The 218,422-nt window shown below is 52.6% G+C and overlaps 4 protein-coding genes across 8 annotated transcripts; 1 reads left to right on the top strand and 3 right to left on the bottom strand.

The window, feature by feature from the left end:
* Positions 1-30,601: 30,601 nt before the first annotated feature.
* IL34 (interleukin 34) lies at positions 30,602-69,445 on the bottom strand. Of its 2 annotated transcripts, none has more exons than XM_084644283.1 (7): positions 69,169-69,445; positions 55,916-56,360; positions 55,101-55,204; positions 54,179-54,256; positions 53,082-53,255; positions 32,691-32,829; positions 30,602-32,032 (listed from the first exon to the last, which is right to left on the bottom strand). In XM_084644283.1, exons 2-7 carry the CDS (start codon positions 55,941-55,943, stop codon positions 32,025-32,027), a joined length of 531 nt encoding a protein of 176 aa, XP_084500409.1. In that variant the 5' UTR covers positions 55,944-56,360; positions 69,169-69,445; the 3' UTR covers positions 30,602-32,024. The 2 variants fall into 2 exon arrangements, with proteins under 2 accessions (XP_084500409.1, XP_084500408.1); XM_084644282.1 differs by having other exon boundaries at positions 30,602-31,867.
* Positions 69,446-86,384: 16,939 nt separating this feature from the next.
* SF3B3 (splicing factor 3b subunit 3) lies at positions 86,385-137,354 on the bottom strand. 2 transcript variants are annotated; one of them, XM_084644217.1, is made up of 26 exons: positions 137,214-137,354; positions 134,181-134,297; positions 133,434-133,760; positions 132,131-132,303; positions 130,758-130,899; positions 127,518-127,630; positions 126,154-126,291; positions 124,751-124,854; positions 121,066-121,231; positions 120,297-120,392; positions 119,061-119,133; positions 112,868-113,019; positions 112,215-112,370; positions 111,585-111,740; positions 107,302-107,445; positions 106,297-106,419; positions 104,501-104,655; positions 99,274-99,448; positions 98,055-98,260; positions 96,989-97,145; positions 94,847-94,972; positions 92,885-93,097; positions 91,205-91,303; positions 90,113-90,256; positions 89,258-89,362; positions 86,385-87,428 (listed from the first exon to the last, which is right to left on the bottom strand). In XM_084644217.1, exons 2-26 carry the CDS (start codon positions 134,248-134,250, stop codon positions 87,288-87,290), a joined length of 3,654 nt encoding a protein of 1,217 aa, XP_084500343.1. In that variant the 5' UTR covers positions 134,251-134,297; positions 137,214-137,354; the 3' UTR covers positions 86,385-87,287. The 2 variants fall into 2 exon arrangements, with proteins under 2 accessions (XP_084500343.1, XP_084500344.1); XM_084644218.1 differs by having other exon boundaries at positions 137,248-137,348.
* Positions 137,355-137,594: 240 nt separating this feature from the next.
* On the top strand, positions 137,595-169,594 carry COG4 (component of oligomeric golgi complex 4). Its single transcript, XM_084644632.1, has 19 exons — positions 137,595-137,761; positions 138,918-139,000; positions 139,894-140,008; positions 143,095-143,269; positions 146,323-146,516; positions 147,822-147,927; positions 149,673-149,830; positions 150,702-150,760; positions 154,244-154,377; positions 155,851-155,969; positions 157,494-157,660; positions 159,238-159,403; positions 160,938-161,000; positions 163,424-163,540; positions 165,090-165,182; positions 167,081-167,164; positions 167,590-167,691; positions 168,204-168,332; positions 168,667-169,594. The coding sequence occupies exons 1-19, from the start codon at positions 137,621-137,623 to the stop codon at positions 168,799-168,801; spliced, it is 2,340 nt and encodes a 779-aa protein (XP_084500758.1). The 5' UTR covers positions 137,595-137,620; the 3' UTR covers positions 168,802-169,594.
* Positions 169,595-171,197: 1,603 nt separating this feature from the next.
* FCSK (fucose kinase) lies at positions 171,198-211,895 on the bottom strand. Of its 3 annotated transcripts, XM_084644611.1 has the most exons (24): positions 211,849-211,895; positions 203,118-203,237; positions 200,735-200,886; positions 199,993-200,043; positions 196,121-196,246; positions 195,574-195,646; positions 193,874-193,971; positions 192,024-192,104; positions 189,400-189,519; positions 188,210-188,381; positions 187,028-187,155; positions 186,403-186,504; positions 185,176-185,346; positions 184,676-184,746; positions 183,028-183,392; positions 181,007-181,217; positions 180,231-180,397; positions 179,296-179,523; positions 177,960-178,103; positions 177,135-177,254; positions 175,202-175,389; positions 173,368-173,467; positions 172,125-172,348; positions 171,198-171,822 (listed from the first exon to the last, which is right to left on the bottom strand). In XM_084644611.1, the coding sequence occupies exons 2-24, from the start codon at positions 203,194-203,196 to the stop codon at positions 171,610-171,612; spliced, it is 3,384 nt and encodes a 1,127-aa protein (XP_084500737.1). In that variant the 5' UTR covers positions 203,197-203,237; positions 211,849-211,895; the 3' UTR covers positions 171,198-171,609. The 3 variants fall into 3 exon arrangements, with proteins under 3 accessions (XP_084500737.1, XP_084500738.1, XP_084500739.1); XM_084644612.1 differs by lacking the exons at positions 203,118-203,237; positions 211,849-211,895 and adding an exon at positions 199,618-199,790 and having other exon boundaries at positions 200,735-200,822; XM_084644613.1 differs by lacking the exons at positions 171,198-171,822; positions 175,202-175,389 and having other exon boundaries at positions 172,208-172,348.
* Between the last annotated feature and the right edge of the window lie 6,527 nt (positions 211,896-218,422).

The raw sequence follows: 218,422 nt of genomic DNA, 5'->3' as shown, positions 1-218,422 counted from the left end.
AAAGTGACCTGGATGCAAGGAGCCCTGACAGCTCCTTGCTCCCCCCTCACAGGCTCAGCCCCCTAGGGCTGTGGGGGGCGGAGGAGCAGCAGTCCGGTGGGGGAGCGAGAGCAGTGCCAGCTGCTTTGTGCATCCAGGTCAGTTTCCCCACGTGGGTGCAGGAGGGAGGTGCAGGGGTTGGGGGCACAGGGCAGGGGTTAGGGGCTCAGGAGGGAGGGACAGGGAGTAGGAGTGAATGGGTGGTGGGACTGGGGCACAGGAGGGGGCAGGTGTTGGGGCTCAAGAGGGAGGGGCAGGGGTTGGGTCAAAGGGGGCACAGTGCAGGGGTTAGGGGCTCAGGAGGGAGGTGCAGGGGGTGAAGGGGTGCAGGGAGCGGGGCACAGGAGAGGAAACCATCAAACACTCCAACCTGTCAGCTTTCTAGGAGCACACCTAGCACCGATGATTTGTAATGAAAGCAAAACACGTTTAACAAAAGAGCTTGGATTCACTGATACCAAATGTAACCTTCTGCCAGCAGCAAGGGCCAGGTTCAAAAGCCAGGGGCTCCCCTTAATACAAAACAGGACTGGCTTGAGCCCCCACCCAGTAATCTGGGAAAAGTAAGCACCCCCCGGGTGACAATAAGAGACAACATGTCCCCACTCGCAAGCCCCGAGTCTGTGTATAGAGCAGAAAACTTGTAATGAAAAGGAACCCGACGCGTCCTTTTCCTCCGTTTCTCACCTTCCGCTGTGAAAACCCAACAAACCAATGTTCCTTTAACCACTCCCTGTCCCTCCACGGCACCCCGCGCACAGGCGCGGTCCTTGCTCAGAAGTGCCTTCATGGGAATTCACCTCCCACCCGAGGGCAGGGCAGGGGGAGGCGTCCAGCAATGCCTCCGCTGCGGCCGTTCACTCTGCGGCCAGGCCTTTGCTCCTCGGCCACTGCTAGTTCTCTCCCAGGGCTGGCTGTACCATGAGCAAAGAAACCCAGGTGCCAGACTGGGGGGGGCACAAGGACCCAGAGCGTAGAAAACGGTGTCTGCAGCTGGTGCATCTGTATCCTCTCCGCTGGAGATGCACAGAGATGGGGGAGTGCTGTGCTGGAGGAAGGGGGGCACAAGAGACAGAACAGGCAGGCAGGAGAAAAGGGGAGCGGGAATAACAGAAAGCAGCAGGAGCTGCAGGGAGAGAGAGGAGGAGGAGCCTCTTATGTCCCTCTCTAGCACCCCAGGAGCCTGGACTGATTAACCCCAGCTTCTCAGGGAGCTTCCTGTGTCCTGCTGCTTCCCTGAACCCACTTGAGGAGAGCAGGCCATCAACTGGAGTAGTAGGAGCCAGTTAGGCCCTAAGACGCTGATGTCTTCCCTCACTCAGGCCCTGCTACCAGCCTGCTTATTTCTCCCCTTCAGCTGAGTGTTGAGAGCCACTCTAGCTGGCACAGAACAGCAGCCATGAGTGAAAGAAGAAAACGCCCCTCTGGGGCAGCATTCAGAAAAAGAAAGCAAGCAAAGGAAGCTTTTCTACCTAAGCAGGAAAGAGCTCTCCTGAGATACATTGACACAAATGTTCACGGTGAGCCTTCCGGCCCCAGGGAGGATGTGAGTGGTGAGGAGATGCCTGATCTTCCAGTCAGTCAGAGTGCAGGTGACCTGGCAGCTGCTGCAGCATCCATATCTCCATCTCAAGTGGATGTAACCATGCACATTCCTGAAGAAAAGTGTAGATCAGAGAAGAGTGTGGTGGAGGCGCAAGAAACAGCTGCTGCTGAGTTTAGTTCCTTAAGTCCAGATGATCCAGGACTGTGGACCCACTTGAGCAGTAGCCTGAGGGACTTCCTTGTACTGCATGGGCCACAGCAAGTGAAAAACTTCATGTTCCCCAAAGACAATGAAAATAGAAGTTTCCATCCAACACATTACTGTCGTGAAATCCCCAATGGTGACAAAGTGGAGAGGCCATGGCTTATGTACTCAAAACCCAGGATGCTACATACTGGTTTTGTTGCAAACTCTGCCAGTCTAATGTTCCAGCCACATTGGGTTCCACAGGAACAAAGGACTGGACAAATCTGGCTAGAAATCTGGCGTGCCATGAGAAGGCAGCAAATCACCAGAGAGCATTCCACAGGTGGAAAGAGCTGGAGATGAGACTAAGGTTAAAGGCCCCCATGGATGATCAGCATCAAGAGAAGATTGCGTCAGTCTCTTTACTGGCAAAATGTTCTGAAAAGGCTCATCGCCATTGTGACAATGCTTGCAACCCAAAACCTAGCACTGCATGGCACTGCAGATCAGCTGTATGTCCATGGAAATGTCCTTAAAATTGTGGAGCTGATGGCGGAGTTTGATGCTGTACTCCAGAAGCATCTAAGAAGAGTCACCACCCAAGAAGATAGATGATGCCATAATTGCCGTTATGGAGGATACTGCTATGACAGGAACTGTTTGTGGGAGAACAGTGGCAGAGGGAAATGGAATCACCAGAAACATACATAACTTCACATTTCTGTGTGGCTTAGTGTTGTGGCATGACATACTGTTTGAAATAAATGTTGTAAGCAAGAGACTCCAAGGTGTTGACCTTGATATATCTGGAGCAATGGAACAACTGGACAAAACAAAGTCATACCTACAGTCTTACCAGTCAGATGGGGGATTTCAAAACCTTCTGAAGAGTGCACAGAAGTTGGCAGAGGAACTTCACACTGAAGCTATTTTCCCCACCCAATTCAAGAATACAATAGTCACCGAAGAAGAAGACTTTTTGATTACGAGGCACGGGATAATCCCATAAGAGACCTCAAACAACAATTCAAAGTTGAATTCTTTAACCAGGTGCTAGATTGTGCAATACAGTCAGCTGAAGAACATTTCATGCAGCTCAAGGAACACAGCAGTATATTTGGGATGTTGTAGGATATTCCAAAACTCCTCACTATACCTGAAGAAGACCTACAGCAGCAATGCAGGGCACTAGAGACAGTGTTGACACATGATGACATGCGTGATATTGATGCGAGTGATTTAGGTGATGAACTGAAAGCCCTTTCAAGATACATTTCAGCAGGATCAACTCCAAAGGCTGTTCTGGAATATATGTGCACAAATAAGATGACCACCCTCTTTCCAAATGCTTTTGTTGCTCTGCGCGTACTTCTAACACTTCCTGTAACAGTTGCCAGTAGAGAACACAGCTTCTCCAAGCTGAAGTTAATAAAAACACATCTACGCACCACAATGACACAAGAGAGGCTGGTTGGCCTTGCAACAATCTCAATAGAGCATGAGCTGGCCCAGACTGTGAACCTTCAGCAGGAAGCAGTTCAAATCTTTGCAACCAAGAAGGCACGGAAAGCACCACTTTGATTATCCAAACAGATACAAATGCCAGTGTTTACTGTGCAGACAAGAAACGTGACATTTGCTGTTTAGGCGTTTGAAAGTGAAGTGTTTTGAACAAGGCATTTTAAGTTGTTAGTTCTGCTTTATTGGGGTAGGTAGCAGAGCCATACCATGAGAGGAGTAGAACGGGAAGAAGGCAGAATGGCGTCTTTTCAAAGTTTTGGCCCAAGCGAGGGGGCATGGGGGGGCGTCATTTGAACTCCCTGCCCCAGGTGCCAAAATGTTGTGGGCCGGCCCAGCTGCTTGCTACTCCCACAACATCATGTTCCGAGGCTCTGCCACTTAACCCAACTCCTAGTGATTTCAGCAGACAGTGGGGAACCTCACAGCCAATGCAGCCTCTGTGTTGTCTTTCACTGTCCCCACACAAGACCTGAGTCTTGGTGCCTAGACCGGCTCAGCAGTGATGCCATCGCTAGGAATCACCAACCAGAAACAAGGACTCTCATAGAATCATAGAATATCAGGGTTGGAAGGGACCTCAGGAGGTCATCTAGTCCCACCCCCTGCTCAAAGCAGGACCGATCCCCGACTAAATCATCCCAGCCAGGGCTTTGTCAAGCCTGACCGTAAAAACTTCTAGGGAAGGAGATTCCACCACCTCCCTAGGTAACGCATTCCAGTGTTTCACCACCCTCCTAGTGAAAAAGTTTTTCCTAATATCCAACCTAAACCTACCCCACTGCAACTTGAGATCATTACTCCTTGTTCTGTCATCAGCTACCACTGAGAACAGTCTAGATCCATCTGCTTTGGAACCCCTTTTCAGGTAGTTGAAAGCAGCTATCAAATCCCCCCTCATTCTTCTCTTCTTCAGACTAAACAATCCCAGTTCCCTCAGCCTCTCCTCATAAGTCATGTGTTCCAGTCCCCTAATCATTTTTGTTGCCCTCCGCTGGACATTTTCCAATTCTTCCACATCCTCTTTGTCATGTGGGGCCCAAAACTGGACACAGTACTCCAGATGAGGCTTCACCAATGTCGAATAGAGGGGAATGATCACGTCCCTGGATCTGCTGGCAATGCCCCTACTTATACATCCCAAAATGCCATTGGCCTTCTTGGCAACAAGGGCACACTGTTGACTCATATCCAGCTTCTCGTCCACTGTCACCCCTAGGTACTTTTCTGAAGAACTGCTGCCTAGCCGTTCAGTCCCTAGTCGGTAGCCGTGCATGGGATTCTTCCATCCTAAGTGCAGGACTCTGCATATGTCCTTGTTGAACCTCATCAGATTTCTTTTGGCCCAATCCTCTAATTTGTCTAGGGCCCTCTGTATCCTATCCCTACCCTCCAATTGAATCTACTCTCAATTGAATCTAATCAACTCTGTGATTAAATGCTAGAGAGGAGACGGTCAAAGGATGTTTAGGACTCTTGGGGAGCAGCCACACCCCCACGTAGGGACACCCATCCCCACGCACTCTCATCTTCCCTGGGGAGCCGGAGGCACCCAGTCCAGAACAAGGCAGAACCCAGTTGTTTGGACAGTTTCCTGGTCCTGCTGATGGCTTAAGGAGGGCCAGCAGGCCAATCAGCTGCTCTTGGACTCTGCCAGTAGGACTCCAGGGTGGAGTCTCAAACTGGGGCTGGGCTTCATGTGTCCCTGGTAAGCAAACATCAGCTGGTTGCCAGAGGAAGGACTGGACCCTAGCTATTTCTATTAACCATACGGATCCAGGTTTGAGACCCATGGGTTATTGTGACATCCCCAGGATACAACCTGGGCTGTGGAATTACTGTGTCCCCTTAACTCTCCAGCCAAGGCTGTCTCCTTCACTGCTATGCTAGTGACAAGTAGCCCCTCCAGGCTTTGCTCTTGCACAGCCATCAGCCTGTAGAGGCATACCCAGCTAAGTTGCATGAACGCTCTCCCAGGCCACTCATGAACTGTATATAGGGAGACACCAGCAATTGCCCCCAACCTTGAACACCAGAATGTGCATCGTACACTGCTCAAGACCCCCTGATCAGAGTAAGCTCATTAATTACTTCATCATACCACCAAAGGGTACAGATATGCAGCAGCCTTTTAAACCTGAGTAAATTCGCCAAACTTCAATCAAAAACACACCGGCTTCGCTGAAACATTAAAATGAGTTTATTACCTATCAAAGCTCGATTTTAAGTGATTTATACATGGTGTTGACACAGGAGTTCAGAATAGGTTACATAAAGAAATAAAAGATAGAATCACAGTCTAATTCCTAAATGTTATCAAGCTAAGTCAAATTGGAAGTAATAAGGTTTTTCTTACCCAGCAACCTACAGCAGTCTGGGCTTACTAGAAAGCTTTTCCAGTTCGGACCACTTCCCCCAGTTCAAAGGTTTCTTTGTCTTTCAAACAACCTTGTTGCCTTCAGCGCAGGTGTAGGAGGAGAGGTGAGGTAGTGATGTCATTGCCCCTTATTTTATCCTCTCCTCCAGGTGCTGGAAGGATCCTTGCTGTGTCATGGGGGCTCGGCAGCCTCACGGTGTACATGCTTGAGCAACTGTCTTTCGTGTGAATTGTAAACCTCTTGTTTACAACTCCCCTGTTTTTGAACGGCTGGTGATGGTGGAGTAACCCCTGGCTGGATGTTGGTCACCCCTTTGTTGTCACTACAGAGCTAGTCTGTGGGCATTTCTCAGACTCACAACATGTTTCAGTAACAAAATAAGAGCAAAACTTCATGTGCAATGATGTTACGAACATTTTAGCAGGACAGTGATGCTCAACAGACTGTCTTTCCCAGCACAAGGCATACTTTTTTACACAATTTCCTTTCACAAGGCATACTTTGTACAGAACAGATCATAATCCTATACCGGTGGTGAATATGGGGCTGCTATGTTGAGATACAGTGGGTCACAGATATGACATCATTCCCTCCCCTACGGGTGCACCCTGGCTGACATAGATCCTGCTTTCTGAGATGCTCCTGTGGAAGCTCTGAATGAGCATGGAAGCATAAACATTTTCCTTTGGCTCCCCAGTGCATTCCTTTGGGCCACAACCTTCCCAATTGATCAGGTACCATAAATTGCCCCCTTTGATCTTAGAGTCGAGGATTTCATGTACAATGTATTCCTCTTGACCCTGTACCAGTGGGGGTGGGACTGGACTCTAAGGGGAAATGCATTGTCAGTAGAGCTGTCGATTAAGCTCAGTTAACTCACAAGATTCACTCAAAAAATTAATTGCGATAAAAAAATTAATTGCGATTAATCACACTGTTAAACAATAGAATACCAATTGAAATTTATTAAATATTTTGGATGTTTTTCTACATTTTCATATATATCTTGTATTCTGTTTTGTAATTGAAATCAAACTGTATATTTTGATTACAAATATTTGCACTGTAAAAATGATAAACAGAACAAATAATATTTTTCAATTCACCTCATACAAGTACTGTAGTGCGATCTTTGCCCTGAAAGTGAAACTTACAAATGTAGATTTTTTTTTTTTGGTTACATAACTACAGTCAGAAACAAAACAATGTAAAACTTCAGAGGCTACATGTCCACTCAGTCCTGCTTCTTGTTCAGCCATTCGCTCAGACAAACAAGTTTGTTTACGTTTACAGGAGATAATGCTGCCCTCTTCTCATTTACAATGTCCCCCAAAAGTGAGAACAGGCATTTGCATGGCATTTTTGTAGCCAGCATTGCCAAGGTATTTACATGCCAGATATGCTAAACATTCGTATGCCCCTTCATGCTTCAGCCACCATTCCAGAGGACATGCTTCCATGCTGATGACGCTCATTAAAAAAATAATGCATTAATTAAATTTGTGACTGAACTCCTTGAGGGAGAATGGTATGTCCCCTGCTCTGTTTTACTCACATTCTGCCATATATTTCGTGTTCTAGCAGTCTCGGATGATGACCCAGCGCATGTTCATTTTAAGAACACTTTCTCTGCAAATTTCACAAAACGCAAAGAAGGTACCAATGTGAGATTTCTCAAGATCGCTACAGCACTCGACCCAAGGTTTAAGAATCTGAAGTGCCTTCCAAAATCTGAGATAGGGACGAGATAGGGAGCATGCTTTCAGAAGTTTTAAAAGAGCAACACTCTGATGCGGAAACTACAGAACCTGAGCCACCAAAAAAGAAAATCAACCTTCTGCTGGTGGCATCTGATTCAGATAATGAAAATAAACATGCGTCAGTCCTCACTGCTTTGGATGGTTTTTGAGCAAAACCTGTCATCAACATTGGATGCGTGTCCCCTGGAATGGTGATTTGAAGCATGCGCATCTGGCACGTAAATATCTTGCGATGCCAGCTACAACAATGCCATGAGAACACCTGTTCTCACTTTCAGGTGACATTGTAAATAAGAAGCGGGCAAGTCCAGGGCTTGTGTGTTCCATCACAGAGTCCAAAGAAATGGCTTCCCATGGCTGATATGAGTGTGACAGGTTGGACCCCCATTCTGGGATGCCACCTGATGTACTGGGGTTTCCCTGAGCCCCCCATGCTCCATCAGCCTGGATTCCCTCTCCCTGATTTGCTGAATTAGGCTCTCCGGCCTCTTGCAGTGCACACACACAGGTAGGGCCACACCCAGCTGCAGACACAGACTGAAGTCAGCTCTGTATGAGAGGATTCACTCAGCACTCACGTGCACACCTCCTTTGGGGAATAAACCCAAAACAATACTGTCTTGTGCAGTATAGAAAGATCTACAAAGCACAAGCTCATAAAAATTTGCCCATTCCCTCAATGTGAAGAGAGATATGCACAACTTCTTGTCCCCACCCCCCAGTTAGAAATTGCACAAACTGGGTTTAGTAATAAACCAAACAAATTTATTAACTATAAAAGGCAGATTTTAAGTGATTATAAGGGATAACAAACAAAATAAAGCAGATTACTGAGCAAATAAAACAAAACACGCGTATTAAGCTTAAGATTTTAAAGAGACTAGTTTCAAGAAGTAATTTCTCCCCCTAAATGTTATTTTAGGCAAGTTGTAGAGTTTCTGTGGCTTAGAGTTCCAGTTATTTCTTCTTACAGAGTGGACCCCTGTCTCAGTCTGGACTCACCCCTGTCTTTCCCCTCAGGTTAGTTCCTTTGTCCCTTCAGGTACTTTCACCAGTCCTTCTTCTTGGGTAGGCAATGGAGGAGAGTCCAGATCAATCCCCTCCCCAGCCTTAAAAAGGATTCACCTAAGGCAGGAAACCTTTGTTTGATCCCCATCCCACTAAAGAGGAAAAGTACCAGTACTGTCCAAGGTGGTATAGTCCATCAGTGACATTATCACCTGACCTTGTAGTGTCACAGCTATGTCCCAGGACACCTTTCAGGAAGGAGAGAGATTAGTATCTTCACAGTCTCGTTGTTTCTTCCTAATGGCCCATCAAGGCTGTGATGGCTGCTTGTCTGGTGGGTGTCTCCCAAATACACACACACTTGTAATTGTTACATAGTCAATATTCCTAATGTTAGATACAGAAATGATACATGCATACAAATTGGATAATCACATTCAGTAAATCATAACCTTTCCAATGATATCTTATATGAGCCAACTTGCATAAAGTATATCTTAGTTATGCCAAATTCATAACATAACCATATTTCTATGAAGAATATGAAGTGTAACGTCACAATAAGGTGTCCAGAGGTTGGAGGAGACAGTAGGGTTTCTGGTGAGGGATCTTGGTGTAGGAACACACCTGGTAGGAAGGTCTTTATCATGGAGCACAGTCAGGGCCACCAAAATAAATGGGATGTTCATTGTTGGGTTTTATATCACTCTAAGTGTCCTGCCAAGGTGGTCTCATGCACAGTCAGAGAACCACCACACTTGCAAGTCCAGAGGGGACCATAGATGTGATCCTTCACAAACGTGATTCTTCCCCCCCCCCCCCCCCCACCCCGGTATCGTGAAGTTCTTGGCTGACAATGGCCAACTTGTCAGATGGAATTCTGGAGACAGAGGCACAGCAGATGAGTTTGAGCAGGCCGTGGCGGTGAGTTGCATTAAGAAAGTTATGTGATTTGAGAATGTCCCTTCAGGTTCCAGACTGGGGCCTCATGGATCAGGGCCATAGCTTTGGGACAAGGCATCAGCCTTGCCAAGGGCACCATTTAGGGAGGGTAGGGGAAGCAGGATCCCCACCCTGCGTTTCATACAGGAAGAATGCAAACTCCTAGCTGGAGCTCTTAACTACAGCACAGCATTAGTGTAAAATGTCAGTTCTGCAGAGGGGAGGTGCCCCAGGGGCAGGGAGTCAGGATTTTGTTTACAAACTGAAGCAGGGTGATTAAAATAAGAAAGGGCTGGTGATTAAATTAAGGATCTGGAAGTCTAGCCTGTAAAACAGGAATTCCCCGGGGAGGGGGTGGGGCAGGAAGGGTTGTTTTAGAGGGAACACAGGGGACTCAAAAAATACAGTCACGCCCTCTGAGTCAAGGACACAAACGAAAAAGGGGGAGAGTTGGAGGCATAAGTAAAAAGAAGGGGCCAAAGCCCAGGGAAGGGCAAGCAGGGGTATGGAGAGTTTCCCACTCTGCCTGTGGCACTTATGTGCCCCATCACCACAGTATCTGAGCACCTCACAGTGTCTAACCAATTTCTCTTCTCAGCCCCTTGCTGGGGTAGAGCAGGGCTGTTATCCCCATTGTACAGGTGGGGCACTGAGGCACAGAGAGACTAAAGGGCCAGATTTTCAAAGGTGTTTAGGCACCTAGTGGGATTTTCAAAAGCACCTAGCAGGTTAGGTGATTTGTAAACCCCACTAGATACCTAGCTGCATCTTTGGGTGCCTGAAAGGCTTTGAAACACTGTCTTTAAGGCACTGGCCTGAAATCATACAGGAAGTCCAGGGGTGGGGTGGGGGTGGGGGTAGAACGCAGGTCCCTCAGGGCCAGCTCCTTATCCAGGGGACCAGCCTCTCTCTCTGCTGCATGCTGGGAAAAAAGATGGTACAGAAGGTGGCCAATTCTCGGAGACTCCAGCAAACGGTCCCAGGAGGCTGGGATGGCTGTCACGATCGACAGCATGCAAAGCAGCACAGAGGTTGGGAAGGCTGGAGAATGAGAGGCAGATTAGAGGACATCACTTAACTCCCCGGGGGGGCGGGTTCTGCCCCAAGCTGGGTCATAGAGCAATGGCTGTTGGGCAATTTTACATTTTAACGGCAAACTATTTTGTTTTGTCATTTTTTGTTCTGTGTTTGAGAAAAGGAAGGAATGAGACAGTGTCATATAAGTATCCGATGTGTTTGTGACTCAAATTGTTAGGGTTTCAGCTGTATCCAGGCCAATTCCAGAACAAAGAACAGACTTTGCATCCAGAGTCCATAAAGCCGATGATTATTGTCATGATTGGTATTGATTTGTATTATGCACTGGGCACCATCTATGTGCGCAGCACTGTTCAGAATATCTCAGAAACTGTAGTCCCTGAGCTAATGTGTATAAAATGCGTAGCCCTGGCTAAGACAGTTCCGATAGTTAAGTGTGAAGTTCAGCACATGCTCATATCTGTGAGCGGAGGTGCTGATGGCCTTAAAAGTTTTACTGAATTCAGGACTAGAAGACCAGCCAACTTTCTTTCAAGAGGAAGAGCTGCCCAGAGCTCCTGGGCCTGGTCGTTTTCCTTTCCTGCCTGCAGTGGCCCTGAGAGACCTCGGATGTCTCAATTTTTAACTCAACTTTCAAATGAGGAAGTTTCTTGGTGTTTGGTTTTAAATAGGCTCCTGTGAGAACTGCAGCTCAATCACTGTCGTGTTGTGTTTTAAGAGCCTTCTGGAAAGTAACTAGCCCTTAAACAGAAGTAAAAGCAGTGTTGCCAACTCTCATGATTTTTTCATGAGTCTCATGATAATTATTGTTTTCCTTAAAGCCCCAGCTCCTGGAGTCAAGTGGAGATGTGACGATTTCAGCCTTCCTTCTTAAAGAAAAATGAAGTTTCTAGCCCTCGTGGCTGTGGAGAAAGCTTCCAAATGTGACCCCAGTGCACCCTAAAGGCCCGAAAAGCAGAAGGCAAATAAAAAGAACCCCCCATCTATTATTTTTACATAACCTCGTGATTTTTGGTGAGCCTGATTCATGATTTTTGAACATTTGCGGTTGGCAACCCTGTGAAAGTGACTTGAAAGTGTCAGTTTCACTCCTGTCTAAGGCCAGTTTCTCCTCTATTATTTGTAGGGAAGAAACACTCCTAGAGTCCCAGGCAGGTGCTGTATAAACTCATGGGGCATTGCCCTAGTAGGATGTTTCCAAAGTTAAATGATCTGTTCCAACCGTGGTGAACTGCAAAAAAGTTATAGAAAGTCATCTAGATTTTTCTACAATTGTTTCAATTGTTGTATTCAAGAGTTAGTAACAAAGTAAAAATATAAATTAAAATTTTAAACCTAACCAGTGTCCCTTAAGTGACTTGACACAAGATGTGAAAACATGTTAGTATTAGAGCTGAGTGGGTCTACTATTTATTTAATTCTCTTTTTTTTTATATAGGAATTAGATACAGTGCTCCTATCTGCTAATTTCTAAGTTATTATCTGCAAAAAAACCCTAGAGTTTTCAGTTGCCTAAGTAGCCCCTGGAATCATGGTTAAAGTTGACCCCTCCTCCCCCCCCCCAAATCTGAAATGGTGCCCCTGGGCCTTGCCTTTCCTGGTTCCAGGGCTGTAGGTCAGGGTAAAGTAGAAGCAAGAGACGAATAGGGCCCATTGGAGCTGTCATTATTTCAGGGCCTTAGCCTCGCCAGGTACTCCACGTTCTTGTGATCTGTAAACACTTGGACCAAATGACAGGCTCTTTCAAGTAGTGTTACTATTCTTCAAAGGCCATCTTAACTGCCAGGTGCTCCTTGTCCAGGATCTCAGAGTTTCACTCAGCAGGTGTGAGCTTCTTTGAGTAGTAGGCAATGGGATGCAGTATTCACTTGGGTCCATGCCTCTGGGAGAGGACTGCACCACTCACTGTACTAGAGGCATCGGCTTCCACAATGAAAACTTGTGCCATGTCAGGGTGGGCCAATACTGGATCAGCGGTGAAGGCAAGTTTCAATTGCTCAAATATGTGCTGGGCCTCGGGCAACCAATGGAACTTGGCATTTTTTCAGAGTAGGGCAGTGAGGGGCTCACAAATTGCAGGGGGCTGCCCAGTCACTGACAGCCTGGACCTTGTGCAGATCCATCTTGATGCCTTCTATGGACAGGATGAAACCCAGGAATTCTGTTAAAGTATAATCAAATGCTCACTTCTCTAGTTTAGTGTACAGACCGTGTTCTCGTAGTCTCTCCAGGACTGTGCGGCCATAAGTGGTGTGTTGGTCCAGGTCATCCAAGAACATCAATATGTCAGCTAAGTACACTACCGCAAAGTGGTCCAGTAGTTCTCATAGCACATCATTAATGAAATGCTGGAATGTTGCTGGAGCATTAGTCAGTCCTAATGGCATAACTAAATATTTGAAGTGTCTGTAGTGGGTCTGCAAGGTGGTCTTCCATTTGTCACCTTCACAGGTACAGATGAGATTGTAAACTCCATGAAAATCTAGTTTTGGGCAAAAGCGCCCATGTGGTCCAACAACTCAAGGATCAGGGGTAGCAGGTAGCGGTTCTGTATTGTGATCTGATTTAGGGTGTTCGATAATTGACACAGAGGTGGAGGCTTCCATCCTTTTTTTTTTTTTTTTTTTTTTATGGAAAGCACCCGGGTGCTGACTGGTGAAGTCAATTTGCGGATGAACCCCCAGACCAGGCTCTCTCGGAGATATTCTCGCAATGCTGCCAATTTGGGCATGACATTTGTATTTGTCCAAATTGTATCTTTACCCCTGGCTGAAGTTCTCTGGGACAGTCATAGTCCCGATGTGGGGGGTGGTTTTCTGCTTCGTTCTTCTCAAAGATGTCAGTGTAGTCAAAGTGCATGGGGGGAAGTTCTGTAATTCCCCCAGTAGGTGTTTGAATGCAGGCAACTACCCCTACTCCAGCCTTTTTGTCTCTGAGTGAAATGTTCATTGGTCCCTGGCCATGCTGTTGGCAGAATTCTGATGGGAAGGTGAATTTCTGTTCTCTCCAGTGAATGAGGGTGTCATGAAGGATCAGCCAGGAGATGCCAAGAATGAGGGGAGCATGCGGGGAATGGATCACACCGAATTGGGTCATTTCTCTGTGTCCCTGAATAACGGCCTTCCGCGGGACAGTCTCCTTCACAACTGGACCTGAGGACAGTGGGGCCCCTCAATAGTTTTGACTGTGTCAGGCATGGCCTTGCGTAGCAGGGCTATCTGTAGGATCTGAGCTGCAGCTGCATCCATGAAATTCTCCACTGCTTCAGAATCAATAAGGGCCTGTTGGAGGGGAATTTGTCAGGGGTCCCCCAGGCTGTACAGCTGGATAGGCACCTGCAAATGAGAAGCCTGTGATGGGGTTCAGATGCAGCTCAATGAGAACTAGGGTACAGCGAAGTTTCCTTCTCTCAAGTTCCAGTCATATTCCCCCACTGGACCTGGGTCATCTTGTTTCCCCATGCTCTTCAGAGTGGGCAGATGAAAGATGACATGGCCAGTTTCATCACCGTAGAAGCACAGATAGTGCTTTTTTTCAGATGTGAGTTGCTGGCGAGCCAGATTGGCCTGCATGGGTTTGGCAGCTGGTACAGAAGCTGTAGTTCTGGTACGTGGCCAGGGAGGCTGCAGGCCATCCCCTTTCTTCTCCCTTCATTCTAGCCTCGTCGAATGCACCTCCTTTCAGCAGGCCGATTACCAGGGCTGCCTTGACCGGGTCAGAGGACACATCAGAACACATAGATTGGAGGACACATCAGAAATAGAAGATGGCATTGGTTCTTGGACCCCCAGAACTGCCGGCATTTCCTATCAAACCACTGGGGCAATGGTATTGCAGGTCCCTGCTTGGGGTAAGGCACTGCATGCTTGGTTCACAGCAGAGGATTCTCAGCGTTAAACCGCCTCACTTGCTCCTGCAGTCATTGGTTGTCTGAGGTCAGCTGCACAACTTGGGCCTGCAGTGCTTAATTAGCCACCTGATAGAGGAGGGCCCATCTGGGTGAGTCTGGTGCTTCTAAGTTACCAAACTGTTAAATATTGACCCTTTATAAGGGCAATGGACCTGTAATATCTGAACTGTCCAGGAGAGGGCTGGACAGTGCAGAACACAAGTTTTGGGGAAAATTTGGGACTGGGAGTGTGTTGAGGTCACCCTGCAATTAGTAACCCAGGCTGGTGGAAACCAGAGAGTGACTGGAGTGTTGCTAGCAGGCTGCAGCTCTACACAGACACTCAGGGTGTTACCTGCATGCTTGTAGGTGGTTTATAAGCAGCTCAGGTTAGAAGCTACAACAGCAAACCATTATGAGGCACTCAAGGTTGCACAGCCCCTCGGTGGTCTGGATTGCACCCCAGAATGTGATAATAATGCAACCACAAGAACCCTGGCATGGCACAAGAAATTGCACTTCCAGGTAATGCAACAGACTGTGCACAATTCTTACGTTATCTTCCACCAGACATTAGGAGACTTTCACTACACCTTTGTAAATGTCCAACTCTCACTTGTATCCAGCCTGCTAGTAGTTCAAGCTGCGGTAGATGGAAGCATGGTTCCCTTTGACTGATTCATCAATTCATCCAAAAATTACTGCAGTCCCAAGGCAAGTGGAGGCCACAGAAGAGATGCAGAACCAGCAGCAGGCAAGGGAAAAGGTGAGATACACATTACCACTGCCCAAATACGCAGGAAAGCCAGGTCTTTGCTTGGGTGCTTGTTTTCAGCGTTACCAAACTTCTACTGGTCATTCTCTGTAAATAAACCCTTCTCGTGTACATCCAGCCTCTGTGATTCTTACAAGGGGACAAAAGTGCGCTGTGGGAATTGATCCACCCCTCTCTGTTTGACCTGGGTGCACCCTGCTTAGCTTGGAGGGGTGCCACAGGTCGGTGGTGGGAAGGATATGAGCCCAAAGACCTAGGTAAGTGCTCCCAAGTGCCAGGGATGCCTCAGGTGGTTTTGGAGGTCGGGGTCTCCTTTGGAGGAAATTGGTGGTGGTGGGGGGTCAACACCTGCTCCCCTGCTCTAATTCCCTCTCAGGCTTGGCTAGGCATGGGTGGCTACTGGTAGCTTTGAAGTGGCCCTCTGTACCTCTGGTGGGGAAGATGGAGTCCCAGGGGTACCAGACCTTTCCCCCCAAGTGCCATGGATACCTCAAGTTGATTCTGTTTCAGGTGATCCAGAGAACAAATGCTACCTTATGCAGGCACTCCCTTCCTCCTTCATTCTGGCCAGTCTGGCTGGGACCTCTGACCTCACCCTGCCTGTGGAGCCAGGGGCTCAGGATGGAAGCTGAGTTATCCAGGGGTCCAGGCCTGCTTCCCCAGGTGGATCCCTGTGCTCCTGGTCATATGGGTGAGACACAGGTGTCAGCTGTGGTGGGCCGAGGGGAGACGGGGGGAAAGAAAAAAGCAGAAAGAACAATTGCAACAGGAAGAAAGAATTATAAAGAAACACTGCCTATACCTCCTGGGATTCCCAGATGTTCTCCCAACCAAGTACTAGCCAGGCCCACAAGAGTACAGCTTCCAACATCAGACAAGACTGGGCGCATTCAGCCTGTAGGAACCTGCTTCCCTGCCTCCTTGCCAGCTTCCTTGTACTGACACACAAGCCTGCAAAAACCAAAACCAAACTAAACCAAACCAAACCCCACACCCCCTGCCAGGCTGGGAGGGGGGGATTGGCGCCCCCTTCAGTTCTTCGAATTGGCTTCTCTCATTCTCCCCAGGAGAGAATATGAAAAAATACCTCCTCCCACCCCACTGTCCAGCTGGTAATAGCTTATCTGGACAGTGGGGTGGGAGGAGGTATTTTTTCATATTCTCTGTGTATATATAAAGTCTGCTACAGTTTCCACGGCATGCATCCGATGAAGTGAGCTGTAGCTCACGAAAGCTCATGCTCAAATAAATTGGTTAGTCTCTAAGGTGCCACAAGTACTCCTTTTCTTTTTGCGAATACAGACTAACACGGCTGTTACTCTGAAACCTTTGAGTTCTGGGGCTCCCTTGGCTGGTTCATCAGTTTGGACTGGAGCCTCCCCACACCGTCAGGCCAAGTCCCGCCAGCCAACAGGTCAACTGCAGAAAAAGTAGAAAACATTTTCTAAGTCTAACTGGCCATCAGGTCGACCCCATTCTAGTCAACTGGTTGCTGTAACGGCTGGTAATATCACAGCTGTCCACAGGAGGCCACTCGAATTCTGTTTGTCACCTGTTCGAACCACACAGGCAGCTTCGTCCCCCTGCACAGCTCCACTGATGGGGCCAGGTGCCTTCCCATTAACTCCTGTGCAAAAAGTCCATGGAGACTTTGTTGACAGGGTTTTCAGCACCTGGTGAGAACAGAGCTGAGCCCAGGGGCTCAATCCCAGTGTTGTTCCTGACCTATATGAGGGCAAGGCAGATATTTAAAGGTGGGAACCAGCCCTCCGGTGCTCCTTCCAGTCGGTGCCGTTTCCCCCGGCTCGTGGTCTCTGGTGACCCTGCAGCCATCCCAGTGGCCCAGACTTGAGATCAGACAGTGGGTGGCCTTGCCTGGGAGGGCCCTCCGTGCGCTGGTGCTGCTCCCAGGGTGCCAGGGCATGGGTGGGATGGGGGTCCTCTTCCTTTTCTCCTGCCAGACCCCAGGACAACTATACTGTCCTCGGGGAATGGGCACGGGTGCCCCTCGGGGAATGGATTTGGGTGCATGCCTTGGCTCCTACCCCTCGCTCTGTCTGCCCATTCCCTGGAGTGACAGGGAGGGCCCTTCATGGGCCAGCATCTCTCCCAGGGTGCCAGTGTTGAAGCAGATCAGGACCTCGAAGGCATGCATGGGCCCCATGCCAGCTAGCCATGTTGTCTCAAAAAGCCCTTGGGAAACAGGGAGAAGGGGGTCTCCATACTCCATCCTATATTCCACTGTCCTTTGCTGGTGTGACCCAGGGAACTGGAGGAAATGGGGAGAAGGGGGTCTTGATGGCTGTCCCTCTCTTCTGTCATCCTACCCTGCTGTGACCCAGACCAATCATGGGGGAAATGCCATCTCTGTCAGTCCACATGTTGCTCTGCAGACCCTTTTCCTTCCTTCTGGGGAAGCCTGGTGGGGCCTGCCAGGGGTGCCCCCTGTTTTTAAGGTGGGGCCTGTACTCTCCTTCCTAAGCATTGCTACCTGGTTGTTCCTGTCAATAGCATATGGTTGGCTCAAAGATTAAGCCAGGTATGTCTAAATACACACAGCCAGTACCCTGAAACTAGGAATGGCTCATTAAATCAGTTACGGTTCCTTTGGTCACTGTACCCATTACCTGGAGAACTGTGGTAATTCCAGACATGCCAATGAGCTCTGACCACAGGTGATGTGTGCATTTATCAGACCAAAACCAACCCACTCATCTGCTTTCGTGATTCTAGATAACCTTGGGCCACACACACGACCCTGTGCTGAGATGGTGCAACAATGTCTGTCCTATCAACTTTTGATGGTATTTCATGTAGCTAAGATGGTGACCACGGGTAACAGGAAATCAGGGTTCAATTCCAGAGACAGAGCCTGGGAAACAGCTACCGCATCTGAGGAAGGCAGCAGGCATCCACATTACCCACTCTCAAGCTGGGGAGGTAGTTATTGAAAAATAGCAGTACGGGACTCTTTTGAGGCCCTGCGATTGGAATGAGTGCACTTTAAATCCTTTAACAAGACTCCACTGGAGCGTAAGTCTGGTGCCAGCAGCTGTGGTAATTCCAGCTCAAACAGGGTACATTGAAATTGCTGCAATTAAAAAGCTTGTCGTTGGATATTGGCATAGGCATCAAGTTCCTCTCTACCCAGGGGTGCTCGACACCCCCCCCCCCGAAGCCTGCCCCCACTTCACTCCTTCTTCCAAGCTCTCACCCCTGCCTGCCTCTTCCTGCCACCCCTGTGCCCCAGATCCCACCCTCACTCCACCTCTACCCCCATGGCCCCATCTCTTCCCAGCCCTGCTCTGCCCCTTCCCTGCCTCTTCCCTCCCCCGAGAGCACCCCATTCCAGCTCCTCCCCCTCCCTCCCAGAGCCTCCTGCATGCCGCTGAACAGCTGTTCCACAGCATGGAGGAGCTGGGAGGGAGGGGGAGGAGTTGATCAGCAGGGCCGCTAGCGGGCGGCACGGGCAGGGGGAAGCTTGGCTGCTCGTGGGTGCTAAGCCCTGGAGCACCCACAGGGTCAGCATGTATGGATCTTGGGCTCAACCTTGCAGTCTGCAGTGAGGCGAGCTTCTGCTTCTGCCAGCCCCTGCCTCTCAGTGCTCCCTCGATACTCTTACCTGAGTGTCCTGGGGGTCTGAGGCATTTACTTTGAAATAATTACAGTGTTCAGAGCAAGCCAGTAGCCAGAATACCCCAGCTAGGGATAACGGAGCAGGACTTCAGTTCTATTGTGCTAGGTTTTGGATTGGGGCCATAATTAAGGGAGATGGCCAGGGGCAATCATCTTGTGTCAATGGAGGTGAAATGCTTGGACCAGCACAACACAAACCAAAGAGAAAACATTTGCCAAGAATATTTTAATTAATCAAGAACAAAAGTCGGAGGACAAAGATGTTAAAATACCACTGTAGTTTCACCTATAAATGATTCTGAATGGCAATCCAGTGGCATTATTCCAATGACCTACCGGGCAGCTTATGGGAAGCCAGAGTCTTTGGGTTCTGGGGAAAGGATGATTGCAAAGCTGAAACTTAAAGTAAATGATCAAAGGGCACCACGAGGAGTGCAGCCTACAGCCTAATTTGATTCATCACAGGAAACCTCCCCGAATCCAGAGCTGGAAAGGATTGTCAGATTAATAGCTCTTTCTTGTTCCCGCAGGTGCTGGTGGATGGTGGTTGTTAGTTGGTGGAGTGACTTGTCTGGTTAATTCGGATAATGAACGAGACTCTGGCATGCTAACCAGTTCTGCAATCTCTGAGCAGCCAGCTTCCAACTTCTGAGTGGGACAAGTGGGGTTCAGCCACCCAAGGCTGAGCAATATCAGGTCTGGGATACCCTTAGCTGTCCCAGGTTGCATGCGCACTACAGAGGCTAGCCGAGGCTGTGTCTACCCTAGGCTGAAAGGTGTAGGTAACTTACTGAACTCCGTTCATGCTGGGGATTGCAATTATTCCCCATGAATGAGGCATTCCTGGTAGGTGCAGATCATAAGCTAGCGTTACGTCCCTGCTCGCTGGACACACCACTCGTCACTGCTACTGACTGAACGGTTTAGTAAGGTCCTTGGATCGGCCCTGCTGGGCTTGGTCAACGGCCCTGGCGGAGCGCTGAGAAGACGGTCGAACTTGACTATCTAGAGGAAGTAAAAGTCATTGAAATGTTTCCACAGGTGAAGCTGCAGCAGGATGATTCATGGGGCTGCATGTGCCAGCTCAGCCCCCGCCCCCGCCAGCCCCACAGCCGTGATGGAGCTACACTGAAAGCCTTGGACGCCTCTCCATGTGCACGGTGGGGTGCCAGGCACGGGGATGTGCGGGCAGCCCCCTCCATGGTTGTCCTGTCCCCTGCCACATGGCTGGGGGGGAAGAGTGAGGCTATTCAAGGGGGTTTCTTCCAAGCAGGCTGGTCCACCATGGGGTCACCTTAATGCCTTCCTCCATGCATGTATCTGAGCTGCCCCCTGAGTGACACTGTGCTTCTGTCTGTTCCTGTCGCCTGGACCATCCTCCCCAACTGCAGGATGCTTCGGCAAGCGTGAGTGCTTGGACCAGGATGAGACGGGGTTGGCAGGCATCTGACCATGGGTCAGGAACACTCAATGCAGGTAGAAGCCATAATGGTGCATAGGAGTTGGTTGTGAGGTGGCCCTGTCCCATGTCTGCCTCCCAGGCAAGCTGGGAAAAAAGGGAAACCCTGGATCCCTTGGAGATGGTGAGGCGATGGCAGTGGTTCATGAGAGCACCTTCTGGGATAATGCCCCCCCCCCCCCCAGGAACACAGCTCACAGGTGCTGTTATCCACTCCATGTTCCATCCATCATACCCACCTCACTGAAGGTGGACCATGATGGATGGTGGTGGGGGACACCCCAGAGGGATGAGAACTGTTTCCCTCACCCAGATCCCTCTTGCTGTCCATGAGCGTGATGGCCCAGTGAGGTGGTGGTTCAAAGACTTGCATTGTCTGAGGCAGCCTGGGGACACCCATGGGGGATGCCAAGCAGGGACTACCAGAGCCTGCCACATTTAAATTTAGAGTCCAGGATCTCATGAACTACCTATTCCTGATGCCCTGTACCTGTACCAGTGAAGGAGGTGGCTGGGTCCTGTGCAGGAAAGGATTTTCTGGGTAGAGTTTAAAAAGTGAGATGCGAAACACTGGCTGAATCTTCAGAGGGCTGAGTAGATGGAATTCTAAAGCAACAGGATTAACCTGTTACAGGATCTTAAAAGGACCAAGGAACCAGAAGTCCAGCTTGTGAGAGGGTCTGTCTGTGTGGAGATGATCCATGGACAACCATACTTTTGCTCCACTGCGTAGGTGGGGTGTTGCTGTTGATGCTGGTCTGCATACTGCTTATAGTCTGCTCTTGCCTTTTCCAGGTGCTCCTTCACTTCTTCTTGAGCCCAATAAATCTACTGTACTAGGTCTGAGGTGGCTGGGTGTCACAGAGTCCCTGGGCGATGCCCTGGAACTGCTCCCCATGAAGCCAGACAGGACTCTGGGGAAGTCTCCTTTCTGTGAGCAGACTGTCTTCAGGACACACAGCTCACACAGCTTCCACCTTCCTGGGTCTGACCTCGGAGCATTCAGCATCCTCTGCCCTTCCGTGCACTTCCCCCCAGCGAGTCCGCTCAGGCGGGGCTCCTGGGGAAGCCAGAGGGTCCTGCACCCCAACTCCGCAGTCAGACGTGACTCTCAGCCAGCCAGTAAAACAGAAGGTTTATTAGACGACAGGAACATGGTCTAAAACAGAGCTTGCAGGTGCAGAGAACAGGACCCTCAGCTGGGTCCATTTTGGGGGGCAGTGAGCCAGATAACCCCCTCTGCACTTCACTCTATGTCCCCAGCCAGCCTCAAACTGAAACTCCCTCCAGCCCCTCCTCCTCTGGGCTTTGTCCCTGTCCGGGGCCAGGAGGTCACCTGATTCCTTTGTTCTCCAACCCTTTAGCTCCCACCTTGCAGGGGGGAAGGGCCCAGGCCATCAGTTGCCAGGAAACAGGGTGTCGGCCATTCTGTGTCCAGACCCCTGCACGCACCTGCCCTCTAGGGCTCTGCAACGATCATACACCCTTACCCCACCACCTAGATACTTAAGAACTGCATAGGAGAAACTGAGGCACCCCCACATTATTCAGAGGAAACATTAAGAACAGTCCCACTTCGTCACATCTCTCCCCCCTTTGAGATCGAACTGAGCGGGATCACTTTAGCCAGTGACCTGGGGAAGTTCGAAGCCACCAACGTTCCCATGGATGCCCCAGCATCTCTCCCATTCCTTGGTAGGAGTTACACCAGGCCTTTCCAGTTTCACGCCCTCTCTTAGGTTGGGGGTGGTCGATAGCACTCGCAGGCCGCATGTGGGAAGGTTTATGCGGCCCATGCCCTTTGGCCACCCCCAAAACCCTAGGGGGTCAAACTGGGATTGGGTCTTCTCCCCAACAAGCTGGCCAAACACAGCCACTTGGTTATAGGACTGTTTAACTTTCTTAACAGCTTTCGCTTCATCTGAGACCTTCTCAAAGCTATCCACACTGGATCTTTCAACAGGAAAGTCAGCGGATCCATTCACAACAGAAAATTTCTGGCTGTTAGGAACTGAAACTTTCTTGATTAAATCACTTTCACACCCTTCAGTTGCAGTAAACTGCTTGCAAAGACTCCATGAGGATTCCTTTCCCGAGGGCTTTTCTATGCAACAATTCACCCCTCACAGAAATTCTGCTCTTACCCTCTTCACCTAGGGCTTGCTCTAGAGAAACACTTTCCTGAGCAACAACAGACTCTTTCTGGGTCTCCCTTACATCCAGAATTACCTCTGGCCCATCCAGCAGATTCCTACACAATCCCCTTTCAGGCAAACTTACAGACTTCCTAGATAAAAGTTTGGAAGCATTCTCCTTCCCTTTGCCACACACAAGTTCAGGAATCTTTTCTTTCTTGCCACAGGTGTCCACACCCTCAGTAGGTAACACAATCACATCACCTTCATGTTCTCCTTGTGCCCTGGCTAGGATCTCACCCTGATTAGACGGAGTTGCTACACCATTTCCCAACAACACACTAGTAACGGGCAAAATACAAGCACCAGAATTGTCTGGTCTCTGGGATTTTACATAGACGCTAACTGGATGCGATCTAGTTACAGGGCCATTCTCCCGAGCAGACACAAACTTAGGACCCTTCCCTTCCTGGGCTTTAGTTGAACCCAGAACCAACTCTGAGACAACTGCACTATTCTCAACCGTCACAGGCTGAAAGGCCCCTTCTGTCTGCTCCACGGACAAAGAAGAGCCGGACACACTTTCTCCTTTACCAGGCACACAGCTTGGGATCTCCTTCCCCTTGTCCCAGCACACAAGGCTGGTCACAGACAACTGCTTGGAGATCAGGGTAGCTCCCTCCATAGGCAAGTCAATACCCCTGACAGACACATTTCCTTCCCTGTCACACTTCTCCACCAGCTAACAGGTAAGGTCCAGGAACACTCTCCTCGCCTTCCCACCCTGCTGACTAGACAAAGCCATCAGCTCACAAGGCTGCCTAGGCTCATCCAAACTTCCCTTACCAAGCACCTTGCCACTCCCAACAGATCCCCTGCCCTGCCTGTGTCTCCCCCCACTCAGCTCCCACTGTGCTCAGCGCTGCCCTTGCTGTCCTAGTGGGGTTAGGCAGCGAGCTCCCTGCTTTCCTCACTGCATCAGAGCCAGTGTGAGCCCCCTCCCCGGTCTGCAAGGGGGGCGGGGAGCCCCAGGGGTCTGGTTACAGGCAGGCAGGTAGCCTGAACCTAGCCGCTCCTCCCCCCTGCCAGCCAGGTCATCTGCATTTTCACTGACCATTTCGCTCTCCACTGATGGGTTCCCTGGATTCAAATTCAAACCCTCGGCAGTTACAGGAGCAGGGCCTGGATCCTGTCCCAAAGAGACACAGTCACCCCACAACGGGGTCTCGCAGCTGGTATCCTGGAGCACCCCAACGGCCAGCCAGCCCGACCCCTCCTGTGTCTGCACAGGGATCTGGGCCATAGGCAGGGCGAGGGGCTTCGTCCCTGGGACCCTCACCCAGCTCACACAGCCCCTCAGCCTCTGAGGCTGCACCACCCAGGGCCTGACAACAGTTCTCTCTGTCCTGAGAACAGTTCTCTCTGTCTCTCTCGCCACCCCAGGAATGTCTCCCCATTGACCATCACCTTCCACTCCCACTGGGGGTCCGAGGGGCCTGGCCCCAGGAAACTCCACACAGACATATAGGTTGGGGTCAGGAGTGGGAGCCTGTCCACCTCCCCACCCATCTGGCTGACGGAGTCTATGGCCTTGGGACTCAGCAAGGGAGCTAGACACCGGGGCTTTTCCGCAGGGTCCCCCTGGTTCAAATCTCCAGCCTGCTCAAAGGCAGTGAGGTGACATCCACACACCCCCCTCCTTAACCTGGGGCAGCAATTTAGTCTCGAGGTTCCCTGTGGAACTGGCACCCCAGGGTCTATCCCCACTCACCCCAGGGAGGTCCCCTAGGCCTCTCCACCCCACCACCGCCAGTTCATGCCGCTTCTGCTTCTGCAGCTCTTTCTCGGGCTCTTGCTGTCTCTCACAGTCCTCTTGCTCTCTCGGACTCAGCTCCAATCCCGTCCATCTCCGATCCCCCGATGGGGAACCCGATCCTGAAAACCCCCGTCTGGTCAGGAGCAGGAGTCTTGGGGATGCCTGGCTACTACTCCAGCTGCTCCCAGATCCTGCTATAGCCCCATTTGGGGTCAGGAATCTGTTCCTTAGAGCGGTCATCCTCCTCCAGCTGCACGATTAACTGTGCTTTGGTGAACTTTCCAATGCTCAACCCTCTCTTTCTGCACAGGGACAGGTTTCAGAGTAACAGCCGTGTTAGTCTGTATTCGCAAAAAGAAAAGGAGGACTTGTGGCACCTTAGAGACTAACCAATTTATTTGAGCATAAGCTTTCGTGAGCTACAGCTCACTTCACTGGATGCATGCCGTGGAAACTGCAGCAGACTTTATATACACACAGAGAATATGAAACAATACCTCCTCCCACCCCACTGTCCTGCTGGTAATAGCTTATCTAAAGTGATCATCAGGTTGGGCCATTTCCAGCACTGGAAATGTGTTGTGTTGTGCTGGAAATGGCCCAACCTGATGATCACTTTAGATAAGCTATTACCAGCAGGACAGTGGGGTGGGAGGAGGTATTGTTTCATATTCTCTGTGTGTATATAAAGTCTGCTGCAGTTTCCACGGTATGCATCCGATGAAGTGAGCTGTAGCTCACGGAAGCTCATGCTCAAATAAATTGGTTAGTCTCTAAGGTGCCACAAGTACTCCTTTTCTTTCTGCACAGGGTTACAGTGTCCTTCTTAAGGAGACGGTGACAGGCCATCACTCCGCTCTTCCCAAGTTGTTGTGGACTTACAGGCCTGTGTGCTCTTAGCTCCCCACGGTTTCCAGGGAGAACCCCTAGTGTACCAGCCCTTCTCGAGGTCACCACCTCTTTGCCAGGGTCGAGCTGCAGACTCCTCCACCCCTGGGACCGCTCGCTGCAATCCCCCGGGGGACCCTGTTACTGCAAAAGTCCTTCTCTTCCCAGGGCCAAGCCAGAGGCTCCTCTGCCCCTGAGACTGCTCACCACAGTCCACAGGGGGACCCCATCCTTCTCACTGGTCACACACTCCCAGGGGTTAACCGCCCCCTGAAACAGTCTCTTTTTGAATCTTCAGCACGCCTGGTCCTCGTCAATCCCCCTTTGTTTTACTGCTCCCCAGACACTTACTGCAGGAAGTGCCATCCACGGGGTGCAGTAGATCCCACCGCTGTCACCAGTTGTCACGGAGTCCCTGGGCGATGCTCTGGAACTGCTCCCCATGAAGCCAGGCAGGACTCTGGGGAAGTCTCCTTTCTGTGAGCAGCCTGTCTCCAGGGCACACAGCTCACACAGCTTCCACCTTCCTGGGTCGGACCTCAGAGCATTCAGCATCCTCTGCCCCTCCGTGCGCTTCCCATAACGAGTCCGCTCAGGTGGGCTCCTGGGGAAGCCAGAGGGTCCTGCACCCCAACTCCGCAGTCAGACGTGACTCTCAGCCAGCCAGTAAAACAGAAGGTTTATTAGACAACAGGAACATGGTCTAAAACAGAGCTTGCAGGTGCAGAGAACAGGACCCTCAGCTGGGTCCATTTTGGGGGGCAGTGAGCCAGGCAACCCCGTCTGCACTTCACTCCATGTCTCCAGCCAGCCTGAAACTGAAACTCTTTCCAGCCCCTTCTCCTCTGGGCTTTCCCCTTTCCCCGGCCAGGAGGTCACCTGATTCCTTTGTTCTCCAACTCTTTAGCTCTCACCTTGCAGGGGGGAAGGGCCAGGCCATCAGTTGCCAGGAAACAGGGTGTCGGCCATTCTCTGTGTCCAGACCCCTGCACGCACCTGCCCTCTAGGGCTCTGCAACAATCATACACCCTTATCTCACCACCTAGATACTTAAGAACTGCATAGGGGAAACTGAGGCACCCCCCCACTATTCAGAGGAAACATTAAGAACAGACCCACTTCGTCACACCGGGTTGGGAGACAATGCAGATAGTTGCAGGTGGAATCTGGGGTGGTCCCCATAATTGGAAAAAAGGGACTTTGACCCATAGATGTATGGTCTGCATTGTTGCAGGCAAATTCTGCATAAAGGAAAAGTGAGGACTCCCAGCAGCACAGGGCCTCCCGCCAACACCAGGCATGAGCTGAGACCCCCAATCAGAGATTATGTGCTCCAGAAGGCCACGGAGGCAGACTACATGGCTGGGACATCTCTTTAGTGGAGCCTTTTACCCAGGGGTGAAAGTAACTTAAAGGACTTACCAGCACACTGGAGTCCTGAGCAGGGGGCGTGGCCTCAACCGGAAGAGGCGGGGCCTTTAAATACTCGGGCCCTTTAAATCAAGATTTAAAGGCCCCAGGGCTCCGGCTGTGGCTGGGAGCCCCAGGGCCTTTAAATCACCCCCGGCGCTACCAGGAGCCCCGGGGTGATTTAAAGGGCCCCAGGCTCCGGCTGCCACTACCGCAGCGGAGCTCCGGGCCCTTTAAATCACCACCGGAGCCCTGCCACCACTACCCCGGGGCTCCAGCAGCAGGGTTCGGGGGGCTGCGGCTGCAGCGGGGAGCCCCGGGGGCTGCGGCCGCTGTGGGGAGCCCCGGGGGCGCTTAAAGCCCCCCCCCGCCCCCAATCCCCACTGCCAGAGCCCCAGGGTAGCGGTGGCAGGGCTCCAGCCAAGCTTTAAAGGGCCCAGGGCTCCCCGCAGTGGTCGGGGAAGCCGGTCCGGTCTGGCACAGCGTACTGGCTCTTGCTGGTATGCTGTACTGGACTGAACCGGCTTACTTTCACCTCTGCTTTTACCTCCAGTTAAATGATTCCCAGTTAACTTGAAGCCAGTTAACTGTCAAGGCCAGTCTGGATGCTGCCCAAACATTTGTTCCAAGCTACAAACATGTAGCTTGCTCATAGGTGCCAACTCCATGGGTGCTCCGGGGCTGGAGCACCCAGGGGAAAAATTGGTGGGTGCTCTGCACCCACCAGCAGCTCCCTTCCCCCCCTGTCACTGCTCACCTCTGCGTCCGCCTCTTCCCCTGAGTGCACCGCGTGCCCGCTTTTTCCCCCTAGCTCCCAGCGCTTGCAGCGCGAAACACCTGTTTTGCGCGGCAAGCGCTGGGAGGGAGGGGAGAGGAGGGGAAATGTGGTGCACTCGGGGAAGAGGTGGGGCTGGGGCGCAGATTTGGGGAAGGGGTCCAATAGGGGCAGGGAGGGGGCAGAGTTGGGGTAGGGACTTTGGGGAAGGGGTTGGAATGGGGGCAGGGCAGGGACGGGGAAAGGGTGGAGTCAGGGCAGGGCCAGGGGGGCGCGAGCTCCCACCAGCGCTGGGGAAAGTTGGCACCTATGCTTGTGCTGGATGGATCCCCACAGTGAACCACAAACGTTCCTTAGTTGGAAGAAATATCTGGGGTGTGCGCACAGACTTGCCTTCACCAATGTGCAAACTGCTTTGAGTTAATTGGGAATCAATTAAATCTGTTAAAATCTCAAGCGTCCATAAGGACATCCCAGCCCTGCCCTGCCCTGCCCTGCTTTCACTTGGGGCATGTCTAGACTACAAACTTATGTCGGTCCACGTGCAGCCACCACAGTAATTACTGGTTTTTCATGTCTACACTACCCTCCTGTCAGTGGTGTGTGCCCTCACCAGGAGCTTCCACTGACTGAAGAGGGGCAGTGGGTGGGGGCTGAGAGTCTGAGCCTCCTGGGAGCCCAGCTACAGCCAGGACTCTCAGCTCCCCAGCTCCCTGCTGGGAGCTCAGCTATCGCCAGGGCTCTCAGCTCCGCACAGAGCTCCCCCTCCAGGAGCTGGGCTGCTGCCCCCCATGGAGCTTGGCTCCCTGCTCCTCACAGGGCTCCCAAATCCATGCTGTGAGTCCGGCTGCTGCCCGCTTGGAGCGTGGAGCCTGGGGGCAGCCAGGCTCCTAGCAGGGAGTGGGGAGCCCGGGTGGCAGCCTAGCTTGGAGCCAGGAGCCTAGGGGCAGCAGGGCTCCCAGCAGAGAGCCTGGGCAACAGCCCAGCTCAGAGCAGGGATCCCTGGCTGGGAGAAGGGAGCCAGAAACCCAAGGGACAGCCGATTTCTGTCTGGAACACCCCACCCCCCCGCCTGCCCCAGGGTGACAGCCTAAGTTGTGAGTGCGGTGCAAGGTTCACAGCAGGGAGCCAACCAGCCTTTCTTGTCAAGTGACAAGAATGACAGCCAACAGCGGATGTAAGTGACGGCAGCGTCTGCTCGGACACTGCGTCACCCTGACTACGCCGACGTAAGTCCACGCCTCTCCTGCAGAAACAGTTATTATGTTGGTGTAGCAGGGAACTTGCATGGGCGGGAGCAAGGCTGGAATGTGGACACAGACATAATTAGGTCGATGTAAGCTGCCTTACGTCGACCGAACTTTGTACCGTAGACCAGACTTTAGCCCTGCTTTGTTCCCTCCTCCCCACCTGCTCTTCCATGTGTAACTTACATCCACTATACACCTGGCTTCTGAACTTGGCCCGGGGCTCTATATAAGAGCGGACTCAGGAATTATTTGCCATGTAACCTATTAGTCCTCTGTTTGTGCGTCTCAACCTCCACCAGCTGGGACCTGCCTCCCCGTTTGCATTACGGAGTAACAGGGAGGTTGTGACCCCATGACGCCTGTGTGAGACTCCGCTGGGGGTCACAACCCAGGGAGAGATCACCGAGGTAATAAACACTGGCCGCCGAATCATGCTAAATGGTCATTCCAGGGTGGCCCAATGGTCTGGGTGGCAGCTTATCATGTAAGAGACATGAGTGGAATTCCCTGCTTTGCCACAGACTCCTGGTGTGACCTTGGGTCAGTGCTTTAGTCTCCCTGTGCTGTAGTTCCCCGTTGCCCTGCCCGGTGAGGGGAGGGGTGGATACTTTACAGATTGACAGGTTTCAGAGTAGCAGCCGTGTTAGTCTGTATTCGCAAAAAGAAAAGGACTTGTGGCACCTTAGAGACTAACATTTATTTGAGCATAAGCTTTTGTGAGCTACAGCTCACTTCCTCGGCTGCATACTGATTGACAGGTGCTCTGATTCTCCAGCCGCGGAGGCTGTCTCGCACTTCAGCTAGATTCAGACAAGGCCATTTCAGCTCCAGCCACGCTCCCGAACCATTTATTGCTATGCAATTCTTTGGCAACGGGCTGCATCTTACTCTTTATGTTCAATAACAACTTGGGAAATTCCCCCGCCCAGCCCCATCCCTTGTTGAATCTGCTTCTCCATGAGCAACGTGAGTGGCAGTGTGGCGCCCTGATGAGCCTGGAGTTGTGGGAAACAAGTCCCTGGATTTGGGAGAGAGACGAGACATCAAGGCGTCAAGTTTCACTCCTGACTAGTGTGGGGTGACCCACCCTTTGGGGGCCCGATGGAGATGCCTTAAAGAGATCAGGGTGTGGTCAGCCCTTTCTGAACATCTGGTCCTTCAAAGGGGCTTCAATTGGGCACCTAAAAGTTGAGGTGTCTTGTTAACATGCAGGCCCTGGACTCTCCACGTGAGCCACAGCACCTGCTACCAGTCTGTACCACGGCTGTCATCTCACTTCCCGGCCACCACACCTGGACAGACGGCCCCTCTACACTAAAGCCAACGACCATATGGAGGGAGGCAGCTGCAACTTCGGTTCAAACCCAATTCCTGTTTGTGCGGGTCAAATGCTCCCTCCAGGTCTGTGAGACATGCTCAGCCCTCGGGCCATCTGAGGAGTCAGCGCTTTCCAGGGAACCAGTTACAGGGCAGCCAACAGCACGGAACGGTAGTCGTGGTTCAGCAGTGGTGATCTGCCATTTGCCACCTTCACGAGCCAGGCTAACCCCGGGGACCAATGTTCCCATCAGACGCAAAGCTTCTATGGCCAACTCCCTGTATGCTGCTCCCTCTTGTCGTGCATCAGTGTTGCAAACCCTCTCTCTTTCCTCTCTGGCTTGACTTAGCAGGCAAACTTTGACATCATTCTCCACCAGCGGTGCCTGCAACGAAAGCCGCAGTATAGGGAGGACTTGGGCATTTCTATGACGGTGTCCTCTAGCCATGCTCAAGGTGGAGTTAGACAGCACAGAGCGCAAAGCGCCCCGTGCCATTTACACGGCAGCTTCCACTGTTGCTCCAGTTGGTGGAGAATTACAGCTACAAAGTTGGCTGGAGCAGACACAGCCCAGTCCTCCCGCATCTACAGATTTCCCTTTGAAAAGCACTTCAGCTTCTGGACGCAAAACAGCTCTGTGTGATGGGGGAGGGTCAGGACAGCCCTTGCTGCTTAGCCTGCCCGGAAACCATTCAGCCCCAGCACATGGCCTGGGCAGCATGAGAGACGTGGCCAACGAGTCTCCCAGCAGGCGGGAGGGAGGACACATGACATCCAAGGAGTTCCCTGATCCCATGAATCATGAGACTTTAAATTCGACACATTTAGAGTTGGGTTCGCTTGCTCTTTATTGCATTTATTGGCATTGGAGCCTGTAGGGGACACATTTACAAGCTCAGCTGTGACCAGGAGAGCTAGAGACCAGCTTTTTTGGTTAATGCAAGCTGACAAGGTGCATTTATATGGTGATTCCAGGGCTTGGGGCTTTAAAGAAAACATGTCGTAAGATATGTGACCAAACCACACGAGTTGGCAGCACTGAAAACAGGAGCAGAGAACGTCTTCTAAAAGGGCAGGGAGACACGGGTCAAAGGGAGATACATGTCTCCGGGTGCCCTAGACCTAGGCTGGAGCCAGCAAAAGAACAGACAAGGCAGCCCAAGGGCCTGGTCATGAGCTCTAAGGTGCTGGGTGACAATGGTGGCAGGCATTTTAGAACTAGGATTAGATCAGTGGGCACGTATTGCAGGTGCACGGCTCCATCATCCATCAGCTCGCTCAGGAGAGGAACCGCAACACAGCAAGCTCTAGGCAGAGTCTGAGGGCAGATTGCTGTTGGCACTCTCAGCTCCTCTGGCTCCGCAGGCCTGGCCCTGCATTCACATGCACCAGCGCTGGGGTGGGATGGAAAGTGTCCCTGTAGGTGGCTCCCTCGTACACGGGGTCCAAAGCCCCTTGTCCCACTCGCTCCGTGGCCCGATGCTCCTTTCCTCTTTGGTCCCCGGGTGAGGCCAGGCCGAGCGGGGATGTTCCAGCTACAGCAGCTTTGTGTTATTCAGGGGTTGGAACGTCCCTGCCGCAAAGCTGCCAACCCAGTCACAGCAGTCTCCAGGGAGCACCCTCCAGCGGCTCTTCTCTGCAGGGGCTGCGGTGTACCAGCTGTGCGTCCTGACTCAGGCATGCGTTGAGGCCAACACGCCCCAGGCCAGGTTACATAGTGAATCACGCGCTCTCTCTCTCTCTCTGACAACCCTTGTGAGAAAATCCCTTGCTGAGGCAGGCGTGAATGAGCCGCAAGTCTCCATTGCTGCTGCAGAGCTGGCCCTCGGGTCTCTATTCTGGTGGGGAGCAACACATAGCCGCACCCTCAGAGCGACACAAATGCAGCCTGTTCATGGCAGGAGAAGCCACCACCTTCCCCGGATTCCCCGTGCCAGAAAGATTTCCTGAGCTTATCCCCCGGCTCTGGTAGAGAAAATCCACTCCTCTGCACTCCCCTTCCTCTGTCTTTGCTCTCATTCTTCCCTGGGAGAGCAAGGCAAAGCTCCCACTGCTGGGCACCTTGGAAGATGCTTCGTAGGGTGCTGGCTTCCGCTGGGCCCTGGGGAGATGGCAGGCACAACGCAACACAGAAGCTGGGATTGTGGGGCACAAGCAGACAGGCAGCGTGACAACAGAGATCACATGCCGAGGCAGCGCAGAGGGCACGGAGAGAGGGAGGAAATGGCCACGGTCCCTTCCTGATCATAGGCAGAATCCTATTTACCTGAGGCAGGAGAGAGCCGAGGCGTCCGTCACTAACGCAGCCAACAGGTCGGCTGAGTGGCCCTCCATCCAGCCACCCAGAATGCCTGAGCTAGTCCCATTTTCCACACGTCTGTGTGCCCAGCTCACGGGACAGGGAACATGCTGGATGGGCAGCTGTCACAGCATGCAAAGGGCCCTCTGTACCCTGCAGATCTGCTCTCCCGGTGCATTCACAGCCTCTCTGCTGATCTGCACTGCCCATGGCCAGGGGTGCCAGAACAGGGGCGCCAGGGGCCATGGCCCCCCGTCTTTTACTGGCCGTAAGGGTGAGCAATGAGGGGAAGGGTGGAGATGAGCGAGAAGGGGGTGTGGATTCCAGGAGAAGGGGTGGTGCAAGGGCGGGGCCTCCGGGAGAAAGGGTGGTGCAGGGCGGAGCTTTAGGGGCAGCATGGCATTGGGGGTGGGGCCACGGTTCAGGCACCTGTGGCCCCCCACTTTTAGGGCGTTTCCACTGACCTTGCCCATCGCCTGGGAGCAACGCCAGAGTGATCCGCAGGCTGGGATTTCCCTACCGGAGCATGGACGGCTCACCTCCCCCAGACAGCCCCCTTCGTGAGCTGGGAGCTGCCTTGGCTCATTCCTCCCTCCATGCTTCCCTGGAAAGGGTCTCTACTCACATGATTCGCTGTACAGCAGCCACATGACCTTGACGCAGTTATCCAGCAGGGCTTTGGGGGGCACGGCCTTCTGGCTGCTCCCTGCGTCGCCAGTGAGAACCTGCTCTACCACGCCCTGAACATTTGCGTCCACATTCCCCTGCAGAAACAACACGCACGCAGGGGAGTGACTGGCTTGCTCCCAAGACCCCTTCCCCCGCCCGCCGCCTGGCGCGCCACACCCCCCCTCCCTTGCGGGCCTGAGCTGCACAGCTCCCAGACCTAGAGCGGGATTTAAAGGTGGGATGTTGGACGGAGTCACCCAGCTCCATCTTGTTAGCACCTCCCCCCGCTCTAGTCAAGGCAGGGCAATGGCACTTTACCATGCGCTAAACCGAGCTGAAGCCTAGACGCGAGTGTACGGTGTTAACCCGAGTCCGCACTGGTGCTAAGTGGGGTTTCCAAACCACTCAGGACGCGGCTACATGTGAAAGTTTTTCCGGAATGAGGCAGGGTGATTGCTCCTGCAGGGCGACTTCATGTGCGGGCAGGCCCGTAGGCTGGCTCGACCGAGCTAACGCCGCTGAGAACAGCGCTGGCGGGCTAGATCCCACCCCCGGGACGACTCCGTCCACTCCCCTCCACACCAGGAAGGCATCAGGCCCCGTGCCGTTCTGCTCTGTCGAATGGCGTCCTCCAAATGGCGTGACCTCACCAGCCCTGTGTGGGCGAGCTCACGCCGTGTGGAGACCCCATTTCGTTTCTGTACGTTGCCTACGGAGGTGCCGCCCAGCTACGCACGTGACTGAAAAGGTCAGACCGTCCGAGCCTAGCAGCCGTCTACACACAAGTTTGGCACAGGCAACAGAGGACAACCCCCAGTGCGGCTGCAGCGGTAGGTTCACCGGTGTCTACACCAGATAGATTATTCCTGTTTGGAGAGGGGGGCCAGACTGGGACAAGGTACCTACCCCATGGCTTACACTGGTATACCGACACCAGTCAAACACTGCCCCCCTGGCCACACACACAGCCGACACACTTATACTGAGACCAACGCTGTGTAGACCAGGCCCTAATCTAGTCCCAGCCTGAAAGAGCAACAGACAGACTTCGGGGTCTTGACTACACAAACCAGCAGCGCTGCTTCAGCTCTCCACCCAGTCTCCTTGTCCTTCCAAAGTCACCTCCCGCTCAGTCGGACGTCCGCAGAGACATTTAGAAACCACCCGAACAACAGGCCTGGAGCTTTCATCACAATCCTCAGCTGCTAAAACAAACACCCACACAGACAGACTGGCCAGAATAGCAGAACTTCAGATCAGGCTGACCAAATTTTTCCACCACATTTGAAGTTGGAGGGAGGGGAAAGTGATTCTTAGCTTGTTTCAACTCCTTGTTTTCAGCTTCTTTTTGTTCACATGTACATGTTTGCTAGCTTTGCGCAGGTGTCGAGCATTTTTCTACCACTTTAGAAGTGACTGGATACATGATTCCTGAATTACAATTCTGAGTGTTCCCTCACTTCCCATCTGCTTCCCACGCACAGATGTAAGGACAATAATACCCCTTCAGTTTAGGGCTAAGAGCTGCCACGCCAGTTCTCATCCAAGGCCTCCTACAGAACCAGAAAACACCAGATATGAGATTGATGATACTAAGACAAGAAAACCCACTCAGGAACCCTAGTACCCTCTTGATCCTTCTCCATAGACACATAATAAAGGGAACATGTCAGCTAATAGGTCTCGCCTTAGAAGTCATCTTGAAAGTGACGCTAAGCTCAGTGATTGTGGAGCCCCTGGGCCTGTCGGAGTTTTCTAGTTTAGGCATTTGGGTAAGCTCACATCCTAGTTTACCCTGGCCTAACTTCGGTCTCTGTTCCTAACCTAGACAATCCTGAAGAGAGGGAACCATGAATCCACCACTGGATGGTAGAGTCTGAAACAGACCAGGACTGTGTAGTAGGAAAACAGCAGCTAAATGGTGCCCAGCAAGAGGGTGCGGGGGAGAATTCTCCCCTGCCACGCAGGAAACGCAAGAGGAAAGCCCAGGGCAGCCGAAGGCACGCACCCACACTGCAATTTAGCCAGGTTCCTTGCTTCTGAAATGGGCTGTGGGATCTTTAATCAGCACCTCCATTTCCCCTCTCCCAATGGCCAGCACCTGGCCCCTGAGCATAGGCTGAGGCACTGGTTCAAGACCGACGTAAAGCGGAGGCTGCCAAAGGGGATCTGACAGGAGGACAGCTCAGGGGCGGTGGCACCAATTACTGGTGCTGCTAGGACTTGTGGGTGAAGCACCGTTTCTCTTTGAAAGTCAGTTATGGCGGAGGGTCAGGCCCCTGAACAACAGGCATTACCCGAATGCAAAGACAATGCTTGTATCTTCGTCAGTCAGGTCCACCAGGGTCCTGCAGCAGGATTGTACAGAGACAGGACACTAAAAAAATGTCATTCTCAGCAGCTGAGAATCAAACTGAGCCTCCGATGTCGCAGGGGACAGTATTGCCACAGAAGAACCAATGCTGCAGCCGTGAAGAGTTTCTTTCACTTGCGGTTTGATGTTTCGCTCACATGAGTCACCGTCATCTAGAAATGTCAAAGATGACCTGCCAAAACCCCCAAACAAGACGGGCTTTCTGCCCTTCTTTGGTTCCGGCTGATGGATAAAGGAGCGCTGGCAATGAACATTTTCCTTTTAAAAAGTGGGTTTTTTCCTTTCTTCTTTACATTAAAAATTCAGTGGCTCTCACTGAAAACCGGAGCACAGTTTGGGCAGAAATTTTCATGACAATTACATGAATTTTTGTTTGTTTTTTAATTGGGTCAAAATTTCAAGGAACATGTGTCAGAATTTTATCATCTTTTTAGCTGGTCAGACAACAGGGCAAAATATTCACTATAACTTTCACCAGGAAGGTCACCCTTTTGTGTCCATGTGTGAAACGTTGATGAAAAATGTCACTGAAATTGCATATTTTAAATGATTTTGACCAGCTGCGTGTGACCCCCAAGGTCATGCCAAGGCCCCCACAACTCACATCAATGCTGACAGATACCTAACTGGGCTCAGTCTGGCTCACCTGCGCATTAGTATTGTTAAAAGAGGTATTAAAATGTGCTTAGTGTTTAGACTTTATTGAATGCTTGTGAATTGATGTCTGCATTAATCTCCCGTATAGCATCTGTAGTCCATATTATAAGGTAATATCTGAGCAGTTGCATTGTGAGCCTCTGTGACAGCGTAAATCACCAGACAGGAGAGAGACATTAACTAGCGTGAAAACATGTCTGTTGGAGACCGCGTATGTCCTGCACCACATGGAAGGTCCATCCCAAACTATAGTGGAACATCAAAGAGGACAAAAAGACTTTGTTGATTGCTCTCCCCTCTCAACACAACGAAGAGGAGACTTGCAAGTGAATTCCTCCTAACCTTTGAGTTTGCAATTTCAGGGGGGTAAAAGAGGGGGAGGTAAACAAGGAGGAACTGGGGACAAGGATTACTAAGCAGAAGCAAAAGATCCCCAGTGCTTGGCTTGGGTTAGCCCTGAAGGACAGATACAGCTTGCTTATCATATAGACCTTTTATTACTTTTTGAAACTTAAGTTTGGAACTCATTTGTGTGCATATAGGTTTACCTGCTTTAACCTGTAAATAATTTATTTCCTTTTTTCCTGTATAATAAATCTCTAGATAGTTTATTATAGGATTGGCTACAAGCATTGTCTTTGGTGTGAGATCTAAAGAGCAACTGACCTGGCAAAGTAACCTGAATATTGCTGTGATCTTTGGTGTAAGGGACCATCTATCACAAAAGATAAGTTTACCTGGGTGGCAAGACAGATCGGTGTACCCAAGGGGACGGTCTGTGACTCTAGGGGTACGGTGTTAGAATGCCTGAGGAGTTTACACTAGCTCACTCAAGCAGTGGAGTGAACAGCCAGCCCCATAAATCATTCAGCGCCCAACCCCTTCAGAGTAGGGCTGGAAGAGCTGCCCGTTCTTATTGGAGGCCTTCACAGGACACCCCAGCTGACATTCCTAGCACTCCTATGGTAAGAACACAAGAAATGAACAAACCATAGTGACCGACCCACTCCTGGCATTCCTGGAGAGAGCGGCGAGGGAGAGCATGAGACACCCTGTCTGCACTTTCAGATCACCTCTAAGGGGATGGCCTGGGCCTGCTTTTCTGGCCATCAATGGCACTGGGCATCAGGCACTAGCTGTAGTGTTTGCAGGTCCCCTCTCCCATCTCGGTGAGGCCCTTCACCCATCACTGGGTGACAGAACCAGGCCAGGCGGGGAAGTCAGCAGAGACATAACCCAGAGGGTGCGTTGGTGGTCCAGTGGCTAAATTTGTAGCTCCCATACCTGAGACACGCGTTTGATTTGCCCTCCATTCGTCCCTGGAGTTGCCCCTCATAGAATCATAGAATATCAGGGTTGGAAGGGACCTCAGGAGGTCATCTAGTCCAACCCCCTGCTCAAAGCAGGACCAATCCCCAACTAAATCATCCCAGCAAGGGCTTTGTCAAGCCTGACCTTAAAAACTTCTAAGGAAGGAGATTCTACCACCTCCCTAGGTAACGCATTCCAGTGTTTCACCATCTTCCTAGTGAAAAAGTTTTTCCTAATATCCAACCTAAACCTCCCCCACTGCAACTTGAGACCATTACTCCTTGTCCTGTCCTCTTCTACCACTGAGAATAGTCTAGAACCATCCTGTCTGGAACTACCTCTTAGGTAGTTGAAAGCAGCTATCAAATCCCCCCTCATTCTTCTCTTCTGCAGACTAAACAATCCCAGTTCCCTCAGCCTCTCCTCATAAGTCATGTGTTCCAGTCCCCTAATCATTTTTGTTGCCCTTCGCTGGACTCTCTCCAATTTATCCACATCCTTCTTGTAGTGTGGGGCCCAAAACTGGACACTCGATCTGCTGGCTATGCCCCTACTTATACATCCCAAAATGCCATTGGCCTTCTTGGCAACAAGGGCACACTGCTGACTCATATCCAGCTTCTCGTCCACTGTCACCCCTAGGTCCTTTTCCGCAGAACTGCTGCCGAGCCATTCGGTCCCTAGTCTGTAGCTGTGCATTGGGTTCTTCCGTCCTAAGTGCAGGACTCTGCACTTATCCTTATTGAACCTCATCAGATTTCTTTTGGCCCAACCCTCCAATTTGTCTAGCCCCTCCGGCCTGGGAACGTCCTCCTGACTGCTCGGTGGGGGCTGATGGCGGGGTGTCCTGCCCCCCCCGGTGTACCGATTCCCCCTAAGCTGGGGTGATGGGACGGGGGAATCTGTGGGCGCTGCTGCCTCTCTGGGGCTGGGGCTGCTGGCGGCTGCTTGTGTCTGAACAAGCCAAGGTCAGGCTCCTGCCCCTGAGTGCTTTCTTAAAGAGACAGCGCACGCACGCACTCACTCGGGCGCCCACACGCTCCCCCCCAACCCACACCCACACCCTTCACACTCCCCCCCAACACACCCACACTCACACCCCCCTTCACACTCCCCCCCAACACACCCACACCCACACCCTTCACACAGTCCCCCCAACACACCCACACCCTTCACACAGTCCCCCCAACACACCCACACCCCCCTTCACACTCCCCTTCACACTCCCCCCCAACACACCCACACACCCCTTCACACAGTCCCCCCAACACACCCACACACCCCTTCACACACTCCCCCCCAACACACCCACACCCCCTTCACACTCCCCCCCAACACACCCACACCCCCCTTCACACAGTCCCCCCAACACACCCACACCCCCCTTCACACTCCCCCCCAACACACCCACACCCCCCTTCACACAGTCCCCCCAACACACACCCACACCCCCTTCACACTCCCCCCCAACACACCCACACCCCCCTTCACACAGTCCCCCCAACACACCCCCACACCCCCCTTCACACCCCCCCAACACCCCCCACACCCCCTTCACACCCCCCCCAACACCCCCACACCCCCTTCACACCCCCCAACACACCCCCAACACACCCACACCCACACCCCCTTCACACTCCCCCCCAACACACCCACACCCCCCTTCACACAGTCCCCCAACACACACCCACACCCCCCTTCACACAGTCCCCCCAACACACACCCACACCCCCCTTCACACTCCCCCAACACACCCACACCCTTCACACTCCCCCCCAACACACCCACACACCCCTTCACACAGTCCCCCCAACACACCCACACCCCCCTTCACACTCCCCCCCCACACACCCACACCCTTCACACTCCCCCCCACACATCCACACCCACACCCTTCACACTCCCCCCCAACACACCCACACCCTTCACACAGTCCCCCCAACACACCCACACCCACACCCCTCACACTCCCCCCCAACACACCCACACCCTTCACACAGTCCCCCCAACACACACCCACACCCTTCACACAGTCCCCCCAACACACACACCAGGGCTCCCTGCATCCAGGTCACTTCCCCACCTGGGCTGGGCCGAGACATCAGGAACTGCTGCTCTCCTGCCCTCCCCTTACGCAGCCGGCAGGGAAAGTGACCTGGATGCAGGGAGCCCTGACAGCTCCTTGCTCCCCCCTCACAGGCTCAGCCCCCTAGGGCTGTGGGGGGCGGAGGAGCAGCAGTCCGGTGGGGGAGCGAGAGCAGTGCCAGCTGCTTTGTGCATCCAGGTCAGTTTCCCCACGTGGGTGCAGGAGGGAGGTGCAGGGGTTGGGGGCACAGGGCAGGGGTTAGGGGCTCAGGCAGGTGCTGGATTTGGGGTGAAGGGGGCACAGTGCAGGGGTTAGGGACACGGGATGGGGCAGGTGTTGGGGTGCAGGAGGGGGGTCCAGGGGTTGGGTATGGGGACATGCACAGGGCAGAGGTTAGGGGCTCAGGACGGAGGTGCAGGGAGTAGGAGTGACGGGGGCACAGTGCAGGGGTTAGGGACACGGGAGGGGGCAGGTGTTGGGGTGCAGGAGGGGGGTGCAGGGGTTGGGTATGGGGACATGCACAGGGCAGAGGTTAGGGGCTCAGGACGGAGGTGCAGGGAGTAGGAGTGACAGGGGCACAGTGCAGGGGTTAGGGACACGGGAGGGGGCAGGTGTTGGGGTGCAGGAGGGGGGCAGAGGTTGAGAGTGAAGGGGGGCATTGGAGCAAAGGGGACACATGGGGGTCAGGGGCATCAAAATGCAAGTTTGCCCAGGGTGCCATTTTCCCTAAGGCCAGCCCCGTTCCTGAACAATGCAGAAATTAGCCCCTGGGTCGCACACAGAGCCCTGCAGGATGGGAATGTCGATTAAAACCTCAGCCTCTCCCATAAAAGCCATTTAAAAAAAAAAAGAAAAAAAGATAAGCTAAGCTGCAAAGTTTGTCTAGGTACTAGGAGAGAATTTTTCTACCACAGTAGAAGTGAATTGGGTACAGCATTCCTGAATGATGATATCCTAATTAGAGAGGCATCCTCCACACTTCTCATCTGTATAGACACACACCCAAAGGAGTTAAGGACAATAACAGACTTGTCTAAATCAGGATGCACAGCTCCCAACAGCTGAGGGTTTCTACGAAAATGATCAGCAGTGAGATTAGCACTGTCTCTTGATTGTCATCACTGGGCTTCAGAGTTAACGCTGCATTGTGATGACCAGGCACAGTTCACACCGCTGAGAAGTGTAGGAGGGCCTGTCACTATGCCACGACTGACGCCCCCAACTGCTTAACTGCCACGCAGGAGGATCTCAAAGTTACAAACCACTTCACCCAGCACTAATACGCAGCCACCTCTGGAGTGGACTGCAGCTGCTAGCTAACAGCAGCTGCAGAAATGCCACAAGGAAAACAGTACCTAAACCCCTGCAATTTGCAGGAGGAATTGCTGGGCTGCAAGAGGCACCCACCCACACTGGAATTTAGCCACGACACGGAGCTCCCCATAGCTATGCTAGGGAAACAGACTGTGGGATCTTCAGTGAGCACAATTGGTCAGCACCCCCATTTCCCCTCTCCCAACACCTGCCCTGAGCATTAGGCTGTGGCCCTGGCTCAAGGCTAACTCAAAGGGAGGCTGCCAGATGTGGTCCTGCCTCGCCCTGGCCGGTCCTCGGTACAGACCAGCTCCAGTCCTCCCCATACTGGAGATCTGAGAGGATCACAGCTCACGGGGCTACAGCTGCCAGGTGGCGACCCCAAGGTGCTAACAGGACAAATGGGTGAGGCACCGTTTCTCTTTGCAAGTCAGCTCTTCTGGACTCCGGTCAGTGACAACCAAGGCGGGTCCCTGAACAAAGGGCGTTTCTCAAATGCAAAGACAATGCTTGAGTCTTTGTCAGTCAGCTCCATTGTGGTCCTGCAGCGGGGTTGTACAGAGAGACAGGACGTTAATAAAAAGCCACTTTTATCAGCTGTGAATTAAACCCAGGCCTGCCAAGTATCAGATCAAGAATTCTACTGCTGAGCCACCATCTTGGACCTCACCTGGCGCTCACTGACATAAGGGAGGAGTATATTCTTCTCTTGCCTGTGGGAGAACCAGCATCTCCCACACTGGAGACAGGGCTCACTCCCCAGCCAACGCAGAGAAATCGGATTTCTGTACAGCTTGGAAGCTCTTTGCGGCAGGGACGGTTTTTTATTTTCAGTTTATCCAGTGCCCAGTCCTGATCTGGGCCACTCTTTCCATATAAAGAATAGCAACAGCACCATGTTTGGATCTAGACCAGGGACAGCAACTGGGGGGCATTTTTGCAAGGGGATTTGGCCAGGAATAATTCCCTGGGATTTTGAATGACAAATGCTCAGGGTTTTCATTTAGCTGAAGGCCACAGAGCCAGAGCAGCATGCTGCCGTATTAATACGACGGGGTACCTACTCAGCCCGCCATGCCAGTGATCACAGAACCTGGGTTCCCTTCGGGGCTAAAATAGCCCAAAGCTCTGAGCAAGCCGAGGCTCACAGCCCATGATGGAACAGATCCGAGTTACAGGATAACCACATGTGAGCCCTTAAAACTCCTGTAAGATTTCTACAAGGGAACAACAGGGGGTGAGAAAGATTGCAGCTCCCTTCCCCTGGCTGCAATTCAACAGGGCTTCGGAAGAGAAAAGAAGAAAGAAAAAGACACAGCTGCATTGGCCGGGAATCGAACCCGGGCCTCCCGCGTGGCAGGCGAGAATTCTACCACTGAACCACCAATGCGCAGGCTGTCAGAAGCCTCTTCACAGCTGGCTGAACCTTCAAGACAGTTGTGCTGGAAACCCCACCAGCAGCCCATCTCTTCCCACAGTTTCCTCTCCCTGTGCAGTCCGTGCATTGCCACATTGGCAAACAGGGGCCAGCTGTGTGGCGAGACAGCACTGAGCCAGAGTGAACCGCCTTCAGGACACCAACAGCCGGTCCAGAGAGAGCCAAAGCAGCTCACGGCCCAGGACAGCACTGGAGAGGCTGCAATCTGCCCCTTGGGCAATGCACTCACCCACCCTCCCCGTTGGGATGACTGCTGGCTTCGCCCCGAGCCACCCCACAAGGAGCCGAGGGGAAGGCACCTGGCTGTACTGGGATCCAGCTCGCTGCTCCCCTGAGCGCCTCTCACTGGCAGGGAACTCGGGGGTGCCTCCTGCAGTGGGGAAATCGCCCTCCACAGGCAGCAACCCCACAATCAGGCCAGGCCCCTGTGGAGGGTGTTGGCCCCTCTCAGCTTCTGCTTGACAAGGCTGCATTGCCACAGCATCTGCCCTGCAGCCCAGGGCCCGGATCGGGCTCCTTCCAGACTGTACGGCCGCGAGAGGGCGCTCCAGGTCACTGCACCCCCGCCCAGGAGCAGGCTGCAGGGCCGGCCCACAACATTTTGGCACCTGAGGCAGGGAGTTCAAATGACGCCCCCCATGCCCCCTCGCTTGGGCCAAAACTTTGAAAAGTCGGCATTCTGCCTTCTTCCCGTTCTACTCCTCTCATGGTACGGCTCTGCCACCTACCCCGATAAAGGAAAACTTAAAATGCCTTGTTCAAAACACTTCACTTTCAAACGCCTAAACAGCAAATGAGCAACAGCAAAAACAGTAAACACTGGCATTTGTATCTGTTTGGATAATCAAAGTGGGGCTTTCCGTGCCTTCCTGGTTGCAAAGATTTGAACGGCTTCCTGCTGAAAGTCCACAGTCTGGGCCAGCTCATGGTCTACTGAGATGGCTGCAAGGCCGACCAGCCTCTCACGGGACCGGCTCTAGGCACCCGCAAAGCAGGCACGTGCTCGGGCCGGCACATTCCCGGGGCGGCGTTCCAGCCATCCTTTTTTTTTTTTTGGGGGGGGGGTAGTTGCGCGCTCGGAGCTGCACCACTTAGACGGGGCAAGGGCGCCGCACCCCCGGCCGCAGCGGGAAGGGGAAGCCCCAGCATGCTGAGCTGCCAGGGCCCAGCCACTACCTGGGGAGGAGAGAGAGAGTCCTGCCGGGGAGCTGGGGCTGCGCCGCCTTGTGCCACCCCTTATCTCGGGGCTTCTCTGAGCGGCCGGGCGGGGTGGTGGGGGGGAGCCCCTGCAGGCGCTGGGAGAAGGTGACGTCACTCCCTCCACTTCCAGCGCCGTCTGCGAGCCCCAGCCCCACCTGAGCTCGGGGCGGCAAAAAACTTACAGCCGGTCCTGGCCTCTCCTGTGCCATCGTGGAGCGTAGATGTGTTTTATTAACTTCAGCTTGGAGAAGCTGCGTTCTCCAGGGGCAACTGTTACAGGAGGGGTTAGAAGTATGCGCAGAGCAACAAAAGCATTTGGAAAGAGGGTGGTCATTTTATTTGTGCACATTGTGACGATGTGACGCAGCAGGGAGGGGGGAGTGTTGACCTGGGAATGTGCCCTGGGGATGGGAGCCTGTCACCTGAGCCAGGAGGGGGTGGGGGGAGGTAACACCTCTGCCCAGGAACTTGAACAGAGGCTGCAGAAGGGAACCTGCTGGGGGGGTTTCGTTTCAGTTTGGGGCTGGGTGGAGGAACACAGGGAACCCCAGGGCTGGGGTCTAAGCTCCCTGCTCTCCCAGAAGGACTTGACTGAGGGGTCCTGGTTGTACCCACAAGCTCTGTTTTGGACTGTGTTCCTGTTGTCCAATAAACCTTCTGTTTTACTGGCTGGCTGAGAGTCTCGGTGAATCCCAGGAAGAGGGGTGCAGGGCCTGGACTCCCCCACACTCTGTGACAACTGGTGGCAGCGGTGGGATGTACTGCACCCCGTGAACGGCGCTTCCTGCAGTAAGTGACTGGGGAACAGTAAAACGAAGGGGGATTGACGGGGACCAGGCGTGCTGAAGTTTCGGAGAGAGACTGTTTCAGGGGGCGGTTAACCCCTGAAAGTGTGTGACCAGAGAGGACTTTTGCAGTAACAGGGTCCCCCGGGGGATTGCAGCGAGCGGTCCCAGGGGCGGAGGAGTCTGCAGCTCGACCCTGGCAAAGAGGTGGTGACCTCAAGAAGGACTGGCACACGAGGGGTTTTTCCTGGAAACCGTGGAAAGCTGCCCGGCCTGCGAGTGGCCAGCAGGGAGATGTACGCTAAACGCCTTAAGAGCGACCTGGTGGAGCTGTGCAGGCAGAGGGGGCTGCGCATCGGGAGGTCCACCAAGGAACAGCTGATTGCCCAGTTGGAGGAGAGGGATCGCTTGGAGGATCCGATCCCTGTCCCTGAGGGAAGCCGCCCGGCGGACACAGTGTGGGCCCTGGGGCCTGACCGGGCTGGGAGGGGTCAGACTGCTGCCGAGGACATCCCGAGACCCTTCCTACCTATGCCTGGGGAAGGGGTTGGGGGAAGCCCAGCGAATATCGAGGGCACCCTGACCCCAGCAGCCAGCAGGGGATCATCCCGGCGGAGCTCCCCATCCCTGGAGCGGAGGCGGCTGGAACGGGAGAGGGAGATGAAATGAGGGAGCTGGAGGATCATGAAAAACAATGCAAGCATGAGCAGGAGGAGGAGGAGGAGGAGAGGGAGCGTCAGAAGAAGGAGAAACAAAGACAGCATGAACTGGAGCTGGCCAGGCTGAGGAGCAGTGGGGTCCCGGCTGCGGTGAGTGCGGGGGGACCCAAGACTGCAAGGAGCTTTGATAAGAGCTTCCTGGCCCAGCGTAAGGAGGGGGAGGACATAGATAGCTTCCTGACGGCCTTTGAGAATGCCTGTGAGCTGCACAGGGTTGACCCTGCGGACAGGCTCCAGTTCCTCACCCCCTTACTGGATCCCAAAGCCGTGGAGGTGTACAGCCGGATGACAGGGGCGGAGGCAGGGGACTATGAACTGTTCAAGCAGGCCCTGCTCCGTGAGTTTGGGCTGACCCCCGAGATGTACCGGAGAAGGTTCCGGAGTCAGCGTAAAACGCCTGAGGTCACCTACCTACAACTGGTCAACCGGATGCAGGGGTATGCCCGCAAGTGGACAGCTGGGGCCCGAGCTAAAGAGGACCTGCTTGACCTAATCGTACTGGAGCAACTGTATGATCAGTGCCCTTCCGACCTGAGGCTGTGGTTGGTGGACAAAAAGCTCGAGAACCCCCAGCACGCAGGGCAGCTGGCCGACGAGTTTGTGAACAGTCGGTCAGGGGGTAGCTGGGAGGAATTCCAAAAGAACAGGCCCCCCCCGATGCAGAGAGAGAGTCACCAGGGGGCCTCCCAGCGGGGAAATAGGGAGAACCCCCTCCCACGGGGAACGCCTGGCGTCGGGCCCCTCCGACCTGCTCGAGGGGACCAACGTGACCTGAGCTGCTATCACTGTGACCAGAGAGGCCAGGTACAGACCCAGTGCCCCAGGTTCAGGGACAGACTGAGCAGACCCAACCTACCCAGGGTTAACTGGGTAGGGACTCAGCTGGTCGAGGGGCAGATGGCCCAGGCAAGGGGGGCTGCCAGCTTACCACCTGCTCAGGAGGGAAGAGTACCCCAGGCCAGCTCTGCCAAAGGGCTGGAGGCTCTGGGCTCAGGGTTCTTGGTTTACAGGGTGGGCGCGGGGCTGTCCCTCCGGAGAGAGTGCCTTGTTCCCCTGGAGGTGGATGGGAGGAAGGTCAATGGATACTGGGATACGGGCACGGAGGTGACGCTGGCCCGGCCCGAGGTGGTGGCCCCAGATTGGGTGGTGCCCAACACCTACCTGACCCTGAGGGGGGTGGGCGGGACCCCATTTAAGGTGTCCGTGGCAAGGGTACACCTGAAATGGGGGGCCAAGGAGGGCCCCAAGGATGTGGGGGTACACCACCATTTGCCCACTGAAGTTTTGATGGGGGGAGACCTAGAGGACTGGCCAAGCAATCCCCAGACCACCCTGGTTGTGACCCATAGCCAGAGCCGGCGAGGGGCACTGCACCCTGACCTTGGGGAGGGTACCACACCGGAGGCGCAGGACCCTACCCTGGTGGGAGGGAGGGCTGAGGGGCACGGCTCAGAGAGGCTGAGGCCTCAGACCTGGCCACTGAGGGGGAACCGGGCCCCATCCCTTCCCCAGCCGCTGAGTTCCAGGCCGAGTTGAGGAAAGATCCCTCCTTGCGGAAGCTCAGGGACCTGGCCGACCTCAGTGTGGGACGGACCATGAGGAGAGGCTGCCAGGAGAGGTTCCTGTGGGAGAAGGGGTTCCTGTACCGAGAATGGGCTCCCCCAGGGGAAGTGGAGTCCTGTGGGATCAGGAGGCAGCTGGTGGTCCCCCAGAAGTATCGCCGCAGGCTCCTGTCCCTGGCCCATGACATCCCCCTCGCAGGGCACCAGGGAATCCGGCGCACCCGGCAGAGGTTGCTACAGAACTTTTACTGGCCCGGGGTCTTTACCACGGTCCGGCAGTATTGCCGATCCTGTGACCCCTGTCAGAGGGTGGGGAAGGCCCAGGACAAGGGGAAAGCGGCTTTGAGACCTTTGCCCATCATAGAGGAGCCTTTCCAGAAGGTGGCCATGGACATCGTGGGGCCTCTCAGCAGGACAACCCGGTCGGGGAAGAAATACATTCTGGGGGTGGTAGATTTTGCCACCCGCTACCCCGAGGCAGTGCCCTTAGCTTCCATTGAAGCAGACACCGTGGCCGATGCGCTCCTGACCATTTTCAGCCGAGTGGGGTTCCCCAAGGAAGTCTTGACAGACCAAGGCTCCAACTTCATGTCGGCCCTGCTCCGGTGCTTGTGGGAGAAATGTGGGGTCCGGCACGACTGGGCCTCAGCTTATCACCCCCAGTCCAATGGGCTGGTGGAGAGGTTCAATGGGATGCTAAAGATGATGCTGAAAACCTTTACGAACCAGCACCCGCAGGATCGGGACAAGTACTTACCTCACCTGCTGTTCGTGTACAGGGAGGTGCCCCAGGCGTCTACTGGATTTTGCCTTTCAAACTGTTATATGGAAGGAGGGTGAGGGGCCCCCTGGACCTGATGAGAGACAAGTGGGAGGGGAAGACCACTCCCGATGGAGAGTCAGTGGTGGAGTATGTCCTGATCTTCCGAGAGAGACTTGCTGAACTCATGGGCCTGGCCAGGGAGAATCTGGCCAGAGCCCAGAGGAAGCAGAAGGTCTGGTATGACCGCACGGCGAGGGCCCGTGCCTATGCCACCAGGGATCCGGTGATGGTTCTCATCCCCGTGAGAAAGAACAAACTACAGGCCGCCTGGGAAGGCCCTTTCAAGATTGTCAAGCAGCTCAATGAGGTAAACTATGTGGTGGAGCTGTCGAACCGGGCGCACCACCGCCAGGTGTACCATGTGAATATGATGAAGCCATATTATGCCAGGGGGAGTACAGTGTTGGCCGTGTGTGAACAGTGGGAGGAGCAGGGAGATGACCCTTTAGTAGATCTACTCCCTGGGACCAGAGCTGGTTCCCCCCTGGAAACAATTCCCCTCTCGGATCAGCTAACCCCTGCCCAGCAAGCTGAGGTCAGGGGGGTGCTGCATCCGTACCGACAGCTGTTTTCCAACCAGCCTGGACGCACTAATCTGACTGTCCACCGGGTGCAGACAGGGTCGCACCCACCGATAAGATGCTCCCCCTTCCGAGTCACAGGGAAAACTGCTCAGGACTTGGAAAGAGAGGTCCGGGACATGCTGGCTTTGGGGGTGATCCAGCCATCGGCCAGCCCTTTGGCCTCGCCGGTGGTGCTGGTCCCCAAAAAGGACGGGTCGGTCCGGTTCTGTGTGGACTATCGGAGGCTCAATGCCATCACTGTATCTGATGCCTACCCCATGCCCAGGCCGGACGAGCTCCTAGACAAGCTGGGAGGAGCTCGGTACCTTACCACCATGGACCTTACAAAGGGCTACTGGTAAGTGCCGCTGGATGCAGATGCCCGGCTGAAATCGGCCTTTATCACCCCTCTGGGGCTCTATGAGTTCCTGACCCTGCCTTTCGGCCGCAAGGGAGCACCAGCCACCTTCCAGCGCCTGGTGGACCAGCTCCTGAGGGGGGTGGAGAGTTTTGCCGTGGCGTATATTGATGACATCTGTGTCTTTAGCCAGACCTGGGAGGACCATGTGTCCCAGGTTAGACAAGTGCTGGACCGACTCCAGGGGCTGGGCTGACCATAAAAGCTGAGAAGTGCAAGGTGGGGATGGCAGAAGTATCTTACCTGGGCCATCGGGTGGGGAGTGGCCGCCTAAAGCTGGAACCAGCCAAGGTGGATGTGATCAGAGACTGGCCCACTCCCCACACCAAAAAGCAGGTCCAAGCCTTTATTCGGATGGCAGGATACTACCGAAGATTTGTGCCCCACTTTAGCGCCATAGCCACCCCCATCACTGAGCTATGCAAGAAGGGGAAGCCAGACAAGGTGGTCTGGACCGAGCAGTGCCACGAGGCTTGCCGAGCGCTGAAGAACTGGTCAGTGGCCCAGTTCTGGCAAACCCAGACTTTGACAAGTCCTTTATGGTGTTCACCGACGCCTCAGACACGGGACTGGGGGCGGTGTTAATGCAGGAGGATGAAAAAGGGGGAGACACACCCCATCGGGTACCTGAGCAAGAAGTTGCTACAACGGGAGCAACGCTACACAGCCATCAAGAGGAGTGCCTGGCCATGGTGTGGGCCCTCAAGAAACTAGAGCCCTATCTCTTCGGGCGACACTTCACCGTGTACACCGACCACTCTCCCCTGACCTGGCTGCACCAGATGAAAGGAGCCAATGCCAAACTCCTGAGGTGGAGCCTGCTCCTGCAGGATTACGACATGGACATGGTCCACGTGAAGGGAAGGGCCAACCTGATAGCGGATGCGCTGTCCCGGAGAGGGGGCCCCGAACTTCCCCAGGTCACTGGTCACAGTGACCCCGCTCAGTTCAGTCTCGAAGGGGGGAGAGATGTGAGGATGTGAGGCAGCAGGGAGGGGGGAGTGTTGACCTGGGAATGTGCCCTGGGGATGGGAGACCTGAGAGCCTGTCACCTGAGCCAGGAGGGGGAGGTAACACCTCTGTCCGGGTACATGAACAGAGGCTGCAGAAGGCAACCTGCTGGGTGGGTTTCGTTTCAGTTTGGGGCTGGGTGGAGGAACGCAGGGAACCCCAGGGCTGGGGTCTAAGCTCCCTGCTCCCCCAGAAGGACTTGACTGAGGGGTCCTGGTTGTACCCACATGCTCTGTTTTGGACTGTGTTCCTGTTGTCCAATAAACCTTCTGTTTTACTGGCTGGCTGAGAGTCTCAGTGAATCCCAGGAAGAGGGGTGCAGGGCCTGGACTCCCCCACACTCCGTGACACACATATATTCCAGAACAGCCTTTGGAGTTGATCCTGCTGAAATGTATCTTGAAAGGGCTTTCAGTTCATCACCTAAATCACTCGCATCAATATCACGCATGTCATCATGTGTCAACACTGTCTCTAGTGCCCTGCATTGCTGCTGTAGGTCTTCTTCAGGTATAGTGAGGAGTTTTGGAATATCCAACAACATCCCAAATATACTGCTGTGTTCCTTGAGCTGCATGAAATGTTCTTCAGCTGACTGTATTGCACAATCTAGCACCTGGTTAAAGAATTCAACTTTGAATAGTTGTTTGAGGTCTCTTATGGGATTATCCCGTGCCTCGTAATCAAAAAGTCTTCTTCTTCGGTGACTCTTGTATTCTTGAATTGGGTGGGGAAAATAGCTTCAGTGTGAAGTTCCTCTGCCAACTTCTGTGCACTCTTCAGAAGGTTTTGAAATCCCCCATCTGACCGGTAAGACTGTAGGTATGACTTTGTTTTGTCCAGTTGTTCCATTGCTCCAGATATATCAAGGTCAACACCTTGGAGTCTCTTGCTTACAACATTTATTTCAAACAGTATGTCATGCCACAACACTAAGCCACACAGAAATGTGAAGTTATGTATGTTTCTGGTGATTCCATTTCCCTCTGCCACTGTTCTCCCACGAACAGTTCCTGTCATACCATTGTCCTCCATCATGGCAATTACGGCAAGATTCCCAATTCGGTGTTTGATAGGCTTTATCGCCTCCACTTAACTTTCCCATCGTGTGGCACTCAGTGGTTTCAGTGTCAGAGAGGATGTTCCCAGATGTTGCTTCAAAATTTGCCATCGATGAGTTGATGCAGAGAAAAATATATAGATGCTTTGAATTACATTAAAAAATTCAGCAGCCTCACTGGAAGCTGATGCTGCATCACTGGCCACCAAGTTCAATGAATGAGAACTGCACGGGACAAAAAAAGCTCGAGGGTTTAACTCTCGGATCCGTGTCTGCACTCCTGTTCTTTCCTCTCACGTCGGCACCATTATCGTAGCCCTGACCTCTCATGTCAGCTATCGCAATTCCCGTATCTTCCAGCTTTTTAAGAAGCACATTTGTCATACCAGCTCCGGTAGCATCATCAATGTCAATAAACTCTAGAAAATGCTCTGACAGTCCCCGTTGCAGGGACATTTTCACTAGGTTCTGTTGTTGTTACAAAACGCACCATTAAAGTCATTTGTTCTGTATGGCTGATGTCAGGTGTGCCGTCCAGAATAACAGAGTAATATCGTGCTGACTTCAGATCGGCCACAATCTTCTGTTTGACTTTTGTTGCCAGTAACTGTATGGTCTCATTTTGAATGGTTTTTCCAAGGTAGTGGGGTGTGTGCCACGACTTGGGTGGTGACTCTTCTTAGATGCTCCTGGAGTACAGCATCAAACTCAGCCATCAGCTCCACAATTTTCAGGAAGTTTCCATGGTTTGGCACATACAGCTGATCTGCAGTGCCATGCAGGGCTAGGTTTTGGGTCGCAAGCATTGTCACAATGGCGATGAGCCTTTTCAGAACATTTTGCCAGTAAAGACTCTGACGCAATCTTCTCTTGATGCTGACCATCCATAGTGGCCTTTAACCGTAGTCTCATCTCCAGCTCTTTCCACCTGTGGAATGCTCTCTGGTGATTTGCTGCCTTCTCATGGCACGCCAGATTTCTAGCCAGATTTGTCCAGTCCTTTGTTCCTGTGGAACCCAATGTGGCTGGAACATTAGACTGGCAGAGTTTGCAACAAAACCAGTATGTAGCATCCTGGGTTTTGAGTACATAAGCCATGGCCTCTCCACTTTGTCACCATTGGGGATTTCACGACAGTAATGTGTTGGATGGAAACTTCTATTTTCATTATCTTTGGGGAACATGAAGTTTTTCACTTGCTGTGGCCCATGCAGTACAAGGAAGTCCCTCAGGCTACTGCTCAAGTGGGTCCACAGTCCTGGATCCTCTAGACTTAAAGAACTAAACTCAGCAGCAGCTGTTTCTTGCGTCTCCACCACACTCTTCTCTGATCTACACTTTTCTTCAGGAATGTGCATGGTTACATCCACTTGAGATGGAGATATGGATGCTGCAGCAGCTGCCAGGTCACCGCTCTCTGACTGACTGGAAGATCAGGCATCTCCTCACCACTCACATCCTCCCTGGGGCCGGAAGGCTCACCGTGAACATTTGTGTCTATGTATCTCAGGAGAGCTCCTTCCTGCTTAGGTAGAAAAGCTTCCTTTGCTTTCTTTTTCTGAATGCTGCCCCAGAGGGGCGTTTTCTTCTTTCACTCGTGGCTGCTGTTCTGTGCCAGCTAGAGTGGCTCTCAACACTCAGTTGAAGGGGAGAAATAAGCAGGCTGGTAGCAGGGCCTGAGTGAGGGAAGTTATCAGCGTCTTAGGGCCTAACTGGCTCCTACTACTCCAGCTGACAGCCTGTTCTCCTCAAGTGGGTTCAGGGAAGCAGCAGGAAACAGGAAGCTCCCTGAGAAGTTGGGGTTAATCAGTACAGGCTCCTGGGGGGGCTAGAGAGGGACATCCTGCGGCCGCCTCAGTTTGCTCATGGTTAGGCTAGCCCTGGGCCATAACTCTACCGCTGGGCTTAGGGCTAGGGTGACCAGAGAGCAATTGTGAAGAAATGGGAGAGGGGGTGGGGTGGGGGGGTAATAGGCGTCAATATAAAAAAAGTCCCCAAAAAAAGGGACTATCCCTATAAAAACGGGACATCCGGTCACCCTAGTTCGGGCACAAGGGATGGGTAAACCCCAGCAATGAGCAGCATGTGGCTACAGGGTCCCTTCTCCCTCTGGTGCCCCTCCTCAGGCCTGGCTCTCTCCCATACAGCTCTTGCTTTATGACCGATTTCAAGGCTTCCCCCTCCGCAACAGCACTGCTCCCTCCCCGCCAGCTGCCCTGCACCCGTTTTCTGGGGAGGCCACCAGCCCCCTGAGATGTTCCTGCATTGTGTGTGTGTTGTTATTAATGGTGAGATCGGGGCCCTGTCACGCTAGGCGCTGTACAAACGAGCAATAGAAAACCCCTGCCCTGAAGAGCGGACAAACACACGGAGGGGGAGGGAGGTGCTCATGTGGGCCAGCTGCCATATCCACAGCACAGTGTGCCGTGCAGAGCGGATCATGTGTGGGGTGCAGGGAGCCAGGTGCACACTCAGCATATGTAGCTGGTGTGGTGTGCAGGACATGGGGACACAGTGGGCCAGACGCGGGGCGTGGGGCAATGCAGCAGGGCGTGCAGCACCATGGGCAGCTGCAGCCCAGCATGCAGGACATGCACACCCAGCAACCCATGGGTCTCTGCATCTCTCCCGCGTGCAGGTACAGAGCCCCGCCCTGCGGTTGGCACGGGGGCCACAGGAGCGTGGGGTACAGCCTCTGTGTGTGCCAAGTGCACAGGGTATGTCTGGCCCCTAAACAGCATCTCAGCTCCCCCATTGCCCACGGCATCCCCAACCCGCCAGCCAAGCCAGGAGGAGGACACAGCCACACCTGGGCTGGGGCAGGCCAGCCCCTTTCCATGCTGCCCTGTCACAGCAAGAGTCACCCCACGTCCACACTGGCGCTGGCCACCGGGGTCTGCCCTGGCTCCCCCCTTCACTTCGCCCTCCCGTTTGGCCCCCGGACGGTCACTTGCTGAGCAGTGTGCAAGACACAGGAATCGAACCCAAAAGGGGGCAGGGTGCTGGGGTCCCAGGAGGTTCCCCACCTGGTTGTAGTTCTCGTACTCCTCAGCCAGCTGCTCAAAGAGGTGGCAGAGATCTTGGGTGTACTCCCAGGACGGGTGCCTCTCCAGCAGCACAGCCCAGATCTTCAGCAGCACCTGGGAGTTCACACTGAGCCAGAGGTAGCGCAGGGACAGCTCGCTGACGTTCTGATCCCGCTGGGGAGCACGAGGGGACAAGGGTCATGCACGGCCGCCCTCTGGGGGAGCCTCCTAAGGGGCTGCTGCCCTGGGCCCCAGCAGCTCCTCTGGAGAGCACCTCACAGCCCACACCCAGCCCCCGCCCACGGGCCGCTTTGCCGTTTCCACTGCAGCCTCCAAGAGCTTCTGCTCAGCAAGCACCTGGGGCTGGTGCGTGCCTTGATCTCTGCACTACTTGGATTCAGTGGCCCTGCTTGCCAGCTCGTTCTTGTGATCAGATCATCCCTAAGCCCTGGGGAAAGCTAGACCCAGACTTGGCAGCTGCCCCCAGATCCTGACCCCCCTGGGTGTGAGCAAAATTCAGATCCCAACACCTCCAGCCTCTGTAAAGTTTGATTCCTCCTCAAAGCATCCCTCCCACTCTGGTATTTAGTAGGAACCTATCAATCCAGCATTTAACCTTCACAGCTGCTCCCTAGCTGGAAACTGGGGAGAAACAAGCACCACCCTAGAAGTTCACGCTGCTATAGGACTGTTCAATTCCTGCTTGGGGAACCAGGTATAGCCACGGCTTCAGTGCACCGTAAGGGACGATTGTTGAAGCGTCCTGGATGAAAAGCCCCAATGCCCAGGGCAGGTGTCAGATGCCATCCACTCTTGGCACTTGCTGGGATGTCAAAGATTTTCCTGACACTTGCGTTACCACCTCCAGCCCAGAGGCAGTGAGGGATTTTGAACAAGCCATGGGCCAGTATGGTTGGTCTAGAACGCATGGCCCTTGAGGCCGAGAACTGGGGTCTCGGCCAGCTGAGCTAAGGGAGCAGCTGTTCAGGACGCCTGTAGAAAGACCATGGAGCTTACAGCAGAGCTGTTCCCAGGTGAGCTGGGACACCGGGATGGTAAACAGCAGGAGGATGGAAAGTGAGCACCGGACACCTTACCAGCCTGGTAATGTTGGCCGCCTTGAGAACCTCTTCGAACTGGACATTCACGGTATAGTTGATGGGGAAATAGTGTTTCTGCAAAGGCAAGAAAAATAAAATCCTAGTCGCGAACTAAAAGCTTCTCTCTTCCCCGGATCCTCCTGGGCTGTGTCCCCATCAGCAACCACTCCTGTCCCCTCCCCCTGAGTTGATGGGGAAGCGTGTACCGTGCCAGGCACCTTGGGCATGTTTCCTTGTGGGTAAACAAATGCTGAAAACTAATCTGGGTTGTAACACCTAGAACAGGTGTGCAGCTGCCTAATGCCGTGACACTGTCACTGTACACCACGGGGACCTTCCTGCTCCAGAAGCACAAGTCCCAACCACTTGAGCTAAAGGAGAATCGTCAGGAGTCACCTGTAGTCTAGGGCCTGTGACACACAGCTGGGCAGAAGACTCTGCCCGTTAGAAGGCAGAGTTGCACGTATGCACCAGTTTGCCCTCTCCGGGGGCTGCAGCCCCCTCTGCGATGTTTGAAAATGAGCCAAATAGTTTGCACTTGGGTACCTGGTCATGCATCTAAATCAGGGCTTGGAAATTAACCTACCAGCAGCCCGAGGAGGGACCTTGCTAGGCAGGGCAAATGTCAACAGGAACTGCTGGGGGCTCAGCACTTTAGAAAATCAGGGCTCCTAGCTGTCATCCAAAATGGGCAGTTAGCTGGTTAGCGTCAGGCTGCTAGTTTGGAAAATCTTGGCCCCAGAGAAGCCAAAAGGGGATGAAACAAGAGATGGTTCTGATTCCACGGCCCCCAGCATTCAGTGCGCTAGGGGCAGAAAGGCAGAGGCTGCACTATTGCCCGAGATGCATGTCTGGGCCTTTGGAAAGGGAGACACAAATCAACCGGTAACATAGCCTGAGCCTAGAGGCAAAGAATTACCATGTACTGGAGCCGTTGCCGATATGTCAGCTTGTTCTGGAGAGCCTCGATAATCCTGCATTCCTTCTGCATTGCAGCCTCCAGCCCCAGGACAGCCACGAAATCTGCAAATCACCGTCCCGCCCCCCCCACCCGAGGGTGAACGAGAAGCATAAGGCCATGCCCCAACTGGCTCCCATCACATGCTGGGGGCCAGGAGGAACAGGCTTACGCTGCAGAGCAGGGCTTGGGAGAGGAGGGGAAGGAGAAGGGGGAAATCTGTCAGTGTTTTGAAGCAGCAGCATGGGGAGGGGAGGACAGGGCAAGAGACCTGGCCACCATGGCTCAGGGTCATTTGAACGAAGGGGAGAGTGGAGAATGTTTCCCCCCAGTCCAATGCTAAGGGCCTGGCTGGGTTCCTGAACAGAGCATTGGGTCCCACCCACTGAGTGCATGGACCAGGGCTGGGACTTCGACCCTGGGCGGCTGTTATCCAGATCCGCCCCAACAAGGAGCTTGTGAGCTGGGCTTGGCAACAGCTCTGCTGCCTCCCTTGCATCCCTGCGTGGGCCCTCTGGCCATCCCCGCCCTGGCTTTCCAGATAGAGCCCTCTCTGGGGCAGCCCAGGGTCCACAGCAGGTCAGAGCGTGCCAGCCCATGGGAGGCACAGGAATGGGCTGGCACAGCCAGGGGCTGCCTGGGGAAAGGGTCTTGGCCCCGTGCTGTTGTGAGGGTATTGGTCCGGTGCTCTCCGAACCAGAACAGGGCCATAGGCGTGTCCGACCCCTTTCCCTGCCCTGCATGTGACAGGAGAGCGAGTGCCCCATCGTACTCACAGAGGAAGGGTGCGTAGCCCCACTGCATGCTGATGGCGTGTGTCTGGGCAGCGAGCAGATGGACGATCCGGCCTACATGACAATGGCTGTGTCAGCGGGAACAGCCTCCCGCGTGCCGGGAGCAGCGATTCATGGGAGAGAGACCAGGGGGTGCCCCAGTACACTGCTGCCGAGGACGGACCTGCAGGCTCCCTGCAGCCCAGGGAGGCCGATTCCTTCCCTGGGTGAGGGGCTCTCCCCTCCTCTCTAGGGTGCCGTGCGTGTTTGCTGCAACTGGGCGAAAAGCTGCTGCCAACGTGTTCCCATCGCAAGGTGCCAGGAGGAAGGAACGACCCAGCCCCACTGCACGTGGGGTCTAGGGTGAAGGGCTGGAGGCTGCGGATCCCCGAGGCTGTGTGTGGGGACAACGCTAGTATTATCCTCCGTCTGCGTCTGAAGCTGGGCTCTGTAACAGGAGACGGGAGGTAAAACCAAATGGAACCAACGTTAGCCAAGAGGCCAGCGCGCCGAGCTGGGGTAGCACACCTCAGCCGTTCGCTAATAAACAGAGCCCCGGCGAGCTCTGCTGGGGGCTCACCCTCCACCCACAGCTGGCTGCATTTCAGGGGCTTTGTACGTCGCTGGGATCAATTTGTTTGATCTATTTCTACTGATCAAACCATTTTTGCTGGTCCCTCAGGTGGCGGCTTAGGCAGGTCTCAGCGTGCTAAGACACATACATGCTGTCTTGGACGGCTGGAAGCCAGCTCCTGCTGTCATGCTCTGAGCATGCCTCATCACCAGAACTTGTACCTGGTGCTTTGCCAGCTCTCCTAATGTCTGTGCCAAGGGCGAAATACCCCCCTCTGATGCCCTACGGCAGAGATCCCCAAACGCTTGGAAGTCGTGCCCCTCCTTATCTCTGTCCGCGCCCTGCCAGAGCTGCAGCTGTGGGGGGCGGGGGGCATCAACAAGGGTAAGGGGGGGCAAGGCTGGGGCTTAGGAATGGAGCCGCAGCCAGCGCTGGGGGCAGAGGTCAGCCAGGAGCGTAGCCGCACGTAGGCTGGGGACAGGGACAGGCGCAGGGTTGGGTGCCAGGGACATGGCTGGGGGCAGGACCGGAGCAGAGCTGGGGGCAGGGAGGGGCTGGATGGCACTCCCTCCCCGACCACACCCAAGGATGTTGCTCTGTGCCCTTCTCGGGGACCATGCCCCACAGTTTGGGGACCTCTGCTCCACGGATTTCCAGTGCAACATCTGCACAGGTGCCATTTGGATCAGTCCTGCACCACGGGCAGGACAATCTCTGATTATACAGCAGAGATCTGTGCTGCTGGTTAGAGCCAGGAGAACCCTGCCCTCGGTGGGTCCGGGCACAAGCCTCGTTTGAATGCGTTACATGGCTGGGTGCAGCTGGGCACGTTTTCTAGGCAGCAGCAAGGCAGTGTAAGAGCAAAAACGTACAAATACACAACTGATTCAGATGACCTAGAGTCGCTGATGCTGTGTGATCTGGCCTTGGCCCAGAACTAAGGGAGTGAGTTCCAGGGAACTTGGGATGGGGCCTTTTGACTGGTGAGAGAGAGTCCAAAGAGGAAATCCCAGAAACAGGCAATATGAGAAGTGGAATCTGCTACTACCCCAAGGACCTTGTCTGGGAGGAGACGGAACAAGCAGGGTGCACCCCTCAACACCAGACACACTGTGACTTGCTTTCTTCCCCCTAGGCCACAGGACATCTGGACAGATAGATAGCTCGGGAGCCTGACTGGCCACTGGGGATCCCCCCCTACTGGTAACAACCTGTTTGAAAACAACCATGTTCTTTAATGGCCTTGCTGCTTCGGTCCATTGGTTACTAGAAAAAGCTGTAGTCATGACATGAGTTCTCATAGCCTGTCGGACCGAGAGCTAGCAAAGTCACATCCACCACCACTCTGAACCAGACACATTTGCACGTGTCTAGATTGTCACGGGGACAACTTGGTCAATTTAAACTACTCAGACAGGGCCCCTGGGCTACAGAAACGTGCGCCGGGCTCAATGGCTTCAACCACGTAACGGGGCATTTTCTTGTGGGCAAACAAGTTTCACATCCGGCCCAACAGCAGCAAGGATTGATCCCAAGGGACTGATCGGAGTCCCTGAGCTGAGATGTTGAAACTTGTTCCATGTAATGTGAAAGCTGAGATAGTAGCTAGTTATTAGGTGGCTCAGTCCTGGGCAAAGAGGAGTCTGTGCCCTTTGTGCCAGATGAGAGATAAGGCAGCACAGCACAGAGAGTTCATCACTGCAGGAGCTCTGACTAGCTGCCAGAAGAGAGAAAAGCAATAGCACGTGGCTAGTGAGGTACTGCAGCATGTACGAACATACGAACGGCCGCACTGGGTCAGACCAAAGGTCCATCCAGCCCAGTAGCCTGTCTACCAACAGTGGCCCATGCCAGATGCTCCAGAGGGAATGAACAGAACAGGTCATCATTAAGTGATCCATCCCCTGTGGTCCATTCCCAGCTTCTGGCAAACAGAGGCTAGGGACATTGATGGACCTGTCCTCCATGAACTTATCTAGTTCTTTTTTGAACCCTGTTATGGTCTTGGCCTTCACAACATCCTCTGGCAAGGGGTTCCACAGGTTGACTGTGCATTGTGTGAAGAAATACTTCCTCTTGTTGCTTTTAAACCTGCTGCCTATTAATTTCATTGGGTGACCCCTGGTTCTTGTGTTATGAGAAGATGTAAATAACACTTCCCTATTCACTTTCTCCACACCAGTCATGATGTTATAGACCTCTATCATATCCCCCTTAGTCATCTCTTTTCCAAGCTGAACAGTCCCAGTCTTATTAATCTCCTGGGTGTTGCTCTGGATGAATCAAAGGGTTATTTAGTCTGGTAAACTTTAAACACTCTCACGCACCTCAGCCAGGCTGGTGCCCATCACAGCTCTGGATTCATTTTACTGCCCGTAACTTTCTTATAATTGTCTTTACATTGTATTCCCATTAATGAAGCTCGGAAACACAGCAAGAGCCTCGCAGCTACTGCTGGCCGAGCAGTCTGGCCTGGGGAGAGCAGCCTGCAATGGCTTGCCGTGGTTAGACCGCTACCTGATTTCAAACAGCGCAGATCGAGAGGAATCAATCAGACAGGTCTTTCCACTGAAATGAATCATAATCCCTAGCTCGTATCTAGTGCTTCTCATCCGCAGAGCTCAGGAGCACTATAGAAAGGAGGTCAGTGTCATTATCCCTTCTGCACAGGTGGAGAAACTGAGTCACGGGGACATGACTCACCCAAGGTCACCCAGCGGGCCAGTACAGAGGCAGGAATAGAAGGCAGGTCTCCTGGGTCACAGCACAGTCACAAGGCCACGCTGCCAGCCTGCACCAGTCAGGAAGAGACGAAGCCAACCCGACCCATAGCACCTGTGTCAGCTCAGCAACTCAGGTTGTTCCCAGCTGCCCCCAAGGTTTCCAGGCCCTGCAGGCATTGGAGCCAGCTCCGCATCACTGTGCGGTGGCCACGATCAGGGAGGAAGCTGGGGCTTAAGACAGACGGGGCTTGGCACCCGGGGGTACGGGAGGCTGCGTGAGTTTTTGGCACACAAAGAGCACGGGAGGCTTTTCCGCCTGGCGAGGGAGGGGCGCATCTCTGTTCTCCCCTCCTCTCCTTGGGCCGGGGCAAAGGAAGCTGCATTTTTGGGAGGGGACTTGATTTCACCACTCCCACTCCCCAGCACCGATCTACCCCAATCCCCATCACTGCCTCCAGCAACGAGGGGTAGAGGAGACGGCCTCGCTGGGTGATGTGGGGCCGATGGACCCTCCGTTAAAGTTCTGACGAGACCGTGCTCAGCGGCTGTCCAGCCCCAGCCTCCCTGCAGGCGCCGCCCTGGAACTGCCTCCAGGACAGGCACTCGGTGTCACAGAGTCCCCAGGCGATGCTCTGGAACTGCTCCCCATGAAGCCAGGCAGGACTCTGGGAAAGTCTCCTCTCTGGGAGAAGCCTGTCTGCAGGACACAGCTCACACGGCTTCCACCTTCCTGGGTCTGACCTCGGAGCATTCAGCATCCTCTGCCCCTCCGTGCGCTTCCCCCAGCGAGTCAGCCCAGGCGGGGTCTTGGGGAAGCCAGAGGGTCCTGCACCCCAACAGTCAGACATGACTCTCAGCCAGCCAGTAAAACAGAAGGTTTATTAGACGACAGGAACACGGTCTAACACAGAGCTTGTAGGTGCAGAGAACAGGACCCCTCAGCCGGGTCCATTTTAGGGAGGCAGTGAGCCAGACAACCACGTCTGCACTTCACTCCATGTCCCCAGCCAGACCCAAACTGAAACTCTCTCCAGCCCCTCCTCCTCTGGGCTTTGTCCCTGTCCCGGGCCAGGAGGTCACCTGATTCCTTTGTTCTCCAACCCTTTAGCTCTCACCTTGCAGGGGGGAAGGGCCCAGGCCATCAGTTGCCAGAAAACAGGGTGTTGGCCATTCTCTGTGTCCAGACCCCTGCACACACCTGCCCTCTAGGGCTCTGCAATGATCATACACCCTTACCCCACCCCATAGATACTTAAGAACTGCATAGGGGAAACTGAGGCACCCCCACACTATTCAGAGGAAACATTAAGAACAGTCCCACTTTGCCACACTCGGGCCTTGGCCCCACACCACCACGGCACCTGCTTGACTCAATCAGCTTCGAAGCCAAGGGGCTTGCACTGCGAGGATGCTCCGGCCGGTGTGATTTGGCCCTTCGCTCCAGTTCGGGGAAGGGAGCTGCTCCCCAGCGCAGGCTGGGCTCAAACACCCTCTCTGCTAGCTCCGTCCAAGCTTGGGGGTAGATCAGGCCTGGGGAGGTGGAGAACAGTTCTTGGCACGGGGTGGATCCCACAGCACAACCCGCGACCACGTATCACGAAGCACAAGGGCTCCCTGCTATAAACCCATCCGCGATGGTCCGCGTCATTAATGCGCTACCCTGGAACCTCAAAGATAGGAGCATCAGACTGTTCGTCAGCCAGACACCATGTGGAACTGGAAGTAACCAATTAGGCAGCAGCAGAGGTGGGAAAACAAAACAAAACAACCCCACACAAATCTTGTACTGCAGGGATCTCAATCTTTGTCTTTCCGAGGCCCCCCCACGACACACTATAAAAACTCCAGGGCCCAGCAGGTGGCCTGTGGGGCTCCGGACTTCGGCCGCGTGGGGGCTTGGGGCTTTAGCTATGTGGGCGCAGGGAAGCGACAGCTTCAGGATCAACACTTCCCCTGTAGCTGAAGTCCTGAGCCCCAGTGCGCCCCCGCCCCCCAGCTGAAACCAGGACCAGAGCCATGGAGAGCCCTGAGCCTCCCACCTGAAGCCCTTATGTCCTGAGGGTCAGAAGCCCCGACCCACCCCCGCAGCCACAAACCACCCATGGCTGAAGTCCACAGCGTCTTGTTCAGAGTTAGGAACAACCTCCATCCCCGAGGTGTCCGGAACTCGGAGGTTCTGCTGAACCTCATACGAGCGGAGGAACTGAGCCCTAATTTTAGATTCACTGGTGGCCACAGCCTCTTCCATGGACGTGGCCACCTTGGTGCTAGTCTGACTGGAGTCATGCCCGCGGGGCGGGGGTCAGCAGAGCCGTGGTGTGTACAGTGGCACGCGTGGCCAGGCAGAGCAACCGGCGTCTGTTCAGTGTGCAGGGAGGGCAAGTGTAACTTGCACCCGCAGCAGGAAAAGCAGCGAGAGCTGGCGGGCGAGACAATGTAAAGAGGAGGCCGGCTTTATCCTGCAACTCGGGTGAGCTGCTTTGCCTGCTCAGTGCCAGCTGCCCGTCGCAGCGGTGGATCCCGTGCGCACCTCGGTGAGCTCTCACCCCTGGGAGCAGCTCCCGTGTGGCCCAGAGCGCTCACCCGCACGAGGGCCGCACTGCTGCACCCAGCGTTCCGCTCCGAAAGCTGAGCGCCCCGGAAGGAGGCCCTCTCTTCTCCTCGCCCCTGGCGGAGCTGCCCGCGCTCCGTGGCCCTGCGCCCGCTCTCCCTCGTTGGTCAACCAACACAGACACAAACTCCAGCCTGCAAACCTGGCTTTCAACCGGGAGCAGGTCTTCTCTTGGGCGAGATAACACTGAACAATCAGCATCAAACCTCGGCCCCAGACTCTGCCTTCTGGGGACCAGCCCTGTCCATTCACACTGTCAAACACATTGAGCTGGAAAGGCCTTTAAACGGCTTTTGCCCAGAACCCTGGTGCGGCGCGAACCTGGAAGCTTTTGTACGCAAGTCTGCGCTGAAGGATTCAATCCAGCCCTGCCCTGGAAGGAGCCAGATCCTCAGCTGGAGGCTCCATTCATTTCAGAGAGCTCTGGTGATGGATGCCAGCGGAGGATCTAGCCCTGCGCCTTCGGCTAGCTTCTGCAGGTTTCGCGCCGGGCTCAGTAATTGCCTTCAGGGCGGGGCACCCTTTGCCCTTGGGGCGTGGTGGCCGGAGCTGGGCTCCGGTTTCCCTGCAGAGCGGGGAGATGAATTCATTGGTATTTATTCTGTGCACGACAGCAGCACTCGGAGCCACGCCACCTCCTCCAACCTCTGAAGACAAAAGTGACACCTGGCGGAGAGCGCCCATGCCCTCCGGCTCTTCCCACACTGTCTGCCAAGCTGCCGTCGCATAGGGAACCTCGCTCCCAAATGAAACACCTTCCCAGACAGCCCCAAACTGGCGCCCCCCAATCCGCATGAGCACAGCACAGGGAGATCCCCTGGGGCAGTCTGAAATAACCACAACGACCCCCAGCTTCCTGCCTCTGCGGCATCAAGCAACAGAGGGGGAGAAGTGTCCTTCAGCCAACCACAGACTGGAAAAGAAAAGGACCGGGATTATGGGCTAGGATCAGGAAGCCTATTCCAGGCCTCGGTCTTTAATTTAGCTGTAAAGAGCTGGATTTGACTCTAGGGAAAATGCAGTGATAATCGGTAAGGTGACGGATGTTGCCCTTGCATCCAGTACTGACGGGTATCTCAGATGGTGGGACTGACATACCAGCAGTTAAAGCAACTCACAGGAGTGTACAAGCAGGGTAAATTAAATGAAGAAACCTTCCCCCACCCCACCGTAATGCCTGTGTTCCTCTCCCCCTGCCGCATAACTCCCATCCCTGACACATTGCTCTGCACGGTTGATATTTAATCAAGGCTGGAGGCAGCTCCTGGCACCTAACGTGTTTGCGTCTCTAGGCTCTCTGTACTGCTAACTCACTGCCCTGCTGAGAGAGCGAATAGCCCAACATCGCCAAGGCTAAACAGGGAGCTCTGCCAGCCCTAGTCAAGTCTCAAAGCCCTGTTCTCCTTCTCAGATTGTAATCTCTTTGTTAACTAGCCTGCCAAGTTCCACATGGCCCTTTGGCCCTTAAGCATCGTAGCAATAAGGGTCACTGAATCAAGGAGCTAGATTAGTTTATTGATTGCCTGTACCAGTGCTGGGAAAGTAAAACAACAAGCCTAGCCATGAACAATAGCGGACTCCACGCTGTCACTGCACTCAGCGGACAGAAACCAGGAGGAGTCCTCCACAAGGACTCCTTGTTGTTTTTGCCAAAACAGACTAACATGGCCACCACTCTGAAACCTGTCCACTGACAGAGAAAGTCTTGGCACAAACACCACCAGGGGCGAGGAAGGGAAGTAATATGGGTACAACATTTACCAGCATGAGGAAATTCCAGCTCCTGCTGCGAAAGTATGCGGTGGCTCCTTTGTGGGTAGGCACAGTGTGTGTCGGGGGTGATAAGGATTTACACAGCATCGGAGCGGGTTCATAGGGAGCATTAAAAAACAAAGCCTATGATAAAATCCTAACCAAGCTGCAATAAATTTAGCAAACAGCCTTGGCTGCATCTGCGCTGGTGAACTGAGGGGCTAAATTATGTCACTAGGAGCAGGTGTGCGCACACACACACACACCCTGCACACTTCCCAACAGCCCATGCTTTACAAGCCCAATTTCCTGGCTCCTTCAAAGCACCTGTCAACGGGAATTAGGTCTGTAAAGACCTTTCAGGATCTGGGCATCAGCATCTCGGCTGCCGCAGCGGGTGCAGAACCCTCCTGAAAACCTGGCCATGCCCCTCGAGCAGCTGGCCTGGAGCCATCTGTCCACCCCGCCGTGAGCCACTCTAAGCTGCCTTTGCCCTTACTTGTAATGTACGGAGCTTGCGCAGAGGGGGAGCCCTGGCATACTGGCATGAAGCTCCCCAAATCGCCCCTCAGTGCACAGGACCTGCGGGCTTTGGGATGCCCTGGTTCTCTCTCTCTACCCTGGGCACAGCAGTTGTGCCAGGCTCTCCCTCTCTGTGGTGCTCCGCTTGCCCTTGTTCGTGTAGTATCTCTCCATCACCAGTGTGTTCAGCTCAGGCACCCCTGGCGGGCAGGGCAATAATCCCATAGGTTACAGAGGGGATCTGCAGCAGACAGATGAAGTGGCCAGAGTACCCACAGCTGTGCAGCACCTTACCATGAGGAAGCCTTGTCTGTGCCTGCCATGGGTTGGCTCCCAGGCTCTGCCAACCACGGGCAGCACAAGCCCTTCCCTCTCAGCCCACACTGGCTCCCCTGTCCCTCTGGAGGTTAGCGATAGGCAGGCCCAAACGCCACACCCTCTGAACATCCAGCCCCTGCTCCACTGGACTGTCAGAATTACCAGGCTCGCAGTTCCGCAAAGAATAGTAACCCCACTGACTCATGACACCTGAGATCACAGCTTCGCCAAACACACACCCCTTAGATCAGGTAAGAGTGAAAACCAGAATAAGTTTATTTAACAGAGATTGGAGTACTAGGAAGTAGGTAGAAAGTATCAGAAACAACTGGTTACGTCTAACGCCAAATCATAATAGACCTTTTAGCAGCTAGACTTAACTCCCAACACGGTCCTGTCTCATAAAGGTTCTCTCACCCTAAGTCTTTCTCCCAGTGTTAACCAGACCAGCTGCGACCATCCATTCATATGCCAGCTGGCAGCTTGTCTCCTTGGTGAAGGATCCCGGGGGTCTCTCTGCATTTTTCTGACCCAGACTAATTATTTGATCTTAGCCCGAAATGGCCACCTGCCTGTGGTGTGCTCCTTCCTGTAGATTTTGTGATCTCTTGTTGACTTTGCAATAAAGCTGCTGGCTCCCTATGCAACAAGCTTTACATTGTAAGCCACACATCATAATGGTCAGCAAGGGAGATAAGCGTCTCCTGCCCCCTACCTGAACAGAACCTGTCAATTACCTCCAGGCGACCTGTCTTAACTCACATACCTTAAGAGCATAGTTTTCAGAATAGATACTTAACTCCTTACAGATCATCCATACATCCCTCTTGCAACGATTAAGACAACAAGTGTGTACCTCATATGCCACTCTTCGGCGCATTGTCATATAAACGTCAGACCCAGGGGATCCCTATATGCCATATGCCCCTTACGCCCTCTCCAGTTGGTCCCAAGGGATCTCTGGGCCAAGGCTGGTTATCCAAGAAGTCTGTAGCAGAATAGGTTATTGAATCCAAATCCCAGGCTAGCCTCCCAGTCACTGGGCCATCCTACCATCCTGTGCAACTGGGAGGTAAGATCCCAGGGGGTAAAGCGCGGCTCCACTCAAGCATGCTGCTGTGGGCGGATGCAGAGACACATACAAGCGGGAGAGGGCGTTGGTATGGATGAATGGGCCCGGTTTGCAAAGGCCAATGCTAATATTTAAATGACACGTGGTTGATACAACCACAGTTTGTGCACGGCTGATTTTTCACACGGCCCTGGCAGGTGCACAGCTGAGAGACACAGGAACATTTCTGATGAGAGGTGCTCTTCGAGCATGTGTCATGCTCACTGCTAATAATTCATCCACGCTCATGTCTGCCACCAGCTGGGCGCTCCGACACATCTGCCACTAACCTCACCACAGCCACGCCGGCAAGGCAGTCAGCTGGGGGCGGGTGATTTCTCAATCAGTTTGCTAATTGAGGATCAGGGTGGGAATCAGACAGTGGGAAGCGGAAGGATGGAAAAGTTGTGGGGTAAAGGGCTGAAGACAGGATACAGGACTCCAGTCGAGTTAGTCTCCAAACCCGCATCCCTACCACCATCCAATCTGCTCTGTGATGAAGAGTTCCTGGAAAAGGTTCCGTCTTAAATCTCTTTTTCATGCTATTTTTAAGCCTTCCCAGCAGAGCCCCCAGCCCACTGACCCAAATACAACTGGGTGGGGGGGGAGGGGGGGTTGTTTTTGCAAACATTCTGCATTTGTCCACAAAAGCACCCACAGAGCCAGCCACATCAGCTACCTGGCCTCTAAGGGGGAACATGACCCTCCGCCCGCCACAGCGAGTGAGGGGTAGGGGCCAAGGTGCAGTGGGATGGCATCTAAGCTTCCGAATGCCGCAGTCCCTCTGTGCACAGACCAAGCACTCACTTTGAGGCAGTTGTTTTCAAACTGTGGGTCACGACCCAGTAGTGGGTCAGGGAATGGAAGGCACTGGGTCGCAGCGGCACTGGTCAGCACCGCCAACCGGGCCCTTAGAAGTCCCAGCAGCAGTGCTCCCAGCTAAGGCAGGCTAGTCCCCACCTGTTCTGACACCGCGCTGCATCCCGGAAGCGGCCAGCAGCAGGTCCAGTTCCTAGGCAGGGGGGACCACAGGGCCCCGTGTGCTGCCCCTGCCCCAAGCACCGGCTCCGCACTCCCATTGGCAGTTCCCAGGCAATGGGAGCTGGCATGGGGGGTGCCTGCAGGCGAGAGCTGCGCAGAGCCACTTGCGCACCTCCGCCTAAGAGCTGGACCTGTTGCTGGCTGCTTCCGGGGCACAGCGCAATCCACAGTGCCAGGACAGGCGGGAAGCCTGCCTCAGCACCCCCGCTCCGCCGAACGAGAGCCACCCGAGGTAAGCCCGTACCCCGGCCCCAGCCCTGAGCTCCCCCCAAACCCAGAGCCCTCTCCTGCACCCCAAACCCCTCATCCCCAGCCTCACCCCACAGCCTGCACCCCCAGCCCAGAGCTGACCCCCTCCCACACTCCGACCCCCTGCCTCCGCCCAAAGCCCCCTCCCACACCCCAAACTCCTCATCCCCAGCCTCACCCCACAGCCTGTACCCCCAGCCCAGAGCTGACCCCCTCCCACACTCCGACCCCCTGCCTCCACCCAGAGTCCCCTCCCACACCCCAAACTCCTCATCCCCAGCCTCACCCCACAGCCTGTACCCCCAGCCCAGAGCTGACCCCCTCCCACACTCCAACCCCCTGCCTCCGCCCAGAGCCCCCTCCCACACCCCAAACTCCTCATCCCCAGCCTTGCCCCACAGCCTGTACCCCCAGCCCAGAGCTGACCCCCTCCCACACTCCAACCCCCTGTCTCCGCCCAGAGCCCCCTCCCACACCCCAAACTCCTCATCCCCAGCCTCACCCCACAGCCTGTACCCCCAGCCTAGAGCTGACCCCTCCCACACTCCAACCCCCTCCCACACCCCAAACTCCTCATCCCCAGCCTCGCCCCACAGCCTGTACCCCCAGCCCAGAGCTGACCCCCTCCCACACTCCAACCCCCTGCCTCCGCCCAGAGCCCCCTCCCACACCCCAAACTCCTCATCCCCAGCCTTGCCCCACAGCCTGTACCCCCAACCCAGAGCTGACCCCCTCCCACACTCCAACCCCCTGCCTCCGCTCAGAGCCCCCTCCCACACCCCAAACTCCTCATCCCCAGCCTCACCCCACAGCCTGTACCCCCAGCCCAGAGCTGACCCCCTCCCACACTCCGACCCCCTGCCTCCGCCCAGAACCCCCTCCCACACCCCAAACTCCTCATCCCCAGCCTCACCCCACAGCCTGTACCCCCAGCCCAGAGCTGACCCCTCCCACACTCCAACCCCCTGCCTCCGCCCAGAGCCCCCTCCCACACCCCAAACTCCTCATCTCCAGCCTCGCCCCACAGCCTGTACCCCCAGCCCAGAGCTGACCCCTCCCACACTCCAACCCCCTGCCTCCGCCCAAAGCCCCCTCCCACACCCCAAACTCCTCATCCCCAGCCTCACCCCACAGCCTGTACCCCCAGCCCAGAGCTGACCCCCTCCCACACTCCGACCCCCTGCCTCCGCCCAGAGCCCCCTCCCACACCCCAAACTCCTCATCCCCAGCCTCACCCCACAGCCTGTACCCCCAGCCCAGAGCTGACCCCTCCCACACTCCAACCCCCTGCCTCCGCCCAGAGCCCCCTCCCACACCTCAAACTCCTCATCCCCAGCCTCACCCCACAGCCTGTACCCCCAGCCCAGAGCTGACCCCCTCCCACACTCCAACCCCCTGCCTCCGCCCAGAGCCCCCTCCCACACCCCAAACTCCTCATCCCCAGCCTTGCCCCACAGCCTGTACCCCCAACCCAGAGCTGACCCCCTCCCACACTCCAACCCCCTGCCTCCGCCCAGAGCCCCCTCCCACACCCCAAACTCCTCATCCCCAGCCTCACCCCACAGCCTGTACCCCCAGCCCAGAGCTGACCCCCTCCCACACTCCAACCCCCTCCCACACCCCAAACTCCTCATCCCCAGCCTCGCCCCACAGCCTGTACCCCCAGCCCAGAGCTGACCCCTCCCACACTCCAACCCCCTCCCACACCCCAAACTCCTCATCCCCAGCCTCGCCCCACAGCCTGTACCCCCAACCCAGAGCTGACCCCCTCCCACACTCCGACCCCCTGCCTCCGCCCAGAGCCCCCTCCCACACCCCAAACTCCTCATCCCCAGCTCCACTGGGCCGGGGGCATCAACAATTTTCTTCAGCTGGGTCGGCCAGAAGAAAAGTTGGAAGCGCTCTGCTCTGGGGCACTTTCAAGCCGAGGGATTTTCCAGCGCGTGTCAACACAGCCCCGTGCCCTGCAGCTCCGGCTGCCGGCGCGCCCAGCCCGGCGCCCGTCCGCGATCCGACCTTCCTGGCGCCCCCCGGCTGAACCGACCCCGCCCGGGGAGCCCGCCCGGGGGCAGGGGGCTGCCGGATGGGCGGGGGGGGGGGGGCAGCGTTCGGCCCGGCCGCGCAGCATCGGGGCCCGAAAGGATCCGGACAAGGCGGGGAGACGCCTGGGAGCAGCCGTCAGAGCTGGAGAAAGCACCGGGGGGGGGGGTCTTGCACGTCGGCGGCGCGGGACCCCCCAGCTGGCCGGGCCCCCTGCCCAGCGCTTCCCTGCCTCCCCGGCACCCTAAGCCCCTTCCCGACTTGTTCAGGCTGCTAAAAGCCGCCGGGTGCAGTTGCCCCCCCCCCCCCGGTTACCTCCGGGCCAGGCGGGGGGCGGCTCGCGGCGGCCGGGGGCGCCTCGCGCACGGAGGGATCCCGGAGCGGTCTGCGGCGCCCAGCCCCGCTCCCACCGCTGCGGGCTGGGCTCGAACTCGCGGCCCGGGGAGGCGGGGGAGGCCCGCGCCTGCAGCTGTGTGCCGGGAGCCCGTGGATTCCCGGAAATCAGGGGCTTTCCCCGCGCTGGCGCGTGAACCCCAGGCACTGCCCCCGGGCCCGGGCCCTCGTTGCACGGGAGCCGCCCCCGGCTCCTGCAAGGCGCACCCGCGCCGGGCGCCTCCCTTTCCAGCCGCGGGCGAGCCCCGCCGAGCGCCCCGAATGGTGGCAGGACGGGTCTTGCGAAGGGGCCCCCGCGCTCCAGACTGCGCCCTGCGCCCTGGCGGGCAAGGGGCTGGACGCGCCTGGCATTGACCCCGAGCAACTAACAAGGCCCCCGCCCCGGGCCTCCTTCTCCAGCATGGGAAGGGGCCCTTCTCCCCATCCCAGCTGCCTGGGGGGCGATTCAGCCCCCCACTCACGTGCCATGATTACAACAGTCGGTCCCGCATCCAAGTAACTCCAGCGGGGAAACGCCGCTTGCTTGGAGCCGGAACAGGAATTTTTGTCTGTCCAAAGTCTCTTGCCACCGGGAACAGTTGGGCCCCAATCCCGCCGAGCAGATCCCTGCGGGAGACCGGCCACACGGATCCCATAAGGGAGCTGGGGCCTGGCTTTGCTCAGCAAAGTCCACGTGTAAAGTGCTACGGCCCCAAGCCAGAAAAGCTGAGCTCACAGCTGGCACTTGGGTTGCTGGGGGGTCTCTTGGTGGGAGCTGAATCACAGATCACATCCTAGGGTCAGGGACTGGAATCCACATCCCCGGGATGGGGCCCTGGGATCCCACATATTGGACACAGATTCCTGGCCAAGCCAAGTTTTTCCCATTTCTCTCCCTCTCAGCCTTTGCCCTATGGGATCCTGCAACCCTGACTCCCTGATTTAGATTTAGATGGACACTCAGGCTGGCCAGCGAAGACAACCTGATGACCTCACTCATTGGGGGGGAAGGGGAGCAGAGGTGGCTCAGGCCCCAATGATTAAGGGCTCTTTCATGGCAGCCCTGCCTGGAGCCGGCTCCTGCAGCAGGCCAGGTCAGGAGAGGCACGTCTGCCTCAGTTTCCCTCCTAAAGTGTTCCCAGCAATAGTTCAACCAGTCTTCCCTGGTCTAAATATAGCCCTGGTGGGGTTCATTTGTTATAAAAATCACATGTACATAAACCATAACAAAAGCGACAAGTCCCCATGGTCCATCAACAAATCAGCCCCACTGTCTCTCACCTTGTTTCTTCCCCAGCCTTCAGCCCTCTCTGGCTCTGAGAGCCAGCTGGCATCTCCCTCTGCTGCTCCCAACCTTCAGCCCTCTCAGCCTTGGCTCTGGGATCAGGAAGGACAGCTGGCCAGCCCCTCCCCTAGCTCCTCTCAGCCCTTTTCAGCCTTCCACCCCACCACTGGCTTTGGCTCTTGAAAGCGAGCAGGCTAGTCCTGCCCCTGGCTTCCGGCTAATTCCTCCCTCTTTCCAGGGAGGGCCTGCACAGGGCTGTCCGCAGCTGCCTCAGGGACCCTCTCCAGGCTCCCAGGCACCTGGCACCTCCCCCTTTTCCTGGCTGACTCTCCCAGGCTGCTCTGACACATCCAGTCTCTCTCCCTCACCAGTTCCTGATCCTTTATAACTTGGAGCTCCTGTTCTGGCACAGGGGCCCTGGCCTTGCTTCATTTATTGAGGCCCACCAGCCTGGGACAGGCTCCATGGACTATCGCCTGCAGGAACCCGCCCTGAGTATCATTGTACAAGCTCACCACCATGGACTGTTACTGATTCCCTCGCGTCTGGTCCCTACTGCAGACGGGCCGCTGTGCTCTGCACCCACTGCAGCCTCCCTAGCCAGTCCCTGGAGAGCCCACAGAGCAGAGGTAGCCACAGGAAGGAGGAGAGACTATGCTGTGTAATCCGCCCATGCAGATTAAACATGAAGCCCATGCCCTGGCCTTGTAAAATGCCTGCAGTGACTCAAAGCATGAGTACCCACCACAGGGCAGGCTGTTAAGAATGGGCACAAACCCTCAATTGGTTGTGAGTTCTAAAAGCCTCAGGCACCGTGGGCCTCAACACAGAGTCACAGTCAGTCCCCTGGTGCACTCCGATCTGTCTTGCCACCCAGGTGAGCATATAGCTGTGATGGATGGTCTCTTATGCCAAGGATCACAGCAATATTCAGGTTTCTTCCAGTCCCAAAGGACCAGTCAGTTGCACCTTAGATCTCACACTAAAGATAACACTTTTGGCCAATCCTATAATAAATTATATAAAGGTTTGTTTATTGAATAGGACAAGGAAATAAGAGATATTTATAAAGTTAAAACTGGTAAACTGGAGACACACAAATGAGTTCCAATCCTACGTTTCAAAAAGTAATAGAAGCTTTTATAATAAGGTCTATAGGAGCTTTAGGTCTAACCTAGGCTAAGCACTGGGGATCTCTTGCTTATGTCTAGGGCTTTTCATTTTCAGCTTTTATTTTATGTAATTTTCCCCAGGAATTTATCCGTGTATACCACCACAACAAAAACAGGTGAAAATCAGTGCAAAAAACTATTAATATTTTTTCTGGGTAAATATCAGGGTTTATTTTGGTGGACAGAAAGACAGGAAGAAAAAGTATTTGGCAGATTTAACGCTTTGAATATTGTTCATCAGTGTGGTTTGCTGCAGGGCTAAGACAGAACTCAGAACACAGTGCCACCTCGGAGTTTAAGAAAACAGTATCTCCAGTCCCCAAATAAAACTTTTCCTCTGAATAAACAGATTACTGTTGTAGACTTAGAACTATTAGCCTATAAATATTTACATTTAATAATTGGGCTACACCATTTGCAGGGCATACAATCTTCAGCCTTTTCTCCTGTTTTTGTTTTTTTTTCAACTTTTGAATGCTTCCTTGTGTTCTGAAACGCATTCTGATACAGATTTTCATTTTCTTCCCATTTTAGTGTGTCAAATCTTTAACCCATTATCTGCTAACAGCTTGAAATGTGTATGGGGTGGGCGTGAGATTCATCAGTACATCCAGATGTGCACGCACTTCAGAGCTTGCCTGCGTGCCTGTTTGTTTATTGTGTGTATCTTCTAGACTAATACAGAGCCTTTCTTCACCAGGCAGCTTTGCATATACCCACAGACTAATGTATTATTGTCATACATATATCTCATGCCATCTATTGTATTTTCCTAATAAAACAAGTTTTATATATATATATTTGAATGATACAAAAGTAGGGTGAAAATCAGAAAAAAATTAATAATGCTTTTTGTAAAACCTGGGAATTTTTTGGTAAAAAGTGGTTTAAACTCAAAACAAACTTATGCCTGGTAAACCTTGCCCCTCAGAGTCCAAGCAGCATAGAGATCCAGTACCTTTCTATGAGGCATTTTTAGCCCCTTTCTCCCTCCTGAGGAATCCACTTACATGACTCATCTTTACCAGAGTGGAGGGGGCATAGCAAGCAACATCTTTTGTCCTCTTTATCGTCCCACGATAGTCCATCTGGTGTTGATGAGCCTTTCCTATTGGGCAGGACGTAACACCTTCTGTTGCAGATCAGCCCTTCACACTAGTTTATGTAAATCACCAGACAGGAGAGAGACAGTCACAGAGGCTCACAATGCAATCGCTCAGATGTTACCATACAGTATGGGATACAGATGCTGTGAGATTAATGAATGCAGGCAGCAGCTCACCAGCATTCCATAAAGTCTGAACACGTTCTTATAACTCTAGCACCTTTTGCAACAACACTAACCCCCAGCTGAGCCAGCCTGATCCACTGAGACATGGGGACCTTGGCATGAGGTGGCACCTGGTCTGCCAGCATCACAGCTCTCACTCAGCAGCACCTCCTGCCCTAGAGCTGCATAAGCCACTTGCATGTTCCTGCCACAAGCTTTATCTCAGCCTTAGCTACACTGAGCTTAAGCCAAATGTCTTTCATCCAGATAAAAACAGGCTGCACTTCGCAATGGATCAGTTGTGAATCCAAACGGCCTGCCTACCCGTTGGTGAAATCTGCTGGTATGAGGCCTCCTCACAGGAGCAGGGCTGGCGACTAAACCACATTTCAGGTGCATCCCGGGTATTGGGGGTTAGCTCCGGTTTCTGATGCTGGGAACAAACTCCAGGGCAGCTTGCAGAGAACCCAGGCAGGGGCTAATCTCTCTCTCAGTGAAGTCACTGGGAGCACTGCCATTGACAGAAGCGGGAGTAGGAACTGCCTAGTCTGTCGGGAGTGGGGCGAGACACCAGAGCAGTAAAAACCATAGTTTCCTGACTGCCCTGCAGGGCCAGCCCCTGAGGGAAAGGGCAAGTGACACCCAAGCCAAACAATGGCAGTTACCTTTCTCAGAGAAGATGCAACGTATAAAAGCCGATCTTTGAGCAGAAGAGAATGGAATGGGAGGGATTTTTCTGAGTGAGGGCAGGTGGAGGGAGAGGTTGTTAACTGGGGAAACAGCTCTTATTGGCCACCAGCCCTGGCAGGGGAAGGGTGGGAGAGGTTTTTATGCAAATAATACAGGTTAAACTAATATCATGCAGATTCAGCTGAGCAGGTTCCAAACAAGCCCGCTCAGCTCCCTGGTGAGAAACGGGCAGTGATAGGCCAGGTGTTTTGGTGTGGTTTGTGTTTCCCAGATTAACAGGATTTAGGTGGGAAGGCGATGACAGATACAGAGGCAGCAGTGGGAGTGACCCATGTAGTGGAAGACACAATGGAGATGATGGGATGTGGAAGCTGTGGTATGTACATGATCCTGGAGGGGGGACCTGGTAAGAGTTTTGTCTGCATGAAATGCCATCTGATAGATTTGATGGAAGAAAAGATCCGAGGATTGGAGATGCAGGTAGAAAGGCTGGTTGAGTTTAGAAGGGTTTAGAAGTGGATTATGGAGCAAAGACATGAGGCAGCTGAAGGGAAAAGATCAGACTTGCAGATGGAAGCAGGACTGAAGAATTCTGAGGGGAGACTGCAGGGTGAAGAAAATGGACAGTGGAAGCATGTGACTAAGAGAACCAGGCAGAGGAAAAGACAGGCTAGTGGAGGAGAAATAGAGCTCAAGAACAGGTTTGCAGAGTTGGAAAATGAAGAAGGGGCTCAGCAGGTGGTCACTGAAGGTGGAAGGGCAAGGAAGAAGAGAAGAGCGGCTAGTGCTATAGGAAAAGGGGAAGAGTCAATGGAGACTACACCAAATATGAGCCCCAGGCAGATACAGGATGGGTTGAAGAGGATTACAAGGGAGAATAGGAATGGAAAGAACTTGCAGCCAGAGGGAACAGGGGATAGACTGGAGAATTGCACCGTCACCAGGAAAAGCCAGGTCTATGTGATCGGGGACACTCTATTGAGAAGAATAGACAGGCCTGTAACCAGAGCTGATCCAGAGAACAGAAGGGTGTGCTGTCTTCCAGGTGCTAAGATATGGGATGTGGACCTGAGGTTGAAAAGGATCCTAAAGGGAGCGGGAACACTGATTGTTCTTCACGTGGGAACAAATGATATGGCTAGATTCTCGCTGGAACGTATGAAGGGAGACTATGCTAGGCTGGGGAAGACGCTTAAGGAAATCGAGGCTCAGGTGATCTTTAGTGGGATTCTGCCTGTTCCTAGAGAAGGGCAACAAAGGTGTGACAAGATTATGACTATCAACAGATGGCTCAGGCAGTGGTGCTATAAGGAGGGCTTTGGGATGTATGGCCTCTGGGAAGCATTCATGGACAGAGGACAGTTCTCTCGGGTTGGACTTCATCTGAGTAGGGAAGGAAATAGACTTCTAGGATGGAGGCTGGCACAACTGATTAAGAGAGCTTTAAACTAGGAATTTGGGGGAGATGGTTGGTTAGGGGATGTCCAGGTAATCTTCATGCCGGATTTTAGCATTGAGAGGGAAGAAAACGAAGTAAGAAAGGATACAGCCGTGGGTAGGAGAATATAGATAAGGAGGAAGGGCAGTGTGGATACCAGTCTAATAGGTTATACGGGCTGTAGAATGACCGTGCCTAATAGGGTACAGAATGTGAGCGAGGCCAAACAGCAAAAATGAAGATGTTTGTACACCAGTGCGAGGAGCCTAGGTAACAAAATGGAGGAACTAGAGCTACTGGTGCAGGAAGTGAAAGCAGATCTTCTAGGGAGAACAGAAACAGGGTGGAATAGTCGTCATGACTGGGCTACAGGTATTGAAGGGCATGTGCTGTTTAGGAAAGACAGAACTAAAGGTAAAGGTGGTGGAGTAGCATTGTAGATCAGTGATGAGGTAGAATGTAAAGAAATAAGAAGCGATGGAATGGATAAGACAGAGTCCGTCCGGGCAAAAATCACATTGGGGAAGAAAACGATTAGAGCCTCCCCTGGGATAGTGCCTGGGGTGTGCTATAGACCGCCGGGATCTAATCTGGATATGGATAGAGCCTTCTTTAATGTTTTTAATGAAGTAAATACTAATGGAAACTGCGTGATCATGGGAGACTTTAACTTTGCAGATATAGACTGGAGGACGAGCGCTAGTAATAATAATAGGGCTCAGATTTTCCTAGATGTGTTAGCTGATGGATTCCTTCATCAAGTAGTTGCTGAACCGACTAGAGGGGATGCCATTTTAGAGTTGGTTTTGGTGAGCAGTGAGGACCTCATAGAAGAAATGGTTGTGGGGGACAACCTTGGTTCAAGTGCTCATGAGCTAATTCAGTTCAAATTGAACAAAAATAAATCTACAACTAGGGTTTTTGATTTCAAAAGTGTTGACTTTAAAAAATTAAGGAAATTAGTTAGGGAAGTGGATTGGACTGAAGAATTTATGGATCTAAAGGCAGAGGAGGCCTGGGATTACTTTAAATCAAAGCTGCAGAAGCTATCAGAAGCCTGCATCCCAAGAAAGGGGAAAAAATTCCTAGGCAGGAGTTGTAGACCAAGCTGGATGAGCAAGCATCTCAGAGAGGTGATTAAGGAAAAGCAGAAAGCATGCAGGGAGTGGAAGATGGGAGGGATCAGCAAGGAAAGCTACCTTATTGAGGTCAGAACATGAGTAGGGATAAAGTGAGACAGGCTAAAAGTCAAGTAGAGTTGGACCTTGCAGAGGGAATTAAAACCAATAGTAAAAGGTTCTATAGCCATATAAAGAAGAAGAAAAGCAAGAAAGAAGAAGTGGGACTGCTAAACATTGAGGATGGAGTGGAGGTCAAGCATAATCTAGGCATGGCCCAATAAACAAATCCTTTGCCTCAGTCTTTAATAAGGCTAGTGAGGAGCTTAGGGATAATGGTAGCATGACAAATGAGAATGAGGATATGGAGGTAAATATTACCATATCTGAGGTAGAAGCGAAACTCAAACAGCTTAATGGGACTAAATTGGGGGGCGCAGATAATCTTCATCCAAGAATATTAAAGGAATTGGCACATAAAATTGCAAGCCCATTAGCAAGAATTTTTAATGAATCTGTAAACTCAGGGGTTGTACCGTATGATTGGAGAATTGCTAACATCGTTCCTATTTTTAAGAAAGGGAAAAAATGTGATCTGGGTAACTGCAGGCCTGTCAGTTGGACCTCTGTAGTATGCAAGGTCTTGGAAAAAATTTTGAAGGAGAAAGTAGTTAAGGACATTGAGGTCAGTGGTAATTGGGACTAAATACAACATGGTTTTACAAAAGATAGATCGTGCCAAACCAACCTGATCTCCTTCTTTGAGAAAGTAACAGATTTTTTAGATAAAGAAAACGCAGTGGATTTAATTTACCTAGATTTCAGTAAGGCGTTTGATACGGTGCCACATGGAGAATTATTAGTTAAATTGGAAAAGAAGAGGATCAATATAAACATTGAAAGGTGGATAAGGAATTGGTTAAAAGGGAGACTACAGCGGGTTATACTGAAAGGTGAACTGTCAGACTGGAGGGAGGTTACCAGTGGAGTTCCTCAGGGATTGGTTTTGCGACCAATCTTATTTAATCTTCAGCACAAAAAGTGGGAGTGTGCTAATAAAATTTGCGGATGATGCAAAGCTGGGAGGTATTGCCAATTTAGAGAAGGACCGGGATATCCTACAGGAGGATCTGGATGACCTTGTAAACTGGAGTAATAGTAATAGGATGAAATTTAATAGTGAGAAGTGTAAGGTCATGCATTTAGGGATTAATAACAAGAATTTTAGTTATAAGCTGGGGACGCATCAATTAGAAGTAACGGAGGAGGAGAAGGACCTCAGAGTATTGGTTGACCACAGGATGACTATGAGCCGCCAATGTGATATGGCCATGAAAAAGCTAATGCGGTCTTGGGATGCATCAGGAGAGGTATTTCCAGTAGGGATAAGGAGGTTTTAGTACCGTTATACAAGGCACTGGTGAAACCCCACCTGGAATACTGTGTGCAGTTCTGGTCTCCCATGTTTAAGAAGGATGAATTCAAACTGGAACAGGTACAGAAAAGGGCTTCTAGGATGATCCGAGGAATGGAAAACTTGTCTTATGAAAGGAGACTCAAGGAACTTGCTTGTTTAGCCTAACCAAAAGAAGGTTGAGGGGAGATATGATTGCTCTCTATAAATATATGAGAGGGATAAATACTGGAGAGGGAGAGGAATTATTTAAGCTCAGTACCAATGTGGACACAAGAACAAATGGATATAAATTGGCCATCGGGAAGTTTAGACTTGAAATTAGACAAAGGTTTCTAACCATTAGAGGAGTGAAGTGCTGGAATAACCTTTCAAGGGAAGCAATGGGGGCAAAAGATCTATCTGGCTTCAAGATTAAACTTGATAAGTTTATGGAGGAGATGACATTATGGGATAACATGATTTTGGCAAGTAATTGATCTTTAACTATTCATGGTAAAAAGGCCCAATGGCCTGTGATGGGATGTTAGATGGGGTAGGATCTGAGTTACCCAGGAAAGAATTCTCTGTAGTATCTGGCTGGTGAATTTTGCTCACATGCTCAGGGTTCAGCTGATCGCCATATTTGGGGTCGGGAAGGAATTTTCCTCCAGGGCAGATTGGAAGAGGCCCTGGAGGTTTTTCACCTTCCTCTGTAGCATGGGGCACGGGTCACTTGCTGGAGGATTGTCTGCACCTTGAAGTCTTTAAACCATGATTTGAGGACTACAATAACTCAGACATAGGTGAGAGGTTTATTGCAGGAGTGGGTGGGTGAGAATCTGTGGCCTGCATTGGGTAGGAGATCAGATTAGATGATCATAATGGTCCCTTCTGACCTTAATATCTATGAGTTTATGAGACCTCCCTGCCTCTCCTGTAACTTCTCCCAGCTCTGCAGCAGCAGCCAAGAGACCTCTCCTGGGACGAATCTTCAGCTGATCTCACTTGAGAAAGTCCACATCCGGGCTCAGCTTGGCAAGAGATTTCCCCTGGTCAGTGTCTCCCCTTTGACATTTCCCCTCCGGCCCTGGGCTGTGGCACAAGGCAGCCTGTGGGGAACTCTCCATGGGGCAGCACCCACAGCCAGGTGTTCTGAGCCGACAGCTGCTCATCTACAGCATGGGTAAAACTACCCCAGGGGGCTGGCTGTTTGGGTGGAGCCCTCCCATCTGTCTGTCCTGGGTCTTTTCAATCGCAGCTCATCACTGCCACCCACTCAGCACTCTCCCAGCTCTTGGTTAAGGAGGAAAGGAATGTCATGTCAGTGAGGCTCTGAATTAACTCCTTCAGTGCCTCCCTGTGGCTGCTGCATCAGGGACGGGAGTGAAATTGCAAATGAACATGGATTCTCCTGATCTGGTCTTGCTTTAAACCAACCTTGTCAAATCCTACCTGCCTGGTGCACCTTTCCTTCTTCAACAGGAGAGCAATGCATCATTCACTGCTGCATTAGCAAAGGGCATGGTTCTACCCAGTGTGACGTTGCACTCCACATGCTTTATGAAAATAGGCTTATGAATGTGAATATGGTGTAACTGGAATATGCTTCGTGCAAAAGATTATAACAAAGTTTATAATCTACTGAGTGTGGTCATCCCATTCGTTTGCAGGTACAAGTTCTAGGTCTGGCATAAGGGGAATAAGACATAAACTTGTATCACTGATGTAAACATATTAAGTGGAAGCCATTAAGACTGCTTCAGAATCAGTGACCTGCGAATGGCTCCGTATACTTGCAAACCTTCTTGCGTACATGTGGGCCAGCTCACTTCATTGGATGCTGTAGCTCACAAAAGCTTATGCTCAAATAAATTGGTTAGTCTCTAAGGTGCCACAAGTACTCCTTTTCTTATTTGGGGTTTGGATCCCATTGGGAGCTGGGTGTCTGGGTGTTGGAGAAGGTAACCTGCTGAGCTGTTTTCACTTAAAACCTGCAGTTTGGGGGGCATGGTCCAGACCCTGGGTCTGCGTTGCAGCAGGCTAGCATGTCTGACTCAACAAGGCAAGCTTCTGGAGTCCCAAGCTGGCAGGGAAAATGGGCTCACAGGTAATTTCAGCACATCAGGTGACAGTCCCAAGGGGGTCTCTGTGACCGAATCTGTCGCACCCGACCTGCTGTGTTTCAACAGCAATTTTGCAGACTGTTTTAAGTGCACAGTGTGACTCCCGCCGGAGCCAGATGGACATGGCCAGGTATTCTCCTTTGCAGGTTTTATTTGTTAATGGGAAATGAACCGTTCATGCCATTCGGGATTCTGGGAGGTTTGGGATCCAGAAATTTCAGCCAAGTGGAGCTTTCTGATAGGAGATTGTTTCAAATAATAACCCCAAGGCCTTCAGCAGCCCCTTGTGGCTGAGTCTCTCAGAGCACTTTAATCAAATCAGCTGCCCCCATGAGATCGGTGTGCGTGCGCCTATTTCACAGAAGGGGAAACCAAGGCACAGAGGACAAAAGTGACTTGCTCAAGATCTCTGTGATAGAGCTGGTAATGAAATGGGACCCAGAGGTGGTCATGCTGCCAATCTCACCTCCCAGCCAGCCATCTTCCATGCTGAGGGCTACCAAACTCATCTCACACAGGACACTGATGGGCAGTCATCACATGGGGGCAATTTTCAGTCACTGCCAGCCTGGGCCAGATCTGCACACATGACCTAGTCATGGAAGGGTCCCTCTGCTATTGCTGGTCCCTCAGGCCAGAACGGGAACCTTCACCTGAAAACAGCAGCCTTAGAACCGCTGGACACACAGCCAAAAAGGCCACGCCCCACTGAGGGAGAAATTCCCCAGCCTGGAGTAGCCAGGGGTTGGTGGAGGGCAGGATCCAGATGTCTGGGCAGAGTGGGACAGCAGGAGACTAGAAGAGTGGGGGAGAGGGGTCTGCAGGCCAGGATGGAGGGGCACTGGTAGAGGTGAAAGTCGGGGACTGCCCAGCACCTGCCTGAGCAATTCCACTTCTGGTCAGTGGGCCAAACGCTGAGGGCAGCTACCCAGGGTGCATCCAGGGGAACTCCATTGTAGCCAGGCAGGAACTCCCATCCCAGTTCCGTACACGGTGGGTGGCGGGGGAGTCTTCGGGCACTGATGCAGCGAAGCGCTGAAGTGGGCGCTGCTCCTTACGCGCACGAGTAGCTCGGCAGCCTGTGACGGGACTGCACAAGCACTTGCCTGGGTTCGGGCTGAGCATGCACATTAGTGCAGTATTCACCTCTCTCACCTACAAGGATGGCTGGGACTCTGGCTGGCACCCAGTCCAGTGGGGGCTGAGTGCCCCCAGACCAAGCCCCTCCAGGAATTTTCCTGTAGTCCTCCAAGACAACAGTCAATGTATTAGCGCAGAACGTTAATTAGGGGGAGTGCCATGCCCTAGGTCCCTTCACTGATGGAGGTCATACGGCCAGCGTGTCCAAGCAGGACCAGGATTCATCCTCCAGTTGGTCTCTGAACTAGTGCCAGCAGCTTGGGCGCCAGATCTGCCAGGGGGCAGCAGCACGAGGAGGAAATTAGTTGTAAACAGGCCGTTCATTGGAAGCGACGGGGATGAGGGAAATGCGTGGGAAGGCAGGGAGCTCTGAGAACGGTCTGGTAAAGAGTCAGGGTTAAGCAGGGTGCCCCAGACTCCAGCCAGTCTATTGCCTTTGCTTCAGGTCATTGCCTTTCACCTAAGTAACTAGCAGCAGGCAAACAAAGGGGCAAATGGGACAGCAGTGGGAATTACACACCCTAGTACTGAGACAACATCTCTCTGGTCAAAGAGACCTCACGGTGCTTGGCAGTCTCAGGCTGCACCGAGGCACTGCTCATCACCTCTGCATCAGCAACGGCGGAGGGGAAAATGGGGACTCGCTTCACTTAGGGAGCTGGCAGAAGCCAGGGAGGGATGAGATCTGGTTCTATCCCCACCTATCCCTTTGGGCCAGCTAAAGCCACAGCCCCACCCACTACCTGTTTCCCCTGCTGTGAAGGGGGTAGTAATATGGACCGTGCCTTGGCAAGTGCCTTTAGACCCTCAGATGGGCCATGCTGAGGGGAGTTATTACTGCTCTGTAGCGGAGTCTAGGGGGCTGCATATCAGCACTAGAATGCCGAGCAAGGCTAACGCAGACTCCTACCAAATGTGCTGAGATCTTTAATGCAGAGCTTTGGTTCCACAGCTGATCTGAAAGCTGCCCCTGAAGAAGAATACCACTGCCTCTCACCGTGCTGGGACATCACTTCCAGCACCAAGGAAGAAAAATGCTCCCACGTACCACTTGCGGCAGCAGCTGGGAGGCGTTGCCGGCGCCCATCGGCGAAGAAGCCTGGTTGCGTCAGAGCCTGCATCGGCACCGACGATGATCCAGTGACAGACGCCAGTAAGGTACCCGTGCTAGACCAGGCAGTTGCTTCCGCCACCACTGATCACATGGAACCGTTGACTTGCCTGGAAGGTGTTGTGGGGTGGGCAGCATGGCAGCGCTTTGAGTTGGCTCCTTTGCCTCAGAGGAGACCCACACGGGTGGTGGGCGTTCTCCAGAAGGCCCCCTTCCTCTCAGGTTCCCTCAGTGTCGGAGGGCAGGCCAGCTGCTGCGCACCACCCATGCCCCACGGACACTCAGCATGAGTCTCCTTCCCACTGCCCTCAGCTGCTGCGGTTTCCTGGCTCTCCCAAGGCCCAGCAGAGCCAGGGAGCAGCGTGACAGGGCCCTGGCTGCTAGGCAGGTGAGGCTTGCTGGCAAAGGGAGGCCCAGAGAGGGGGTTGTGGTGTCTACAGAGGATGTATGGAATAGGACCCATCCAACTCGTCACTACTCAGGGCTTCAGAGTGAGCAGGGCAGGCCACTGAATCCATCAGCACCTCCAGCCGTGGCTTTCTAGTGCAGGCCTTACAGCTCCCATCCACACCTTGTCCTCGGCAAGCTGGGTGAGCGCCAGGCCTCTGTCAGAGTTCACCTGGCGGGGGCAGCAGGGTGCCCGCGGCTCTGACGCTCACTGCCCTCAGCAGCCCACACCTGGGACGTTCAGGGCCTGGCGGGAGGCCTGTGGGCTGGGTTTAGCATTTGATGGCAGTTTGTGACTGGTGGGGCTAAGCTGTGTTGAGCTCTCTGCTGGCAGGGAGTGAGGCACGAGAGAGAGCCATTAATTAATAGCTTTTGACTGGCAGTCTAGACAGTGCCAAGGAGCCAAGGTTTATCCCCCAGCTCTGCCTCTGACCTATCCAGTCCTCGCCCCAAAAGCCGTTTGCAGCTCTGTAGGGGCGGAAGGGAGGAACCCACCGTTCAAATGTTGAAACAAACAACAGTTGAACCAATCAGAGCGATGCCTCTCTGCAAAATGAGACACTGGGAATTTCCACCGGATGGAAAGAGACACAGAGTTCCAACTGGCAACACAGTGCCTTAACAGAGGCTTCTGCATGCTTAAAGAAACCTCAGTGATTGCAAAAGGATGCATGTGCAAGGTGGGGGGGACGCAGGAGGAAGCCACATTCGTGATGGGTCCGTGTCACTGTTCTGTTTGAGCCTGAATGGGGCAAAGGCAAACCCCAGTGGAGGTTTGGGAGTTCCCGCAGCTCTGAAGGCTGGGCCTTTGATGCACACCTGCTGCATTCCCTAGGCACAGCTCTTGGGAAAGGGGGTTTCTCCCTCTGCCCCAGCATCCCATCACCCACTGCAAAGCAGGGGCTGATTTCCTCATGGCAGGGAATTCCCAGAGAATTTATGAAACACCTGCTGTGATTGATCAAAGCCACATTTGTCAGTGAGATCCCTGCCGGTGAATGGTGCTGGATTGGACAGCCCTGGGGACTGGACCCTCTCCCCGTAGGACTGCTGCAGCACGCAGCGCCAGCTTCTGTCACATGGCACTGGAGGGCCTTCGCGTGAGACGGGAAGCCAGTAATGCACCTGTCTGCTAGAACGCATGAGCCGTGGGGAACATGAAGCCCTGGTCTCTGTTACCCAGGTGTGGCCACTTGGAACCGGGTGATCTGGCATGTGACACAAGCCCCGAGCAACCCTCAGCTGCAAACTGGCTTCATGCATGGTTTTAAACCCAGGCACATTCTCTACGGTTGCCATTTCCACAGCAGCGCCCACCCCTGCCGGGTTTGCTTCGCTGCAGTCCCCCCCATTATGGATCACGCATCCTCCCCTGCCACCCAAGATTATCCTACCGGGGCAGTTAACAGGCATTAACATTGCTCTGTCCTGACGACCGCCACATAACGCTGTTATCCCAGCTCTGTGAGCCAGCTCAGACAGGGACTGGCCCTTGCGTTGGTCTGTAGAGTGAGGACTGGAAGCCACTTAAGTCATTTTCACTTATGACCCAAGGCAGAGCACAAACCCAGAGCTCCAGTGCTTTCACCCACTTAACAGAATGGGGGGACCCAAGACCCGCAACTCCATTTCCAGCTTGGGTGCCCCACCAGATGGACGAGTCAGAGCTCAAGCAGCTCAGAGATGGGGAGTTGCCACTGCCTTGGCAGGACATGCAGAGTTTTCAGGTCAAAGATGCCTCCCTCCCCTTTTCTACAGAGGGTGCAACTCATGGGGCAAATGCCAGCAGAAAGGGCCACATTTACGCTGTGACATCACCCCTTTCCTGCAGGGTGATGCCGGGGTAACTGGAAGAAGAGAACCAAATGCAAGAGAAAGCATCAAGTGCTGTGATGCATTAGACACAGGGGTCATGGGAAGGTGTCAGCGGAATCAGGTGTGCAAATAAGACAGAGAAAATTCCTTCCCTTGTCCTTGCAGCAACAGCCAGACGATAAAGGGAGAGTCACCAGCCAGAGGTGCTGGGTCTGAGTTGGTTCTATCAATTCCTTGTGGAGATGGGGTGTGGAATGGTGCATTCTGCTTGCAGGCCAGACAGCCTCCTAGTTACCCTAATTGTGGCTAACAGCAGTGATAAACGGGGGCATCTGAGACCCTGTTCCACAGAAGAGAATGACGGTGTGGTAAAACAGATGCTGGATTCAACAGCTCATGAGGACCAAAAGGGCTTTGATCCAGCTCCCAAAGTGCACCCTCCTTTGTACCTGCACTGCAAACACATTCCTCCTTACCTGGCTGATTTCCCATCGGCCACACAGTTCTTTACCCCAGTGCATTGCTAACATGCTGTTGCTGCCAGGCAACCTTGGGGCACTGGAGATCTTTCATGCACGTCACAGGAGGGTCCAGCCTGGGTGACCTACAACACTAGATTAGATGAAGCAACAGAAGAAACTGACTGGGAAGGGTCTGGTTTTGGACTGTGGGCAGGTATGGACTTAAGGACCTAGCAGCAACAGAAGACAGTTCAGCTATCTGCTTTGGCACAGTAGGGAGTTTGTACCACTGTTCTGCAGTGAAGTACAGAAACCCTCCGGGGAGGTCAAACCCTTCCCTAGGGTAAGAGAACCCCAGTCTATTCACCTCCTTCCCCCATCACTGTGCTGTCCCAGAGCCTTCCAGCAATAGCAACGCTGTTGTGATTTGTTCTCTTGGGGAGATGGAATAAACAAACTGCTTAGCCAATGTGCTTTCTGCAAGGTGGAAGGAGAGCACCTCACACATCCTGTTCCCCTCCCCACTGGGAACAGAGGCCAGTCCCAGAGGCAAAGGAACGCAGCAGCGAAGGGATCTGCTGGGAATCACTAAGGTGGAAGTGGGTGTGGAGGTAGTTTCCTGTCTCTCCTCAGTGCTTCACCACATGGCAGCTCTCCCAGGGGAGTCCAGATGGAGCGGGAACACTCTGGCTCCCAGTCCATCGCTCATGTTTCTGTTGTGGTGGATTGGATATGGATGTTTGTTTGGGGGGGGGGGCGTTTGGGGGTGTCAGTGTGAAGAAGGGGGTTTGTCTCAGTGTCTGGGCTATGCGTTTGTTGAAAAGGCTGGTTGGATGCTACCTCAATCCCCTGCCTGGGCTGAATTTCAGCAGTGCTGCACATTTAGTTTGGGGGATCCTTCAGTGCAAGATGTAATTTCTACCTGCCACGGGGTGCTCCTGGCCCTGGAGTCACCACCCGCTCGGAGGAGGAGAGGCAATGAGAGGAGTGCAGACCAATGCTCCTGGGAGGAGAGTCCTAAGGCTGGAGGAGGGGTGAGGAAACAGACAGCTTGCAGCACCACAGCCAGAGGTCTGGCTGCTCTCCACATCCAATGCAATATTGTGACCTAGGGGAGTGTTTCGGTAAAATGGGCAAGAACTTGATTTGTAAAACCTGGGCAGCATCTCACTCCACACCCGGCAGCCAGCTCCAGAGCAAGGCAGCTTACAAAACAAAGCACGAAAAGGAGCCCGGGAGGGAGCCTACACATGGTGTTTAGCTCTACGGACAAATCTGCATAGCCAAACAGCGAGCAAATGGGAGGCAGCCAGTCTCATTTCTGCAGTCCGTTCTCTCACCTTTCCCCTACTAATTTCTGCTATTTTCACAGGCTTTTGGCTGACATCCGCCCCAACTCCTTGTTGGTAGCTCCCACGCCCCCTTCACCAGCAGGCTGGGGATCGCGGCACCGTAGGAGAGAAGCATAGGCTGGTGGCCAACTGCCTGAGCCTGCAGATGCAAGTGGCCCCCTGTTGCCCCCTATATCAGGGCCAAAGGAGAAGCAGGGAGGGTGGCTGGGTGGCTTTCCAGCGTAGGGAAGGTGGATCTAGAACATGCAGCATTCCCATTGCTCAATAACCCTCTCCCCTGCCCTGGGTGTGGCCCCCTGCTGAGAGACACTGTTTGGGAGTAAAGGCGGTCAGCACTCAAACCAATTTAAAAACCAGGGTTTATTCTTCCTGTGCTGCCCCCAATCACAGCTCGGAGACAGGACACTGCTCGTGCAAAAGCTGTTACAAAAGACGTAGTCCCAGCTCAACCTCTGCCCACGCCCCACCAGAGTCAACATTGTACAAAACTATATTTACAGGGAAACCAGTTAAAAACGAAGGACTCCAAGCCGGCCCCAGCCTTTCCGATGGGGGGTTCAGGCCATGTGTGGCACTGCTCCCTTTTCAGAGCTTCACGTGCTGGGACTTCCATACACCGGCCATGGGGCTCACGGAACCCCAACCCCAGCACGTGGTGCGGGTGTGTGTGTGGGCAGGGCTATTTCAATTACCCTCGCAGCATCTCAGAGTCACACCCCAGCTGTTTACAGCCCACCAAAGGGCTGGGCAGCTCCAGACCCCCATCTGAGCGCCCCTGACCCAGATGCCATCAGTGGGGAGAGGGCTCTGCCAAGCACTGCCCTGCCCAGCTCGCTTCATGAGGCCATTCGGGGTCTAGCCCCAAAGGGCCTCAGAAAATGGGTCCAGGCTCTGGTCCTAGACAAAGAGACGGGGCAGCTGACAGCCATGTGCCTGTGACCCCAGGGATGGAGGGCAGGCCTGGAGAGCTTTCCTGCTCTTCTCGCAGGCAGTTATGATCACTAGATGGGTTTACAGGGACCCAGGGCCTCCAGCAAGCACCTTGCCATGTTGGAAAGCCCGACTCCTGGTACTGAGTTTATGGGAAATGCTCATGACTTTGGATTTTAAATTTACAAACCCAGCCCCAGGGGCCAGAGCAAGACAAGCAAACTGAAGTTAAAAAGGGAAAAAAAGCACACATTATTCCTTCCAATCCGGCTGGGAGCAGCGTCCTTGGCATGTCCCAGGAGGGGCTGTGCTGCTCAGAAGGCATAGCGCGTGCGGATATCCTCCAGCTTCTTGGACACCTCGGGGGGGGTCCTGTCCAGCTCTTCCGAGACGTTCTTCTGTTTGTTGGGTTCCATGGAGTTGAACTGTTCACAAAGGTCCCCGTCAATCACGTTCTAGAGACAGGACACGGGAACACGTTAGAAACTGGGTAGCAAACGGGCTCAGCCCCAACACTGCTTAGTCTGAATGGACAAAAGGGCAGCACGGCAAACAGCTCTTTGCCAGGAGTTTCTTAATCTCGCTTTCGAAACAGGACCAGGCTCAGTGACCTCATCTGCTGGAGAACAGCAGCTGGAATCAAACTAATTAACAAGAGCCCCAATAAACCCAGACCACTTGAGGGAAGGACAAGGCTGATCTCGCTTCAGCCGGCAAGTCCTGTCTGGCACAGGGTCTCTAGATGGCGTGTGCTGGAGGGGGTTGAAGGAGAAGATTGTGAGTGAGGGATCGGTGAAGGGAAAAGTCTCCAATCAGGTTTCAAAGGTCTCTGAGGTCTTGGGACTAGCCCCAAGGCCATCAATAATAGGTCTGACTCATCTCTGAGCAATTCCTGAGTAGCTGGGACACCCATCTGGTTCTATACCCTCTTAACAGCTCCAGGGACACTACAAGAGCTGCAGTGATAAACATCCTGCAAGCTGTAAAAAGGCTTCTTGGAAGTCCTGGGTATGTGGCACAGTGACGGCTTACAGCTAACACGATGGCCAGAACACCAAGGCAAAGCCATGCAGGCGCCCAAGGGTGGTGCACAGAGCAGGAGCGGGGGAGGGTGCAACAGGCAGGTGCCTGTGCAGGGTGTAGATCCAACATTCCACACCATGGCCTAGTTTTAAATCTTCCTGATTGTTAATCGGAGGCTCTGGGAGGGGCCACAGTGTCACCTAGTGGAGATAGCATTGGGCTGGGCCTCAGGAGACCTGGGTTCTGTTCACAACTCCCCCACTGGCCGGCTGGGTGACCTTTGGCAAATCACTGCACCACTCCGTGCCTCAGTTTCCCCAGTTGTAATGATACTGATCTCCTCTGTAAAGTGCTTTGAGACCTATGGATGAAAAGCACTAGACAAAAGCCAGGTATTACAGGACAGTCCCATTTATCTGAAACCCTGTTATCCAAACCTCCACATTACCCAAATCCCTTCTTTGTCCCACAGCATGAGATACATGCCCTCTGCAGAATGGATCATGCTGAGGGACCAGGGGTTTGGTTCGGCTAACAGAGCAGAGACCCACAGCCAGAACTACGAGAAGGACGAACCCCTGGCTATGGGGGATGCCTCCCTGCTGCTGAATGGCTCCTGCGGCCACGCAAGGAGCCCTCTGCAGCCCCGCTGTCATGGAAGTGAGTGAGTGGGGCCATGACAGCAGGCTCACTGTGCTGCTGCAGGGCTGGGGACACGTGATCCCTGCAGGCACAAGGTGCAGGGAAGGCTGCAGTCCTGGCTGGGGTGGGGTCTCTGCTCTGCCAGGACCGGAGCCTCCCCATCCACACCTTGAGCCTGCAGGGATGGGGTGTCCCCAGCCCTACGACAGTGCAGGGAGCCCTCTGCAGCCCCAGTCTTGGAGGGAGTGAATGAGGCAGAGCGAGACCCCTGGACTGGACTACGAGGAGGAGCCCCCGGCTATGTGGGAGGCCACCCCACTGGTGAATGATGCCTGCCCTCTTGATTATCTGAACTCTCCATTACTTGAATAAAATCCACGTCCCCACTACTACTCAGATAATTGGGAATATTCTGTATTAGGCCACTCAACAGTGGCTCTGCTAACATCAGCTTCTCTTGTAGTTTATGCTGTCCAAGGTCCCTGGAGGGAGTTGTGGGCCTGTTACTCCATGACACGCTCACACGATATATTGGAACAGTGAACATGTCCAGTGGCAGACCTGCCAACTGGCCAACCTTGGTTACCGCTGTCCTGGTGGACCTAGACCCCAGACCTACCTTAACTGGGAAGTAGTAGGAGCGGAAGCTCAAGTGGTCCCGTCCACAGAGAGGGGGGTGCTCCGACCTCAGGTGCATTTCCACGTGCTGGAAGAAGTCATGATCCTGAAGGGACACAAGTAGTTGAGAGGTAGAACAATTTGCTCCTCCCACCCATGTGGGACTGGAGTAACATCAGGATATGGTAGCACTCCACTAGCAGCCTGTGCCCTGCACAGCTCAGTTAATTCCTGGCCACAAAGGGGCGCCCCACCACTTCCAGGCACCGATTTTCTTTTTCACTGGGACAGGAACATCCAAAACCAGCCCACCCAGGCCATTCTGCCAGGAACACAAGGTGCTCCCCAAACCTGCATAAATCCAAACAGGTGGCAGCTGCTCTCACATGTAGGATGGAAGCGTGGCCAAAGCAGTACAGCTCCCAGCATGCAATGCGCCAGCAGCCTGTGCATGGATCAAGATGGAGCACCAAGTGCTGGAGCTAGTTGCTACAAGCTGCACGTTCCTATTAAAATATAGGGCTTCAGGTTGTCCCAAGGCATATAACTCAGTGGGCCACGCTTTGGCTAACCCTTTGACATGTGCACCAGACAGCAAAGCACCTGCAATGCATTCCTAAGGAAGCAGTCACGGGGAAGAGACCAGTTAGTGGGCTCTGTCTCTTCCCACCCTCCTTCCATATGCCCTGATCTCACTGGCTCCCTTTGGCAGGAGCTTTGTTGCACACTTGACGTTCACATACTGCAGTCACCTATAGTCTACGACCAACACACACAAGCCAATGGAGGATGCGGACACAGGAGCTGGGTGTGGTTGGGCAGTCACTCCGTGCTTCTGCAGCAGGATGGCTCTTACCTCATGGGATGTGAAGGGGACCAGGATACCAATGCCCCCCGACAAGGTGGTGTACACGAGAGACTCAGACCCTCCAGGAATCAGCGTGGTCTTTTGTAACGACAGCACTGTCTCTCCCACGTGGTAATTCATAATCACCTCAGCCTGCAAACAAGTCACGGGTCAGTATTTTCCTCTGGAGTTCATCCACGACCGACATACGCATAAAAGGGGCTGGCAGGTAGAGCCCTGTGTGGATACACAAATGTGTATCTGCATCTGATCCGCAAAAATGATCTGCGGATATCTGTGGATTTGCAGGGCTCTACACCAGGGGCCAGACAGACTCTGAGGCACCCCCATCCCCACTCCCGAACAGCCCCCCACCCAGGTACGTGGAGGGACCAGGGCTCCCCACAGCTGCCAGCATGGCTCTCCCCAACCCAGCTCTGGGGAGGGGGGCAGCTTGGAGCCACAGCTTGGCCACCGTAAGAGCTGGGTGGCAGCTGTGGGAAGCAGCGGCAGACCCTCCACCTGCCCTGGATGTGGGGCCCGAGCAGCCCCGGCCCCTGTCTCTACCCCCAAGGCCCTCTGCCCAGGGCAGGTGGAGGATCCGCACCGCAGTTCGTCACAGCTGCCTGACCGCTCTTACTGTCAGAACTCTGTACAGATCCAAAATTTGTATCTGCATCAATGGGCCACAGATATAAAGCGGATACCCGTGGATTTGCACAGCTCTACCAGCAGGATCAGGAGGGGAACGGAACAAGCTCTTCCACTGGAGAGCATGCGACAAAATCCAGGGCTTTATCCAAATGGCTTAGAGCTCTTCACACACATATGGATGTGGCTGATAAGAGGGCAGGGGAGTGAAAGAGAAATGTAACCTGGGGGCCCTTGGCCTGCTCCCAGAGAAAGTCACTTCTTGGCAGGTGTTCGCCAGCGCTCTCAGAACTGTAAGGTGTTTGGCTGTGGCCATTCTGGTTACAGACCCTTACCCGGCAGGATTCATCTCCCCTCAGGATGGATCCCCAAAGATGCACTCGCATTCACTCTGCAAAGCTCCACAGAGGAGCTAATTGCCTGCCCCCCCACTCTCCTAGGAAGGGTTACCTTCTGCGACGCTCCATTGAGAAGCCCTCTGTCCCACAAAGCCTTGTTGCCTGTCGGATCTTCGTCTACCTCATCGTTTGTGTTGGGAGGCAGCCTCACCTGTATTGACAAAGCAGGACAGAGTCAGCGTGCTGGTCTGTTGCCAGCACCGTACGAACAAGAGAAGGATGCAGGCTAGTTAACCCTTGCTGCAGGGTGTTCACACTTCTCTGCCAGCACAGGAGCACTTAGTTTGCATTACATCAAGTGCCCTGCTCTGACAGGAATGTAACACAGACCCTCGCTGGTATGCGTGCGGGGCACTAGGAACGCTGGGTGCTCGAATGTTTGGGGAAACGCTCAGGCCACTGGAATGACCCTTCTCTTGTCATTCACAACAGTGGGTACGGCTACACTAGAAACGCTGCTGCAGCTGCACCCCTGCGGCACAGGCACTTACTACAGCAACAGAAGAGGGTTTTCCATCACTGCAGTGAATCCACCTCTGCGAGAGGCAGTAGCCAGGGTGACAGACGAACTCTTCCGCTGACCTGGCGGTGTCTGCACTGGGGCTTAGGTTGGCTTCATGAAGTCGCACAGGGCAAGACATTTTTCACAGCCCTGAGTGACATAGTTAAGCCAATCTAACTTCCTAGAGGAGACCAGCCCAGTGTTAACTGGCTGCACAGGAACAGCAAGATAGAAAGGTGACTAATAATTCAGCTCCTTCACCAAAGGGGCCATCCTGGAGGTTTATCCTCACCCCAAACTAAATGCATCTCTTGGCACCAGTGTGATTAAAGACTAAAGAACAGCGTGCACCATTTTATACTGTCAAGTACACAAAGTGGCCAGTGTCAGGATACAAAGAGAAGCATGTATGCATCAATGCAGAGAGTAAGAAGACGGGACACAGCACCCACAACATATGGGGAAATAAGGTAAAACTCCCGGTAACTGAGAGCTAAGTCACCAGGGCAGAACCTGGTCACATGGGATGGGTCTCTGGCTGCCTTGGCACTGGCATTCACCGACTGTGTCCACAGAGGCAAAGCTAAGTTGTGCCAGACCAGCCTGATGGAGGCTGGGGTGTAACGACAGACAAGGACTGGTTTGTGCCTCAGCCAAACGCTAGCTGAGTAACATTAGACACATCTAGAACTCAGGCTTCGAAGCCTGCACCTTGTGCACTTCAGAAACTGATTGGACCACCACCAGGAGACACAGTCCACGTGCCACTGAAATGCAGCCCCCAGGGGGGAAAGAAGAGGTCAGGAAGCAGCATGGAATTCTGTAACCAACCCAAAATGCACAGGGAATTTCTGGAGGCAGAGCTAAACACCAGAGCTGGGATTTGGCCAATACAGAGGGCAAACACCCTTGCTCTTGACAAAAGCATCAAGGAATGCTCAGTGGCTACCAGTGGTCAAGAGCGCATCTGCGCTGAAAGGTTTTATTTTTAAATAAGTTCACTGAACTTTTGAGGATGGTAGTTTCTGATGTGCCAATGCTTTAACTTGTTTGCTTTGAATCACTGACGAATAACTGTCCCACGGGGCACTTGTAACAAACCAACGCTAGCTATAGGGCGTTGGCGCTAACTAAACACACATTTTCTCATTTCTGTAGACATACGTAGCTGTTCCCAGTGAATACTTGCAGTCTCTGGGGTGTCCTGACAGTTCAGACACACGTACTCACCACACAGATATTGCCAAACTTGTCTGCTCCGGCCACAGTGTCATAGTCAAGGAGGGTGGCGGTGGTAACCCACCGAGGGTAGGTGTCATCGGCAAAGATGATCAGCTGGTTCTCATTCCTCTTGTAGCGCACCCAAATGAAGCTCTCCTGGACATCTGACACTATCACTCTGTGCCCGATGGTTTGGATACCGGAGATGTAGTTGGCAATGTGCTTTTAGAAAGGGAATTACAACAGTAAGTAGTCCTGATAAAGGACTCAAATGGGCTTCATTCCAACGCAGAAAATCCACCTGACTCAATTCATTTTAAATGACTTTTCTTCCTTGCTCCATTGACTCATCCCCAATTTTACACCATGGCTCCAGAACACGGGCGGGAGAAGTGGTGTTAGTGCAGACCTGAACTACAGTGGCCACTGTGCCCAGTTTTTGACCCCATAAATAAGCCTGTCCAGAGCAGCAGCAGTCTGATCAGGGGTGTGTGTAGGAGCACAGATGCCACCTCTACATCTACAGATCTTTGGCTATGCCCCCTGACCTCCAGGCCAGGCAATGCCACTTCACAGCTCCGGTCACAATGCATCTGAGAAGAAAACTTTGCAAGTTGTGATGGGAGCCAAAACCTAGGCAAAATCTATCCTCTCCATGTTCCCTTTTTACCCTGTGGGTTTTCTGGTGTGTGTTTATGTGCAGTGGACAATCAGAGGTTGGCCTAAGACCTGTAACTTGCAGGGGAAGGAAATGGGAAGAGAAGCAGCCAGCTAAAGCACTAGAAAAAGCGCTTTGTAGTTGAACTGCTTTCGTGCTGTCTAATGTATCAGCCATGGAGAGCAAAACACACCCATTCCCCCCCCATATGCCTAGAGCTTAAAACAATGCAGTATCCTTGGCAGTCCTAATGGAACCTAACGAGCCTCTCTAGGTATGTCTATACTCCACACTAAGGCTGCGCTCTGACTCAGGTTTGAGCCTAACTCTTTCTAACGTCCACACACAAGTCAGTCTGACTCGGGTCAGCAAGCACTCAGGAGCCAGGTCCTAAGATGCTGCTATGGGGGTGGCTCAGAACCCACGTCCCACTGAGACTTGGGTCCAAGGCCTGTCATTTTGCAGTGTGGATGCAACTCAAGCTGCAGGCCTGAGTCAGAAGGTCTGCATAGTGCAGTACGGACACATCAGCATGGCTGTGAGACCCAGGTCCAGCAATTGTAAACCCGGGGTTTACAACGCAGTGTGGATGCTCAATCGCAGACCCAGATCCCACAGACCCTGGCTTAGTGTGCAGTGTAGACACAGCCTTTGACTTCTGTCCTGGCACACAGCTCCTTCTGTGGCTGTAAAAGAGCGAAGAGTTTAACAGCTGCCCACTTTAGCTCTCCAGTGCGTCCAGATCCAATGGCACACCAGAGCCCCATAGCTCCGCTGTTTCTGCCTACACTCTGCTGGGCTGTTGGCAGAATCTACTGTCCCCTAGTGTAAGGGGTGAAAGTGTCTCCCATTTAGTCAAATGGGAAATGCTACCAGACCCTCAATTTGTATTTAGAGGAGAGAAGACCCACATATGATACAGCAGTACTGGAGGGACTATGCATTTCATTAGAACAAGTGCGTGAGAAACCCATTAATAGTTCTGTCTAGAAGGGAAGCGTGGTGGGGTTTTAAGGTATTGCACACCTGACTGGCGATCAAATGACAAACATGGCATGGGGGAGAAGCAGTTGCTGCTGTGGTTGATTTTTACTTGGTATTTCTTAGGTTATTCTGTTTTGGGGTGTATGTACAGGGCACCCAGAACTTTGGATGGGGCCCTCTGGTGTGGAGTTTATTTAGGACAAAAACAAACACACACACTAAACATAGCACACCTAAAACCCTCCTTTGAAAATGTATCCCCGAGTGTTATTCTTTACTCAGACCCCTCACCCCAAGAAATGGCACCCATCAAGAACCAAAGCCAATACCTTGTTCTCACACTTCCGAAGCAGCTTCTTCTTGCCCAGGTCATAGACACGTAAGAGTTTTCCAACTCCAATTAAGACTCGGCCTTGGAATGGGGCAATGGCTGCAGGTACTTCCTCCACAGGGGTCTACACAGGGAGGTGAGAGGAACACACATTAGAAAGCCCAGTGAGACAGACAAAACCCCCTGAAAACAAATGACTGTACTTGCGCCTTTACTGCAAAATAAAGCAGAGCTGGAGAATGGACTTTATCCAGTGGTTCTGTTGAAGCTTTAAAGCCTTGATACTGGCAATGGCAAGGTTAATCAGAGTCCTTGATGTGTCCTGCAGAACTCCTAACCCCTGTGCCAGCAGTACACTATATGCTGGAACACCATGTTTTATTGGTGCTTATGCAATCCTGGATAGGATACTCCCAAGCCACTGAATATCAGACAGAGCACTTAAATGAGAGAGTTGGAGTTGAGTGTGGAGATCATTCTACGAGCAATTGAGCAGAATATGCAGCAAGGCAGAAAAGGCACTGTCACCCCAATCAGTGGCTTTACTGTTTCCCCAATATGAACAAGATTTTACTTTTTGCTAAATCCAATTCAGATTGCAATCAGCAATCCTTCAGGCTCAGAAGTCTCGATCCGATTCAGCGCTTGCAGTGAGAGTTCTGGACCAGCCAGTGGAGAAGATGTTAAATCTGAGAGATCTCAAGATGTCCTTGGCAGCTCTAATGCAGGCAAATTTTCCTAAGGATAATGCCATATTCTTGTTAATCCAAAAGTATCCGTCAGCGATCATAATGGAAAAAATTAATTCCACTGGCGTTTTTGGTGCTGACAGTCATCAGCATATTTTTCCAGGTTTGCTCACGCTGGCTAACAAAAGCCAGTCCATCCAACTAGCTCTGTAAGCTACATGGTGGACATTAAAAGGCATCCTAGCAGCCCTTGGCCAGGACAGACCCCTCTTGATGAACTTGGAAATGTGGGAAGAAAGAAGAAAGTCACCACATTCTTTAGCACTTCCTCATCCCCTGCCCATTTCTCAACCATGCTGGGAATGCATAGGGAGAACAGAGGTTTCTTTGAACTTGGTGTTGCTGAAACCCTGGAGGTCCATCAGTAACACAGATCACTTATGAGCAGTCAAGTCACTTATGCATTTAACCGAAAGAAGGTGCACAGGCCCATACTACCTAAAGCTGGGTATCAGGGAACCTTCATCACTAAGGCAAGTGACCTGAGAGCAGGTCAGCTTTGTAAAGAAACAGCCACTATGAAAGCTCCTCAAGCATGGGAATACTGCATTTTAAAGGGGTAGCATTCCCCCCCCACCCCCGGGGCCTCAGTAACTGTTCTCTGGGAGCAGGAATAGGGTCCCTACCTGTCAATCCAGCGCATGGCGATGCAGGCCTGGCCCTGACTTGGCCTCAGGTGACCAGGGTCCATTTCCAGCTCTATCACGGACATCCCTGGGCATGTCAATGTCTCTGGACCTCAGCTCCCCACCCGTGCCAGGGATAACCCTTCCCTACCGCCTACAGGGGCGCAAGAATAAACGTGCTCACAGTTGTGAGGGGCTGATACTATGGGGTTGGGGCCAAACAAGCAGCTAGACAGACAGTAACTCTGGGTGCAGAATTTTCCTGCCAGTTCCTCCTGGAAAGTAGACAGGCTTCTCCCTGCTTCAAAGTTTCCCCGAGCAGGAGAAAAATTATGGTTAGCGTACAGTCTCCCCAAATATCTAGTCACTTTGCTAGAGCCCAACTAGTGCCAGTTAGGTGCCCTGGAAAATGAGTAGTGAGATTTGCAGCTACTGCCAGTTGTGCAAAGTTCCTGCATTTGCACTATCACCTGCCTGGCAAAGCTCAGGGCTTGCCCATTTGTCAATACTGGCAGCAGCCACATGAGGGAATGTGGGGCTGACAGTCTATCTGGTATATGCTTTGGAACAAGATATCTCAGGGGGACTCAAACTGTAGTTTAGTGTGGTCAGTTTTCCAAACCCATCTGAAGATTGTCTGGGCCTCTCATGCACTCAATGAGCTTCAATGTGGATTTTCCTGGCTCCCTTCCTCCTCTCTTGGTCTGTACCTCCCACAATGTTAGCACAAGAGAGGTCAGCCCACTCCATGCAGGGCACACTCACCTTGTGTAGGAACTCCAGCTTCTCGCCATTATTTACCAGCTTGTATGTGTAGATAAACCCACCAGCAACCGACCGGGGGTTCAGAATCAGGTCCTTGGCCACTCCCACCAGCACATGCCAGTCGTCACTGGCGTTGGCGAATCGGCACACTGCCACACTGGAGACAACACAGACAGGTGCCCAGAGGTTAGTGTGAGCAAAGTATAGAAACCAAAGCCAGAGCTGCCTCGGGATAGGATCTGCATGTCACACGTGGATGGTAAATCTGGGTGAGAGCTTTGGAAGCCTGACTTCACATTGCTGATTTCAGTCATCTATCCCCCCCACTCAGCTTTACCCCCAAAAACACACTAAGTATTCATATTTAGACAGCAATATAGGTATGGAATATTCACTGTGCCCAGGCAGGAAGTGGGAATCTGGGCTGCTGCTTTTTCTTTTGAGAGGACATTTACATTTTGGACATTTATCAGCAACTTCTTCTCCCTCCTTTCATCTTTCTCCTCCCCCGATGGATGCTTAGCCCATCAGCACAAGAGTCAGGCGTCTCGAGGACTGATTACACAAAGCAAAACGGATTGACTGCGTGTCTGTTGGCTTGACTCATCTTCCTTGCTGCAGTTCCACCTGACTTCTCTCTTATACACAGTACCTGCCCTTTTAAATGCACCCACAACATTGCCTGGCAGTTTAATCTCTGCAGAGGGGATGCTAAGGAAGAGAGGGGGACAGGAGGGAGGGGAACACAAGGACAACTGCTCCTACTTTTTATTTCTTCTCCATCATCTGCACCCCATGGGGCCTTTTTAGAATACGATCCTTCAACGTCTTCTGTAAAGGTCCAGTGAATGCGTTGGCATTAAGAGTTAGTGCCTATGCTCACCTTGCACGACTGGGCTGGGCGAAGGAAAGATAAGAGCTTCGGAGTACAGGGAGGTGTCTACTGGGGTTTAGTACCCAGCCTCCCAGCAATGTGGCCTTTCAACTCAAACGATGGCTGGGCCAAATAAGCAGCAATGTATTAAGCACATGACAGCCAGAGACTATGTCTGGCACTGCTCCTTACCTGAAGGCGGCTTCGTTCTGCTCTAGTTGGACCAGATCTAAAGTATTGCCCTGGATGGGGTTCATCACTCGGACAACAGAGGCCCACTGGCCATTGCCTGCCTTGGGGGCACCAAAGATGGACTCGGGAAGGTTCTCATTCAGAAAGGCGGCTGCCATCTCTGCGGCCAGTTCCCTCTCATCCTCACCTGCAGCCTCCACCATTTCCTGCAGCACACATTACAGCGGGAAGAGAAAGAACTCAGCACAAGAGGGGATTCGTTTCAAGACAGGCTGATACCCAAGTTGCTTGGCGTGGTGAAGATTTAGAAGATAAGCTTCAATGGAGAGAGATCCCCAAGGCAAAGTGCTACTAATATGAAAGCCAAGTGAACGTTAAAGCCTCTGTTTTACAAAGCCAGAGAGCCAAGAGCTCAACGCCTACAAGAAACCTACGAGACCATGATTCCGCTTGCCTTACTACAATACAGCCTGTTGTTATGGAGCTCAAAAGTACGGCACTGTTGATTCCTCACTGCCCATGAGGCCATTGCTTTGGGGACACGGCCTCCAGAACACCAGCTGATGCCACTGAGAAATCTTTAATGAAAACAATCTATTCAACTCCAAGTAACCTCAGCAATAATAATAAAAAATTCTAGAGAACGTGTGATACACAAGCAGGATCATTGCTCAGCAGAATAATCTCAAAGTCTGTCAAGGCATCAGGGTACTGCATGCTGTGAAAGGCAGCATTTGGACTGCGATTTATCTGCTGAAATTATGATTATGCAGAAGCGCCATAACTGAACTAGAAAACCAACCACTAACCATTTGGCAACGTGGAGTCCGAGGCCACTATTAAGAAATCAACAGCAGCAAACAGTAAAGAACAATTTGTCCTTATACAGGCTCCTTCAGAGGAGCTCAAGTGGATTTTCAAACATTCAGTATCACAGGGCCACCTGCTGAGCATTAAGTATACACCGTTTTACACAGACTGAGGAAGAGGTTAAGTGATTAGCCCAAGCCCAAACTGTACGTGGAACACAATGCTGGACTCTGAGCAACCTCTCCTGCCATCCCCACGGGCCTGCACTGCACTCCATCCGCCCGCCCTTCGTGCTCACACCCAGCAAAAGAATTCCAGTCCCTGAGGTTAACATAGGTGGGGATCCTCAGCACTCAAGTGAGAGGGCGTCCAGAAGGACACACATGCATATATGAGCTGTCCTGATTACCTCAGCCATCTGCTGCTTTCTCTGGGCCTTCGTGGCCTCGGTGTAAGCATTGTGGTCTGTCTCGATGATGATCAGGTTGCTGCTCTCAGGGTGAATGACGAACCTCCTGGGGGTGTACTGCAGCGGGAAGGCAACCTGGTTGAAGACTGCCCCCAGCTTTTCCAATGCCAAAATCCTACGTGGACAGAGAAAGGCCACATGCATTTAGCAACTCCCAACACAAGCCATTCCCCAGAGACAGCAAGGATGGAGCTCAGTCTTCAGCTATCATTTCATAAATCAATGTACAGGCCAGCTGCTGTTCTCTCAGCAGCCCAGGCCAGCAGCCTCAACAGATGGGAGAGCGCTAATCACTCTTTCCCAACCTTCAGAACACAAACCCACAGAGTTCTCAATAGCGCTGCTAGATTTTTGGAGTGAATGCTATATCGGAGCTACATGAGAGCTCAGCAATGGATTGGTTAGTAGTTTCCTGGCAGAGGCCAATATCTGATGCCTCAGAGGAAGGTGAATGCTCCTGCCTCCAAGACACCAGGCCAACTGTGCAGTGTTGTATGCCGGGGGGAGTTGATAGCTTCTTTCAACTACCTGAAAGAGGGTTCCAAAGAGGATGGATCTAGACTGTTCTCAGTGGTAGCAGATGACAGAACAAGGAGTAAAGGTCTCAAGTTGCAGTGTGGGAGGTTTAGGTTGGATATTAGGAAAAACTTTTTCACTAGGAGGGTGGTGAAGCACTGGAATGCGTTACCTAGGGAGGTGGTGGAATCTCCTTCCTTAGAGGTTTTTAAGGTCAGGCTTGACAAAGCCCTGGCTGGGATGATTTAGTTGGGGATTGGTCCTGCTTTGAGCAGGGGGTTGGACTAGATGGTCACCTGAGGTCCCTTGCAAACCTGATATTCTATGATTCTTTGTAATCCCTTACAGGTGATCATACTAATCCCATGCATTCGGTTTGATGACCCCACTCTGCAGGCTGGGAAACTGAACTACAGGGAAGGGATGAGACGGGCTCATCAGTGGGTGAAGTGAGCACAGAATTCAGGTCTCCTATGACTCCCACTTCCCTATTTTAAATATGAGACCATGCTATATCTATGCCAGAGATGACACAATGAGTGGTGGGTGATCAACAGCCTTTTGCAAATGGTGCGGTTATGCAAAAGAAATCATATTTTATCAGGGGGGAGAAAGGTGGAATTGGGGAATCTTGGGAATACGGCATCTGCATCCAAATGTGGTTTAGAAGCTACAGCTGGCCCAAAAAGTTTCTCCGATGAAAATCAGGTTAGTCACAAGACAAGAAAAATACCAGTGTGTGAATGGCTGGTCTTTCTGCAGCTTGCCTGCACAAATGCCAGCTCATCTGGAGCCAGAATAACGAAGAGTCCCTTCAGAAAGATTCCTTTAAAAAAACATCGAATGCTTTAATATGCCAAAAAGGACAGACAAGAAGAAAGTGCCTGTTTGTAGTCACATAAAGCAGGGCTCCTGAATGTAAGCTTCCCCTTTATTTTCACTTATCTTCCTAATTATTCCCCCCCCCCCCCCCGGCTGAGATAGGAACAGGCAACACAAAAAACACGGTCATTCCTTTGACTTTCAAACCAACAACTCACTCCATTTCCTACAGAGCAGCCTTTTCAGTTCATGCAGCACTTCCCTTTTTCTGTTATTTTACAGCATATAGCCAAATTATAATAGGCCAGCCACAGAACTTCCCACACAGAGAAAAACTTAATTCCTCCTCTCTCCTGGTAAGAGGCAGAGTCATTTTTAAAATCTGTTTGTAGTTGAATTCCTTTTCTTTTGCTATAAAGTAAATCCAACAGCACAGCAGTTCATGGCCCACTAATGGACCTTTCTGGTGGCCTATAGAATGAGGTATTTTGGGAACCAAGCGAAGGGGGACTGAGGAAAGACATTCCATGACAACATGTTTGGCGTTGGCCAGGGCAAAGAATAGCTCAGACCAAAATCACAATGGTGAGCTAGAGGTGGAGTTGCATTTTCTAAACAGAGGCCTATAAAATAAAAAGCCAACCCTGCTTTGCGCTACCGTTGTGGGTCAGTGGTTGTTTTCGACCACTTGACTGGACATTTCTGGGGGGATAAATATTAGAAACGTCATCTCCTAGCTATAAGGGGATCATATACGATACTCCTGTAGTGCCTGATCTCAGATCTGAAATACTCTGAATGCTGATACCACCATATATTTACTAATTGCTCCAGGGCCCCATTGCTGGGGCAGCTAGCCTAGATTCTGTGGGTATTTCTACACAGCAAGAGGTGGGCATGGGCCAGCCTACCTGAGCTAGCTTGAATCCAGGTAACAATAGCAATGAAGACAGCAGAGCATGGTCTTCAAAGCCGGTAGTACAAACCCATCACAGAGCCTGAGTAGGCATTCAGCTGCTCCGAAGCCCACACTGCCTTCACTGCTATTGTTCCCCACGCTAGCTGGATTTAAACTGGCTCAGGGAGGCTAGCCCATGCACAGCTCTTGCTGGGTAGACCTAGCCTTCACGTTTAGTAATTCAATGCCTTTTCTTAACACACAAATGAGCCACACCATGAGCAAAACCCAAACCAAACATTGAACCAAATAAAGCCGTCTTATCTAGTGCTCTGAAAGCTGCTAAACAAACTCTGGCAGCCCTGCTAAAAAGAGCAGCATGGCTATTCCAGGGAATGGGCAGCTGTCCTCACCATGGCCCTTTTCGCAATGTCGCTATCCCACGCTGCACTTTCCAGTGATGAAATCTAAGAGAGTTACTCAACATGTCCTTCAGTCACTCCTCCTGCAGCTCAGCGGGATGCATTTAAATTCCCTTATTCCCAGTTTATCGTGTACTTTCCCACTCAACGATTGTGTATCCTATTTCTCAGTGGTGTTGTAATCTCCCCTCATTTAGAGGCATGAGAATCAGAACCATTGCAAATAGTGCCTCTCAGCTGCAAACTTGCTGAAATACAAGCACAGTGCTCGCTGTATGCAGGGGACAAGTTCTTGTAATAAACATTTCTGCTGTGCATTCTTGTGCATCTCCAAATAAACCAGTTGCTCAGTCTGTCTGTGTTCCTATTGGTCTAACACAGCTACCGACCTTGAGAACCTTATACAATTCCAAAATCTTGAGGTGACCGAGCTGGACACTAAGAACAAACGGTTTGAAACATCCACAAGAACTCGGCCTTGCTAGAAACGTACTGCTCCGTAAATAAAACTGATCTGTGGCTATAATTGTCCCAATATGGTTATCTTCCACCGCACCGTAACATAGTGCCACCGTAAGCACAGAAGGTGCTTTCAGACTTAAGTATTCTTATGTCCTGCCTTGATGAGCTTACAGTCTAATCTGAACAGAGAAACTGTAACTGAATACGGTAGGTATGGAGAAAGGAACAGGATTACAGACAGTGTTACTTGGTAGCTCTACTTAATTCTTCTAGAACAAAAGGAAGCTGTTATCTGCTTTTCCATTCCTCCACACTCCTGCCCCCAAAACTTCATCCATCTGATGCAGTGAGCTGTAGCTCACGAAAGCTTATGCTCAGATAAATTGGTTAGTCTCTAAGGTGCCACAAGTCCTCCTGTTCTTTTTCCATTGGGAGTGGGGCTATTAGCTTAAATAAGGTCAGACTGTTACTGAACAAAATACACCTAAAATTACACCCATTTTGTTTAATGACCTAAAAACTCAAGGGCAGAAGCACCCATCACCATACAAAAATTTCCTTTTACAAATTAACTACAAGTTGCATTTTATGAGCCTAGTGCTGGAGTCTGCATCTTGCTATCAGCTGACAGATACTGTTGCGATGGATTTTAAAATGTATGAAGAAGAATATGATTTGGTGAGCTAGCTCCAAAGTTGAAAACGATCTCAACTATTACAAACATGGAGCAACCCTGCCCCACAGGAAGGCCCTGGATTACTAATCTTGGTAGGTTTCAGAGTAACAGCCATGTTAGTCTGTATCTGCAAAAAGAAAAGGAGTACTTGTGGCACCTTAGAGACCAACAAATTTATTTAAGCATAAGCTTTCGTGAGCTACAGATCACCTCATCAGATGCATGTAGTGGAAAATACAGTGGGGAGATTTTATATACACAGAGAATGTGAAACAATGGGTGTTACCATACACACTGTAATGAGAGTGATCAGGTAAGGTGAGCTATTACCAGCAGGAGAGAAAAAAAAACCTCTCTGGTCACTCAATTACAGACCTAAAAGTTGCAATTCTTCAACAAAAAAAAACTTCAAAAACAGACTCCAACGAGAGACTGCTCAATTGGAATTAATTTGCAAACTGGACACCATTACATTAGGCTTGAATAAAGAATGGGAGTTGATGTGTCATTACACAAAGTAAAACTATTTCCCCATGTTTATTTCCCACCCCCCACTACTGTTCCTCACACGTTCTTGTCAACTGCTGGAAATGGCCCACCTTGATTATCACTACAAAAGGTTTCTCTCTCCTGCTGGTAATAGCTCACCTTACCTGATCACTCTCGTTACAGTGTGTATGGTAACACCCATTGTTTCATGTTCTCTGTGTATATAAAATCTCCCCACTGTATTTTCCACTGCATGAATCCAATGAAGTGAGCTGTAGCTCACTTTGAAAGCTTATACTCAAATAGATTTGTTAGTCTCTAAGGTGCCACAAGTACTCCTAATCTTGGTAGGAGAAGAATCAACAACATTTAGACAATTTAATAAAACAGACCATCTGGAGCAAAACTGGTCTCTAGTCACGGCTTGAAACCTGAAATGGGGCTGCTGAGTATACTGCAGAATGCCCTCTGTAGGCCGAGTGGCAGATCCACTGGTAGAAACATTAAAAATGACAGGGTGGGGAAATATTTGAACGAACTGTGCACCCAACTGGCTTGTGCTCAAAGGTGCCTGACCATCTCCCAGTGGGGGACAAAGCTCAAAGATCTTTTGATCCCAGTGAGATGGGATTTTTACTGCAAATTCTCCCAAACACTATAAATTGGCTTGGTGCAAAAATGCCATATGTTGAATATGAACAAATGTGTCTGCGGTAAAAGAGAGTGGTTTTAGGGAGAAGCAGGTGATGTTAAAGAGCTTTCTTTATCCATGCATCATACCAGGAGACCCCAACAAACTGAAACGTCCCTACAGCCCTCTCCTCCCTCCTGAGAGCTACCAGCGCCCCCTGTTCAGAAGCAGGAGAGTTTCATCAACCTTACCGCAATGTGTTTGTGGAGATAGCAACAATGCCCTCAGGACACTGCTCAGAAGCGAAGCCAGATGCAAACTCTAGAGTTTCATAGGACAGGGGGGTTAGATGAAAGCGGGACTGATAAGAATAACTCAGCCATGAGCGACTGGACATGGCCAGCACCTGGGGAAGGAAGAGAGACAGCAAATTCACCAATCTGGACATGAGGGTCAAGTTAACTCCCTGCACCATTAATCAGAGTGTGCACATTCCAGCAATTAGACTCCTCGCCACTGTGGGCATAATTTCACTCTGCCCAGAGGCTGACTTCAAAACCACTCCCCCTCCAAGGAGCAACTTCCAAGGGAGCAACCTCATAGTTCAGACATCACTGATTACAAGAATGGTGTCATGGCAACCTGGTCCCAAACTGAGTTTTGGAAAATCCAATTTTCTCCACAAAAGCCAATATCAACAGAAATACTTCCATGGCTTTTCTTTTTAAACAACTTTGTTTTTCAATGGAAATAGGTTTCTTTAAACAAACACTCCCTGTCTTGTTGCAACCTGAATATTTCAATATTGTGCAAGTGCATGAAAAGTGACACTGATTAGAAACATAAATGGACCTAACTAGTCTATTTGCAGTCAGTCTAAGAGGAATGCAGAAAGCAAACAAATGACAAACAGTGCAAAGTAAATTAGACTTAAAACTCCTTCAGCTTTAACCTAAAGGATTATTTATATTTCAATTATTAGTTACAATGATTTGGAGATGATCATGTTCTTGGCTAGGCAGCCAGACAGAGTTATACTAAATAATGTACATTAGACTCAGAGGGTGTCACTTGATCTCAGTGCAGAGGGGGAATTCAAGAGATTGGCCTCTAAACAGAAAACATATTTCTCTATGTCAACACCTCTCTTTCAAGGATCTCAAAGAGCTTTACATGTATTAATGAATTAAGACTCAAATCCTCCATATGTTATCCCCATTTTACAGACGAGAGGACTGTGTACAGCAAGATGAGAGACTTACCCAATGTACCACAACATAGAGCAGAATCCAGACCCCCCCACCCCACACCAGTCCCCTGCACTAGCCATCACTAACCCAGCACTTCTCAACCCATGAGGTGTGATCCAAAAACGGGTCAACCTGCGGGGGGCTGCTTTCCCCAGTGCCACAACAGAAGGGCTGCAAATATGATTCTAAAGGACTGGATCCTCAACTCCAAATCCAGCAAATATTTTGCTTCAGCCACAGATGACTAGGCAGCTGACTAGCCCCTGGCTAACCAGCTCCAGCCCTCTTAACATAGACAGGAGGAGTCCATAACCTGCTTTGGGCCAAAGCAAAATAAATGCCACTACACATCAGGTAGCCAGAGACTGCGTGGTTGCTCATGCAGAACTTTCAGCCTTCGTATCTGTGCAGAAGAGGTCAGCTAAGAGACACTGAAAGTGCCTAACAATCTACTTTGAGCTTTTACAAATACAGCGGAGGAGTGGCCTGCAGGTCAGCACAGTCACAGCACAAAGAGGGCAATAGATGGAAGAGGAGTCAGACAAGCATTGCTGTGCATCATATCTTAAGAAACAAGGTGAGACTGACACAACCCAGGCTGGTTATGTCAAGAACGAGCTATCTCCCAAGCAGCTCCAGAATGAAGCCACCCGGCTCCTCCTCCTCCTCCTCTACAGTAAGCTGGTCCTGTTGTGCAGCAGAGGCTTGTTCTCCACCCTCCCACCAATGAGGGAAGCTGGCTCACTGTGCACAGTGACAAATATTGACACTACACCTTGACATCTTGCTTTACTTACCGCCTCTTGGCCTTGCATTCGGACTCTGAAGAGTTTCACGGGGCGTGAGCCAAGGTACCTGGTTCTGGTATCAGAAAGATCTCCAGTGACTGGATCCAGGACAGTTCGCAGCAGCACACCGTTCTTTCATTGAGGAGAGAGAGAAAACTCACTTTAGTTCATCATCACAGAGACGGAATACTGGCTGAGGCAGTTATACTTAATGAGAAAAGATGCAATTTTTAACTAATTGGTCTTTTTTTCTCTCTTTCTTTTTCTAAGACTGAGGCACAAAGCAACTTTCCCTAAGACACAAAGGAAGTCTATGGTAGAACTGGTCACTGAACCCAGATTCCAAGTGCATCGCCTCACAGTTCCTCTCACTCAAACCCTCTTCCCTAATGATCAAAGAGTTTACAGTCTGGCAACAAACAAGATGCCCAGGTAAAAATCCTGGGCTGGACTATTTGGAAGAGCCCAGTTACTTTTACCCCACGTAGCACTTATCAAAACAACATTTCCATCTCAGGATGACGTAGCATTGCTTGTGCGAAAGACTGGACAACAGGGAGATTATTGGAGCAGACCCTGGGGTCACGTGCATGGTGCACCCGGGCTCTGCCCTCAAGAGGCTCTCTGCACAGCTGCCCGAGAACATTTCATGGAGAGAATAGTTTCTTTATAATCATCCTCTTTTCAAAAGGGGGCCAAAGCACAAGAATGCATGATTTGTACTAGGCAACATCTCAAAGGATTTGCTTTCCTTTGACCAGTGTGGGTATTCACCTAAAATCTAACTACATATCGGGACTTGTTTAACAGCTGGAGCAACTGGGGAATTCCAGACAGGCCCATACACAGAGGGGAATTCACTGCATGACTCAGCAGACCTTGATATCCTGACAGGGGTGTCCACATGGAAAGTCTCATGCTGCTGCACTGGACAATATAATGAGCATTTAATAAAGTCTTTCAGGCTGAGTGTCTCTCAGAAGGTCTTGTAGGAACCAGGCAAGTACTCCTCACCTGTAATCCGATGTTCAAGTACAGGAAGCCAATGGAGCCCCGCTCGCCCAACTCATCCTGTTTTTCTGCCCCGCCCATCTCCACAATACACAGTGATTCTGGCTGTGCAGGGAGGGCCTGCATGCTCAAGGGTTGTAAGCAATCCTGTAGGAGACAGAAAGGGACACTAGCATGCAATTACCACAGGAGATCCAGCTTTATATCTAAGGAGCCTAAAGGGGACCCTTCAAAATTTGTAAAGAACAGCATTCAATTCACACAGGAAACCCTAAGAGAATTATTTATCATAGAATATCAGGGTTGGAAGGGACCTCAGGAGATCATAGAATCATAGAGTATCAGGGTTGGAAGGGACCCCAGAAGGTCATCTAGTCCAACCCCCTGCTCAAAGCAGGACCAATTCCCAGTTAAATCATCCCAGCCAGGGCTTTGTCAAGCCTGACCTTAAAAACCTCTAAGGAAGGAGATTCTACCACCTCCCTAGGTAACGCATTCCAGTGTTTCACCACCCTCTTAGTGAAAAAGTTTTTCCTAATATCCAATCTAAACCTTCCCCACTAGATCACCTAGTCCAACCTCCTGCTCAAAGCAGGGGCAATCCCCAGTTAAATCATCCAACCAATTTTTGCCCCATATCCCTAAATGGCCCCCTCAAGGGTTGAACTCACAACCCTGGGTTTAGCAGGCCAATATTCAAACCACTGAGCTATCCCTCCCCATCCCTTATGATTTCCTAGTGCACAAGAGTTTTGGATCCATCTGCCTTACCTCCTGGCTTTCCTCAAATGATGCTGCATTTGCATCTGAGCAGCCTGGCACAATGGCTAGTGGTCCTGAACTACAATGCAACTTAACTGTAGAGCACCTCTAGCTAGAGGCTAGTGACCTAACGTAAGCATTCAGAAGGGTCAGAAAAAGTTAGCAACCAGTTTAGGCACAAAACCTATGGGTCTAATATTTACGAGGGCTATCAAATGATTAAAAAATTGCAATTAATCATGCTGTTAAATAATAATAGAATACCATTTATTTAAATATTTTTGGATGTTTTCTACATTTCCAAATATATTGATTTAAATTACAACACAGAATACAAAATGTACAGTGCTCACTTTATATTTAGTTTTGATTACAAATATTTACACTGTAAAAAACAAAAGAAATAGTATATTTCAGTTCACCTCATGCAGGTACTGTAGTGCAATCTCTGTCCTTAAAATTTAATTTACAAATGTAGAATTATGTACAAAAATAACTGCACTCAAAAACAAAACAATGTAAAACTTTAGTGCCTACAAGTCCACTCAGTCCTACTTCTTGTTCAGCCAATGGCTCTGACAAACAAGTTTGTTTACATTTACGGAGATAATGCTGCCCTCTTCTTGTTTACAATGTCACTTGAAAGTGAGAACAGGTGTTCACATGGCACTGTTATAGCTCGTGTCACAAGATATTTACGTGCCAGATGCACTAAATATTCTTATGTCCCTTGATGCGTCAACCACCATTCCAGAGGACATGCATCCATACTGATGATGGGTTCTGTTCGACAACGATTCAAAGCAATGTGGACCAATGCATGTTCATTTTCATCATCTGAGTCAGATGCCACCAGCAGGTAGATTTTTCTTTTTGGTGGTGGTTCGGGTTCTGTAGTTTCTGCATCAGACATCCGAAAGCTTGCTCCACACCTTGTCCCTCTCAGATTTTGGAAGGCACTTCAGATCTTAAACCTTGGGTTGAGTGTTGTAGCTATCTTGAGAAATCTCACATTGGTACCTCCTTCACATTTTGTTAAATCTGCAGTAAAAGTGTTCTTGAAAAGAACAACAGGTGCTGGGCCATCATCTGAGACTGTCATGAGTTATGTTAAGTTGCAGTGGGGGAGGTCTAGGTTGGATATTAGGAAACACTATTTCACTAAGAGGGTGGTGAAGCACTGGAATGGGTTACCTAGGGAGGTGGTGGAATCTCCATCCTTAGAGGTTTTTAAGGCCCGGCTTGAAAAAGCCCTGGCTGGGATGATTAGTTGGTGTTGGTCCTGCTTTGAGCAGGGGATTGGACTAGATGACCTCCTGAGGTCTCTTCCAACCCTAATATTCTATGAAATATATGGCAGAATGAGAGTAACACAGAGCAGGAGACATACCATTCTCCCCCAAGGAGTTCATTCACAAATTTCATTAATGCTTTTTTTTAAAACTTGCGTCATCAGCGTAGAAGCATGTCCTCTGGAATGATGGCTGAAGCATGCAAAGGCATACGAATGTTTAGCATACCTGGCATGTAAATAACTTGCAACGCCTGCTACAAAAGTGCCATGCAAATGCCTGTTCTCACTTTCAGGTAATGTAAATAAGAAGCGGGCAGCATTATTTCCCGTAAATGTAAACAAACTTGTTTGTTTTAGCGATTGGCTGAACAAGAAGTAGAACTGAATGGACTTGTAGGCTCTAAAGTTTTACATTGTTTTGTTTTTAAGTGCAGTTATGTAACAAAAAAATTCTATGTTTCTAAGTTGCACTTTCACGATAAAGAGATCGCACTACAGTACTTATAGGCGGTGAACTGAAAAATATTATTTATTTTGTTTTTCACTTTTACAGTGCAAATATCTGTAATAAAAACAATATAAAGTGAGCACTGTACACTGTATTCTGTGTTGTAATTGAAATCAATATATTTGAAAATATAGAAAAACATCCAAAAATATTTAATAAATTTCAATTGGTATTCTATTGTTTAGCAGTGCAATTAAAACTGCGATTAATCGCTATTAATTTTTTTGAGTTAATTTCATGAGTTAACTGCAATTAATTGACAGCTCTAATATTTACCATGGAAAGGGTGATGCAAAACCAAGCCTATTTTAACTGTCTGTTTAAAAAAAAGGCTTTCTTTGCCACAGGTAAATGGATGAGTAGACATCTACAAGGGAACCATCAGCAACCATACTTGAGAAACCAAAGTCTGTGCCTACTGGAAACAGACAGTTTATGATGGAGGCAGGGTGTAGCCTCCTATGCCTGTAGACCTTACTGATTGTGGACATCAAGGAGTAGCTGTGATAGGGGACTCTGCCAAGGGTTCAAAATCAAAGGCTGCACTTAATCCTGATTCAGCAGGGGGGACAAAACGTGCACAAATTTACTCATTCCCCACCATTGGCTAAAAATTCTGGTTTGGATTGGACCATCAAACTTTCCTTGTAAAGGAAATTCTGGAACTCACAGGAAGAGTGTTCACAGGCTGCGCTATGTTTAGCTGAAGAAACAGACTGTTCTAATTACAAGAGTGCAGGAACAAAGAATGACAAACTTTAACTTTACAGTCTGCAGCTTCTATGTGCCGCAACACTGATGGGCAACTTTCCCAAGAACCACAAAAACAGAAGCAAACTCCCCAAACATCCAATCCTGAGCTCCATTCTGTAGCTGCTCCCACTAGATTCAACAGCAGCTCTTTGGGTGGAGTGGCTTGAGAATCAGGCCCAAAATAAAGAGAGTAGGGAGTCTTCCCTAAAAGTACGCCACAAGTTTTACCCTCCTAGCTAGGGTGGGCAACAGCAGTGCAGCTGGGAGGTGTACTTCCCAACATGGGTAAACAGACAAGTGTTAGCTCGGCTTGAGCTAGCATTTAAATATAGCAGTGTGGCTGCAGCGGCATGGGCAGTGGCTCAAGCTAGCCGCCCAAATATGTACCCAGAGAGCCTGGTGGGAGAGTCCTCAGGTGGCTAGCCCGAGCTGTTTTTAGGCATTAACTTGAGCGGAGCAAGCGTGTGCACGTCTACCTGTGCTGGGGATTACAGCACCCAGCTGCTGTGCAGACACACCCTAATCTTAATTTCACAGAATGCCTGGATAAATCTAGGGTCATTGAACCAAGAAGCTCTTCTTTGTGCATTTGCTGGTATTGGTACATCCAAATCTGAGGCAGAAGAAAATATAGCAACACTATAGTACTGGCTGCAACGGATGACTATATGGAAGGTATCTTGGTACTGGTCCAATAACATGACACAATCCCAACTGAAGCATTCATGTAATAAGGACATGGCAGCACAGGAAGCAAACATGTTCTTCTAAAACATCTGCTCTAGGAATTATTTTGGGAAAGTTCTCTGACCTGTGTTCTACATGAGGCCAGACTAGATGATCACAATGGTCCTCTCTGGTCTTAGACTCTACAAAAGCTCTAAAGCCAATGTGTCTGAAGACTTCAGACCAGTTGCAAAGAGCAAAGAACAAGCACAAAGGAAAAAGCAAATCTCAGGATGTGCTCACCGAAGGGTCAAGGGAAATAATTCTGACAGTGTTGTCCACCAACCCGACGGCAAGGAAGCGGGAACGCTGCTCCCCAGGAGGAACGTTGGCCAAGCTCATGCACACCACATCAGCTGACATCTCCTTCCTCTCCGTGTACTCATTCAGCTGTCCTGACTGAGAAGAAAGGCACAAAGGAATTATCAACTAGGGTATGGGCAAACTGGGTCAGACTCAACCACCCACCTCAACCTTCACCTATTGCTCAAGCCAAGGCTCTGGATTTCAAATTAAGCTCACATAACATCTCCCACTTTCAACAATTCTTTATAGCCTGGTTTCGGCCAGGATTGGAAGCACCAGAACACATGACAGAACTACGAGAAAGCACATAATTTCCAGCCTGAGCTCCGGACTTAGGAGGTTGGGTTGCTCCGTCCAAAACAAGCCTTTGAAGATTTGTCCATTTCTATTATCTCATCCAATGACATTCGATGGGCTTTAAAGGGTTCCGCCTAGGCCCCATTCTAAAAGTCCTCTTCCCTACTGAATCCTACTCTGCGGACACATCAGAGATTCCATCCTCACTGAGGCTGTAACCCAGCCTCCAGTCCCCACGTCAAAGCTCTCTGCAGTTTTAAATTCACATACTGGGTCCATCTCAAAGTAGACTAATTCTCCTCCAGTCAGTGCTATCACCACTTGTCTCTGGTTCACAGCACACTTTACAATGGTTTTCTTTCCTGGTGTCTTCCATTCATTCACCCTTTTGTCTGCTCGGATGTGCCGGATGCCATCTGGATAAACCTAAAGCAGAAAAATATTACAGAAATAAAATACAACTTACCCACCCATTGTGGGACCCAGCTCCCTTGTTTTTCTGACACAGGGGCTCCAGCGGCTCCTGACAGTGACTAGTACCAGAGGCCATTCTAGGTAATTCTTGACCTATTGACTATACAATACACAGACCTGTACAACAAATCAATCTACAAGCTGGAGACTACTCTCCAGTGGGCTCATGGCAGAGACCATCTGAAAACCTGTGTGGGCACAGGACTTAACCGGCTTTGGAGGAACTGTGGACAACAGATTCCAGCAGGTCCAACCTTACTGATAAGGCGAACAAGGAGAGAAGCCTGGATAACAGGGTCATGTTCGCAGAAGCCCACACTGGTCAAGCTTGTGGAACTTCTGGCAGAACCTTTTCAGCATGGATGTCAGGAGCAGCGAAGAAGCCTTGGCCCTGCACCAAGTAGAGAATGGCAGATACAGGTGGACAGGATGTCAGAGGGTATCCTTACCTGTACCAAAGCATCATCCCCCAACAAGGAACAGGACAAAGTGGGGGTGGTACCCAGGAATCCAGAATCAGTCACTTCCTCTACAGTCTCTCCGATAGACAGCACCAGCGTGGCATTTACGAAGGACACGATAATATAGGCATCAAATTCATCTGGTCAGGAAGACAGAGAGGGAAAAGAGCTGCTGATTAGATACAAGGTCTCTAAACAAAAGTGAGGAGACTGTCAAATGACTAACAGTTATTCCTCAAAAATATTCCAACAGTAGTTCTTTCATCCACTAGCAGCACTACGCAGAAGTTCGTTTCAGGAAACACCACACAAGAGAATTAGCCAGCACTGAACCTCAGACCCTCTAAGGTTCAAGATCTAGCCAGTGATTCTGGTGATGGCTCAAAACACAAAGTCAACTTGTGATATGCTGGGTTCTAGAAGGCAGTACCAACTACAGCTGCCCTTTAACTGATAATAAGAAAGGCAGAAACCTTGAAGTCTATGCGTTCTCCATTCAACTCCAGAAATTTAAGGGCCCAATGCAACTCCCACTGAAGTCACTGGAAAGACTCAGCTTCAGTGGCCCCATCCTAGAGACCTTTACACACCCAAGCAGTTCTGTTGACTTCACTAGGATTACTCACATGAATAAGGGCTTCTAATGAACTTGGGCAGATGGAGTTATTTAGTATTATTGCAAAAGGAAGTTAGAATACAGATAATGTCAGAAGAGCATTGTCTTGGAGGCCCTCATCAGCACCCCTAGCTCCAGCCTTGTCCAGGAGTTGCTAAACAACCTTACATTTATGTAGCCATCTTTATGGGCTCTGTGGGTGAATGAGTGGTGGCTGTTAGGGGCTCTGGATAAACACCTGCCTCTGTTCTTCTTAGAATGGGGTAGGAATGTTGCATTTAGCCTTCACTGCCAGCCTCTCCCACTGGGTGTAGTTGCAGGCACAGTGCTTTGGAAGTGGAGGAGCTTCTGCTAGGAGGACTCACGAGAAGAAAAAGCATAGGACTGCAGGCAGGAGGTTTGGGTGGGGAGAAGAGGAAGCTCACATCTGCTCCAGTCACAGACTTTCCCGGCACTTGTCATGGTAGGAAACTAACAGGAAGCTTTTTTTAAAAAATGTATTAAATAAAACAAATCTTCCAACAATGAAATGCAGCTGGATAAATGTAAAATTGATCAATCCCACCGGGGAATGGAGCCAGGAGCTTTGATGTAGACACCAGACTGTCCCAGATAAACAACTCAACTCCTCTACAGAGTGCTGACACTGCTGGCAGGAAGTGCCATTTCTTACATATGAAAATTCTGTTTCGCTCAGCACACTGTGAAGTGTTTACTGACCTATTTATCACAGTATGAGACAAGAACACTTCGAGAGGGACACGAGGGTTTTCTCTCTGTCCTGATTTTTATCCACTGATCAGTATTTCCCATGATTAGCATGTGAATGGGAGATGGATAAGTAGCTGGTCAATTTTTAAACATGCAATAAAATACAGGACACTCTGCCATTCGTAGATTCGGGATGCCAGCAAATGCTGGGCAGTGGCTTACAGGGACCAGTCCCGAACATGCTTTCAACCTACAGCTAGGCCACATGTTATTTTTGAAGAGGAAGTTGGGTTAGTTGAAATGGTTCAGCAAGTGGTCACTCTTCTCCCCCCTGTTTGGGCAGACAGGTGTTGCCAAACCTGTTGTATCACACTTGGGAGAGAAAAGTTTCTTACATACAGCTTAAAATATGCATAATTTACTAATACCCAGCACACAGACCACAGCTTTGTGATTACCATACTGAAGGTCTTAATAAAACGAAAGCCATCCCATCTTGGGCTGCAAGATTAGTAACATCAATTACTAGTCTCCTAGGTGACTAAGGCTCTGATCCTACAATATGACTCATGGAGGTGGACCCCTGCAGATCTCCACTGTCTTCAGGGAGACTCCATGTGTGTGTAAGTCACCACTGGGATAGATCACATTGCAGGATCAGACCCTAAGGATGGAATTCTTTGCCAGTGAATAGCAAACCAAAAGACTAAAGTCCTTTTCAGTTATGCAATGGTCTAATAATAGCACTGTTACTGTGTTTGTCTTGTGATCTTTACAAGTAGAGGTTACTGGTTTTACAGAACCCTCATTATTATACAATGGTTATTGAAGTGAGCTGTAGCTCACGAAAGCTCATGCTCAGATAAATTGGTTTGTCTCTAAGGTGCCACAAGTCCTCCTTTTCTTTTTGCGAATACAGACTAACATGGCTGCTACTCTGAAACCTTCCACTCGAGTGGTCACCAGCAGCTGAAAACCTTATTCATTCTCAATCGCTGGAAGCCTATACCGACTTCCTTCAAAGGAAGGTCCAGTAGCCAGCCATCATTCAGGTTGCTGAATAGTTACTGATCTATACAAACACTGCCAAAGGATAAACTGAAATATGCATTTTCAACAGCAAATTTTGAAAATCCCCGTCACTTTTTAGCCATCTCCAGGGCTGTTGCATTTTGCAAAGTGGCTGCCAGTGAGACACATGACTATCTCCCAGCAGCCATGTGTTTAGGGGAAGGACAGAAAGAACACTGCTCTCATCTGAAAGCAACAGCTGAAAGAGAATCCTGTTCGAAATCAAATTCCTGTTTGATCATTAATACTTACTTAGATTATAGATTTTTCTTTGTACTGATTTACTCGCTATAATTTGAAGTAGTAACTAGAATCTCATGTTATACTGGAGTGTTCAATGAATTCATGTTCCATTACAGCCAAAATGTTTTTGCCTGAACTTTTGTATGGCTGTTTATTGTTCCTCCATTGGAACTTTTGAAATAAAGGGCATGATTTAGCAGCATGAAATAAATGAATAAAATGCATTCATCAGGATTCCAGCTGTCACAATTTTGCTTTAGAATGTACAGTAGTTAACTGGAACTAGGTTTCTGAGGCACACTGAAAAATACAGCATTAGAACAAAGGGCTGTTTTTTTCCATTCGAAAAATCTCCATTTAACCTAGTACAATCCAGTGTACAGAAAATCCTACTGGCTGGAGTTCTGAATGGAGGGGTGTTATTCTGCATGCACACAAAAAGGTCAGAGATGCTTATTACTGCTAGAATTGTTTCAGTTACCTCCTTTCAACAAAGAGGCCTAGTAAACAGAGAAAATTATTTTGATGATTCAGAAGAGTCACAGCTGGATTCCATCTCCAGTTTCCACATATTTTCTGTAGATTCATGAATCAGTCGTGATGACTCATAAAAAATGGCAGATTTTAGTCACAGTAGTTTATACTATGATCTTACACATTATTAATAAAACATTCTATTTGAGTTTGTCTATTAAAATTCCTTCCTACAAAACCAATTTGTGCCTTTAATCTAACTTCTCTGCACTGCCACAGAGCTCAGTTTACATTGTATAAACGCCAGAACAAGAGGGAGGATCAGTGAGCATGTGAACGGATGAGCGCTCCACCACAGCACAGCAGGATGCCCACTTTTAGGAGGTGCAGATGGAACAGGAGTAAAAAGGAAGCCCGAGAGAATATGCAATTTCATGGAGACTCCGGAATCAAGTCCCAAGACACCACATTTCCCTGGGTATCCCCACGCACAGGTTAGAGCTCAGGGATATTTCTGTGGAAGGAATTATAGGCCTTGTTCTCTGAATCCCTGGACCTTCATATTGATTAAGTTAAAAAGGAGTGTCCAGTTTGTCTCAGGTCTACCTCTCCATTCAAATACACAGATACACTCCCTATTTAGATGGCAAATCCTGTGTCAAAACAGTCTCCAAATATACACACTCAATGTGCTCATCTTTCACTGGTCTCATGTTGGAGTTTTGCACGGTCAGTTTGGAAGCAAATCCAAGGGAAAAACCCACCTAAGGCAATTACAGAAATGCTCAGCTAGCAATATCTTGGTTTAGATTTAGTGAAAGCTGACAAAGGTTTTAGAGTTACAGCCACTATTGTTCCCAAAGGATCATGGGAGGGGACGGGGATTCAAAGAGCTGCTTTCTGATCCCCAGCCATACAATGAAGGTTTGGGGCAGACAGTACAAATATAAAGATTTCCAACTGCACAGAGACTTCTGGAATTCATTTACTGTAAAGCTCAGCATAAAAGTAGCCTCAAGATTGCACTTCTCTCGGGATAACCTGCGAGACAGCACAGTAGCCCCTAGCAGTAGGTACACACCTGTGGTGATCAGCACCTCCACCACCAGCCACCTGTGGAAGAGAAAAAGAGGCTTGGTATTGGTAGGGTGTATCACCACGTACCAGCCAGGGTTAGTATTTGCCTTGAAGGCTGCAAACCAGCAGGTGCCTGCAGAAACCTCCCAGCATGTGCATGTTGTGGCAGAGAGATTCAATCTGATACCTGGTCAGAGCCAGGTAACCTGCATTACAGACAAACCGAAAGCCCTCAGACAGTGACACTTCTGTACAGTTTCAAGAGAAGATGCCCATTTTAAAGGGTGCTGCGTTCTCTTTGGTTAAACCCAGTAAAACGAGCTGAGAAGACAAATTCCTACAATTTGGGGATCAGTTTTATAGACTGTTGAACGAACAATTGTGCCCAAATGCGGCCGCCCTCATCTTTAAAACAGAAACGCTGCTCATGGAGCCCACAGAGTCCAGGCTTGTTTGCATGGATCAAGAGGAATGATTGTAAACTGGAACCTGCAGTATCTCTGGGCTACAGTTCTGGAGTAAGAGTGAGTGGTGGCATTCTGGTCCATCGTATGTAAACGTAGCCATGACCCATAGTCTCCTGACAAGTAGCTAATGTGATCCTCTGTATGCCCCAGACACGTAAGATACATTAAAGAGCAAGTCACAATGTGGTAGGATGAGGCTACAGATATCCATTACTCTGTGGAGTGTTCGTGCATTCTAGAGACACCTCATTTGCTAGAGCTCCTGGTAGCTTCGGTTTGCGGTAGCCAACCTGGAATCTTTCTTGGCTTCCAACTTCTGGGAAGGACGAGCAAGACCAGTATCAACAGCACTCTGGAGACCTGAAATGCTCTATCCTTGACCCTACTATTGCTGGGGAGCTTGCAGGCATTTCCTGTTTAGTTCTTTTCATGTTGCTCAACTTAGCTGTATTCCAAAGTCTTGAAAAGTCGGGGAAATAAACTGGGACCAGTTCCAACAGGAAGTGAATTCCATAGCAAGGTGTGAGGTTCCTAAAGAACGCTGAGGCAGCGCAAGAGATATGCCACTCACTAAGGCTGCTGACATGAGAGGCTATGTCACAGCAGCAGAGTAAAGCCTCTATTCCAGCATGCTGGCTCTGCTATGCACTGCAGCACAGAACTCATGTGAGAAACACTAGTGAAATCCCTTACAAGAAGGGAGTCTGTCAGCACTTGCAATAGCTTCACTTCAGGCCTTCAAAGGGGTAGTGCTAGCAACCTAGGTATTTCTGAAGAGCTCTAATCTCACACCAAAGAGGGGGCTGTATTCCTCTGTTTTAATAAAATGAGGACATTGTTCCACCTGAATGAAAAACTATGCTTTGTGCTGCTGCTTTCATATAGTCCTCCCTTGGCACTGGTCACCCCGCACACACTGCTAGGTGTCTGGCTGGGGAATGCTGCCTACCCCAGAGCATTAAGTACTGCTGCAAAGAGTATCCACCTTTTGCAGATTAGCAGGTGCAGAAGTATTATAAATCAAAGCTTTAAGCAGGTGTATTCTTATCTGCCTTTTTCTGGCTATGCCTCCTACTGCCCTACAGAGACAAACCTACTGCAGTTACCACTGAGTGTGTGCAAAACAAAACTGTGCACCACACCCCACTCTCCACTATGAGGCAGGTGTGCTGCCATTGATGCTAATTAAAGCCAGAACCTCTGGAACTCAGATTGGCTTCATTTGCACCTGGCAGCTGCTTCCTACTGGGAATGCATATCAGGAGCATCACGTAGGAGATGGATGCTGCTGCCTACCACACATATTGGATGCTTCCTTTCCAATGAAACGGGAACAGTAATACTTTTGGGGAAGCCAAAGGTGGTTTCTAGGCACGGAGCATGTCTGGGTCTTTGCACACACCTTACACCGTGCAGACAGAGCAGCTGGATCGAAGCACACTGCTGCATTACTTAGCACCCTTTCCGTGCCCTTGGACAATACAGCAAGTTTTAGTCTGTGCTTGAGGGAAGGATGATGTACCTTCAATGTGTCTCCTCACAGTCCAAACAGCATTGGGATTACCAGGCAGCTCTGAGACGGCCATTTCAGACACCTAATCGGAAACAAGAGCAGGTTTCAGATTAACAGATGTTTACCCCAGTCAAACACTGAAGCATTACAGTGACTAGTTAATGCTTTTCACAGCTACACAGGGCAGCTGGGGCAGTTCTCAGTTCCCAGCCTCACTCCCTGGACTAGAAATGTTGTTGAGGCAAAGTATTCAACACGCCAGACACAGACAGAAAAGTGACTCATGTCACCTCATTAAGTGACACCTCAGGCTGAGCAGCTTTGTGCTAAATCCTGTTCATCCATCCTCAGCCAAAAGGCCAGTAGCTGTGACCTGGATTCTACCAGATGGGGAGTTAGGGATCAGAGAAGGTCGCAAAGAATCTCTGGGGAAGAATATCAATTCCATATATTGTTTGCATGCTGGGGTAGCCGTGTTAGTCCCAAGATATGGAAGACACAAGGTGGGTGATGTAATGGCGTTTATTGGACCAACTTCTGGTGGTGAGAGAGGCTTTCGAGCTACACAGAGCTCTTCTTCAAGTCTGAGAAAGGTGCTCAGTGTCACAGCTACATACAAGGTGGGGGTTAATACACGTTGCGTCTTACAACACTCTGTAACCCACTAACTCTCCTTGGTCCTAAGACTGCAGAGATGTTAAATAGTATTCATTTTAAATAGTCACCTGCAAAAAGTGTTAACCCCTTACGCTTAACAATCCATCCCACCTTGTATTTAGCTGTTACACTCTGAGCCTCTCTCTCAGACCTAAAGAACTCTGCATAGCTCGAAAACTTGTCTCTCTCGCCAGCTGAAGTTGGTCCAAAAAAATATATTACCACCCCCACCTAGCTTCTCTCTCTCTCAATTCCATTTGTTCGCATGCCTAAAAGGATCACATTCAGGGATTATAGGGTAGTATGTGAACGGAAAACATATGGTTATCACTCATGTGCACTCCAGCACCATAACCCTTACGACTGGACAACAGGGAGTGATTGTACAGTCTGAAGAAGAAATTACATTTACACAGTGTCTCTGGCAGAAAAGGGCATAAGAACAAAGCCCTCTAAGAGCTGCACCAAGGACAGATTGTTTAATTACAGTGCCATTGTGAGCACCCCACCATAAATTCAAGAAGGGCCTTATCAAAACAACCCCACATTCCTGCTGTGGATTTCTGGAGCTGCCTCTGGGGATCTTACCTCAAGTCCGTGCCTTAGGACCCTCAGAGATGACCGAGGACCCCGTCCACAGGCCACATATAACTGGGGTGTATCTTCATTGGCCAGATCCGCTATCTGCACAGAGGAACAGTGGGTCACACAACATGCGCAAGGAGACGAACAAAACCCCCCCAAACGTTTGCCCTGCAATCTGCTTTCTGAACAAATTTCAGTAGTTTAATGTAACTGATGCTGCCACAGAACATCCTGTCTGCTGCACTGGAGAATCACAAAATTTAGGTCAAGTCTGCTGCAGAATACACGAGGCCTTGTCTAACAGCCATGATAGAGGGCGAGCACTGGGCTGGTGCATTGCACCCCATTTCCAAACACCGGGTATATACGTACCCCTGATGGAGCTGATGAATGGTAATAACCCTTTCAGCAAATGTCTGTATTGGGAGGTTTAGCTTTACACCCTGTCATTGTTCTCCCAGGGTTCAGGGTTTAGCAAACCCACCTTTCTGTCACTGCTTGCAGTGCTGTCCCACTCAGGCAAAACCAAAGCAAACAACCAGAGCAAGACTGAAATGAGATCGTTACTTGTGCTTCTCTTTCTCCATTTTAAGCGGATTCTCTGAAAAGAGTTTCCATTTTCGTAAGGCACCTCAAAGACCAATTGAGTTAGCAGTACAATGGATGAATCACTGATCTGCCTCTGTGGTTACACAATTGTAATAGCCCTGCATCCCCAGAGGGCAGGTTGGTGGGAAAGGAAAGGACCATGTGTTCATAGATGACGACATACCTGACAAAACAAGATAGGAGACAGACTGTCCAGCTCATCCACCAACACCAGGTTCTTGAGAGGTCGTGGCTGGAAAAAGAAAGTGTCTCCTTCCTCCAGAGGCATGGCGGAGGAGAACTCCGGCTCCTCGTCATCATCTCCCAGATGGGCTATCTGGTACAGGTAACTTCAGACACAAAGCAAGAACACCACCATAGTCAGAGTAGACTACAGCTACAGTTCAGCCATGCATTCAGCGTGGGTGAAGGGTGAGCGAGAGCCAGTACTGTTTCCACAGAATATTTGGCTATTTCAACTCTCACCTGGAGGGATTGTTTTCTTGGGGAGAGGAAGGAGGGGCAAAGGGCTATTTTCAAAGGTCTTGCCCAATTCTGACTTCCTTCTTTATAATTGTTTTTGGCAGAAGACTCTGGACAGCTCTGTGGTCACCCCACTTGCCTGACTCCTAGATTTTCCTGTCTCATTGCAGGAAGAGCTAAATGATGAAACCTTTGAAGAGCAAGACCGCTGGCTAACAGCCTCTGAGTCTGCATGTTTTAGGGAGGAACACTGTCAAGTGCTATTTTCTAGGTGTTCAAACATCACCTGCTACCCTGTCTTATAAGCTAGAATATTAATATAAGCAAGTTTGACACACAAGGAAAACAGATGCATAGAGAAAGATTGAATTGTGTCTTGTGTTCTTTTGCCCTGTTCATCAGAACTAACAGCTAGACTTATGTTAGTTGGCTAGAGCTCCACCTACTGGCTGGCTCTACAGGAGCAGACCATAAACTTGCAAGACATGTTGGGAAACTAAGGCATTAAACTACAAGCATGCGAACCCCAAATTCGCATACACAACTCTAGTAACTGTGTGGAAAAACATTGTATTTTGTGTGTGCAACTTAGGGTCACTTGTAAAACTCTGGACCAAGAGAGGTTACAGCAAACAAAATTTTGAAACAAAACCTTTCATCGGCCACACAGAGAAACAAGACCTAAATACTCAAGACTTCACAGAACATGCCCCTACGTGTTATAACATCTGTAAAGGCTGATCAGATCATGAAACAAAATTGCTTGACAGCACTTCTACTACGCAAGAATAACTGGTGTAGCTATTGAAAAAGAAAGAAAACCATCTAGTCATGGTAAAATATCGCATTTGCTTCTGAGAGTGGGCTACAAAGATACTAGAGACTATTTCCAAGCTCACATGGTTTGGTCCTTTGACAGGCATACACGCGTCTAACGAAGAGGTTTTCAATGGAAAGCCCGGTTCAAAAAGGGATCATTGCAGCTCCGGTAAGCACCACTGACCAGGCCACTAAACGTCCAGTTGGCGGGGCTGGCAGGCTCCATACCTGGCTCAGTGTGGCTCCTGGAAGCAGCGACATGCCCCTCTGGCTCTGAGCCAGAAGGACGGCCAGGGGGCTCCGCGTGCTGGCCCCGCCCTGAGTGCCAGTTCTGCAGCTCCCATTGGGCGGGAACCGCAGCCAGTGGGAGCTGCAGGGGCAGTGCACACACTGCACAGAGCCACCTGGCCGTCCCATGCGTAGGAGCCTAGGGACGTCGCCGCTTCCAGGGAGCCCCCCGAGGTAACTGCCATCTGGAGCTCGCTCCCCGCACCACCTCCCGCATCCCAACCCCCTACCCCAGCCCAAAGCCTACACCCCAACCCCCTGCCCAGCCCCCTCCTGCACCCAAACTCCTGCCCAGAGCCCACACGCCACACGCCTCAGCACCCCAACTCCCTGCTCCAGCCCAGAGCCCCCTTCAACACCCTGAACACCTCATTTCTGTCCCCACCTTGGAACCCACACTCCCAGCCCAGAGCCCATATCCCCTCCCACACCCGAACCCCCCAGCCTCAGCCTGAAGTCCCCTCCTACACTCCAACTCCCTCAGCTCCATCCCTGAGCTCAGAACCCGCTCCTGCATCCCAAACCCCTCATCCCTGGGTCCACCCCAGAGCCCATACCCCAACCCTCTTCCCCAGCCTGGTGAAAATGAGTGAGTGAGCAAGGGTGGGGGAGAGCGACAGACAGAGGGAGGGGGGGATGCAGTGAGCAGGGCCTTGGAGAAGGGGCGGGGAAAGGGTGTTCAGTTTTGTGCGATTAGAAAGTTGACAACCCTAAACACAAATGAAAGCACGTTAAGGTAAAAATTCACTACCTGGAGCAATGAAAAAAATAGTTAATTGATGGACACATGTCTGATGGTAGCATTCATTAGCAGCAAAAGCTAAACTGATCCGACACCTGCTTAAACAAGCTTCCAATTCCCTTCTTTGTCTGCCCAGGCATTTGATCTTGGCAATACGTGTGGAACAGCTTCCCACTTCCTGTGCATCTACATCCATCCTTCAAAACCCCTCTTGGTCCAGGAACCCATGGTGCTAGGTGATCAACAGACAGTCCCTGGTGCCAACTGGCTGAGGGTATAGATGGATGCATAGGGGGTACAGGACCCCCCCAGGTCTGGTATGTGCAATTTAATTCACCAAAGGCTGGCATGTACAGTGTCTACCAAAAGCCAATCTCTCAGTAGTCGTCATTATCACTGTGAAATGCCTGCAAGGATCATATTTGAAATGCCTGCTGGAAATTATGTTCTTAAGTTGTGAAAGTTAGGATAAAGAGGTTTCTTTCAAGCAAGAGGAAAGAGACACTTCTCTCTCTGTCTGGCACTGTGTATTGTATGCCTCACAATGTAAATATATTTGCATATTGAGCATCCAGGCTAATCAAGATTGCAAAATCTCAAGAGAGGAAAAACTGCAGGAAAACAAGAACAGGATGTGTGTGTGGGGGAGGGTGTCTCCTGTTTATGAGTGAAGACAATGGATTTTAGGGGTATAACTGGGAGGTACTGAGGTATGCCCTGGATCCTTCACCAAGGGGACAAGCTGCCATTCTGCATGTCTTATGAATGGAGGATCATAGCCAACCAGGGCTGTGAAGTGCCGTGACAAAGACATGGGGTGACCTAAACTTTATTAGACAAGAAAGTACCTTATTAACTAACTCTAGGTTCCAGAAAGCATGTTGATTTTATTTGATGTATAACCAATTGGTTCCAATACTTTTTATCCCCTTAACCTCTGTTCTTTCTTAAATAAACTTATCATTCTTTTTGCTATAACAAAATCTAAGTGCTGTGAATTAAGTAGAGCAGTCTGAAGTGAAGCAGGGGTGTACTGTTCCTTTGGGAACAGTGGATCTGGTAATTGTGTGAGTGTCCAGTGGCAGAGGGCTCAGGGTTGGAGTTTGCCTATTGCTAACCTGCCGAGAGACAGTGGAGTCTGTGTAGGCTAGGAGGAGAGTGATGATGTTGCTTATGGAAGGTGGAGTCAGGGAGCTGACCACTGGCAGGCACAGACAAGGCTCCCTGGCACTAAGGGCAGGTGGTAGAGAACCTCACAAACCTGGGTATCCCCGGGTAGCGCCATACTGCCCCAAAGACCTGATGATCTAAGAGCACTTCCACAAAACCTATCCATACTGAGGAGATTGCCCAGGATACATTAATGGGCTTAAAAACTGTGGTCATTGCACTTGGACAAGTTCGACCATCAACTCGTTAAGGCAGAGCCCCTGTCTTTTTACACATTCTACCAAAGACTACGGCAATCTGTCATGCTAATACGTCGTAACAGTAAAATTCAGCAGGGCACATGAAGGAAATTAAATGATTTACTCACTGGTTTCCAAACTCAGATGCCACAAAGAGGAACCCTGTTTTCAGCACACACATGGCAGCAGCTCCAGGAACAGTATCAAAATACTTCAGTCGGATCTCTGTCACCTGAAAGCCCCAGAGAGGAAGGAGTAATGGTGAGTGAGACAGCTCAGTTCAGTCCATCTCCAGAGATGGGTTATGTTCCTTCACACACAAGTGCGCAGCCCACTTTCCCATTCAGAGATACAGGAACTGATGCATTTGGGATTGTAGCTTATTACAAGACTGCCTTGGAGTTACCTTCAAAGGAAGGAAAAGAGCGGTGACTGAGCACAGCCAAGAGCGCTCACCTTCTCGATAGTTTGGGGCAGCTGCTTTCACTCCCCAAGTTCAAACTGGATGGCATTCTGAGTGTAAACACAAGCCAGGCTTTCTGCTTCACTCTTGAGGCTATTTTGCATGGGAATCTGAGCTCAAGGCTTACAACAGAGACATGAAAATGTTCAGCAGTCCTACTGAGAAAGAGACAACCCCCATCTTGGCATCCACATCATTCACTCAGAGGATTGGGTAGATGTCTCTCAGAATGGCCACTTACACTTCTGACAGACCTGAAGTTGCCATGATGGCTCCTATGAAAAGCCTGAGGCCAGTCTTAAACTGCTGAACTGACACAGTCTTCTATCATGACACCTTCTGGGAAGGGTTTGTCATGTTAAAGGCAATGGGGGTTAGTGGCATTTCAGAAGGTTTTTTCCTGAGACCACAAATGGGATCACTGCAGCACAAATCTCCTGTTGGAGATGCAGAGGGATGGCCAGGGTGGCAGTGACTGGCAGCACAAAGCAATTCCAATCTTTTCCGATTAGTTTCAGGAGGAGAGTTTGTTATCCCAGCTGAAAAAGCTGTGTGACATGGGATGGCCAAACTCTGTCCAACCGGCTGCACCTAGTTTGCATAAAAGTGAACAGACTGCAGGCACCCAAATATTCAACCCACAGGTGCAGCCAAGTATGGCGGCTCAGATCAAGAAGGATCACTGCACTCTGTTGTCTTAGGGAACTGTGTCGTAGAATCTCCTGGGCCACATTTTGGAATAAGCGATTTGGAGCAGGGACCACGGGTAACATTTTTAAAAGTGCCCATGTGACTTAGCAACCTAAGTCTTCTGTGGTTTCGAAGCTGTCCCCATCTGTCTGTCGTGCGAGCAGTGACTAGCAAGTTATGGCAGCTGTCATCTAACAGGGTAGATGCAGAGTCATTCATCTCTATACATGGCTAAAGACTAAGTTAAAAATCATTTGATTTAGGGGGAAGGCTGCTCTAGAACGAAGTCTCATCAACGTGGGAAATGCATCATGATGGGGAAGCTTCTCAAGGACATGTTTCAAGAAGTAAAAGTAGCTTCCTCCTCAGTCTACCCACCATGTCTTCATCAGTCTCTAGGGTGATTTTGAAGATATCTCCCTGCTCCGTCTGGGCCAGGAAGAAGAACATGGATTTGGTCTTGTGTGTAGCGGAGCAGACAAAAATCATACCCCTTTCTGGGTCATCCAAGTCATTCTGTCACAGGGAAGATAAGACAGAGGTTTATAAATGTTGAAGGTGGAAAGGACCTACTAGATCACCTTTCAGCAAAGCCATTCCCCTGCAAGGCAGGATATTACTCCCCTGGATCAATGGTCTAGCAAAATGGAAAGCCTGAGGGACTATAGCATGCGGAAAAGGTTTCATACATAGCATACCCCTTCCCAATGCTCTCCTGACTCATCCGTAATGCTCTCAGGAAAGCAGGTTCTTCCTGATAGATGTTTCTGAGAAGAGCCAAAACTCTGAGGCATTCTCCCTCCTACCACTTTTCCCCCCGGATGGACAATCTCACACATTGCAAAACCAATTGTGGTACACAAGGGTCACTAGCCATATAAAACTGACCTGTGGCATCTGCTTTTTGGGCAAATACCACCAAAGCCACACACAATGTATGCTAGTGACCCAGTGTCAGCTAGCTACAGCCTACTTTGTTTAAACAAAAGGAAGTACTTCTTCATACAATGCAGAGTTAACCTGTGGAACTTGTTGCCAGGGATGTTGTGAAGACCAAAAGAATAACTGGGTTGAAAAAAAAAATTAGGTAAGTTCATGGAGGATAGGTCCAGCAATGGCTATTAGCCGAGATGGTGAGGGATGGAACCCCATTCTCTGGGTGTCCCAAAGCCTCCAACTACCAGAATCTGGGACTGGATAACAAGTGATGGATCACTTTAGAATTGCCCTGTTCTGAAGCACCTGGCACTGGCCACTGTCAGAAGACAGGATACTGGGTTAGATGGACCATTGGTCTGACCCAGTATGGCCGTTTTTATGTACTCTTCTAAAAGGAAACAGCATGAGGTGGAACAGAGCAGCTGTGGAATTCATCTTCATGTACTAGGGTGAATATATCCAACCATGCCATGTAAATCATGGTTCATGCTACCAGTGCTGCTATCTCAGAGCCTGGTAAGAGAGAAAGGACTAGCTCAAGGGTAAACCTCAGAGACGAGATGAACTCAACCCATCACGTCAGACTACAGGCAAACTCCAGAACCTTCCCTTACAGATGACATGACTGGCTAGTAAGGCAGGCTTTCCCTCCACACCCTAAAGGGTGGCAGCCCGACAGCCTTTCAATCACTACGCACTGCCTTCCTCAAAAGCCTCCCTGCACAGAAGCTGATATTAAGTGTCTATGTGGAACCTTTAAAGAAAAGGCCTCTAAAGTAGGGCATAAGAGATGAAATTCTCACCCTTCTCCTGGGAATGGGACATCTGATATCAGGCTGGTCACCGAAGTTTTTGTAGGTGATGTAGTTTTCAGAACAGATCAGCACCCCACTGGGACCATCGGAGCCACCAGGAACTAAGGGATGAGATGGAAACTTCATTAAGAGAAGAGAAACAGCTCTGTTGCTCAAAAGAAATCTGGATAATCTTTATTCAATATTCTCACATGTATATAAACCTGCTTCAGTTTATGGTGGAGAAGACACCAGGTTGCAAGCATAGGCTTCTGTATCTGCACAAGGCAGAGTTAGGGATGGAGAGCAGGGGAAGGAGAATGAAACTTTGGGGGTCATAAACAACGCTTAATATTTCATTTTTACACCTCTCACCCAATCCCATAAATTAACCCAAATCTTTGAGATGCTCAGGCATCATACTGGCAATGTGCCAGTAACCCCATGTATCTGACATGCATTTATCTGCTATTGCAAATCACAGGAAGCAGGTTCCCAGATGATCTCCCGGTACTTCCCTCTCAGAAACTGAAATTACCAGCAATGAAAACCACAAACTGAGTGTTCAGAGCCCCTGGAGCCCACTAGCCTACAGCATCGCCAAGGACATATAAGATATAGTGAACTGCAGAGTGACCCAGTCAGCATTAAGCCTTTGGGACCACCCTTTGGGTACCTATACTATAAATCATGCTCTTCAAATGAATCCTGGATACTAGAACTCCAAACTAACTTCAGCAATGAGTAGAGCAGGCCAAAGTCCCACCCCCAAAGTCAAAGCTTAAGGTTAGCCCATAACTACTTCTTGAAATCAAGTTGTGTTCACATGGAGCTAAAACTCTGCTTGTATTTCCATTTGTTTTATTTTGTCACCTGAAAAACTCGTTCTCCCGGCTTTTTTTAAACCACACCCCTTTTCATAGAATCATAGAATATGAGGGTTGGAAGGGACCTCAGGAGGTCATCTAGTCCAACCCCCTGCTCAAAGAAGGACCAATCCCCAATTAAATCATCCCAGCAAGGGCTTTGTCAAGCCTGACCTTAAAAACTTCTAAGGAAGGAGATTCTACCACCTCCCTAGGGAACGCATTCCAGTGTTTCACCACCCTCCTATTGAAAAAGTTTTTCCTAATATCCAACCTAAACCTCCCCCACTGCAACTTGAGATCATTACTCCTTGTCCTGTCCTCTTCTACCACTGAGAATAGTCTAGAACCATCCTCTCTGGAACCACCTCTCAGGTAGTTAAAAGCAGCTATCAAATCCCCCCTCATTCTTCTCTTCTGCAGACTAAACAATCCCAGTTCCCTCAGCCTCTCCTCATAAGTCATGTGTTCCAGACCCCTAATCATTTTTGTTGCCCTTCGCTGGACTCTCTCCAATTTATCCACATCCTTCTTGTAGTGTGGGGCCCAAAACTGGACACAGTACTCCAGATGAGGCCTCACCAATGTCGAATAGAGGGGGATGATCACGTCCCTCGATCTGCTGGCTATGCCCCTACTTATACATCCCAAAATGCCATTGGCCTTCTTGGCAACAAGGGCACACTGCTGACTCATATCCAGCTTCTCGTCCACTGTCACCCCTAGGTCCTTTTCCGCAGAACTGCTGCCTAGCCATTCGGTCCCTAGTCTGTAGCGGTGCATTGGGTTCTTCCGTCCTAAGTGCAGGACTCTGCACTTGTCCTTGTTGAACCTCATCAGATTTCTTTTGGCCCAATCCTCCAATTTGTCTAGGTCCCTCTGTATCCTATCCCTGCCCTCCAGCGAATCTACCACTCCTCCTAGTTTAGTACCATCCGCAAATTTGCTGAGAGTGCAATCCACACCATCCTCCAGATCATTTATGAAGATATTGAACAAAACCGGCCCCAGGACCGACCCCTGGGGCACTCCACTTGACACCGGCTGCCAACTAGACATGGAGCCATTGATCACTACCCGTTGAGCCCGACAATCTAGCCAACTTTCTACCCACCTTATAGTGCATTCATCCAGCCCATACTTCTTTAACTTGCTGACAAGAATACTGTGGGAGACCGTGTCAAAAGCTTTGCTAAAGTCAAGAAACAATACATCCACTGCTTTCCCTTCATCCACAGAACCAGTAATCTCATCATAGAAGGCGATTAGATTAGTCAAGCATGACCTTCCCTTGGTGAATCCATGCTGACTGTTCCTGATCACTTTCCTCTCATGTAAGTGTTTCAGGATTGATTCTTTGAGGACCTGCTCCATGATTTTTCCAGGGACTGAGGTGAGGCTGACTGGCCTGTAGTTCCCAGGATCCTCCTTCTTCCCTTTTTTAAAGATTGGCACTACATTAGCCTTTTTCCAGTCATCTGGGACTTCCCCCGTTCGCCACAAGTTTTCAAAGATAATAACCAATGGCTCTGCAATCACAGCCGCCAATTCCTTTAGCACTCTCGGATGCAACTCGTCCAGCTTTTCTAAATAGTCCCTAACCACTTCTTTCTCCACAGAGGGCTGGCCATCTACTCCCCATGCTGTGATGCCCAGCACAGCAGTCTGGGAGCTGACCTTGTTAGTGAAGACAGAGGCAAAAAAAGCATTGAGTACATTAGCTTTTTCCACATCCTCTGTCACTAGGTTGCCTCCCTCATTCAGTAAGGGGCCCACACTTTCTTTGGCTTTCTTCTTGTTGCTAACATACCTGAAGAAACCCTTCTTGTTACTCTTGACATCTCTTGCTAGCTGCAGCTCCAGGTGTGATTTGGCCCTCCTGATTTCATTCCTACATGCCCGAGCAATATTTTTATACTCTTCCCTGGTCATATGTCCAACCTTCCACTTCTTGTAAGCTTCTTTTTTATGTTTAAGATCCGCTAGGATTTCATCGTTAAGCCAAGCTGGTCGCCTGCCATATTTACTGTTCTTTCTACACATCGGGATGGTTTGTCCCTGTAACCTCAACAGGTTTTTCCAGTGGAAGCTTTCAAATACTATCATCTCAGAGCCCAATCAGAGTGAAATGCTATCTCCAGGATAAATCTCAGAGAAGAGACATGAAAAACTCATCACTTCAGGCTGCAAGAAAATCAAACTCTTCAAAATTCCATGTATCAGATGAGAATTTTTAGTTCTCACCTGACTTCCAGGCCCAACTAAGAGCAGGAGAGCAGCTCAAGTTACGACCCCCATGATTCTCTTTCAAATGTGCAATATGTTCCCCCATGTCGTTTTGCTGGGAGAATGGGAAGCGACCTGGCAATGGGGAGGGTAGTACCTGTTATAAGGAAGTTGCCATGCTCCTCCAAAGGTTCACTGTATTTCCTAACTACGTGGTTCAAACCCAGGTCTAACTCATAAAATGTCAGGGTCTGCTGGGTGTTAGCTGCTGCTTCTCCTGTTGGATCGTTGTCAGCTTCCTAGAAAAACAGCGCACAAATATTTTAGGTACAGCCAGTAACATTATCTGTACATTTAAAGGAAAAGAGATCTTATGAAGTCTCTGGAATTGTGTTATACTCATTAACAACCACAACAGCAATTCAAAGACGACAGCCCAGGACTTGATCTTGCAAAAGTGTTCAGCATCCACCACTACCATTGAAATGAATGGAAGCTGCGGGCGCAGCACCTCAAAGGATCAAGACCACAGGCATTTTCTAGTAACAAATGGGAAGCAACTGGGTAGAATTATTGCCAGTAGCAGACATATAGGCAGCGCTGGTTAGTTGCAACACAACTGTAAAATGTTGAATGGGTATAAAACAGCTGTCTTTGCAGCTAGATATACTGAGAAACATTTGTCAATGCCGCCTGGAGCGTTATGTTGATTTTCAATGCTCCCCCTAGCTGCCAGCTATAGTATCACCAACCCCATGGCAGGATGGAAGAGATTCTAGGGTACATTTTAAAAAGAAAAGGAGTACTTGTGGCACCTTAGAGACTAACAAATTTGTTAGTCTCTAAGGTGCCATAAATATTCCTTTTCTTTTTACGGATACAGACTAACACGGCTGCTACTAGGGTACATTTTAAACCACAAAGCATCGTCGTTACACTACGACATGCAACTTTATTTTGCATAAAATCATTCATGCACATTTTCTCCCAAACTGCACCACCATTATTAATTTCCTGAACACGAGAAATATGCTCAGTACTTTAACAATCTAAAGAGAGATGACTCCCAATTCAATGAGTTCACAGACAACGCATCTATACCTGGGGCAGTAATTCTGGTGGATCACTAATTGAAAGCTTGACAGGGGAAGTGTATTTGGAGGAGGAATGCAAGTGAAGGGGAGGGTACTGCTGCAGCAGAGGGAAGCAGTTCTAAATGTGAACAGCAGCACTGGAATGAAGTGCAAAGGCCAGAGTGAGAAGAATATACAAAAAGAGCATTGAGCAGGGAGGCCTGTAGTTCACAGTTCAGTAACAGAAGGACCAAGCAATTAAGAGGATTTCAGCTAAGATTGCAAATGAGATTGACAGTCAATGAGCAGAGACCCAGGGAGGTTGTCCCAGACAGCTAGCGCGGCAGAAAAGGCTTGGCATAAGTGGACACTCTAGTTGAAGGGACAGAGAGGAAGGAGACTGGGCTAACTGAGCAGACGGACTAAGGTAAGAGACAAGGACCTTGTCCCTGGTTACCTCATAGTCCATTTCCAGACAAGCAAACATTGGGTTTTCAAACCCCACATCTACTCCCACCACATGGTAGACCAAGGTGTTGGCCTTGTGGGCTTCCAGTGGGGAAGAAATGGTGAGCCGGGCAGCAGCATCTCTGTTCAGGATGTATACCAGCTTCTGCTTCTCAATGGCACCTGCAGGGAACAACAGTGCATAAAATACCTAGATTGGGGACGCGAAGCTGAAGACAACTGCACCACCACCCGCTTTTGCGCAAAAACAGCGAACTGACGGCTTTGCAGGAAAACAGAAACATAACATCTTGTCCCATAATTTCCCCATCACACTTAAGTTTATGTCAACTTCCTAACTTCAGTATTTAAAATCTTTAAAAACGAATCAGTGACTCAGGAACAGCTTTAACCTTGCAGATGACCTTTTTAAGCTCCACTCACACAAGCCACAACTCAAGGTATGTTCAGTTCACAGGCAGAAAATCTGCAGCAGCATCTGCTTGGCAAAACATGCAGCCACAGTAGCTAACAGATGAGGAAAGAGTAGCAGCTATGCAACAGAAGGGAAACAGTTCCATGGAAACCCTCTAAAATTGCACCGTAATTGAGGTATGCGTTTCTTTGCTGATACACAGCATACACAGTAATTTACTGAGCAAGTCCTGCTCTCAGCTGTCATCCTGAATAACAGACGAATTGCACAGTGCTACCTTCAGGTTAAAAGGAAGCAAGCAGCTTCCTTCCAAGCCACTATTGTCATTATTTTCACTATAATACAGTTGTTAAGCTGCCTGGTAATGCAAACCCTGAAAATTGGAATAATTTAAGAGTTTATACCTGCAGGGCCTGATCAGAAATGCAGCTGTCTCCATAGTCAATCTCAGAGAAGAGACATGAATTCATATCATCATTTCAGGCAGAGGAAGCTGGCTGCACCATGACTGGGTCGTCTGCATCCCATCTTCCCTTTTTCCAATCATCAGCCTCAAATGGGTTGTTTGCTTACCACTACCTGAGCAGGTTTCTTTCCTACACTGTTATGGCCCAATTTTTGGCACTCATTTGTGCAATCATGACAATAGGCAGGAACAAATGCCATACATCTGGACTTTTTATTCCAAAGGCTGGAATTTAATGAAATGCCTGCATGAAAAGCACTTGAGAAGCTACAGCTGAGAAGCAGGCTGCAAAAACTGTCATCCCTGAAGTAAGGAAAAGGCAAAGCAACAATTCCAAGGAGAATCAGTTTCCCCCACTCACTTCTTTAAATGCTACAACTAAGGAGACAGTATAGATCCCCACTGACTTACTGATCATGACAGCACGGCCCTTTGGGTCCACAGCCAAGAACTGGCCAGGAACAATTCTGCGACAGCCACTCTTGCCAAAGGTTTCCTGGTGAATCTTCTCAAACATGTTCTTGGAGGGCTGGTACTCCAGGATAACAATGCGACCCGAATCACTACCCACCACGATATAGTCTTTTGTTCCACCTGTCAGTCTGAAGGCCATGAGGGAGCGAATGACTCCAAACACTTCCACTGTCAGCAAGGTGTGTACTTTCCCCGTGTTGGGATCAGGGCGGAGCAACTCCAGGATCTTCCCCCGGGAAACAACAATTTCCTGTTGTTTGGTTCCTAAGAAGTCAAAGCCATGAGAAACTTATCACCAACTATAAGTTAGGAGATGTAAAAACCAAGAAATTCAAAGTGCCTTTCAAACATTAATCACCAAAGCAAGTCTCACAGCCTCCAGAGTATTCAAGTATCCAGTTTACAGATCAGAAAACTGAGGCAGAGAGAAGTTAAATGATTTAACTAAGGCCCCGCAAACTCAGTGAGAAAACCAGGATCTGAATTTATAAGAACTTGGAACCAGGAACTTTCTCAAGACCAGATCTTTCCCTCAAACTGCAGCTTCTTAGTCAACCCAGGTAGCGGCACTAATAGGAGCAGAACCTCAGTGAAAAACTAATGCTGTAGCTAAGTAGCTTATAATGGAAAAGACCTTGCTTTACTTCAGCCTGAAAGTTTCCTAGTCAGGAGAGCAGAGATTACCTGAGAAATTGCCATGGATGGCATAGCTGATGCCAGTGGCTCGCTGCAATGTTAAATTGTAAAGGAACATGGTGGCGACAGATCCACTTCACTCATGCGTCTCACTTATTGAGTCAGCTGTGAACAAAACAGCAACAAAAATTAAGAATATGCAAAACAGGATCTGCATTTAAAACGTACATTGTGTCAGCCCAAAGGAACAGCATTAAACAGCCTGTGTTTCTGTGTCCCACAGACACAATTTTGAGATTGCATGAATCATATTATTCTAACTGGCCAACATTCAAGGACCTTACAAACACCGATTAATCAGGACTCCCCCCCAGCCTTCTCTGTACTCATGAGATTATCCCTATTTTAACAATAGGAAAACTTGCTCAAAGCCACAGACTTCAAGTCAGAGCCAAGATTAGAACTTGGGTGTTCCTGGTTCTCCATTCCATGGCTCAGTCCACTAGATCAAGTCAGCTATTCACTGAAAGCTCTAGCTTCCTACTCTAGTTATTTAGAGGTTTCACTTTAAAAGACATTTAGTTCCTTTTTAAACAAAGATAGCAGGTCAGCTTTTTTTTGGTCCTTTAGGCTGACTCTGACATTTCGATCCATGTCACACTCATTTAGAAGGAACGAAGGATAAACCTGGTAATTTGGTGTAAAATTATTAGCCTACAGTGATTTTTTAATACAATTTACGATCTAAGTTTAAGACAGATGCTGAGCTGCATGAAAACTGACATACTAGCTTTGTTTGGTTCTGCAGGCACCTGACTTGAGTGACAAGCAGAAACAGCACAGGCCCTTGGCTACGCTCTTGCAAGGACAAGCTGTCAAAACTGACTTCAGTCCTTGTTCCCTGTGTATTTTTACTCCATTTCTGTCTGCTTCTGAGAATTTAATAATATCACTAATAATGCCACCTCATCAGTAGCAATCCAAGCACTTTACAGAGGAAGGAAGTGTTATTCCCACGTTACACATGGATAAACTAGGACATGGAGAGGTGAAGTGACTTGTCCAAGGTCACCTCTGCAAGTGGCAGAGACAGGGAAAGAACCCATGTCTCCTGACTTTCAGTTCAGTGCTCTATTCTCTAGGTCCTTGGGTTTATAGGTAATGGAGAAGAATATTGCAGCTCTTGTATGGAAGTGCTGATAGGAAGGAAAGAATAAATCTGGGCTTCATTTAAAAAAAAAATAAAAATAGGTTTGGTTTAATGTTAGGCTCATCAACCTCGATGGCATCATTTTAAACAAGAGACTGGTTACAGATCACAGCCATCAGTGGCCAGCTGGCAGTACAATACAAACTCTTAGCATAGACAAACAAAGCTGCTATTTTCATCAATGGCGTTCACCCTTTGCTTGAAACTGGGGTAAGCTGCACCATTGCAAATTGTGGCTTAGAGCAGGTTACCTTGTCTGCCCCGTATTGTAGAGACCTAGCCTGAAATGCTTATTTCTACAGGTAGATAAGGGAAACAGGCCAGCAGCTTCCACCTAAATTAAAGGTTTAAATTTAAAATTAAATTTAAAATTGAAATTTTAAAAAATTATTTTCCAGTGTATTTTGTGCATTTCTCAGAGGGGTAGCCATGTTAGTCTGGATGTGTAAAAGCGGCAAAGAGTCCTGTGGCACCTTACAGACTAACAGACGTATTGGAGAATAAGCTTTTGTGGGTGAATACCCACTTCGTCGGACGCATGCAGTGGAAATTTCCAGAGGCAAGTATAAATATGCAAGCAAGAATCAGGCTAGGGATAAGGAGGTTAGTTCAATCAGGGAGGATGAGGCCCTCTTCTAGCAGCTGAGGTGTGAACACCAAGGGAGGAGAAACTGCTTTTGTAGTTGGCGAGCCAGTCACAGTCTGTGTTTAATCCTGAGCTGATGGTATCAAATTTGCAAATGAACTGAAGCTCAGCAGTTTCTCTTTGAAGTCTGGTCCTGAAGGTTTTTTGCTCCAGGATGGCTGCCTTTAAATCTGCTAGTGTGTGTCCAGGGAGGTTGAAGTGTTCTCCTACAGATTTTTGTATATTGCCGTTCCTAATATCTGATCTGTGTCCACTTATCCTTTTACGTAGGGACTGTCCAGTTTGGCCGATGTACATAGCAGAGGGGCATTGCTGGCACATGATGGCGTAGATTACATTGGTGGACATGCAGGTGAATGAACCGGTGATGGTGTGGCTGATCTGGCTAGGTCCTGTGATGGTGTCGCTGGTGGTGCATTTCGGCACCCTTTGTGCGGTCAGTTCCACTTCCCCCAGGGGAGACCAAAATTCCGCTGCGTGTGGGTCTTTCACACAGCAACAGAGGAAAGAAAAACGTTTAGACCAGAAAATAGCTCCCAGTGATAGTAAAACCACAAAACACAACAGTGACTCAGCACCTGGAGCTACCTATCCAGCGGACTTGATTTTCAAGCTAATAGCGGCCCTTTAATAAAGTCCTGGAGAAACAAGGGCATCTGTGCCTCCTCCCATGGAAATATTTGTCTTCGGGCACCTCCACAGAGTCACCCTGTTTATGAAGGAGGCCTGGCTTCTCCCAGGGAACAGAAAAGTCAGGCAAAGTTGCTCACCTCTTCGCTGTGAGGCAGCACGCACAGGACCAGCATCAGGCAAACATGTGCAATCAAAGCACCCAAAGGCCATTCAAAGAGGAAAGGAAGGGGAAGGCTCCCCGCTTTCCCACCCCAGCCCCGTCTGCATATTCTTCCCACTGACATCTCGCTTCCTTTCCCCACCAGTTTCCAGCGCCCGGCTCCGCTCTTCCCCAGTGTTCCCCCCGCCCCACATGCACAATCCCCTCCCCCCTCCCCACTCCGCGCGCGGCTCCCGCCGGTACAGCCTGCACTCACCTCGACGTGCACGGCCTCCCCGCCGCCCCACGGCCTCTCCCCGCCCTTCCCCCGCCTTCCCCACGCCCGCCCGGAGCGGGAGGGGCCGCAGAGCCAGGGCGGTTCCTGAGCGCGCTCGGGGAGCACAGCGCGGCCGATACCCCGCCCCACAGCCGCGGCCCGTCGCACTCTCCTACCCGTCGCTGCCCCGCAGGCTGCGGCGGCTCTCACCGCGCGGGATGGCGGCAGATTCGCTCGCTCCCCCTAGGCCACCGGCCGGCCAACCCGCCCCGCCATCGACCCAGCGCGCGCCCTGACCTGCCCCGCCCCCGGGGCTTCCGACGCGCCGGCGCGCGCGACGCAGGGCTGTCCCGCTCAATGCCTGAACGAACCCAACACAAAAACGAGGCACCTCCCCCGGGGCTCCTACCCCGCCGCCTTCGACCCCCGGAGACCCTCGCTCCGCGTCGCCAACCCAAACCGAGAGGCCTCGTGAGGATGGGCCACTCAGGCACCAATTGGGACAGCCCTAACTGCCGCGCGGACCGCATCGCTGGGGCCTCGGAGGCTTTTCCGGAAGTGACGGTGTCACCCGGAACCAAAGATGGCGGCGGCTGTCTCGGGGTTGTGGCTGCCAGGGGGGGAAGGCGGCGTCTCCGCCTCGTCACTCTCTATGGAGCGGATCCGCTCGCTCACCGACCTGCCAGAGCTGGAGGCCGCCTACAGCCGCCTGTGCGGGGAGGAGGTGGGGCGGCTCCGCCTAGCGCCGGGTCCTGGGTCTGCCCCACGCCCCCTCCGGGAGTCGGGACCCTCCGCCCTGCCCCAGAGACGGGTCCCTGGGACGGGAGAAAAGGACCCAAACTTACTCCTTTTCCTTTGCGGGAGAACCGCGGGGCGTTGTTTGAAACGCTCACTGCAGCGTAGATCGGTGTCCTGGCCGCCGTGCACTGTCACTGACCTCCTCCTCAAGTGCTGTGAGAGCTACCGTTGAGACGCATTGCATATGAGCTGGCCATTATTGCGTGCTAAAACGCTGCAGGGAATCACTTGCATCTCGTTTGGAGGGAAAACATCAGTATCTCTGACTTAGGGCGGGTGACTTTCCAAAATTAACATATAGCCATTTTCCCAACTGTTCTCTTCTATTTAGGTTCTTTTAGCGAAGCTGTCGTCACGTTATTCAAGTACTCCCACTCCCTTTGCCCCCGATGGGGTGGTGATATAGCCTCTGACCAGAAAGACTGGATGTCTCTTTGCCAGAACTTCATTAGATGGTCAGGAAAGATTGCTACAGAACAACGTTAAATGCTTCTTTGACCACCTGTTACAGCCCTGACAGGCTGATTCTATTGCCTCTGCAGCAACCCTATCTTCTAAGCCTAGGAGCAACTTGCCGAACTCTGGTTCACTCATGTAGGCAGCTTGGTCACCCGTACCTTGGGCAGAGGTGATTTTTTAAGAAAATGTTGTGTGATAAAGGACTGCCCGCGTACCCCAGAATTGGCCTTTGAGAAGAGACTGGGGTGTAAATGTAGTCTGTATCAGCAAAAACACCAAGGAGTCCTTGTGGCACCTTAGAGACTAACAGATTGATTTGGGCATAAGCTTTCATGGGCAAACCCACAAAAGCTTATGCCCAAATAAATTTGTTAGTCTCTAAGGTGCCACAAGGACTCCTCGTTGTTTTTGCTGATACAGACTAACATGGCTACCACTCTGAAACCTGTCAGATTAGGATGGATTTCTGGGCTTTTGAAGGATTGCATGTGAGCTGAACTCTCAGAAGCTTTAGTGCCCTGCTTGGCTCATGCTCCTGATTTGAGAGTTTGGTTCTTAGCTAGTGGCGTTGATGATTGGTCTGAAAGGGGCATGAAGTGACGTGGGGCTGCTTTCTTTTTCAGAAAGGGGTGGAGGAAGAGCTGGAGGCGCTCCTGGAACAACAGAATACCATAGAGAGCAAGATGGTCACCCTTCATCGTCTGGGGTTAGTAGTTCACCAGTTTAATCCTGCTTGAGTGAAGCTAGTACTATGTGATCTGATGCTTTGGTTAAAAAAGAAAGTAAGCAAGCTCTGGATATCAAATTCTTCCTTGTAATGTTACCTTACACTGTTCGGCAGCTGCTTCATTCTACCACAGATGAAGCTGCTTGTCGTTGTGGGAAGCAATTTCTGTCTGGAAAACACTTTGACATGAAAGGTACATGAAAAAGAATTATACAGCATTAGTTTGGGGTGAGGAAAAATAGTGGTACTCTCTTGTGATGTGACCACCTGTGACAACAGAATGAGCTGCCATTCACAGTAGATTGTGAAGTTCTTCTTAATTGTCCCACTCATGCTTTGATCAGTAGTGAAATTGTAAACAAAGATTACATTCAAATTGTTAACAGTAGGCTTAAGAGTTAACAGTCAATTTATATGAATGGAAATAGAATGCCTCTTCAGCTTTGTTGTTTCAGACTGTCTGTAGACTTGGGCAGACATTACTGCATCTACTTACCTCTAGTTCATTTTGTAAGTTATTTTTATGACCGTAAGAGCTAGATCCTCAATTATATTTAATAAAAGCTTGGATTCTGGAATACAAGATGGCAGTTCCACAAAACACAAGGCCAGCGCATCAATCCAACTCCACACACCGTTTTAATACAAGGGAGACAGCCATTGGTCAGGCCTGGATGTGCTGCTTTCTTCTACATATCACTCTTGGATTTGGCCTCTTGCTTCAGTGAAAGTACGCAGCAGTTCATGAGGGGTGAGAGACCATGGTGCTGGCAGATGCAAGTGTTTGTGTGGGGAAATACATCGCAGAATGTACTGCTGCTTCATATCCACTTTTCATATGTATAACCAATGTTCCCTGCATCTGTTTCCAGTCCTAACCTGCAGCTGATTGAGGGGGATGCCAGACAGTTGGCTGGGATGATCACCTTCACCTGTAACCTGGCTGAAAACGTCAGCAGTAAAGTTCGGCAGCTTGATCTTGCTAAGGTAACAAGACAATGTGGAAGCTATGCACTGAGCTCTCTTTCTGCTGTGTGTGGGTGAGTAGACGAGCAAGTATGCATTTAACAGATAGAGGAGCATGAGCTCTTCACCTGCATGCGGGAAGACAGGAGCTGAAGCCGAGCCCTGATTTGTTCTAGGTTTGTATTGCACCTAGCATGGCAGGATCCTGGTACCTCCTTCAGGCTCCTAGGCAGTACCAATGTACAAGTAAAAAAAGGAAATCCCCTGTTTATCAGAGCTGGTCAGATAGCATTCCAACTAGGGGCAGAGCTCTTCTTGACCTGCTGCTCACAAACTGGGAAGAATTGGTAGGGGAAGCTAAAGTGGATGGGAACCTGGGAAGCAGTGACCATGAGATGGTCGAGTTCAGGATCCTGACACAGAGAAGAAAGGAGAGCAGCAGAATACGGACCCTGGACTTCAGAAAAGCAGACTTTGACTCCCTCAGGGAACTGATGGGCAGGATCCTCTGGGAGAATAACATGAGGGGGAAAGGAGTCCAGGAGAGCTGGCTGAATTGTAAAGAATCCTTATTGAGGTTACAGGGACAAACCATCCCGATGTGTAGAAAGAATAGTAAATATGGCAGGCGACCAGCTTGGCTTAACAGTGAAATCCTTGTTGATCTTGAACACAAAAAAGAAGCTTACAAGAAGTGGAAGATTGGACAAATGACCAGGGAAGAGTATAAAAATATTGCTCGGGGATGCAGGAGTGAAATCAGGAAGGCCAAATCACACCTGGAGTTGCAGCTAGCAAGAGATGTTAAGAGTAACAAGAAGGGTTTCTTCAGGTATGTTAGCAACAAGAAGAAAGTCAAGGAAAGTGTGGGCCCCTTACTGAATGAGGGAGGCAACCTAGTGACAGAGGATGTGGAAAAAGCTAATGTACTCAATGCTTTTTTTGCCTCTGTGTTCACGAACAAAGTCAGCTCCCAGACTACTGCCCTGGGCAGCACAGCATGGGGAGGAGGTGACCAGCCCTCTGTGAAGAAAGAAGTGGTTCGGGACTATTTAGAAAAGCTGGACGAGCACAAGTCCATGGGGCCGGATGTGCTGCATCCGAGAGTGCTAAAGGAGTTGGCAGATGTGATTGCAGAGCCATTGGCCATTATCTTTGAAAACTCATGGCAATCCAGGGAAGTCCTGGACAGCCTGAAAAAGGCTAATGCAGTGCCCATCTTTAAAAAAGGGAAGAAGGAGGATCCTGGGAACTACAGGCCAGTCAGCCTCACCTCAGTCCCTGGAAAAATCATGGACCAGGTCCTCAAGGAATCAATTCTGAAGCACTTGGAGGAGAGGAAAGTGATCAGGAACAGTCAGCATGGATTCACCAAGGGAAAGTCATGCCTGACTAATCTAATTGCCTTCTATGATGAGATAACTGTCTCTGTGGATGAGGGGAAAGCGGTGGACGTGTTATTCCTTGACTTTAGCAAAACTTTTGACACGGTCTCCCACAGTATTCTTGCCAGCAAGTTAAAGAAGTATGGGCTGGATGAATGGACTATAAGGTGGATAGAAAGTTGACTAGATTGTCGGGCTCAACGGGTAGTGACCAATGGCTCCATGTCTAGTTGGCAGCCGGTATCAAGTGGAGTGCCCCAAGGGTCGGTCCTGGAGCCGGTTTTGTTCAATATCTTCATTAGTTTGGGGTGAGGAAAAATAGTGGTACTCTCTTGTGATGTGACCACAGTGACCTGGAGGATGGTGTGGATTGCACCCTCAGCAAGTTTGCAGATGACACTAAACTTGGAGAGGTAGATACGCTGGAGGGTAGGGATAGGATACAGAGGGCCCTAGACAAATTAGAGGATTGGGCCAAAAGAAATCTGATGAGGTTCAATAAGGACAAGTGCAGAGTCCTGCACGTAGGACAGAAGAATCCCATGCACCGCTACAGACTAGGGACCGAATGGCTAGGCAGCAGTTCTGCAGAACAGGACCTAGGGATTACAGTGGATGAGAAGCTGGATATGAGTCAACAGTGTGCTGTTGTTGCCAAGAAGACCAATGGCATTTTGGGATGTATATGTAGGGGCATTGCCAGCAGATCGAGGGATGTGATCGTTTCCCTCTATTAGACATTGGTGAGGCCTCATCTGGAGTACTGTGTCCAGTTTTGGGCCCCACACTACAAGAAGGATGTGGAAAAATTGGAAAGAGTCCAGCGGAGGGCAACAAAATGATTAGGGGACTGGAACACATGACTTATGAGGAGAGGCTGAGGGAACTGGGATTGTTTAGTCTGCGGAAGAGAAGAATGAGGGGGAATTTGATAGCTGCTTTCAACGACCTGAAAGGGAGTTCCAAAGAGAATGGATCTAGCCTGTTCTCCGTGGTAGCTGATGACCGAACAAGGAGTAATGATCTCAAGTTGCAGTGGGGTAGGTTTAGGTTGGATATTAGGAAAACCTTTTTCACTAGGAGGGTGGTGAAACACTGGAATGCGTTACCTAGGGAGGTGGTGGAATCTCCTTCCTTAGATATTTTTAAGGTCCGGCTTGACAAAGCTCTGGTTGGGATGATTTAGTTAGGGATTGGTCCTGCTTTGAGCAGGGGGTTGGACTAGATGACCTCCTGAGGTCCCTTCCAACCCTGATATTCTATGATTCCTCCCTTCCTCACTCCTGGTGTAATAGGTTGAGACAATGGAGGTAGACATGGACCTCAGAGGTCCATGCTGTAGTCTGGAGCTACCATCTTCTTTGTACAGAGGTAGATTTAAAGATTGCATGCTGACACCTGTAATCTGTGCAGACCAGGCCTCTCTGCTAAAGGTGAGTGAGCTGTAATCTGCTCTGTTCTGTGCAAATTAGGGGTGGCTCTTGAGTACAATCCAGATTTTGGGTGGACAGACTTGGGGCCCTTCTTCCTTTAAGGTTATCCATCACAACTCTCAAAGCAGCTCAAGCTTCTCATCCAGCTAGTTGCTGACCTTATACCGAAGTAGCCTCTCCATCTCTGGCAGCCATCTCTCCTCCCCCTCCTGCTGTACTCTCCTCTCTCTAGTTCTGTTGCTCTGGCCCAGCCACGGAAGGGAAGTCTTAACTGTTGTTTATCTTGCAGAACCGCCTCTATCAGGCCATCCAGAGAGCTGATGACATCTTGGACCTGAAGTTCTGCATGGATGGGGTTCAAACAGCATTGAGAAATGAAGATTATGAACAAGCAGCTGCTCATATCCACCGCTACTTGTCTCTGGACAAATCAGTCATTGAGCTGAGCCGACAAGGCCAGGAGGGTAGGTGCTGTCCAGGTGTAGCTGTTTAGTAAAATAACCTGAGCACTCTTGCTTTTTGAGGCTCTAACTTTGTCCAGAGCCAAAGAAACTGAAGCCAATGGGTGTGTTAACAAAGACTGTGATTATGGAATTAGTTGGCAGCTTCTGCAGGTAGCCGTTTACATGGAAATGTCTGAATACTTCTGAGATATAATTAGGTTCAAATATTACTCGGGGGAAAGCTGAGGTGGCTAGTTACTGCAAAGGCTACTGAAGTCAGACTAGATAATCATAATGGCCCCTTCTGGCCCTAAAACTATGCAAACTGCCACACATGTAGAGTTACTGACTTGGGGCTTGAAGAGCTTGGCAGCCACTTACTAGCCAGCAGGCTAAATGCACTAATCAGTGGTGCATGATAGAAAAGATGGGAGGAAGGGTGCTCATCAGTGAGGGCCCACTGCAGCATCATGGTGTGATGCCCAGAGGGCTGCTGGAATACCTGTTAGGAGCTTGTCCCTGGATTCTGCTCTATAGTTTAATTTCTTATATTAAATCACTGGCTTGTAGGTGTCTGATAAAGTTGAATCATGTGCAGTGACCCGGCTAGGTTATGCTAACTGTGAGGCGAGGCAGATGCAAACCAAGACAAAAGGGATCATTTTAAATTTTTAGAACTTGATAAGGGAAAACCCCCCAAATTGTCCCAGGAGGCTAAATAACATAACCAAGTACTTACTACCTATAGTAATAACCCATAGGTTACCAGCACGTTAACCTTTGCGAGTTTGTACATGGTACCCTTCGTTACTCTGCAGTTAATATCAAATGCATTGTTATTAACAAGAACAAAAGAGATCATTCAACAATAGACTGTGTCACTTTAGGGAAGAATCAATTTTTCTTCTCCTTGGCTGTAAGTTCAGCTCCACTCTTGCTGTCCTGTTCTTTGCTTTTCTTCGACTTTTACTGCTCCGTAGATTCAATGTTCTTGAGGGTGGACCTCTTTCCACTGAGTTTATGCACACGTCAGGTTTGTTTACCTTGTGGGCCCTCATTTGTCCATTAGGCACCTTTGAACTGTATTCCTTCAACAGATGTTCAAACAGATGTTCATGTACTTTAGGTCCCTTGTGGGTGGACTTCTCACTTACTGTTTTCAGGATCTGTTTTAATCTAATACAGCTTCTTGATCAATTATCTTGTCTCAGACCCCACTGAACGTCAACCCGGGTTTGATTTACCATGAAGGCAACAGCGCCTTCTCAGCTGGTTTCGTACCAGACATGGAATTTGTGCTGCAGCTGAATTTCAGTGATGTTTTAGAGGCAGTCCACTATATCAGACCAGACTGCATACACCAAATAAATAATAAATTTGACCAATTCCGTTTTTCACCAATTATATTTCCTTTAGGTTTTCCCCTTGATAGTCTGTCTCTGGTACGTCTGTAGATTTTATTTCCATCTATTTCCCTTCTCTAACATATCTGCTCACATACTCAGGTCTGTTTTTTTTTCCTGCTTTTCCTGATCCTGTAATCTTTCCTATTTTTCTTTCTTTTCTCCTTCTCACTTCCTAGTCCCCTGTTTTTATTGTCCTGTTCCTTTCTTTTGCCCCCTCAACTCCTACCCCAGAGCCAATTCATCTGCTTGCTCAGCATCTAGCTTCTTCTCCTTCCCTCCTTATCCAACAGCTTTTTCCAAGCCCCCTTCCCGGCTCAAGCTGCCCTCTCGTTGGCTGTCTCTCTCCAGGACAGCATTCTGTGCTGCTGCACCACAGATGTAGCAGGTGGTAGGGTGATTACTCATGCCCACTGCCAGGCTCAGGGTGATTACTCATGCCCACTGCCCTCTGGTTTCTGGAAGTGGTGAGGAGCTCTTTCTCCTCTCCCTGCCCTCTGTCATTCAGACTTTCCTATGTGCTGCTTTTGAAGAGGGCCATGTCTCTTCTGTTCCCCTATCTTGCATTTCTGGGGTCCTTGTGAATAGCTCCAGTATGTCTGGGCTGCAGCTCAGAGTTTTTCCCCAAGCGGCAGCAGAATAAGACTGATTCTTTTCGGTTTCACAGCTGCCCACAAGGTGCTGAATAGCCATGGCAAAATCTAGCAGATTCTTGCCAATTTCCTGCTGCTGCTAGTTGGGGGACGCTCTGAGCTGTAGAGACAGCGGCTGTCTGTCTGCAATCTCAGGCAGCCTTAGTAATGAAAGCTTTCCGTGTGTGCCGCTGATAATCAGAATGGCTTGTAAATCCTCTTGTCTCGTTTTGTTTTTTTAAATAGAAGTTTAAATATTGCAGAGGTTGATGCATTAGTGCTCTGCCCCCTCCAGTCTCACCTACAGAAATTCCTTACTGGCTAGAGAGTGAATTTGTAAAGCCCTTGCTGTACAGCATCCTGCCAGAACTCTGCGAGAGCTCAGTCACCATTCCATTTCTCTGTAATTAGCTGTTCCTAACGCTCTCCATCTTCCGCTGCTCCCATCTTCTACACCTGGGCATTGGTGGGTTGGGGGGGGATGCATTCTGCCCTCTCGCTAAACATGTAGGGTGCTCATTGGGTGTGGGGGGGTGACTTCCTAAAGAAGCAAGATAAACATGGCCAGCAGTGGACCTTGTAGTGGCTGTTCCAGTTAACAGCCCCTCTGCTGACCCAGGGACTAGGCATGCCATGATATTTCAGTGGAGCATCTGATTGGCCATGCATGGTGGATATGGGGGTGTGGGCCAATAGGAGAGAGAGGGAGGGATTAATGATGTTCATCGGAGTTGCTAACGTGTTTTAACCCTAATTAGGTTTTCTCTCCAGGCCTTAGGGAGTAGGGATATGATGAGCCCCCAGAGCTGGAAGAGTCTATGTATACACATACCCTTCCCACCCCCACCCCCATTTTTACCTCTAGGTTAAAGGTCCTGGGTGGTTTGGGGGAAGAAATGAATATGAGCCAGGGACCTGTCTCCTTCCAGGCTTTGATGGCTCCTGACTGCCAACTTGGAGTTGTTCCGACAGGGGCATGGTGCCAGGAGGGTAAGTGTCCTGAACCTGGTACTAATGCAGTGCTGTGCCCTCTGAACAGGCAGCATAATTGATGCCAACCTGAAACTCCTGCAGGAGGCAGAGCAGCGCCTGAAGATCATAGTGACTGAGAAATTTGACGTGGCTACGAAGCAGGGCAACCTGCCTCAGGTGGAACGTTTCTTCAAGATCTTCCCCCTGCTGGGCTTACATGAGGAGGGGCTGAGCAAGTTCTCAGAGTACCTCTGCAAACAGGTAACGGGCGCTGCAGAACCCACGGTGGCCCCTGGGCTGGCCACAGCACCTCAGAGGAGAGTAAAATTGGGCTTCTGCCAACACAGGTGTTGAGGAACGAGATCTTGGCTCCTGTGCATCTAATAATGGTTAGATGCGATGCGACGAGACGAGACTGGGCCTGGTCAGCACTTTCCCTGCTCTTTGTGCTACTAGGTGGGGCTTTTGGGTGATCAGTCACAGATCCCAGGTCCTCACTCTGTGGCTTTTTCCCCCCCCCTCCTTATCTCACTTAAAGACAGCACCATGCTGCTTGCGCTCAGCCTGTGGCCAGCGTGGCCCCTCTGCACCCAGCCCTACTGCACTGGCACATGGATCAGTTTCTCCTGGTGCCATTATGTGCCTCAATCTGATTAAATGATCCCTTGTGGTTAGCCAGATTTCTCCCAGAAAATGAGACCTTAGCATTTTGTTGAGGGGCCTACATCTCCTGCTCCCCTGGTCCTAGCTGCTGGTGCCTGGGGCTGTGCTTAGTGCTGTTGCCTGTGGTTGTTCTAGAGAAAAGGAACCAGACTGGATGAAAAACAGTAGAAACAGTGAGGAAGTGGAAAGAGCCCCAACAGGCGAAGACCTGGGAAAGTCTGTGGGGAGACTTGGAAGGAGAGGGAGAACTGGGATGGGGCAGAATGGGGAGGGAAGGGTGAAGAGTGTCTGGAAGGAGATCACAGTGCATAGAACAAGGTCAGAGGTACAGTTAGGTGCCTTGGAGATTCCCATGGCCCTTCTTTTTGACCCTCTAGTCTTGGGGGTGAGAGACAGGAAGGGCCTTGCTGGGCTACTTTGTCTTCACAGAAAGCACTTGGGGTGCCCCCCAGTGGTGTAAAAGGGAATTACAGCCAGGTACCCACGTGCTGAAGGAAGCCAGGCTGTACCACATTGATCTCATGTTCTACAGCTCTCTTCAGAGGGCGCAGGAGCCCTGGTGAATGGTGTTGGGGGTATTTGCTAGGCTGCCTTTCGCTAGGTTTTCTAGAGGTGAGAAGCTAGGATTTGTCTGCTGTTTTAACAGTGGTTCCTGTTTGCATAGCACAGCTGAATACACCCATTTCTGCTAGAGATGTAGACTGCCCTACCCCTGGAGTCTCCTCTGCCATCTGACCCAAAGCATCAACACCTGCTCTGTAAGGTCCATGTGTCTTATCGTGCTGGTGGCAGGGAAGGTGGAACAGCAGGGGGAAGGGCTGTATGGGGCAGGAGGGCAAAAGTCTCCCTTGTGCGAGGGCTCTACCAGAACCACACTGACGCACTCCTTCCCCCGGAGTTTAGGTCGCTAACAAAGCCAAGGAGAACCTGTTACTGGTGATGGAGACAGACATGAGTGACCGTAGGGCTGCAGTCATCTTTGCAGATACACTGACGCTCCTCTTCGAAGGTAATCCCTCCCTGCACGGTTTGTCAGCTGGAAATCTTCCGCGATGGAAGGTGCCCAGACAATATCGCAGCTCTCATTTCTGGCTGCAGGAGGGCAGAACAGCGCCGTTTTCCTCTCGGTGGTGCTGGAATAGAGTACAAGGGTTGTTGGAGTGCTGTCTGTCTCTGGCCAGCAGGGGGCATTGGGTCTGGAGCTCGCTCTTTGTTCCGCTTTGGCTGGCAGGAGAGGGACTTGCAAAGGACCAGCTGGCTTCCTCCCCACAGCTCCTCCTGGAATTTATCCTTCTCAGTCTCTCTCAGCCTAAGGGACTGAACCAGAGCCAGACAGGAAGAGTTGTAGATCTCTGCCTTCAATAGTCAGCTGGATGTGAAAGGGCTTGGTGAACGGGGCATGAAAGCTGCCCTTTTCCCTTCCGGCTCCCCCAAACAAATTCGTTAGTTGCTGAAGAGTTTTCCAGACGCACAGCTCCCCAGCCTCACCTGACTGGATGAACAAATCCCAGCCCGGAAGGCCAAAGAGCTGCTGTCCCTCCCTGGGCTGATTCTCTGGGGTTGGGGCAAGGCAGCTCTTGCCCTCCTTGAGAGTGGAGGGCCAGGGACTGGTATGTGTGTTGTGGGAAGACCATCAAGGAAAGGAATAGAGTGCTCTGCTGTCATTCCATACTATGCTACTGCCAAGCCACTCTCCTGTGTTTGCACTCTGCTGCTGCTGACCGCCCAGAGTGTATCTTCTAGGCTTGCCTGGCAGTGGTGTGAAGTGCAGAACACAGGGCTGGCTTTCGGAGCATCTGTCTGGGGAAGAGGAGCAGAGTTTGCCTTGAGATGAGTTTTCTAGAGCTAGAACTGTTCTCTTGTAGCATTAAGGGTGTGTAGGGGATTGAACTCAGTCTTTGGCATTCAGGATCTGCTTTGGTGTTGGCTGTGGGAAGAGGTTTCTTTTCCAGTTGGCTTAACTGGTGATTAGGGAGCTGCAGCTTTCTTCTGTGCAAAACTTTATACCTGGCAAATGCGCTTGGTGGCCCACCTGCGTCTGGTGCTGGCTGCATTGGCTGGCAGCGAGCACGACGTGCCCTGCTTTTGGAGCAGGCAGCTGGGAGTGCATTGAGGCTGAAGGCATGGTTGAGGGGCTGGCCTTTCAGTCTCTGAGAGAGGGCTGGCTTGCCTCCCACGAAGAGCTGCCTGGGAGTGGCTGCAAGGTATCTGCTGCAGCCCTCACGCTCAGGTAGTGCAGTCTCTCGGTTGGAGCTAGCGCGAGTAGAAATAGCACCGCAGCCGTGGCAGCCTGGACAGCGGCGGCATGGCTGAGCGGCATGGGCTGGGTACATGCCCACTGGCTTTTGTACTTGGCATGGCTCAGCCATGCCTCTGCTGCTGCTGCCCATGCTCCTGCAGCTACGGTGCTGTGTATACCGGCACCAGCTCTCCCTGGGCTACCCTCGTGTGCGTATCCAAGCAGGGAACTCGCACTCCTCGCTCGCAGAGCAGACCTAGATTGAAAAGGGAGAGAAGGTGGAGGCTATAACTTTGGGGAGGGAGAAGGGCACCCCAGGATGTAGGGGTGGGTGATATGAGGATCCCACCAGCCTGGATTCTGAGCTGCACTTGGGGAGGTGCTGTGTACCCCTTCCTACGCCCTAGATCAGGATGCCACAGCCCAGGTCTTGGTCAGGATTGGGCAATTGCCCTGCCTGGGGCTTCCTACCACCGTTAAAGCCACGAAAAATCACCACCACTATCTTCTGGCAGGAATCGCTCGGATCGTGGAGACCCACCAGCCCATAGTGGAGACCTACTATGGGCCAGGGAAGCTGTACACCCTGATCAAGCACTTGCAGGTGGAGTGTGACCAGCAGGTGGAGAAGGTGGTGGACAAGTTCATCAAGCAGAGGGACTATCACAGGCAGGTAAGAGTGATGTGCAGTGTAGATTGACTGGGCTGCGGTCTAGAGCTGGCTCTGAGCCTCATACCTAGTGATTCTCTAACCTCCTGTAATCCTTTGCAAGTGGTGTGTGCTCCATGAGCCTCGTTGCTGGGCTCTGCATGGCCATGTGGGAAGTTTGGGCTTGGTACCTCAATTTCCAGGCCAGCAGGTTTGAGGCAGCAAGCTCAGCCTTGTGAGTAGGGTTGCCAACCCCCCAGGACTGAGTCTCCTGGAATTGGCATCAATCTCCCAGTGACTATTGAAAACAGTCTGGGAGATTTCAATGGGATATTTTAAGAAAATGACATTGTCATGTTGGGAAAAAAAATCTCCTGGAAGAGCTTCAGGCAGAGTTGGCAACCCTACTTGTGAGTGGGTGGAAGGGACCTGGCGTTACTCATCACTGCCCTGATGGCTGACAGAGTGCCAGGAAGTGGGCATCCACTCTTTGCCCTGAAGGACAGCGGCCACAGGACATGAGTGGGAGAAACAAAGATGATCCTTTGGGGCTTGACTGGGTGAACAGGAGAAATCCTGTGGGGCGTTCTGAGCTAGACTGTGTCTCTAACTCTTTCAGTGATCCTCCTGCCAGCTACAGCACTGCTGTTAGCTGTCTCATAGGCACACACCTTTAGAGGCCATCTGCGTTTGCTCTGCCTGGCCTAAGTCCTCACTGAGCCCCACAGTAAGTTCAGTTGCTGGGGAACAGGGGATGCAAGTGGGTCGGTTTTCCCTCGGACCTCCCTGTGCCAGCTGCTCCTCAGCAGGATCGGTCCTATAGGGGAACCTAGCGTGGGGTTAAGGGCGATGGCGGGTGGAGATGGTGATGGCTCTCCTGTTCTCACAATTGCAGTTCCAGCACGTTCAAAACAGCATGGTGAGAAGTTCAGCTACAGAAAAGATTGAACCAAGGTACAGAAAATAAAACACTAGCTGCTCTCTTCCTCCACACTATTCCTCTGGCATTAACGCTGCTTCGTAGGTAGCTTGCACCTTCCATCTTCCAAATGCTTGACAACCACTAAAGCATAAAATCCCTTTGGTGTGTGTCTTTATTGCCCTTTCATAGGGGTTCATAAAGATGGTCTCAACGCTTCTTTGTTCTGCTTGTTCATTACCTGAAGTATCAGATCTTGACTTCCCTGAAGGCCTAGGAATAGGACAGTGCAGGAGGCTGATGCCCAATCTGCAGCTCTGCCAGCCCTCTCTGGTGAGGGAGATGGTGACTCTTATAGCTGGGAAAAGTGATCCACCATGGGGTGTTGTGACTTCCCACACAGCAAGTCCATGGCAGAGCTGGAATCAGAACTCTGGGCTCTGGACTGTGTTCCCTCCACACAGCGAGATTCTGTTGCATCAATTTCTCTCTAATAAATTGAAATACTTCATTTTCCCCACTCATTATGGTCTTAAACTCGTCAGTTGCCCCAGATTAAAGCCATTGGAAGCCCAGATACCACGCTTGTGCATGCCAGGTAAATACAGCTGAATCCTTCCCATGCAGTCGGATGTCACTTAGAGCACACCAAGCTCTGCCATCCCTGAACAACACACCTACCTTGGTGTGTTTCTATAATTTAACTTCTTTATGAGGATAGTTTGTTGGCTTATGTCTCGGCGAGGCTAGATTAGCCTAATGCTCAGCTCCCAACCTGGAGGAGCAGCTTTTCGTCCAGTCCCTCCCCTTGGGTGGCTCTCAGGAGTTTAGGCTCCCGCCGGCAGAGTTCTCAGGCGCACTGGAAAACACAAGCCTTCCCACCACGTCAAGGTGCTAGAAATGCATATAAAAAAAATACAAACATTTTTGTTCAAACAATTTCTTTTTGTGATTGTATATGACCATTTATTACACTCGCCGTGTGTAACCTCCTTCGGCAAGTCGTTCTGGACCTCGTTGCCAGGGGATGTTTTGAAGGCCAAAACTATAACTGGGTTCAGAAAAGAATTAGATAAGTTCATCATTAGGATAAGGTCCATCAATGGCTATTAGCCAAGATGGTCAGGGACACAACCCCATGCTCTGGGTGTCCCTAAACCTCTGACTGCCAGATGCTGGGACTGGACAACAAAAGATGGATCACTTGATAATCGCCCTGTTCTGTTCATTCCCTTTGAAGCATCTTGCACCGGACACTGTCGGAAGACAGGATACTGGGCTAAATGGACTATTGGTCTGACCCAGCATGGCCATTTTGTTCTTATTTTCTCTGGGCTTTAGCTTTCCCATCTGTAAAATGGGATGATAATATTTCCCTGCCCATCAGGTTGGTGGTGAGGCTTTGTGTAAGGCACCGTCTACATTTACAGTGGTGTACAGAGAACATATACTGCACGTCCCCCCAGCATGGGTAAAAATAGCAGTGTAGATAATGAGGCATAGCTTAGGTGAGTGAAGACATGCCAGACCCTTAGGGCACATACCCTAGACAGCTCTCCAGTGCCCAAGCAGTGCCTCCCATGTCTACACAGCTATTTTTTTAGCAGTGTAGCATCCCTGCTGCAATGAAAGGCTCTGGCAGGGGGGGCAGCAGGCAAAGACTCCGGGAGCTCCCCCCGCCAGAGCCTTTCACTGCCATATGTAGTACACACCAGCATGGATACAGCCCACTTTTCACTGCGGCATGTAGCTACACGTGCCCTTCGTGCTGCTGCCAGCGTAGACAAGGCTTAAGTCATGTTTGCACAGTGATTTTGAAGCAGGCTCAAGGAGTATGTTTCCTTTTAAATTAGAAGAAACTACCTTTTCTCTGCACACTCAATGTGCTATTCTTTGCATGCAGGTACCATTGTGTGTTTCCTCACCTGCTGAATCAAGACAAACCCCTTGTTTGCACGTGCAGACTAGCTCTTGCCAAGGATTTGTAATGAATGTTTGTATACCAAAGCACACACGGAGGGAGCAGTGTCCAGGAGATTCCAGCCCTGGCTGGGCAGGGATCACACCTATTGCTAGCTGGGTCTAGTATGGCTTCTGTCCCAGCCTATCAATGGTAGTCGCATCCACCAACATAATGAACATTGTTCTTTAATTATTTTTGCAGAGCTTTTTGATAAATCCATCCTTTGCTCCTTTTGTGCATTATATGCCAGGGTGGTTATTTTACATGGTAAACTGCTTGACCAGTGAATGTCTTGTGACCCTGAATTTAATACCAATCATAATCCCTTTTGCTTCAGGACACAAGAAGTCTCCTAGCTGTTTGGGGATAGGAGGAAACTTCCTCTTTGGGCAGGTTCTTCGATAACTGTCCACTGTAGGTGTAATAAATATAAAGGGAAGGGTAAACACCTTTAAAATCCCTCCTAGCCAGAGGAAAAACCCTTTCACCTGTAAAGGGTTAAGAAGCTAGGATAACCTCGCTGGCACCTGACCAAAATGACCAATGAGGAGACAAGATACCTTCAAAGCTGGAGGGGGGGAGAAACAAAGGTTCTCTCTGTCTGTGTGTTGCTTTTGCCGGGAACAGAAAGGAATGGAGTCTTAGAACATAGTAAGTAATCTAGCTAGATATGCATTAGATTCTGTTCGTTTAAATGGCTGAGAAAATAAGCTGTGCTGAATGGAATGGATATTCCTGTTTTTGTGTCTTTTTGTAACTTAAGGTTTTGCCTAGAGGGATTTTCTATGTTTTGAATCTGATTACTCTGTAAGGTATTTACCATCCTGATTTTACAGAGGTGATTCTTTTTCTTCAATTAAAATTCTTCTTTTAAGAACCTGATTGCTTTTTCATTGTTCTTAAGATCCAAGGGTTTGGGTCTGTGTTCACCTATGCAAATTGGTGAGGATTTTTATCAACCCTTCCCCAGGAAAGGGGGTGTAGGGTTTAGGGAGGATTTTGAGGGGAAAGACGTTTCCAAGTGGGCTCTTTCCCGGTTATATATCTGTTAGACACTTGGTGGTGGCAGCAATAAAGTCCAAGGGAAAAAGGAAAATAGTTTGTACCTTGGGGAAGTTTTAACCTAAGCTGGTAAAAATAAGCTTAGGAGGTTTTCATGCAGGTCCCCACATCTGTACCCTAGAGTTCAGAGTGGGGAAGGAACCTTGACTGTAGGTGTCTTGCACTTTTCTCTGAAATAGCCGGTGCTGGCCACTCTGAGGGCTGGCTGGACTCCTGGCCTGCTCAAGTCTAGCAGGTCCTGTGTTTTACTACCCATAATAAAGTTGCCAGAAGCAAGTCTCAGCAGGCCTGAGTTCAGCAATGCATTTGAAAGTAAAGGGAATGATGGGCTGTTCTGAGCCATCTTGCAGAGCTTTGGCTCTCCCAGCTCCCTCAGAAATGAGCATCCATGATTCTGTAGAATGTGCTGCCTTGTCGTGTCATTTGGTTTAGGAAAATGAGTGCCCTTCCTTTTGTGGGCTTGCTACACTTTTTCTCACTGTGCCCCTTGCAGGGAACTTGACCCCATTTTGACAGAGGTCACCTTGATGAATGCCCGCAGTGAGCTGTACCTCAGATTTATCAAGAGACGGATCGTCTCGGACTTTGAGGTGGAAGACTCCATGGCCTCGGAGGAGGTAAAGCAAGGTAATCCTTTGAATGCCATTGCTTCTCTGGCTCTGTCTTTACAGCTCCTCAGTGGGTAGCTGGCTGGGTGAGAGCAGGCACTGCTATGCGACGGCTCGTTGAAGGCAGTTTCTGGGATAGCTCTCTGGAGGGCTGGACCGTGTGGCATGAGGACCCCCGTTTTCACAATAGCATTTCATGCATCCAACCTCCTGCACAGTCTGACCCCTCAGTAGCGCGTCTCTTGGAGCATGTCCTCCTCCTTCACTGTTGGGAGACCTGAAGAGCGGTGTGCACAGGAAACCTGGCCCTCTAGTGCAGTCAGGCTCTTCTGCTAGCTGGTTTGGAGACTAGCTTTTACCTTCTGCTACTTGGTCTCCTTTCCCCGCAGCTGGCAGGGTTGCATGTCGGATTTAACAAATGCAAAGGATGGACTCTCTCCTCCACCCACCCAAAGCAGGTAGACGGTGCCATTGTTGAAATTTGGAGGTGATATCACACCATGGTGTTGCCCTGGACCTCCTTTGGTGCAGGGCTTGTCTTCTATATCTCTCCCTGGCTGGCAGGTGTCTGGCATGCTTTGCATGCACTACCTTAGTTCTCTAAAACGGGGTTCTTAAATATTTTTGAAGCATGGAGGGGAGAGTGTGTCATGGACACCACTGCTTTCTTTCATGGCTGCATGGGCCAGCTCCCACTCGCATGTCTGTCTGTTACATAGTAGCTGGAAACGGAGGTGAGCCAGCAGCATGTGACCCACTCGCTCTCCGCAAACCCCAGTTTGGGAGCCATGGCACTAAAGCAAACAGCCCCCTTTTCGGTGTAGAATCCTTAAGGTAACTAAGTCTCTCTCTGAGCAGAGTGAACTTCGATACACGTAGGCTGGAGAGCTGGGGAAGGGAGCAGTAGCCTAGGAAGGGGTGAGGAATTTAAATGAAGGGTGTCTTAAATGTCTGGTGTCTTAATCGAGGTCATGGCTAGCTTTGATTTCCTCTCATATCCCTCTGGGTGCTTCGTCTCACTGCTGGAGTCCTGAGGATCCTGTAATTTACACCTTGCGCTTTCGAGGACCCACAGCCATAGCTGTCATCTTCCCAGCTGCCGTTGGGGTGGGCCTCCCTTTGGAGCTCAGCTCTCCCGCAGGAGGAGCAGCTGACCGATGAGTTGCATGTTTGTCCTCTGCCCAGTAACTAAATATGCTGCTTCTGCAGCTCACCCGGCTTCTCTCAGCTCAGGCAGCGTGACTGCAGTTGGCATGCCGAGGGGCTTTGCCAGGTGCTGGTACAGGATACCCCCAGAGTCAGGGTGGCAGAGCTGTCTGCTGTCCTTTGCTGCACAGTTCAGACACACGGTTCGTTCAGGGCGGCAGGGTTTGTACAGTGTGTGCCTGTCGGGTGCCATTCCGGCAGGTCGCTGCTGCCCCGCTGAGGTGGCCATGGGGAAGTGCTTTCGGGTGCTCCGTCACTGGTGATGGTTCTGGCTTGCTCTCTGCAGCGCATCAAAAGTCTTTGGACAAGCTCCTCAACAACTGCCTGTTGAGCCGCACCATGCAAGAGCTGATTGGCTGTTACATCACCATGGAGGAGTACTTCATGCGGGAGACTGTCAACAAGGTAGGGCCTGCGTCCTGGGTAGCCTGGGGTGGGGACCGGGCCTTGAAATCCACAGGGGATTAAGGAGGTGGAAGCCTCTGGTTCCTGCTGCTCCACAGTCCTGCTGGGTGAAGACATGCAGGGGGCTCCCTGCCACACGTCGTGTATGGGGATTCCATGCGTTCCCCTGGCCCCTTTCAGTAAATGACCTCTGGGGCGGTCATTGGGAACAATTTCACACGAACAATGTACAGAATTAATTGAAAAACTCCTTTCTGAGCTTCCCAGCCCAGAGTCCCCCATATGGATATGGAGTAAGGCTTGCAACCGGACACCCCAAGCGGATGGTCTGGTCAGACTCGGTAGGCTTCGCAGAGTTGCACCTGGCCACAGTCGCCTAAGGAAAACCCAGACCACTGCTGGAGGTGCTGTTGGGGGCAGTTTTCCTCGGAAGCAATAGTAGACCAAGGGTGGCTTGCGGCGTTGCTGGGCTGATGGGGTGTAGAACTGTGGTCTTGGCGCCTCTTGCTAGAGTAGGAGTGTTATCCTTGTTGTCCTGGCCAAGTTCTAACGTGGGGAATGACTCCACTGACCTGGATATCCCGCCGTGTCAGCCACGCTCCTATCCTTAGCTTCCTGCACTAAATGCTTGCTGTGCGCTGATGAACAGCTCCAGGCACCACAGAGGTGGATGTATGTCAGGAGCGGATGAAGTGACTCCTCTGTGCAGAGCTTGTGACGTGTGTTGGATCCTGGTGTTGAAAGCCATTCTAGCAGTTTACGGCATTGCTCCTCAGCCTGCCCTCCCATGCGCTGCCATTGAGCATGCCATGCCAAAGGACCCTTAGCCAGGACTGGACGTTAAGATGCTTCCTAACGTGACATAACAATGAGTTTCACGTACCCCGAGCCCCTTTCATGCCCCATGCAGTGCAAGAGACTCTTCCGTCACATGGTGACAAGCACGTACCTGATACCCTGGAGGGGGATGATGCAAGTAGGTTGGGTTTGAGCCCTGTGAGACAGATCATGTGTTAATAGGTAGACCCCCCCAGCCTGGCTCTGATTTTTACCAGCTGCGTGTCATGTTGCCGTGTGACATCAGGGCCCGAGGTCCCTGGCTGGGTGTGCTGTGGAGAGGCAGTGTGCTGCCGGGGGAATGAGCACTGCAAAGGAGTGGAGCTCTCGGAGCACATAGGGGTGGGGGTGGAAGAAGGAGCATCCTGGTCATCTTCCCCGTTCCACCATTGAACATTGAGAACTAACAAATGGGGCTGTACCCGTAGACGCTCAGTGCTGCTTAGGCTTGGAGACGTGCTGCTCTGAGAAATAACCTGGCTCGAGTGGGGCTGGGAGGGCTAGTTGCCCCAGGAAGGTGGGTGGGCAGCCTGCAGGAAGGGGGACCTGTGCTTGGGGCTGGATATTTCTTTGAGCCGTGCAGCCGAAGGTGAACCTGAGCCACTCAGGGAACCTATCTCAGTCACTTCCGGACTTGTTGGTCCCTTACCTGCTGCACTCACTGCTGTGAGTTTTCTTTCCCTTCAGGCTGTTGCTATGGACATGTGTGAGAAGGGTCAGCTGACCTCCAGCATGGTGGATGACGTCTTCTACATAGTGAAGAAGTGCATAGGGCGCGCCCTGTCCAGCTCCAGCATAGATTGTCTCTGTGCCATGATCAATCACTCCACCACCGAGCTGGAGTCTGACTTCAGGTAATGGGGCAGGCTGCCTGCAGGCGTCCCTGGGGCTGAGTACTGTCTCCGAGTCCCCCAGAGGGCACGCGGAAGGATGCAGGGGTGAGAGAAACACTATTTATCAGAAAAGGCCATAACTGATTTCCCCCCTTATTCGGATCTGGTTTTGTTGCGTACTTAGCAAACACTGTGTTTGCTATAGGATGGTGTTTCCTGCATGTAGAGCCTCTGAATTCCCATGCTTCTAACCTCAAGCATGTCTCTTCTCTGCGACATGCCATGTGAAAACAGGCCCTTGGTGGCCTTGGTGGGGCGAATGGGTGCAAGAGCCTCAAGACCAAAAGTCATCAAAAGGGCTGGGAGGAAATCCGTGTAGTACTTACACATGTTTTACCTGTGCGATTGTACAGTCTGTGCTGGGCCACTTGCGGGCATTCACCTTAGAGCTCCACATGGCAGGTGAGGTTCCCTGGGGCCACTTTAATGCAGCAACTTGAGTGGCTGCTTGATGCTTTTGAACAGGGGGCATGTGGGTACAGAAATCAACCTGTGCCTGTTTTGCATCCCGAGATGGCAGTAGCCAGAGGGAATACAGAAGTGACTGATCTCAACAAGCTATTGCAACCAGCCCATTTGGGTGAGAGCTCGAGAAGGAAGCATTTTGGCTGGATCCCTGGATGCTGGGCAATGGACATTGTGAGGAGCAGAACGATTTGGCAGGGTTCTGTTTGCCATGCCTAGATCCTGGCTCCTGACTTGAGCAGAAGGGAACTGCTGACCAATATTTGCTAGTCTAATTATTATATATCTGTGTGTCTCACTTTATTCACACCAGGAATGGTAATAAGCATTAAGCACACACTATCAATATAACGTTGTATATCTTTCTTGTGGTTACATGGCCTGACTTGGTCTGTGTTCCGTAATCCTGTTCACTGGTGCTATGTATCCCACAATGCTTTGCAAAGCTGAAGTCAGCTTTGGCTTTAGAAAACAAGAAAGTTGTCAAAGGCAAAATACATTAATGTTCTGCCCAGTGCAAGCTAGGGAGGTACCTTCATGAACCAGTAGCTGGAATGCTAGTATCCACAACAGAGCTAAGGAAGGACCAGAATTACAAGTTAAGGAACTGGGATGAACTAGTGGGCTGGGTTTTAGTCACACGAAGAGTTTTGTAACTTGTAAAATCATCCTAGAAGTACTCCTAGCTGCACTGGGTGATTTTGGAAGCAGCCTCCTGTGTAAGGTGAATTCAACAAGGCTGCACGAGTTGGCTTCCCAGACGTGGTAGCGTATGGAACCTTTTCTCCGGGACTAAAGTATCCTTGACTTCTAGCAGTTACCCTGTCCTGATATTGGTCTGTTGAGTGCATTTTACAGCGAACCAAAGCGTGCTCAAGGAGTGGACTATACCATCTCCCAGCAGAAATGGGCCATCTTAATTCTCATATGTTCTTCCCAGGGTGAGTCGTGGCCACTTTCCCTGGAGTCGAGGGCTGGGCTTGTGCAACTGGGCCTGACCTGATGCTTCTCTGTCCGCCTGATTGGCTTGCTCTGTTCGGTACTAAGGCACAGTGTGCTCTGTCCGTCCCCAGGGAGGTTCTGTGCACCAAGCTGAAGCTGGGCTTCCCGGCCACCACATTCCAAGACATCCAGAGGGGGGTGACCAGCGCGGTGAACATCATGCACAGCAGCTTGCAGCAGGGCAAGTTTGACACCAAAGGCATCGAAAGCACTGATGAGGCCAAGCAGTCCTTTCTGGTGGGTTTTGTGCAGGCTTGGATGGAGGGGAGGGCAGGTGGCAAGGATAGAGGGCCTGGAGAATGTGAGGAAAGGGAGATGCTTGGATATCTAGTGTCCCAGGAACCAGAAAGTTTGTCTCATGGGCTTGAGTTATAGACCATGGCCTGAGAGCCAGGATGGGGCAGGGTGACCTCTGACTCCTGGTAGAAGGTTGATGCTGCATCTCCTGTGAGTAGGTCTCCCAAACCATTCCTCCCTGGATACTTAGCCAGGCAAGATCCTCCAGTTATCCCACAAGCTGTCATGACTGTGTGTTCCCCTTGGCTGGGAAAGTGGGTCTGCTCTGCACTGAGAACTGAGATTAGCACCGATGCCCTGCAAAGAGGCACTGGGAGCATGCCACTTCTCCCCAGAGGGGAACTCTTGCACAGAAGGATTGCATAGGATGAATGAGCTCTGCTGATACAACAAAGGGGTTTTCATCACAGGCGGCCACTGCACTTGGAGTGTGAGAGCCATTCCGTTGTCTTCTCTTCACTGTGGTGCTATAGCCGGCCGTGTTTCAGGCTTCAGAGCCTGGAAGTCAACTTTAGAGAGCAAGAAATGTGAGCCCTCGGGAGTACCTCCTCTGTCACCTCTCTGCTGCTTCCCTCCATCTGGAGGAGCACTGTATAGATCTCGGGACACCCATGCCCTACACATGCATATGGGAGACTGCACTGTTTGACTGGTTTCCTGATCCAGCACTGAAAGGGTTTCCCACTGATGGGACACCCTTGATGCCAAGCAGACCTCAAGCGAAGTCCCTTGACTGGCAGCTGTGATGATGGCTGGCACAGACCTGCACGCCCTGTCTGCCCACGGCAGCACTGTGAATGCATAGCAATAAGGAGGTTATGCAGGTGGTTCCTTTTAGCAAATTTCATTGTGCTTGGAGGATAGATAACAACAAAGGCATGAGTGAAGGGAGGGTGCAGGGCCGATGGCTTTATTTCATTACATGCTCGGTGACAGGGCTGTGCATTTCCTGAAGGAAAGTACTTAAAATGTCAGCACTCCTGCTGGAGTCCCTCATTCACCTGTCAGCCCGGCTCGTTTTCCTGTCTCCAGGAAATCTCAGTATCGCCCTGACGTTTACTTCAACAGGTGAAGAGCAAAGCATCACCACTGCTGAAGCTTTAACGAGGATTATCAACAGGGCAGAAGAATTTCTGCGCTCTCCTGCCTGCCCATCAAAGACTTGCTTTTCATCACCGTTTTCCTGGACTTTTACTTGTCATCTGCTACATACTTGTGTGTAAGCAGCTGGCTCTGGGCGTTCGCAACCCAGAGTGTTCTCTGTGATGCTGCCACAAAAGCGGTGCAAAACGCAAGGGTGGGACTTCCTGCAGGAATGAGGCAGAGAGCTGTCACTCAAACACTTTTATATATAAAACAGTAGTGGGGGGAGGGTAGATCGGCCATCACTGGAAACATATCATGTCTTCTACACTTACCTATTTGCAGGTGACTTACTGTGCAGTTCCATTATGCGCCTTCCTCTTTGTTCCAGGTGACCTTAAACAATGTGGAGGTCTGCAGCGAAAACATAATGACCCTGAAGACTACTTTGGAGGTAATGTCTGGCATCTTTATTGGCTTCCTATAACCAGCCTTACAATCAACTCCGGTCCAGCTGGGTAAATTTTAAGGGCTTCTGCTGTGGAATGAGCACTCCTAGCCTCCTGTGGTCTTGGCCTAAATTAACTTTTAGTGATCTTATTTAACCTCGGGTGACCTGTCCTGCTAATTCAAATAGCTTGGTAGAAAAATTGGGCTGGATGGGACCACTATCAATTCCTTGAGTCTATCCACCTACCTCCTGGCAAAATAGATGTCATTATCCCTAATGAATTTCCAAATTTTCTGTGGGGCTGAAGCCTTCATTGTTTACAGGGACGGCAGTTTGTTTCCTGTTTTCGTTTTATACCTAAATCTTCCTGTTGTGGGGCCTTTACTACATGTTCGATCTGTATCTAATGAGAATTTGCTCATTCGCATACAGCATCTATGTCTGAACCTCTTTCCTCTTGACTGACTGTGTTCTGGTTTTAACCTTTCTTTATCACTCTCATTTTCCAAGGCCAGGTCTACACTACAGACCTAGATCAGTACAGCTGTGTCGCTCAGGGATGTGAAAATTCCACACTCCTGAGTGACATAATTATATCAATGTAACCTCTCGTGTAGACAGTGCTGTGTCGATGGGAGGGTTTCTCCCATTGACATAGCTACCGTCTCTTGGGGAGATGGATTAACTACACTGGGGTTCTCAAACTTAATTGCACCACGACCCCCTTCTGACAACAAAAATTACTACACGACCTGAGGAGGGGGGACCGAAGCCTGAGCCTGCCTGCTCCCTGCTACCCTGGGCAGGGGACCAAAACCTGAGCCCCACCACCCCTTGTGGGGAAGAGGGGGCAAAGCCGAAGCTCAAAGGCTTCATCCCCAAGCAGGGGGCCTGTAACCCGAGCCCCGCCGCCCAGGGCTTGGGCTTTGGTCCCAGGCAGTGGGGCTCGGGCTTTGGCTTTAGCACTGGGCCCCAGCAAGTATAAGCCAGCCCTGGCAACCCCATTAAAATGGGGTTGCGACCCACTTTGGGGTCCTGACCTGCAGTTTGAGAACCCCGGAACTACACCGAGGGGAGACGCTTCCCTGTGACTTCCACTGTAGCTCTGTACGTGTAGACAAACCCCAAATCTCCAATACCGTTTCTGCTGATCACCTTTGAACGCTGTTCAATTTACCTGGTTATTTTTAATAATGACTTGTATTTCCCAACTCATTTTGTCCTGATGTGGTAGCCCTGTGGACGAACCAGAAGAAAATACTGACAATACACACAGGGACTCTCTCTCTCAAAAAAAAACAAAAAAAAACACCAGCCATGAGAACCTGAGATTTTTTTTTTAAAGGGGATGCAGCTCAGCTGCTAAATCGATACCTAGCGTCAAAACAGAGTGACTGCTGTCCAAAGCATGTAAAAGACCTAGCCCTGGCCTTGCAGAGCTTATAGTTCAATAGATGTGATCCAACCAGCTGATGCAAGAAAGACGCTGAGTGGGGCCGTGGGAAGGGGGACATGTTACGAAAAACTTGTGGCTGGTTAGGGTTGAGCAGGTATCTTAGTGGCTCTTAGATTAGCGAGGGCTTCTCTTCAGTCGGTGTTAATACTGCCCTGTATTTTTATTATTGGGGTGAGTGTGGGGTTGCAGTTGGGGAGGGAAGTAGTGGAGAAGGGCAGTGATGGAGGGCGTAGAGTGGGGAAGTAGAAGCTGGGGTGGGGGGGAGGGAAAGAAGGTGGTCTAGTTACTGAAGAACCTGATCTGCAGACACAATTGAGTAACCAGATTTGCCAGTGCAAACAAAGCACATGCCGACTTGTGCCTGCCCAAATCCACAGGCTGGAGCTGCAGATCGGGTGCAGCTGGGGAAGATAGACTTTCTCCATCTGGTACGGCATTTGGGGCAGGGACAGTCTGTTACGTCGTACAGCTCCTAGCACATTGAGGTGCTGCTCCATGATGGGTTCCAGGGTGAAACTGCAAAATAAATGAATATTAGCACTCACCCCATTTCTGATAGGGTTGGGCTGTTGATGTTCATCCCAGTAAAAGAGACACTCGTGTTAGGACTTGTCCTTTTCTGAAAACATGGTTGAATGGACTGAAATCTATCCTCTGGCCAGACCAAGGGCTAGCTTGTCAGCGCTTGGTTCGACCTTGTGAAAATGCTAAAAGAACCCTCCACCCCTTGTTTCTCCATCTGTAATATGGAGATAATTTCCCTATGTCTTGGGTTAGAATCTCTTACTCCTTGTGACACATGAGGCAACCAGGTGGGTCCACCTCCGTCTGTCTAGTGCCACGTTTCCTGCTCCACTGTGGTCTCTTTCCACGACAGTAGCATCTTTCTCAATGGTTTTCTTGGGACACCTGTTGTCCTCCTCTTTCCCATTTTCCACCAAGTCTGCGTATGGGGGTGTCTTTCCCACAGAGTGACTGTGCCAAGCTGCTTAGCCAAGGCTTTGGGGGAGAACAAGCCGAAGCCAAGATCAACAGCTGCCTCGCTGACATGGCTGCGGTGTCTAACAAGTTCCGAGATCTGCTGCAGGTGAGCTCCTTGCCGTGCGGGTGGTGCGCTCCGACTGAGGCAGCCTGGCTTTGCCACTCGGCTGGCTCTGAGATGCGCTCACAAATGGGAGATCATCAGCCCAGGGCCTGTGCTAACTTTGGATCTGAGTCCAGCCCATATGGTGTAAGATGGTGCAGAGGGGTCCAGCTTTAGTGGAGGGGGAGTAAACACATCATGTGCTGAGTAACAGTGATGCCTCCTGGCTGGGGAGGGATAAGCATTAAAGGCAAGCTGCGGAGCAGAAGGAATATGGTTCCCCTTGCTGCTTTGTGCTGAGCAAAGGTGATCTCACCAGGTAAAGGGGCAGTATTTTTAAATTAGAACCATGAGTTCTCAGATCTTCCCTTCTCCCTATTTGAGGGGAACCTTGGCAAGACCTCCAGAGGGTCTGTCTAAGGATAGCATCTGAGATGCTCCGGCCATCCCACAGATGTAATCCAAGAATCAGCATCTCTCTTCCCCTATTGAAATATCCAGCTTCCCCATCTCTCAGTGGGTAGCTGCTGCTAAGGCTACAATCTCATGACATCCCTGATAAGTCCTCCAGTGAGCTTGCCAAAGAGAGGGAGAGGAAAGCCTAATGTTTGGTGTATGGAAGCCAAGCAGCAGAGAACTTGGTTTGAGCAAACCCTGAGGCCATCTTTCGCCTTGTGAGCGGAGCGGGGAGAGCAAAACCATTTTCTCTTGCTTTGCCATGCACTGTCCCCGGCTTGCTTGGAGCCTCTCCTGCAGGCGGGGTCCCAGGCTTATGGCTAATGCTGAAACCACGCAAGAGCCTTGTTAAAGCTGGATGGGAAGCAATTGAGCTCCCATCCTGCCTGAGACACAGATATACCCTTTCAGTGGGAAAGGGCAGCTGCCAGCAGACTCCGAGATGCCAGTTGTAATTAAAAACTTCCACCAACTGCCTGGTGAGAAGCTTCTCGCAGGGTGACCCCTCATGTCCCGCTGAGCCCGGCAGCTAGTCTGCTTGGCAGTGGAGACCCTTCACAAGCACTCTAGCCTTGCAGCTACCTAGGACTTAACCTAGGCCCCCAACAGCCACCACTCCCCACACACAGCAGCTTGTGAGGGGCATGTGCGACGTGGAACTGCTGCTTCCCGGGAAAGCAGTCACTGCTACCACAGCTAGCTCTTCTCTAAGCTTTTCCTGTTGAACAAAGCTATGCTGGGGGAGAGGGGGGCCTTTGGAATCTGGCCATGGCTGCCTTCTTGCCATATCTGGCCCTGAGCAAGCAGAAGGCCACGTCAGTCAGTGGCCTTCCCCCTCCCACCTTGGGGCTCCTAAGCATGGCGCTTGGCATCCAGACTCGTGGGTTCCATTCCCATCTCGACTTGCTGTCTGACCCTGCACAAGTCTCTCTCCAGGTTTCGTTTCCCCCCTCTGGAGGTCATACTCCCCTGGCTAACAGGGCAGACTCCAGGTAGGGTGAGAGGAGCAGTTTCATAGCCATGGCTGAATGGTGCACGTTCGTTGGAATCAAGGTGTGTTCAGTCATTTGCCAGGTCCTCTTCCTCTCCTCCCCAGGAAGGACTCAGTGAGCTGAACAGCACAGCTGTCAAACCACAGGTGAAACCCTGGATCAACCTCTTCCTTTCGGTCTCCCATAATATCGAGGAGGTAAGCCTCACCTTTCTCTGCTCCCGAAGTGTCCAGCTCCATAGGGCTCTGCACCTGTAACGGTGGGGAGGAGTCAGAGGGACAGGCCTGGCTCACACCCAAAGATCTTCCCTGCTGTCACCTCAGCATGGCCAGGCAGTGAATTCCTTGGCCGTCCAAGGACAACCCGTGGGACTGAAACCTAGAAAATAGGACCCTAGGAAAACATGGTGAGGGGTACAGAATGCTGTACTGTCAGGGACCTTTCCTATCCTAGTGTCACAACTCAAGGCTTCTCATGCCAGTGACACACAGTTCTGAAAAGCACCATGCTAGCCGGTTTGTGTGGGACAGGGACAAGTTTTGGCATGAAGGAATATCTGCTCCCCACCCCTGGACTGTCCCTTAGGATGCTCTACGCTGGTGACTGAGGGGCTAACTCTGTGGGTTGTTGCTTTAAGTAGCCGTACTGGATTAGACCATTGGTCCAGGTAGTCCTGCATCCTTGCCTTGTATCTGATACTTCGGAGCAAGGCAGAAATGCATTGCTGGTAACACACCTGGTCAAGTTGTGCATTGGAGTATGTGGCATAGAGAGCACACTTACAAAGTTTGTGGACGATACCAAGCTGGGAGGGGTTGCAAGTGCTTTGGAGGACAGGATTAAAATTAAAGATCATCTGGACAAACTAGAGAAATGGTCTGAAGTAAATAGGATGAAATTCAATAAGGACAAATGCAAAGTCCTCCACTTAGGAAGGAACCATCAGTTGCACACATACAAAATGGGAAATGACTGCCTAGGAAGGAGTACTGCGGAAAGGGATCTGGGGGTCATAGTGGATCACAAGCTAAATATGAGTCAGTGTAACACTGTTGCAAAAAAAGTAAACATCCTTCTGGGTATTAGCAGGAGTGTTGTAAGCAAGACATGAGAAGTAATTCTTCCGGTCTACTCCGTGCCGATTAGGCCTCAACTGGAGTACTGTGTCCAGTTCTGGGCACCACATTTCAGGAAAGATGTGGACAAATTAGAGAAAGTCCAGAGAAGAGCAACAAAAATCATTAAAGGTCTAGAAAACATGACCTATGGGGAAAGATTGAAAGAATTGGGTTTTAGTCTGGAGAAGAGAAGACAGAGAGGAGGGAACATAACAGTTTTCAAGTACATAAGTTTTTTCAAGGAGGAGGGAGAAAAATTGTTCTTAACCTCTGAGGACAGGACAAGAAGCAACGGAATTAAATTGCAGCAAGGACAGTTTAGGTCGGATGTTAGGAAAAACTTCCTAATTGTCAGGGTGGTTCTGCACTGGAATAAATTGTCTAGGAAGGTTGTGGAATCTTCATCATTGGAAGTTTTTAAGAGCACGTTGGACAAACCACCTGTTGGATGGTCTAGATAATAGTTAGTCCTGCCGTGAGTGCAGGGCTAGATGATCTCTCGAAGTGCGTTTCAGTCCTACAATTCTGTGATTCTATGCAGAGGGAGGGGGGAATCCTTCCTAAGTCCCAGGCAATCCGTTTATCCCCTGAAGCAGAGCTTTAGATCATCTTGAGCATGCACAACTATATATGTTAGTAGGTATGCTATCAACCTAGCCATTGGAAAGTGCTGGGCCCGGGTCAGGCATGACCTTGTCCTTTCTCCTGGCCTCTCCCAAGCGGGGACACAGATGAGCACGAAAAGACTCTTTAGTGCAAATAACTCTTGGGCATCCTGGGGTCTGCTAAATCTTTCAGGCCAGATAAAGCTAAGTAGAGAAACTGTGGAGGACTCGATGCAGTGCAGCAGGGATGTAAGGCCTATTAGAACTGCTGTAGCTCCAGCAGGTTCTCCCAGTCCTGACAGAGTGCAGCTCTTCACAAGCCAAGGGGTGTCACGGATAAGTAATTACCCCTGCATTCTGCTCCAATGCTAGGAAGAGTTCAATGATTATGAAGCCAACGACCCATGGGTCCAACAGTTCATCATCAACCTGGAACAGCAAATGGCAGAGTTCAAGGTGAGTTCTCCTGAGCACCAGTAACTTAATGTGAGGCTTTGGGTCAGTCGTGCACAGCAGCATTGCCTGACTCAAACTCCCTGCTCTGGCGAGTGATGGACATAGTCCTCCCCTGATTGCTCATGCTGTTTAAAACCACCCAAAGTCACCCCCTTTGCTTTGATTCTCTAGCGCTGAGCCCTCCCGGAGAGGTTAGTGATCCTCACATCTGTGGGTGTTCCCAAGTCCCGGTGCCCCAGGCCTGACTACTGAGCCATTCTGGTTTTGTTTGGCTCCACTCTTTAAGCATGGCCACGAGCACCATAAAGGTGGCTGTTCTCACTGACTCCAGGCCTCCCTGGAGGCTCTTTCACTGGCGCTGGTTTCTGTTGACTTCTTCCCAGTGGCTGCACTGCCAGGACAATGACGTGGTTTTCTGTCCCCAGGCTGGGCTCTCGCCCGTGATCTATGACAGCCTCAGCAGCCTGACCACCAGTCTCATTGCCACTGAGCTGGAGAAGGTGGTTCTCAAATCTACCTTCAGCAGGGTAAGCAAACAGCTGGGTCCTCCCTTCCTTGAGCAGCAGCCGCCGGACTCCTGGCAGAACCAGGAGAGTCCTGCCTTCAACCCTCGTGGTGAGGCTGAGCTAGAACTCCCCGTACAGTTGTTGCCCTGCTGGCCATGACACTGAGCTTCTTCCTGTGCTGTTGCATCAAGGCTCCTGCTACCCTGCAATTCCAGCCTTTGAAGCTAAAGCTTCGGTTTTCCTCCCCACTCAGCGACCCTAGTGCTTGTGACTAGACTTAGCCAGCTCAGAAGAGCCCCGATTGGAGTGAACTGTCAGAGGAAGCCTTTGGCAGTGGGGCTAGGGAGACCTTGCAGCGAAAAAGGCATTGGCCCCTAAAGTGTCTGGCTATAAGCCACTGCCTACTTTCCAGCCCCAGAGCACCATGTTCCATAGAATTCCTCCCTCTCCTCACCCACCATGACATCTGTAAGATGGAAAGCCATGGGCCTTTGAAATGTGGAAGAGTAACATGGTTTGCTTGGTGCCCTCAGCTTGGCGGCCTGCAGTTCGATAAGGAGCTGAGATCGTTGATAGCCTATCTCACCACCGTGACCACGTGGACCATCCGGGACAAGTTTGCTCGTCTTTCCCAGATGGCGACCATCCTCAATCTGGAAAGGGTGAGCTCTCCCCTGACTCAGTGCTGGGGGTGGTAGAATGATCAACATCAGCAACTTCCCGAGCCAGCCTCCACAGAAGTCTACTGGGCTCAGCCCGATTTTAGCAGCCCCCCCACCCCCTCACCCCCTATGCCTGCTGTTCCTGCAGCACTCACTGCTGGTGTGGGGAGGGGTAGTTGCAGGAACTTGGAGCTTCTGCCCACCTGTCACTCCCACCCCATGCTCTGGAGTGTCTGTGATCTTCTATGTAGTTGGAGCTGGGGGGTAGAATGGCATATTCATGTGTTGTCATTTCCCACAGCCCCACAGCTTGACTTTCTCTTTCTTTCTCCAGGTGACAGAGATCCTGGATTATTGGGGCCCCAACTCAGGCCCCTTGACCTGGCGCCTCACCCCAGCCGAGGTCCGTCAGGTGCTGGCCCTCCGAATCGACTTCCGCAGCGAGGACATTAAGAGGCTGCGTCTGTAGCTGGCACGCTGTCTGCAGCTCCTGGCCGTCCTCGGATGCGCTTCATAGTGTGAACGTAGCATCCCATGAAGCCTGTCCTCGTGCTTCCAGCACTTGCTGCAGCAGGACTGTGATAGGCTCGGGGCGGCCAGCTGGCTCGGTCAGTCACCAGCCCTGTGATTACTCTAGTGCTGCTCCCCACACCCGGCTTTCCTGGTAGGGGAGACCTGGACTCGAGAAGGCCCACTTTGGCTCACTGCCCTTCAGGGAGCAGAGATATGGCAGCTGTGCAATCTCTCCTGTTGAGACCAGCGGCATTGCAGCAGGGCTCCTCGCTAAGGTGCCCTCCCCCATGACACTAACCCTAAAGGATCAGGCTGTTCCGACAGGGTTATAGCTTGCTTATGCCTTCCCCTGCTCGCCTTCCCTTCTCATGACAGGTTCTGTGGAGTACGGGGCTGCAGTTCCAGATGCTGCCCCGTGAGGTGACTCAAGCAGCAGTGACTTTCTTCAGCCTTCCACAGACCCTGGGCTCAGAGTCCATGGTTGCCCTGGCCCACCAGGGGTGTAATCCTGGTGTAATCCCTTCAGCTGCTGGAGTTCCAGGGGGCAGTCCCTGGCCTGTAGGAGGAGCTGTCTCCCAGCGCTGGATGGGCGAGTTCTTCAGGGTGGGGCATAAGTGGGGATTGTCTGAAATTCACGTGGGGGCTGCTGATGGTCGAGTCCCTTCCAGAATCAGGGCTCTGGCTCCTCTTGTATCTCTTTACATGCTGTGCAGTGAGGTGGTGAATAAAGACGGAGGAGGGGGGAGTAACGTTTCTCCGGTGACCTGTGTTACAGGCTGGGCGAGTGCACAGCCAATGGGAGCTACGGCTGGAACCTGCCGCAAGCCCAGGGCTCTGCGAGGAATGCACAGCCCCCGGGGAGGGAGGAGTGTTGTGACAGCACGCGACCGGGGGTCCTTTCAGGTACGGGAAACTCTCAGCTCTTGGTAGTCAGAAAAAGGGTGGCGGGGGAGGAGCAATGACACCCCAAAACTAAAAGCTTCTGTAGGGTGCAGGGCCGTGGCTGCTCCTGGAAGCCAGGCCCGCCCCACCCCCCCCCCAGGCAGCACTGCCTGTGAGCGAGTTGCTGGTGGGTAGCAGAGGATCCCTACGTGCACAGAACCGCCAGGGCTTGGGCTGCCCCAGGGACTGTTCAGCTGTAAACAGCTAGACTAGAACGTGGAGGCTGGGCTTGGCTCCGGCTCGCTCCTCCTGCACGGCTGTGCACACGTGTCTCAGAGCATGCTGGACCATTCATCGTCGTGCTCAACCATTCAGGAGTCCTTCAACGGGCTTTGTGGTCTAATCCTGCTTGCACTAGGAAAAGCGGCTACACTAACCTGTTCTCATGAGATACCTGCAAATCAAGGGTTAGTCGTCATTCCCATGGACCCAGTTACTGATGCAATCTGCATAAAGTCCATATAAAAATACAGGTACAGGACCCGAGCAACTGTGGGGGCTATCTCCGCTGTACAGAGGCTTGGAAGGATTAGTGTTTTATCAGCCAATGTTGAAACACTGATTTCACTGTACATTCTAAGAGATGAAAAATAATTTCAGTGAATGATTGAAATGTACAGATGGGCCAGGGGTGGGCAACCTATGGCCCATGGGCCGGATCTGGCCCACTAGCTGTTTTAATCTGGCCCTCGAGCTTCTGCTGGGGAGCAGGTCTGGAACTTGCCCTGCTGCAACCGGGGAGCAGGGTTGGGGGCTGCTCCACTTAGCTCCCAGAAGCAGTGGCATGGCCCCCCTCTGGCACCTACGCATAGATGCAGCCAGGGGCCTCCGCTCTGCATGCTGCCCCCCCCCCCACGCCACCCCTGCAGCTCCCAGGGGCCAATGGCAGTTGGGAGGTGCAGAGCCGCATAGCCTCTGCATAGGAGCCGGAGGGGGACATGCCTCTGTTTCTGGGAGCCACTTGAAGTAAGTGCTGCCCGGAGTCTGCACCCCTGAGCCTCCCCCCATGCCCCAACCCCCTGCTCCAGCCCAGAGCACCCTCCTACACCCCGAACTCCTCATCCTCAGCCCCACCCCAGAGCCTTTCCCTCCCCCCCAGCCAGGGCCTGAACTCCTCATTTCTGGCCCCACCCCAGATCCCACACCCCCAAGCCAAGCCCGCACCCCAACCCCAACTTCGTGAGCATTCAGGGCCCACCGTACAATTTCTCTTCCCGGCTGTGTCCCCTCGGGCCAGAAAGTTTGCCCACCCCTGAGCTAGGTAGAGTAAGACAAACTGCTGCTTGAAGTCTTGGAGGTGTGATGTAAGGCTACCTGCAGATTTTGTTCACAGTTTGTGTTTTAAGGGCTACAGCTTTAACTTTTGGACTCTGTGTCTGTCATTAAATAATTAGGATGACCCCTCCATAATTTCCCACCCCTATAAACATTTTAATTGATGAACAGAAAAAATGCTTAAAAATAAACGTTGATATCCGTCAAAATGATTAAAAAATACAAATCAAATTCTGCCAAGCTTATCTCTACCGCAGCATTACCGCAGCCTGGGGGTGGGACTGCTGTCAAACCGAGAGAGGCCTTTCTTCGCTTTGGCTGCCGGTGAACCAGTCCTGGTTCTGTAGTATGCACGAGCCCAGGCTGCTGCAGGGGCCGAGGGCTTCCCTGCTCCATCAGCCCAATGGTAGAGGCACGTACTCTACGAAGATGATCATGCAGCCTGTGCAGCTGCTGCTGTTGAAGCCGGAAGTCACTCTGAATTGAAACCAAATCAGGACAGATGCACCGGCAGCTCCTGTGAGTGGAAAATCCTAGGGCAGGTTTTTCACGCCAGGGTGGGAGGTTGGCTGCTGTCTGCTGCTGTCTGAACGTTCACTGGCAGTGCACAAAGACCAGGGCCCTGCTGAAGGCCTTCACGTGACCGGTTGTGCCCTCCACTCCCTGTGTCGCCACTTGCTTTAGGGTTGCTCCCCACCAGCTGCAGAGAGAAGCCGGCTGTGTCCACCTCAACAGTGTGGATGCTGAAATTCCCCAGGCCCTACAATGAAAGGTTATTTTAGTAAAGAGTCAGCAAGGGCCTTGCTGTTACGTGCTAATAGCTGTGGGTAGCACTGGGTGGCCAGGAATCTCTCACCCCTTGACGTTGGGGGGCAAGTTCCAGGCAGCTGGGCTATTTGCTTAGTTCTAACCCCTTCCCCACTGCCTGGCCGACGTGCCACATGGCATAGGCTGCTGTAGTCTGCACCCCTCTCGCAGCACGTGGGACATGCAAGGCGCTGCGGAACCATCTGCTGCTCTGATCGCTCCGGAGATGGATGGGGGTGAACGTGCATGGCTCACCTCTGTTTTTGCTAGAATTTGCTGTATAACGTCTTTCTGGCTGGGCTCTTTGGTTAAGATGTAGAGGAACCCGCCGCCTCCCGCTCCAGCCAAGCTCTGCCCATAGACATACGGCTGGAGAGCGTCCATCATGCGTCTGACAGCCAGAGGCTCACAGCCCGGGGCCATGCACTTCTTCTGCTGCCAGTAGCGGGTCAGGCACTCCCCAAGGAGAGGGAGGTTACCTAGAGCAGACAACGAGAATGCCAAGAATTGGTCGATACCCAGGAGAGTACAGCTGTCCCCCCCGGCCTGGTCTCGCAGGGGATGTGGGCAGGGTCTGCCCTGCGAGTGCCATCGGAACTAAATAATACGCTTGGCTGGCCTGATCCCCACAAGTCTCATGGTGAGGTGTTTCACAAGCCCCTGCCTCTGGCTCCCCAGTAACAAGCTGCCAGCTTTTCTGTTATTTTTTCAAATGTTTCCACCCAGCTGCAGTTGCACCCCCGCAAGAGCAGGGCTCGCCTTTATGCAGCCTCTCGGGGGGTGGGGGTGGGAACGCTGGCCTGCACAGTCTACTACACAGGGGGGCGGGGGAACAGATTGGGAAAGCAAGTTGCTCAGCTGATGAGGTGTTGGGGCTGCGTGGACATGCACCAGCTGGAAACGACGGATCAAAACAGTAGTTTAACCAGGCCATAAGCATAGTGCCCCGGCAGCCAGCTCTTGGGTGCACCTGTGGGGTTCTGGGCTCCCTATGAAGGCATGGCCACGTGGCACCCTGATCACATCCTAGCCAGCATTGCGGCTCCCATCCCACCTTGACAGAGCTGTTTGGTTTCCTAAGCACAAGTGGGAACTGCGCTAAAGGCCTCAGAGCAGGGCTACCTCGGCGGGAGACTTCCACGGAATTGGCATGAAATGGGATGTGCCAGTTTGTCCCTGCAGGCTGCAAGTCCCAGCAGGCAAGGCAGACTAGCCACCGTGCTTGAGCTGGAGCTGGGCTCCCAGGGGCCTGCACCTTGCTCTGACAGAGCAGCAGCTGGCAGGTGCTAGACCAAGTCCCATCACGGCTAGGCCTGGGCCAGCGAAGGGATCTGTACAGCCCAGGAGCTGTGGTGCCTTTCCTGTCTGCTAGCCGCAGCACCCCTGCTGGAACAGCCTAGCATGTAAGCCCTTGCCCACAAGAGCAGGGGCATCCCCCCCGCAGGCAGGCTCAGGAAAGGCCTCCTGGGCCCCAGAGACGAGCGTGCAGCGGCTTTACCTTGCCGAAAGGCCTGGGCGCACTGCTCTGCGTTGCTCACGAGGGCGTCGGTGTTCTGCACGATAGCTGGCAGCCTGGCATACCAGTTCCTGAGGACGTCCTGCAAGGGGAGACAAACCATGAACTGCATCACCTTCACCAGGGCTTCCCAGCCCGAGGGGCCCTGGCCTGCTGCTGACACCCCCGCCCCGGCATTCGGGGGTGCAGAAGGAAAGCAGGAGCATAAGTGCAACTCCCGGCAGCTTTGCTGGTCCAGGGATTCTAAGTGGGGGGCGGGGGGTTGTGTGATGGCAAGAGGGTGGCTCCTCAAAGCTGGAAGGCAGAAAGTAGAGCTGGGACTTAACCCCTGAGGCTGGGCTATTGACCCTGGATCCAGCTGTGACCTGTCACCAGCACCTGAACCAGCTCAGGAATGAATGGGGGAGCAGCAAAATGGGCAGAGGTGCCCCAGTGGGCTCTGCGGGGCCCCAGGCTCAGTTGTTCTCTGCGGACGCAGATTCCTTCAGCCTAGAGCAAGCAGCCAGGGCTAGGGTGGCAGCTAGCCTCACCCCCTACTGTGGAGGGAAGGGCAGTTTTGGCCGGGGACACTGGGCCAACCCCATGCTCCTCTGAGAGCTTTTAATGCCCCACCACCTCCCCCCAGCCCAGGAGCTCAGGTTAAGCCCCGTCTCCACTACACTGCATGGAGCCCCCCCGCCATGACTCAAGCAGGGGGGGCAGGGCGCCTGGTTACTTTAGGCCTGCTGGGTGACCCCTGAGCTCTGCTTCCAGCAGGTGCATTCCAAGCACTGTAACCAATTGTCGGGCAGGGCTCTGCCTACTCGAGTTGAGAGCTGCTGTCTGGCAGCCCTGCGCTCTGCCCGGCTGCTCTTCCTGATGATTTGCACCTGGCTGTCCTGTGGACATGGGATGTCCTGGCCAGGCAGAGTCCTGCAGGCTGGCACACGGGCTAAGGCACTGGGCCCAGATTTTGCTGTTCCCCTGCATCCCCTGCCTACAGCTCCCCTGCTGCTGGAGCTGCACCCCACTAGCAGAGAGTGTGGGGCAGCGGGCTCTGTGCCCCATGGGGAGCCCGATTGCTGAGCGGGATCCTGTGGTGTTGTGTGAGAATGATTTGCAGCCTGACCTCTATGTGGAGCAGTTTAGTGGAAACCCCCCTCCCACGGGCGCTGCGAGCTGGTCTCCAGAGCATGGGAATGCGGTGCCCAGGTTATTTCTAGGACTTACAAATAAAGAAAATGCCAGTGTGACTAAGTATCCCCGCGCAGCCCTTGGCTCTATCCCCTTGTACTGGGCATGTCTGACCAGCCACCTTCCCACACAAGCTGTGGAGTGAGCATTGGACAGCTGCTCCTGGGAGCCAGCGTTCGCTTTCACTGCAGTGGGGAGCCTTTCTGCGGCGGGGACAGAGCCAAGGGGGGGACATGACCAATCCCCTGCAATGAGCCACAACAACTGTGCGGCACAGGGCTGTCTGACTGTCCTGTGTCCGTACAGTGCGTAGCGCAGCAGGGACTGGGTCCATGGCTGGGCACCTGGGTCCTAGAGTAACGTCCCTATAAAGCTGGGGCCAATGAACTAAGCAGGGGGCTGGGAGCATGGTACTAGGCTCAGCTCAGCTGCATAGGGCCAGGGCAGGTCCTTTCCCAGCTCTGGCCCTCAGCTGTGGAACAGGGAGGGGAGTGACCCTGCTCTGTAGAGCATGGGAGAGCTAGAGCGAGGGATGGCTGAACTGGTGTTGGAGGAGGCTGCTATATCTGCCCACGCCTGCTGTGGCCCTGCTGGGGACTGGATGGGGAGTGCCCCCTGAGGCATGGAGGGGCACATGCTTTACCTGGAGCATGTTGCGGGCCAGCCGAGTCTTCCCTGTGTAAATCAGGAGCAGATGCTTGTTCAGGGTCTGGGGAAAGCCCTCCAGCACAGGGATCTGCTCCACCTCCACCTTCAGGGGCAGCTGGGCCTTTGACCTCCCGATCTTGATGCCTGGCACAAGCCCACCAACCTGGTCCTGCCATCCCCCTCCTGCCAGCAACAGGGCCAGTTACACAGAGCAAACTGTGAGGATACTAATGGTTTCAGTCCCAGCCCTGCAACCAAGGGGTATTTTGAATCGTTGTTCAAGTGCAGAATTAATGCCCCAGGAGATTTTTTTTTCTTCTGCAGACTAATTGATTCTGACGGGGAGGTGAAGGGAAGCTGCAATTACACCTTTTGCCCACCAGGGGCTGATGTGGTGCCAGAAGAGAGGGCAGCAGGCTCATGGGTTGGAGCAGCCAGCCATGGAAGGGGAGGGGGCAGAGGCTGCCCTCTTCACAGTGCTCTGTCCACAGACCAGATGAGGCGATGTGGGCTATGGGGGACTGGACAGAGCGGGGCACACGGGGCTGCTGCAGTGGGGGTCACACGAGTTCAGAAGGGCTAGTGAGGGGGGCAGACTGAGGCAGCAGCACAGGAGCTAGTGGGGTAGCAGCACTGAGCCAAGGGCTGAATGGGAGTGAGGGTGCAGGGCCACATGGGGACAGGAACAGCTGTGCCTGGCTGAGTGAGGGTGCAGGGCCACATGGGGACAGGAACAGCTGTGCCTGGCTGAGTGAGGGTGCAGGGCCACATGGGGACAGGAACAGCTGTGCCTGGCTGAGTGAGGGTGCAGGGCCACATGGGGACAGGAACAGCTGTGCCTGGCTGAGTGAGGGTGCAGGGCCACATGGGGATGGAGGGGGAATGCAGGGCCACATGGGGGATGTGTAGATATGCCTGGCTGAATGGGGGTGCAGGGACACTTGGGGACAGGGGCAGATGTGCCTGACTGAATGGGAGAGGCTACGGGTCAGCCAGGGTCTGCATGAGGGAAGCTCCCCAACTCCCAAACAATCCCTCCCCAAAAAATCTATTCCATACTTCTCCCACCCACACCCAGCAACCCTCCAGGTTCACTCCCAGGCTCCCCTCTCCCTCAGCTCCTCTGTTACCCCTGACTCCCACAAGCCCTTGCACTGCTTTTGAACAGTGCAGGAAATACGTTTCTGTATTTCAGCTTAAATTAATTGTTACTCAAAGTTCTGGACTAATAAGCCTAGTGAGGAATCGATTTGTCAAAAACCATTTCCTGAATCTTTTTTGTTGTTGTCTGTATTGTTACCGATAGACTTGCGGAAAGGGATTTTGAAGTAAATTACCAGAATAATTGAAACTGGCGTGATTATATTGTGTTATTTTGACAAATAAACTTTTCAATATTTTAAAATATTGGGTGCAGAATTTTGAATGTGCTGGTGCTGAAGTCCCCTAGGAGTCCAACAGGCAGGATATTGGGGAAGGCCCTGGCAGTGTGGTGCTGAGGGGCTGGCTGGGTGGGAGAGGGAGACGGGCTGCTTGGTTGGGGACAGGGAACTGATCAAACAGCCCCATGGGGGCTAGCAGAGTGGCAGGCAGCATGCACCACAAGGGTTAACGCTGCCTGTTGCAAAGAAAGCCTGAACCAGTAGGGCTGAATAATGGGCCCGAGCAGCTGGGGCCATGGGACAGTTCCAACCTCCAGCTGGTGAGGACGGGCCCCCTGGCAGGGGAGTGGGAATGGCAGAGAGGCAGTGTGTCTGACAGGGGCCAGAGGTGTGCAGCACAGAGGCAGCCCGGCATGGCATATCCCAGCTGCCACAGGCTCATGCCACCCTTGCCCACACACAACCTGGTCAGTGGGTCCATTCAGGCGGCCGGGCCGGGCCAGGCCATGGCAGGCCCCCCACTCCCTCCAGCCTCTGTGCTGTTACCTGTGGTGAGCACCTGCTCCAGGTGCAGCACGGCGTGGATGAGGGACTCTGTGTTGGTGGATTTCCCGGCTGCCCGGTACAGCGCCGCCATCACCGCCCCGGCTAGGATGCTGCTGGTGCCTGGAGGAGCCAAAGACGGGGCAGGGAGGTGAGGCAGAGAGTGCATGGGGACCACTTCTCAGCCATGGCCCATGAAATGACCCAGCGCCTCAGGGCAGGGCAGGGGTAAGCTGGGGGGCCCGTCGCTAGGTTACGTCCCCATCTCCCAGAGCAACAGCAGAGAAGGACATAAGCAGCTCTCTGTGCTGGGTGGCCCCTGCAGTCCCCATGCTCTGCATTGCCTGGCCGGAGGGGACTGGCCTGCAGAGACAAGCAATGAAGCCACAGAAAGAGGCTTGGATCCCTCCCCAGCGGCTGAGCCCATGGCCTCTCCTGTGCCCCTGGACCGTCCCACAGTGAATCCTGTGTGCTGTGCCTAAGCACAAGGCCCGGAGCCAGCCTGTTCTCAGAGCAGACCTTGCAGTGCTGTGGGAGAACGAGTTTCTTCAGAGTGCCTGAGGGCACAGCCAGGGAGTGCATCCCAGCAGGCCAGGCTAGGAGAGCCCCAGCCCCAGCCATGCTGCTGTTCAGTGTTTCTCTCTCTGTTAGGAGTGACCAGCCAGGCCTGAGAACGTGACCAGGGCGGGCCTGGCTGCTTATGGCTGAGAATGTCTTTCCTGAAGCCTCCTATGGGAGCTGAAGCCAAGCCTCAGAGCTCTCCTGGTCTACATTTACCTACGCTCACTGCCCAGACCATGCCCTGTGCAAAGGGGGCCACAAACATACCCAGCCCGGATCCGTGTGGCAGGCTGGACCAGCTGTGCACTTCAAACCCTCCGCCAGAGCACTCCAGCAGCTGGGCCTGCAAGGGCTTCTGGGAAGCGAGGGTGACAATCTGGGTGCAGATGAAAGCCGCTTTCAGCAAGGCCCCTGGAAAGGAGAGTGAAAACCCTGAAAGGCTGGTGAGCGCAGCCATGCCCTGGCCACCAAGCCCCTGCTGGTTTAACCCCTTCACTGCTGGCAGACTAACATGGTGCTCCAGCCGGGTCACGGCTGTTGGGTCAGCCATTAGCACATGCTCCTGACAGGCAGATGCTCATAGCGACCCCCACCCAGGCCAGCAGGGCGAGGGCAGAGCCGCAGCCCAAGCTGTCCAGGCTCGGAGGCCTGCTCTCCCCGCAGCACGGAACAGCGGGTCCTGGAGGAGGGGGAAGGGGAACTCGCTGAGCTGAGGGTTTGGCTCATCGTGGTGGGGCTGCTGGTGGGGGAAAGGTGCCAATGGCCTCCCTGTCCAGAACAAGCAGCAACAGGACGAGCGTCTCCATCCCCTGTGCACCTGGGCTGTCTGTGCTACGCAGGTCTCCAGACTGGGTCTCTCTTATCACCTCCCCACCCTGGGACGCGGGGCAGCGCTGGCATCCCATTACAGAGAGGGGGAGTCGAGGCCCAGACAGGCTAGGCGACTTGCCCCAGTCCCACAGGAAGCCTGTAGCAGAGCAGGGACTGAGCCCAGTCCCTGACCAGCACCAAACTCACTGGGCCACCCTTGGCCAGCCACCCTGGTGGTGGGTTGTGCGCTGCAGGCTGTTGTCTGCTAGGAATGAGCCCCCCAACTCTTCTACCGGCAGCAGTACGGCCATCCGCTGGGGAGGGCTCAGTGGCGGGGCTCGGGGAGTGGTTCCCCAGACAGCTCTCTGGCCCATTACTGATCCCCCGGGACACCCCACCTCCTGCTTTTAACGCTGTATGGATTCACCCTCCGCCCAGCCCACAGAACCCCACTGGCACCAGGTGGATGTCGTTCCTGCCAGCCTGACTGGGAACAAACACTGCTTCTGAGACCTGCAGTGGATGGGGCCAGGCGTGTGAGCCAGATGAGGGGATGGCCCGTCTCGGAGCTGGGAGGGTGCAGTGACAGGGATGCAGCACAGGTCACTACTTGGTGCCCCCCAGGTGCCAATCCGAGAACAACACTGGAGAATACATAAGCACCAGCGACCCTCCCTCTGCCATCCATGGGGCACTGCAAGTGACCCCCAGCTCCTTTCTCTGCTGGTTCAGGAGCTCCTGGGCTGCGGAGCAGCTGGTGAGCCCTGATCCTGAGCAGCGGGGTGGGTCTTACCTGGCGCGTGAGGCTGGCAGTAATCCTGCAGGTCCTCCAGGTCCTGGCACACCAGCTCCAGCACCACCTCGCCCTCCAGCATGCCGCTAGCACTGACCAGCCGGAGCTCCGGCTCGGCGATGCGCCGGGCCCGGGCCCCGATTGGTCTGCGCCCATCCACCAGGATGGCAACATCCACCACGGCTCCCCCGTGCTCGTAAGTGATTGGAGGAGTGTCACTCCAGCCCCCTGCAAGGCACAGAGGGACCCTCATGCAGGACAGCCGCCCACAGACTAGCCCTCATCTCTTGTCCTCTCCAGGCTGCCAGCCTCAGACAGGGCAGTGCCCTGGCCGTGTCCTGCAGGAGGTGGTACGAGATGATCACAATGCTCCTTTGGAAGCTATAAACCCCTCCTGAGATTCCTTCTCCCTACCCGCTTTCCCCATGCTGCCTGCCACACAGGGCATGACCTCCAGAGCCCAATAAGCCAGGCCATATCTCCCCCTCCAAGTCCCTCCTAAAGGCAGCATCCGCAAGCCACACCTCCCGGGAGACGCCTTAAAAAAATGCGCATGAACCCAGGACACCCGCGGCCCCAAGGCCTCTCCCGACAGGGCCGGCCTGGTCTGTGTGTGGCCTGGAAGCACCGAGCACAGCCCGGGCGTTGAACGAGTATTCCCGTGGCAGCTGCTGCTTGCTGTGACGGTGCATTGCTGAGCTCAGCTGCAAGGGAATGGCAGTCGGAGCGGCATGTGCTTTGTTACAACCAGTGCTGGCCACCTCCTGGGAGCTGCTCCCTTCGCACCAGGGCTCCCCATGGCCCCGGCCCTGCACTACCTCATCCACCCCAGCGCTGGGACAGAGTCTAGGGCGAGCCCCAGTGATGCCCAGGCCAGAAGAGAAAGCCCTTTGAACTGGGGCCTGCGAAAGGTGCTCCCGCCCAGAGGTGCTCACCAGAGACGTCTATCCGGGCAGGGCACTCCACCAGCACCCAGTGACCGATAGGAGGGGGCTCCTCCCGCCCGACGCTGATGAACCGGCATGCCGACATCACAGCCTGGCGGATCAGGATCTGCTCAGCCCCCTCGTAGTGCCGGGCAGCCCTCACCAGCAGCGCCGGCCTGAAACGACAGGGGGAGACGGGTGCCGCTCACCAGCTGGCAGAGGGCACCATCGGAGCGGCCTTTCTCCTGGGATGTCAGTGGCACAGTTAGCGGCTCTGGCCACGCTGAGCAGAAACATGCTCGACCGGCCACGGGAAGCCAGTGATGCCCGTGTCAGCCTTTGGCACAGGTTGCCACCGTCACTGAGCACCTGGTGTGTGGCTGGGGCCTTAGCCAATCTCCCAGCCGCAGTCCAGGGCTGCGGAGGTGGGAGATGCCTGGAACATCAGCCAGCCCAGCACAAAGCCCCCTGCAGAGACACAGGGCTCATGCCCAGCAGCAGCTGGGGAGTTTATGGGTTTCCAGCAGGACCAGGGGCCCAAGCTGCTGGTGGGGAGGGGCCATCAGTCCCCCACCTAGAGGTGGGGATCAGGCCAGTCTGTCAGCTGACAGCCCTGGGACCTCACAGCAAACCACGCTGCTTGCTGCAGAAAGGCCATGAGACAGGGCCGGAAATGAGGTGTAATGGGAACCTCTGTCTATTCAGCAGGGCGAGCCCAGCACCACAGCCCTCAACACAACATCTTTGCCACCTCTGCTGGCTCCCGGGCACCAAGGGCCCTGTACCTGCCCAGCCATTCCCTCCTCTCTTTGGCGAGCTCCTTCACTCCCTCAGCGATGTTGCCTCTCTCCAGCTGCTGGAAGGCCGGGTCCCACTCCTGGTTGGCGGCCGGCCCGCTCCGCAAGCCCCCGTCCCCTTTGGCCATGCAGCCCAGCACGTCAGCGATGCAAGCGAGAGCCCGGGCTGCCACCCCAGGGTCAGCGGCAACAGATGCCACTGTGAAGGAAGGAAAGGGAAACCATCAGAGCAGCAGCCAGCCACAGCCCAGCAGACTGGAGCCTTAGAGGGCCGCTGCCCATGGGAGGATTTCATCCGTCCTCATCTAGCACACAGGTTACCTTCTTCCTCTGCCCCCTAAGCCCTTCCAGCCACTTATCTACAGTTGTCCAGAACCAGAGCATGCCCCCGTGGTCCCGGAGTGGAATGAGTTTGCTGGTTCTCAGCCCAGTACCCACATCCCATAACCCATCATCATCAGCTCCCTCATTGACTATCTCCATGGAGCGTGAAGTCCCTCCCTCGTGCTAATCCAGGGCGGGGCACTGGGCGGGGGCAGCCGACAGAAGCTGGCATTGCCAATGCCAGGGCAGCGCCTCTTCTGGAGACAGAGGGCTTCATGCGCCCCGGCACTCAAGCCGGCACCTTCCTGCAGCACACCTAGAATGGGCTGTGGCCTACTGAACCTAGGCTCTGGTAGCTCCACTTTCCAAAGCCTGCAGGGCCTGGCAATGCCGGCAGAAGAGAGTTGCTGGGCGCTACTTCCCTGCACGTTGTTAAGCAACACACTCCACCTGGCCAGGGCTGCTGGAAACCCGCCGAGAGCCACAACAGAAAGCGTGCTCAGGCTTTGGCTTCCGCGCGGCTTCGCTAGCGAGAATGGGAGGAAACTCTGCCCTCTGGCAGCCTCCGTAAGCCACATGCCTGTGGGATGTTCAAAGTGGCCGTGTTCCTCTCCAGGGGTGAGTGCGTGGTGGGGAAGGGGGAAGGGACTGTGGTACAGTCCGTGCAGCTGTTTGGGTTTGTATGGCACTTTGGGACCCGGCGTCAGGCAGGGGATGAAGAACGCCCTCTAGCCATGGCCGGCTCTCGGCACCCGCAAAACAAGCAGGTGCTTGGGGCGACGTTTCTTGGGGCGGCATTCTGGCGCCGGCCAGGCCGCCCCTAGAAATGTGCCCCCGCTGCCCCAGCTCGCCTCCGCCTCTTCCCCCTCCCGCCCAGGCTTGCCGCCCGCGAAACAGCTGTTTCGCGGGGCAAGCCTGGGAGGGAGGGAGGAGAAGCCGAGCGGCAGTGTGCTCGAGGGAGGCGGTGGTGGTGGAGTGGAGGCGAGCTGGGGCGGGGAGCGGTTCCTCTACCCCCCCCCGTTACTTCCTGTGCGCGCCCCCCGCCCCGCCCTTTGCTCACCTCCACTCTGCCTGCTCCCCTAAACGGGCTGCCTCTCCCTCGCCTGAGAGGGAGGGGGGAGAAGCAGAGTGGCGGCGTGTTCAGGGCAGCAGGCAGAGCAGAGGTGAGCCAGGGCAAGGGGTTGCAGGGGGTGGGGGGAGCCGCAGGAAGCAATGGCCAGGGGGAACTGCGGCACGCCTGGGGGAGCAGGCGGGGATGGGGATTTGGGGACGGGGTTGGGAAGGGGTGGGGTTGGGGCGGAGCCGGGGGCAGGGAAAAAAAAGCAGGGGCGGCCAAAAATGGTTTTGCTTGGGGCGGCAAACATCCTAGAGCCGGCCCTGCCTGTCACCAACTGCAAAGACCGCAGGAGGAACTCAGCAGGGTACAATGTGACCCACGAAGATGGAAACTGGCAAGCCTCTGGGCTGACATCCCACTGGCTGCTGTAAGGACTGCCCAGTCTGCTTAGCAAGGGAGAGTGGCCAGCCGTGGCTCAAGGGTCCCCACCAGTGCCCAAATCCACCAGCACTCGTGGGCCTGCACAGGGGCTAAGTCACCACAGTGCTGGAGCCTGCATCCTGACACCCCAGAGCAGCATGTGTGGGGGACACGAAGGTCACAGGCAGCCGCCCTGCCCTGCTCTCACCCTGGTCCAGAGTGCTCAGCACGGCCTCCTGGTAGCCCTCGTTGACGGCGCTGCGGATCAGGGGCAGGAGGCTGCAGTCCCTGTGCTCCAGCAGCATCCTGCGTAGCTTGCCCTGTGCCTGGTGGAAGAAGAGCGCCCGGCGGGACACCAGCTCCGCCTCCTGGTCTAGGCACATCAGCAGCTGCTCCCAGGACATGCGCCACGAGGCTCGCCACCGCCCCAGCCCCTCACCCTCCTGGGAGCCCAGGAACCACAGGACGTCCTGGACCCCCACGGGCTCAGCAGCGTGCAGAACGGGGAAGAGGCGGGCGTTCAGCAGGCAGCGGCTCCTCCGGGGGACGTCGGAGCCCCAGATATCCCCCTCCCTGCCGGAGTGAGAAGCAGCCTCAGAGAGTGGGCACCACGCGGCCATGTGCAATGGAGGCAGGAGGCCTGAGCAGCAGGCACCTGCCCCTCTGACCTCCCTACCTACAAAGAGAGCCTCATTTCTGCCCCAGGGAAAGCAGATCCTGAGAGGGCCTTCACCTCCCTAGGGCACGGGGAGAGGGGAGCATGGGACTGACGCTCCTGCCCGCTGCCAGCTCTCATAGATTCATGGATACTAAGGTCAGAAGGGACCATTATGATCATCTAATCTGACCTCCTGCACAACGCAGGCCACAGAATCTCACCCACCCACTCCTGTGAAAAACCTCACCTATGTCTGAGCTATTGAAGTCCTCAAATCGTGGTTTAAAAACTTCAAGGAGCAGAGAATCCTCCAGCCAGTGACCCGTGCCCCATGCTACAGAGGAAGGCGAAAAACCCCCAGGGCCTCTTCCAATCTGCCCTGGAGGAAAATTCCTTCCCGACCCCAAATATGGTGATCAGCTGAACCCTGAGCATATGGGCAAGATTCACCAGCCAGATACTACAGAAAATTCTTTCCTGGGTAACTCAGATCCCACCCCATCTAACATCCCATCACAGGCCATTAGGCCTATTTACCATGAATATTTAAAGATCAATTAATTACCAAAATCATGTTATCCCATCATACCATCTCCTCAGCATCCCTGCTGACTTCTCAACGGCTGGACAGCCCCATGCTCAGAATGACTGGCGGCAAGTTTTGGAGGATAGCCGCTGCACCGCCCTGCCCCCACTCTGCACAGCTGGGATGGAGCCTCCTCCACCCAGACTGAAAGCCGGAGCCAGCAGAACCACTGTAGCCTCTTCCTCAGCCAGCTGGAGGGAAATGCACTCAGGAGACCAGCTGTGAGGGGCTCACAGCTCCTGCCCTGCCAGCCTCTCCCAGCAGGAGGCACTGTAGATACAGGTGCTGGTTATGTGGGGAAGCTCCTGGCGATGTCATCCCAGCCTCTTGCAGGACAGGTTGCTTTAGGGTGCTGGCTTCATGTAGGCCTCACTCTATCCCACTGGGCCCCCCAGGAGTTGGCACAGCGCTCTGGAGGTCAGTGCATCAGGCAGCTCCTCTCCGCCCCTTTCCGTTTGCACCGAGACGTTTCCGGGCAGCATAACAGAGTGAGTTTCCCAGGTCTCAGCCAAGCAGAGACCAGGGCGCAATGCAGGGGAGGAAAGCGGTCGCTCTCGGCTCACTTTGTGCCCTATCCAGGACCCTTCTCTGCCCAGCCCCTTTGGCACGTACCGTATCCCCGTCCTGTGGAAGAACTCAGCCCAGGGCACGTTCAGGTAGGTGCTGGCCGCCCCGGCAGGGCTCTGTGAAGTGGGAGAGAGGAGACAGCGAGAACCGGGGCTAGAAGGGGACAGGACTTGCACCACCATTGTGGGTTGATCTCTGCCCTCTCCTGGCGGCAGGCCCTATGTTAACCCCTCACTGGATCTCAGGGAGGCAGGGCAGCGTCCCTGGCCTCTGCTCCTTCCACAGAGCACTTGGTCCGCAGGGGTGGCTCCCTGTACCCCGTTTCCTTGGCAGACGGTCCCCTCCACACCCCCATAGGGGAACATTCCTCCCCCCAGGCACCGCCATCAGGGCCCCCAGTCCAGTGGGCAGCCAGAGCCCCGCACGGGGCAATCACATGGTGGGCAGCCCGTAGGTGTGACTGTTCACTAGGGAGGTCACACGATCCTCTGAGCGCTATCCACTGGTTCTCCCGGACAACCCCCCAGCCCGGTCTCAGACAGCACCTGCCAGTCGTCGTGGCGCCCAGTCAGGGTGAACACCTGGCGCAGCATGTCCTGCAGCCGGATGGTGTGCCCCTGCAGGACCACATCGCACAGCCGCCAGCGCTGCAGGGCAGGCGAGGAGGAGACGTCCAGCCCCGTGAGGAGGCAGCCAGAGCCTATCTGCAAGGGTCCCTGTGAGGGCGACAAAATGGGCCGCTCCAGAAAGGAGGGGCAGTGCCGGAGATCCCCACCCGCATCAGAGCTCTGGGAAGCCCCTCCCTCTAATCTAGTCACAACCAGCCCATCATGGCTGTCTCTGGGCACCCTCCTGCACCCGGGACCCCCAGAGGGAGCTGAAGGCTCAGAAAGCCTTTAAATTCCACGTACCACACAGCCGTGCTTTGAATAGTGGCAAGGCTGGGGGCGGGGAGGGCAGGGGGGAAGCAGAGATGGTCACTGGTAAAATCTAGCAGTGGGGGATATTGTTGCATTCACTCCCTAGAGCTCCTGGCCACAAGGTCACGAACTGGGAGACAAGCAGGGGCTGGAGCTGGGACGGGTGTGCTGACGAGACTGGGGGAAGAGACGGCTATGAGGGGTAGGGCGCGAGATCAGGCTACCAGTCCGCAAAGAGTGTGAACGCCAGGCAGGGTTGCCCTGAGGGGCCGCAGGGGTAGAAATAGAAGGCACAGAATGAAAATAAGGGGAAAATTCCTGCTGTGGCGAACGCCCGGGCATGGAGCTGGCTGGGAGCGATTGTGCTGCCGTCCGAGGGGTGCAGGCGTACCCAAGCCAGGGCAGAGCCCGCGAATTCACACGACACTAGTGCTGAAGCCGAGGCAGCAGGGACTGGCCACGCGAGTACGTCCCCAGTGCTCGGGTGGGCTCGTCCGCTCCACGCTGCTACTGTGACTGGAGCTGCTTTGCGCCACGTGCTGCAGCCCCCCTCTGACTGCAGTGCAGACAGACCCTGGGGCTGGGGCAGAGCTGGAGGCCCCAAACAGATTCAGATAAAACCAGGGTGGGGGTGGGGGTGGGGGGAAGGAGTAGGACACGCTCCTGCCCAGGTCTCTGGGGGGGAATATGCTACATGGGCCTGAACATGCAGAGAGAGGGAGCCCCAGCAGCCAGGTCCCAGACTGGGTTAGAGCGAGAGCCCAAAGCCATAGGGCGACCCAGCCCATGCCTGGGAAGCGCCTGACCCCCAGGGAGCCAGCCGAGTGAGCGGGGCAGGGGAGGGAGCTGTACCTGCAGGTGGCAGTGCTGGAGAACGCTTCCGGGCTCCACCCACACGGCTCCTTCCAGCAGGCTGTTGGTGACGGTGCAGCCGTCCTCCAGGAGATGGGGCTGCTGCGGGAACAGAAGGAACCAGCGGTCAGGAGCGGGGAGAGGAGCCTGGCAGGGCAGAGGGCAGAAAGGGGGCTGGGGAGGGGTACTGAGCACTTGCTGGAGGTGGCAGTGATGGAGGGTTAGGGGAGCACCAGAGGCCCCGTTGTCCTAGGCTCCAAGCAGATACAGCCCTGCGCCAAACAGCTGACAGCAGCCAACACAGACACAAGGTGGGGAGGGGAAACTGAGGCCCAGCAAAGGACAATGACCAATGTCCAAGGTTACCCAGCAGGTCCAAGACCAGGCTGGGAACATAGCCCAGGTCTCCCGACCTGCAGGCTAGTGTCTTACCCAGTAGGCTACGCTGCCTCTCCCACAGGGATGGGGTAGCAGTGTAGACAGTGCTGGAGTCTTCCCGCTCTGCTGTCTCAGGGCGGGGCCAGGTGACGTGGCCCAGAGGCCACTGGTGCCCCAGGGCAGCGGGGGCAGGAAAGGAGATGCCAGGGGGAGGGGCAAGTGGGGGGCTGGGAAGGGAAGTACCTACAGCTACGTGGGAATGCGCTACTTTCCGGAAGGAAAGGGTGTTGACGGAGCTGATGCGAAGTGTCAGGTTGTGGATGTGGTCGCTAGCGGCCATTGTCATGTAGTCATAGCAACCATCAGGTATACACGCTGCCAGGAAACAGGAGAGAGGCAACACTGTTAATGCACGGCCAGCAGCTCTCTGGGGTGGCAGCCAGGCTGCAAGGGAGGGGGCCTGGCAGGTGCCAGGGGTCCATCTGGCTGGGGAGGGGAGGGGAGGGGTAGGAGCACTCTGTGTCCGGCAGGGGGCCATCACCTCCCCTCTGGGTGCCATGATCCGGGCACCACTCAGCAGGGTGCAGCGTCTACTGGAGGAGTGGGGTGGTGGGTGCTGGACTGAACCCAGGCCAGAGTGCAGGGAGGGCCTCGCCCAGTGGGAGACCGAAGGGATCGGCCCTGGCACCTGGCTGTGACTGGCGGCTGATGCTCACCAAACACCTCTGCGCGGCAGCCAGCCGGGGCACGGCAGGGACAGGCGCAGCCCCTAGTGCCCCCAGCCCCGCCTGGGCTCTTGGAAGCACCCCAGTGGGTTAGATGATGAGGCTCTGAAGTTATACAAGCCAAGCAGCCAGTTCTTGCTTACCCTGCTGAGGCTCCTTTAATGACCCCTGGCAGGCCAAGGCCCTGCTCTTACGTACAGAAAGGTGGCTGGCGACCCCAAGGACATGCTGCCGGGGCATGTACTCAGGGCACAGTGCCACCCCCACTGCCCTGTGGCCCAGCGCCCCCATCACAATGCCGGGGCATTGACTCCGGACTGACAGGGAAACGTGCCAACAATCCTCTCTATACTACAAAGTTCCCCTTGACGGCCTGCATCTCCCCAGCAACAGTAGACTTTTTTGGACCAGCCATGTCCTGTTTCTAATCACCAGTTGCCAGCTCCACTGTGGTGGCTCGTTTGAGGCCTCCTCTCCACACACCGACCAGGACTAAACCTGCCTTGCTTACAACAATCCTCAGAGGAATGGATGGGGAGGAAACAGGCCGCCGGTGTCTTTAGAGATCTTCCCCAATTCCTTGGCAAGATACCAGCCAAGGAACATCTGCTGGGACACTGGGTGGCTACCAAGGCCCCAGAGAGCTCTAACCAGAGTGGGCCGGCATGAGGAGCTGGGACAGCGCTCGGGGCCGTCGCACTCACCCATGCTGAGAGGGATGGCATGGAGGGCCTTCCACAGAACGGAGCGGGCGCTTCTCAGGGCCATTGCTCCCTTGGCATGGCCGCTGCCCACCTCCCGGGTCCTGCCAGTCACAAAGTCCGCCTCGGTCACCCCGCCGGCCATGCAGAGCACGATGTCGAAGAACAGGGACAGCTGGGGGGAGGCAGAGAATGGGAAACGCTCAGTACGAGCAACCCCCCCAGCCCTGCCGAGCTGTGCCCTCCAGCCCTGACACACAGGGGGCTGGAGACTGTGACTGCTGTGTGTCTACACTGGGTGGGCTTCACACTGGATCCAGCGATGACAGGACTGGGGGGAGGGCTGCCAAGAAGGGGCAGGCCTCCTGGGGTGGGGGATTCCAAGGGAGGACAAAAGAAAAGGGGTGACAGACCCTGAGGCTGTGCCAATGAGCAGGGTTTGGGACGGAGCAGCACCTGGCCTTTGGAATGGCAAGAGAAGCTGGCACCAGCTGGTTCGGGAGCTGACTGGAGTAAGATGGCTGGCACAGACAGCAGGCATCTCTCTGCTCTGCCCTGCCCCTCCCTGGGCAAAGAGGGCTGCAGGGCGAGTAGGATGACTTCTGTCCTCAGCCCCAGGCATGGCAGGATGGAGGGCGAGGGTAGGGGGCTGTCACACTTTCCTCAGGACAGTCCTATGGGGCAGCCTTGTGGGGAGAAGGTGGCAGGGCGAGCTCGTACTGCTGCAGGGGTCTGGAGCACAGGATGGTGGGGTTCTCTGGAGCTCTGGGGTGCAGGGATAAAAGGGACCCCAGAGCTGTGTGTTGCCTCCGCAGCACTCCCGGAGACCCGACTCCCTGCAGGACAGACTGTCCGGGGGACACCCTGCTGCTCGGCTGGGGGTGGGGTGCAGAGAGGTCTGCACCACAGGGAGTTGGGGGAGGTAAGATCAGCCATGATCCTGCACACGCACAGAGTGTCTCCTGCTGGTCACCCGATGCCAGCGTGGGATGATTTAACCCCTTGTGGTGGTGGTTCCAGGGCCTCCCACTGCCCCTGTGCCAACAGACCCATCTGCTGGGGGGAAGGAAGGGCTGATTGCCCTGGCACTGCTTTAGACAGCTATGGAGAGGTGACGGTGGCCCTCCTTGTGGCTGGCACCAGATGGCACAATGAGGGGATCCCTTCAGCTGGCAAATGGCTGAGAGCATCACCTGGATGGGCTGGGCCCCCGAATCCAGGCCCAGGTAGGTGCAGGCATCCAGAGGGGGGATGACGTGCGTGGCCAGCAGCTGCTCTGCGGTCTCCGAGGAGAAGAAGACGACCCCGCACACCTGAAATCACAAAGCCGGCTGGGTGGAGGTGTCACTGCAATTCATGCCTGGGGGGCCATGTAGAGTGTCCCAGCGGCTCACTGCTGCCTCTAGTAGGCAGACTCAGGCCTGCCCACTGGTGTGTGATTATGTCACCCCCTAGAGTTACCGATGCTAAACCCTTCTGCCGGCGGTGGCTGGTGGCCAGGGCCAGATTAACGCTCCTGTGGGCCCGGGGCTATTTGGCTTTGTGGGGCCCCTGTATACAAGTCTTTTTCCTGGGAGGGAGTTTGGTGCAGGAGGGGGCTGGGGTAGAGGGTTGGAGTGGAGGAGGGGGTGCGGGGTCTGGGAAGGAGTTTGTGTGCAGGAGGGAGCTCTGGGCTGGTGCAGAGAATTGGGGTGCAGGAGGGGATGCAGGGTCAGGGAGGGAGTTTGGGTGCAGGAGGGGGTTCTGACCTGGGGCAGGGGGTTGGGGGGCAGGAGGGGGTGTGGGGTGCAAGCTCCGGCCGGGAGCTGCCTGTGGTAAGTGTCTCCCGGCCGGTGGCGCAGCAGGGCTCAGGCAGGCTGCCTGCCTGCCACAGCCCCACGCCACTCCCGGAAGCGGCTGGTTGCTGGCACATCTCTGCACGCCCCTGCAGGGAGTGGGACAGCGTGTCTCTGTGTGCTGTCCGCACCCACAAGCCAACGGGAGCTGCGGGGACAGTGCTGGGGGCAGGGGCAGTGCGTGGAGCTGCCCCCGCCCTGGCCAGTGGCCGCAGAGATATGCCAGCAGCCAGCCACTTCTGGGAGTGGCCTGAGCGCCCTGGAGATCACTGCCTGTGATTTAGTTTTGGGGGGCCCCCCTTGAGGCAGGGCCCCGCGCTACAGCCCTTAAAGTGCCCGCCTTAATCTGGCCCTGCTGGTGGCGACTTCCCTTTGGCCCATGGGGCAGTTTTGGCAGCACAAGCCCATGGTGTCTTCAGCTTGGGAGGAGGCTGTGGGGTAGATCCTGCCCCAGGCCCAGAGCACAGTCTGCAGCCCAGACAGGGGAGCGACTGTCTCTAAAAGGGCTGGTGCTGTGTCCCCCTGGGGTAGAGTGACCAGATGTCCCGATTTTATAGGGTCAGTCCCAATATTCGGGGCTTTGTCTTACGCAGACCTCTATTACCCCCATGCTCTGTCCTGATTTTTCACCCTTGCTGTCTGGTCACCCTGCTCTGGGGTGGCCTGGCTCGTTCAGGTCAGGCAGCAGGCACCCCATGGTACCCTGGCCTGTAACATCTGGCTCTCTGTCCTGTCTCCCGCAGCAGAAGCAGGATTAGCAGGGAGCTCGCCCAGGGACAGCCCTGCATTTCCTCTGGGCAGGACCGAAGCAGACTCTAGGGAAGGTCAGAGCTGGATCTGACCTGTGCGGCTAAGGCCCAGGCCTGCGAGGCCAGGCCAGATTCACGCTGGTCTGACCCTAACAAAGCCATCAGGGCAGCGCTGAACCCAACCGCTTCACCAATACACCCAGCCCTTCCCCCAGCTCCAGCTGGGCCGTTACTTCTCAACAGGCCCAAGTGCCAGCTCTCCGGGGGCAAGCCACTGCCCCTCTCTGCAGCGGTGTCCCGCTCGGCCTCTCTCTCCACAGGGGCTCATCACACCCTGACTCGCACGGATAGCGGAAGGCATGCAGGTGTCAGCGTGCTAACCTCTCCTGTCCGCCCCAGGAGGCTGTGCACGGAACAGAGTGCCTCATCCAGGGTCACCCAGCACAACCCAGGAGTCCTGGCTCAGAGCCTCCTCCTCCGACCGGCCTTAGCACTCAGTGTCCCAACACATTAGTAAACAGGACCTGCCCCCGGCGCCCTATTGCAGGCCTTTCCCACTAGCCCTCCGTCGCGTCGGATCCCCAGGAACTAGGAGCTGCCCAGGTACCCTAGCTGGGAGGACAGTCAGGCCCAGGGGACAGAGCACTGGACTGGAAGACCTGGGTTCTAGTCCCAGAGCTGCTACTAGCTGGGGGGGAAACCATTTCACTCCGCCTTGTGCCGCAGTTTCCCCATCTGTAAAAGGAGGACAATGGTATAGCCCTGCGCTGTGAGGGCTACTGGTGAAAGGAGCGAGATGCTGTTCTCCTTCCTCCTCACCAGCCATTGTCTGCGGGGGCCAGCAACCAAACAGTGAATCAAGCCCTGCTCTGGGTTCTAGTCCTGGCTCTGCCACTGACCTCCTGGGCAAGTCCCCGCCCCTCTCTGGGCCTGTTTGCCTCACGTCTGCCTTATCTTGTTAGGTGGGAAGGGCTTCGGGGCAGGGACTGTCTCTCGCTGGGTGTTTGTACGAGGACCTGATCTTGGTTGAGGCCTCTAGGCACGAGTCCAGTAATTACCCCAGCAGCATCTACGGCAAACAGGATCTGGCTGTGCTTGTTAGCCCAAATACATCCTGCTTCATGCAGAACCCCCCACCCCAGCTACACCCCTTCAGCTGGCCGAGTTACACAGCCCTTCCTCCCCGTCTGCAGCCCTGGTGCGAGCTCCTCATGAACCAAGGAGGGGACGTACCAGCGGCACTTTCCCGTCTGGCCCAGAGCACTCCTGGATCCGGGCCTCCGGGCCTTGGTAGATGATGTCACGCACAAACCCCTGCAAGAGAAAAGGGCCCCGTTAGCTCCGGGCAGCGGCTCCCAGGTGCCTTGTGCAATTCAGCAAAGCAGCCAGGGAATGGCCAGGGCTGGCTAATGGAGCCTGCCTCCTTGGGGGCCACCAGTCTAGAGGCTTGGCCATCTGCCTCCCAACCTCTCCCAATACTGGGAGCAGCCCGAGCTCTGGGGCAGGGTACCGTGTGTCAGAGATGGGCTCCACACACAGTAGGGTTGTTAAGGGGGAGGGGCGGGCCTAGCATGCCAGTCCCCAAAGCACCCCGTGGGCAGGACCCAGCTGCTTCAGTTCCCTGTGGGGTAGCTGACTCACTCGGAGGTCCGTGTCCCTACCTTCTTGGAGTGCTGCTGCCATCCTGCATCCTGGTAACTCATCACACATGCCAGCCTGGGGATCGTGCCACCCCAGATGTGGCACTGAGACATCCAAGTGGAGATCTGGCTGGCCCTGCCATCTCCCTGCAGCACCCATGAGCCTGGGAATGCCTGGAAGCCCATTTGCTCTGCCCGCGGGCCTGCTCTGTGCCCATGGGTGCTGCTCCCCAGAGCCTATCCCAGAGCTCCAGGGCTGCCTGCTCGAACCTCTCAGCAGATCCCGTCTGCCATGTGCAGGAGCCAGGGGACCCGGCTGGCCTAGGGAATCGAATCGGCAATGGAGAATGGAGCCTTCCCCGCTGGCGCAGCGTCACACCCCCTCCGGCAAGGCCCGCCGAGGCTTCGAGGCACGTCCTGAACTCACTGCTGAGCGTGGGCAAGAAGCCTGCACCCGAATGCGATCCTGGGCTGGGCGCCCTCGGGGAGCCGCAGAGAAGCAGGCTCGGGATGCTGTTCCCCAAGGGCTGCATGGGAAGCCGCGGTGGAGCTGGCAGAGCTGGCGGGGGCCAGGCAGTGGCTGGCTCAGCTCACAGGCTGCTAGCAAGCAGCAGGGGCAGCAATCTGTGCCTGGCTGAAGGGCAGAGCAAGGGACCAAGCCATGAGCACACCAGTGCCTGCACCTCCCCCGGCTGCTTTAGAGCCCCATTCAGAAAGGTTCAGAGTTGCGGAGGGGGTACCCACATTAGCTGATAAGCCCATGGGAAAACCCTGGGGCAGCCCAGCCCTCCTCCCGCCTCAGACCCTGAGTGCGGACCCCATGGCCCAAGAGACAGGGCCCAGAGGGGGTATGCTGGAGGACAGCCCTCAGGGGAAAGGCGTTAGATGCAGGGTCCTGACACCACCAGCCCATCTTCTGTCCCTGCTGGCACTAACCGAGCTGGGGGGTAGCCACAGAGCAGAGCCAGGAATCCAGCGGGCCACGGAGCCTCCGGGGCTTCTCCAGGGGCCCTCCTGCAGCTCAGGGCAGAACGTTTCACTGGCACTTCCCCCCAGTCTGTGCCACCCCTCGGTGGTGGCTCCAGCAGGCCACGTGCAGTCCGACAGCCTAGTCTCCCCCACGGCAGCACGGGCAAAGGGGAAGGCAGATCACAGCTCCCTCCCCACTGCTTGTGGCCTGGGAACAGACAGGCTGGCCCTCTGTCCTGGGCCCCTCGACCCAGCCACTCCTGGCGCTGCGCAGGAGGGATCACAGAGCAAGAGATCACCAGGTGAACGCTGACAAACAGAACTTGGCTAGTCCGCTGCCCCAGGCTCGGTGCCCCTTTAGGAGAGGGGCCAGCACTGCCCCGGGCACGGCGCCCCTTTAAGAGGGGCGAGCGGGAGCACGGCCAGCATACTGTCTGGGGCTCAGCGCCCCTTTAAGTGTTGGGCTCAGCGTACCTGCTGGTCAGCAAGGTAGATGCCGTGGTTTCTGGCATACGAGACGCTCCCCGGCACGGAGATCACTTTGGCACCTTGGAACCCTTCCCAGTCGATCTCTGAGAGAAAGGAGCAGACACCAGTGCCGCCTTGCCCGGGCACCTCACACCCAAGGCGGGGCTGGCAGGATGGGCATGGCTGGACTGGGGGCTCGTCGCTAAGAGAGCGGCACTGAAGCAAGGCTCCCAGGTTAGCTGGAGGGGCCGAGCGCCATTTGTTGAGCTCTGGGCGCTATAGATGCTCCACAATGCATATGCCCCGACTGCACCCCAGGCACGTGCAGCGGGGCCACCGGGCACCCAGCTCCCAGATCGGTGCTCAGAAACGCCAAGCCCTCTCCAGGGCTTGCTGGCCAACCCTGGAGGCACTGAGCACTTCTAGCACTCCCTGGCTTGCATGGGCGTCTGGGCACCCAGCAGTGGCAGGCCTGCGCCTGGGCACTTTGCAGCCAGGCTTGCTGGATGAGAAGGGGATGCAGGACAAGCCCAGCCTAGGGGTGCACTGGGGACGCAGACCATACTGAGCTGAGAGCCCTCACCCTGCATGCCCCAGCCTGGCCCCGATTCTCCCAGGGGGCGGAGTCACTTGCCCTTCCCCATATGGGGGATCCCCTTTGTTAACACCAATACCCCTGCCCCAGGCCGCTGCAGCCATGGATGGGGGACTCCAGTTCCCTCCCCAGAGACACTTTGCCGGCAGTGGGGAGCCGACTGCAGTCCAGACCCCACAACACAGGCTGCAGGGGCACTTGTTTCAACCCTCCCAGCGCCAGCCGCCCACCAACAGCCCCTGCCGTGGGTCAGTGGGTGGGAAGCCCCATGGCTCAGGCCCGCTGGGACAGAGGCGAGGGAGGACTGGAGCACTGGGCCCTAGCAGGAGCAGGTGCAGGGTCACAACCCTGCTTTGCCTGCGGTGGTCCCATCGCATCAGGTTGCCCTGATGCACCCACGAGGTGCTCAGCGCTCACCTGGGGACCACCTGGGAGACAGGCTGGCCCTCTGTGGTGTGCAGACATACGCCGTCACCCCAGCCAGTCCCCAGGCCGACAGCACCTGTCCCTGCAAGGTGGAGAGCCCTGGCTGCGAGGATCAGAGCACTGGGTCCTACCACAGCCAGGGGCTGAGTGGCACCAGGTCATGCCCAGAGCTCATTGGAACAAGGGCTCCAAACTGCCTCCTGCTGTTAGCTGCAGGCCCGCAGGGCAGAGGTGCCCAGGTGCCGTTTGCTGCACCCATCAGACACAGCCTCCCTAGGGGCTCTGCCCTGTGCTCTGCGGGGCAGCGCAGAGAGGCCAGGACAGCTGTCGGCCAAGCCTCTTCTCTCAGGCCTCAGAGTGACTCTGCAGTGGCTACTGCCACCCAACGCAAGCCCTCCGGGGACTGCTGAGGCCCCAGCAGGGAGAAATAAAGGACTCATGGGGCACTGAATTCTCTGACCCTCCTGTACACTGCCCCCAAAGCCTCCCCTGGCTCAGGAGAGCAACACTGGTTCCACCGCCAGGGTCCCTGTGGGGTGCCAGAAGCAGGATTTACCGCACCTTAGAGCCCCATGGAGCCCTCCCTTACACCCTGCCCAGGTTGGGTTTGGCTATTGGGCTGGATTTCCCCAGCTGTGCCCCGCTCTGATTCGGATCCCCTCCCCGGCGCAGGGCGAGCACGTACCTGCTGTCAAGGGAACGGTGAGGAGCATGTCGGTGCTGCAGACCCACACTCCCGGCGGGGAACCCCTGCACAGCTACAGAGGGACACACAAAAGGAGGTGAGGATGCTCCACTGGGACCTGAGCCTGGGCTGCACATCTCAGCGCCAGGAGATCAGCACAGGGCCTGGAATACGTGCCCTCCCAACCCCAGAACGCCGCAGGCCAGGCAGAAGGGAGATAGGCAGCCATTTACTGTCTGGCCTTCCTAACCTCAACAGCAGGGGGCGCCCACACTTTACCTGGCTGGATCTCATCATTGCCCCCGGGCAAGGGGTTCAGGGGTCCCTCCATAGGCTTGTGGGAATAAATTGTGGTTGCCCCCTCTGCCATAGAGATGGGGAGACCCAGGCCCCAATGTGCTATATGACCTGGCCCTGGGGATGAGGATGGCGAGAAAACAGTGCCTGCTAGGACCAGGATGAGATGGTCATGGGCTGAATAGGGCCCAGTCTCGCCCTCCTAAAGGAGCCTGGCCAGGGGTTCCTCCTGCCCCTGCCTGGCACTGACCTGCTGCGTCATGGTCCCCAGCAGGCTGTCCAGGTTGCAGGTCAGCGCTTCGGCTGGGGCATTAGGGTCCTCCACGGGGAGGCAGGTGAAGGCTCGGCTGCAGTCATCGAAGGGAAAGTCACGGCCCTGATGGGAGAAAGAGCCGGAGCACTGGTCAGTTGGAGACCGGGCAGGGAGGGTGACAGGCTCCGTCCTGCGACAGGCCTTGTGGAGAAAAGAATTGGCCCCAAGCCCCCCTCTGACCCAGGAGCTGTGGCCTCTGGGCCTTTTGGCTCACTCCCAGCAATGTCACACCCCATCAGATGCCCCCTGGGTGCCTTGCCTGGAACCCCATGAGCAGGTGCGCCCCTTCTTGGGCTGAGTGCTGGGGCAGGGGCTGGTCAGACAGGCATGGGCAGCTGCGTCTGCAGCCAGGCTGCGGATAGAACAGTCCAGGGCTTGGGATTGGAGCAGCATTGAAACGCTTGGTGGCTTTGAGAGGTGCCATGTAAAGGGCAGCAGACTCCAGCCCTAGGAGGGGATTATTGCCCTGCTGCACTGAGAGGGCAGGGGAGACCCAGGGATGGGGCCCTGGAATATGTGGGAGTGGAATAAACCTGGGTCCTTCACAACTTAATGGGGTGTCATCCAGCAGCATGGATTGTGTGACCCGTCCGCCCAAGGGTCCCATGGCTCCAAACACATCCCGTGGAAGGCAGGGGATGGCAGCAGCTGCCAAAGGAAAGCAGAGCCGTGGTATGGCAGGAGACAAGGGGAGGAGCTCCTCATATAGATTCACAGATGCCAAGGCTAGCAGGGACCATTGTGATCAGCTAGTCTGACCTCCTGTCTAGCTCAGGCCAGCAACCTGCCCCTGTGACGATAATTCCTAGAGCAGAGCTTTGAGAAAAACAGCCGAGCTTGAGCTAAAAATTGTCAGTGACAGAGAATCCACCATGCCCCTTGGTAAATTGCTACAATGGATAATTGCCATCACTGTCATAGAATCATAGAATATCAGGGTTGGAAGGGACCTCAGGAGGTCATCTAGTCCAACCCCCTGCTCAAAGCAGGGCCAATCCCCAACTAAATCATCCCAGCCAGGGCTTTCTCAAGCCTGACCTTAAAAACTTTTAAGGAAGGAGATTCCACCACTCCCTAGGTAACGCATTCCAGTGTTTCACCACCCCCCTAGTGAAAAAGTTTTTCCTAATATCCAACCTAAACCTCCCCCACTGCAACTTGAGACCATTACTCCTTGTTCTGTTATCTGCTACCAGTGAGAACAGTCTAGATCCATCCTCTTTGCAACCCCCTTTCAGGTAGTTGAAAGCAGCTATCAAATCCCTCCTCATTCGTCTCTTCCACAGACTAAACAATCCCAGTTCCCTCAGCCTCTCCTCATAATTCATGTGTTCCAGTCCCCTAATCATTTTTGTTGCCCTTCGCTGGACTCTCTCCAATTTTTCCACATCCTTCTTGTAATGTGGGGCCCAAAACTGGACACAGTACTCCAGATGAGGCCTCACCAATGTCGAATAGAGGGGAACGATCACATCCCTCGATCTGCTGGCAATGCCCCTACTTATACATCCCAAAATGCCATTGGTCTTCTTGGCAACAACAGCACACTGTTGACTCCTATCCAGCTTCTTGTCCACTATAACCCCTAGGTCCTTTTCTGCAGAACTGCTGCCGAGCCATTCGGTCCCTAGTCTGTAGCGGTGCATGGGATTCTTCCATGCTAAGCGCAGGACTCTGCACTTGTCCTTGTTGAACCTCATCAGATTTCTTTTGGCCCAATCCTCTAATTTGTCTAGGGCCCTCTGTATCCTATCCCTACCCTCCAGCATATCTACCTCTCCTCCCAATTTAGTGTCATCTGCAAACTTGCTCAGGGTGCAATCCACGCCATCCTCCAGATCATTAATGAAGATATTGAACAAAACCAGCCCGAGGATCGACCCTTGGGTCACTCCACTTGATACCGGCTGCCAACTAGACATGGAGCCATTGATCACTACTCGTTGAGCCCGACAATCTAGCCAGCTTTCTATCCACTTTATAGTCCATTCATCCAGCCCATACTTCTTTAACTTGCTGGCAAGAATACTGTGGGAGACGGTGTCAAAAGCTTTGTTAAAATCAAGGAACAACATGTCCACCGCTTTCCCCACATCCACAGAGCCAGTTATCTCGTCATAGAAGGCAATTAGATTAGTCAGGCATGACCTTCCCTTGGTGAATCCATGCTGACTGTTCCTGAACACTTTCCTCTTCTCTAAGTGCTTCAGAATTGATTCTTTGAGGACCTGCTCCATGATTTTTCCAGGGACTGAGGTGAGCCTGACTGGCCTGTAGTTCCCAGGATCCTCCTCCTTCCCTTCTGTAAAGATGGGCACTACATTAGCCTTTTTCCAGTCATCCGGGACTTCCCCCGATCGCCATGACTTTTCAAAGATAATGGCCAATGGCTCTGCAATCACATCTGCCAACTCCTTTAGCACTCTCGGATGCAGCACATCCGGCCCCATGGACTTGTGCTCGTCCAGCTTTTCTAAATAGTCCCGAACCACCTCTTTCTCCACAGAGGGCTGGTCACCTCCTCCCCATGCTGTGCTGCCCAGTGCAGTTGTCTGGGAGCTGACCTTGTTCGTGAAGACAGAGGCAAAATAAAGCATTGAGTACATTAGCTTTTTCCACATCCTCTGTCACTAGGTTGCCTCCCTCATTCAGTAAGGGGCCCACACTTTCCTTGACTTTCTTCTTGTTGCCAACATACCTGAAGAAACCCTTCTTGTTACTCTTAACATCTCTTGCTAGCTGCAACTCCAGGTGTGATTTGGCCTTCCTGATTTCACTCCTGCACGCATGTCAAAACTATACACCTTATTCCCAGTCTGAAATTGTCTAGCTTCAACTTCCAGCCCTTGGATCACGTTAGACCTTTCCCTGTGAGACTGAAGACCCATTATTAAATCTTTTTTCCCCATGCACGTACTTACAGACTGTGATCAAGTCACCCCTTACCCGTCTCTTTGTTAAGCTAAACAGACTGACCTCCTGGGGTCTATCACTATACAGAAGATTTTCTAAGTGAGTTCTAGCCCACGAAAGCTTATGGCCAAATAAATTTGTTAGTCTCTAAGATGCCACAAGGACTCCTCGTTGTTCTAACCCTTTAGACAGTCTCGTGGCTCTTCTCTGACCCCTTTCCAATTGATCACTATCCTTCTTGAATTGTGGGCACCAGAACTGGACACAGGATTCCAGCAATGGCCGTACCAGTGCCAAACACAGAGGTAAAATAACCTCTCTGCTCCTACTCAAGATTCCCCTTGATGCATCGCAGCATCGCGTTAGCCCTTTTGGCCACAGTGTCACACTGGCAGCTTGTATTCAGCTGATTATGCACCAGGAGGCTTTGATTTTATCAGTGGGGGATGTACCCGATCTGGTCCCAGCCTCTTTGGGGTTCACCCCTCACCCCCGTAGGACCTACCTGGGACTAATATTACCTGCAGTGACCCATGCACACGCAGTAGCATTTAGCAATGGTTTGCATGGTCCCTGGAACCAACGTGCTCCGAGGTTTGGGAGGCAGAGCTGGGCTGTTACTCCCCTCTCAGTGCCAGGTCGGCTGGGTTTGCTGCCAGAGGGGCTGATGGTGGGAGGTAACGTGACATGTGCCCTGGAGGTAGGAGTTTTGGATGAGGGAGGTGGCAGCTGGATGGGACAGCCCAATGTCCCACCCTCCCCAGGTGAGGACTAGCCACCAGCAGCCAGGCTGGCGTTCATGATGCCACCAGGCTGGCAGCCCCGGGAGGAGGGAAAGGGTGAAAGCTGCCCACCACTGTAGAGCAGGCCTTTGCCCTGCCCCGCCAGGCTCTCACCATGTGCAGGATGAGGATCCGGGCCTCGCGCAGGACATCAGCAGTGACCACCTGGAGGAGCGCAGAGGGAACCCATTAGCCGAGCTGGGGAACCAGCCCCAAGACTGGGCAGTTCTGACCAGCGTCCCCTCCTCCAGCAGAACATAACCCAGAACAGCCTATGCCAGCTTTAGGGGGCCACAGAGCTGAGGGCACCTACCAGCCAGGCCTCAGTACCTCCTGCCATTGCCATCTGGCCACACGGCTGCAGGGCTAGCCTGGGCTCTCGTCTGGAGCAAGGCTCCTCTGGATCTTGGTCCGGAGCTGCCCCTGCTCCCCAGATATGGCCCCCAAGAGTGGGTGGGCAGGGGGCTGGGGTCACCGTAGCCCACCTGGGTAGCTATAGTGCCTTAGCGAAGGGTATTATAGCTCTGCTTTGCTACAGCGCCCTGTAGCTGGGGGTCCCCTAGGGCACTGGATGGTGCTAAGGTACCAAGCCCCAGGGCAGGCAGCCTCTGCTGGTCCCAGGGGCAGGCTAGCTGAATCGGGCATGGGGGAGGGGATGCCTTGGGGCTCCCAGCTCCATGGGCTGCGGGAGGGGATGCCCTTCGCCTGGGGGCGAGTGGGGCGGAAGGGGAGGCCCCTCCAGGGCCGGCACAGCCTTGGACAGGGAGACGGGGGCACCGGAGCTGCACACCCAGCAGCTACTTAGCACAGGTGCCGCCCGGACACGGCCCGGAGCCCGTCGTGCCGCACCACTCACCGTGCAGCCTGCCCTGGCGCTCAGGTGCTCGGCTGCCACCAGCAGGGCATTGAGGGTGGCACCACCGCTGCCCACACGTGCTGTGGGGTCCTCAACAGTCAGCAGGAGGGGGTGTGGGCCCAGCACGCCCCGCCGCCACCGGATCTCTAACTCTAGCAAACGAGAGCAGGGGCATTTGGTGGTGCTGAGTCACCAGGATTGGGGGGATCAGGAGCGCGCTGAGTCACCAGGATTGGGGGGGACAGGGACATGCTGAGTGACCAGACCCGGGGGGGTGGGGGGGGTGGAGAGGGGGCAGGGGCGCGCTGAGTGACCAGGATTGGGGGGGACAGGGACATGCTGAGTGACCAGACCCGGGGGGGTGGGGGGGGTGGAGAGGGGGCAGGGGCGCGCTGAGTGACCAGGATTGGGGGGGACAGGGACATGCTGAGTGACCAGACCCGGGGGGGTGGGGGGGTGGAGAGGGGGCAGGGGCGCGCTGAGTGACCAGGATTGGGGGGAACAGGGGCGCGCTGAGTCACCAGACCCGGGGGGTGGGGGGGCGGAGAGGGGGCAGGGGTGTGCAGAGTGACCAGGATGTGGGGGGGATCAGGGGCGCGCTGAGTGACCAGGATTGGGGGGAACAGGGGCGCGCTGAGTCACCAGACCCGGGGGGTGGGGGGGCGGAGAGGGGGCAGGGGTGTGCAGAGTGACCAGGATGTGGGGGGGATCAGGGGCGCGCTGAGTCACCAGGATTGGGGGGGACAGGGACATGCTGAGTGACCAGACCCGGGGTGTGTGGGGGGGTGGAGAGGGGGCAGGGGTGCGCTGAGTCACCAGGATGTGGGGGGGATCAGGGGTGCACTGAGTGACCAGGATTGAGGGGAACAGGGGCATGCTGAGTGACCAGACCCGGGGGGTGGGGTGGAGAGGGGGCAGGGGTGTGCAGAGTGACCAGGATGTGGGGCGGGGATCAAGGGTGCACTGAGTGACCAGGATTGAGGGGAACAGGGGCATGCTGAGTGACCAGACCCGGGGTGTATGGGGGGGTGGAGAGGGGGCAGGGGTGTGCAGAGTGACCAGGATGTGGGGGGGGATCAGGGGTGCACTGAGTGACCAGGATTGAGGGGAACAGGGGCATGCTGAGTGACCAGACCCCGGGGGGTGTGGGGGGGTGGACAGGGGGCAGGGGTACGCAGGGTGACCAGGCTGGGGTGAGAGAAGCAGGGGCATGCTGAGTGACCAGGCTGGAGGGGGGGCGCTGCAGGACCATGGCTCCATCTCTATGGGTCAGACCGTGGCTGACCCCTGCTGGTGGTGGGGGATCTCCAGCTGCACAGGCTCATCCTTGCCCGCTACAGCCCTGGGCCACACAGTGTGTGGAGGGTGAAGCAGGGCCCTCCCGAGAGGAAGAGCCCCTCTCTGGGTGGGGGGGTCGCTCCCTGTGCTGCAGGACTGCAGGGCACCGAGGGACCGTGTCTCCCTTCACCTGTCACCCAGCCACGGTGGGGCCTGGACTCCTCCAGGGCCTGGATAGCCGGGGATCCAAACCTACCAAGGGCAGACATGGGACCTGGCCCTGGGACATGAGTCCCTGCCTGGCAATAGCCACGAGGCTACTCGGTCCAGCCTAGGTCCCACCCATTGCAGCCCGATCTCCCACGCAGGGCCAGGCAAAGCCACGGGGCCCCCCACAGGCTGAACCACCAGGCATGGAGAATGTGACATCCGAGCAGCACATTGACCCGCAGCCTTCTCCTGTGCTGATAACCAGAGCCACAGTCCTGCACCTCACCCGCATGGCTATCCCTGCCCTGTGGCCACAGCACACACGGCCACCTCTTCTCCTGCGCCCATCACCAGGAATGCCAGCACCTAGCCCATGCTCCTGGGTATGGCTCTGTCCCTCCATGCCCTGCCCCAATGGCATGGGAATGGGGGTTAAAGGAGCCGTGCCAGTCGGAGCATTTTGACACTCCATCTCAGCACAGAGAGAGCCAGTGTGTCTCTGAGAGTGCTCTAGGCTCTGGCACGGCTCAAGGGTGAGCAGGGCTCCCAGGGCTGGAGCAGCCGGGGCGGATTCCCCTGGCAGAGCTGCATGTGCGGATCCCGGGAGTAGAACAGCCTGGGGAGCAGGGCTGTGAGTCAGGAATTCAATGCATCAGGGCTGTGTGCGGGGTCCCGGGGCTGGGACAGCAGGGGGACACCAGCACAGCCAAGGCGGGCGGGAGCCCAGGGCTGGGATACAAGGGGCTACGCGTGGCATTGGCCAGGGCTATTTGTCCCACAGAAAGCCCAAGTCCATCCCCAGATTTGCAAACAGCTCTGAGGGCTCGGAACCGCCCCCAGCTGGGATGCTTGTGTGTCAGCACCGGGCCCCTGGGACGCGAGCCGCCCCACTTACCTTTCTGGAATGCACTCACGCTGTCCTTGTGCTGGCAGGTCAGGACGATGACGGTCCACTCCACCCCTCTCGGCGCCATCCAGGTGCACTGGGCCTCTCTGCCTGGCGCCACGGCTGGCTCTGTACAAGGGACGCAAAGACTGCAGCACTTCCCCATCACTAACCCACCCCTTGCAAGTCCTTGTGCAACAGGCCAGGGCCTGGCTGTGATCGGGGACCCCTCTGTGCTGGTGAGGGAGGGCTGCATGAGGCTGGCGAGTTGCAGCCACACAGGGCTAGTTTTGGTTCCCAACAGCCATTAGCCAGATAAACCTTACCTGAGGAGGAGACGTGAAAGTCCCCGGCTGGTGCAGCAGCCTTGACGCAACGGGGAGGCCGTTCTATACACGGCTGGTTCTCACAGAATGGCACCCCCAGCTGGAAACTTTGTGACTGGCTCCGCTGGGGGCTCGGGAGGGTTAGGATCTGAGCAGAAACTGGGGCAGGAGCTTTAATAAATACGCTAGTCGATTAAATAGGCAGGGGGACGGCACGGCTCAGGTGACGGGAACCCAGTCTTTCATGTCTGGGCGCTGTTCAAAGCCAGGTTAGGAGAGACCCAAAGCTGTTCCCATCCGACGGTGGTTTGTGAAATCAACTGGCCCCGTAGATGAGTGTCTCCAGCCCAGTTCTCATCCACCAGGTCCTCTCTGAACGGACGCAGTGGCCTGGAGAACGGATGCTCTTATCTAGGCTGCAAAAGTGACCCGTCGTTGGCGGTGGATACAGCTGAACCAGTGTGGAACACGGCTTAGCCAAAGACAAGCTGTGCTCAGCAATGGGTAAAACCTGTTCTGAGGTTGCAAATGTCTGTCCAAACTGCAACTCAGGCTCAGATCCTATTTGAGCTCAACCTCCCCTCCTGTCCACACACAGATCAGTCTGACACGGGTCAGCAAGCGGTCAGGACCCAGGTCCTAGGACCTTCCAAGGGGCGGGGTCAGAGCCCAAGTTCTGCTAAGACTTGAGTCCAAGCCCTTTCATATTGCCGTGGGGATGCAGCTCATGCCACAGACCCGAGTCAGGTCTGCATAGCGCTGTATGGACGTGTTAGCATATCTGTGAGGCCTGGTCCAGTGACTGTAAACCCAGGTAAATGGACGCGCAAGTGCGGGGCTGGCAACACAAAGTCCACAAGCCTGGATCCCACAGACCTGGGTTTACAATGCAGTGTAGACACACCCTCAGGATCTCTTTGGGCAGGCAGGAAAAATCACCCACTGATTGGAGAACAAGAGCAAACTGCAGGCACGAGGGGAAAACTGCAAGTTCCAAGCTGCAATTATTTTAGCTCTATCAATGCATTTGCTTGTAAATTCTAGAAATTTGCTGCACCTTCGGAAAGGAGACGCTGCGTTCTTCCTACAGAACAAGCCCGGCTTTAAGTGCCAAACTTAGCTCAACCTTAACTATGCAGCTGCAAGCTCTCTAATGTGCCTCCTTCCACTGGGAGGAAGAGAAAACTCCCAGGGAGCACTCAATGGCACCTAACATCAGGAATCAGAAATGCTGCAGTCTGCAGTCACTGCCACTCCCACCTGCTTGATGAGCTCTGCTTTGCGCCCTGAGCAGTCACATACCGGCTTGCCCACTCACACAAGTTGCACGCTTTAACTATGCTGGAAGAGTTAAAACTGCAACTCCTAGCGTGGACGCAGTTATACCAGTATGTGCGCTTATCGCAGCAGAGCCATTCCCGTTTGGGAAGGTATAAGGCACCTTTGTGCCATTATAACGGCGTCCACACTTGGGCCAGTGCTGGTATAACCACATCGGTTAAAAAAAAGCTAAAATATTTATAAGAATCTGTGTGCAGATCAGGTGTAATGGGGTATACTAGCCCTTTAAGGTGAGAGAGGGAAATCTGGGAGGCCACGCTACCCTGTTCCAGAGGTTTAGGAACAGACAAGTTTCTAGGGAATGGCAAAGGCAGGTGTTGGGAGAAAAGAAGTGATCCCTGGGAAATGCCAGCTACTGTTTCTTTAAGGGCCTGGAATCAGAAGTCTTGGAGCGTAAGGTGGGGCAGTGCTCCCCTCCGTCTCAGCCAATCAAGGTGAGCTTGGGGAAAGAGGTCAGTATATAAGCTGCCTCTTCCCTTGGAATGGGGAAGATGTTAGCAGGGGAAGGTCTGCTGACCTCTCCCAACCCAGGGGAAAGGACCGAGGGGTGACCTGGCCTCCATGCCAGGGATGAAGGCTGTACCCCAGCAGAGATGCTTGAGAGGAAAATACTTCTGTCAGGAAGGGGTTTTGGTCCAAGTTCTGTTTGGGTTTGAAAGACTTTGTTGCCAGAGTGGGGGAACCTGCTGAAGGCAACTTAATGGGGCCAGCTGGGAGGAGTTGCCTTAAAGGGCTGCAGCCTGCTCCACTGGGTATCCCCCAAAACACTGGCACTGAAAGCGTTGCAAGTGGCTTTCTTCCGCTCTTTGTCTTGTCTGTCTAGACTGTGAGCTCTTCAGGGCACAGACTGCTTCTCTGTATTTGTACTGCACCCAGCATGGTCAGCCCTGATGCCTGCAGCCTCACAACAGGGGTACCCAGCTTTTGCCCAGCCAAGGGCCACGCTGGCAGCTTCCCAGGGAGCCTGCTGATGAAGCAGACTGCCCCAGCTCTCATCGAGACTATGGGTCACACTTGGGATGAGATGGGACGTTGCCTGTTGGGATGTGCAGTCTCCAACTGCTTGGTTCCAGGCTGGGAGGGGCAGTCTGCATGGGCAAGCTATGAGGTGTAGAACTGCATGCTGGGATATTTAGTCCCCAGCGGCTGGCTGCTCGGCACAAAATGTAGCACGGGTATGTGTGCACATGTGACCCTGAACCTCACTTCGCTATTGAAGAGAAGGGCAACCACAAGCTACAGCAAAGAATTCCATCCAGCCCACCGGCTGCATTTCTGCTATCCCCGTGTTACAGGCTATTGAGACCCTAAGATGCTGCAGTGAAACTAGGAAATCTGTCCATCCGCCTGGCCTGCAAATGCCATCTCAAGGCAGGGCAGATAAGGTCTTGTCCTTGCAGCTTCCAGGAAAAACCCTCTTTCCTACAGAGCCCCTGTGAATGCCAGACACCAACTGAAAGCTCCTAATCGCTGCCTGTCAAAAGTGGTTTTGCTTCTTCCTGGTGACCAACGCCACACCTATCCTGTGGATTACTCGCCAGAACGGGCCCTGCAATGTACATGAGCGCACGTTTCCTTGATAAAAGCACAGACGGCAGAAAGCGGTGGAGGAGTTTTGGCCGATTCCTTTTGGGGGGAACCAGATGACATCTGATTCTCTTGCAATAACTGAAAGCAGGTCTACACTTAAAAAGCGGCAGATGCGCTGTGGCGCTTAATGAAGTCACTACCTGTGTTGAGGGGCGACAGGAGAAGCGGGCCCATCGATGGAGCGCTGTCTACATTGGCAGTTAGGCCGGTATAACTGCGTCACTCCGGGATGTGGATTTTTTCATACCCCTGAGTGATGTAGTTAGACCAGAGTACGTTTGCAGTGTAGACCTGGCCTGAGCCACAGACACCTAGCTACTTATTTACGGAGTCCCATCTGCCATACAATCTAGGTGCCGGAGACCAGGGTCAAATAGTGTCAGCGTGGTCATACCTCTTCAATTAGAGCTGTGGAGGCGAACGGCACAACAAAGACACTAGCCACTAAAATGCAGCTTATCGTGCTGCTGTAGCTGTGAGGGTATGAGTCAGGTGAGGTGGGGGAGGTAATGTCTTTTTTTGGACCGACTTCTGTAGGTGGAAGGAACCAGCTTTTGAGCTGCGCAGACCCAAAGAAGAGCTCTGTGTAGCTTGAAAACTTATACCTTCCACCAACAGAAGTTGGTCCAATAAAAGACAAAAGGCTTGACTCATTGCAACTGCACCTCATTACGCAACAGTAGTACGGTAGAACCTTGGGGCTAGTCTACACTGGCGACGCTAAAGTTCTAAAAACCCCACCTCCACGAGGGGCGCGGCTCCCAGCACTGGGGCGCTGACTACACTGCCCTTTACAGTGCTGACACTTGCTGCGCTCGGGGCGGGGGGTGTTCACACCCCTGAGCAAGAAAGTTACAGCGCTGTAAATTGCCAGTGTAGACAAGCCCTCAGAGTTATGAACTGACTGGTCAGCCACACATCTCATCTGGAACAGGAAGTATGCATCAGGCAGCAGAGACAAGAACAAAAAGGCAAATACAGTACCATACCGTGTTAAATGTAAACTACTAAATAAATAAAGGGAAAGTTAATAAAAATAATTTGACAAAGAAAGGAAACTGTTTTTGTGCTTGTTTCATTTAAATTAAGACAGTTAAAAGCAGCATTCTTCTTTTGCATAGTAAAGTTTCAAAGTTGTATTCAGTCAATGTTCAGCTGGAAACTTTTGAATGAACAACCATAATGTTTTGTTACGAACATTTCAGAGTTCCGAACAGCCTTCATTCCAGAGGTGTTCATAACTCTGAGGGCAGGTTCTTAGCTAGTAAATATTTAGCAAAGACCGATCACGATATGAAACAGATCAGGAACTTTCAATTGGTGTTTGGCATTCACAAAACATACTGAGGATCGGTTGGCTCTGCTCAGTTCCCTAGGTGTATGTCCAAAAGGATTTCTCTCCTAAGCCAAGGAGTTTCTTGGAAAACCCAGGTGGTTCGCAGAATTCAGAAGGCTCAGAAATCAAATTTAATCTTATACCATCTTGGAAATGCTTGTACTGCACATTGTGTCTGTAGTGTATTGTGCAAGCACAAGATTTAATTTGTTTCTACACAGACTCATAGACTTTATAGCCAGAAGGGGCCATCATGATCATCTAGTCTGACCTCCCTCACATTGCAGGCCACAGAACCTCGTCCACCTACTGCTGTAAGAGACCCCTAACCTCTGGCTGAGTTACTTAAATCTTGATTTAAAGACTTCATGTTACAGAGAATCTGCCATTTACTCTAGTTCAAACCAGCCAGTGACCCGTGCCCCATTCTGCAGAGGAAGGTGAAAAACCCCCAGGGTCTCTGCCGATCTGACCTGGGAGAAAATTCCTTCCTTACCCCAAATACGGTGATCAGCTGGAGCCTGAGTCTGTGAGCGAGACCCTCCAGCCAGACACCTGGAAAAGAATTCTCTGTAGTAACTCAGAGCCCTCCCCACCTAGTGCCCTATCTCCAGCCCTTGGAGATATTTGCTACTGGCAGTCACAGATGCCACATACCATTGTAAGTAACCTCATTGTACCATCCCCTCCAAAAACAAGCTTATCTACAGAAGAGGATAGACACCTTAAATGTGTCCTGTCCTAAGAAACCACGAGGCTTTATTGTTTCTCCACTTTCTAGACACAGAAACACTCAAACCTCCTGTGAAAAATTCTGGGTCATAAAGCCCAACAGGAAATTTCTCGCACTAGAAGTATTACGATTAGAAATACCACCAGAGGCACTCAAAACACTATGTGGACATATCAGTACATTGCAATAGTCACTGCCAATTTTCCCTGAATCAAAGCAAAGAAATATGGGACTAAAAGAGGGAAGTAAGTCATTGAATTATAAGCGGACAAAGTCCACAAGATTTCACCTGCCCCAACAAAGTAATCCAAGAAGGTCCAGACCCAACTAGTGCTATATAAATAAGATACAGGTTGTTAGCACCTCGGATGCTGGCCCGATGCTCAAAAGCACCGGATCTCACAGAGAGATGCACAAAATGCATGCAAGTGCACCACCAGTCACGTGTAAGTGCCTCCCACTCCTCCAATGTACCTCTAGATGGTTTTGGCCAGCACGCGGCATTGCAATAACTCGCAAATCAACAACCTATGAATAAATGTGCTTGGTAGAAATCCAAAGCACATTGGCTGGCAGATCAAAGGTGAAAGCAGCACATTTCAGACCACCCAAGAATCTCATCACAACTTCTGCAATCAGCTCAGCAGCTCCTGCTCAGGTCTCCAGGCACCCTTCTCTGTCCCTTATTCGCTCTCCTGCAGGCAGAGCTTCCTCCCACTCGCGCTCCCACCAAAGCAGGCAGTGACACTAATGAAAGCACCATTAGATGAGCAAGACACAAGGCAGCAAGAAGGCTTATTCTGCAGCCGCCGCCTCCTCAGCCAGATGTGGCGGCAGCAGCTTCCTCTAGAGCAAAGGTCCCCAAACTGTGTGGTGCACCCCCTATGGGGGTGCGGAGGAATGTTCAGGGGGGTACAGGGGGCAAGGAGAGAGCGCCACCCAGCCCCGCCCCCGCTATGCTCCAGCCCTACCACCAGCCATGGCTCCTGGCCCCATGCCTGGCCTTGGCGTGGCTCTGCACCTGGACGGGGGCCCACCTGTGGCTCCGCTCCCACCCCCACTCCCAGCCTCGGCCCCTGGCTGTGGCTCTGGCCCTGCCCCACTCCCGGGCCTTGGCCCCCGTGCCTCTGTCCATGCCCCCCGCAGAGAGGTGCCCTGCTCCTGGCGGGAGGGAGGAAACATGGACAGGGGTAAGGGGGGGGGTGACCCTCAAAAGTTTGGGACCACTGCTCTACTCCATCGTCTCTGGTCTTGGGCCACCCCTGCTGCCAGAAGTTGCTTTTTTACAGCCACACCCCCAGGTAAATGTTAATATTCCCTGTTTCCATAGCACCTTCCACTGGGTCTCAACGTGCTTAGCCCTGTCTGACAGACCGAGAAACGGAGAGAGGTGGCATGACCAACCCAAGGACACACAGAGAGGGAGCATCAGCGCTGAGAGCAGAACCATGGACTCCTACATGCTCCTCTCCACCCACTAGACCCTGCTCCCAAACAGCTACAGTTTGCCTCCCCAGTGCTCTAAAAGCACCTGCTTCAAACCCTGCCTCTCTCCCGCAGGCACTTACTATTATTTCATGCCTCTCCCGGCTCCGCCTCCTGTCACGTCCCCTGGCTGACAACCGACCTGTCTTGTGAGACGCTGGCGTGAATGAGACGTTCCAAAATTGTAACAAGTTGGAGAAGCGTATCACTAACCGTCCCTCAACGTCAGGCAATTGCCCTCCCCCATAAATACAGAGAGTGAACTCATGGGCCCTCGAAATCAAGAGAAAGGTTCCCCTTGACTAGGTGTACAGAGGGGTATAAACAACATCCAGCCCTGAACAGCTGGGGACAGTGAGGGGTCAGCTTGTGAATCCAGATGTGGTTTTCTCCAGCCATTCCATTAGGAACCAGAAGGAACTGCCCCAACGGAGTCTTCCCCTACCCAGAAGCTGGTGAGAGAACAAAGGCCAAGTTCACATTCCCATCAGTGAATCTATCCATGGATCTACCGGGATTCCACAAGCATGTCAGCAAACCCGGGGATAATGCAGAACCATTTGATCTCATGTCTGTGGACTTTCCAATAGCCTTCAACGGTGCCCTGGGAGCAGGGCTTCTGTTCCCAGGGTAAAAACCCTGGGCTGCATTTCAGAATGGATTGGAACAAGAACAGCCACAGAATGACCGTGCTGAAAACGGCTTGCAGATGACAGCAGGGCTGGTAGACCCTAGAGACCCACCCATCACTGCTGTGAATTCTTCTGCAGGGCACAGGGCTTTGGAGGAGGCTTGGTTTTTCTGTAATTTAGAGAAAGTGCTTGGAAATGCTCCTCAAACAGGGTTTTCATTCCTAATAAATGGGATTTAATGTATTGCAAAATAAGCCCTGAGAATCAGGGGGAAAACCCACTCAATATGAGAAACTCTTGCTGCAAAGGGTCTCCAGAGTCTAACTAAACAACACATGACGAAAGTTGATAGGTTACTGCTCCCAGGAAATGGAAGGGAGGGTGAGTTTGTGCATATCATAGTTACCTGCCCTGCAACGTAAGGGGTGCAGAGAATGCATCCCGATGCACACGCGAAAGGAACATCAGTCATATGTCGGCATGTATGTGCACGGGAGCGGCACCCACAGGCCTGCATGTCTGCGGGGAGCGGAAGCAGCATCTCCTGCTCCCCACCCCACAGCAGCAGCACGGGGCTGTGTGTAAGGAATGGACACTTGCAAGCCTGGAATGCCAGTTGCCCGTCAGATCGAGGGGGCCACCTCTACATGTCATGCCTGCCCCATGGCACCGGCTCAGGTTGCTTTAAAGCTAGTCTTTCTGAGCCCGACTCCCCAGAGCCCTTCTGGCTCCTTTAAAGGAGCCAAGAGCGGCTGTGAGAGCTCCCTGGGGAATTCCCAGCAGGGGCAGGGCTGGCCCAGCTGTCTGTATGCAACCCCCGCCCCCCAGGGCTCCCGGCACAGGGGTGTAGCCCGAGAGAGGGGCGTGCAGCCAAGGGGGTCTTACACTCCCCCGCTCTCCTATCTCTGGGGCAGTCTAACCCTCTCCAGGGACTGAAAGCCCATCCCCAGCTAAGGAGAGGTGCACAAGCCTCTTCGCGTCCGGCGAAACGCGGCCCCAGCGGGCGGCGCGACTCCAGCCCGCGGCAGGGTCCGAGGAGGGCCGGGAGAGGCGCCGATCCAAGCTCGGGGGCGAGCGGGGCCTGAGCAGGAAGCCGGGTCCCCCCCCGGCGCTGGCCCCGGCCTGAAGCGCCCAAGGAAACGTGGCTCCTTAAACGCCACCAGCCCAGGCGCCTCCCCGGTGCAGCGGGGGGAAGGGAGCAGCCTGCGCCGGGGGTGTCCCCAGCCTGCCCTGGGTGCAGGGAGAGAGCCTAGTTTGCCCGGCTTGGCTTGGCTTGGCTTGGCACGGCGCGGCTTACCTGCCCCCGCGGGACGACGCCTCCCAGAGCTGCCCCTTTAACTCAGCCCCTTCCCCCCCCCGGCCGCGCCTCCGTGGTGCATGCTGGGAGTTGTAGTTCGTTATCCTGGCCGGGCAGGGGGCAGCGCCGGGCACAGAGTTGCTAAACTACACTTCCCGGGGTGCAACGCATTCCCCAGCCCGCAGGCTTGGACCTCTGAGGGAAGAGGGCACATTGCCTGTCCACCTGGGGCAGAGAGAATCCTGCGACCGACGGTTCTGGCTCAGTGTGTGCCACCTTCATGCTGGCTCTGTCCCTCGTGGCCTGGTCCTGTACACGTGTGAGGATTGTTCACCTAAAATAAGACTCAAGGGGAAGGAACCATCAGAGCCATCTGGCTGGCAGCAGTAGGCTTTGCAGGGCCACGAGGATGCAGCCCGGGAACATCCACAATAACGCTTCCTAGACATGTTTTCAGATCAGAGAGAGGGAGAAAGAAGCCATCTCCAAAAGGGTGCCTTGGTGCAGAGAAGAGAATCACCTGCCCCTTTATTGGAATGTCTTATTGTCCTGATTGAGAAAATTAATCCCTGATTATTAGTTGAGTCCCCACAGAGCCAGGTGCAGTACATGTGTATAGTCACAGAGGTCTCAAAGATATTAATTCTAATTAGAGAAAGGGTGGAGGGAAAATGACTTGTCTAAGGTCACACAGCAGGGAACAGAACCCAAGTGTCCTGATTCCTTGCTACTAGACAGTGCTGCCTCTCAACTCTAATTACAATGCAATTAAAATGCAATGTCCCTTTCAAAGTAATTGGTAGAGTTAAGCAATTAAACTGATCCCCCAGGCTCACAGACATCAGGGTTGTATAATGGTAAAATAAGCTGGGGGTTCCTAAACCCCAGTTTCCAGTGAAGCACTTCCAGTGATTCATTGGATGACTTTAGGAAAGTCCTCTAGCCTCTTTGGTTCCCATCTAAAAGGAGGAGAATAATACCTACATCATGGGGTGTTTGGGAGAATTAATGTTTGCAACTTAGATCTGAGACCCTTAGCTAAAGATGCTATGGAATGTAAGCAGTGTCAGGATGAGCTCCACCCTGACATCTGGTGGTGAGGTGTGGAAGTTGTGGAAAAGAACTTCAGGGGCTGATCTCATTTGCATAGGCACACCCACCCTGCCTAGAATGAGGCCATAACTGCCCAAATGGTCACTTTGGCTGTTGTGGGATCCCCAGTGTCTCTGTTATTGGGGCGGGAAGAATAAATTGTTATTACCCTGATTATGGGAACTGTGCTTGGAACTGTACTTGGCCTTTTGTTATGATGGAGGGATTCAGCATCAACTGAGGAGCACTCGCTAGGCAAGGGACATGGGTTCCAAAACTCTGTGAACTGAGAGAGACTTGAGACAGGTATTAGTACCTGGTGGTATGGGCGCCTTTGTGAGGGCCTGAAGCACCCATTGCACCTCTGTCTCTCTCCACTGTGGAATGTCAGAGCTAATTTTGGGTTTATTAAGAGTCTTGCTACAGGTACTGTGCTGCATTCACTTTGGCCTTATGGTGTACCAGCGATAAGGCTCCCACTACTATGAGCTGAACTCACTGAGCACTGTGTCAAGTAGTGGGGAGCCAGAAGATCTAGCGTGCTGCTGTTCATGGATAGGCTGGTGGAGTGTTTGTGAGACGGTGAGCAGAGCTGTTTGTGAGATGATGAGCTGTGCAGAGCGGAGCTGGTTGGAGTGGAGCTGTTCATGAGACAGCGGTGTGTTCGTGAGACGGTGAGCGGAGCTGGTCCATGAGACAGCGGTGTGTTTGTGAGACGCTGAGCAGAGCTGGTCCATGAGACAGCGGTGTGTTTGTGAGACGGTGAGCGGAGCTGGTCCATGAGACAGCGGTGTGTTCGTGAGACGGTGAGCGGAGCTGGTCCATGAGACAGCGGTGTGTTTGTGAGACGGTGAGCGGAGCTGGTCCATGAGACAGCGGTGTGTTCGTGAGACGATGAGCGGAGCTGGTCCATGAGACAGCAGTGTGTTTGTGAGACGGTGAGCGGAGCTGGTCCATGAGACAATGGTGTGTTCGTGAGATGGTGAGCGGAGCTGTTCATGAGACAGCGGTGTGTTCATGAGACGGTGAGCGGAGCTGTCCATGAGACAGCGGTGTGTTTGTGAGACGCTGAGCAGAGCTGTTCATGAGACAGCGAGCTGTGCAGAGCGGGGCTGGTTGGAGTGGAGCTGTTCATGAGACAGCGGTGTGTTTGTGAGACGGTGAGCGGAGCTGGTCCATGAGACAGCGGTGTGTTCATGAGACAGCGGTGTGTTCGTGAGACGGTGAGCGGAGCTGTTCATGAGACAGCGGTGTGTTTGTGAGACGGTGAGCGGAGCTGTTCATGAGACAGCGGTGTGTTCGTGAGACGGTGAGCGGAGCTGGTCCATGAGACAGCGGTGTGTTCGTGAGACGGTGAGCGGAGCTGGTCCATGAGACAGCGGTGTGTTCGTGAGACGGTGAGCGGAGCTGGTCCATGAGACAGCGGTGTGTTCGTGAGACGGTGAGCGGAGCTGGTCCATGAGACAGCGGTGTGTTCGTGAGACGGTGAGCGGAGCTGGTCCATGAGACAGCGGTGTGTTCGTGAGACGGTGAGCGGAGCTGTCCATGAGACAGCGGTGTGTTCGTGAGACGGTGAGCGGAGCTGTCCATGAGACAGCGGTGTGTTTGTGAGACGCTGAGCAGAGCTGTTCATGAGACAGCGGTGTGTTCGTGAGACAGCGGTGTGTTCGTGAGATGGTGAGCGGAGCTGTCCATGAGACAGCGGTGTGTTTGTGAGACGCTGAGCGGAGCTGTTCATGAGACAGCGGTGTGTTCGTGAGACAGCGGTGTGTTTGTGAGACGGTGAGCGGAGCTGTCCATGAGACAGCGGTGTGTTTGTGAGACGCTGAGCGGAGCTGTTCATGAGACAGCGGTGTGTTTGTGAGACGCTGAGCGGAGCTGGTCCATGAGACAGCGGTGTGTTCGTGAGACGGTGAGCGGAGCTGGTCCATGAGACAGCGGTGTGTTTGTGAGACGGTGAGCGGAGCTGTTCATGAGACAGCGGTGTGTTCATGAGACGGTGAGCGGAGCTGTCCATGAGACAGCGGTGTGTTTGTGAGACGCTGAGCAGAGCTGTTCATGAGACAGCGAGCTGTGCAGAGCAGGGCTGGTTGGAGTGGAGCTGTTCATGAGACAGCGTTGTGTTTGTGAGACGGTGAGCAGAGCTGTTCATGAGACAGCGGTGTGTTTGTGAGACGGTGAGCAGAGCTGTTCATGAGACAGCGGTGTGTTTGTGAGACGGTGAGCGGAGCTGGTCCATGAGACAGCGGTGTGTTCATGAGACAGCGGTGTGTTCATGAGATGGTGAGCGGAGCTGTTCATGAGACAGCGGTGTGTTTGTGAGACGGTGAGCGGAGCTGGTCCATGGGACAGCGGTGTGTTTGTGAGACGGTGAGCGGAGCTGGTCCATGAGACAGCGGTGTGTTTGTGAGACGGTGAGCGGAGCTGTCCATGAGACAGCGGTGTGTTTGTGAGACGCTGAGCAGAGCTGTTCATGAGACAGCGGTGTGTTCGTGAGACAGCAGTGTGTTTGTGAGACGGTGAGCGGAGCTGGTCCATGAGACAGCGGTGTGTTCGTGAGACGGTGAGCGGAGCTGGTCCATGAGACAGCGGTGTGTTCGTGAGACGGTGAGCGGAGCTGGTCCATGAGACAGCGGTGTGTTCGTGAGACGGTGAGCGGAGCTGGTCCATGAGACAGCGGTGTGTTCGTGAGACGGTGAGCGGAGCTGGTCCATGAGACAGCGGTGTGTTTGTGAGACGGTGAGCGGAGCTGGTCCATGAGACAGCGGTGTGTTTGTGAGACGGTGAGCGGAGCTGTCCATGAGACAGCGGTGTGTTTGTGAGACGCTGAGCGGAGCTGTTCATGAGACAGCGGTGTGTTTGTGAGACGGTGAGCGGAGCTGGTCCATGAGACAGCGGTGTGTTTGTGAGACGGTGAGCGGAGCTCGTCCATGAGACAGCGGTGTGTTCATGAGACGGTGAGCGGAGCTGGTCCATGAGACAGCGGTGTGTTCGTGAGACGGTGAGCGGAGCTGGTCCATGAGACAGCAGTGTGTTCGTGAGACGGTGAGCGGAGCTGGTCCATGAGACAGCGGTGTGTTCGTGAGACGGTGAGCGGAGCTGGTCCATGAGACAGCGGTGTGTTTGTGAGACGGTGAGCGGAGCTGGTCCATGAGACAGTGGTGTGTTTGTGAGACGGTGAGCGGAGCTGTTCATGAGACAATGGTGTGTTCATGAGACAGCGAGCTGTGCAGAGCGGGGCTGGTTGTGGTGGAGCAGAGCCCTGTGGGGCAGTCAGCTTCAGGACGTGTAAGGTGCCCCTTACCTCTTTCCCACACACACAGGCACATTTTAGCCAGACTGGGGAGCAACACTCTGCAGGTGAACTTTTGAACTCTGGGGATGGACTTTTTTGGACTTTGGGTGATTTGTGGATTGCTGGACTCAAGAGAGGTTTGGGTTCTGGGACTCAAGAACCTGAGGGAAAGGATGTGGCCCAATTTTCTGGGGTGGGTCTTTGCTCATGGTTTGGTTAATGAACACTAGTTGTGGTGTTTCCCCAATTTAATGCTGATGTTGTTTACCTCATGTTATTAAAGATTCTCTACTACACCGAGACTGTGCTTGCGAGAGGGGAAGTATTGCCTCTTTGAGGCACCCAGGGGGCGTGTAAGATTTTCCCAGGTCACTGGGTGGGGGCTCGAGCCAGTTTTGCATTTGCTTTGATGAGAGGGAACCCCTGTGTACTGAACCCGGCCCTTGCTGCTATCAACTTGGCCGGGCAGAAGGGTTACAGGAATATTTGCAATTGTTTTTAACATGGAAAAAAAATCAGAACACACAAAAGTGGGTTTATTGTATGATATTTTGAATTCCAAGAAGTTAAGTGAGTTCAGAGAAGTGGGATAATGGATTTATGAGCTGAACTGTGTATTTAAGGAAAGTCTCTAAGGCTCAAAGCAGTTTAACTTTCAAATGAGCAGTTAAATTAAAGCAAGAAGAGCGAGTATGGCAGGACAGATAAACACATGGGCCCGGATCTGCAAAGGGACTTAGCGTTGCCATGAACATCATCACAGTGCCTAATGAATCACGGGAACAACACTGTGATGCACAAAGTGTGAGGTAGGTTCCCAGGCTCCCTATACAATGAATGGGGAGAGATAGGTTCCTTAGAGTGGAATGCAAACAAGCCAGCACACTAGGCTTAAGCTAGCCCACTGGAAGAGTCAAGAAAGATGGGAACAAGGATCTCCTATCTCTCAGGCATGTGCTTTAACCACTGAGCTATGGATATTCTGATAGGAGAGTCCATCAGTCTCTCCTGTTGAAGCTGTTCTACTGTGGATTAACTAATTAACTAGTCATTAGGCCAGAGAGATCGAAAAAGCAAGCAAGTGGAAAGGACTCTGTAACCCAGTGATTAGGACAACCATTTAGGAGATCCAAGGTCCAATCCCCCTTCCATTATTTATCCACAGTGGAACAGCATCAACAGGAGAGATTGAGGGAGTACCCACCTTGGGGTGACCAGATGTCCCGATTTTATAGGGACAGTCCCAATATTTGGGGCTTTGTCTTATATAGATGCCTATTATCCTCCACTCCCTGTCCCAATTTTTCACACTTGCTGTCTGGTCACCCTAACCCCCTTCCTCCCCCCAAAAATCATAATACCCCATAGCTCTGTGGTTAGAGCACCCTCCAGAGAGGTGGGAGAGCCCTGTTCAATTCCTTTCTCTCCCTCTTGCAGATGGGGAGTTGAACATGGGCTTCCCACATCCCTGAGTTATAAGGTGGGTGGGTGCTGCTACGACCTCTGCATGCCAGATTGTGAATGGGATCTGACCTGGTAGGCAGCCTCTGAGCATGCCTCCCAGACCCAGCCCTGCTTGTGACTAGGAAGATGAACATCTGCCTCCCCATTCCACTGAATTGTTTTGGGGCTTAGGTGGAGATAGGCAACCCGATGCCTCAAAACTTAGGTGCCTACAGGGTTCAGCGGGAGTTTGGTGGATCAATCTGCAATGGAGCCAAAACCAGAATTTATGCACTTCAACCTGAGACGAGGGCTGGGCACCCATGTACCGCTGTGGGTCTGGGCCATGGAACTGTAGTGGGGGGTGAGTCTAGGCTGCACTGTGCACGTGGCGGGAAGGGAGAGCCTGTCACAAGCCATGTCGCTGGTCGCTCTGTGGGGCTGTGTCTGTGTCAGACCCTGGGAATAGCTGACCTGTTCCCAAAACATCAGAACGGCCAGGCTGGGTCAGACCAAGGTCCATCGAGCCCAGTGTCCTGTCTGCCGACAGTGGCCTGTGCCAGGTGCCCCAGAGGGAATGAACAGAACAGGTATCATCAGTTGATCCATCCCCATTCCCAGCTCCTGGCAAACAGAGGCTAGGGACACCGTCCCTGCCCATCCTGGCTCAGAGCCATTGATGGGCCTGTCCTCCATGAACGTACCTAGTTCCTTTTTGAACCCTGGTATAGTCTTGCTTGGCCT

This window comes from Lepidochelys olivacea (genome assembly GCF_965140295.1).
Source record: "Lepidochelys olivacea isolate rLepOli2 genome assembly, chromosome: 12".
Lineage (NCBI taxonomy): Eukaryota > Metazoa > Chordata > Testudines > Cheloniidae > Lepidochelys > Lepidochelys olivacea.
Note: the sequence above shows the minus strand (reverse complement) of the source record. Positions and strands in the feature narration are given on the sequence as shown.

What these genes read in the sequence shown, in the direction of transcription:
- IL34 (XM_084644282.1), bottom strand. Translation starts at nt 55,943, where the DNA reads ATGCAGTGGGGCTACGCACCCTTCCTCT. An exon ending in GGCAACGGCTCCAGTACATG is followed by an intron (nt 54,257 to 55,100) that starts GTAATTCTTTGC and finishes TTGCCTTTGCAG; the next exon opens with AAACACTATTTCCCCATCAA. An exon ending in GCTGCTGTACAGCGAATCAT is followed by an intron (nt 31,868 to 32,690) that starts GTGAGTAGAGAC and finishes CCATCTCCCCAG; the next exon opens with GGCCCAGCGGAAGCCAGCAC.
- SF3B3 (XM_084644217.1), bottom strand. Translation starts at nt 134,250, where the DNA reads ATGTTCCTTTACAATTTAACATTGCAGCGAGCCACTGGCATCAGCTAT. An exon ending in TCCTAAGGCACGGACTTGAG is followed by an intron (nt 119,134 to 120,296) that starts GTAAGATCCCCA and finishes GTTTCCGATTAG; the next exon opens with GTGTCTGAAATGGCCGTCTC. An exon ending in TTCGGAAGTGTGAGAACAAG is followed by an intron (nt 93,098 to 94,846) that starts GTATTGGCTTTG and finishes CCTTTCTAAAAG; the next exon opens with CACATTGCCAACTACATCTC.
- COG4 (XM_084644632.1), top strand. Translation starts at nt 137,621, where the DNA reads ATGGCGGCGGCTGTCTCGGGGTTGTGGCTGCCAGGGGGGGAAGGCGGC. An exon ending in GCCGCCTGTGCGGGGAGGAG is followed by an intron (nt 137,762 to 138,917) that starts GTGGGGCGGCTC and finishes TTTCTTTTTCAG; the next exon opens with AAAGGGGTGGAGGAAGAGCT. An exon ending in TCTCCCATAATATCGAGGAG is followed by an intron (nt 165,183 to 167,080) that starts GTAAGCCTCACC and finishes CTCCAATGCTAG; the next exon opens with GAAGAGTTCAATGATTATGA.
- FCSK (XM_084644611.1), bottom strand. Translation starts at nt 203,196, where the DNA reads ATGGCGCCGAGAGGGGTGGAGTGGACCGTCATCGTCCTGACCTGCCAG. An exon ending in TCTACCTTGCTGACCAGCAG is followed by an intron (nt 192,105 to 193,873) that starts GTACGCTGAGCC and finishes TTTCTCTTGCAG; the next exon opens with GGGTTTGTGCGTGACATCAT. An exon ending in CGCCCAGGCCTTTCGGCAAG is followed by an intron (nt 172,349 to 173,367) that starts GTAAAGCCGCTG and finishes TGTCTGCTCTAG; the next exon opens with GTAACCTCCCTCTCCTTGGG.